This window comes from Calonectris borealis, chromosome 6 (genome assembly GCF_964195595.1).
Source record: "Calonectris borealis chromosome 6, bCalBor7.hap1.2, whole genome shotgun sequence".
NCBI lineage: Eukaryota > Metazoa > Chordata > Aves > Procellariiformes > Procellariidae > Calonectris > Calonectris borealis.
The window spans coordinates 31,509,404-31,797,761 of record NC_134317.1 but is presented as its reverse complement, the minus strand read 5'-3'; the positions used below and the strand labels follow the sequence as shown (position 1 = coordinate 31,797,761).

The 288,358-nt window shown below is 43.2% G+C and overlaps 1 protein-coding gene across 2 annotated transcripts; it reads right to left on the bottom strand.

The window, feature by feature from the left end:
- Positions 1-66,804: 66,804 nt before the first annotated feature.
- On the bottom strand, positions 66,805-197,691 carry SATB2 (SATB homeobox 2). 2 transcript variants are annotated; one of them, XM_075153592.1, is made up of 11 exons: positions 177,690-177,861; positions 140,773-140,899; positions 138,490-138,613; positions 133,579-133,681; positions 130,668-130,676; positions 120,325-120,788; positions 106,588-106,800; positions 101,750-101,905; positions 90,449-90,646; positions 90,056-90,090; positions 66,805-68,327 (listed from the first exon to the last, which is right to left on the bottom strand). In XM_075153592.1, exons 1-11 carry the CDS (start codon positions 177,859-177,861, stop codon positions 67,883-67,885), a joined length of 2,046 nt encoding a protein of 681 aa, XP_075009693.1. In that variant the 3' UTR covers positions 66,805-67,882. The 2 variants fall into 2 exon arrangements, with proteins under 2 accessions (XP_075009693.1, XP_075009692.1); XM_075153591.1 differs by lacking the exons at positions 90,056-90,090; positions 130,668-130,676 and adding an exon at positions 197,508-197,691 and having other exon boundaries at positions 66,805-68,338; positions 120,325-120,797; positions 177,690-177,866.
- Between the last annotated feature and the right edge of the window lie 90,667 nt (positions 197,692-288,358).

Sequence of the window (288,358 nt, the reverse complement as noted above, 5' to 3'; positions counted from 1 at the left end):
TAAATACGTGTTTCCCACTTTACATTTTTGTGCCTTCACACAGATGCATGGATGACATTCCCCCTCTATCTGCTTAGTCACTCCATACAAAGCCGGCTTTCAACCTTCTGGAGAGATTCCTCCTTCTCCAAACATCAGTGCAGTTCTCACCACCGCTGAGACACAGAGAAGCAGCAGATTCACCTCATCTTAGAGACGTTCACCGTAGTGCTGGATAAAGCAGTGTTGTCACCTCGTAGAGGCTCGCACTGGCTACTTCTCAGGCCCTAGTCCGCTACACAGCCTCCCCGAGTTCTCTTTCAGTATTAAATTGTCACCAGCTTCTTCCATCATCTGAACAGCTGCCCCAAAATGCTTCAAGCTTTCCTATTTCCAAGCTGACAGTTTTTGACCCTCTTGATCTCTCTCTCTGCTCTTCATGCTAAGGCCCCCCCTTTGCCATCTGCAGAACTCCAGCTCGCACAGACTGACCCTTCTCCTCTTCCAGGCACTAGTGCGAGCCATACGAGGACTTCAGATCTATTTTCCGACAGAGAGCATTTGGGGGCTTGTCTTTTGCAATCAAAAGCCAGCCTCCTGGCAGAAAAGAGAGCCTGTATTAGACAGGAGAAAGAATATCTGTTTAAAAAGCCTTGGTTTTGTCTCATCTTGCTATAGCCCTCATCATCAATACACTCCTCAGGCTTCTCAAAACACAGCTCTGGGCCACCTTGAGACAAGAAGTAAGTACACCTTTGTTTTCACACAGCTTAACAAGCCCACAACAACCACATACTAACAACAGCAATGCCCAGAAGCTCTTCAGGCCTGCTGGCAGAGAGCAGCAAGCCAGCTCTGCCTCTACCAAGTCTCCCCATATTAGAGACTACTTTATTCAAAGACCAAAGAAATTTTAAGGTTAAAACATCCAGGTTTTGTTGAGCCATTTCTTGGTTTTGAGAGGAACTGAAAAAAAAGAAACTTATCTACAGTAGTTTGTTGAGAAATTTAAATTAGATCTGGCCCTTAGCCAAGTTCAGCCATTAGAGAGCAGTACACTTCCTTGTCCTTGTCTGCATGTGTTGGGGAGAGGAAAGCCAACAGGACAGGCACCGTATAAAAACTCCCTGAATCCATGTTCTCCTTGTGAGCCTCAGAAGGGTTCCCCTATCCCAGCAGAGCATCTGTCCGAGGCAAGTTAGTGCTAGATAGCTTGAAAATAGAGTAACACCTACACCTGCTCTACCCAGCACACAAAAGCTTTTTTCTGCTTCACTTGCCTGGAGCATCCAGACAGAAGAAGCAGGTCTGGTCTAGCAGAGAGCAAAGCAGACACCTTGTGCACAGCTTCTCTGGTTCATACACGGTTTCATCTCTTCTGCAGACTCGCAGAAGAAAGGCTGTAAAGACGCAGTATAAAAACCAGCTTGCATCTACTCCACACAGGACTCAAGCCTCTTGTTACATGCAACGAACCACTCCTATGTCCAAATCACTACCTGTATTTTTCTGCAAAAGGACTCATTTTCACATCACACATGTGTAAAGCTATTAGTATACAGTTTCTTCTCTAATGTAGTGCAGCCTTCCACATTCTCCAACCTCATCCAGAGCACAAAAAAATCAAGACTTCTCCTTCTTTCCCAAAGGAGCATTACTAGGATCCAGAATACACAATGAATAAATAAATAAAAAAACACAAACAAACAAACAAACCAAAACAGAAAGAATTTCTAGACTAAGGCAAAAGGTCTTACCTCAGGAAGAAAAATGAGCATTGCTGTGCTGTGCTCCAAACAGGCTGCTTCTCCCCTGCCTAACTCCCATCAGGCTCCAGCCAGCCCATTAGCAGCCAATTTAAAAGTTCACAGGTGCTAAAATGATAACGAGCAGAGTATTCTGGGTATCCTGGGGTGGCAAAACCCCGCAGTGGGGGGAGGGTTCGTGTCAGGCGGAAGAGGTAAAATACTTTAATCAAACTAAGTTTAACAAAAACCTTACTAGCTCAAAAATCTTTATTTTTCTTGTGCAAACTTTTAGAAATTTGAAGCCACCGATGGTTTGTTTGCATTCTCCCTCTCAGCTGATTAGTACATTCTGGGCATTTCTGTATTTGACCTTCATTTTCCCCGAGTTGTTGTCTGGAACAGACACCACCAACCATGCAGCTTGGTAGAATTGCATTTTGATCAAGTTTGGTTTTGTTTTTGTTTGGTTGGTTTTGGTTTTCTTTTTTTTTTAAATATATTTCAAGTGCTGATTATGCAGAGTAAGGTGGAGAAAACTTTTATTTTTGTTTCAAGTTGAAACTTACCTTCTCTTATGATTCCAGATGCTGGAAACAAGTTATAGAATAACAAAGTATTTTTCAGTTTGAGACAAAAAGTTAATAAAAATTTCTATCTTAATCACCTTTGCTTGGACAAAGCTGCATTCTTGAACAAAAAGAGGGATTTTGCTTAAAAAGGTATTCTACCTGCTTTGGCTTCCCAGGCTATTGCCGGGAATTTGAGCTGAAAAGATGTAGGAAGAATATGCTTTATGAAACAAAGAACGATAATGAGGGAAAGACACTGCTGGGTTACAAATGCAGGTGGTTTTGACAGCTGATGCTAATAAAGCCTTTCTCAGGACTTCTTCTATTGCCTTGTTCTGGCTCCACAGGGCAGGACAAGTGAAGGAAGAACAGTTGTGCACAAAGAGGCTTTTGGCCTTTAACCTCCACCCGGGAGGTGTTGGATTGTGCTAGTGAAGGCTTCAGGCTAAGCTGTATCCCAGGGCTTCTCCGCAGGATAGGCTGGGAGGAATACTGGTTCAGCAGGTCCAATTTTAGATGTGGTTTGCATTATCATTTACAGGCAAATCACTCACCTCTTTGAGCTCAAATTCAGGCTGCAAAGTAGTTTGTGCCTGAGACAAGAACATCTAGCAGCCGTTTTACTGGCCCTTACCTAGCTCTCAGAGAAGAATGGCAGGGTGACGACCCCCAGCACATCCTCCTCAGCGTCCTGGGAGCAGCTCAGAGGTGGAAGGAGAGACCTAACCCAGTGAGATTCACCCAGCAACAGCCAGATTTCGTATGGATTACTGCATCGTCTGCCTGTTCCATCTGCCCATAACATGAACTCTGGTTTTAGTAGCTCCATAAGCCAAGACCCAAATGTTTTAGATCGCCTATATGGAAATAGAATAATAATACCCTCGCTTTGTAATTTTGCACTCACACAAGTATTTTTCACCAGAAGCTCTCAAAAGCAGTGGGTCCCCTTATACATATTGCATAGAAACAGCCCTGTTCTTATTACCCCAGAAACTGTATACACATGTGTTTCTTATGTAGTACAGAATAGTTTCAGCTACAGAGTTCACAGTCTAAATACACAGATTAGACAAATCAAGATATGGGAACAGAAAAGAAAGGTGAAACCTCTTACCCAAGATCAATGATGGTACAAAAACAGTTCCACTCTCACGCCCCACTGCCCTTTTGCTGGATCACACTATCTTGCACCGCTTTAATTGCTCCAGACAGTTTTAATGCAGCCACATTGAACTGGAAGATGATGATTCTTTTGGGCCCTTCACATTAATCTTAGTAGACCTTATGGCCTCTTGAAATAATTTTGTTCCCTTCTTAGGTTTAAAACCAGCAGAAGTGGATCTGCAAAGGTGGAGCCCACCGCTGGCAAGAAGGAGATATGGGTATGTTTGCCATTAAAGGACTATTTTGACTCTTTCACGATGTCTTATAGCATTAGTAGACACACAAAATTACTTGCTCCCTCAGACATCTCTACCTCTCTACCCTTTTTGTTTAGATCTTCGGGTCAACAGTCTTAGGGTTTAGTCAAATTCTGAAATTGAGGAACACAGTTTCCCAGTGTACTGCTTCAGTTCAGCGAAATAACTTGTCACAGAGGGTAAAAAGGCCAGAACCTCATTTTCCATATCATAGCATCATGTTTAGTCACACAATACTCACTGAATTATATTATACCATACCCTGTGTCCATTTTCATCTGATAGCGGTGTGCATCCCCCTTGATGCTGGGTGGTTATTTGAATTTATACCAATGAGAAATAGTTCAAAAAGTATAATGGGAAATGATTCTTATAACTCATCTGCTAAAAAAAAAAATTAGAATGTCTAAAAGTGCTTGAGAATTTAGTCAATTTGAGCAACTTTGTCAAAAAAAGAGAAAATTACTGGAAATACCAAAAGTTTCCAGCTTTTAGTTTTGAAGCAGCATTTTCCTTTGAGATAGACCTTTGAAAGAAACTAACTAAAGAGGGGCAAATAGACAAAATGCAACAAAGTCCTAGAACAGTGGGCATGGAAGGCTTCTTGAACTGAATTATCTGAGCTTGATCTGAAGAACTGGAGTCCCAAAATAAAAAAAAAATCCACTATGAGCCTCCCAGGATAGTTAGTAGTCCACCCAGTACGACAGGCTTGTGGGGTCAGGCTCACATGCTGTTGAATCGCTCTCCATTGCACACAGAGGATGGGTGCCCCTTCTCCCCAGGGGCCACAGCTGCCCCAGCTCCCCACAGATGTGCTGGTGGCATAAAGCAGAAGAAACATTTGCCTTGAAGGAGAAGGCACCAGGGGAAGCCAGGAGAGCCCATCTCAGAGGCAGGCAGTTTCTGCTGTAAGAAGAAACATACCTTTTTTTCTTCACCAGACTGGCCCTTTCCTGAAATGGTTTGAGACCTGCCTTTGTGGCAAAAGGATCCAACTGCAGGTCCAAGAAGGAAACCTGAAAAGCTGTGAGATTCCTCAGAGGACTTGCTCCCGTGGCCCCTTGCACCTTGCTCACAAACCTAGTTGAGCCACCCACCTCGTGGGTGCTGGTGGGCTCTTGGCCAGGCTGAGGCCAGATAAAGCAACTTGTCTTTCTGTCCAGGCACTTGAGCAGCGAGAGACAAAGGTGAGTGGGAAACCAAATTTTCGCTGGTAAAAGACTATAAAAACCCCCCCTCTAAATCAAGACAAGAACTCTTAGAAGATGACTCCCTTCTTACCCCAGGAAGGGAAATATGGAAAAAAAGGTTAAAATAAGTTTAATTTTAAGAGATCCCAAATGAATTTTTCAGTTTCAGACACAGGCTGCCAGTCACTCCAGGCTGACGGTGTCCCCAAGCCAGGGTGAACAGACTGCCAGGGGCCATGGACAGAGGTAGGGAAAGAGCTGCTTGCAAACCTCATTCCCCAGCACCTTGCCAAAAAATGTGTGGGTCTCAAGAGGAGGGCAGTCATGCAGGTTGCCAGGAACAGATTTGTCTACCAGTGTGGCTGGTTCCTTTCAAGAACTGGCAGAAATGAAGAAGTCCCACAAACTGTTTCGGATCTGTCGAATCAGCCTTTACCAATGAAAAAAAGATTTTGTGCTGGGTAATTTTTCACCAGCTCTAGCTGCATGATACAGCTAATCAGATGGTGGGGTGGTCATTATTACCACGGGCACTTACTTCTGCCATGTTACACAGGAAACACAGTACAGACTAGTAGGATGAGCACTGGAGACTTCGTCCCGTGCGCTGTTGTACACCTGGAGTGCTAACACATGAATACTTCAGTAGTGGGATAACACCAATTCCTGCAGAGAGAATGTGGGCAGAGATCCCACAAGTTATGCCTAAAGAAGAGCTGATTAGGGATGCCAAGTTTTGTCCGTGTGTAAATTTACAGTTGGTGGCATTTCCACTGTAAGTGCCATTGTCAAGATTTTAGGATTGGATTGCAAAAAAAAAATGCATTTGACTGAAACTTGCCATTCAACTTCTCATCATCAGAGTAAAATACCATACTGTACCAAGAATGAAGAGAGAGAGAGAGAGAGAGAAAACAACAACATTTAGCAGGTTTTAAAATTATGCAGATATTTTTAATGGCTTTGGAGTATTCAGACACTCACTCATATGTCAGAAAACAGATTTGATTTATAGGAATGACATTTGGCAGAGCAATTAATCCATACTATGTTCTAATCATGTTTGGTACAAGGAGAGGAAAAAAAAGTCAAACTTAGGTTTAAAGCTGACTGTGCCAGGAATTATTTTCAAAGAAGGCTCAGAAGGGTTTTTAGTAAGCTCAAGGACAAAATCTGGTCTTTTATTCCTTCCCCACTCTACCACCCAACACGAGAATGAAGACTGCATTCCATTTTCTAGTTGAAAATCAACAATTAAATCTTCTTGCCTCCACTGGAGGTGAAATGGGAGTCTGGACCTCTTTGGTTGCTAAGTAGATAAACCCTCTTTCCCACGTTATTCCTCAGCCCCAATGAGATTGTCTAATGAAAATCTTGGAAGGGAAACTATGGACGGTTCATCAAAAAACCTCAAGGTTTCATCAGGCAGAGCAGGGATTTGCCTTTGCATGAGTGCCCTTTGTCTGATTTGTTTTTCCTGGAATGAAACTTTCATTGGTCTCTATTTTGCTCATCTCAGAAACGTTTCTTGAGAAGGAAATGTTCAGCTCCCCACCTGAGACTGCTTAGATCTCCGCTGCCAGAGCATTTACACTTGGCTATGGGAGCTCTCATGCCACAGAGAGCAGCACTGCTGCTCAGGCACCTGCGGCAGCTTCCACTACAGCAGAGGCTCAGGCCCAAGGGGGGCCCACTCTGCAGCTTCCCTCCTGGGTGCAGAGGGGGACCTTCGTATCTCAGGCCCTGGGACCCTGTGCCCCCAAAAAGGGGTGTTCTGCTGAGACCCGGCGAGCTCACCTGGGAGGGCACGGCCAGATCGCTCACTTGCCCAGCAACTGTCCTTGCTCCTCTAGGTATACCCCCATGGCTGCTGACACCTTCCTTGTGCTGTGCTGGTTTTGTATAAGCATGAGCCTCTGTTTCTTTTATTTCCATTTGAATCCCTAATGTTGAATTCTGCAAAGAGGGAAAACAACTCTGTGTTCCTCATCCAGTGTGACAGACCTGACCATTAAGAAAAGCTTCTCTGACAAATCCATTATAGAATACAAGAGCAAGCTCTACATGGTAGTTTTCGTTACGAACTTTGCAGAAGCTGTGAGTTAGCTCACGCAGTAACTGCACCATGTCTAACACAGCACTAGTGCCAGTTTGCTGGGAGAAATCTCTCTTAAAGCCTATTTTGTCTCAACTCTCTCAGAATTAAATCTGACAGCTGTTCCACAACATACCAATGTTAGATCTGTACTTGAGTTTGTACGATGGACTGCTCTCCACTAGTGGTTGGGCTTTCACCAACAAATCAAAAAAATCTAACACTTAATTTGATTTTCCTGTTGTTGGGGTTTTTTTAATTATAATTTTTAAAAGCAGACCTCCTTGTTCCGCTAACTCTATTAACTCTCCTTTACACCCCATCTCCAGAAACTCCTGCTTAATTTATTCACAGATGAAAACATATTCCTCTATACTCCTTCTAGGATAACTTTAAAAATCCAAGGTTATACTTCAAGAGAAATAAATAATTATTTTAGCAGATTGGTTTTAACACCTGCTATGGAGATTGCAAAACCATTCACATTCTACCTATAACTCAATTTTCTCACACTCATAACTCAGAAAATATTTGCCTCTGGGTTTAATAGCTTCCATATTCTTTTCTGTCTGAAGATGTATCATTAAATATTATTACTACTGGAGGTATGTTTGGGCAATGTCTTTCAGCCGTATTTGAATTAAAGGGAGAGAGAAGAAAAATTCTGACCAGATGCGCTATTTTTGGAAGATGAGTACAAAAAAACCAGCGGGCCTGAGCTAGCTTCTACTGAAAATTATACCTCTAGGAAAGGGTAAGGTAGGAGAGAAAAGTTCAAGGACATTGAGGAGTGACTTTTGGGCCTGGTGCAGGATCCATTGACTCTTTCTCTTGCAGCCAAACAAGGCCTCAGCCCTTTGCACATTTGTCCAGCTCCATCACCCAACTGTACTGGCCCAGCGGGCCAAAGAGTGCTTGGGGCACAGTGGGACTGTAGCTCATTCAGGAAAAGGGGTATAACCCAGCATTCATCAAAAAACACAATAAAATACAATACAGTAAAATATTGGCATTAGGAACTAGAGGAAAAAAAAATCACAGACAAAACCATTGATCTCATGACTTGTCATTCTTGCCACAAATACAACAGCACTCTGCAACGGTTTTTCCTTGCTGGCACATACAGATCTCTGCCACAAATTCTGCTTTTGCAGCATGAGCTGGTGGGCTGGTGAAGCCGAATGGAGGGGTAAGGGGGGAACCTCTCCACCCTTTGAACTCAGTACAGCCCTCTTTCTCAATGGAGTTCTATGTAGGCAAAACCTCCTACCTACGGGGACTCCCATGAGTGTTAATGGGGAGTTTCTCTCCGGCACACATGTATGAGCTTCCTCATTGCCATACCTGAGCAACTTGTACATTTTGCTTTGATAAATCTACCCTCAAAACTCTCCCTGTGCTGTCACGTGCCTGCTAGAGGAGGAAGAAGGGGTTGGGGTAGATGCTGAGGCTTGCTCCTCAGGCCTGCTAGGCTCTGCCCCACGCCAGCTGGGGGGCAAGATCACCCACGCAAGTGCCCCAAGGCTGCCACCCTCAGGTGACCACCCAGCTGGCCCAGCCCGGAGTGGGGCTGCTGTCTCCACGGTGCAGACACCGATGGTTATGTCCAGTCTTTCTATTGCCTTTCTGTTGGAAAAATTCCTGCCTGTCCAGATGTTGCTCTCCGAGCGTCAAGGGCAGTCCTGCGCTTGCTTTGCCCCTTTCCCGGCAGCCGGCCTTTATTTAAGCACTGACTTTGATCTCAGCGCGGTGCTGTGAGCCGCTCCACTTCCGCTACGTGAAGCCAGCTGGAGGATGGGTTACCCAAGGCATGAATTCACAGATGACTTTTAGCGCAAGTAGTCTGACACAAAAAAAATCACAAAATAAAATTATGGAATAATAACCAAATGTGGCATTTCAAGTCCCCTGCCTTTTCCAGGGGAGCATCTCAGGCTGTTACACTCCCACACAAGCTACTTAGATAAAATTGGAACAGATAAAGATCCCAAACCAAGCAATATTTCATGTGCAAGTACGAGGCCTGATCCAGTGCTCAGTTGAGTCAAGAGAAAGACACCTATTCGCTTCCCTAAGCCATAGTAAGCACGCTTTTGCCAGAACACGGAGTCAGATTTACAACTTTCACATATAACATGATATTTTGCTATGAAAACTTTCCATTATACCTGCCTGAAGATTTATCTCCTAGATTTACTACTGATCAGTGCTCTTTCCCTGCACTGACAGACAGTCAGTGTCTGAGGAGTCATTATTTCTCATACAAGTACATAAAACTGGTAAGTGTTTCAGGTTTGGTGTTACAACTGCTCACTGTCACCTTGGTATCTGCTGCTGCCAGTTATTCCCTCCACAAACTGTTTGTCAGAGCGCTTACGTTTTTGCTGGAAGGCTTTCAAGTTCTCTTTGCGAGTTGAAATCCACATCACACACAGGCATGCACACACACTGCTTTAAATATCATAAACAAATGATACCACAAGCCTTTTCAAAGCGTCTTAAAGAGCTCTTCTCTTTCATAGGATAATGTATATGGATTTTTCTGGGGATGCCTTACGCACTGTTGGGGTTTTTTTGTTGTTTTGTTTTGTTTTTTTTTTCTTTTAATAATAGGAAATAGGTGTTTCCTCAGTGCCTGGATTTTGAAATCTGGAGTGTGGGTTCTTCAGTAGATGTGGCAGCATGTGGGTATTCTCTCCTGTTTTTAGAACTCAAGTTGCTATAACAACCCACAGCATCTGTTCAACCCACTACCTAAGTGGCCTTTTTTTTTTTTTCCTTTTTTCTTTCTTTCCTTTTGGGTCTCCTATTCTTCTGAAGTCAAGTGCTTTGCTTTGATTTTTATTTAAGGAGCTAGCTTATGCTCCAATGTCTATATGCAGAATGAGCTGAAAGAAGACAAAATCTGTGCTGAAAAGATCACAACTTTTGGAGAGTTGGCTGAGTGGGACTAGTTCGGGGCTGGGCCCTGTTCCTGCTGAAGTGAAGATTCAGCGGTTCCTGCTGTGAGCCTGAAATTCACTGCCCCGGTTCGTGAAAGTGGGGGTTTCTCTGCTGAATGACAGACAAGTGATGGACACTACCAGGGAGCCACTGACAGAACAAGAGCCCACAGATGGACAATCTGTATAACTGGCTCTCTTTAATTTTTATGTTTCCTCCTTATCAACCGCTTTCTTCTCTTCTGGAGAAAATTTTGATTTTTATTGAAATGAAGTTTTTCCAGGTGGGGGGTGGGGAATAAAAGAACAGAATTTTTTAAATTCATACCAGAGCAGCAGTGCCATATAGGCACTGGGGTCTGGATATCCCACCCTTCTCGATGGGTTAGCTGCCCAGGTTTCATGCTTCATCATACAGCACTGCCTGTGAAAAGAGGAGCTCATCACTGCTGGAGTCCCTGGCTGCGGTACATCAGGGAACCAACTACCAAGTCCTACGCACAGAATAGAATAGGAACGTAGCTATGGTTCCCACGAAGTAGACAGGACACTGGCTTCAATGGGAATATTTCTGGTTTAGGATGAAACGTTTTAGCTGTGAGTTTTTAAAATACTTAGGATTTTCTATCCATATAAATAACTTTCATTAAAACCTCAGTTTTCCACAAAAAGATGCTTTTCACAAAAGCATTTGTATTTTCTCATCAGACCAGCTCCAAAACGCTGCTATTGTCAATCAGCAGATAGCAGTGCTGGGCATACGCAGGTCTGTCCAGCCCCCGTAGTAATGGCTTGTCAGAAACTGGGAGGGAGAAGACATTTCTTAGGGGCCTCAATCCAAGCATGTTGAGTGTCTCAGAAGTGATGGAGCAATGTTCACAATAATCTGCAGAGCAACTGACTCTCCCATATGTAATTCTGCACACAGATAACATGTAAATGAACTGAGGTAGAAGCTGCCCTGCCCTGACACACCCCTGAATTCATGTCTCCAAACCAAGGCACTGCTGAGTGATGTGCTCAGAGCTATAGACAAGGAGACGAGGCTCGTTGTGGGTAGGATTTGCAGGCTTTTGGCTGCCACGTGAGCTCCGCAGGAAGGTGGCACTGGGAAGCCAAGCTCCTTGTTGTCTCATGCAGCTGCCCCTGCCTGCAAGGAAGCTCTCCAGCAAAGAGAGCGCATACAGCTAGCGAGAGGCCTGGTGTGCTAGAGTGATGTATCATGTCACTTCAGCCTTGGACGCTCCCCGCCCCTTATACACCAGATATTGAAGACAAGAGTTCAGAGGGACTAGTAGGCTCAGCAGCGAGCAGGACTGAGCCACACAGGCGGGAGACAGAGGCTCTCAGATCAGAAGGAGCCATCCCAGGGACTGGGAGCATGGAAAGCCTCCAGAGAGGTCTGTCCTCCCACAGTCTGTCCTTTCTCCCATGCCACCACTAGACCTAATCTTAATCTTTACTTGCACCTAGCAATATCCATACGTACTAAGGAAAGCCAGACATAGGCAAGGTGTCCTTCACCTCACATAAGGACTTTCAGGACTAACCATAAGTAATCCAGTGCCACGAAAGCTCCCATGAGGGGCAAGCAACCTGGTTTCCCATTTGTCTCAGGAAGCACAAGATAATTTTCTTTGAAATCACACCTTTCTCCTTCAAAGCTTCTGTGTATATTTGGTAACTTTTACATATGTCATTTCTGTACAACAGCCACAGCTCCCACCTGGAGTTTTGCAACATTGTCCACATGTTACCTTTCCTGCAGGATATAAATGTGTTACTGATACTATTTTTGCACTACAGAGAGAAAATGAGAGGAAAAGAAAGCAGAAGGAATGAAGTTGCATGCCAACTACCAAACTGGGGCTCACCTTGTGCTGTAGAAAAGAGAACACAGAAGAGCCACCTTTCCCCTTTACCTTGCAAATGCAGAGAGACAGGGTCTTTCTCTCTGGGCACAGGGATGAACACCACCCTGAGCTGCCAGCAATCCTGTTGCTGGTCAGGCTCCTGAGGAGACACATCTGAACTGCCCCAATCACCCCCAGCAGGTAGCACTGGCCTCTGAGGCTCAGCAGCTACAGTGCAGTGACGCTCGGGCTGTGCTGAGTAATGTGGCAGATCTCAAAGCAGGGCAGGAGAAACCAAGACCAGGCCACCTTGCCATCAAAGAACTAGTGACATTCAGCCTCTTCACCCCTTATGCTGCTGTGGTCCCCCTGTGCTCTGCCATGAGAGAGAGAGAGGGGGAGGGAGGGAGAGAGGGAGAGAGAGAATGTGTGCATTTCCTCGGGAGAAATTATGTGGGTTGTTTTTATTTTCTCCCCAAAGACTTTCTGATGAAAGCTGTGAACACAGCTGCCCCTCAGATGGCCTCCAGTTCCCCAGGCCAAGAGCCCTGCAAGAGGAGGCTTTGCTGTGGAGCTCAGCCAGCCCAGGGAGAGCTACCCTGCAAGGCTGAGGGCACTGCCAAGATGGGAGCATGAAAACCAGTGTGGGACAGGGAGCAGCACTGAGAGTGGACCTTCATTCATCAACAGTTGTCAACAGCCTTGGCACTAGCAGTGCCCCCTCTTTCTTTCCTGTAGTCTGAAGGCAAAAAACATGTGGGCATCCTCACTGTGATTCCAGCAGGATCCCTGAAGAAGTGGTTGGAAAGAAGTGGAGAAGCACAGAAGCAATTGTAGCTATTGTAGAGGTCATGTAACCCAAAGTAAAAGTGGGAAGGGTGACCCCAGGGAATATTTCAGTGTTTGGGCAGGAGCCACATTTAAGAACCTACACAGTGTGCCAGCTCCAGATCAAGAGCCAAAGAGTGACTGCAGATGGATTTATCCCGCAAATATTTCCTAGTGACATCAGGTATCACAGTGCAGCACATGAATCCTCACCTTTGGACACAGCCGTGCACAAGTACTCCTAAGTAGAACAATAAAACTGGGCTAAGAATTGAAACCATTTCCAACATGCATATGTTTGGTTCTATTCTATAGGATGATGACTCCCTTTTAATCTCCTCCAGTCTTACCCTGGGTTGTAGTAAATCAGCATAGGTTAGCTTTGCTGTGCTAGTTTACATCAGCTGAGGACCTGGTGTTCAGTATAAAGAACGTGTGATAAACCAAAGACTGGTTATTGGAAAGGCAGGAATCTCAAGATTAGTCTAGTGGAAAACACAGACACACATAAATTTTTTTCCTGCACACTTATTTGACTGGCACTCTGAGAAATGCTAGTGTGACCAAAAGATAACATCTGAATATTTTAAATGGACAAATTATTTCTATTCTACTATACCAAGAGCTTTTCTTACTGATTTGGGCAGGAAAGATGCCATGTAGGCATCTGTTCATTCAGCAAATTTCTCTAAATCCCAGGATTAATAGACTACGACTATGAAGCCTGAGCAGGAGATAATTATAGCTAGAGTCAGACTTTGTTGTAACTTAACGCTCCTATCACAGTAACATGATCTGACCCAGAGTCTTCATTCCTGGGTGTAGGTTATAAACAAATGAAATAAAGATTTCTTTCAGTGTAGACATGACAGTTTTCATCACAAATGACTAAAGTTCCTTATGAAAAGTCCAGTAAACAGTGTTTTGAAATCTACCTTTTTAAGCTTTATTTCAAACTTTAATACTAGATTTTCATCCCTGTTCTGCCAGAGTTTGAATCCAGACAAGTCTACCAATCTTTTGATCATATCTCTGCATTGATACTTAGAAATCATAGATCTAAAATGACAGTTCTCCACCTTTTACTATGCTGAACTAAAATCCGGATGACAAACATCCTGATCAGTATGGCTGTTCTTTAAATTAGGATCCAGAACTGGGGCTCAAATCCACTGGGTGTTTTGGGAGGTCACACTGGCTGCAGGGGAAGGTGTTCCACCCTGATGATCAGGCAAAATTACAAATCCCCCTGAACATTTTGAGTGTTTGGTACTTTGGTACCATTTTGAGCTCTTTGCAGTAGGGTTCAGTGGCATTAAAACCTGGACTCTTCCATATGTGTAATCAGCATTGACAGCTTGTTAAGTAATTCTTCTGCAACCCCGCAAGGTGAACATAAGAGATTGCCTGTGTTCCTTGGGCAAGTTGGGACCAAATGCAGACCAAGAAATGTTTAAAAGTATTTTCATTAGGCAGCATTTCCAGCTGTACCACTAACACTGTTCAAAATGGAAAGCAATTCTCTTCCTGGCACCATTTCAGAAGATTTAAAATGCATCATTCTAATTACTGCCTGACAAATAATCCTGGAATGCTAGCTGGAAAGTTTGCAGTGCAGACAACAGATATATTATCATCACACTGGTATATTGAACGTTTTATGATATCTAATATCTCTAGGTTATAAATGAGTGAAAGCATCCTTTGCCACTGGCGGAGTACAGCCCTCTAGCACACAAACTGAAGGTTCAAATGTTAGTGTGACACAGCTATAAGCCCAAGGTCATTTTGTGGTAAAACAGTCTAGAAGAGTTGCCAAATCTGTCTTTGGACTACTCTTGATCACTTTGGATGGTGATTTCATTCGGTCTTTCCAGAAATTCATAGAATTCCTCCACATTAAATTAACTCTTTGCATTTCTGTTTTTGTTACAGAGCGACTGCCTAATCTCAGGAAGATCGGGGTTTCCTTTATCAAGCCCACACATAGATCTGTATCTGTTTCTAGCAGCAGAGCTCAATTCAAACTTCTTCAGAGGTCTGAATAATTCATTCTTTTCCCCCTCCCCAGGTTGCTGGCAGCGACTGGGATCTCCACGTTCCAAAATACCAACAGGAACTCTGTCCTCCTCATACAGACAGCCCTGCTGTGGCAGTTCAGGGGATGCAGAGCTTTCACTGGGCTGTGGATGTGCCTGCTTTGGCTGTTGTTTGAGGAAGCTCCCATGCCAACTTTTCTAAGCATTGCCTGTCACTCGTATGAGGTGCACTCAATATGCAGAGTTGATTTAAAGCCAAAGCCTAAGTGAGTCCAAGTGAACAAGTGTGATTCACATGTCAAGAGATCAAAAGAAGTTTCAAGTGGGAAGAGCAGCCATTAGGAGAGGTAAGAAAGTAAAGACAGATTAAAGTTTCCCGCACCCCTGCAATGCCTATAAAATCGTGAACTGAACTGAATAATGTTAACTGAAAATTTTGCTAGCTGCCATCTGTAAACACCTCTGGCAGTAACTGCTTATCACCCAGGCTAGCAATGTGGACTGATTTCATGGTATTTGATTAATTTAAGTCCCCCTCTCTCTCTTTTTTTTTTTTCTTCTAAGAAATAACTATTTGACATAAACATCTTTGTTTGGCATATCACTAGGAGATCTGCTGCTAATTATAATGCTGAACCCAGATGCTGGTGGAGGAAATTAATCTACGTCCTGCGTAGTTTGTTGGGCTTGTTTTAGTAGGTTTGCCAAATATTTAGTGAAACCCTCATATGACTTTTATTATCTGGAGATAGATATTAAAGGGCCAAATACTGTTCTTATTCTCACTGGTGTAAACCTAGACAGCTCCATGGAGGGAAATAAATATAGTTGCATTACTATGGATTTACATTACATTAGTCTAGATTTACAGTACTGTAAATCCTCAACAGTGGAACTAGGAAGTTAAACCCAAATACTCCCATCATCTAAACCTGGGCTCTTCTCTTAGCTGAAAAGCAGTTTCGATCCTGAGCAAAATGCCAGTATTCAACATGTGTTTTGCTACATTGGTATACAGAAATCACTTTTATTTTGCAAGTTGGCCTACAGAAAACACCTGTGGAATAATTGGCATCAAAATGACTCTGTTCAGAAAAGCAAAAATATTTCATTACAAAACAGTTCAAGCTATGAGCTGCTCCAGGGGCCAAAGAACCTCATTTGCCTGCTTGGTTCACCTGAGTTTCCCACAACACTCTAATACATCACCAGCAAAGGAAGGCCACTGGTGGTAGAAGCTGTCTGTGCGGGCAGGGCAACCCCCGGGCAAGTGTCAGCCTTGGACATACAGACTGAGGACCCGGAGTCCCAGGAGGCACCAAGAGCACACTTGGGCCCCAGGGAAGCTCACACTCCCCCAAAAGGAAAACATTTCAGTTCCACTAGGAAAAATGGTCTAATCAAACAAAAAAGAAAATACATGTTTCAGCTGCAGAAAAAATGACTACTGCTCTGTAGAAAACATTGGGTTTTGCTAATCTTCCCTTTCCCCAGCCGTTTTTACAACATAATATTTTCGGGTTGCAAAACTGGGAGGTGGGGAGCCATCAAAATAGCTGGTATTTCCCACACAGAAAACAAATGTAAGCTTTCGGCTCTAAGCTTTAAACTAACTAAAAAACAAACAAACAAAAAACCCAACAACCTTTAAACCAAAAATCCCCAAAGTCAGCGTTCCCCAAACAGAAGCAAATCTATGTTGTGAAAAGTGTATTTTCCACAAGAAACAAAACTGACAGAAAATTTCCCACCCTGCTCGCAGACAAAACTGAGTAAGCCAGAAAAGCATCCCTGTATGCCAGCTGACATTTAAGGCAGTAGTATCATTTAAGCAATACAGACCTAAAGACAGGAAATTTCCTAGGGAAAAAAATAAAAACCCTGCTGAGAGATGATAACCTCTGGTACAATGAATGGCTATTAACCCCAGCTGGTCATCATTTGCAGGAAATGCCATAGTCCTCAACTACGGTGATGATTTAGAAAGAAAACAGATATTATAAAGTAATAATATAAATTTTTAATTTAAATAGATGATGTGGTTTCATCTATGGCATTTACAGTGCATTGTTAATTGTAGTTACCCTGTTGAAAAGCCGCTTTTCAGAGAAGTGCCAGGTCCTATGATTATGAGTGTGAAACAGGCTGCTGCCATCAGAAGAGGTGGAGGGAAGGGAGCTTTGCAGCAAGACCCCTGTCAGTGAGACACTATTTCCCATTCTGTGGAACAGGCTGCGGAGCCCAGCTCACAAGTTAAGAGATCCTGAGGGATCCATGTAGATCAAAGTAATTTACAGGAGCCTGAGGCTAGCTGTACAAACTGAGCAAAGTCCAGTTCTCAGCCTGACAGTAATTGAGTGGGACAGATTTTAGGCAAAACACGTTCCTGCTTTGGGCAGTATTTGGAAGGCCTCCATGGTTTGTTCCTACCCAGGTACAGTAAGCACCGGCAGAGCAAGTTCTCTGTTGAGGGGATCTTCTTTTATGGCAAATTTGAAGATACTGCCACCAAATAAATAACTTCAGAACATTTATTTGTCTCTCTTACATCCTTTTGCTCTGATACTCTCTGTGGAGCTGTTTGCCACCTGAGTTTGCTCTGCATTTTGCCCAGACTACACAGGTTTAATTTTCAAGTGTCTTTTCCAAGCCAGGAGGGGCAGAAGTAATTTGCTACGTTAGCAGGCAGGTTAAGTATCTTTCCATGCAGCAGCAAATGCTTATCCTTTTTGACAGACGCGTCTGGAGCAGCAGAGGGTACGTTCACCTTTGATGTGGGTTTGGAGAGCTCCAGTGCTTTGTGTACTCTTTTGGGCTAAAGCAAACACAACATAATTTGCCTTTCTGCAGCATGGTTCCAACTCAAGCTAGAATTTGGCAAAGGAAAACAATGCTAATAAAGCAAGTGTGAAGGAAATCCGAATATTCATGATTTGCATAGCAGTATCTTCTACACTCCTTTGGACACTAGGAGTGTCCCAAAAATGAGACATTAGACTTGCATTATTCTGCTAGAAGCCCAGCTACACATCACAGCTCCCCAGTCAGCACTACCCAGAAACCAGAGTTCAACCTTGCTTTCCAGAGGAAGGCCTTCAACTAACATCTCCTGCTGCAGCTCCTCACAAGATAAACCTTTTTGCCTGCACAGAGATCTGAGGGACAGAGGTTTTGACCAGAACACCTCTGAGGACAGTGGTAAGAGCACAGAAGCCCCGCACTATTCTAATGTACACCCCGTACATTCATGAATCAAGACAGGGTATGAAGGATGCAGTTTACAAACCGGTCCACTTACCAGTCTAAAGGGAAAGAAAGGGAGACAGCACAAGCTCTCCCTTCTAAACTGCGACAGAGTTTCCAGAATCACAGAAATCACAGCAGAAATGTGGTTGCCATACATTTAAGAAACTGACTTCAGGTGGGCAACCTGCTCTGACAGATTTTGCATTAACACGCCAAACTGTACTTGCTAACACTTCACATCAAAAAGCAGGTGCACGCATACATGCGCAAGCAGCAAACCAGGACTCCAAGCTCTAATCCAGTTGGAGCTCGATCCAAGGAAGCATGGGACACTGCCAGGGTTAGAACATGAGGCTTGGCTCCAGAAAGGATGGGAACCACTAGACGACACACTTCTTTGGCACAGGTGGAGCCCAACCCCAGAGATCTGGAAGACAACCAAGTACAGACAAGTCACTACAGCCGGCATTCAACACAGCTTCACACAAGCGTCCTCCTGTAACCTTCTAGCTTTGCAATCATTTGCACAGTGAAACGGCAGTAGCAAACTGCAATGTGAAGAAGAGTAATGCTTTCAGAAATCAGTGTGATATACGGCCCTGTAGAATAATTCTTCACACAGGTAAATGTTGTCCAATTATTCTTGTGGTACACTTTTGACTGTCGTTCAGTCTGCAATGAATGCTATCAATGTAGTAAGCTAATAGAATTGAAATATTAACTAAGATTATTGATAGTGCCTTGTATCTAGTCCATTATAATCTCTGCCTAGAGATTGTGGAGTTCATAATAGCTAGCAATAAAATATTTTTGTCCATAAAGAAGGAAGATAACCACTGCACATGTACTTTGCTTAAAAGTACTCAATGACTTAAAATTTCTAAATATACAGTGCTTGTTCCAACTAATACGGCATTATTGTTTCATAAAGAGTTCTTTGCACTCTCCTTTTAGTTACAAATTCTGTTTTTTCAAGGACAACCTAATACAAAGTCATTTAAATTGCTGGCATTTATATCTCTAATAAACTGTAACCTGATAATCAGGGACTATAAAGGATTTTTTTTTCTCTTACATTATCACAGAGCAGCCGTAAAAGTACAAAATCCACAGAACTGTGTGTACCTAGTCCTAATGACAAACACAGGGCTTCATCCTTCTGGCCTCAGCAAAACCCGATAGACTGGGCCCCTGAAAAAAAAGACTAAAACAGTTGTTGCCTTCAAATATTTACTCATACTTCCTCCTTTCTCAAACCAGACGCCAAGCTCCTGCTGCCTCTTCACTTTCGAGAGTATTTGACTCTTCGCTTTAATTCTTGTGCTCTGTATGAGCAGAAACGCCTGGTGCAGATCGCGCCCACTGTCACATTTACACCAGGAAGGGACTGGGAGAAGAGCTGCTGCTTCTGTTTTACGAGAGTGCTTTGGGCGTTGACATGTACATACCCAAAGTGGCTGTTCTACTTCCTCCTCAAGACATATTTTATTGACTTATTTATTATGCCTTCATTTTACTTAGGGTGGACAGAAACACCCCATTTAGATTCACTTTTATGCAGAAATCCAGCAGCAGCGGGGGAACTATGGTTGCCTGTGCTAATACTACGAGAACACAAGGATGGCCTCAGTGAGTCTACCCCGTGCCCCAGCCAGACCAGGGATCCTTCTCCAAACTTTCATGTAGATGCCATAAATTCTGCACCAGGCAGATGAAAACCTGCTTGTACAATTTGCTTTGTCCACCTCATTTCCACTTACCCTGAGTGCCAGCCATTTTCTCCATTCCTCTATAAACTTCTCCTTTCTCCTCCCTTTCTTGGATGCCCTTTTCCCCTTCCCTTTCTGTTGGCTAAATTCAAGCTATAGGATGAATTTATGAGAAGAAGAAAATATTAGGAGGAAAATATGTCATGGGCCAAAAATGAAGCCAGGACAGGTTTGACACCAAACAATGCATGTCCTTGCCTTGGGCCAGGCACATGCTCCTGCTAATATGGAGGGAACGGTGTTGCTGGCAGGGCACCTGTGGGGAACAGAGGTTGTCCCATGTGCTACTTCCCCGGAGATGGAGACAGCCTCACTCTGCTACCAGATTCTCCTGGCCTTTCCCTTTTTTAAAGGACAGGGAAAAGAGAGGCCCATGTACAAGCAGTATAAATAAATCCAAACAGAGACATAATTAGACTGTCTTTGCAACAATACAAAGAACAGCAAAAACACAAGTCTTCAGTAATAAATGACATTTTTGGTCTTGAACAGATTATAAGTGCTATGGAATTGAAAGTCAACATTTTCCTTCCATTCACTAGCTCACATTTCTCTTCCAATGGAGCCCCTTTTAATAGCTAATCACAGGCACCACATCCAAGGAAGGGAACAAGCAAACTGGCCTACAAGTCTTCAGCTCTGTGAGGTGGCAGTGCATGAAAGATTTCAGGGAGAGGTTGGACCCAGTCGAGGCACATCGGGGACACCCGGGACAGCTGCAGTCCTGGGTACCTTTGCTACAAAACACTCTCCAGAATCAAGGGCTCTGGGATCCACAGCCATATAATGAAGCCAATAGCTAAAGCCTCTTCCATTGCAGTTTACCAATGGTTTTATAATTTTTCCACAGCAATGCTAATGAGCATTAATTCTGTTTCCTCTTTGTATCATTTCATGCTGATGTATCTCTACTCAGTCATGATTTTCAGAAAGGTATGCCAAGCTCAGCTCCACAGGCTACGTGCAGTCATTTGAACCAGTGCAAAGCAAATGGAAATCGCTTCAGGATCAGGATGGCATTCGCTACCTGCTTGCTCCACTGCGGGCAACCACCCCCTTCAGCCAGATGCAGTGCAATGGTGATTCCAGCCTCAGGCCTTTAAAGGCTGCAGCTCTGCCGTGTCCCGTTCCCTTGCCAATGGCGTTGTCTATAAAGTTTTCAGCAAGGCGGATTTATTGAAACTCTGAGAGAACCAAGGATTCATTAAATGCCCTATCAGATGTAAAATACATTTTGCATGGTCCTGCAAAGGAAATTTCTGCACTAAGGTTAAAAGAAGTCACTGCCACATATTTGAGAGGAATAATGTTTATAGATTGAGACTGATTCCCTTCTCCCTGTTGGAGCTACAGCCATACAGAGTCAGTGTAAGCCAAAGCAGAATCAGGTTCTGGCTGATTTTAAAGTAACCACTAATTAGGTGAGGCAAGTGGGTGGAAAAGCTATTAGTAGCAAACAAATTTTGGCTACCTGGGAGTTGGGAACTCAGGAAAGAGAGGAAAATGGAGAAAAGACATCAAGCACAACCAATCACATTAAATGGGTCAGAGTTTAGGAATGCAAAAGCTTGTCATATCCTTTTAATTATAAGGGTAAGTTTAAGAATAAAAGACAGTGGCAGCTGAAAAAATACCTCACAAAGACCAAGTGAGTAGTTCTACGTCCTGCATCCTTCCAAAAGAAACATTTCTAAGGTGGAATATATACATCAAATACCATCAAAAACTCAATAACAATTTCTGAAAAACTTCTGACCCATAAAGCATTCCCCTCCTAAGAATGTATTCTAGGTGGGAAAAGTCACTTTGTAAACACATTATGATTTTACAAAGGCTGTGTGTTGGAGCAGCAACGTTCTCCAGTGAAGCAAAAAAGCAAGACCAATCCGTAGAGCTCCCCAGGTACCGTCATCCTGTCCCCAGCCACAGCATCTCTCCGTGGGCCTTCAGAGATGGACTAAGCAACACGACACAACATATATCCACCACTAATATCAGGCCCATTATTTAGCCCTCACCTTTCCAAGTTCTGGATCCCATTTCTGCTCGCGCTGGTATCAACAGATACTAGTGAAAAGTCACAACTTGACTCCCTCATGTCCTAGGCTACCCAGGCAGACATAATGTAAAGGTTACCCAGCTAATATGGGAGTCACAAGTCTGTCTACTAGGAACTGCAGCTTTGGGCCTTCAGTGCTGTTCTGAACAGTTTCTTTTGATCCTGAGAGTTCTGTAATTTTAAAGTCTCGCCTCAAGGGGGAGATGCCAGAGTTAAGGATCTTCTTTGATCGGCATGTGCACGTTGTAATAGTCTTAAAATTCTGGTAGTCCTAAATTGCATTGCCAAGATAACCCTTCTCCTACAATTTCCCTTCGCCTTTAAGCTGTGCTTTCAGTGACAACTCACAGTGACCTTCTGCCAGCTGGAACCTGACCATTGTTCCTGAAATACAAATCCGCATCAGTGCTTTGTCCCAGTCAATTCTACAAGCCAAATCTGAAACCCATCCTTGTCAATGGGAGCCCAGAACTGATCTCGTTGGCTTTGCACCAAGCACACACTGATTATAGGAATGCCAAATGCTTTGCAGGATTGTATCCTTTGTTTCCATTAATTTGCAGCGCATCTTTCCAGACACAGCTAAAGTAGTAATCTTCCGCTCAATTTTCCACAGTTTCGATAAAAATACAGCTATTTGGTATCCTGCTTTTAGCAGCATGGACATCAACCCAAACCTGTCTCAGCTAAATAGACCTAAATGCTCTGCTTCTTCTTGTGGCTGGTTCCCCATGGCACATTTGGCTTTCTCATCAGGATAAGCTTAGTGCCATGCACTTCATGCCATCTATTCCACAGGGCAACATATTTACAGTGTTTACGAAACAGAAGATATTTGCAGTGTTCATTTCATCAGGGTGTTCACATATTCCACATTTCTAATGACAAATCATGCACCACCAGGCTGCTTGGAGGAGCCTGAAATAATATGGAAGAGCCTTGGCTCAAGCTGAGGTCAAAAGCCTACAAATAGTTTTCAGATAAATTCACCAAAGTGGGACACATTAGGTCAGCAATACCTTCAGAATATTACTGCACACAATTTTGCTACTGAATGTGAGAAGGAGTACAGACACATGTAGTTTCTGGGCATGCAGGAAGGCAGGTGTGCAGGTGATGAACCAAGGTGGATCAGTGGATAACAAACAAAGCCTTACACACATTCAGCAGCTCTGGTCCAAGCACAACATCCCTGCACCACGAGAATATGTTCAAGACACAAGGTGGACACTGCTGGGTCAGTCAGCAGCCTATCTCAGACCTCGTGGCACTTAGGTGGGGTTCAGGGACAGAAAATTCTGACAGTTGAGTCCGAGTTTGATTCAAGCCTGACCTCATCCTTTGTCAGAAGATGGACTTTATGCCGTCCATTTACTATGGCAAAGACGTACTCTTCCCTTCAAACTGCGGCCACATGGAAAGACCAGCTGTCAAATATCCTTTCCAAGAGAAAAGAGGGTTCTTCTCCAGCATCTTAAAGTTATGGGCAAATGTATTTCCTCCTGTACGTTTGTCTAAAGTCCTTTTCCCTTAAATGTAAATCCGTGCTGTAACCACAACTCGTATTCTCACGCAGCTTTTCTCAGGTATCCATAAGCAAATACTTGAAGCGTTTGTATATTTGTGCTCTAAATCCACTTGCCTAGGTCTCGCATCATATAAAGAGCTGAGCATTGTATCTAGCTCTGGCATAACACACAAATTTGTTGGGGAGGAGATTGGCAGGTAAATCAGGGGGTTAATATTCTGGTGCTTTTCCAGCAGCCCCCTGCAGAACAGGCAGGCTTTCTCTAAACAAAACCAAAAGGGAAGCAGTCCATGCTCCTGGCAGCAGCACACACTGCTGGAGGTGTCCTCCCATTCCCCTGCAAACAGCCATGATGGGGAGCTGCACCGCAGCAGGGTAAGGCCAGCGCTGGTGGGAAGGTAGCCTCTGTGCAGCGGGTCCCGTGCTACTCCCAGCCCACGCGTACAGGCACGCTTTCTGCATCTGTGGCACACTCCTGCGTGTGCTGCATCTCTTGGCGTCCAATGCACATGGTGAGGACTGGTAAAGCAGTCGAGCAAAGGGAAGTCTCAGTACAGTATCACTTGTCCATTCAAGCTCTCCACAGATATTAATGGGACAGATGGAATAAGTGATTGGGCTCTAAGTGATCCAGCTTCTACTGGCTCAAACTGGAGCTTGAAGATAATGTATACGGACAATAAACTCTCTGACTCTAAAGCAGATTTACAAAGCAACAGATAATGTGGATGAACAAAGCCAAGTTATCAGACATTTACAAAGCCATAAGCTCACCTAAAGGCACAAAGAACTCAAGAAAGTATCAAAAAAGTTATACAGGGAAAGAGAGAGAATAAAATAAATTCCCCTAACGTACCACAAATATCAACCACCACACACTACCTACAAACCATATGTTTTTCCCATCTGTTCTGTTATCTTCAACTAAATTTATAGTATTTGGGCTATCGGAAGAATTGTCAAGCCTGAGCTGGGCAGGATTATAAAACCTAGGTGTTATTACACTTTAAAAGACGTTTTCCCCTCCCCCTACCACACCAGACATAAGATTATACATTTCTCTTGCTGCCTCCTGGCTCTGGTACCACAGAGGATGCTATGCTTGTTCTCAGCTACAGTAAGTGGTAGGGCATCCCCAGCCCCCCAACAAAAGAATAATTCCTCTGCCTTTCTGTTTTTCCTCTCTCTTCCCCATCCTTCTCTCTAGGTAGGTCAAAGAGAGGTGCAGAGGCTGCTTCCTGCGGTGCTGTGAACCAGCGAAGCCCACGTAAGTCAGCAGGGAGCTTCTAGTTCTGCCCTGGCGAGGGCCAGCTCTCTGGGCAGGGATCCAGGACACCACTTGGATTCTCCAGCTGCTGGGCCAGAGTTTCAAATTTGAACCAACAGAAGTTGTAGATCAGTGCTGTGTTCATGTAATGGTGGCACAGGAAAAGGACCAGGGCAGGAGAGCAATGGTGTGCTTTAAAACATATGGGAAGCGGAGGCCTCCTTGGGAAGTAAAGAACAAGGCCCCGTAAGTGATCACCAGCATCATGAAATGAAAAAGGCACCTTCCCTTCCCCGCTGTCCAGCTGCATCACAAGCCAGAGACCACTGTGGGCTTCTCTTACCCTAGCATGGAGCCTCCTTCCACAGACTGCATGCCACTGCCACTGCAGAATCCAAGAGCTTTTAGGGGGTCTAAGAAAAAGCACTTCTAAACACAGCCTGGATGGCTCACAGTCTATCCTTTCGCTGCTAATCCTACAGCCAGTCTTTTAGGAAGAGCTCAACATGCGGGATATATAAGTTCCTTAAAAATATAGCCCTAGTTTTGGGGGCCATATTTCTAAGAGGTGTTCTCCATTGTGTGCTTCCATCCACGGCATGCTAGCTCTCTCCTGCATGTGCAGCAGCATTGCTTTTAAGAGTGTGCACATGCAGAGGGAAACTGCTTGGAAAAACCCAACCCTGACTGTCAAGTCAAATAACAGCCCTTCACGCTGAACCCTACCCCCCTTCATGCACGAGACTCTCCAGTTTGCGCATCGCTTGCAGTAGCTGTCTACCTCTCAGCACCTCCATCCAGAAAGCAATGTGACTCACACAGCTCCAAAAGCCTCCTAAGAAGCCCACAAATAAGTACAGCGGGGAAGATTCCAGTTTGTTTTTTTCACTTGCAGAGGATTACGGTAAACGTAACGATTTTCCGCACAGAAGGTCTTTAAAGAGTGTGCAGAATTCCAATAGGTGTCTCATTAATGCCAAGTCGTGGAGCAAATGGTGCCGCACTCCTGCTGTCTGGTCCACCTGCCCGTTGCCAAGTGGTTCTCTCCAGCGTTGCCTCAACCTGCCGACTGCCAGGTGATGGTCTCCTGCTGCCCCTACCCCTGCTGCGGAACTGGTGCTGCCTCCAGGATGTTCTCTCGTTTGCTTAAAGAGCTGATTTCTGAAACGTGCTAAAGCTCAGCATCAATCCCTGGGAGAGTCCAGCTCCCCCTTTGCCCTTAAACAGTGCGTATGGAGGACGTGCTGGCACAGCACCATCTCCCTTCTGGTTTCCAGGGTGGATGGCAGATTGCGATGCAATTTTCCTCCCAGTCCCTCTGTATTCATGACTGTCATAATCAGCAGTCATTTCCAAGCCTGCCACTGTCACAGAAGAGGCAGATGAGTTCAGAAAGGAGTGAGAAGTGCAGTTTCATTCTTACAAATGTTGCTGCACAGAACAGGATTGTAGGTATCAATTCAAATTGCGCAAAATTTTTTTTCTTCAGTAAAGGGAAGGACTTGCATCAGGGACTCCCATGTACAGGAAAGTACGAGCAGGCTACTCCACAGTCAGTTCCCTCCCTTTCCTTCTCATAATATTGAAGCAAGTCTAGGCCAGGTGGACCAAACACCCTAGAGTGCCCTGAGAGTGATAATTAGGGCAGGCAGGCAATGTGGGTGCAAATCCCACTTCTAGGCAGTAATTTCCCTGTCTTTTACTACAAATAGAGCTGTGTAAACAATGGAGTTTGGGTTCAGTGGCTGACCAGAAATATCAAAAAATTAAATTTTACAATAAACAGGAGGATTCTTAAGAAGGTCTGGTCTTGATGAAAAAACGTTTATCATTATTTAACCCTTTCAGAAAAATCACCTAAGTTAAAAAAAAAAAAAAGAAGCCACTCTTTCAAAACATTGTCCTTCCTTTTTTCTAGACAGAATAGAAAAAAAACAGATCGATTCATAAATTTGAGTTTGTAAGCTTGAATCATCACTGCAGGAAAAGTGTCCATCTTTACATTACAAATGCCCCAAACTGAAATGCTTTTGGAAGTGCAAAGCAGGGTTTTTTTGATACAGCTATAGCTATATGGATATAATGCAAAATATTTCAACCCTTATAGCCAAAACTATTCATCGAATTTGACCCAAATTAATAGTTGGTTTTGATTGTTCCAAAATTGCATTTGTGGCAAATGAAACTGATTAGGTAAAAATAATTAATCCAGTTTTTTAGGCAAGTTGTTTGTCTTTCAATAGCTTTATATTCAATACTGCATTCAGTGCTGTGTAACAAACATACTAAGTTTACAGAAACGGTTCCATTCTTCAAATCTTCCTAAAAATCTCATTAACAGGGTTGGGTCCTTTTTCCCAAGACATATCCCCTGTAATAACTGTAAATAAGAGTCCAAACTCCATCCTTCATAATGTCTATGTAGGGCTGATGAAAGGCAGTCACACAGCCGATAGAAGAGATTCCTAAGAAAGGAAGAACTCTGCTCATCTTGATCCAAGGAAGAGTGCAGAGGGTTACCAAATACATCTTCACTTTTGTAAAGCAAAGAAATCTGTCTGGAACTGACAGATGTGAATCCGAGAGCCCTACAATGCCATTTGGAGAGGGTCACTTTTCCAGTAGAGCAGGCCAGGGAAGCCACGCATGTTTGGAGGAAATAAAAACTTTTATTCCACAGTTAATCCAGGATTTCAGAAGTTCTTTTGTATATAAGACATGAAAGAGATCGTTGTACAGGATAAGCAAAGATAAAATCTTGCACAAGGGCAAAAAAGCAGGCCTGCCACGCCAGATTTAGAAGCAGGTCTACTGTTGCATTCATTCATCTACATGATCAGGAGTGCATACACATACCCGTGCAATGCACACATGCAGGCGTGCTCACTCGCTCACTCTCTTCATCTGAAATCTGCTTCAACTCACAATTACTGCTCCTAAGTAAAGCAACGTGCTGCTGATGTCGCAAGGCAGGACAGTTGGTCTGTGATCAACCAGCCAGCCAGAAAGAACAACACCACTGGGGATGAACAGTTTTGCCTTTTCCCACATTGAATGGGGCATTAACTTCAAAGTCTATGATCCCTTAAATCTTTAACAATAATTAATAGGAGAAAGATGACTAATATTTGTGTTTGCCCTTAAACCTGCTCTTGGGAGAGAGAATAAAAGCTCAAAGAAAGTGACATTTTGTGCAAGCAAAGTCAACAGTATTAGTTATTCCTGAATTGATTTGTCTTAACTCTGGTGTTAATGCTTTACTTGGCCTTGTGCTCCCAAGTGGATTGCATTTAGCACTTCAGTTCCTAGAGCGTGAAATATTTCACTGCATAGCTCTCCCTGTGCTAACTAGAGCAACCTAGAGGGCTGCAGCAGTATCTGCCAGTTGCCATGGGCTACTGCAGCCCTGAGGAACTATCACAGCCCAAGGAAAATCAGCTCACACTGTCCAGTCCTGGATCCCAGGCCTTGGGCTTGTAGCCTCCAGGGTGCCCCCAGAGCTGGGGTACAGGACCCTGCAGGGAACCAACACACCAGGGGGGCTGACACTTTCCTAGCCCGAGGGAAGACTCACATATATTATGTCTACGTGTTAGCTTCAACATTGACCTCAGTGAGTCAATATTTCACTTCAGGTGGTTTGTTTTCTTCAGACGTAAGTAGTGTGACGGAATTTTTTTTTCTTCAGTTAAGATCAATGTATCCTTCTATTCTGACAAGCAAATTTACAACATGATTTTAAGAGGACTCCACGTTCACATCATCTCCAATGTGCCACCTCAGGGAAAACTGTTAAAAATTAGAAAGCTGTTCTTTCACATCAGCCAGAGGTCTGATGGGCATCCTGTGTGTAATAGCCATACCAAGAGAGGCTGCACAAACAGAGAGAGAGTTCAGAGAGACTAAACCATAGAAAAGACAAACTCTCCAGTTTTTCCTGTGTCGGCTTTAAACGACCCATGGAAAGAAAAGCGGTAAAGTTGATAATTTTTTCCTAAGCTTTCACTACAGATGCAAACAAGGCCATTTTAAGATGCCTCCATGCTCACCAGATCCTGGCGTTGCTTTGTGCATGCCAGTATGCTAAGCCAGGTCAGCAAACCCTCAAGCACTGCTCACTCCTGAGCCAGGTACGACAGGCAGTCGGAATTTGTTCAAGTCCCCTGCAGAGATCATGGGGAAGTTGGGCAATACAGGAATGCCCTGTGGTAAGGAGATTGTCCCATACCCAGCTCTGCTGAGGGCTCTGCACCACAGCACAATCTAAAGCCACCCCAAAACAAGGGGAGCCTGGGCCAGAAAGCATGGAGCTAGCAATTGCATTCCACACTCCCTCTGTCCCCTGTGCAGGCAAACTTGCTACCATATCCAAGAACACGATGAGCCTCAGGACCCAGAAAATGGCCAGATGAGTAAACTAGCCCTGAAGTACAGCCCAAATTTCAAGGATCTGAATTTCCTTTGAAATTTTGAAGCCCACAAATTTCTTGTTATTCTTGCCTTATTTTAGACATCAGTTTATGCCAGGCTGCCATTTAAAAAATATTTCACTGAAAGAATGTAGGAAAAGAAAAATTTCATTAGATTGTCTGACCACTTCAGGTTCCTACCAATCAATAATGGAGCAAAGCCAAGATGGAAAATGAACATCCCTTATTTCAGGAGAGCTGCAAGGGCCTGATCCAAAAGCCACTAAGCTAAATGGGGGTCCTTGGATTAGGTTCTTAACAAGTTTCAGATGCTCAGTCATTTCCATCAGTCATTTGCAGAGATGGGAATGAACTTCAAAGGGTTTGGTGTAGAACTGAACTTCCAAGACTTTGGATCTGAACATCCTGGGACTTGTAGGTATGTTTCCAATCATCTGCAGATGCAGCCTGCAATGAAAGGAAACAGATCCTTAAAGGTTCTGTATTTTGCAGACAGAAAGGTCAAAAAAAGTGTTTTGTTCACAGGAGATGGTCAGTTCATTCTCCCATTGATTCTTATCAAACCCTCACACAAGCCAGCTGTGAACCGCAGACGGGAGCCAAACTACTGGAATTTAATGGCTCATTCTCCAAAATGTATTGGCTCATAAACATATACTGTGTTCTCATTCAGTGCTAATTTACTTTAACAATAAACTTATTGTGACTTGTATTCCCACTTCAAAGAGAGTTTTTATGTGGCAAATGGGAGGGGCATAAGTGGGAGTTTTCCTCTGGTGAAGAAACAAAGATACAGTAAGGTGAAGAAAAAAGCTCAGTAATTATCCTCCATAGGGTGTAAGGCTATAAAACAGCATTGCCTCAAATTATTTGCAGACATGTCCACATTTGAGAGAAATAAAATCTTTCAGAGGATAACACACCTGTGCCACGGGTAATTGCCCTCACTTGCAAATTAGAACTGGCCCAACAGATGTTTATTCCACCACACACAGACAGCAAAAGCAGTACGAAAGGCCCTTCCTCTTTGCAGAAGTGGAAAATGATTAAACCCACCATAAACTGGTACAAATCAGCTTTGCCCGTACCTCTTCCTCCAGTGACTGCTTAAGCACAGAGAGCTGATCATCTCTTGACAGGATAAGCACAGATGTGAGCCAGCCCAGAGGCTGCCTGGGAGGTGGGCGAGACTCAGAGAGAGAAAGAAAGTAAACCTGCATCTATGGGAGGGTGCCAACAGCCAGGGACGTGCTGGGAGAGCAGCCTTGAGGCACACAGGGAAGAGGCAGGCAGGTGGAAGAGGGCTCCAGCATACCTGTGAGACCCCACCAAGGCCCAGCATAGAGCCCTGGCAGCAAAGCTGCTACAGTGATTGCTGAGGGAGGACCAGCCCACCCCAGCATCAGAACAACTTGGATCCAGCAGCCTGAGCTTAAGACAAACTGGTACTTGGGCATTTTTGAACACTGTCCAGGGTTTTCCAGCAGGGTTTACAATCCCATCCCAGCACACCTGGCTGGGCTAGCCCTGCCACAGCCCCGCAAGACTGCAACACACTGAGGAATGGATCCCTAGAGGCACCCAGGGCCCCGCTCCCATTGATTTAGCTCAAAAGAAAACCAATGTGAGTGTCTGTGAGGAGCTGGCTCTAGCATCTCCCCTTTCTGTTGTTCTTCCGTCCTTAGCAAAAGCATTTTGCTTTCCTTTCTCTTCCTAAGCAGCCCCAGATTCCTTTCCAGCACCACAGTGCAGCCACCCCTGGAGCACAATGTCTCCTCAACATCATCAAAGACTCTACTCTGGAAGAGCAACCCAACAGAAGAGCTGTTTGCGGGATGTTGGAAGAGACAAGGTCAGCCTGACTTCCACCCTGTATATCACAGCTGCCTGGAAAAACGCTGACTAAAACAGTTTTTCTTGAAAAAGATCAATATCATTTTGTTCAAACCAAAATGTTTGGGGAAACATGTCGATTATGATAAAACTTTAATGGGCAAAATAGTCCAAACATTCTGTTGCAATCATATCATATAGTTAATGCTACAGTAAATATTTACATTGACCCTTCATAGACATGCATTTCATATTTAATATGACTATTACATTTAACATTAAATCTAATAGAACAATTTCTGGGGAAATGATCAACATTTCCCTGAATTTGCTTCACATAAGATGCAGGGAATTTCATTTTTCACTTCAATTACAAATGAATTTTAATTTTTAAACACTTAGACTTCCTGCCAACCAGGAACTTTGGCTCCTCACCACCAACAGTCCAAGGTCAGAGTAGTTCACTAGAATTGCTTGTACACCTCCAGCCTCTTGCTCCTGCGAGAGTGACTGGGAGATAGTCCACCAAACAGGTTATCATGGGGCAAAGCTGGCTGCTTCAGCACAGAGCAGACATGCTCAGCACACCAGAAGTGAAAAGTCAAAGACAGCACTACCGGCCAGAGCCTGCTCCTAGCACACCTCTCAGTCTGCCAAATGGCCCCTCATCATGTGTAGACAACTGGAGACTTGTGTTTGACCACAGCAATTTTTTCCTGTTTTGTCCCAGTTTGTCAGTCTGTCCCTGAAAATATTACTGTTCCCTTCTCCTGCTGAACAGCCGGTGATCTCCATCTTGCATGTGCCACATACATTTACATATGTTATTAAAAACAACCCCATTTTATCCAAGTGCACTGGGAGATACATCACTCAAAGCACCATGTGAAGTTGTAGCCTCAGCAGCACGGGCCAGGGGCCAGGAGTGTGAGACACCACCTCTGAAGTGTGTTAGACCTACCACGCATGACGCACCTTTAATCTGCAGTTCATTCGTTCTGCTTCCCCTGCAGCTGAAGTGTCTACTTGCAAAAGCTTGAGCTCTTGAGGTAGGGAGCTTCTTGTTGTGCCCCACAGCTATACAAATGTGTCATTAGAGAAGTCTGCCTGAAGAATAGGTTTCAAAATTTTTTGCAAAGCTGCATGGCATTCATATATCTCTATCTATCTATCTAAAGTATATACATCTATAACTATCTATCTATAAAGTATATATATCCATTGTCATCATTTAGCCTGGCAAAATACTTCTGGGATTTTCTATCCGTTTCCAGCCTTAATGGTGGACACACACGTAAAAGTGTTTGATCAGAGGCACTACAAGCATGTTTAAACACTTGAAGAGTAGTGATTCAAGCCAGCCATATTGTCTTTCCTAAGAGCCCATCACACTTTCTTCCTCTTCCTTGCCTTCTAGTTGGGGCTTCAAGCAATTAATTTTCTGAAATGCCAAGTGCATTTTCCTCTATCACTCAAACCCACCTGCACTGCCTGGTGTAACCAGCCTCATTTTCCCCATCAGAAATGCTCTAACTGACACTGCTTTGCACATGGGGGTTGGACTAGATGGTCTCAAGAGGTCCATTCCAGCCTCAACTCTTTCCCATCACAACAAAACCAAACCAATGCAGGAGAAAAATCTGAACAATAGAAATAGTTACTTCCAAAGGAACAAACTCTGTTCTTCCTACTTCATTCACACCCTGCTACTGCACCCTTTTCTAGAATAGCCCCCAATACTTCATACAGTCAAAATCTGATGCATATCTATCAGCTGGATGCAACTGGGAGCCTTGCCAAAATATTTAGCAGAGGTCTTGCAATATTTGTCAAGCATCTTACAGCACCAACTGTGAGTCAGGTGAACATGGGAGAATTTTAACTTGCATTTGTTTAAATCACACACTGGTAAGCTGTCCCAGTTACTGGAGGGAGGAGTGCTTAAAACAGAAGCCCAGTGCACCTGAAACATCAGAAATCGGAAGGCATTTGAGGGGCTTTTACTCTAAAGTCTCGTAATTTTTAAGACTCTGTTTTGGTGTGCCTGAATTTTAGTTTACCAATAGCTGGGCTTGAGAATATTGACATTAGCAGCTGCGAATGGTTTTGAACATTATCATGTAAAATAAATAACTCTGCCTTATAATTGTAATTTTTCTATATTGTATACAGTACACATTATAAAATATTTCAACTGGGTTAGGAAACCTAGGACTCGAAGTAAGCTGAAAAAAGATGTAGTTAATTTCTTGGTATTTGCAGGGTAATTTGAGCAGCTTCTTTTCTCCTCTTGCTTCACTAAAGGACTGTGACTATGCTGAGACCCCACAAATCTAGTACCCTAGAGGGGATTTCTGACCAAACCACATATATACAATGGTTTGGGGAATCCCAATCTGCTTTGGCCACACTGAAGGCTGACAACTGCCTTCCAGATTTTCCCAAATCCTACTTTCTTTGTCTCTAGTGACATTTTATTCAGGAGAGGAATGAAAAGCATGTTTTTTGGTTTATCTGTTTTACTGCACAAACACCTCTGTGCTACCTTAGACACTTTTGAAGACGAGAAGAAGTCACCCACAAGGAAGGCATCCCTACTGCTTGTGGGTGCAGTCAGGATGTCAATTTATCAAGAGAATTTGTCTGCAATGGTCTACACTGACCACGAAATGATATTGCATTTTCCTTTCTATCTGCACTTCCCAGTAATCATGACAATCTACAAGGAAGTGAGGCTTAATACTTACAATGTTATTATCCCGATTTTTATGTTTTCTTTGGAAGTTAGAAATAATCAAATTGAAAGCCTCAGAACAACTGGTATTTGAACTAATTCCCCAGCCCAAAAAACAAATATGGCCCATTTTCTCCATTAGCAATGATGGGAGAACTGAGTTAACTTAGAATCACCTCTCTAATCCAAAATTTCCCTAAAAGCACTCACAATCTTTCGCTGCTGAGAACACAGTGTCTGTTTCTGGCACAAATGGGTTAAAAGTGCTACTCAGCTCACCTGCAGTTGGTACTGCAGAATTTCTATGGTTTTTATTCCTCCTTGCTGGTCTCAAGAGCTGAGACACCAGTGCTATGAGTGCTGTAGTGAGTACCCTCTCCTATACCCTCTGCCTCCAGTTGGGAAAATAGATGCTACTGCATATTCAATGTGCTGAAGTCACATAGCCCGTGGATTACCTTCTAGCACCATGCCCCAAGCACATCACAGGAAGTGGCACTATGAGCAGCAGGGGTGGAGCAGCTCCTAACCTAAATGGCTCCCTCTCAAACAAGGGTGCTGAGCCAGGGAATGGATCTAGCCTGTTTTCTCCCCAAATTACTGTAGTCCTCAGGGGCTAAATGCCTCCCCCCTGCCTCCCCAACTCAAGCCACTGCATCTTTGCCTGGCAGCTCTGCTACTTGAATACAGCCTGTACTTCCCACCTGGTTGTGGCCAGCCCACACTCCCTGCTGGCATACAGCTGTTCCCCCCTGCCAGCACCCATTGGCAGTTGTGACCGCAGCCATGATGCACAGTAGCAGGGATTTGGGGCAGTGAGTTACCACAGACAGCAGAAGGATGCTGACATGGCTTCATCCAGCACTCACTTGATGAATGGAACTGCGCTGTGCTCGGGCTTTTTCTTGTTCTTGCTCACCCTGTAAAACAATGCTCATCTTTTGTTTTCCCCCAGGAAGGTGCATGCCACCATTTGTGCAAGATGGGGCAAAGGCTTTTGCACCCCTGTTCTGGCAGCTCACCCTAGCCTGACATGGTTATGCACTCCACACTTGTGTTGTTGGTTGTCCTCTATAGTTATATTACAGTTATGCCTGTGCCATTTAGGTGGGTTGGCTTGAGCAGAGGAGCAGCAAGAGTTCCTTAATCTGGCAAATGAAAAAGGGAAGTCTTAAAGGAGATGCTACTGATACTTCTACTGGCCCTCTGGACTGAAGATGGCAGAGCATGCAGTCAAGGGACTTCGCAAGGTAAGCAACAGCTTACTGCTGGCAACTCTAATCCAGGGGGCACAGCCTTGCACAATAAAGAAGAGGCAATGGCTGTATTCAGGTTACCCTGCTGCTGTCTGTGCTCCCATGTGCTACCACTGTGTTAAGTATGCTAAGAAGCTATAGCTAATGAGGGTACGTACACCCATACTTTCCTTCAGCTGCAGCATAGAAATACCCTGAGGTGCCCTAATGTCTCAGTTTCTCTGTAAATATAGCCTATCTGTAATAGTTCTTCCCTACACCATACTTACAACTGAAAGGTGCTGAGATAGCAGGAAATGGGGGGTGTAGGGGTACAGCTATACCCCTACAGTATACAGTAGGGGTATAGCTGACCCAGGAACTCCAGGGTAAAGGTATGAACCACCACTGATTGACAGAATTAGCTTATATGTTCAGACCTAATGATTACGATTACCAAACAAGAAAAGTGTTGTAGTAATAGAACAATCCCATTTTCTAACACATTTTCCGTTTCCACAGAAAGCTTTATCTAGCATTAATGTCAGCGATACGAGAAATAGGTGTTCTTTCTGGGAAAGGTCTAGCAGCAAAGGCAAACTGTGTCTCTGCCATTTAAAAAGACAGGCTGTCTGTAGGAGGAGAGCTTGTTGTACCATTAGGTGAACGTTTATTTGCTGCATCTTTAAACTCTGGCACACTGTATCAGAAGACACCCCAGCCTGCCTGTGTCTCTCGTGTCAAGTACGCAGCCTCCTAGTTAATGAGTTACTTAATAGCTCATAAAGTGTCCCCTAGGCTCCCCTCAAACTATAACCATTCCCGTGCAGCAAACCAAGCATTGATCACACTTACAGGTGTTCTTCATATCAAATGTCAGAAAGCAGAAGAAAGACTGTGCTAAGATCCAATAAATAAATTCTTGATACTTTTTGTCAGAGAGTAGGGGAGGGGAGATGGGCATCCTGCCTGCATGTTAGGGGACAGGCCCTTCTAGACTGCTCTTTCATTTGGTCACTAAAATGTGGAGAGGCAATAAAACTGTGTAATCATCCCATAACACTTCAGCTTAAGCTTTACATCAGAATCCTTCTACTGAGCTAAACCAAGACACAGTTTCTATTTTCCAGGACACAGCCATTGGCAGCTCACACATCCCGCAGCAGGAGGCAAGCACAGCAGAAGCTAAGCTTGGTTTCCTCCGGATCAAAGGGCACAATCCATTGGCACCATAACCCCAGCTAAAGTGTCTGGATGGACTTTGAAATATGCCAGAAAACGTGAAAGTTTGCAAATTAACTTTTATCTTACATCCCACTCAGATGGTGTAGAGTGCATTAAATGCTACCATGGAGTGTGTCATAGAACATACTCAATGGAGGACATTTAATGTTAACATCTGTACTTGCAGGGTCACTGGCGATAACAAGTGGTTGTCTAAGTGACTGATGACCCAAGCCTCTAGCACAAAGGTTGCTATTTCTTTTGTATTTGTGGTTATGTCCTACTACTAATACACATATTTCTTTCCTCATGCACAAATCCTCACTAAAAAAAAAAAAATCTATTAAGACTAGATTATCTGATCAATAGTAAGATATATTGCAGTTATGAACTATAAAAAGAATGAATGGGTAAGAATTTGAAACTATCTAGCATGTACTCTTAGGGAGTTATCATTCTATCCTAAAGGGTTTTACTCCAGGAGAGATTTGGTCTAAATGAGTATTTTGCACATACTGACTTAATGGATATGCAACGTATGCCTGAGCTAGTATAATACCAAATAATGAATGAAATCTTATCAGGGAATATAGTGCACTTATTGGAAGAAGGTTTTCCAGGCAACTGTGATTTCAACAGTTACATTAAATTTATAAAATACTTCAAGAGTCAAAATTTCTTCATGGTGCATCCTTGCTATATTTCATAGATTCAGTACTGCATGCAAAGCATCTATTACAAATGATGCATGCTCATGAGCAAGTACCTTATATTTATACATACGTTCTCTGAACACATGCACTATACCTGCGCTTGCAGGCACACAGTTTGCAGTATTCAATGTTCCTTATCTTTCTGACGATCCATGGGCTGTTTTAACAAGAGAATTAAATACCCTTTTCAGTAATAATCTCTCCTTCCCCCCTGGAGAATTTCGTTGATTTTTTTTGTTTATTATTTTTGCTGCCAAGCCATAAAATGCACACAGTTAAGGCAGTATTAAGGTGGCTTTTGTCTTCTTCCTTTGTTTCCATAAGAACAAGCTTCATTGACCCAAGAACCTTCAAAGCAGTATCACTTCACCCATGTTAGTATGCATGGCTATGCTGCTCGAGCTGCAGAGAAGGCCTCCAGGGCTAGGCATTTCAGCATGATGCCAGCAATGACATCATCCCCCAGTGATCCTTCGCAAGAACCTCATAAGTTTGGATTGGGCTGAGCAGATCTGGATGAGTGCCGGTGTGTGGTCAGGCAGAGCGTTCCAAGAGCAAGGCAGAATACTGTCCCACCACAGGCTCACGGGAGCACAGCATCCTGCATGTCTGCAAATGTGGCCCTGGAGCCTGAGTGCACCCACTTGGAGAAGCACTTGCCTCTGGTACAGCTCCCAGGAGCTGCTTTTTGCTTCTTCTGCCTTCTGCATGGGACTGTTTTAACATTCACAGTTTTAAGTTCTTTTACCCTTGTGGCGACAAGGATTGTCTCGAGGGAACTGGTTACTTACTGACCTCTGATCCCACACCTATAACTGCCTGTGCTTTATACCCACACCAACCCAGGCCAAGCTGTGGCTGTGCAGGCCTGAGGGAGGCCCCACTCCCAGTCCTGCACGACTGCAGAGTGGAAGGGGTAACTGAGCTGGAGGAGGTCTGCAGAACCTCACCATGCAGGGTGGCATTTGCCAAGGAAAGAAGCAGGTTGACTTTAAAAGCATCACAATGCATTTAACCAAGTTGACAGAATAGGAAGAAAGAACAAGAAAACAAACTCAAGGCAAATTGCATTTGATCTGGAAATTATTAATATTTGAGACAATAAAGACAGGCCCCCTGAATACTATTTGCATAGAATCCCTCCTCAGAGCCAAACCACACTTTAAAGGACTTCATCTCGAAAGAGCACTGCCGAATTGAAACAGAACTACTACCATGACTAGAGGGTTGTGGTGCCAAAAGATGTCAGATTGAACACGAAACAGAATTTTCATTCTTTTGTGTACTCCATAAATATTAACAACTTGACACCCCATAATGAAAGCAAAATGCACTTAAGCACGGGCAGAAAAACCAAACTAGCCAACCATTCTTCTTTTAGGATTACAATTGGAAATTAGTTGTAGAGGTCAGAGTTTTCCAGCATCACTGTAGATTGGGATTAACTCCATGGACATTGTGAATGCACAAGAGGAGAATTTGGCCTTGCGTGATTGCAAACACCATGAAATAGCCACCCCATCCTTCCAGCCCTTTGCTGGATGGAAGCAGCTGCCAAATCCTTAAGTCAGCCAACTGGCCTCAGACGGCATTCGAGGCCAACAAGCAGAGGAGAGAGGTGCAGCACAGGGCTACAGCACCTAGCTGGCCTGCTGAAGACCCCTCCTGAAGCAACCTAACACTCGCTGTGGCCAAGAGGCACAGCATCACCCCCTTACATCCATCAGATGTACTGACAGAGTTTGCAAATCACACAACAAAGAAGAAACTTCAGTGGCTGGGCAAGAAGTGACAGGGAGAGAACAGCAGCCAGGATTTGCTGCAATGCATTGCTTTGATTCATACCAGTTGAGCATTTACCTACCAATTCTCACTTTGCTCATTTATCTGACAGAAGGATCTGTATGTCTTTAGGAAAAAAGAAGCAATTGTACCCAATCTCATAATTTAAATTAGAAAAGAAGATTTTTGTATTGGTCCCTGTGCCCATCAAAAAAGCTAGGACATTATCCTCTAGGCAAGAACTTCCACCCTCCAAGACATGCAAAAAAAAGAAGTACAACTTAAGGGGGGAAGGGCGGGAAGAGAAAAAAAAGGAGAAAAAAAAAGCAAGAAGGTAGACTCCAGCTGGTCTGTTTGGCTTTGACTTGGAATATCCACAAAGCATGGGATGTTCTGAATTCTGTGTTTTGCTCCAAGCATCTCTCAACAAAAAACTTTTCTATATTTCCCTTGGAGAGAGCTGAAGAGGGTGGGAAATTGCCTCTGCGTGTGGAAAATAGTGGGGAATAAAAATAGGGAAATATTTGTTTCAATTTCCCCCCCCCGACCAGCAAAGGCTTTCGCATACACTATCAGGAAAGAAACATTTATAAATACTTAGGTTATTACCCAACAGAGTGAAAGTCAGTTCTACCACTGAGAAGGGCACAAGTCACTAAAATATAGTTCTGTAGTACCTTGCTGCTCCTCTTAAAAATAAAATAAATTTAAAAAGCAGAACATTGCTACCATCACATTTACCAGTGCCTTCACATATTTTCTTCCACCAATTTTAGAGCCAACTTCAGGAACCAAAATGAGAATTAAAGGGGCAATGGTGCATCAGGCAATAAGAGTATTCCCCAACCAATCACAAATATTTCAACTTTTGACTCCTTCAGGCTTTGCAAGTCCCCAGAGAGCCTTTTGAATGCCTGCCTTTGCTTACCACAGAGTTTCATTTGCTGTGTCTGAGGCAGGAGCGAGCTAACCTCACTGAAGGCTCTGGACACCAAGACGAATAATAACTTGGCTCAAGGAAAGCTTCTTTTTGATAGTGAGGGTATGCATGAATGCTTTGCCTGCAAGCTCCTGTTGCAGGGATCGGGGCCTGCCTGAGCTCGGAGTTCTTACGCTTCCACATCCTCCTCCAGTGCAGGAGGAAGGCACTGTGGAGTCTGTTACTTAAACACCATCTTCATGATTTATTAATGTATGGGAAGGGGGTAATCTTAGGTACATTTCTGAACCTCACACTGTGTTAGAAACACACAGGAGAGACGGTCCCAACCTCAAAGAAACATAGAAGACAAAGAATCCTGTTGTTTCTAGCATTAAATGAAGTCTGTTTAAAGTCTAGGGAACCCAGCAAAGCAGCTCTGTGGGGAGATATTTGAGTCCCTAGAAATTTAGGGCACCAGTTACTGTCATCATCCTGGCTCCTTCTTTAGCATAACCTTGGAAATACTGACCTTACCATCTGGTACTGACATACCATCAAACAGAGCCCACAGGAGCTCACCTTCTATACCAGTCTCAGACCCTCCTGAAGGGAACCCAGCACTGCCTGGAAAGTCCTACCGTCTCCTACTGAGAAATTGTATTTTCATGCTCTGGTAAATACAAACTGTGGGTGTACCTCCCTCAAGGAAAGGTTAGAGCTCTGCAATGCTCCTAATCTCTAAATTGTTTAGGTAATTTCATTTGACTTTGCTGATAGATCAGGAATGTATTTTGCAGAATCATTTACTGATTGCCCATTTCATTCCTTTTGAAGTATTCCCAGAAAGGCGAGGAAAGAACAGGGACATTTTGTTCTATATTGTCTTTCCTTCACCTGAAACCATTAAGATATTTGGCTTTAGGTCTTGTTCAAATTTCCTCTCCCAGTGAAAGAGGGTAATTACTCTCTCTCTCTCTCTGCCTCTTGCTGCCCACCACTGCCTTTTCTACTCTGCCAGCAGCTGCTTTGGGAGGACATGCAGGAGCAGCTGCTGTAGGAGCATGCAGGGGACTGGTGACACCTGACAGAGATCACTGACACCAATGCTTCTGGAAGAGGCACACAAGCCACCTCTTGCACCATCGTCCTTTTAAAACTCCTGCCACAACAATGCTCTGAGCTCCCCAAGTTGCCTGTACAACATACTTCCAGGGTTTGACCAATTCCAGAAAGTGCTTCACCAGGCCAACCTACATTTAAGACCCAAAGAAACCCAGCAACAACAACAACAACAAAAAGACAGAAAGAGAGCTGTAGAGGATTTTGCCAAGGTTGTGCAGGTACTTTACTGCCCAGCCAGCAACACGTTCAGGTTAGGAGCTTCTACCTTAACTCCTGCCACTAGACCCCAGCAGCCTGTCCTACCCAGCAGATGCCTGTCCTACCCAGGGCTCAGGATGACTTGATCTCATTTTTATGTAAAAGTACATAAGAACAATATAAACACATTTATATAAGAGACAAATGTGTGTGTTTTTAAATTAGCTTGTTCCACAAACATAGACTATTGAACAGCCCCATCTGCACATGGGGAAGGCAGCAAACGGCCAGGTGCATGCGTAGGAGAGGGGAAGGATGAAGCAACGAGGCAAAACCAGGAACAAGTAGCTGAGTGCAATGTGAGGATGTAGGGAGGAGGAAAGAGGACAGACCCTCTTCACGTGGCTCAGCAGCAGACGGGGCTGAACTGTGTCACTGCTGCTGAAGCTAGTGTGAAGCCAAAGGGCAATTCCAGTGCTGTGGGTGGGAATCCTGCAATCCCACAACCAAGCTTCACTCCTCAGGGGCTTTTTGCAAGGTGTTGGCCCTAAGCAAGTCTGGCATTCACCTGAGTGTGTCTGGCAGCCTCATGGACTGCCTACGCTGTGACTGTCATAGCATTTCACTGGGAATGAACAGGGCCTGAAAGAGTGGAAAAGGAAGAAGCAGCCTGTTACCCTCGGGAAGGGAAAAAACCCATCTTGGTCCACCTCACTGCCATCTGCTGACAGGCAAGTGGCCTGTCTGGAGAAGAGCAAGGATTTACAGCAGCCCTGAGAGTGGCCAGACCCCAAACTTGTTGGGGAGCACCAGCTGAGGGACAGAGTCCCCAGCACCACTTCATGAGTTTAACTCAAACATCTCATTTGGCTTTGAAAGAGGCTTTTTGAAACATGCTAAAGCCCAAGCTGAAAGTATAGAGCTTCCAAGGTGATGTCGTGGGCTTTGACCAAGAAGCAAAGATGGCAGGTGCTCAGGGACAGCAAGTCTACACCAGAGCAGGAAACACCTCCTCTTGAAAAGGGGAGCTGCATTGAGAGGGAATTCCTACACACTCAGTGCCTGGGGTTTGGTCTGGAGCAAAAGCCACAGAGGGATCTCTTCAGGTCTGTGTGTAACGCTCTACAGTTTAGTGATACATATCCTTGTATCATTAAACGTGCTGTCTGCTTAGTTGCAGATACTAGCTGAGCACTCCCTTGGAAAACCTACAGTTTTACATACCCAAATATTTGAAATTCAATGGACATTGGTCACTTAAGTTGCACAGGGCCCAGCTCGGGAGCGTATTCTTAATTTCTATGCATCCTCACCTTTATGCATGTGCTTAAAATGACTAAATACCGCTGGACTGCATTATGAATGTCACCGAAAATGATGTGTTAAATATGCTTCCCCTGAACCGGCCTTAGACAATCCCAGCTTTTTACCAGAGGAAATTTGAGTAAATCAAATTTTAAAAAATTACGAAACCTTTTAAATAGACATACAGTCAAATGATTCTGTTGAACCTTTTGATATGTACTAAAAGCACCACATTTTTTTAAAAAATTATAATTTTGCTAATTTAATTTAAACCAGCCATGAAAACAAAGGATTTAATTGCAGTGCAGTTAATGATTCCAATAAAAAAAAAAACACACTAGCTGTTTACATGTTTGACACAGAGACTTTTCCCGGCCCTTTCAGCTGTCCATACAATACATTGTTAAGTTAACACTTAATAACACCAGATTAATACATAACAGAGAGAGGGTGTATTGCAGCCTCATTTGCTCTATTTAGCAACTTCTATTAAATACTGTTTTTCTCCCTTAGAAGATCGTAAATATACCAATGTTCACCTTTGAGAATGAAAGTCTAAAGTGCAACTTAATATGGGCAAATCACTTGGCAAGTGTAGAATCATAGAATCATTAAGGTTGGAAAAGACCTCTAAGATCATCGAGTCCAACGATTAACCCAACACCACCATGCCCACTAAACCATGGCCCTAAGCACCACATCTACACATCTTTTAATTACCTCCAGGCACGGTGACTCAACCACTTCCCTGGGCAGCCTGTTCCAAGGCCTGACCACTCTTTCAGTAAAGAAATTTTTCCTAATGTCCAATCTAAACCTCCCTTGGTGCAACTGCAATGAGAGGCCATTTCCTCTCATCCTATCACTTGTTACTTGGGAGAAGAGACCAACACCCACCTCGCAACAACCTCCTTTCAGGTAGTTGTAGAGCGCGATGAGGTCTCCCCTCAGCCTCCTCTTCTCCAGGCTAAACAACCCCAGTTCCCTCAGCCGCTCCTCATCAGACTTGTGCTCCAGGCCCTTCACCAGCTTCATTGCCCTTCTCTGGACAAGCTCCAGCTCCTCCATGTCCTTCTTGGAGTGAGGGGCCCAAAACTGAACACAGTATTTGAGGTGCGGCCTCACCAGTGCCGAGTACAGGGGCACGATCACCTCCCTGCTCCTGCTGGCCGCACTACTTCTGATACAGGCCAGGATGCTGTTGGCCTTCTTGGCCACCTGGGCACACTGCCGGCTCATGTTCAGCCGGCTGTCAACCAGCACCCCCAGGTCCTTTTCCTCTGGGCAGCTTTCCAGCCACTCTTCCCCAAGCCTGTAGCGTTGCATGGGGTTGTTGTGGCCCAAGTGCAGGCACTTAGCCTTGCACTTGGCCTTGTTGAATCTCATACAATTGGTCTCAACCCATTGATCCAGCCTGTCCAGGTCCCTATGCTAAAGAAGGACCCTCAAGACAGGAGGGAGGGACTTCTCTTTGTAACAGAACTATCTTTGTTCAACAGCAGCCCAAAGGTCTGCACAGGGAGCCAGGTACCCAGTGGGAAGACTTACAGAGCAACCCAGGAGTATCTGTGCTGGAGGGAGTGCAGGGGCACATCCATCATCCACACACAGAGCTAGACCGTATCAGCAAGTCAGATACGGGGTTGTAGATGGGACCTCACCAAACTCTCCATTGTTTGTTACTGTCCTTTTAACCATCTCCTCAGGCTATGTTGATTTCCCACATCACCCCCCAAACCAGAAAGGCTGTAGGAGCTGAATACTGCCACACCTGCACTAAGGGCTACTGCGCTGCAGGTGTGTCCCCCAGCCAGTGTGCTCACCCAGAAATCACACTGCAGCCCATTAGGATCACCCTGCTCTGAGCAAGTGGAGCTGCCTCCCTGGCTCAGTGGAAGCTTTTCGCTAGAGTAACTTGGGAGCAGCTATGAATTTAGGTTCCTAGCTTTATATGGGTCTGCAGGGGTAAGAGTAGTTTACGCTTTAGCACAGTCTAAACACTAGTTCTCCTAGTGACTTGCTGATGCACTCAGTCCTTAAGATTTAAAGCCTGTGTTACAGGAACAGGAAAATCAAATATGCAAACAAACAGGTGTAGGAGGAGAAAATACATTCTGGCTAGGACTTCAGCAGAGATATGGTTCTCTTGTTAATAGCTGGTGAAACACCTTCAAATATATGAAAGAACTGTAAACAAAGCTACAAATATGTCTAGGTTTGAGTAGCAATGAGAAAGCAGAACTCCTGCTAGTGCATTTCTGACAGCGCTGACCGACAATCTGTTTTGGGGGGCTGAGGGGTGCATCTTAGCTCCTCTGCTGGGGTCCAAACTCTTTCAAAGGACTTTTTATTGCAAAGCACTTAGTGCCTCAAATTGTTACCTGAACTCCTACAGAACATAGGCACCCTCAGACATGAAGTTTAGTTCAGGTCCAGCGCTAACACATATACATTTTTACCAGTTGTTCGATGTATAATGTAATAAATTATAGCAATTTAGCAGCAATCGAGCATGCATTTTTACACAATATTATAATAAACACAAATGAAGAGATAATTTCTAGACACATCTTTTCTTTCTAAATCGCAAACATATTTGTGATACGTTCTAAATGAGGTGAATTGATACAGCTGCAACATTAGCAAAGCTCTCCTACCTCGTGCTGAGGTTCAGCCAGAAGAACCTGAAACTTTCCTGTGTTAGGAAGAGCACGGAAAGCCTCTGTGTGCTTTATTTCCAGGTGGCTATACTATAAATGCCAAGTACAATTGAGCACTAATGTACAGCTACCCAAAATACAGGAATACAGAACATTTCTAGGCCCGATTCTCCACACCAAGTTGCACTTGGCAAAGCTGGAGAATGCCTGCATCAGGCAATTCAGTTCAGGGCAGATACCCAAGATCACTGGAGACCTGAAGCGGTGCTGCCACACCAGCAGGGTGCTCTGCCCAGGCTAATTAGCTGGTCTACAAACAACTAAGACAGCTCAGCTGCTCCCAGGGTGAGTGCTCACTTGCAGCTAGCTCCAGCTAGCTGCTCGGTGCATCTGTTCAAACGCCAGGCTCCCAGCTTGCTTGCAGGTCATCTGGACTGTAACTAGCATGCACAAAGCAATAGCACAGAGAAGCGAAACTTTTCATGACAACCACATGTTCTCCCTTCAGAGGGCTTTACCAACTATACTGGTACGGATAGAGTTAATTTTCTTCATAGTAGCTTGTATCATGCTACGTTTTGGATTTGTGATGAAAACAGTATTTTCACTGCACCCTTGACAGCCCTGGTTACTCACCCCTCCTGAATACAGGCCTGCTGCAGATAAGCTGTCCCAGCTAAAGCATCTCAGAAGATTTGTTTGCCCAAGAGATGTCCTGATGTCCCCAGATGAAGTGTAAGCATTCCTCCCCTTTGCAGGTGCTACCAGTAAAAGTCACCTCCACTTCCCTATACATGCAGCACTTACACTGAGATCCAGCTCTCTAGAAACTATTACAGCACAGCACATAATTTAACAGGGATGCTGTAGATTTAATAAGACACTGATTATACACAATTGCAGAAGATATCCAACTATAATATTGATATGGGGTGGATCACAGGGCTGCAAAGTTGCAGAGACATTCCATAATCAATTGGCATTTAACATTACAGCTTGCTGGTCTACAGGATCTCTGTCAAATGCATAATTGGGAGCTTTAATTAAAGGACTACCCACAGCTTTGTAGAGAGCTAAAGACCAAGAGCCTGCAACAACTGAAAAGAGATGAGGTTTGTCACGTTCTTAGTACCCCTGCATACACTACAAGGAGTGGTCACGTACTAATTACAGGTCTCTTGCAACAGCACATTGGGCAGTTTTCCAGACTGGTATCTCCACTGCAATCAGAGCCAAACTGCAGCTTATCAGACTCTGACTGTTAACTTTGTCCCTGCTGGAGATGTTTCCACACCTCACCCTCAGGTCGTAGGAACTATAATATTTTATATTTCAGGCACTTAATAAGTCCTATAACGGATACGTTGATGAAGTTGTTGTTCCTCCTAGATGCCCACGTTGAGGCACCACACCCAGAGCAAATCTTATCTTGTGTAGGCTAAATGAGCGACAGTACCCATATTAGTAATGCCAATAGACCACAGGTAATCACGTTGCCCAGAGCACCTGCATTTGGGACAAGGGGAACTGGGTCACTTCCCAGCTGCAGGGGCACTCACACAACTTGTGGCTGCCAACTTTTGACAACTGCATGGAAAGGATTTGTGGAGAAGGGACCAAAAGGCAGTAGAAGCTGGAACAGCAGCAGAGGCTGGTGACTGGAACATTCCCTGATGTAAGTGGAAAACATAAGAATCACTTCTTTTGGCCTGACCTGTGGCCCCTTCCTGGTTGATAGTCCCAAGGAAGAGCTCATTGTCAACCACAGCATTAGCTGCTTGAAATACACACCTTGCATATATGTTACTTCTCCCAACCCATTTGTTCTTCTGCAGCTATTCCTAGTTCCACTGCCTAGGTACCCAGTAAGATCATATAAGAGAAGGAAAGTAGAGGTTTATCCTTTAAGAGATTAGTGGATTTTTCCCTATCTCTGTACTGACCCTTCTCCTCATATTTCTCTAAGGCTGGAAATGCAGTGTCCTGCCAAGGCCCTGTCCCTTTATACAAACACTGTTCAGCCAGCTCTTCTGCACAGCCCTGCCAATTAATTGTAGGATAGATGACAGGGGAGGGATGTCTTATGGTTGTGCCGGGGAGAGATGGGCTGCAGTATACCACTCACTGGTAAGCAGCACATGAAGTACCCAATAGCAGCAGAAGGATATTGGACAAGGCAGACTATTTGAGCTGAGCCCTGCTCAGGGAAAGCCAGAACATGCTTCTTGCCACGGCATCTTCAGGAAGGTGGTAAGATGGGGCAATGCCAGGCTGGCGGCCAGCTGCAACAGCCCTGGGTGGTGTTTACCTTTCCTCAGCTCTAATGTGGCAGCACTGCCGGCACTGGGCACAAAAGACCTTTCTGTGAGGCCAGAAAGCTTGCTGTGTTTTGCAAGTTAGCTTGATTTCACACAAGGGAATGTGCAAAAGTCCCTTCTAATGGCTGTTGAGCCTCCAGAGCTAACACAAGGTAATGCTTTCAGGCTGTTTATTTTTCTCTGCCACCCCAAAACATGTCTACCTTTTGCTAACAGCGATAGTTTATCATGTTTAGAGAGATGTTCGCAGTTCATTGTATTATCTCATGTAAGCTAAAGGTGCTATTTGCTGTGGACTCAGAAGGTGTCTCTGAAAGCGTTTTTGTTCAGTTTCCTTTCCAGGTAGCAGAAACCCTAAATTGTCTGCATTTGGCATTGCATAATGTGTCAGAGGAAGAGAGACTGAATCCTAATTTACAAAACAATGACTATAGATTTATTTACCAGTGGAAATTACATATTAACAGCTGTTAATACACAAATATAGCTGAATAGCTAATTCTGAAGCCTCTCTCTCTTTTCTTGGTTTTCAGCTTGGTCCACACAACCCTAGGCACTTGTGAGCTGCTTCTAAAAGGATCCACAAAAGATCCTCTCAGAAAAGCAAAACTTGACAAGTTTCAGTCAGGATCCACAGCTCTCCAGAAAAAAAAGAGAAAAGCCACTGCTTTACATTAATAAAGAAGAGAGCTGAGTGTGTGTAATCAGGGCTTATATCACATATTACTATGTATGCTAAACCTTCTGTTTATATTATAGATGTACCAAGAGCCTGTAGTTCTGGCCACTGCACATTTGGAGGCATATGGGTTTAGATTTTAAGCAGTTGTAGAACAAAGTTAATCACACTTTGGAGCTAAAAAATGAATATAAGCAAGACTCTTTCATATCAGAAATCCTTCACATGTTTGTTATTACATGAATCCTCCAGAATATTTTCTAGCAGAAATACTTGGCACAGTAAAAAAGTTCCAATGTATTTGTTCAGTTAAAAAAAAAATCAAGTTAAGATCGCAAGGCTAGTGATGCAGTCATATCCCCGAATATAACCCAAGACTCAGACAAACCAATAGTGGGAGGACCATATATACTTAGCGACTAGGTTGTCAGCGTGAAAACCTCAAGTGGGTTGTAAGTGTAGGGTTGACTGTCTTTGGTTTTTTTATATTTGCTGATTCAGCTCTGACGATCAAGGGATGTTGTTGTTCAATTTGACTAAGCAGACTAAATCAACTGATTTCATATTTATTTCAGTTTTGTTTGCCTTATCTCAATCCATTTGGCTGATAACTAGCCTGGCAAGAAGCACTGGCATTTTCTTTAATCATCATCTTCTCCAAATATGATCTTGCTCGTTTTCAATACCTTGAAACCAGACATGCACAAAACCAGACATACACAAAAAAAGACCCCAACTATGTCCATTAAAAGTTAAAAATCCTCTGTATGCCATACAAAGCCAGCACTAAAGGCACTTGGTCCACAGGAGGGACTTGTATGCTAGTGTCAATTGCCAAATGCACTGCCAAACAGATCAATAATTTTGGGGTTTGTTTGTTTGTTTCTGGAAGATTTTTTTAAGTGTCCATTAAATAACAAAACATTTCACACCATGTCTTTCTTCAAGCCTGGCTTTATGCCACATGTTGACCTTGCCCACAGTTATTGGTCACTATTAATCAGAAACAGCTCCTCTTCCTTTTTCCCTTCCTTCAGAAAACCTTGCCCTTAAGTGTTTTTGGTGCCATTTTCAGAGGGCCAGTTCAAGTAACTAAGGACTAGAATTTTTAAATTTTTTTTTTTTAAAGGTCTAATGCTATTTTGAAAGTTCATAAGCAGTCAGAAGTGACATCACTTTTCTAACATATGTTCCTAACCATAAGTGGTGGGAATTTCAAAGCACAGTCAGCATTGGTGTTTTTTTTTTTTCCCACTGAATCAATAGTCAGACTTCTATTGACCCTAATGGGAATTGGATTTGGCAAATATTGTGAAAGCTTCACTCAAAGTAGAACAATTAAGGAGTTACATGAAACCAGCAGAATCTCCTGGATTTCAGGATTAAAAGCAACACAGGACTCTTCATCTTGCTCCTCTTTCCCCATTTATGACCAGCATTGCCTGGACTTCTCAGATAGTGTCCACCTCTGCACAGCAAACAGATATAGTCAGGGGCTACAGAAGTCAGATTGCCTGCCTGAGCCCTCCTGCTTTCCAAAGGCTCTCTCACCTTCCTACACAGTATGAAAAAATAGTAATAATAAGGCACTGTTTTGATAGAGACAAAATGGTTGTTCAAATAGTTCTGCTAATTTCACAAAGATGCATGATAATGTTTCACATATGGCTCTGTGCCTTTTAATAACAGAAATTGAACACACATTTCAAGACACAAGTTTTGTTGATATGCTGCCGATAGTCCAGAGTAACTGTTTGCCTTGTGGTTTTAATTATTCTAAAGACAGCCCAGGGATCATTTACCCAGAGCTAATGGGTTTATGGGCTCTTTAAGAAGCATGATAAGCCCACAGATGTGGCAGTGAATGGCATGGGGGTCAGAGCTACCACAGAGGCCTGTACTCTGGAGAATGAGAAGGTGGTAGGGAAGGGTTTATCATGCAGCCTCGGGCCTCTTAATTATCACATGGCCGTTAGGATAGTTGTGTTGTGTGTAAACATCCCTGTTTTCTCTGGAGGGGACTCAGATCTTGAGAGCACAGTCCACAGCCCCAAGAGCCAGTTCTTGGCTTCACAGCAGGATACCCAAGGCTGAATCACTTGTGCCAGAGGATGGGCCATGAGGGTCAATCTCCCTGTTCCCCTCCCAAAGGGCCTGGCACTTGTCCACAGCAATCACCCCCTCCTGTGCTAACCAGTCTCCCATTATGGCCAAAATACATCAGGAGACCAAGCTGTTCTGCTGTCCCCATGCAAGTGCCTGCCTTGCCAACACCTCATGCCAGCCCTGGGCCTGTTTGAGCTGGGATGGAAGCTGGGCAGCTGGAAAAGGACAGGCTGCAACTAGTTACACCAGCTAACATGACAACACTTTGGCTGTGAAAATAGGTTTTGGTTGCCATTAAGTCCTGTGCCAGGAACTAGACCAAGATGGTAACAATGCTGTGCCATCAACTGCATTAGGGGGTGTGAGGAAAAGGGCCTGTAGCTCACGTGTTTATGAACATGGAACATGCCTGGGCCTCTCCAGAGCAAGGGGGACCGCCCCTCCCATGGCTGCAACTTCCCAGTTGCAGTGCTTTTACCCGGATAGCAGATTTGGAGGGTTTTAAGCTACATCAGGATATTTTAGGCCCAACTCTCACTTAACACTGATCTAGCACAAAGTCACTGGTGCTATTCCTGGATCACACCAGTAAAAGATGGGTAGGAATCTGGCCCCTTCTATACAGGCTGTGTTACACAATCATTAAGCATCACTTCTTTTAGAACACTACCTGTTAATCATTCTAGACAATGACTCATATTTTAGGGATTAAACATAATCAACTTACTGTGTAAACCCTGGAAGCATCTTGAAGGCAGAAGATTATTTTATCCAGAACATGAAAGTACAGGCAGAGAACACAGGAAGCCCTAGGAGGTAGAAGCCAACAGTATCTTAGGTTTCAGAGTTAACCACAGATTTAAAGTGCCTGAAATGCAACAGGTTGATTCCCCCTACACTGGGAGAAGTAGGAGGCCAGCAGCTTCACAGACACCAACGCAACCACCCCTCCTGTCAGGGGCAGAAGGAAAACCAGGCCTCCCAACTGCAAAGAAATCTTAAGAAAGATCAGGCCTGCCACATTAGAAGTTTCTCCTCCTTTGCAAGAGACCCTATCAATTTTGCAGAGGTTTTCAGCCCATTATCACATTACAGGTAGACAGTTGTCATAAAGCATTAGATCTAAGCAAGGCTGACAGCATAACTGCGGGCTAGCTCCAGGCTTGGCAGCCTGTGCAGCACCTGCAGGCGCAGGACCAGAGCGTGCTCCATCAAGAGACAGGCTGGTGTAATCTGCTGTGAATCACTTTGAATTGCTGCCCTTAATTGACAGTGCACTCAAGACCTGGCCTGCTATGTAGACAAAAGCCTCAAAGTACTAGCACACACACACTCTTGCCAGGAACCTGCTTGCCCTCAGATGATCAACGGCTTGAGATCCACCTTTTTTTACTAGAGTAAGGGCTCTGGATTTTGCTCTGCTCCTTCATTACTGCAGGCTCACCATCGTCACAAGAATAGGCAAGAACAATGTTTCTCCTGAGAACTGTTGGGGGGAGAGGGGGAAGGTGAGGGCAGTCAACATGCTGCTACCCTGAGGAGAGGGAGAGGGCACACACACTTCAGATAGGGTCACGAAAGCCCAGACTCTGGAGAAGTGCACAACGGGTATCAAAGTGCTATGAGGCAGCAACTAACTCCCACAAGGCTCTCGGGGTGAGACAGCAACTGCTTCTCTCTCTTGGGATACCAGCATCCTGACACATCATCCAGGTTTCACAGCATCTTTTTTTATAGAGTACCCAGGGGAAAACACATTCAGACAATACAGACAGCAGAGGACAGAAGTCATGATTGTCATCTTTGCGCTCCACCGTGAGCCTAATCCTGCTCCCTCCAAGCCAGCAAGCATTTGCTACAGATTTAAATAGGCAGGTGCCCGAAACTTCCTTGGCCAGGTGAGGAGGATTCCTCTTTTACTACTGCTGTCTCAAGTCATCCCCTAAGCAAACTTTCACCTCCTTGTGTCCCAAGCTAAGCTGTAAGCTGGGTACCTCCTTTAGCTTCAAGGTTTTTTGTTCTCATTGATGTCAGAATTTAAACGCACTTTCAGACCCAAATTCTTATTTATGCTGTGCTGGAAGCATCAAGAAACTGAAACTGAAAGTGCGTAAATACCCAGCCCCTTGTGCTGCCAATAGAGTACGTAGAGAGGCCAGAAAACAAAGGGGAGTCAGGCTTTAGAGGCCCCTTAGCCATCTCAGTTTTTTAATTAAAGTTCCAAAAACGTTTGCTGAAAAGATTAGGGGGCAACATTGAGACCATGCTGCGGGGGACGTTCTGGCTGTTGAGCCAAGTCCCTTCTCTGCCACAGATGCACAGTTGTTTGCTTCCTGGTGAGAAGCCAGCTGAAAGAAAAGCCATAAAGAGATCACATGGCTGAAGGAGCAGTTTCCATGACCAGACAAACCCTTCTCCGTATTCTTTTAAAGTCTGCAAGGCCCAGACTACAGTACCTGACCAGACTGACAGCAGCTTGCTCAGAGCCACAGGATCTACCCAGGGCTGCACGCTGCATCCTGCACCAGCTCTGCCTCCCTCAGCATCCCCAGGGACCAGTCCAACCTCTTCGGCATTTGTTTAGCCCCGCATGTTCACTTCAAGGGCCGATTTGTAAGAGGGACCACCAGCAACAAATGTCAGATCTGGTTTAGGACTTGGTTTGAAGGCATTTAGATAGAAGAATAATTGCACAGGGATGTGGTTTACTCTGGAGAAATAAAGGCTGTGTTTAAATGTCTGAAATTCCTGGTGACTCTAATAATTGCAACCTCCGCCTCAATAAAATGCACAAATAATGTTATTGAAACATTTCCAATCAAAAGGTATTATTTTTGGTTTAAAACAGATGCCGTAGTCAGTATTAAAAGGAAGACGTCTGGGCGGGCTTACCTCTATTTCAAGGGAAAACTACTGGAACATTGGTTTAGTCTCTCTTTCTCTGTTTTTATAGCCTTCTTATTACAACATTATAACCTTCATACAGTTCCTCTGTTGCTTTTTCTAACCAACTGGAGAGTAGCTCTACAATCATGCACTGAAGAGGTTTTATTACGTTAAGGTGTGTTTAAGAGCTTGACCTGGTAAGCCACCACATCCCTAGAGAAGCACTATCTCTGCAGTAGCTGCACATCCTCAGTACCACACTGAGTCAGCCCGACAGGCACCAGCATTGCTCCAAGCATGGCTATTATACCAGTCTAGCAGGCACCAAATGAATTTAGGAACTTAAGAGCCCCCTGCCAATTTTGACTTGGAGGATCACAGGGTTACATGACAATGGCTTGTAGGTTCAAGACTACATTTTCAGTGGCATCTTGACACTTCAAGATGCACCCAGGCACCTACTAGTAAGTCTCAGAAGGTATAAGCTGGTAAAATGCCCACCTGCAGCTTTAAGTGCGTAAATATCAAGTGCCTGTATCTCTTCTGAAAAGAGAGCCCAGGATCCCCAGCACTCTTGGAATTTTGCCTTGAGCTCTCTGCTGACCTGCACTGCTCACATGAGCAAAGTCAGATACATCTCACAGAAGCTGGCAGAAATTGGGCCAGTGTTTCATGATTCATGTGCCTATAGGATTAGCTATAATTAGCGTCTTCAAGTAAGACAATAACTGTATCATGCTATTGCACTCCATGGATGCAGTATCAGCACATATGGAAGACATTTATTACTATAAATATTTCGGGCACTTGATAGTTATCCAAAAATACAAAATCAGGTTAATCATTCTACCCTATAATCCCTGGCAAGAGATTTGAACTCAGGTTTTTCTGGCTCAGCTTAAGGCTTTACATATATGATCACTTCTGCCAGCTGGCAGCACTAAAATCTTAGGCTGAAGTAGTTCTCCAGCAGCCAAATCTATATGCACAGTAACGTTATAGAGCTTAGCTTTTTGCAAGCCATATACTACCTAAAGATATCTTACTGTTGCATAGAGCTATGAAAGTTTATGTAGGACAGGTAGAAGAATTACTTTTCCTTTCAGAGTTAATCATTAACATCTCTCAGGGAAATAAACAACTGAGGCTATTGTCTTATTTCCAAAGGTTGCCCTGGGGCAAATGAAATACTAATTTTATTTGCCCCATAATAAATAATGCAAGGGCAGCTATACTGTCCCACATGCATATCTGTAAAATTGTTTCAAAAAATAAGCTGGAAGAGGAAATCTCTAAGGAATGCATAGCTACCCATCAGAGCAAAGACATGAGAGAATAAACTGAGAAACTTCCCTTTTAAAAAAACACTCAGCAACATCAGCACCAGTGGTTATTCAACTTCCAGTAACATAGCACACCATCCTTGGACTTATCAAGTCTCCCACAAATGCAATAAAATTCAATGGCCATTTTACAATCTCCTATTAGGTGTGATAAAAGCCACAAGACCCATGTATTCCTCCCCAGCCCTGCTCTTCAAGGGAAACTACTGGGGTTTCAGCGCATGCAGGACCATGATTTGTGAAGTTACAGCAAATACAGTCCCACCCTCAGTTCCTGGACCTGTCTTAGCCCATCTGCACCATCATCCACGTGTATAAGATGAACGCACTTCTCAGATACCAAATATTCAGAGGCCTGACCATGGCTCGTAACCCCAGTCCCAGCTCTTTGTAACACACAGGTCTGGGGACAGGACAGCTACTTTCACAGGACACAGAGTCAGAGCCAAAAAATGCACTGATGGATCAGTGCCAGCCCAGCGCGGAGGCAGCCCGGGCACCCCTGCAGTGAGCTTCTGGAACTGGGAGGCTGGCACAGAGCCAGCCCAGGGCTCTGCAGGACCCGCACGCAGCTAAAGCCTCCAGCAGGAGCCAAGCTGGCTCTTTGCAGAGGCTCTGTGACACATCTGTGCCCCAGCCTTCAGTTCCTCCCAGAGTGGACGTACTACCCAGGTTATTGCATCACCCATCAGCTTATGGCCAACTGACAGGAACCAGAAAAGCTAGTGGGATCTTGTTACAAAAGGAGATTACAAAAGAGGACAGCAACTAGTAGCTGAACACAGTGATGCTGGTGTCTCTCTGGGATGGGAATTCCCCCAGTCACATATAGTTGCTCAAGTGTTTGGCTTTAAAACAAAATGATTTTTTTTTTTTCCTCTGAGTGGTGTCAACCTGACATCCCTGAGGAACAAGACTTCCCTGTACCACCACAGTACAGGTACCAAGTAGATAAAACACCCCATCTTTGAGCCATGTGCAAGAAGGCTGAAGCAGGTAGAACGTGTACAAGGTTTCTGCAGTACGTAATATAGGGCCTCGTGTTCTCTCCCTTCATTGGGAAACCTCAAGTGACCTCTTCAAAGAGGTTCAAGTTTCCCCTTCCTAGCCTTCATCTACTCCACAGCTTACAGACTCACCACCACCTCACACACTTGCTCAGGAAGCCACCCAGGCTCCTCCTCCTTACCCTGGCTGCTTCCAGGATGAATCCACCAGCATTCTCTTCTTCTGCAGCCGTTCCTGCTCCTCCATCAGAAGGCTGTAGGTAGCCCACTCTCCCCTGCTTGCTGTGCCAGGTCAGCACATACCCACAGGCTGCAGAGCTCCTTGCCTAGGAGATCACCTCTTTCTCTTGCCTTGAATGACATTCTCCTCCAGAGTCCTTCACCACCCACTAATTAAAAGAGAGCCCTCTTAAGCCCTGGCAGCAAGGCAGTGGGCTGGGCTAGCCAAGCCCCCTCACAAACACACCTTGAGGCATTTAAGCAAGTGGCCCCATCCCACACACCCACCCTCAGCTCCCAGAGCTGAGTGAACCCCTCTCAGGGCTGGTAGCTGCTGCCCTAAAACACCTCTGCTTCACAGTTCAAGCAACGTGCCTCTCCCTGCAGACCTTACCACTATGTTTTGGGCAGCAGGGACAAAAGAACCATGGCAGTACATTGCAAGTTCCTTAGCTCAGTTTGGAAGGCTAGATCACTAGCTGGATGTTGTAGTGGTTGATATATTCGTTTACATGGCCATACATGGCAGTATATACCACATTTCACCTCATACATGCATTTGCAAGACAATACGCTCTATTTATCCATAGAACCTTAACTAACATTGCATTAGAAAAAAAGAAACAATTTGCAGAGGGTGAGTGCCTGTTAATCATAAGCTAAAGGGGAAAGGAAAAATTTTAAGTGAGATATAAAGGGAGGAAGTGACTCAGTGGGTGGGAGGGAGGGGACAAGCGTTCCAGACAGATGGGACATGAATAACTTTTCCATCTCCCTCTCTCTCTTCTCTCCCAAGTCTTGCAGGAACTGCTGTGTTGAAATAGTCAGTCATTAACTATTTGATGAGGTTTTAAAATCTGAACTGAATTCTCTGAATGTAACCAACTATTATTACAGGGTCTGCATCACAGCAATGCAAGTGTTGGAGCCCTTTGGCAAGCCATAGCGGTGAAGGCAGGACTGAGCACTCTGCAGGAAAAGCCACTAAATGGCGTCAGCTGCTTAGCTCTGCATAGCCCTGGTAATGCCGAAGGAATCAGAACAGTAGTGATTAGTGAGTTTGCAGACCAACCGTGACCAAGCAACAGGGCATCCATCCGCGCAGCCAGCAAGAAAGCTGTTGTTCAGACTCTGGTGGCGTTGCTCAGCCTGCGGGAGAACCAGGCCCTGGTACGCACCGGGCGAAGGTCACGCTGGAGGAGATGACTGCGGTCCTCCAAAAACCCTCTTGCTTTGGCTGTCCTCCTGCAGCGCAGTCCCTGGGGCAGATTCTTCCACTTAACAGCATCCACCTTTTCAGAGGGCTGGGGCACAGGCAAAAATGCCCTTTGGTGCCAGTTCAAGGGCAGGACTCAGACCATGAGTGCTAATAAGTTCCCCTACTGCCCATGGGGAACCTCTCCCGCTCAGTCTACCTTATGCTACACAAACATGCTCTGAGAAAGCCTGAATGAAGCATTTCCCTTCCCGGATGCCAAAGGCTAATTGACCAGCACGAGACCTGCTGAACTTGGTGGAACCAGGGTGGATATAATCACTCAAGAGAGCCAATAACCAATTAACTGAATGGCTTCAGCAGTTTCGAGGTCTGCCTCTTTATTCAAGAGCAAAACAAAGATCAATTTCTTAATAAGCTTTGTAATATCTGCTATTCCTTTCCTCTCATTATTATTATTAGCATTGCAGCAGTGTTTTGTGCATGTAATGAAAGAGTAAGACAAGGGTTGGAACGGCCTGGGTGGTAGAGGAGGAGTGGGCAAACTCTCGAGCCAAAAAAAATATATACATACATATACATATATAAAACAGGAAGGCTGTACAAATCCTCCACAGCACAGGCCCACCAAGTCATGAGAGGACTCTTACCACAAAGTAAGAGCCTACCCCTGCTGATCACTTTTACCTGTTTATCAGAGTTTTTGCACAAGGAAAAGCAAAAATTCTTGATTACAGTCACCTAGCATGAGAGTGTCGAGGCTTGGCCCGGCCTCCCCAGCACCACCACGATGGCCATGGGCTTACCCTACCCCATGAGCTTGGCCAGTTGCTGCCGGCAGGCAGAAGCCAGTGGGAGCCAGCTGGTGATCAGGCATGGCAGCCCAGAGCCCAGCCGCTCACTGGCCCTGCTGCGGTGAGAGAGTGTGGCAGGCAGGGCACAAGCACACGCTCCCTTCTGCCACTGAGGACACCGACCTCTGGCAGAGGGCTGGGGCAGGTAATACCTTCATCTGCCACCACCACATCCGCCAGAGCCCCAAGAGATGTGCTCCTCAAATCCCATCATTGCATTGCCCTGCAGTTCCCCTATGTGTTTTGCTATTGAAATTGCAGATTCCTACTCTCTCTGCAGCTACATCACCAGCTGAAATTACATTCCCTTTGTCAGAAAGCTTCCAGCACTCCTTGCAGTCTTCTCTCTTGCAGTAAGGCAAGAAACAGCAGAGCAATATACAAATTCCTCCCCACCTCCCAATTCCTCCTTTTCTCCTCCCCTGAAATCAGGGCCACTTGGAGATAATGATCTCACCCATGAAGATACAAACAGCATCGTCTACATTTTTCAGCATCTCCCACATATACCGTCACATGTTGTCAGGCAGCCTTCTGGTGAAAGTGCAGGTTTCCCTTTTGGATGCATGACTCTGCGTGGCTCTGAGAAAGCCCCTTCCACAAGAGCAGCAGCAAGACTGCCTTCATTTCTCTTGTGTGCGTTTTAGCCGAGAGTGTTTTACCAGACTGCACAACAAGCAAAACATTGCAGAAGAGGTCTCTGAAGGAGAAACCGAGAACTCAGAGCAAGGGGATGATGCTGGAAGCCCTTTTTTTTAAGGAGCTGTAGCTGGATAATTGTCCAAGACAGACTGGCTTGTTGACTTTCTCACAGCAAAAGGCACAGGGCTGTTTAATTGATTTTAGCCTGTAACTAAACATATACTTCTTTCAATATAATGAACAGCAATGCTACAATACGGCTCTCCTAATGTAAATTGATCCATTACAGATGAGTATTTAGATCAATGTGTGATGTCCTGATTGGAAATAAAACTGTTTGCTCAAGATCGCTATAAAGACAACGGGCACTAATAGATGATATTTATGTGACAAGGAATGGCTCTTAAAAAGGAGATTGCCAAGACCATGTCCATCAATTATGAAACCAACATTCACCCAGCAGCCACACACGCATTTTTAAAGACAACAAGAAAGAGGAAAAGATCCCAAGGACTTTGAGATAAAACACACAAGGCACTAGAACAGCAGAGGGTATTGTCAAAGGCCGAGAGAGCTTCATGGCCATGCATAGCGACAGCAGAAGTCAGCCAGAGGAACAAAAACACCCACTAAAATGTCATGGGCTAAATCCTCTGTGGCTTTAAATGGATGGGAGGCCTGAAGAAGCCCTAAAGCCTTGTGAGTTTATAGCAGAAGACACTTCCCAGGTCTTTCATTTCTAGTGCTCCCTTGAGGCAGCACCACATGGCCCAGTTCAGCATGGTGGGCAAGGGACTATAAAAGGTAAGACCCTTAATGGAAGAGGCCTACTTACAGCCCCTCCCTCTCTTCGGTGGGGACTGTCCCTGGGCAGGGCAAAGCTGAGGTCTCAGCAGGCTAGCGTAGGTGGGCTGATCTCTCTCCGCCCCACAGTTCTGCTTGCTTTCCAGCATGGAAGCTTGTCAGCTCCAGGCACACTGGCGTGGGGGACCATGGCCGCCTGGGCAGGGTAGCCAGCGCCCGTAGTCATGTAGGACTGAATGATGCTGTTTATCTGCCCACATTATACTGGAGTTCGTTTCCTGCAGATAGCAGCTGGCGTTACCAGATAATTGTACCATGGTTTGTGTCCGATACGCTCACAAGCCATGTTTTGTCATCTCTGTGCATTTAGAGAAAAGTTAATGACTCCAGCTACCTTCCAAGTCAGTTGTGATTAATACATGTGCTTCTCTTGCTGGTAGCTATTCGTTGTGGTCTTTCATTACCTCACTTGCATGGGGCATTTTTGTTTTCTCCCTTGTGTGCCGAGGAAGTTTTCTAAGAGCTGGAGTACAGGCTTGCCTTCGCGCTGGATTGTGTCCCAGCCATTCATTATTGGGGCAGCTGTAAGCACTCTCTTTCTTCTAGGGATGAGCTTTGCCTTTGAAGCATGCTGCCAGAGCCCGTCGGGGCGCTTGGTGGGACAGGGCTGCGCCTGCACCACCACGCAGGGCCTGGCGGCCTCATGCCGGGGGGACCCCCAGCTCTGCAGGCTGGAAACCTGGGCAGAGTGGACCCACGCCTGCCCCAGGCACCCCCTCCCATGGCAGGGAGGGCCCTGGCAGCAGCGAGGCTGGGTGGTCCCTGCAACGTGGCCTCCACGTTTGACACGACTAAGATGGCCGCCAGCGGTGCTAAAATGGCCACCACAGAGACCACTACAACACCTCAGCAGTGAGCTCGCCCCACCCACCTTGGCTCTTCACCATCCCATTGGCTGGGGCACCAGCAGCACCGCTCCCGATTGGCTGTGCCTGCGGTCCATCTCAGCAGCACAGGGGCAGCGGCTGCCAGGGAGGGCAGTGTGAGGGGGCGCAGGCGCCCACAGGCCAGCTTGGGATCGTCAGGCCATTGGGCTGAAGGCAGCTTCCACCTTGCTGGCAGTCCGGGCTCTGGAAGGCCTTATGTTGTCCTTAAATGACTTTGGTGCAAAAGCGGGAGCATATGGGCAGCCCCGGTGGCTCCAGAGCCGGGTGGACCCACTGAGGCGTGGGGAGCCGCTGGATGGCTGAGGCCTGTGGTGACAGGGGTGAGATCGGCACGGGTCAGGGCCGGGGCCTGCAGCCCCGACTGGACAGGCAAGAGCTGGAAACAACAGGCTCGCCTGTCATTTCAGTACCAGCCAGCCACAGATGTCCATGATGCGACAGGGCTGAGCTGGCTTGGCGCAGTGATGCTCAGCTTGCAGGAGGTGCAGTTGCTGTCTATGAATGTATTGGGTGATGGGTGGCCAGAGGTCAGGAGGGGACGCTGGGTGGGGGAAACTAAATGAAAGGACAATGTTGACACAGAACAAATGATGCTAAATGGCTTGTGAAAATAGATCCATTAAGGGAATGGTATTCTGCAACAGCCTTTAAATACAAATAGAGGAGAAAAATAGCCTTTAAATACAAACAGAGGAGACTTGGTCGGTTTGTAAAACCAATGGCTGGACCCTGTGGTGAAGGACTGCATTTGCTGGTCACGTCCGACTCCACTTTCCTTGCTAGAGTCCCCTTCATGTCCATGAGACCAATCTGCTGCGTCTTGTTCTCCCCTGAGGGGTAGCACATGCCAGACATTCCTTCTGGTCATCTCTGATCATAAATAGCTGAGACTGTGATGAGTGCAGCACACGGTAGAGATGGACCAAGGCTGTGCGAGCAAGGAACAGTCTGTTAAGGCAACAAGGAGCTGGTCCCTCTCCTCTTGCAGCAAAGGGCATGTGGTCCTACTGACCTGGTCAGACCTGGGACATGGAGAGGTCACCTCTTACATTTATTTGTAAGGAAGGTGTTTGGGGACATTGTGGTGGCTTATGCAACCTTGAATGGTGTCCCTCCAGCAGCCTCCTTCTCACGCTTCCATCCTTAAAAAGAAAAGCACAGTAACAAAGTAGGACAGAGGAGCTGCAGTCTCTTTGTACAACTGTGGACAAAATGGCTCAGCTGAGTTTTGGGTGTCTGAGAGGATGGCACGACATTACCTCCATCACTGTTTTATGCTACCTTAGTAGCTCTGCAGTGCACAGAGAAGTGCGATATGAAACAGATGAGAAGAACTGCAATAGAAAACAGCTTTTCTGGGAGTGGTTGCCCTGTGGGGTAATGCCAGCGTTTAACTTCATACTTCACAGTCCTACCATGGCATGAAGCACATCCATTCAAACATGAGCTTTATAGACCTGCAGCACACGGGTTAAGAAACAGGTAGGCACAGGTCTGCTGACAACACCTCAACAAGGCTGATACTGGTGTCTTCCTCTGAAGGGGTCCACACAGGGGACCCCTCCTCTGAAGGGGTCCGCAGCTCTTCTTGTCTCAGAAGGGATGTGGTCCATGCATGTGCACTTATTTTGTGTTTGGCTGGCACTTTCCATCCAAAGGAGGTCAGTCCCTCAGAAAGCCCCAGGTTGAAAGTTGCGCCCAGAGTCACTCAGAGAGGAGATGCTGGCCAGTGGCACATTTAGTCTGGTGCTGTAACAGGAGCAGCTCTGGTCCTCCACAGGGCACATTCATCCTTGGTCTCACTTGGTAGCTCAGGTCTGGCTCGTTCTCACTGGCTATTGCTTGCTTCCCCACAGCTCTTGCCAGCAAAGGAGCGGACCTGGGTCTCAGCCAGGTAAACTCCTAGAAGGGGGATGCACGCCAGGCCCTGGCAGTGCTAGAGGCATGAAGCACTTTCAAACATTTCATGAACTACAGAATCCTCTCCTATTATTTTTGCTCGAGTGTGAAAACACTGCATGAGACAAAGGAGAAATTATTTTCTCTGATCTTCCCTTGCCAATCTCTCTCCCGTGTCTGGATCTCTTGCTACCTTATGGAGCAAAAACGTCTGTTTTTCTTCAATAGGGCTCTGATTTTTGCCTGAAGGCACCTGACCCATCTCTCAGGCTGCAGGAGCCCTGTCTATGCTGACCCAGGTACCTTGCTATTTATGCTGGGTCCATAATCCCTCTTACAGCGGCCCTTTGGTTCTCTTGGTCTTGGGAGGAACGCTTATCCCACCCCGTGCCTCTCCCGCACCTCATGTGGTAAGAATTTGCTAGTGAACACTACCTGCGTTTCTGCTCTTGCAAATTACACTGTCAATTAAGATTGGTCACAAAAATAAAGTCTCTTTTCTGAGAACATTTTGTTGGAGATCTTCACCCCGTGCCAAGGTATGTCATTTCTCATGGTTAATGAGATGAAAAGCTACAATTATGTAGCATATATGCAGAACAAAGCTATGTAACTTAAATAGTGACAGGTAGTATCTGTGAACATTCAAGGTTCACAAGCAGCAAATAGCCTTTTTATTAAAAAGCTTCTCTTCCTGTCATTTCTTGACGTGCTCTCAAAAGGGGTACAAGGGGAAACTCTGTCACTAGCCAAAGCAGATTTTTCCTTGAAATAGCCACAACCAGCCTCAGGTGAACACTAAGGCCTCAATTCAAGAAAATTCATCTGATCAGAACAGCTACTTTAGAGGGAAAAAATATGTCCTTCAATACCTGGGACTTCCACGCAGAAGAGAAAAGCCTAACAAAAAACAAAACCAGGAAGGGAAAGCCAGACAAATTCCCATTAGAATATGGTACAGATTTAGCAGGGAGCGAAACCACCATTCAAACAAACTACTGAGGGCAACAGTAGATTTTCCAGCTCCTGAGGTCTTCAAATCAAGACCAGACCCCTTCTGAAGGGCAAGTTACACCACTCCTCTTAGGAGGAACTGGCTGTAGCTCCTGAAACGCTAACACAGGACAGAGGGGATGACTCTTGCCTTGAGCACGTGCTGCCTTGCAGACCGAGGTGGGGGTTGCAGGGCTGGCGTGCGGTGTGCCTGGTGCGTGGTAGGACCCCCGGCAGGGTGAGCTGCTCAGCAGCAGGGCAGCCTTTCACGCAGCCAAACCAGCCAGGGGAAGAGCAGCCGCAGCTCACCAGTTCAGCACGTGGGCCTCGCCTCGCCTCCCACCGCCTGTATTCCCCCCTGGCTCCAGTGAACCACACCCGCCAGCCGAGCAAGACCAGCATTTGGCCATCAGCAGCCAACAATTTTGGAAGGAGGGGGAAAGCCTGCAGAAATCAGTGCTTGAACTGCTGCTGGCTCTCCCTCACCCGTATCATCTTTTTGACTGAGGTAGGGCTGACTCACCCGCAGCACGCTCTCCGGTTGGCAAGCTCCCCGCCGTCTGCACCACAGCCGAGGAGTGAGCACACAGGTTTCCTGCCATCGCAGTGAGACGGGGCTTTCGCACTCCTGAACTGTCTGTGTGTGAGCAAAAAGAAGGGGATCTTGGCAGGGGGGCCAGAGCCACCTTTTTCCATCCTTCCTTCCGTGAACTTTGCCAAAGGTTTCAAGGGTGGCCTGCATTTGCTGTTCCCCGTCAGCTTTGTCACATTGCCTGCTCTCCAAGTCTCAGGCTGCCAGCATCTCTCCCCTGGATGACTTGGCTCGTGTTATTTTGTGTTAAAACCGGTATGTTTTTTTAATGGCTATAAATAAGTTAAAACCGCATCTTTAATTAATCACTGCACTTTATATTGTAAGTGGAGATTTTTTGTAATGACTCGTTTATGATTTTAAGATGCCATTTGCTCACTGTCAAAGGTATCTAGCTTTTATGCCTCCATGTTTAACAGGTTCAGGATAGAAACAAAATTTCATCGATGAGGGATTCTAATCCATTTAGTCTAGAGCAAATAATTGGTTACTAAGTAAGTGGGAAGAGATTGAGCAGATCCTTTTATCTAAGCAACAATGAACTTCAGGCAATAGACAGTATGTTCATAACCTTAAAAACATTTTAAACTAATCTTAAAATGTTTATTTTTCACTCACACAGGTTTGAAATTGGAAATACATATGTCTGGATGACTAAAACATGAACAACAAATAGGAGCAGCAGCATGTAAAGTCTAGAGAAGTAGAAGCATTAATAGAAATATTTCTACTATAGCAGCTATTAAATGTTTTTTTTTACGGAAGAAGAACCCATATGTTTACGGGATTTTTCCCCCCAATTAAAGTATGTGTGTATGTGTGAGTGTGTCTTTCCCTAAATATTATTTAGCCACACACACACACAGAGTGCATGTATAAAATTGTCTACCAGTGAAGTAAGAGCTGCTTCTCCTTTTGTTTCTTGTCCCACTGGCGGGCAGAAAAGGACACCCAGTCCAACACCATCCGCATCTTCACAGCCTCTGCCCGCGACGCGGGTGCAGTTTCCAATGCCCTCTGTCACCTCCCACGCCCGCGAAGACCATCGGAACCCCAGCCTGGCCTGCCTGCCCCCTGCGTCCGGCTGTGCCCGCAGTTCAGAGCAGAAGTAGCTCGCCAGCGCCAGGCTCCACGTGCTCCGAGTTACAGCCCTTTCCTGATACAAGCAGGAAACTCAAGTGACAAGCAGGTGGCTGGATATCCAAAAACGTGGTTATTCCCCACACCCCTTATTTTTTTTCTCAAGGGAGCGCACAGATATTTTATGTAGGATGTGAATAAACCATGAAAAGAAGAACTATTGCACTGGAACTACAAAAAAAAAAAAACTTCTAAAAGTTGCTCTACCTCAATTCCTAGACAATTCAAGTCTGACGTGCAGTATATGATCTGTCTGCTAGGATTGAATCCAGGCACTCACCACTTTGTTAGCTTAAGAATTTTGAGCAATTTTTTCCATTTATCTGTATTCTCCCCAAAATCATTTCACACATTTCTCAGATACATCAATCCTTCCGGCATTCCTCTAGACACTCAGTAGGATGCCCTGCTATAAATATAATAAAGCCTTTTATTATGTCCATTAACCATGGACATGTGTGCTCCAAAAGTTTCCTGACACGCAGTCATTTGTGGCTTTTTAATTATAAACAGAAAATATCTACCAGCAAAAGAAGACAGCAGACTGGAAGTGGATCTTTATGTGTGTGTTTTGAGTATGTTCTCCGATGGGCTGATGGCACCCACCCCCTCCTCCAGATCCCGTCGGAGGCTCTCTGCGTGTGCACATACGTGAACACAAAAAGCCAGTAACACAACAGATCAGCCTCGGGTGATGCAGATTTCTCAGCCGTCCCGACCCCAGGGGCCTCATGCAGGTTTTCACCCCCCAATAACACCAATCAACCCTTTTTTCAATATGCAAATATGCCCCCCTCCATTTTGCAGACCTTGTTGCACTTAAACTCAGCAGAAAAGAAAAAAGGCCCAGTAAATTACTTGACAAATTAAGTCATATTTATTGAATGCGTTTTATTTCAACAACCAAAAAATTCTAACAGCCTAACAATGCACATAAGTTAAAAATTAATTATCACTTAGTGATAACAAAGATAAAGTTGATTTACATGGAAAAAAGAACATTTACAATATGTTAATCCTTATTCACATTGTTGATACCGCAATAAAACACAATTTGTTTTTTTTATTTTTTATTTCACAAAAAAGGCGGAAAATTGTGCTTTGTTAAGAGGCACTACAAGAAAAGTTTCTTTCTCCAAATAGATATTATATGATGGATATTGAATAAATAGACATATATGCATTGTAATTCGCAAAGTTCTGGCAAGACCACAGGCTAAAATGCCCACAGATTCACTTAGAACCACTGCAAAATTGGCAGTGAAATTAAAAATAAAAAGGCAAGACTCAGCATTGAAAAAATACCTAATAAAATTTTTGGTTGAAGTGTAAAAGATACCAAATGTTGATGCCATCATCAGATGAACCACCTTACATAGCTCGGCAAAATTCAGTTTCCTTTCAAATGTATGGAGTGATTTCAGCTACAGGATAAGAAGACAGTTTTGAAAGAGTAGCTCCGAGAGAAACATAAAGCAGCAACCACTGAAATTCTGAATAAAGCTGCAGCATACTACAGAAATAAAGGATGAAGAGCAAAAGGGACATTAAGTAAGCAACCCACCATCATTTTGCAAAGGTATATGAAATTTATGCAGAGATACTCTTATGTTTCAAACGTTTTGAAAAAATCCCTTAAAAACTCCAGAGGTTACTGAGCAGCTAGAATTAGCTTGTATTGCAACGTCTTCTCCCTGTATATTGTCTGTTCTGAGTAAATATCTACACGTAGAGGTTTGTTTTTCGTTTTTAACTCCTACCTTTTATACCTTTCAAATATATAAATAGTATTAACAGTTATATTACATTGCCTGGTGTAGTAAACAGAAAGTAACTTTCAAAGTGATATTGCATGAGGTCTTTGTCAAGGTTACGTGAAAAGCCCATGTGAAAAAAGGACGAAAAAAACCAGAAGCCTTGTTGGTACGGTTATGATTGCTGTTTGAACAGGCGTCTGAAATCAATCCAGCTGCAAGAGTAGCAAAGGCGAGGTCTTGTCTCGGAAATCATTGCACGAAGTGAAAAGTAAATGCTACTTGGTGTCTCTTTCGACATGAAGCCTCAGAACGGGTGGATGCTATAGTAGATTGCAGCTTTAGTGCTCGTGCCATTGAAGAGTCAGTCAGGATTAGCTCTGCTTTATGTAACGTCGCTGCTAGCTAGGTGGCTGCGAAGCCCCTCGACAGGGAGGTGGATGGGTGCGAAGGGCCTCACGCGCCTGCGGCCCCCCCGGCAGGGAGGCTGGAGGGCGCCCGCGCCTCGGACGCCGCGCGCTGGAGGTGGGCTGCAGCCGGGGGGACCCGCGGCTGAAAACACTTCATTTCACTGGCACAAAACGCGTGACACGGAGGAAGCCCAGCTAAAACGGAAACACGGGGGAGGCTGGCGAGAAGGGCGAACGGGAAGTCAGCAACGCAAACCCTCGGTCTGTCAGCAATTTACCTGGACGGGATTGTTGGGATTGTGGCATTTTGTGTCCCAATGTAACTTTACACTTGTGTGTGCGTGTGTTTCACCTCTGTATAAACAAAAAGCAACAACAAGAAGGAAGCTTATAAATTTTAAGATCTGAAACAGAGAACAGGTAAATAAAATCCACAGTAAAATGTGGTTCATAGTATGAATTCCATACATCAAATCTCAACACATTATCTTTCTTCTCTTTCTATAAAGACCTCGTTAACGGACAAGTCTTCCATGCACTGAATTTCAGTTTTAGTCATTCTGAATCCCATGAAAATTCATCTGGTCACTACGGAAAGGACTGTCTGGAGAGTGGAACATGCTGTATCCTTTTAAGTGTGCATTGTGTTTAAAGTACTTTAACTTACTAGTTTTCTTTTTAAGGTGCCCTGATTTGTTTTTCCATTTTCTCTCTTTTTTTCTCCTCTTTTCTTTTTTTGGCAGTGTTGATTTACGTCTTTAAATACATACCTCAAAAATTACCCATCAAGTTGCCAGATAGGAAGCCATATAATAATAAAAAAAAAAATCAGGGATAAACATAGAAAATAAATAGGAATTCAAAAATAGTCACCACACCCTGAGAGCAGGCGGCAGTTTATCAAAAAGCCAAAGCAACTCATTGTGAAGTGGTTTTAATACATAAACAAGTCTCATCTTTAAAGAACTCATTTCACAGTCTATACTGTCAGGTTGTAAAGTTCCGTCCCATGCAATTTTAATATATATATATTTTCTGTAAATATATATATATACACACAAAGTTGTAAATTTTCCTTCATTGATTTCATAGGACTTTTTCTTCCCATTTACTTGCTAGATGTCTCTTTCGTAAGTGCAAGATTAATGAAGGCATAATCCTATGTGATTACAATGATTACTTCAGTCAAATGTAGTGTAACACTCGAGTGTCTGTGTCAAGGCGATGTCTGATCGGGCAATGCTGAATTCATTCGGTTTGCACATGGATCATGCGCATCGGAAACAAACAAACAAAAAGTAAAAAGAGAAAAAAATTAAAAATAAAACCAGAAAATCCTTGGATCAATGTATTGCTTTCTGCGCTCCTATCTCACATTATCTCTGGTCGATGTCCGCTGGAGCCGCCTTGCTTTTGTCGGGGTTCTCCTCCTCAGGCTCCACTTTGTACATTTCCTCAGAGCCCTCCTCGCTGTCGTTCTCCTCCGACTCCGTCAGCAGCTCCTCATCCTTGTACTCTGCCACGTCAACCACCGTTCCCAAATGCTCTTTTAGCTTCCCATGGTGCTTTACGTGGTAACGTTGGTTCTGGAAGAATTTGATGATGGTGTGTTTGGGGAGATCCAGCTGAGCAGAGAGGGTGTGGATGGCTTCCTGATCAGGGTAGAGACCCACGTCGTGGATAAAGCTTTGAAGAATACCTAGAGCTTCCAAGGAGATTTTGGTACGGGATCTTGGCTTTTTGGCACAACTGTCCTCAGCGGGTGGAGGAGGAGCCTCTTCTCTAGGCGGGGAATTCTCCTTCGCAGGCTGGGACTGCTGTCTGTGCAGCACCTACAAGATCAAACAGACACAGACTTCATGTACACGCTGACCCCCTCGGTGCTTGATAAGGGCACTTGTACAGGTCTTTACATAGGGTCTACTTTGTTTTGATGAAGAAAAGCACTAATTAATATTCATTTTCCACTACCTTTCTTACCTGGACAGCTGCACCAGTAACTACAGACTGAGAGGAGAAAGTGATACAAAACGCAAATGATAGAAAATAAATATAAAACCTCAAAATAAGTAATAAATACAAAATGTAGGTAATAAAAAGAAATATAAAATAGCCAAAATAAAAATTAAGTCAAAAGGTATTACAGTCTTGTGGTCATGATGACTGGCCAGTTGTCCCACCTCAGACAAGTCATTCTCCCGCTTTGCTCCTCTTCTCCCCTCTCCTTGTTTCCTCTCGTCTTTTGAGGCTAGAGACTCCCACCGTTTCTACAAGATGCCAAGTACCACAAAGGCCTAATCACATGTGGGATTGTCAGGTGCTACTTTATCACGAAAAATGATTTGGCATTAAAATCCATCACAGCTGCTTTATGACCAAAAAAAAAAAAAAAGTCCAGGCATTTGTTAAGATTTCCCTTCTATGAAGAGCGACATCGTAGTTGGTTCAGTTGCTTCGCAGAGCTGGCTTTAATGTATCTCTTGAACAGATTTCTCTGTATTACATCTGCATTAATTTCACTAGTTGAGGAGTTCTGAGTTCAAATAATTATATCCCTCCATTCTGCGAGAGCCTCTGGGCAAACACGGTTTTCAGTCTTGTAACAGATTTTCACCAGCAGTATCTCCTTTTCGGCAAGTTTAAAGAAAGCATATGTAGCTCTTAATCTTCCTAACAGCCACTTAAAATTACTAAGAAAGGGCCTTGTGCCGCCCTTATTCCAGGGGAAAAAATACCTGCTCTGAATTGTTAGAAATACAGAGGAGCTCCATATGCTTTCTTTAAAACCGAATCTATACAAGAGAGATTACCGGCAAAAATCCCCTACAGGATTGAGGGCTGTATTTGCCCAGAGGTTTCTTCAGATGCAGAGAAATAATTATTAGAACTCAATGCTACAGAGCTAACAAAATCAATATGGATAAATATTTCCTGCCACAAATAAGAGGGAATGCTGGCTCTTCACCCGAAGAAGAAAACGTCTTTGCTGCAAACTGTAACATCCAGAAAATCAACCCTACATTAAAGCTCTCTAGAGGGAAAAAACCAAGGATAAATAATGGAAATGTGCTGAGAACTTGCACTGAATTTTACAGACATACGGAGCTCCCAGTAAAACGCTACCCTCGTCAAGTTATTACTGCAAGACGGAAGTCCACCGTGGAATATCAGCCTGTTATGCAAATACATAAAAAGGCTCTGTGCCGAAGAGCCCTTTATTCACTTCCTTCATCAAACGCTGCTGTCATAGTAATTTACAACATCAGTCACAGTTTGCGAAAAGCACATCAAAGCGCCCAGCCACTGCCCACCGCACACGTGTGGCCGAGGAGCCGAACCTGCAGGAGATGCTGTGGAAACGACCCGACCTGCAGCCTGGCCAAGGGATTGCCTTTCTTCTGCTGCACCTGACGGCAGCAGGAGGCCCTCGGCCGGCCAAGAGGGGCTACACCTCCAGCTGCTGCTCAGCGCCCGGCGCAGAGGCAGGGCCCGGCGCCACGTCCCCAGTGCCTCGATGAGCAGCGGGTGTGCATGCGAGGGCGTGCACGTGCAGACGCACAACCGCATGTCCCGCCGACTGCAGCACAAGTCACGGCTGCCGCCGCCGTGGAGCAATGCTCGTGACAGTGACAGAAAGCACCCGAACAGGGAGGCAGCTTCACGGCAGCTCCACACTGTCAGCTAAAAGTAGGTGTCACCACCGGTGACAGGCAGGGCTTGCCACACTCCTGGCAAGAACCACTGGTGGACAGAAGCACTGCAAATGTTTTTTGGTGCCAATAGATTCATTTTCCTCCCAAGCACGTAAATACTTAGGGTGTCACGGACACGGAGCTAACCAAGGAGCTGGGGGAAAGGAGAAACTCAAATGGCAATGACAGATATTCTGGTTTGTGTTTTATTACATCTCTTGTAATAAAAGAGCATAATGTTCCAATGAACGGAATCACTCAGCTGCTCTTTGAGGATTTCTTTTTTGTCCATGGATTGTTTTCAAAGAGAAGGACTGACGTTTCCAAACAGAGGGGTTACAAACGAGGGTCGGATCCGTACCTACAGCGGCAGGGAGCATTGAAAGCAGCAGAGCCGGGATCGCTGACACTAACCCCAAAAATTTGTCACACAGCCCCTACCTCCATTATCTCCCCTGTTGTGCCCTCTGGTCCTGTCCCCTGACACCGTAAGGCCCAGAGCAGCCAAAAAGGAAAGGATTTAACACCAGGAAGTTTACAGACAGCGTCGTATGAAAAGCCTCAAGCAGCACTGCTAATCAGAAGCTGAATTCAAGTAGCAGCTAACAGAGATAGAAACACATCCAGGAAGAGTGTGAATTACTCCGTTCATTCTTGTTGGAGTTGGAATTGGGCTTTTTTTCCCTTTTCAGTTGACAAATAGCATGAGAAACGATCCAGCCTGAAAAACGTTACAAGACTTCCAATCAAATATAATGATGAAAAAAATCCAACAATACAGGATCAGCAGCAGTAAAATGTTTAATTTGAAGGAGATGAAGAGATGCCTACAGCATCTATAAAGCAATCAACCAAAGAGAGGGCTGAGAGCGGGAGGGAAAGAATAATTTTACTTAACCCTTCCTTTTCTGGAGTGACCTCTCCATCCTCTCCAGAAGAGAAAACACATAACTTGGAGGTTATCAGTGTAAAATATTAGAAAAAGGTTGTATTTTATTTGACTTACTGTTTTCCTAAACCACACAAAACCCTAAAGCTACTCTTATAACAGATAAATCTTATGATTGAGACACATGATACAATATGAAATCTAAATTACCTTTTTTGTTAAATATTTGCTTTGAACTACATTTGTAAAACACACTGGTCAATTTGGGCAATTTTCTTACTTCATGTCCGGCCCTGCATGCCACAGCCTCATAGAGGAAACTCCCCATTTTTGGCAGTTCCAGATTTTCCAATTTGGGGTCATTACTATGCTCTTAAATCTGCAGGTAAAATTTCCACTGGCTTCACGCACTGCTGTGCACACTCTGCCATAACACGTCGGTTTTTGGGTCAGTGCTGCTCTGTACTGCAAAGAAGGAAACCCACAGATCTTCCGTTTAAGTTAAAGTACAGGCTGCAGCACATTTTCCTGTGCAGGTAAACCCCCCAAATGATGGTCTGACCTCCCACGAAACACCAGGCGCACAGTGGGCTTCAGAAAGAAGGGATAAAAACGATGGCCACGCTCAGCTTTCCTTTTCCCAAGGACGCTGGCGCTGGGCTCGGAAGGGTGCACATCCCGGCATAGGTGCACCGTGCCCTCCCTTCCCACTCCCCTCTCCCTCCTCCGTGCCCTTCCCCACCGCTCCCCAGCCACAGGTGGGGCAGCCTCCTCCTCCTCCGCAGCCACCACCATCTGGAGCTGACTTCCCTTCCCTTCCCCTCCCTCCCTCCTCACCGACTCCCCATCTACTTTCAAATCAAATGTGAAGATATAGATTTCCTTCCATGCCCACAGGACTTATTTTTTCCATCCCTTCAAGAGATTTCATTTTTAAACTCTACAGGCATGGCTGCCTTCTCAGCGTTTCAGAACAGCGCGGGTACAGAGGATGCTGCTTTATGAAGGTTCATTCAGGTAGACTTTAACCCCACAGACAAACTCATTTTTTCAAACAAATTAACCAGCCCTGGTAGAAAACTTGCAAGAAAACGAATATGATGGAAGTTGACTTTAAAAGATAAAAGTGACTGGTCTTAAATCGCACTGTACTGAAATATGAATTGAAGGCCACAATGAAAACCAGCTGGAAGCCATGTGTAAAATATAATAGTACATGCCTACAGGGAAGGAAGTGAGATATTGAATGATTAAGTTTAGGAGAGTATATAATGTAGTGTATCATTACGGGAGTGATCAGGATTACTTGTAATAAGCTAAGGGTTTGTGGTCTTTCTAAAATCCAAAGCCAAGAATTATTGGGGGGAAGGGATCACCGCACTGTTTTACACGTATCCGCTCCCCACGTCTCGGGACGCTCCCGCAGGAGAAACCTGACTTCGGCAGACTGTTCCCACAGAAAAGAGAGGTGAGCGAACCCAAACTGAACGATGAACGTCACGTAATTGCAGTCTGTGTCTGCACTGTATTTAATTTTGGCTGGATTCACTATCCCACTGATGTTTGTTTCCATTTCCACCCACTTTCTAGCTAGAACTAGACACGTGAAAATGGTGAGTCGCTAAGGGGAGCCAAGCAGGACGCCCCAGCAGGGTACACACACGCACTCAGGCACCAACTGCAGCGAGGCACCGGCTGACAACACTCGCCCCGTGAAATGCCACCTTCCGTTGCATGAACAGCCATTGCAGCGGATTAGAAACAGGAACTGCATTTCTACGCGAAAACCCCGAGCTCTTTTGTTTCACAGTATGGTTCTGCTCTTCCCTTTGCAGACAGGATTAGTCATGTGAGCTCCTCTCCCACCGGTTTTGCTGAGATGATGAGATGTCTCTAACCATGAGGAACACCAAAAATGTTGCATTCTTGGAGGACAAGACTCTGCATTTGCAAGAGACTGCCCTTGCTGAACAGACACCGCCTTCCTCTGGGCACAGACAGAGCGAGCACCAACAGGTACCTACCTCAAGCAGCGTGTGCTGCCCAGTGCCGATTCTCATAACCCAACCCCACAAGGAGCAGGGTTGAATGGATTGGCCCTCTCTCCTCCGCACTAGGAAGGAGTCTCACTTTTTAGCTTTCCTTCACATTTACATTGCTCTCGTAGCCAGCCGTGACACTGTATCACACCAAGGACTTTTATGCCAACGAGAGCAAGTTTTTAGCCTGCTTAAGGAGCCCAAAATAAAAGCCAGAGAGAATGCCCACGCTTTACAAAACGTAGGTTCAGTACCTGCGTTTGGTCCATCTAACACCGGTCATCTATTACATCCCTTACAAGCATTCAGGACGAGGCAGCAGGATTTACCACCAGTCTGACTCAATGCAAAAACAGACTCACTGCGTACTTCATGTACGCGAGCCCGTTGGAAAAGCTGCTTCCCGATGACTAGCTGAGGTCAAGGGCAGGGCAGAGGACAAGCCTAAACAAGGTGTTCAGCTGCATTTTGCTGAGACCTGCAGCTGGAATTTGCAACACTTCCCCTCTGAAAGCTGAGAGCTCCCAGGCAGTGCCTACCCATCATGTTAAGAGTTTACTTAAGAGACAACCTCCATCACCTTGCAAAGAAATCTTATGCCTAGAAGGAGGCACTGTCTGTCCCTCTTAGCGGATCTTACAGGAATAATCTGCGGCAGATTATCTGTTCATACAACCAACCTTACACTCGCTACTCCCAGTCTCTCACAGCTTATCTTCGTATACAGAAATGTGCAAGAAGAGAACAGAGCAAGCTGCTGCCATAAACAGGTTTGCACCCTGACAGCCTCCCAGTCCGGGGCTCGCAGGGGTAAGAGCATTAATTAGACGCAATCACTGTGCCAAGACACTTTACAGGTTTCCTAGGAATGTCTGTACAAGAAACCGTAGCAGAAGTTACAATTTGCACCTGTGTTCATTTCTTCCCTCTTAAAAATGTGGTTGTTAGACTACTCTTTTTTTTTTTCCTTGCAAAAATACATTCATTTAGGTAAACACTGCAGCACTAGTCGCAGCTCCAAATGAAGTATTTTCTTTGGGTTCATTCTCACAGTGGTGATTTCACACCTTGACACCATAAAGCTGTGTTAAAGACTGTGGTTTAGTTTCCTTGCTTTTCTTGGATTATACAGTATCCTAAGGTCAAAACTCAGGAAAATCCAAAACTGTTATTAAAAAAGAAAAAGTATCTATGAAGTGATGACAAATTGCAGACTACAGGTGTTAGGTTACATTTTGACTCCAGGCAGGTTTAATATACTTTAGTTTCCTTTTACAATTGCCCTTAGCAGGTACTGTTATCGGTAAGGGATTTAAAAAAAATATATGGTACTCAATAAAAGAAGACCGTGTCAAAAGAAATCAATATGAGCGTGCAAAATGGTAGGAAGTCTGACATGGATAAATATGTTCACTTTCATCTAACTTCAGTCTGAGCTTCTTTTAATTTTGTAGCTCAAATGCTAGCCGCTCATCCTGTGCATTTTCCAATGCAGCTTAGTAATTGCTTCACAAGAGTAAACACCGTTATTAGAGATAATTATAATACATGTCTGTGATATGATGTACGCCGTCTCATGCGAGCCAGACCAAATCAGGCACCCAGAGCTGGTGGCTACAACAACTTGTAACCCAGCAGCCCTGGGTCCTGCGCAGCTGCAAAGACAAAGCAGTCACACAGTAAAAAGATCCCCCAAATATCCAGGCCCTTCCTATCACCCTTCATCTGCTACTGACCATCACTGGAGCCAGAATACTGGATCAGACAAACCCCAAGTCCTAAATCTTTCAGCTCTGAGGTACAAGTCACTCTCTGAGCCACGCAAAAGGGGAGTCAGAGGGAACCATGAGGAGAGAAATGAGTTCCACAGGGAAGTCAAAGGCAAGTTTGGTTTCCAGGCTGGAATGTGAGCTGGTTGAAGTGATTCATTTCAACATCTTTGGAGCACACTCGCCACATGCTTCCCTTTGCTTTATGGCGGTCGCCTCGCTTAAGGGCAGGAAATAGGCAGTGATCTGAAAACATGGCAAGACACTGAACAAACACCCAGTCTCTCAAATAGCAGCCCCATCCTGCAGTTCTTCTCCAGGACCAAACTGTCAAAATTGGCCAAAAAGGTGACTAAAAAGACAACAGGAAGAAAGAAAAAATCAAAAAATAACGAAACTTTCAGTTGTGCATTGCTTTTGCCACCCCACACAAAGTGATAAGCATAAGCATTAGCAAAACGCAATTAATCTTGACTCGAAGGCGGGGGGAAGGTGTCTCCCCCCTCCGGCACACACTGCTCCCATTAATGCTAACAGGAGCTTAGCATGCATCAAAGAGCAAATACACCACAAAACATTTTTAAGAGCTATCATCACTGGAGATAAAATATAAATTACAGCCTGATTACACTGCGCTGCTAAGAGGCTACATGTGCAGCGTAGCTCGCAGTGACAACTGGAGATGACCAGATAACTTTTGGACAGGTCTAAGGTTACCGTAAAACATCTGTGTGGAGGAATCCTTCCTTGTCTTTGCTTTCCTTTCAAGAAGCCGTGGCACTGCTGTCTGCACAGTTTTTTGAAGAATGTTTACAAATCAGCTTAACAAAGAGAAAAAAAAATTCTGCCATCACTTGACCACAATCATGATCTTATTCTTCAGTAATGCGTGGTTTATTTCCCTTTCCTGATCTCTGTTAATAGACAGCACGTGCCTACACAATAGCCACTATTTTGTCTGTATAATGTTAAAAAAATAAATCACAAAACTCTGACAACGCAGAGCAGTGTCCCGGTGTTTCCTGGGGTAACTGCTCTCCCTCGAACGCTAACTCAACTCTTCCCACAAAAGCACAGGCACAACTTTCATTGCTGTGCAAGTGCCTGAGAACTGGCTGATTTTATGGGGTAGCATAAATGAGCTCATGCTGATGAACGTTAGTGGATTAGCTCTGAATTTCTCATCTTTGGCTGGTTTAAGCCAGATTCTTAGGTTTACTGCATGGTAACTGTGGCCAGCAGTGGATATGCCTTTCTCCAATACCTAGCTGCAGCCTGGGAGGGCTGTCAACAAGTACTATCAGCCCGCAGGTGGAGCCGGCACGTACCTCCCGTATAAATACGCAACAGGCCAGACTCATTCCGGCTTCTGCTGGCACAAACCAGGGTGCTGGTGACAGAGAGGCCGATGTGGCCAGGAAGCGTTGCACAACGCCGCTGCAGACTCTCTCCTGAAGGCATCGGTGATGGATGGCTCCATTGTCTGGGGATGGGGCATGGCCAGCACAGCTGGCACGGGGGCTGGCTTGCTGCATCCCCCGGCAGGCAGGCAGGACTCTGCCGGCCTCGAAGAAGCCATGCAAGCCTCTCTTGTCTGTAACCTGCGGTAGCGAGGCAGCCTCCCCTCGCAAGGGAAAAAGCAACAGCCCCATAAAGGCTCCCGCTGCCCTTCTGCACGGTGATGCTAACTGGAGTCCACCCAAGCGAGACTTTCAACATCTGTGAACACATCAAGGGCCAGAAAACCTTCCAGTTAACACCTACCTTCTTCAAAACAAGACCATGAGCTTTGTGGGCCTCTGACTTGCCTCTTCCGTGCCTTCTCTTGCAGCCCTAGCAAGGCTCTCCGGGGTGCTATGGCGTGTAGAGCCCTGCTTGGCAGTTTCCAAACAGAGACAGAGCTTGGTTGTGGTTGGAGGGAGGGTCTGTCAAAGATTTCGGGTCGAGTCTGAGTTTCCCCATCCCAACCCTGCTAATCCTAATGAGGAGCTGGCAGAATGCCATAGGAACTAAGGAAGTAACAAAAGACTTTTTGGTTTGCTTTTCTGCAGACAAAATACTTCTCGTATCCTCTACATTTTCTTGTTTAATTAACACTACACATGTTCTCCTTTTCATTTGAAAATCAGACGAGTATTTGCAGGCAGCGTGAGCAAGATCTTCCCTGACAAGTCCCAACCTAGAGCCATGCTTAAGGCCAAGCTCTAAACCCCTAACTATGGTGGCACGGATGGCGCCACTATAATCATGTTGTTTTCCAGTTACTCGGATCAGGAGTAGGCACTGCATTATTTCAGGAAGGATACGTTTGGATTAGACACTGGATTCTGGGGGGGTAATTATTTGTCCCATCAAACTGTTTTAGGTCCTTACAGATGGCTATTTGGGGTTCTAATTTTTACAATGGGGGCAGTTAGAAGTCAGAAGAACCTGACTGTTATGGTTAGTGAAAATAGTAGATTTGTGCTGATAAAACACTACTCAGCATGTTTTTTGCTTTCTAGACGTAACCACCAATGCACTTAATAACAGGACTTGAGCAAACTATACTGTGTGAATCAAACACATAAAAGTATAAATATTCCTTTTTTTAGAAAGCAAGTCTTAAAAAGTGCATTATAATCAACTACCATGGTAAAAGGCAAAATATCCAGCATTACCACACATGCAACTGGCATAATGTGCTTTATTATACCCTTAGCTTGAAACTGGGTAAATAAAAATCAAATGACCAAAGTACAGTCTCCCGCAGATTAGGGCAGCGAGGACAGGAGGCCTTGGAGAATTAGATCTGAAATCCTTTGTCTTCCTGATTACACTCTGGAAAAGGTGGACACGTCCGGAAGACTGAGGAAGCTACGCTGGTGTTACTGCTCTCCACGTCTCACTACTCTGACCTGTACCTATTTTATAGGTTCTGGGTGCTGGAAGAAAAAGGCTTTACGGAAAGTAAACAGCACCTGCAGTTTATATTCACAGTACTAGAAAATATGCAGACGGGGAAAACGTGCAGTTGTTCATTTTTAATAAAATGGTTTAATATATGGCCAGCGAGGCAGCACTAGGACAAAGCAGAGGATGACACTGCTATGGCCCTGGGATCCATCCCCGGCTTTGCCGCTGCCTGCTGTGGGGAGCTCTATGGACCGCTCAGCCCCTGGCTGGCTACACACACGTTATCGCAGGGGTAAGCTCACACTTAACACAAGCCTACAGCAGATCTGCGTGCAAGGAGCCCCAGGCTCTTGCTGGGAATGCAAAACACCATTCTTTCCTTCATTAAGATTAGAATTGTGTGGCATTTTTCAGTCAAAAATCTTTCTTTCGGTCAAAAATGTCGACTGAGTGACATCAAAGTATTGCCTAAATAAAGTCCACTTTGCCAGGCTATTTGCCTGGGTGGCGGGGAGGTGGATATTCCAACAAAGTTCAAGCAGTTGTTTAGGCATTTTTCATGAAACAGCATATTCTGGTTGTTTTTACTCAGTACAATTTTTGCTCTTCAAATTCTCCCTATTTCCCTTTAAAGCATTATGTTGCTCTAAACTACTGCAAACCTCTTTTTTTAAAATTTTAACTGAAAACAATAATTTAAAAAGCACCAACATATTTTTTTCTTTCAGTATTTCAGAAATGTCAGCAACCCCTTAAACTCAGCTCAAGCACTTCTATAGCTCTAGGCTGTACCACCCAAGGAACAGAAGCTCATAGCCATCTACCTACCCACCTACCTCCTCCACCATCATATTTACGAAGGGTTGTACTGATGGGAGCTCTGAAAGAATGAAATGTAATGCATTTTATAAAAGGAGCTGGATGTGAATCTTTCCTATCTCAAAATCCAATAAAGCTTATGATTTTTATTGCATGTGGGAGTCCTTTGGTCTATGTAATACTGATTAGCAGCTTGGCCAGTAAGTCTGATAAAACCAGAAAGTACTTTCAAATATATTCTGGCCAGAGACACCTGGGAGTGAAGTGTGCGTGTTGCAGCTGACGGCCCCAGGGGCACACACATACCTTGGGATTTCTTCCTTGGTTCTGTTCCATCTCGCCATGGTTTTGTTCCATTCTCTCCAGAAAGAACGACTCCAAGCCTCTCTTATCCTTGAATGTTCCCAGAAAGGAGGCATCATCTTAAAACTATTCCCCCTCACCTTTCCAACACGCATGAACTCAAAAAATTTACAACGTGCTTCAGTCAGGGCTCTGGACTGGACTTTAATGGATCCCAAACAGAGCAAAATTCTTACTCCTGATCTCATTTAAACAAGGGAACACCAGGAATAACATTACTCCAAGTCAGCAATGCTTTCCCGGTGCTAATCAGGCCATTAAAAAGGCATAAGCAGTTTGTTTGACGCAGAGGGACAAAGACAACCACAGAAATGAATCAAAACCAGGGAAAAATTAGAGATTAAAAGTAATAATACTCCTTTCAGCAAACCACAGTCTGAATGCATGATAAGTGGCTAGAAGACACAATCACTGCAAGATCTAGAGACATAAAAATGTCTCCTGACTGAATGAAATGTAAATTAAACTCGCTCTGGTACAGAAGCATTTCCTTCACAGGGCAGTACTCACTGCCATTGGGAAATCCAGACCCATTTGCTGCAAACGAGGGCTGCCGCAGCTGACCCTCCCTGATCTCGCTTAAGGAAAACACACACGCTCAAAGTCAACAGTTGCAGGGAAAGGAAGAAAAACTCAAATGCGGCAGACTTGCTAGAAGAGATTTCCATGGAGGTTTCCTCCCCAAATAAGCAGATGGTTTCCAGTTAGTCAGGGTCAGGGACTGCCCATGTGGTTTCCTGCCTGCTTGCCTTTGTAGCTTATCTAGATCTCATCAAGATACGCAGTCCGAAAAAATTAGAATGGCTAAGTACAGAAATTAGGGAAACTAAATACGAACGAGCCTTGGTTTGCACTTGTGCAGACAAGCAAGGGAATCTGTGCCCGCAGGTGGGATGAATGCAGCGGTGCCGACCCCTCTGCCGAGCCAGCCACGTCGGGCTGCGGCACATCTCATCTGCAGAGGCCAGGTCTCGTTAATGCCGCTGTGCCTGCCCAGGCACCAAAGCCGTGTGTAACTCTACCCAAAACACCCCGGGAAACAGCTCAGCTGCTTTGAAAACACCCCTGACATCAGTTTACAACCCCGCCTGCTTTAACTGCGGTGCCGGTGCCCGCCAGCGGGCCAGCTACGCGGCGTGTCCCCATCCACGCTCCCAGCCCTCGGAGGGCTGGCACACACGCAGTGCACGTCTACGTGTTTTGCAAAGCTCCGGGCAGACGCTGGCTCTTGCAATGCGGTGCATGGGAGCAAAGCAAAAATCCGACCAGGAACGTATGCACGAGCTACCATATGGAAAGGGCATTCTCAAATTAAACCCTGAAACCCAGATGAGATCTGAGCGAAGGACAGTTTCACTTAAAGGAAATCTCTGAGGTCAACCGGCAATTAACTGAAAGGTTCTGATTGAATACGCTATTGACTGCGCTCACATCAGACAGCTTCCTGTTTATTATACCTTATGGGCTGTCTAGGTGCCAAGACATTAAACTGTCAATAATCTATTAATACTAAACAGCTCCTCCCTCCTTACTCCCCCATGCAAATACTCTTAGGCTAAGAAACTGCACTAAAAAGATGGAAATTTTTGAAGTGAGATGGAAATGAGCTTTTTAGGGTATTTCTTTGCTTGGTTCCAGCTGAAAGTACAGCAACATTCATAAACAATATAACACGCAGTCTATAACTACATGGAAAAAATTGTGTTAAAAAAAATGAGACATGATTGAGACCATATCCTGAAATCTGGCTTTCTTTTCCAAGCCATCTTTAAACAGTCTAAGTTAAATTTAATTAACAATTTACAACAAGGAGAGAGAAGTTATTTAAAGAGAGGCCTACAGGTCCTTAACATTCAGTGTCTGGGAAACAGTTGTACATAAAAAAAAGTTTTAATGAATTTAATAGAGAAAAGCACTTTAATTAAATGCTGTCAAAGAGGATTGTATTAATGACTGCACACAAAGGAATTTAAAGCAAGCCAAGTATATTTAGCAAATAGGAAGTAGGCTTTCAGAGGCTGCAACTATTTATGTTTCTGCCATTGCAATGCATCTAGGAGATCGTGTTGGCAATTGAAAGCAGTTATGTTATTAGATATGATTTTATTTATTATGGATTATTAAAATTTCAAATGCTGCAGGGAATACATTTATTTCACTTCTAAAATGAAAGAACAAAAATATTTCCTGCTTGTTCGGTAAGAGGAAAAATAGAAGAGGAAATAAATAATAAATAATAATAATAACTTAGCACTTAACTAGTGAAGTGCTGTCCAGACAGATCTTTTTACGGGGCCCGTTGAGTCCTGGACTTTCAGTGTGTCTCTTTCCTTCTGCTACAACTGGATGGATTCACAGCTGCTACCGCAGCTTCCCTCAACACAGCACGGAAAGAGGAGCCAGCTCACACTCCTCATGGGCACGATACAACTCCTCGTTGTATCCTGTGGTAGCAGAAGGGACTTCTGCGATACGCTGCATGTTTCAAATCTAAAAATTACCAAAATCTCAAGAAGTAAAAAGAAATCTAGGTTGCCAAGCTTTTTGCAAGCAAGACTGAAAGACCAAGGTTTTCCAGACCTAACCAAGAGACTCAGCCACACAACTCTCATAAAAGCCCCTAACAACTATGGGTCTGCATTACGCCTTTCTGCAGAACGTGCTCGCCTTCCTCAACACCCATGTGAGGGACTTGTGGCAGGAAGGAAGGGGGCTCTTCACAATCCTCCCTGCCCACGTGCCTTGGATTCAAGTTCAGCACATCAAATGGGCATGGCCTAATAAGAGCATAATGTAGAGATCCAAACCATAAATTTGAGAAAAAGCAACTAGAAAATGCAAGGGTGTCAACATGACTTTGTGCTACGATGGTACAAAGAGCATAAAACTAAATTTAATCCAAACTGGAAACCGAGGAATGTTTTTTGACACAAAGTTAACGAGACGGCTGGGTCTGTAATATCCAGGATACGTTCTGTGATTTACCACATCCTTTTTGCCGTATGTAATGGTAAGACATTAATAATGATTTTAGACGTTTCAAACTTCTCGTTGCTCCACCAGAGGCACCTTATACGTGCTTGTACGCCTTGGTTTCTGAACACCAAGCCCCTTTTAAGTTAGGCACCATGATGTGAGTTAGTCCCAAATTACTGGTTTTAAAACGTATTTATTTGTACTTAAATATAAGATTTTTACCTTCTAATTTGAAACATGAAGAAGTGAGTAGAACTGGGGGAAAAGACATCGGAAAGGAGGCACAAGGGGATACCTACTTCCTTTCACAATGTGAGTAGCACCATAAATGGTGAAGTTCAATTTTCTAAATACATTATCTGATTTTTGTTTAAGACTTTAATAAAAGTCATGTGTGATGTGTGTTGAGAATGTAGCCTTTGTTGTTCCACAGCTAGGGATCTTGCAAACAGCTTCGCTTTGTCTGTGCCAAGATATTTTGGAATATTCTTTGAAACACTGTAAGCATAGATGACTGTGAGAAAAAATATGTGCTACTGTACTTCTGGATACTTGATGTGTGAGAATAGTGCATACACACAAAAACATTTCCCATTTCAATCTGCAATTCCTGTAAAAGTCCATACAAACATGGAACAACATACATAGCATACTAACCCTGAAAAAAAAAAATCCCTGCACATATTGCAGTCTCTGGGTATTTCCAACCATTCAGGAAAAAAAAAGGAAAAAAAAAAAAAAAAGAAAAAAGAAGAGTCCACACCAATGAATTTCCAAAAAGAATGGCCCGGAGCATCTATGTCCTGCTCTGACATAGCCTAACTCCCAGCACTGCCCAGAAGCCGCACGATTTCCTGGGGGATGCTGTGCAACACGGGAGGAAGAGCATCTCACTTGCTCTCAGAGACCTTTGGGGACAAGCAGTGCAATGTGCTCTGGTAGCACAATACCATCTTGTTTCCTTCCCCATGTAATTTTTATGACTGCCTATCTGCACAGAAAGGCCAGCTGCAATGATCCAGGGCTCTAATTTTATCCTAAGATTTCTGTAAGGAGCCCGAGAATAAAATATTGCATATGGCCAGTAGAGACATTTACACATCTCTAAAGCCTGATATTATCATTTCTGTACAAGTGTGAGGGACAGGGAGTATTTAGGGAGCATCAAAAGGAAATTGAAAAGAGCAATATTTTTAACTGCAAAAATTTTCAAATGTAAATGGAGCAGAGGCTCATCTAGTGGCTTTTCAGCCTTCAAGATTTGCCTGCTGCCAGCCAGCAAGCTTCAAAGGTTATGTGAATTTAAAGAGCTTTATTTAGTAATCTTGCTCTAGATGTTTGCTCATCCTCAACCTACTACGACTCCTTACAATGCTGGCAGCTTAGCATTTACGAGAGGGCCAGGACTGGAAGAAATGAGGGCTAAATCTGATCAAATTGTGTGTGAAATGCAAAAGGGTGAGAAGGCAGGGGCCAGAGCTACAGTGATGTCATTTGCTAAAAAGACGACCTCTCAGAGCAATATCAACACAAACCACCACCCTGCTGATTACTGCCAAGTCTCTGCAGTGCTAAATCTGCACATTCAGATTTTAAGCGGAGTTTCTGCCTGGAGCATCCCCCAGCGGGAGCCAGGGCAGCCGGAGCAGAGCTGCTCTGGGGCACTCGCACAAGCCGCCGTCTGGGCACAACTGCCTCTGCCTCGAACGGGGCAGCACGTCCTGCATGACGGCCCCAGGGACGGCCTTTACCTCTGCCGCGGTGTCATTACCCTCACAGTTGTCTTCATTGGAAGAAGCTGGTGAAGAAAAACACCAGCTGTGCTCTCAGGGCTCCCGTGCTTAAGAGTCCCACCTCATTCCTGCCCTGTCCTCGCCTGATCCTGGACCAAATGAAAGCTGTCCCGGAGCAGGTGGCACTGAGGTGGCCTCACGGTTCCAGGAGCCTGAACAAACACGGAAAGGATGTACTACTTTGACAAGACTAAACTTGCCACCTCAGAAAAAACCAAAACTATCCACTTTACTTGATCTCCCATTTCTAGGGTTAAATGCAATAGTACTAAACCTAAACTAATTTCAGAACAGAAGCAGTTTTGCTTTAATTGCAAGTACGCTTCCCACTATCATTTCAAGGGGAATCGCAGGCTTAAAGTTAATAAAAATCAGCAGCACTTTTCAGCCACATTAGATATCCACACTAAACAGAAACAGCTGAGAAGGCGCAGTAGGCAGGTTTGGCTATAGCAGTCAAAGCTCAGCGGCTTTCCACTGCAATTGTGATAACTATCAATCACAAGAAGCTCTATCGGACGCTTCAGAGTAAAATGTAAGGGGTTCATTGTCTGATATGTGCTCCTGTTGCCTTTGTCAAACCTCGTGCTAGGCTGCTGAACTACTGTGGCGTGTCGGGAAAATGGTGTGCACCAAAAGGATGGAAAACCAGAGAGCACAGCCGCAGCTTTTGTGCCAAAACGCGTGTCTGGCTGCAGGGCGTGGGTACCAGAGCAGTATGAGAAAGCCGTTCAGAGGTGGAAGCCCTCTGAGAGTTTTGCAAGTACTGCTTTCTTCAAAGAAAGAGTCCTTTACCCCCACCCAAAAGCAGACACACACGATAGAGATAAATGCAGAGTAAGTGGCATTTGCAATACATATTGCCTTCAGTTTTAATATTGCACAGAAATAGAAGTTACATAGTTTGATTTTTTTTTCAGTGGATTTTGAATGGTTTAGATTGAAAGGAGATACTGAAATTGACTGTTATTGTCTAATTTTGATAAGAGAGAGCGAATGGAACTCCAGATAACGTAACAATTGAGGAAGACAGATATTCTTCACTCACAAAATTCACAGATCTCATTCTGACGTGCATTTCCCCCTGTAGCTCTAAATCAAAGACAAAATAAATACTCCAGCTGCAACCCACCCAAACCAAAGCTATGAGCTTTCTGAGTGGAATGAATAAACCTGTGATACAAATATCTCTAAAAGTCCATCTGGGCTTGTTGAGTACAAGTTGTCTCACCAGTCTTGACCACCCCTGTCTGAGCAGACATCACATCCGGCCACGGAATAAGGAGCTGGGGGAAGCAAAAAGCAGTGGGTATCCATCTATGGTCTCTCTTTTGGGTGCAGAGAAATGATCAAAAAGCAAAACTATCATGGTGCAGCCATTAAGAATGAATCACAAGGCACACCATCCCCACAAAAAAAATTTCTCTAAATAAAACAGTAAGCACCAAAGTCAGAGAGCTAGCATGGTTTGGGAAAGTAGTTTTTGTCCAAGTCTCCCAGACAACTCAGTCCTGATTTCCAGTACGTGAAATCCCCTGCTATAATCCACACAAACACGGCAAAAACTCACTGTGCACATCATTCTATAGATCATTAAGCACTCCATGTTCCCCTATGGAATAACACAGTTTTGCTTCACTCATCATCTATGATTGCCTAAGTATTATTAATTAATATTATTTTTTAAGAAAAGAAATTTTAAGTCTCACTGTTTTTTCCATCTGCATGCTATGCATTGTGTGACCCATGAACTCTAAGATGTTGTTTAGAATTAGATATTTCATTAGGAAGGACTACTGTGGTGTTCAATCCCCTCTTTATTACTTCTAGAAAGAGAATATGAAATTAGTTTCATTGGATTACCATCGCCACTTGCCTTGACCCATTTTTACGAGGGCTCCATGTTCTGGCGCTTTGTATTTCATTGTCATTTCTAAAATATTTGTTCCCTTCCATCCCTCACAAAATGACAAAATTAGTATTTCATTTACTTCTCTGGTATGTTATTTTCTGCATATTTAAAGAGGGACCACAATGTTTGCAGTGAACACACAATACAAAAGAGCCTTCCTACTGCTTTCTGCTATGCCTTCCTTTATTTACTAATGTTCCTCCATGATTTATGATCTGAACTATTATAAATTGCTAGATTTGTCTAAATCAAAGCTTCTGAGAAAAAAAGGACGGAGGGATGTCATTTTAAAAAAGTGACAAAAGTAACTGTATCAGAAAGCATGTGAAAACCATTCCTGTTTCTTTAAAGTCAACATTTGACTGCTCTTAAATCAGTATGTACCTACCAGCTTCAGCAGATCTATCTGTCAACTTATGTAGAAAATTAAAGGCAAGGTTTCCCTGCTCTCTGAATAGTAGGTACTTGCTGCAGTGGTGGCTCATTACTCCAGAGAACCGGCTTATCCACCCCAACACTCCAGAGACGACAGCTTGATTCATCGTTTTCCCAACTGAGTCAGGTTTCTCTGCCCCAGCAATTAACAATGAATTAGCACTATATTAAAGTGCCAGGCAAGATGGTTATTCTCTGGAGTAGTCACCTTGGACACAGCAGACGAATAGTGGGAGAATGTACTGTGTCCCAGCATGTCTGTACCAAACACCGAACCCCTGGCTGGCAATGGGAAGTGGCTTAGGCACTTCTCAGCATTAACACTCCAGAAAGGTCCAATGCCAGCGAACAACCCGGGAACAGTGGGATTTAGCGAGGGATGGAAGGTAAGACAGGGAACCCTCACCTCTGCAGAGCAGGAATGTAAACACAGAAGCATGAGGACTGCTTGCTGCAAAGTGACTACTTTGCATGCAGCCTGTCCAAAGATCTGCAGAAGGCCAGATCAAAGGTCCAGCCAGGATCCCGCGTCTGATGGTGGTGGAAGAGGATGAGAACAGGGCAAAAATATAACAATGCTTTCCAGCATACCCTCCCATCCTCCAGCAACCTGTGGCTCCAGCACTCTGTAAGTCAGAGGTGATGTCCTTGTGGTATCCAGCTAGCAACAAACTCACCCGTCTTTTCCCTAGTCCCACAGCAGCACTTTGTGATTACACCACATTGCACAGAACGGGAGGGAGAAGGAGTCACTTAGTGCGCACCTGAATTCCCTTAAAAACCAAGCAAGTGGCTGTGGCGAGATCTGCCTGCATGCATAGCAACACGTAGGTGCGGCGTGGATGCTCTGCAACCAGCATGTGAAGGAAAACCCATGCTCCAGCACATCCATATGGTCACACCCGATGCTGCCAGAGAACACAGCCATGTTACAGAGCTCCACAGGGCTCACATTTTATGACTCCTCAGCACAATAACAAATAAATCAAGTGTGCAGGGAGGAATTTCTTGTGCACTGAGCTTCCACTATAAACATTTTTTATTTCCGAAACAGGAAAATATTTGATTAAATGGATTAATATATGGCTGACAGGAAAAATCTAATGGAAGGGAGAAGAAAAGACAATGTTTCTTTTTAAAGCCCTGAACTTAAAATTAAACAGTGAGGTACAGGCTAGTCATACCAAAAAGAGGGCAAGAACCCGCCACAAAAGAAACAACAATCCCGTAAACATCAAGAGCCAAATTCTGATCTTCTACAGCACTACAACAACTGCCGCACTGCGCACACCCTGCGTTAGAGGACAGAAACCAAACCCAGCCTTGGGGTGATTCCCCCACTGAAGGTGGGCCCCACCCTGTAATCCGCAAGTGAACGACACAAAACCCATCACCATGAAATCTTTGCCATTTCCAAGAAGCCATCCTGGGGGAAAGGCTGAATTTTATCTCTCTGTTATCTTTTGCCTGGTTGTGCCTCTTGTGATGATAGCCAGGAGTTTCCTCCAAGTCCTTCGGCCTGACGGAGGGGCACCCCCAGCCCAGAGGGGGCTCGAGCGTGGTGGCAGGGAGCTCCGGCAGCAGCATGGGGCAGCCTGTTTTCAGGCTCTCCCAGTCTCACAGCTGGAGGAGCAGGAGACTCAAGCATCAGACACAAGTTACTGTACACAAGTCAAATCCATCAGAGCAGAGAGAAAGATGGGGTGGGTGGAGAGAGAAAGCAGAACTAAGAGCCTCCTGCGTGCTCCAGTGTTACAGTACTGCACCTGCTGTTAGTCACCGAGCTGCTACTTGTATCTTCTTCAAAGGACTGTCATCTTGACATCAAGGCTGCAGGTAAGGGCTCGACTGACAGTGCACTTTTCACTAGAAAAGCCTGCAAAGCAAAGTAGGTCGGTGACTGCAGCTCTTGGACGTTTCCACCCCCTGCTAAAATGCAGCCAGGCACCGTGGCAGACATTCCGCACCCGCCACCGCTTTGAGAAGGAAATGAGAGTTGCTTTCCCACTTGACACTATGGAGGGAATTTCAGATAGGCAGAATGTAATTACTTGGCCTGGAGTTCAGCCAGGAGCGGGGCCCAAGACCCCTACCCTTATGTAAAGTGTCACAAAATCTCCAGTGACTGCAAGTGTGAGGACCTCAGCTTTACATCTCTGGCTGCTGTCATTGATTCTTCATGGCTAATTACCTAATAGTGACCCTTGCAGCAAAGCCAAAAAGCAAACCTTGCTGCTTGAAACAATTCAAGTCCCAGAGACCGAAAACTACGCAAAAATTGCTTGGTGCAGGGTATCTTCTGACAGTAGGGAGCAGGTGGACAGCAAGCCTCCTGTGTCTTGCACTGGTTGCGTGCCACTCAGAAACCTACTGGGGTTTTTGGATGGGCAAACATAGCTTTAAAATGCAGCACCCCCAAAACACAAGCCTACTGTATACCAGGGTCTCCAGAGTTTTGCTGTATGTAGTTGCCAGCTGGTTCCATTTATTTTTCTTCATTTTTCATATTTTGACTGTAATAAATAATTAATCCATGGCTTTGTAACTTGCTGACAAATACAAATGCATTGCATTCCAACGCAGCGTAACGTGTCACTCACAAGAGCCAATCTGCACGATGCAGAAAAGTGATGTGCAGAAGGCTTTGGAAAGTAGGCTAATCATCAAGGTCACCCACAAGAGCTCAGGGAAACTTTTTCTTCAAACTGTCCCTTAGAAGATATTCCTACTTGCTGTGGGCACCAGAACTGGGTTAATATGTTCAAATCTGCACAGATCTAGTCGTATTCCCACATGTTAGCTCGGTCCTTTACCCTTCTGTAGCTCCTTGCCGCCAAGATCCCACAAACTTTTGGGAACGTGGAAGACAAAACTTGCAATGTTAATTACTTAGAGCACTTTATAGCTCTGAGAATCCGAATGCAGGAAACGCATTTTTTCTTCCAGGCAAAGACCGAACGGAAAGCAAGGAGGAAGTCGGTAGCAGAAGAGACAAAGGAGACTGAACTAGGCAATAATTAATCTAGGTGAGACCAATGTGTTTCAGAAGGGGCAGGACTACAAGATGGAAAAACCTCCCGCCTTTGGAGAAAGGTGACTAGATAGTTGGCAGCAGTGCTAGCAGCAGCAGAACAAGAGCAGCGACAAAGAATAGAGGCCGAATGTCAAGGTTCACAGCAAGAGTAGCAAAGCAGTGCAAACTGCCATCAACCGACAACGGGGAGAGCAAAGGTGGGAGGAGGAACTGTGAGATTATCAGAGGGAAACGCAGCACGGATGACTCTGAGAGCGGTCACGCAATGGGATCAGGTGAATGGCGCCAAGGACCAGTGGCAATCCAAAAGGATGGTCTGCTGTGGAAGGCGTCACCTCACCTTTTTAGATTGAAAAAACATCTCATGAGCCTCCCTTGACATGCATGACTAGTTATTAGGAATACACATAAGGCTGATTTTCTCTTCTGACTGAAGCTGGAATTGCAAAGATGAAAAATCTTGCAGTACTTTCACTTCATTTTCCCTACGCGTATTTGTATCTATTTATTTCTCATTCTGTTAAGACCTGTTAACAGAACAAAGGTGCACAAACCAAAAATTCATACTAGTCACAAAGGTTGTAGAGAGGAGCAAAACAATCCCAAGGAGGCTGTGAAATGAAGGCCAGTTCCCTGCAAAATACTCACCATGGTCTTTTTAGAAGTACTTTTAAGTTTCAGTGAATATATAAAAAACACTTCTCCATGTTACCCTCTTCAAAACTCCTGTGTTACCCATGCATAGACAAACTTCCTCTCCTACCCTCCTACTTTTCCTGAAGTGTTTTCTGGCTCCTTTGAACAAAAGCAAATGTACAGCTGCAGTTGCCTGTTGGCCACCGTTTGAGAGTGGGTATCAGGGGTGCTCAGGTTCTGTGAGAAGGAGCAAGTGACCAAGTCCCCACTCCTGTTCTGCTTCCTAAATAACCGCACACTTCTTGCTGTTGCTGAGGAACACATTTGTACTCCTCTAAATGTCGGCAGCTTTAGACAGCTAAATTGTGTTTCAGCCACAACACAACTACTGACACCAAGGAAGCTCCATAATACCACTACTACTGACCTTACTGTTATCGGTGGCATGGATTGTCACATCCCTTCTCTTCAACCACCAACACAAACCTGCACACGCTCACACACATATGACAACATACAAGCAGTGAGCTCTGAACCCGAGAGCTGTGGCTTGCATGTGGCCCTACAGACAGATGAAAACTGGTGTGTCTCAACCTGCAAAGCAGAAGGAAGCTGGAACCAATTGCTTCCCTCTACTCTGACAATTGCTCCCCGCGGCAGACACCCCGAGAAGGAAGTTAGCGCTCTGACCTGCACGGGCTCAGGAGTGAGCTGGACAACATGCTGCATACGCTCACTGTGGTGATGTCTGGATTCTTCCTCGTAGATCACATCCCTCTCGTGCTGGGGAAGGTTCAGGAAGCGGCGAATGGTGCAGAGGTTCTCCCACAGGGTGCGGTTTTCCGGACTTGGGTTTTCTTTCCAGCGAAGCAGCTCACACAGCCAGCCCTGCAACAGTAGGGTCAGCACAGTTAGTTCACTGAGCACCGAGGAACCAGATGTGAGTGGAAGGTCAGCTAGACTTAAAGCTCTGTGCTGCAGGTTTCGCTGGTCTCATCTCACACGGAACACCCCCTGCCTTCAGCTGCCCTTTGGTCTCAACAAATTCTTGATATATTATATTTCCTGCAAGTTGGAGAAACAGACACAACCAGCAGTGCTTAACAGGAACCAGGAAGCACAGCACCTTGCCCCCGAGCATGTTTAAAATGCTCGGATATAAATATTTTTCCTATAGAAAAACAGAGTTGAAATAAAGCTGCATCTCCACCTCCATTTCAGAGCCCCTTTATTTGTTCATCTAAGCAAGAGAAAAGGAGACATAACCCCTGAGACCGGCTAACAACCCTTATGCTAAGGGTTGCAGCTGCAGAACCAGAAATTCAACCACTACTGAAAACCTTCAGAAGAAGATACTGTGAAGTAAGGACCTCTGATCTGCTGTCACTATGTTGCATTGGCCCCCCCAGCTCTGAACCCCACTAAAATCTGACAGCTTTAAGTAATCAAATGGCCACTTAGAAGATGCAACCTCACAGAAAGGGAATCCTCTAGTATCTAGCACGAAAGCAGCAAACAGGGTCCTGCAGAAGTTACTAGAGAGATCAAGATACTAGGTGGAGGTAATTCTAAACCACAGCTCATAATAATAGTAGATTTTATTCCTGCTATATTGTTTTAAGGTTAGTTTGAAATGCCTTCAAAAAGTTACCACTGTATGAAATCCTGCAGGACCTCTCCACAGGGGCTGGGAGCTCAGACCCCTGGAGGGGAAAGCACCACTGCTTCAGGAAGAGGAAACCACTCTAAAACACAAAGCCAACCAGGGAGCACAATGGCAATAGCTGTTAAGGTGAGGACAGCCCCGTGTGTGTTGAGCGTGTGTGGCGGTGACCGGCATCCCCAGCAGGTTAACCAGGGACGGTGGCTGCTGCTGCACCAGCCCGGGGGGACAGCCAGCCCCGTCCTGCCTGCCAGCAGCCAGCCCCGCTTGGGGCTGGGGACAGCGACTCCCCTCCTGTGCCTGCGCGCAAGCAGACGCAATGCAAATGACAGAATATGAGAAGATAATGCTGAGGATGCTGTCAACGCGCCTTACTGACTCCTGTCAAAATATTTTACCTAGTAGCTTTATAACCCATCATTTTCGAGCTACAACTCAGCATTTTGACACCATTTTGACAGGCACCTTGCAATACCTAAAAGATAGCTTGATCAATGTTAAAAATGTTCGGTACGAGAAGTAGCCAAACCCGTGTTTTTCCGAACAGCGACTAGAGCAAGCTGAACAGCCAGGTTCACTACTGGCCCACGTGGGGGTTTTTTGGTATTGCTTTTTTGTGTAACAACTTGTAAGCCATTGACAACTTCTACCGTGCACTCCAAACCCCGTATATAATATCATAAGCCGTTGTTTGTCTTACTCTCCACTGTGTCTTCTGCCTTCAACCCCCCAAAAAAGGCAAGATTTGATTATCTCCGCTGCATCAGCCAAGACAGCAACACCAGCTGTTCTCATTGTGCAGCCTCTTCCTCACGGCCTACATGTTAATAACCTGATCATTCCATTTTCTCCTTCAACTGCCGGCTGCAGCACAGCGAAGAGACAAAAACCCAGGCCCATCTGCAGCAGCTGTAGGCACTGAACTGTGAAGCCACCAGGGATTTATAAACTAATCTGTAACACAACACTGCCTTGTTTTTACAAGTGAGAGGCCACATTTGTGCAGACCTGATCTTTTCTTGCAATAAACTAGGAGGGTTGGGGGGGGGCAAGGATGAAAACAAGATATCTAATCATTTACTTAGGGTAAAAAAAAATCTGTATTATATTTTCAAAGTATTTTGACTGGTATTTGGGTAATCTCTCAGCCAGGTGATGTCTGCATTTTAATGTGGTTTGGCCACATCCCTCGCCCTCAGTTCTCCTCCTTCCCTTTCCTCCGCTCACAAATCCCCCAAAACTTTCTCTCTTTTAAGAAAATCTCCCAGCTCCACAGTGTTTTCTCAGGGGTTCCTCCATACAACGGAAATGATTTTTGAAACGGAAAATAAACCATCTGTGGAAAAAATAACCTGCCGTTTCTCCCTGTTTGCAGTGATCTGAATAAGTCTCCAACTGAACTCTTTCAAATGTTTCAAGCAGGTATGTTTAACATCTCCCGAGGGATGCTGCAGCGTGAAGACCAATCGTTTAACAGAAAATACACACAAAACCCTGCACCTGGCGGAGCCGGAGCCCTGCATGCGGCGGGCCCGGGGGCGGACGGCTCCCAGGGCTCTCCCGAAGGCTGCGGGGCGCTGCGCGGTGCCCGGCTCCGGCAGAGCCCGGGGATGGCTCGGCAGGGCCACCTCCCCTTCCCAAAGTTGGACCGGCTAGCCCAACGGTGACTGCTGCATTTTGATTTATCTGTCCCGTTATAATCAGCGCTCATTACAATCACTTAGAGCAACACTACAGGCCTCATTATGGACTAGGCACTCGCTGCCATTAGTCTTTAAGAAGGATAGCACTCAATTTGCCTGGCAACATGCGAGGTCCTGACCTTGGAGCTATTAGGGAAAAGATTAGACTGCAGTGTGACCATGTGTGCAGACATGAGCAAACCAAATTAATTTCTGGCAAAGGGAGGCACCAGGCAAAGACCCCGCCATCCTGAGGACACCTGAGAACTTCTCCATTCCCCAAAGGAGATAAGCTAATGGCACGTTTAAAGGAGCCTGGTTCTGAAGGTGAAGCACATCCGTGGTATTTAGAGAGATATTAATCCAGTTTCCCCACAAAGTATTTGCTTGGCTGATCAGATTAAGGGATCTAGCCTTCAACAGCACACCCCCACCACAGCAGGCCCCAAGAAATCTGTGATACTTCACAGTCTCAGACATATTGCACCATGTGTACCCAGCTGCTACAATAATTAGCTTATGAATGTATCAGCTGGTTCTGTGATTTTTATAAATAATAACTAACCTACAGAGCAGAAAGATTTTCATGAGCCTAATATTAGCAAGAAATTGCAAGGTGCGCCTAACTCTGAATTGTCATTGTGCTAAATGCCCTGTCTTCTCTCATGTTGTGCGGGACTGGATCTCCCCCAACGCCATTTATATTTATTTTTGCATCGGCAACGGCAATGTATTTGTGGCAGCTTTCTTCACAACAGCATCATTCGCTCACCCCCACACATACACACGCGTACCCACTGTGTGCATGTGTACACTTATCTGCATCAAATCTGTCCTTTCATTGCTCTTTTCCTATCCTTCATTTATTCAAGCATTCATTCTCTCGCCTGTCCGTTCAAGACCCTACCTATCCATCTATGGGGCTGCTTATTAGGCGATAGCTTCAGCTAATACGTGAGAAAACACAGCGCTGCAGCTTACTCACACATTCTTTATGATTGCAAGGAACCGCCTTCCCCATGCACAGATGAAAAGTCTGCATCGGATTTTTTTAATTATTTATTTAAATAATCTTAGCACGCCATCCAAGAAAGTTTTGCAGTACCAGGCAAAAAAAAAAAAAAGTGTAAATGTCAAATAAAACAGTGACAGATGACAGTATTCTCTATTGAATAGCACCGTTTCTTCGTGCATGTTCAATGAGAACTCATGAATTATTAATATACAAATCTCCTTTTTCTGTTAAAAATCTCAATTTGGGGTTTTTTGGTTGCAATTTTTTTTATTTTCTTTTATTTATTTCTTTGGGTCTGTGTATGTTACACAGAGCTTTCCAGGAGAATTATTTCATTTAAGAAATGCTAACATACAGAAATTCTTGGAGCTACAGCCATTCACAGTGAATTTTCATCTATAGCTACGTTTATTGGCATGAAGAAGGAAAAGTGAAGAAGGAGACGCTATCTCACCACCTTTTCCCCCACTCATCCACAACATCTGAGCTCACTGCATTACAAGTAAATCCAACTTCTGTGAATGTATTCTGAAAATCTAATAAATAACACATCCTTCCCCAGATCCGTGATACGCTGTGTTTCTGATCCTGCCTCCTCTGCACATCGCAAGTCTCGCTCCACTGCACAAACAGCCCCCTTGACTGCCACAGAGTTACCAGGAGAGTTTGATATGCGCCAGGGTCAATATGGGTGGCAGAATACGGCCCTTAAGTCAGCTTCTAAGGTTCTTAAATGGGAATGTCTTCCATTAAAAATAAGAGGAGGAAAAACAGCACAATTAAAGGATGCTTTTGGCTCTACAGTCAGGCACACCCAGTGCTTGTGGTTAGAAGGAATTCTGCTCAGAACTTCCTTCATTTCACCCCAAAACTTCTAGAGGCATCGAGAATGCAGCCCAATTTAGCTCATTAAAGAGAGCTGCAGAGAAGTGCTGGCCTCTATTTTTGTTGTTCTCATGAGACAAGATAAACATTTTCTAAGCATTTTATTTGATAAAACAAATAATATCATATTAATGTCCTATTTTTAACCTCTCTCTCTGTCTCCTAATCAAATACATTTCCACATAGCTAAGCAAACAACAACAAAAATCTGCAGGAAGCCAGCCATTCCCATTGTGCTTTTATGCAGTTAAAGAAACAGCGTGCTTACTACACCAAAGCATTAGCCTTGGCGCACTCAAACCCCCTTGAGGGACAGTTAGCTGGTGCAGCAATCGCGAGCCATATTCTCTGTCACTTATCCCCGAGCCCTTTTTAGCAGCTTGACCCTTTCACTTTTGCTAGACTTACCCTGGAGCAGGGGAGGCTGCTCCGGCAGCCAGAGGTACCAGACTACAATACGGTCAGGTTTTCCTCAGCGCTCAGCGAAGGTATGCACAAATATCCCGACCCCCAAAACTGCTTCCCGCAGATCTGCTGACTTGCAGTCAACCAAGGACCAAATTCCTGATTAAAGGACAAGGCGGCATGTGGGAAGAGTTCATGTTCAGTTATGCTGGGGCTACAGGCCAGTGCTTACGCTTCGAGCAGCACCTCTACGGAAAGCCATCACAGGAGGTGGCAGTTGGGCGTCCATGGTGACTTGGTCACAGGCAGCCTGTCTGCTCAGGCTGCACCACGAGGTACTTCGAGCCTGGATAAAACTGCGATTAAACTGACCTTGTGCTTCCCTGCAGTTACACTGAAATTATTAGTAATAATAATACAGCTAGTTTTCTCTGCTGACATTTTCTAAGGTCTCCAGTGAAAGCATGAGTAGGCAAACGAAGAGTTTTTAGTAAGAGTGATTCAGGAATAAATCTCAAAAATAAATGTAAAAGGCCATTTCCTCACCCACATCATCAGTGCAGAAAATGTCAACATATGTGACAAAAGGAAAAAAAAGCAGCAATGATCGACGCAAGTCTTGAAAGATTAGGAAGGAAATGCTGCGTTCCACAGAGAAGTCCCCTTTCTACACGGGATCATAGGAGTCCTCTGGACAAACTTCCTCAGCCTCTCTTCCCTCTGCTCAGTTTGGGACTCTCTGCAGTGCGAAATGAGCCAGATAATATTCAGCTCTTGTTCCTTAGTAGCCAAACTCTCTTTCCATGAATCCAATAAGTGTCTATTAAAATAAATAAACCCCCTAATGATTCAAGATAACCTAATCAAGAAAGCTGAAATGGATAAAAGACTAACTGTAATGGAGAGTTCTGTCATGGCTTCAATGAATTCTTGATGAGGGCCGGGGGAGGGGAACTGAACCTGAGAAGCTTTACTTGGAGCATTTTGATACAGTTCAAGGTTAATCACTCAATAGCCTGGATTTTCTGAAACACTCAGTACTTTTCCTCCCCCCAAAATTTAAGGCAAAATGCAAAGCACTTTAATGAGGCCCAGTTTCTCACTAGCCTTATAAAACACAGAACAATACAAAAAAATGAATGAGGTACATGAGCCCTGACGTATCTTAGATTCATGGGAACACCAAGCCTGCTTACAGCTCTTGGCCTCAGAGGGAAGGATGCTGTGCGCTGAGGATATTTCCAGCGTGCCAAGTTCAAACTAGCTTCTCCCCACGCTGGAGAGGAAGTGTGGGCTTGTGGTTAGGGCAAGCAGCCTGCCATCAGCTCCCAGGTCTGCCAAGGACTTCCTGAGCAAAGCCCCAGCTCCACAACTGTCCCTGCTTCGCTCAGCTGCTGAGAGGCTAACACTGCTGCAGATGCTGTCCTGGATGGGAGTCACACCGTGACTGCGTATACAAGTCTGTAAAATAAAAGCTAATGTCCAAAGGTACTTCAGAGAAATTTTAAGTTCAGTCAAGAAGAGAAATGTCTTCCTGTATTTCCTCCATATGTAACAAGAACATCAAAATATCAACACAACAGATATGCCCCAGCTGTAGAGATTCACAACATCATAAAGGCACCAAGATGCTACAGCAGTAAGAAGTGCCCCACACATATGCACTATATACGCTACGCATCTTCACCACCAGCTGGTTTTTTTAGCTGTTGTTCATCATCACTAGAAGCTAATTAGTTTACGGGCAGAGAAAATACCTATTATAAGCTAAAAGGGCGAGAGGAGGCATCCCATCATATCAAATGAATACAAGGGAATATAAGTTGGGAAGGAAAGAGAGGAAAGGACAAAATAAGGGATTTCTAGAGCTAACCCTGCCCCAGAGTGACACTGTTCATCCCTCTTGCAGTACCTCTATTTCCTTCTCGGAGCATGGGCAGGAGGTGAGGACATGGGCAGGTGGCCATGGTGCTAAGACCCATCTAGCGTGGGCTCCTACTGTGGGGCTAACACCCTCCTTGGACAGAGAACAGGCTCCCAGACAACCCGGGCAATGAAGCAGGGATCTCAACATGAAAAGGAAAAGTCAGAGGCAAGGCGAGGAACTGTCGTAGCGTTTTCCATCCATAGCCCTGGGTTTCTCTTCACCTGAAGGGCCCCAGCCTCCACCCCCCGGTCAAGTTTATTTTTTGTTTGTTCATTTTTAGACAGGGCAAAGACACGAACCAGAGACTGAGCTTTGCCAGCTTAACATTTTTTCAAATGTTGCTCCATGGGGTCTCTCTTGCTTTACTGTGGTGCAACTAGAACAAATTCCAGTTCCTTGAGGAAGAATTTCAGTTTCAAGGGTTTACTTTTTGTTTTCACTGGACTGGTGAAGGTCAAACCCTTCCATTTGCCCTGCCTGGGGCAGATCCCCAGCAGCACGTGCCCCGCTTCCCCACGCCGCCCCAGCCTGGTTAAGGAGAGTCTCTCGCCCTGGGAGAACTGTGGGAAGTTTGGTCTCCATGTTCATACAAACTTTGCCCTACCCCAGACTGTCAACAAGGGCTCCAGCCAGCTATGCCCACTATTTATTTTGATAGTGACTGTTTATTTTGAGCAGAACTATATTCCTAAACTCATTTCGCACAAACTAAGGAAAAAACGTCTGCTGAGCACAGCACAGCCTCTGCTAGGGCTCTCCCTAGCAGAGGTCAGAGGGGTGATGCTGCTGCACAGTATTACAGAAGCGCTGGCACGTGGTCACAGGGGAAATGGTTTTCCCGAAGTTGTACCGTAGAGCAGTTGCAGAACTGCACGTAGAAGCCAGTTTTCAAGACCGACAGTCCAAACCTGAAGCAACCCAAGGTCAAAGTCTCTGCCTGCCCCACTGCCCGGCTCTGGAGACACACAGGCCCCTCAAACGTCTCTGAAATGGCACACCAGAAACCCATCTCCTTACGAATCAAATATAACCAGGAGAGCCCAAAGCGCAGATTGGAAACCAAATCCTGGTGTTCTGGCCACACTCAGAAACACTCCCGATGTGATAATACAGGTCCCAGGTTTAGCCATTTAAAGGACAAAGGGCACTAGCAGGCGGCATCCCCAGAGAAGCATGCTGTCCAGTGGGTACATCACTAACAGCTGGCAACTAAAACAGGACGACAGCTTTGGAGGCTGTGTTTGGAGGGCACTGAGCCCCTCAGCTCCTCTGCCTTCAAAAACAGAAAGGGTTGCACAGCACTTCACAAACAAGACTAAAAATGTCTAGATATAAGTTGCAAGGAATAAAATGCATATTAAGGTAAATAAGGGATGAATAAGTCAATGTCTATAAATGAACGGCTTGAGACCTTTATGAAGGTGGATTCCCTTAAAGAAGTCTCACCATACTCACCATACAGGCTAGTGAGGCCCTGTTCCTTGCATTTATGTTGACTTGTGAGGTCTGTGATTTGTAACCTTTGTTTCTAGCAGCTGCCCTTCCCTTTAGTTGCTGAACTGAGACTCTGCCATGACTTAAAAATAAAGATGGCTACTTGTTAAATTAGAGGTCAATTAACTCCACCAGTAGATGATGCCGCTTGCAATAACTGCTCTCAGTGGGTACCACTCTTCCTGTACGAAGACAGAAGATGAAATGAGGCCTCCATTGGCTCTGGTTGCTCTCTTGGGTACATGACATACAGCCCTGTGTATAAAATGTCAAAACAGCCCTGTCGGAGATTCACTGGCTGCTAAAACTGTGAAGATCTCACAGCACCGTGGATTGCTGTTGACAGAACAGCAGTGCCCAACATAACACATGCCTTGTTAGCAAACTGGAAGCCTCTCAGTAGTCTGGGGTGAGGGAATAATAGACGAAGCCAACGCAACGCAAGCCAGGCCTGTGGAGAACAGCAAGTGAACGAACCTTGGCGGAGAGTCCAAGCAAACCCTCAGACTAGCTCTTTTTTCCCCTCTTTCAAACTCTCTCTTCTGCAAACATGGGCAGTTCTCAATGAGCGCTTCCCACCATGTAACTCAGCTGCTGAAATCAGCAGCATCTTCACCAGAAATGCCCACGACTGGCACAACTGGCCTGCACAAAGCACTGGGAAAGCCCCACCGCTAGTTTTTAGACAAGCTAGACCTAAGGCGACACGCCGACCATCCCACCATGCCAGCGGCTCTCCCCTACACAAGCAACTGTGTCCTTGCTTTTGGCACTCCTCCTGGCCACAGGGCACCCCAGCCAGCGGTGGGACACCACAGGCACACCAAGCCAGGCCGGGGTCAGGCATGCAGGTGGGCTTTGGGGCAGGGGGAGGCCCCGTACTGCTACGGTTCTTGGCTACGTCTTCTCTGTCCCTGCCTTCCAGTGCCCCCATAAACCACTTTCATGCTCCAGCAGAGCGCTATGACATCTCAGCATGGCGAATGCTGGGTCATCCCAGGGAGCCAGTATTGCTTTGGCAGGGCTGTGAAACAAAAGAAACATCAGCCTCAGAAACACTTCTTTATTCGCTGCTGCTGAAGAAACAAAACCTTTATGTGCAGTAACTTTGCTTTAAACAATAACATTTGTGGATCCTGTTCTTAACCTTTTGCATCTGGCTTTCAAAATCTGCCCTGTTCTTTTTCCACGTGAAAGGCTACGGAGCTTATTTTTGTTTTGGTGCTGGTGTGCAATGCTGCCAGAGAAGCGCACTCAAGCTGGCACAGACCAAAGCTGGTGAGCCACCCAAATTATTGTTGGGTGGTTCAGTCCCTCTCTATTTCAAGAAGCCTCTGGGTATAATGACAGGAAGCTTGCAGGCAATTTTAAGCCAAGCCTCAGAGAGGCTGGCATTCAGTCTGTGTTAAACACTCCTTATTAAAAGCTGTCCAGTCCGGATTCTGGGTGGAACTTTGATATCTGCATGGAGTAAAGAATAAGGGGCACGTTTGCAAAATCAATTGTGCAGTTTTTATATTTACTGCACGTTTACCACATATGTCATTTATTACACAGTGGAAAACCGTTAAATGCACAGTAGTTGTGCCAAGTGGCATTATGCTTTTAACAGCTTTATTCGTTTAACAGCTCCAGTTCTCATTATATTTTGCCATGTGGTACATGAGATTTTTATGCATTTAACAGTTTAAGAGGGTTCCATGGTATTTTCCTTTTATGTATTTCATACTGTGCCTGGGATTTTGTTGGGGGGTAGAGGGGTTGGGATCTGTAATCCCTGTACCCTGACACGAGAAAGTAAAAGGCAAAGAAAATGAATGATTAAATGAGGAAGGAAAAATGAATGAGATCTCCAGGTGTCAGGGCACAAATACCTGTAACAAGGACAAGGCTCTCCCATGTGCTTTGATAGCCTTTGATGCTTTGTTTATACTCCTTTCAACCTCTTATTTTACATCTACTTTAATGACTACAATGTTGTTTCCCCACACAGCGGAAAAGAAAATATGTATTTTGCAGGGTGCATGCATCTAGATACTTCTATCCCCCTCTCTCATTGTCACACATTTGTGCATTTTTGTGTGCATATTGATGTCCTCTCCTAGCACAACTGAGTAATTTCATCCAGGATCAGAAGCAGCCCTTTTCACTGAGTAACAATTCCTTCCAACGGTCTCCAATCCACTTGCTGTCCTTCCCACAAAAAATTCTGTCTGTCCTCCTTTCCACAAAATCCCTCTGCTGCATCATATTTTTTTAAAGAGTTGGATGAAATTTTTAAATTGATGGATTCTCTTCAAGAATTTCACCCCGACCTAGGTTTGCCCGCATGTATTTTTTACACCCAAGGTGGAAATTAATCCAGGAGAACTCACTGCAGTGCCCTCTCATGCCCTCTCATGCATTTTTACAATCATTGTAAAAATGATTGGATCTGATGTGAATTATTCACATGGCAATACTGTATGCAGCACATATAACATGCAAAAAAAAGGAAACACCTGCATAATATGCGGTTTCCCATTGCCTTCCCTCAGTTAATCACTTAAGAAAACAATTTCTTTACCTGCCAAATGAGAAGGATACCATCATTTTGAAAGGTCCTTGTCCCACTAGCAGAGGTGTAAGTTATGTATCACAAGTGGGAAAAGACATGCGTGTTTGTACAAAAGGGGAGAAAAAGCTTGGCTGTGAGCTGATCCTTTCCTCAGCCTATTTTAAAAGCGAAAAGGAAACCGCTTAAGCAGGCAAAAGCCAAAAACACGACAGGTTCCCCAGAGATGAAGATTATTATTATTGTAGGAACAGATGTATTTTTATTGGTGGGAGGAGGAGATGGGTCTAGTTCCAACCCCAGAGTTTGCTTTAAAAACAAGACCCCAAAAAGCCCCGCAACAACGAAATCCCCTCTACCACTCACCTGACTTTTATTGGCAGCCACTTTGGCAAACAGAGCTTGAGATACCTTGGCCCTTTTCATCTCCTGTTGGATCTCGTCATAAATGGCAGCTGTGATGTTGACGTTGGCGCCGTCCGCCTTAATGGGGAGGTCTGTTGTTGGTGTCGAGGTTTTGGCCTACCAAGAGACCATGAAAATAATAATTAAAAAAGTGCTGCTTTCAGCCCAGCCATCTGTGCAGAAATTATCAAAGGATTTCAGTCAGCTGATGCCAAACTGCATTAGCTACAGAGGGACACTTCCTGTCCATTATTCTAATCAGGTTAATTGTGATTGGAAATAATTGCAGTGCATTCCTATAGGACATGCAAGGCCCTGTCAACTCTCCCCCTCTCCCTCTCCCAGCATGTTTATTGAGCAGCTCAACAACAGGATAGGTAGCCGGGGCACTCGGCTGCAGGCAGTCGCTGAAGTTGGCTTTGCCAGCTAGCTATTGCGGCAGAGGCACCAGCCTCTGCCTTCTCCCCCCTCTCTAAAAGTGGCCTACACCTTGGAGAAAGAGCCAATTCTCCCAGAAAAAATGAGTAAATGGGTAGAGGTCTCTAAATAATAAATTATTACTCAATTTAATGCACTCCCTCAAGTCTCCCTCATCCTTTATTAAAACTATACGTATGTCATTTGAGTATGTATGGTTTCCCAGCCTTATCATCATTATGCTAGCCAGACAGTCACCTAATTTCACCTAGGAAATCAGTGGAAATGAAAAAAAAAAAAAATCATTTCATAAAGCTGGGCTTTGGCATGCCTTTGATGTGCTGCCCTCATTCTCCTAAACTCATATTGAGATTTTGTGTATTCCGCTGCACTCCTTTTAATTGAATGATTTCCCATCAGCTTCTGTGACAAATGAAGGACAATAACGGATGCTGCCAGTACTTTCCCCGGGCTGGACTACCCCTACAAGGCTTCTATCAATACAGTTCAGCAGGCTGCTACAAGACTCTTATTTTAAAGCCCCTCGGCCGTGTCGGTCCCCAGAACGCACTGGCAGGCGAGGGAGCGAGGGCGGTGCGATGCTCGCTGAGCGCTCCCGGCACCACCAGCCCCTTGGAGAGACAGATCTCATTTGCTTTCCTGAGCTCGAGGAGGAGAGCTACCGGGGCCGATCACTGTACCCCTTACACCTTTTAAGGGAAATAGTAGGTTACTGATACAAAACCTGTTTTCTCTTGAGATGTAGAGGTCTTAGGAAACAAAACAACCTAGGTGGCAAAGCTCACACTCCCCGATAGATCCAAACCTCCCAAAAACCCTGGTGACATTCAGATATTTGGCCCAATTATAAACCTTTTCAGCTGGCTCCTGCTTTTGTGCCAGAGTTGAAGCCTGCTAGAGTACATCTAATGTTAATTTTTAACTAAGCAGACATGCCCAAATGCCTATTTGTTAATGGGAAGGTTAACTAGGCAAAACCAAACCTTCTGAACTTCTTCTGTTTTGCTGTCCTCCAAATCTTCCTCTCCCTAACGTCTTTTTTGTACCAAAGGCCACATTAATAATGGAGCCAAAATCCAATCAAGACAACAATCTAGACTAATCACTCTTCCAGATAAAGCTTTAACCAACCTGTGTCTTCTCCCTTTGCTACGCCCCAAGCTCAGCAGGCACTCTTCTGGGCTTGTTCCCTGCCTGTTGTAGGGAGGACCCATGTAGAAAGGGCCTAAGATTCTCCTGCTCCTGCTAAGGCTAGCCCCCCGCGTTCAGGCAGCTGGGGCAGACGGCAGCCGCCCGTGCCCCGGGAGGCCAGGGCTAAACCCACCGCCATCCACAGGCCATGAACACAGCAGGGTACAGCCCGACGGAGGGACCAACAGGGACACCACGCTCTGAAATTCAACGTTCACAGATAGATGAGAGTGAGGGCAATTGTGGGAAAGATACGGAAACAACAAAGAAATCATGGGAAGGAAGAGGACTGTCCAAGTCTGTCAGGACTCTTTTAATGGAGCTTAATTTTACCAAAGGCCCTGCAGTGCTTTGACGGGTATGAAAAATGCCTTCCCAGTTGCCAGAGCCTTCGGCTAGCACAGCAGCCGAGGCCGTTATGGAGGCCTGAGATCCTGGGAAGAACAAAATCAGCATGTAAAAGACAGATTTAAAATACAGCTCTGTCCTGCATGGGTCTCTTACACTGCTAGCTCCACAGCCACACGACAGAAAAAAGCCTGAAAGCCGAGACATTTTTTATTCAACCACCAAAATAGGTAGGGCAAGTACCAAATCAAAATATCACAGTCACTAAAATAAAGTATTTTATGTTAGAGGCCTACATTCAAAACTGGTCTTGATGTTAAGGAGGAGTTTGCTGTTACTGAAATGTCTCGTTGCAAACAGTGGAGAAGAAAGAAAGAGAAGTGTTTGCAACCACAGCGCCAGAGCGCTGAAACCCAGCCGCCACTGCTCGTCTTCCACGCGCACGCGATAACCCCCAACAGGTCAGCGCCTCTTCCCCACAGCACTCGCGCCCCTTTGCCGGATCAATCTGCCGTTCTCACCCTGGGGCTGGTCCTGAGCAGGGGACACCCTGCGAGGGGGGCGAGGGGCTGGCTCAGAGTTAGGGAGAGCCGAGCCGGGTTATTCTGCGTGCCCTTACAGCTGCCTGCACAACTGCCCCAGCACCAGCACTTCCACAGGTACCTGCCAGTGCTCTCCTCCTACCTCGCGCACTCAAGCATCATTCCCAGAAGTACTGCCGTAGGAGATCGGTATCTATGGAAACCACGTTTCCAAATGCCATTCCATCAACTTCTCCGGCACCCTATCGCAATTCCTGAAACGACCATACAGCTCCTACCGCTGCTGCCCCAAAGCACCCCGCTCCGGGGTAGGTAACATACCTGCCTGGGGAGGCGACGCTGCCGGGAATCGCTGCGCTGCACGCGGGGATGGCATTTGTCTCGTCAGGACTAATACCGGGCATATGGGGAAGCGCAGTAGCCGTGCTGCCTGCCCGGGAGCTGGGAAGCAGCCTCATTTGCAGAGGTGTCCAAGTTGTCAAAACAGCACCTGTGCTGACTGGTGCTGGCCCTCTGAGGGCTGGGGAAATGTTATCCAGCGGGCACAAGGCGAGCACTGGGTACACAAGCCCTTTGTGTGTTGCTTTTGCTGATTAAAAAGCTCACAATATTCTACTGGATTCTTCAAGCTGAAATAAGGCAAGGATGCTTTATACTTTTAGAGTATGGTTTTCTAGCAAAGCTTAGGACTTAAAAAAGCAGGCAAAATTTCCATTATTTTAAATAATGTTCTAGCTGTGGCTAGAACGTGGGAACATGGGAAAAATGTCATATTTCGACAGAGGAATGAGATGGGGCAACAGATCCAATTTTTATTCTCACTGGATTGCATCTAACCTCCCCATTTCCTTCTGTTATTCAATTTTAGTTGTGAAATCTATTGCAATAAATATAAGTGTAGGAATAAGCTAATTCTTGAATTATTCTTTCATGAATAAACACAAATGCAGAAAGTGGATACACTATTTAAACATTAAAATAGTTCCCTTTATAATTTTATTTTCGCTGAAAGGTAACTAAAAAAAGGTAAGAGTTATACAATGAGTTCCCCTGTAATAAAAATTCAGCATCAAATTTGGGTTGGCAGAATACACTTGCTTTCAGTGAAAACAGTTCTTTACGTCATGTATTGTGGTGAAGTGCACCCAAACGCCAGGGTTAAACTGAACAAGCTCAACAGTTTCTACAAAATAACATACCTTCCTTAAAGACGACCAGTTTGCATGTAAAACTACCCCCCCAAAGCTTACTTATTTTTAGCAGCTGTGGCCACAGAATTCAGTATGAGAAGTCTCAGTAATACTATTATAAGCACAGCTAACACAGCTCGAGACTTTGCAGACTACATGACTGTGAAAGCACCGAAGCTGCAGGGTTGTACAGGCCCATTTACTAAGGATCAAGAGAAGTGCTAGAACTGACCCGTCATGTCTGCACAGTTAGAAATTTCAAACTCAAGTTAGGCAAATGTCATGACAGGAGTTAATCATCACCTCTGTGCAAGAACCCTCGCTTTTTGAGAGTATATGTCTGGGACTGCAAGCAGTCTGATAAAAGGGGGGATGACTATTACAGTGTAGTATGGGGATGTTCTTTCTTAGTGCAAAGGAACAACCTACCCGGGGAAGTGGGCGGCAACAGCATGTTAATAAACACGTGCAGTTAAGTCAATGAGATGACAGCTGCTTTAGAGCTGTAAAGCATCATCTTCCTTCCCAGCACCCTGCCCATCTCTACTTTCTGTACTTCAAATAATTACTCCTGTAAACCTCTAACTCAAGGACTGTGATTTCCTATGCAGAATACAGAGCGCACTGATTTCTAGCAACGTCTGCCTAATTCACTGTCAACCTCTATTCACTACACACTTTTTATTGCAACATATATGAACCTCTCCACAAGCCCAGAAATTTCCTCCATGTTCTGCAGAATGTAATGGACACAGATAAAAAGTTATGTGCACTGTCTTTCTGTAATATATTCTATAATAGTCATTTAGTGGACACATATGAACAGCCTGTATGTAATGCCCACACACACTCTTTCAGGCACTAATGTTACATACTTTTTTGCATTTATGGCATTGATTAAAGCTAGAATCATCATCACAAAGTCTTGCTGAAATCCACTAAACATCTCTTAACAGCCGCTCCAAAACCTTACAAAAGGATTTCTACAATTCATCTGGGCGAGGGGAGCAACAGACAGGGGAAGGGCAGAGAGGAACTCCTTCCCTGGACTAATCCTCACAACAAACAGGTAATGAGGATCACATCTTACCTGGGGGGTTCTGGAGGAGCTTGGGCTGCTGGCAGCTGAAGACACCATGCTCACGTTGGGGTTCATACTTCTCTCTCTCTCGTCCTGATAGATACGATCCCGCTCCGAGTCAGGCAAGTTGAGGAAATTCTGCATTGCCCTTAAGTTTACCAGGAGGGACTGGGAAGCTGTCCTAGGGTCTTCTTCTTTACGCAGGATCTCTGACAACAAGCCCTGGTTCAAAAAATTAAAAAAAAAAAAAAAAAAAAAAAGCCCAGTCATGTGTTGGGTTGTTGTTTTTTTTTTTTTTTTAATTTGTTTAGTGTAACCAGCTGGGTTGCAATACTGAGAACCTACAGCAGAATCTCATGGGCTCTCCCAAAGGGGATATTTTGTAGGAAAGTGTTTGTCTTCTGGGAGCTGGGGTTTATTTTGGGACTGTCCTATTCTGGCACTGTAATAAGCTTCAGAGTATGGAGGTGCTCGATAGGAAGGTAGGTGCATTGGGTAGAAGAAACTGCAGTTACCACCAGGTGCTTGCTGCAAATATTTTAGGAGCTGTTAGATCTCTCTCTCTCTCTCTCTCTCTCTCTCTCTCTCTCTCTGTCTCCTTTTACTTGAAGCTGGGAACACTTGGCAATCCTCTTCATCTTTGACAAATCTGCCAAGGTTGGTAAATTTAGTTTCGACATTTAAACAGTGCAGGAGGCTTATAAAGAAAAACGTTTGGCTGGTTTTTGATGTTACAGTCCGTTCATTTTGGTTTGGACAGTCATTTCTGAGAGGAGAAAAATGAGCAATAATAAAGCCTTAGAATCTAACTTTAGGGATTTAACCCATTCTTTCATGCCTCATTTTAAAACACCACAGGCTTCACATTGCAACCATATTCAAAAAAAAAAAGAGCTGGAGAGATGAAAATGTCATTAAAAGAGGCTTAAATCTAATGATGGCATTAAATTTATGCATAACTCTATGCACTCAACAGTTCCACAGATTATCTAGAAGCTAAAGGCACAACACACAAGCCTGGATCAGGGCCTACAGAAACTACCGGGACACAGCGTGTGCCACCAGCTTCCCCCAGGCACCCCCCCGCATCCGACCCTTCACAAATGGGTATTTCACTCCAAAAAGCAGTAACAGCAATTTCCTGAACCGTAGCTGTTTAAATGTACTGGTGTGCAAAGATGCAGAGAGGGATCATTTCTGCCCATTGAGACTACTTATAACGTATCATAAGAAATGGCGGTCGGAGGCTCGTTATTTTACAAGGCTATTCTGCCAGTGTTTCCCCGAGCGGCCCGATACCCTTCCCGCTTCCCGCCTGCTGCGAGCCAGAGGCCCTCTGCACCACTGCTCCCAGGAATGCCGGCCACAGAAGCCGTATGAAATCCCAGTCGGAGCTTGGAGGGCTCGCCTCGACCCTGCTGTGAGAGGAGCAATGTTCAGCAACCGCGTGCAAAGGGACACCGCAGTGCCCCAGACACGATTTAGCTGTCGCTGTTGACGTGAGCATTTTGCAGTTATTTTACAGCCACGACTGAGGCAAGCTGCCTCACGGGTATAGTCAAGGCTTACTCCTTTCCTGTACGAAAAATGTTACTAGAAAACAACCACGTAGCCAAAACCCTCTAAGATTTAGTCTTAGTTTACTTTCTTCCATATCAGTCTCCTCCAAAAAAGCCTTGCTAAACCACCACCGCTACAGTTGGCCAATTAACCAAATGCCAACATTTTTAGTACATATTGACCTTATTTACCAGACTTCCGGACAAAACCAACAGACCAGCAAACGACGCATCTGTATCTGCATTTATCTGCTATTTGCTGTTAAACACCTACATTAAAACACATACATGAAAGCTCTACTTCAGCAGTGTTTATGCCAGAAGTGCTCGAAACAAGCTCCGCACAAAACCTGAAGGTAGGCTGCACACAGCTCCATCTTTTCAGCTCCTCATCTACATAATCAAGCTAAGAGATTCCCAATTACATTTTCCTGCAATTAACAGAGTAGTTACCGGAAGGACTGGAGCTGGGAATGGAGCCATGGTGGGACCCTCCAGTCAGAAATGGGAACGGAGAGAGAAGCCGGCTGGGAAAAAGTCTGAAGAAGGAGCAGTGCTGGGCTGGCCCTGGGCTGGCCTCTGGTATTCTCTGTGACCTCAACACAACTGCACGCTCACTTGGCTTCTTCCTCAGGGTGTACCATCCCTCAGAGAAGCTAGGGACATTCTGAAAAGCTTTCCAAAGCTTGCCAGGCTCACAGGCCGAGGGAAATTAACCAAAAAAGGACATTACAGAAGCCTGAAGCCATGACTTGAATGATTCCAAGATCGATACAGCAAGTCCCTATTACAATTTTCCCCTAAAGTCAGCGGAAAATTCTCCACACGTGATAAATAAATGAAATATCAGTTCCACAAATTCTCTAAATTCTTAATTTCTTGGCTCTTTTAACGGATACATAATTTCTTTTTTTTAAAGAAAAGATCAACTTCAAAAATTCACGAGTTTAGGTTGAAAGAAACGCACCTGAAAGCTAGTGGAGCTGACTTTAAGACAGCTTTTTCTCCCTCCCATCTTAGCCTGGCTAAATTTATGGTCCAATTTCAAAAATGGAGAGCAGAAACATATGTGAAAGCATGCCAGCAATTACTTTTCAGTGCAGTCATTGACTCCCTATGTAAATCAGAGGCTCACGGGTACAAGTGGCTTGGTCATGGCACTAAGAGGAATCCGACTGCCTGAGATACCAACTCTTGTGCCTGGAGGCTCCGATTCATCGCCACAAACAGCTTATCATGGGTAGATTCAGTGGTTTTGAACGCCAGCCTGCGCCTCTTGCTTCTCCGAGGGTCTCACCTCTGCTACAGGGACGTCGCAGTATTTGGCATCGCTGCTCAATCACCAGGCTGTGCAGCCGCCGGGAGCCTCACCCCCTAACACAGGCACCTGCTCCAGGGAGAGGGACTAGCTCCTTCCCCCGGCGCCCTGACAGAGGCAGCCCCTCGCAGGGGCCGAGCCCCGCTCCCCCATGCCCCGTGCCAGGCCCGCAGGTAGAAAACCTGGTTGCAAAGAGGGTTTTTCTGCAGCTCCTCCAAGTGCTTTGGCAGCTTAGGAACCATGTAAACAGCAGGACAGAAAATAAGAAAACTGACTCAGAGGGAAAAATCTCATGTCCTCCTGCAACTGAAGATAAACAACGCTGGTAAACAACAGTGGCTAGATAGCTGAGTGATAGGGCAGGACAATAAAATAAAGTATCTTGAGAGCAATAACGTTTACAATAATATAATTCTGAGCTACTGAAGTATACACAAACTAACCAGTGAGCAACATTATAAAAAATAAAGTGATATTAAATAATCTGTTCAGCCTTTTTGTCACCTGCAACAAATTAGGCTTTCAATATGCAAAACATCTTCCTTCCAGAAAAACAAATGATCATGATTTCATTTAATTGTAATTTAATGAGGCATAATGTATTTTTTAAAGTGATATACACCAGGTGTGTGGTGAGGAAACTGGCCCAGCCAGACAAACCCTACTGTTTCTATTTTTGAGAAAACCCTAAAACCAGCCAGGGACTGTTTTCATTTCTGCAAATTATGTTTCTGCTGGAGGGGGTGAGGGAGGGAAACCCACAGCATTTGTACATTTGTTATAAAATTCCATTGGCTAAATTAGCTCATTCCAACTTACTTACATCTCACATATTAAAAAAAAATTTTAAAAAATTGGCAGTTTGCAGAGTAACCAACTCTGTATTCCTAAAAGAAGATCCTCAGGGACTAGGAAGTCTCAAACTCATTTTAAATAGCCAAACAGATCTTCTATACCGAACACAGCTCTCAGGATACATTTTAGGATATGTAGCTTGATAATATCTTTGCTTTTCCACTCCTGTGCATCATTTTTAAGGCAGTTGCTGAAGAGGCAACTGATGAAAAGTTTAATGTTCACACAGGCCATGCTCACGAACGAGGTGTGCACTCACCCCGAGACAAGGACTCTGCCCAGGCACGGTTTGGTTTACGCTTGGAGCTTGCACCATTTTTTAAATTACACACTGGATCCATAATTGACTGAAAAAAAATAATAACCAGAGGTGGAAAGAGAAGCAAATGTCCAACCAAAATAAAAAAGTCAGCGGAGCTATTTAAGGTAGGAGTAATTTTGACAGTGTTTTTTCAAACTAGCCAAAATCTAGTCCTTCAAAACCAAGCCAGCAAAGTCACTGTCTTGGGGGTTTGCTTTGCGCTCATTCTATGAAACCCTGTTTGTGAACTCATTTCTCTTATTTTTATTAACTACAGAATTTCCAGGACGAACAACCCAAACCTCATGGACAAGAAATCTTTTTTAAGCAACCTCTGAAAGACGATGCAGTACAATGTAGAGCGAACGTTATTCAGACTGACTCCTACATCCAAAGGTCCAACTGACCAGCCATCGAGGCCAATGCAAAGGCTTGACCAAAGCCCACAGAAGGCGAGCGAAGCCTTTCTGCCTTCTTCCCAAAGGGCTGTGGCTCAGGCCTGGGAAGGGTGTAAATGAGATCTCAGTGGGACAGCAGACTGCACTACCAGTGACCGAACGCAGGACAGTTTTGCAACTAGAGCTTTTCAAAAGCAATCTGGATGGGGGTGAGGAGGTCATGCTGGAGTGCAGCCCAGACACCGATGTCCTGGGGACAGAGGAGGATGAGGGCCGTCAGGCAGCAGGAGACTCGCGAGCACTGGCCAGGACCTCACACGCGTCAGGTCCGATGACTCGGATGGGAGCTCTGCTCCCCCTCGTACAGACCTAAGCAATGCGTTTGCGAGGCACTAAGGTTAAAAAGGTTCAAAACAGGCTTTGGACAATCGAAACGCTGGCCAAGGCAAAAACTTAAATAAACTCAACTAATGTGCTAAACCTCAGTTTTTATGTTCTGTGTAAGGAGATTATATATATATGTGAAGGACTAAAAAAGCATAAACACTTTTTTCATACTTTCGGTTTATTTGTGCCTTTCCATACTTCAGCTATTGCCAAAAGCAACAGAGAAAATGCTGAAATACTAGAAAAATATTGCTCCTGTAGTACTTAAAGCTCCAAGTACTTTAAGCCCAGTACTTGTAACTGACAGTCTCAACAGCAAAGCTATTCTGCTTCCCATCAGGTATAGATGCGACTCTCACCAGGATCACAAAATGTAGGGATTTATTCAAATTCAACAGCTGAATCTTAAAGATCAGTGATGTGAACCTGTCCCCTCTCAGCATCCCAGTTCAGCACACGAGGCCTATTTCCAGCATGGAAGGCAGCTCTCAGGGAACCCCTGGTTAGCTACTCATTCCTGCTGAACTACACTGAAATCATACCTTCAGCATACAACAACAAACTTGATTTTGCCAGGCTAAAATGACTGCTTAAAATTGACTGCTACTTGCAATTGAAAGCTAGAGGAGGCAGGTCAGCCCGGGGTGCAGCAGAAGCACTAACTTCTCCTAACACTTCAAGGAAATAAAGGAACTCCACCTGCTGTGTTTTTCTCACGTCAAGGCAGGCTTTTACCGAGACATCTCTTTGCCTCTCTGCATTTACTCCAGGTCCCACCTCCAATATTGCCTTTTGGGCTGAATAAGATGTATTCAACAATTCTAAAAATACTTTTCGTTGCCTCTAAGTATACAGCATGCGACAAGAACCTCTATATGAAATACTTGCAGGCTTCTTAGGACACAAGCTCATTTTCAAACGCTCACTGCTTTGTTTCCATTCCCTTGCACCTCTTCCTAATTCCAGCTAGGATACAAAGCAGAAGTGCTGGAAGTCTCTTAGAAATGCTTATCCCGGCAACGTGTCCAGTCCAATTTTGCTGAGCAAAATTGCTTTAGATCATCAATGGAAATTTTTGAGTGGTTAGCCAAACCAAGCACCTTCATATCCATCCTGTCACAGTTTCCATCGGGCAAAACTGTGTTTGCACCCTGTTCCCTGACCAACTCTTCTGTCTCAATGGGCAAAACGTGCAGTGCCACGTTCATGTCAGTTCACATGAACTTCAGAACTCAAAGGACTTTGACGGGTTTTCCATCGGTACAAATGCGAGACCAGCTGTCTCCCAGTACCCTTCAGTGTAGCTGAATGCAGCACATCAGTCCCTCATTTAAAAGAAATCTCCTGATCTCTAGACTCACTGCCTACAGCCAGAGTGTGAGCCTCGTTCTTAAACTCATTTAACTAATGCTAAAATACATACATCTCAGGAGAGAGCCTGCTTAGGCACGAAGCATTTAGAGGCTGATTTGAATAAAACTTATACAGGGTGCAACAATGACAATTTGATTTTTATTATTAAAAATGAAGTGTTTAAATCCTCAAAGAAAATGCCTTTATTGCATTAGTTTAATAAAGCCTCTTTTTTATTATGGTATCTCTTTTTATGAGGGAAGACAGGATGCGCATGTGGAGCAGATTGTGGGTGCATGGGGAAAAGGAGGCAGAGAAAGACTGACCACCTGCAGCCACAAAGTGCCACCATTTATATGACATGCATGTCAAACCTTTACACTGAAATATGCCAGAAAATGAGAAAGACGCACAGCTCGTGCGCACTCTCTATATCCGTGCATTTGCTTCCAAGGCTCAGGACTCCTGTGCATCAGCTGAGCAGGCAGCAGCCGCCTCCTACAAGCACACATTCTGAAAGCCTGACTCACACGCTACTTAAGATCTTTTCATTCAGCCTATTGAATACAATTAAGTTAATTGAAACTGAAATTTTGGGCAGTGCAAAACCCACTGTTGGAACAAATATCCCATGTACCAAAAATCTGCAATTTATTAAATTAAGCACTTCCCTTACAGACTGCCTTCTTTCCTGTGAGTACAACAGAACGCTGCTTGTGCCACATTACACACAAGAATAAAACAAGCAGGCAGCATGAAAGGGTTTCATGCAATAAGAGAGAGTTTTCTATGGGGAAAAAAAACAACAAAAAAATCCCCCCCCCAAACCAAAACCAGAACCCTTGCTAATTGAAAGTCTGTGCACAATGGGGCAGACACCATAGCGATGAATGCAGCATGACTGTCTCACTAGATACCAGGCAGAGAATTAAAGCTGCTTGTCTTCCTCTCACTTAAGTTAAAGGGAAAATGATTAGCAAAAGGAATTCTGTCCAGGATTTGGCTCACTAGCAAGTAGAGGTGGAAGAGTTAGTTATTTCAACAAACTATATTTCTAATCTTAAAGTCTCTTAGAGGACCCTTTTCTGATCCCACTTCAGTTTGGGGGAATTTTGCCAAAGAAAGCAGAATTAGACATGAATGAGGAGTCACCACCCACCTCCCTCCTTGCCTGCCTCCAAAGCCTTTCTTTGGAGCTTCCTTACCAACCACGCTCCTGCTCTCAGAGCCCCCAACCCCTCTATAACTCACTGGCAACACCTTTGCACGCCGCAGAAGCGTTATTTCCCCCTTCCTCATTGCAGGAGCCTGGACTTGCCCACAGTCGCACCAGAAGCTGGGGCATCATCCAGCATTGATCCTGCCTTTCCCTACACCTCAACCCACTCCTGCAGCCAAGGTGCGACTGAATCTCCTGAACAAGGTGGATCAGTTTACTTTATTTTGTCATAAATTTCACTACATCCGAGGCTGGTAGAGTTTCCTCCTCCCTGTGCTGTTACTTCCTTTAACCCGAAGAGGCACGGTTAGGCACCAGCTAAGCTGGGCAGGAGCCGAGCTGGGTAAGCGCTGCCTTCCTATCTGCAGGCTGGAAAGCCAAACGCTCCTCACCTGGAGCTACTCCGGGCGGGAGGGAGGGAGCCGTGCTCTTTGGGAAGAGAGTTACAAGCATGTATCTGTATCTAGTACCACAACTGTTTCATTCAAAAAGCCTCAGGTTCATGGGTATTTCCAGTTTCTGAGGCTGTTCAGTAAAACAAGCACTGGCCACTCGCCCAAACATTTTACTAGTTTTGGCTATTATGTCAAAACATTGGCAAAAAAACTTGCTTAAAAAAGAAGGAAAGATATAAACAGAAACACTCATTCAGTCTATGGGCTTTGCAGTCCACTGGGCACTCCCAAGGAGGAGAGCAGCAGTTACTGATCCAGTGATTTAGACTGTCTGGGCTCTTACAAACAGCCTGACCAACCATCCTGACTGCAACTCCACGAGCCTGCAGCGAAGAGGGATGCCGAGCGAGCGGGGAGAGGAAGGAGAGTATGTTTGTTTTCCAGTGACCTATTTTCCAGCTAGGATTTTGAAGAGCACAGATCACTTCAGCACCTCCAGGAAAAAACTTTCCAGAGAAGGACAAGGTAAATCCGAGCCAGCATTTTCATGCATTTCCTTTAAAATAGTCCTCTTTCTTCTATAACCATCACCACCTGCCCATTTCTCAATATATTACAACCTGCAATAAGCAAGCTTTGCTTATTACAACCTTTTGGTCGTGACCCAAATGCTGTATTAGGAGACGCTATAGTGCAAGAGGGAGATGGCACAAGGACTCTGCCCTGAGGATGGCCAAAATCCATGTGTGTATTCTCCTCCAGGAAGAGGTCCATAGCCTTGGTAACAGCCTTGGCCAGCAGTCCCCTTGTCCTGCCTCCCATTTCACAGTAGCTCAGCTGGCCAACCTGAGGGGTGCTCACGCTTTTAGAGGCTGCTAGTCACCTAGAAGTTATCTTGATTTAAAGATGATCCATGCTTCAGCCAGGTGGGCATTTTTGGAGAACTCCAGCCTGCACTGACAGTCCCTTTGATTTTACTGCACTGTTTGAGACCAATGAGGGACAGCTGCTCCCCCTGCGCATTAAAACCTTCTCGTCCTCTGCAGCCTATATCTTGCAGGCACTTCCTTCGCTCTGGCCTTTCCAAAGCTTTGACTGCTTTTAAAAATGTGCACAGGGCAATTCCAAGTGTGAGGTGCATCTGCTCTGCCTCTGACAGTTGCGCTTCTCCTGTGGATTTGCAGTATTAATCAGACTTTTCCTTATTTTTTTCTCAAGATTGAATGGTTTTATACAATCAAAAAGTGCCGAAGTCTTACAGAAAGCAAAGCTTTCGCTAATGACTGTTTTAACAGCAACTTCAGCTTACAGCTTGACTGCATGTCAACATGCTTTATGAAAATGCCCTCCATTTTAAAATAAAGATATCAGGTATGACCATGTACCTCTCAAGTGTTTGATGGGCCTCATGCAGCTCTCTGCCTTCCATTCAAACCCGCTCACACTCTTGCACGCAAGGATGCGTAGTTTTCCATTAGCGAGCTATTAATTCATAGCAGCAGTCCAAACAAAGAGAACAAACTATTTCAGTAAACAACACATTCAGATCAAGGAGCCTGCAAATTTCCAACTTATGGGTCACAGGCCAGCAGAGCTGCAAAAGGCAGCCAAGGCCAAGGATCTTGGCCGTGAAGAACTTGGGCACAAACGATGCAATTACACAAGCAAGAAACTGAACCTTCTGCCCCAGCAATACTGCTAACGCCTTAGTCATGGTAAGCTTTCTCCACTCTCTTGATCCACTCTTCCCTGTATGAGCCAGTGGCCCCCCTGGTTGCCTTGGAGGGAGGGAAATGGTGGCCAGCTAAGCGTAGGGCCAGGAATATAAACATCCCTTGTGTGTTGTCCTCTCTGCCTGCATCGTACTCGTCTCCACGGGGCTCCTGGAACAGGGCAGAACAGTCCCGGCTCCACTCCTTGGGCTACACCACCTTCTTGACAAGTTTGAATAGTGACTCACTGCAGTCCACAAAAGAGGACCATACCTGGAGTTAAAAACTGCCGTGCTGCCAGCTTCCACAAGAGAAAGGAAGGCTACATAGAGCCTAAGAGGGTGTCTTTCCAACGTACACCATTCTTATAATCGCTGAGCAGGTTGTAGGCAACACCAGCTTAGACAAACATGGTAGTGTGCACTACCATTTTAAATGTTTTGAAGGTTGTGTAGGAATTTCCTACTCATTGGAAACGGTGTCATTAAAACCACCTTCAATAACTATATAGTCTCTGTGGGTCTGAGAATTCTCTTCCACCTGTCCTGTTTGCTGAATAATCAGGCATTTAGATTCCACAGTAGGGTGAATTAAAATTGTGACATTGACTCTCTAAAGATAAAATGGAAAAAGGGGCAGAGGTTAGCCCAAGGCATTTACTAAAAATCAGTCATACACACTTTGAGGGTTCTTCATACCCAGTTTCAAATAAATCTGAGAATGTTCACTTTGGAACTTTCTGTTTGAAAGAAACCCTCTTCATGGCTAACAGCCTGGGCCAGCTCCTAGCCAAACACCCGTGCAGCTCTCCCGCCTGCACAGCAGGTATGAAGCTGCCTGATATTCAGTCCCCATCTCAGAGTGGGACCTCAGTGGGAAGGCTGTGCCCCAGGAAATGCACAGGATTTGTCACAGAGCCTGAAGCGCTATGTTTTCATGTTTGCAGACAACATGGCCACAGGTATAAGCAAGTACTGTTTTCTTAAGCTATGTATTTCCAACTTTAAAAGGAAGATTTGGACGTTTCACAAACCATGCGATTGCACCTCTCCTTCTTCTGACCCTCCTCACGTCCCCCTTCCCACACACACATGCATACATACATGTGTCAGCCATTTGTTTTGATGGATTTAGCCTAGTTTGGATCAAAGCTTCCTCTACTTCATTTAACAGATTTGCTCAGATGGAAGGTCCCAGGGGAGAAATAATGTTAGTAAGAGGGGGTTTTTCAGCATTGAGTATGTAGGTCATTGGACTTTAAAATAAATTAGAGAATAGTTTATCTATTAAACAAGCCTCACAGTACATATTTCATGAAGCTATACTTAATTATAGGCTAATGTGCACCACAGAGCTACCATGAAGAAAGATTAAGCAGTGGCCCATAATGCAGTGATTAATACAATTATTAGCTGGCTGGCATACAGCATCTATTATTTGGTACCATCATGAGAAACAACAGACCTCCAGTTTCTAAGGCTGGCACTTCCTGTGAAATGCAACAAACCCATGTTTCTCTCTTCCAGGGAGAAACGCACGTGTCTCTGCACCTCCTAAGGAGAGAATCCTTGGAGGCAGCAGGGGGAATACAAGGTGGTGAGAGCAGACTTGAACTTCCACTTCAAGTGCCTTTTACAGAGTGTGCTTCTCCACTATGGGTGTGTGGGAACATCCCACATCTTCTACTGTGCAGCGCAAGGCTGACTGCCTTCTTAATACCTCAGTCAGTCTCTGATGCGAGGGGAGATCGATTTGAGTCAGAATTAAAAGCTGTGGACAGGGAAGCGTAAATATGTACCTACACTCTTTTGCTACGGTGATGGCTCCTAGGGACATGATGCACTACATGTAAGATCCACTGGTCTTCTCTATGTAGGTCCTCTAGACTAATAAAACACAGCTGTGAGATGAGCAAATCTTTTATGGATGTTTAAGATTTGCCTGTTCTGGAATCAGTGTCATGGACTGCATAGTACATCATATTACTTATGATGGAGGGCTAAGCAGTAGGTAATTTATTTCCTTTTATAGAAAATCATGTGTCTGATATCTTGTAATGAAGTGAAATCGGGAAGATTTTTTTTTTTTTAAAGAAAGCTAGAGAACTTAGTGCATCCTAAGATAAACGTCAGCAGGAGGACAGGAGGACTGAAAAAACCAGTGATACTAGTACCCTGAATTACAGACCCCGTTTTATTTGCTGAGCTCAAATGTAAACTGGTCGGAGGGCAGAGCATCACATCCCATTTCCAGGTGCAGTCCTGCCCAGGAAAGATGCTTGGCACCTTCTCAAAGGACATTACCTTGGCATGTCCGCTCAGCTCTGTGCTCCCAATGAGTGAGCCCAGCCTGAATGGTTACACACCTGGTGTCCTAAGGGCATTTGAAAATGCTGTCAGGTGTGACTGGCCCACAGTCACACTGCCAGGAGCCACTGAAGTTGGGAGGAAACCACATTTCATCCAAAGACCTGTTTAGTGTCCCAAAACCACTAGATCTATGCCAGAACACTGCAGGAGGTGTAAAAAGAAAAAAATAAAAAACCCACGCCCACCCCCACCCCAAGCCCCCAAACCATACTGCAGCTGATTTAGTCCAGATTTCAGATTATCTGTCAAGAGCGTGGCGCAATCTCTACTGTCGCTGCTAATAAACACCACAGGCAGATGCAATGCTGTGCCACTGCTAGGAAAAGGCCAGAGCGGTCTCTCGCACATGCTTGCCTTTTCCCTGCTACCCTAGAAAGTCAATCTGCAACGTCTGGTCAGTGATATGCAAGGCCTGGCGTTTCCTAGACACACAGAATCAAAACCTTGCCTCCTTTTAAATGCCATAGCAGAACTGTCAATTTAACACACGAGTTGTATGATGGCTTTCTCATTGGGGGATGAGGTTTTCGTTTAATGGCAAACTTGGGCATTACCAACCCAGCTCTCCCAATCTGGCTAAAGCAGAGCTTCGTGTTCAGCGACAGTGGCAAAACCCTCACCAGCAACGTTACTGCTGACCTCTCGCTCAAGTTCAGAATATGTCATTCTGTCAATACCATCTACCTTGATTATACCAGGCTTTATATACAACGGGTTATGATCCCAGAGGGATGAAAAGCTTTTCCAAATTAAAAGCAGCATTTTAAAGAGGAAATACTCATACATTCCTATGTAGTTTTCATTTGATATCCTCAAGGCTAACCCCAGAACTCAAAGTCATGTTGATTGGAAGTGAATGTTTTTTCTGAGTGCAGCCATCTTAGGAATTTAATGGAAGAAGGGAAGTCATAAAAATGTGCTCCATACTTTAATTAGTTCCCTTATAACATGGCATTTCCAAAATGGCAGTGCCAAAGAAAATCATTAATCCAGAAGAACAGACAAAGGCACTGTATGGGGCACGGCACAGACCTCCAGGAGACACAGACACGTGGCCCTTGTTTTCTCTTGCTGGTAAAGTTTACCTCAAAGACCAACTCTGATTGCACAAAAGAAATTTATACCAATATTAAATATGAAGCCACTTTCCATTTCTTTAGCCTTGTTACAGCGTATCACAATTGAGAGATCATACTTTGAATGCCTTGAATGGTATCTGGCAGTAGGATAAATGTAAATGGCTTGTCTTTCTGAACATGCGCTGACCCTGGGTACTCCAGGTGCTGGGCTTAAGCTGACACTATCATACAATCGTTTCAACATCTGCATTTCACTAAGCAAGTGAGAAAACCTATGTCAGGTGTATGAAAGCAAACACGATCTGCTGCAAATGGCAGACATCTTTCCCAGCAGTCAGTCTTTAGGCCTATGCAACTTAAACATTTCTTGTGGCAGCAGCCTCTGGCACTAGTTGTGGCATCAGTTGTACCACAGGAAGGAATTGAGGAAACGACAGAAGCCCAAAGACACCTCTGACTCTCACAGTCTCTTGTTACCTCTTCCTGGCCATCAGGCAGGGGCAGATGTGCAAGTTTATAACCACAGAGAGGAACTCAGGGAAGAACTCACCCGAGCAGAATTACTGCTAGGGAACAAAGCTCAGGTAACGGCAGAGAGGTGACCAAATGCAAACGAACAGCTGTTCCAGGAAGAAACAGTCTTGTTCAATCCTGACAAAGAGACTAGGGGAAGAAACAGAGGGTGGTTTGACCTGTTTCAATGGCACGCCTCCTGCCGTGATCTGCAACAACCATACAGCCCCACAAGAGCCACAACTTTGCCCCCTCAGCACTTCTTGGTTATAGAATAGAAATTGATACCTGTGTGCGGTTGAATGCTACTCTTGCAAAGACAGCTTGAGACACACTGGCTCTCTTCAGCTCATCTCTGACTTGCTGGTAAATATCTGGAGAGACTTCCACCGATGAATTTGATGGCTCTGGTTTGACAGCTCTAGGGATGGGTGGATGATTCAAGAACTGCTGGTTGATAGCTTGTGGGTGCTGGTGGGCCAATAGCCGGCTGACAGCAATCTGTTGGTTTATCAGATGGGCCATTGCTATCTGCTGCCTCACCAGTTGTGGACTGAGCTGAGGAGACAGGAGCCCAGGGTTTATCATTGTCTGCATCGTTGGCACTTGGTTTCGGATTGGAGTACTGTGGTGAATTTGGCCATGAGGAGACTGTTCGTTAGTTTTTCCCAAGGTTGCCAGCTGGTTGATATTTGGTAAGTGCATGGGACGTTGACCAAGAACACAATAGTCTGAAAGGTTTTCTCTTTCCACTCTTTCCACTGTTAAAAGAGAAAAATTAATTTGCTGTCATTTCAGTTTGCACTTACAAGAGGACTGTTAGAGTAAGGGTTACTGCAGATGACTGTATACAACAGCACCCGCTTTAGTTTGCAAATCTGCACTTGCATAAAAGCTTCACAGAAACATAAGCAAAGCAGCACAAAGTAAAAGCAACAACAATAATTAACATTCTTTTGGACTTCTCAGGCGTCACCCACTGCTCAGGAAGCCTCCTTCTCAAACCGGTAGCAGGTATCCTCTCCAGCCTCATTTCCTAAAGAAAGGAGCTTGGACATTTCCACTCACACTGTCACTGAGTTTTGAATCTGTCACCAAATTGAGTAACTTTTAAAAGGGGTGAATGTTTCAGAATCGCTGGCATCTAGGTGAAGGAGAGAAACCCAAATTGGCATCCACTCACACAAACCCAATGGAAACCAGACCATTTCCTCTGCAGCTCATGGAACAGCTTCTCATTACAAACTCAGCAACTGTATCTTTTCCGACATAAACTCTGCCTTGTGCTGTGTGTGGATAAAGTTATCTGGTAACGTCAATCCAACCAGGTGCACTACAGCAGAAACAAGCTGCTTGTGTGACAGCATGCTACAAAAGCACGTGAGAAAATTTTAAAGCAATGGTTCCTATATCCAAAGCCTCTCCACTATCCAGAAACCTTAAAGCATCTCTGCATGAATGTCCACTTTAAAGAAAGTCGCCTCACTCTCTTTAAAAAACCCCTTTGTTTAGCGCTACAAACACCAAAGACCCATGATCTTTAAGTGACATCCTACTATAAAAAATTAAACACTACAAACCAAATGCATATACTGTAATTTTATACACATATTGTCCCTTTTAAATATCTTATGCCAGCAATACTGCAATATCTTTTCATGTAACTGCAAAACTAAGTGCGCATATTACAAAGCTAAATTTCCTCTGAAAGTAGTATTTGAAATAAGAAATGAAGTTTAAAAAGTACATAAATATAACTATTACTTAGATAATCTTAAGTAATCAGAAGTAATTTTACAGTAAGTTGCAGATTCCACGAGCCTCACTACATGCAATTGGATAGGCATTTATATATTGATCTGATAGAAGAGTGCTCAGGGACGCAGATCATACAACTAGAAAACTACTTCCTCACCCTTGTATTGCTCTCAGCAAGTAACAAGAGAGGATTTATTTCATAAATGCCATAATACTATTATAACTTGTGTAATGATTAACAACTGTACAAGGCTTTGAACTCTTTTTTAAAACTTAATCTATATAAAGCTTTGAAGCTTTACACAGTTAATACTCAGGATGACAGTTTACTGATGACTTTCTCTGTTTCCTTCTAAATAGAAAGACAGCTCTTTTCACCTTCCAGAGTTAATCTCAGACGGAGAGGGTTGAATTCTCATTGGGGAGGGAGTCATGCCCTGAACACACACAAACACACACAGTTACTATCTTTAGAGCTGTCATTGCAGAACATCACAAGTACTGAATTTTACAACTAGGTGAATTAGTACCCAGCATTTTCTTGTAAGAAATTTTAACTCACTCTTCCCATTCTTTTAAAGGAAAAACTCACAACATTTTTAACCTTCTATAAAATAATTGCTTTAAAAAACCTTTTAAAATAAAAATTAAGCATTTCTAAGAAAATTATTAATTCCATTTTTCCACAAAAGCCAGTGTTTCAACACGACTGATTTTCTAAATAAGTGTTTTTAAGTGTATTTCAACTATGAAATGCAAAGCAATACGTGCAATACACAAACACTATTGTCAGCAAAAGACCATTTTGCTACGTTACTCACAGCCTGCCAGAGACATAACACAGTATTTCAGTTTGCTGAAAATATTGAAAATCCCTATTCAAATGCCTCTCCTCATGATGTCAGTAGGCCTCCCTGAAAATCAGGTGCAGAAGGCTCTATACCTCTAGTCTCTGGCGTTAGAAACAGACATGAAATCAATGTGAAGTATGAAATAGGAGCAGCGTTAATACCAGGGACGTACCCGGTGTCGATACAGAGATGTCATGTGTGGGCAGGGGAGCGGGGAAGAGGGGCTGCTTTATCACAGCCCCAGACCATGTTCCGCAACACGGACGATTCAGAGCCCACATGGCCATACTAACTATTGCCTCCTCAGCCTCTCTGCGGTAAGCCCGCACCTGAGTAACACCATTAAATACACACAATCGCTAGCAAAACCAAATGTAATTATTCCAAAGGTGCAGTAGCTACTTGGCAATCAGGAATTAATCTGATGTAAATGCAATGAAGATGTTGCTCGGTGTACATGAAATACTTGGAGCATCCTGCTAGAAGCACATACAGTAAGAACTATTTTCGGTCTTCATTTACACCCCTGGAAATCTAGAGTCCTTCCACTAGGAGTTTCAGAAGAGCTGAAATAAGTTCTGAACTATTTTATAGTTTAAGAAACACACAGAGAATAAGTCCCTGAAACCAACAAATTACTACTTGTTAGAACACAAAAACAGTAACCAAGTGTTTTTGAAAACTTGGTGAGAAATAAATATAAATAACATTCACTTTCTGGGCTGAACCACATTTGCCAAGTTTCCACCCACTCCTGACTTTAGTGCCAAGTTATAAACCCCTATAAAAATAAAGTTTAAGATGAAAAGGCTGCCAGGCTGTTAATCCCTGCAGTGCTACTTGGAATTACAATTACACGGAGACATCACCTGACTTGCTTCCATTGGTGTATTTTTCCCTTATTATCAGTTTCCCTTTTCGATCACATTAGACTATACAGCCATGCACATACTCCCAATAAACAAACCAGATTCTAGTCACTTCAACCACTTCAATAATAAAAGGTTACCATTAACAGTTACGCTGGATGGAAAAAATGTGCATTACTCAACTCCTCAAGACTCTTTCCTTCTCTAACACACTGCTCATATCAGATTCCCTGTTGTTCTTTGGTAACTATGGATTGGTAGGGCTCTGCAGGGCTGGACAGGAGCGAGCCTGAGACAACCCCAAGATGGAGACTGGCACTGCCCTAGAAGACAGGCCAGCTTGCCGGCAATGCTCTAAGAAAAAAGAGATACAGGAGCCACAAAGCTGCTGCGACACCAATGTTATGGCTCAGATCTTCCTGAAACAGGGTTTTTCTATTTGCCTCCTCCATTTTCCATGTTCCTACCCCATTACAGTCTTTCCCTTACCCTTCCCTCATTTGCTATTGCTCCATTCAAACTGGGGATACATTTACAGCTCTTGTAGTCCTATATGAACTGGCTGGTACTTGAATATATTGGAATACAGAGCAGTGAAGACAGAGCAGCAGGACCTTAAACTGGGAAGGAAGGGCCTCCATGGACATGTGCTGTCTACATTCAAGTACTGCTAACAAACTTCCTCTGCTAGCGATGCCAGTGCTAGTTAAACAAAAGCTGGTCTAGGAGGCTGTTACCCACCTCCATCTGTGGTGTGACCACAGCAAAAGACATGGCAGCATTTCCCTTTTCTCCCTGCATCGCACTGCCTGGTATACGATTCCGCAGCTCTTTGCTTGAAGAGCTCTTTTAAACCAAGCACAACGCTACTGCCGTATACTGCCATAGAGCCACTCACCCTTCTGAAGCCATACACTAGGTAGGCAGATACAAGGTGTCTGGACAACAGGTACTGCACTAAGCTCAGCAAGCAGCTCTCAAACACTCCAGGATAGCATCTGCCCTTCATTTTCCTGTATCTCCCTACAACACGTCACTACCTCTGCAAGACAGTCAGAAACCAACATAATCCCCAGAATGGGAGCAGCAAATTGTCATATTTCAATGTTCCTTTCTCTTCTTATAATGATTACCACGTGTGTCAATGTATTTCAACTGCATACTGAGTTACAAACTTCCTGGATACAGCACAAAAACAATCCAGTGCACCCTTCCCCTGTGTGATGCTCTTAACCTCTACCCAAATCTTCCTTGCACAGTCAAGCAGCTGACGCAGTCCACAGCACAATAGCTTGGGGTGGTCCGCATGCAACTTTCCATTTGAAATAAAATCAGCTCAAAAGATTTAAAATAAGATTTATTTCTCCACCTTCCCTTCCCCTCACCCTTTATTTTCACTGAGCTGTTAATAGGAACATTCTGACAAACAGCCTGTGGGGCATTTAGGGCTTATGAGCGGCACTGAATTGACTGACAGCACTGGAAACCAAATTCCTATGCACAATAACGGATGCTGCAGGGAGAGCGAGAGCGTTACACGTCTCCCAGCACTGCACTGCAGTGGGGACACAGAGGACCCGCCAGCACCCATGACCCAGCGAGTCCTGAACTTTTCAGTCCCACAGGCATACGGGCAATTTGCCCCAGAGTAGGAAGAGGCTGGTAAAGAAACGTTTTGTAATAAGTTACTAGCCGGCAGAATTGCCATGCTTCAATTGTGACAGGATGTCACCACCCAGGGCTGTTCTCCAGTGCTTCAGAGTTTGCTTCTTTGTTTTATTTATTATTTAAAACCTGGTGATCATAAAAGCCATTACCAGCAGTGGTCATGGCCAAGCAGGGAGAGTTCTGTGAACTCTAGTGTGCCCTGCACTCAGCCTGAGATAGAAAGGTTCCCACAATTTCTCCTGGCTTAGCACCATCCGACTCACTGGAGCAAGACTTGAACTTTGGAGCTCTGCCTGAGGGACAGAGCACTCTTCGGCACAGTACCACCCTCCGCTTCGGAGAGACAGGGCTGCTGCACTACACCGAAAGGGTGCCCTCTTGCTTATGCTACATAATTATGAACTACCACTTTGAAAAGAACAGAACCACTCCAGAGCACAGGAGGTGCTTTTAAAGTGGTAATTCTGTATCTTTTCATCTATAATTAGGATAATTACTTATTTCTTTTAATCACAGCCCACTTAACCACTTCAGTGCAAAGGGCTGGTCTGAGGAGTCTCATTTTCGTTCAACATCTAATCTTCGTATTTACCCAAAGTCGTTCACTGACTTCATTCACTGTCTGATCTCTCTGCCTGGGCCATTTGCTCCTGCAGTCAGGACTGGAGAAAAAGCAGGTTGACTGGAGAGGCAGACTTGATAAGAAGTTGTAACTTTTAAAACCTTTCCCTTCCTCTACTCCTGCAGGATAGCAAACAACCTCAAAATAGTTATAGAGCACATACAGAAATTGTTTGGCCGCTGGCTGTGGGTAGCAAAGGCCTTTATCCAAGCCTAATGGAAAACAGACAGGAAAGGCCATTGTCTGTTCTTCGTTGTGTTGCAAATTGTTCAGTTCCCACCAAAGCACAAATCACTATTTTTGTATTTAGAAGAACCATCATTAAAAGTGGGCCTTTGATCAGCATCAATTTCAGGTGAACTGAGCGGAGTGTACTAACATTGCTGACCCTCTCTGTGCAGCCGACCTTCTCCTTCCCTTGTCCGAAAGACCAGATCCAAGTCATCCCTTGGGACACAGAGATGCTAACATGTTTTTTGTCAGTTCTGCCTGAACATAGTAAGTCATATTCTTCCCATGGACTGTCCCTGGACTGCACTGCTTCCAGAGATGCTTGTCAGAAGAGAAGAATTTAACCCATGATCTTATTTGTAGATTATTTTTGGGTTTCTGTACAAGTTCAAGAGGGCACATATAAGTATGAACTCAGCTCTTCATAATCACGTTAACATCGTTTGTAGACAGGGTATGCCAGATCCATGTGGCAGAGAAAAGCATTACGGTGAAGGTGCTTTAGTGACCACCTGGTCTAACGCATGAATATTGGTCAGGTGAAATGGAAAAGGAGAAGCAGGGCAAACACTACTCAGAACTGTCTGAGAGAAACAGAGAGAGTACTGGTTTAGATGGACTGATGGTCTCATCTGATATAAAAATATCTCCCTTCCTGTCAAACTACTGTGACAGAAGTCTGTCCTGCTATTTAAGCACTAACCTTCCGTGGGCACCTCAAGAGGGAGGTGCAAACCTCCTAGAATACCCAGTCAATTGTGCAATCCCTCCAGGAGATACGTATGCATCTCTTCCTGACTCATAACGTCAGAGATGGTGAAAGGAATGAGACAGAACACAAACATCATTAAGGCAGACATATAAACTCATCAGATACTTTGAGCGAACAGAATTCAATTCTGCTCTCAGACTTATGTATTCTATGAAATCCATGTGATCACAGTCAGCCACATTGCAGCTTTCACACCAGGAAAGCTTATGCCTGTACCTAAGCTTCAGGTTTTCCTCCCGTTCCAATCTAATCTCCATTAATGCTTACTTTCTAAAAATTCCTTTCCTTTTGAGCTAATACGTTGCTGTTTGGCAGGACACAAAAATATTTTTTTAAATATGAAGGAAAATTCATTTTGAGATTCTGCAGATTAAAAAAAAAAAGTGTTTGCTTTTTAGAAAATGAAGACGACCATTCTTTACTAAGAATTCAAAAGTGGCTGGACAGAAGTCCCAGCCTCAGCACACAACTGGTCCTCACTGAGAAAAGCACTGTACTTGGAACAGGAGACATTTTAAAACCATAAAGTTGAGTGACATTATTTGAGCAGATTTGGTGAGTATCTCTTAATTAAAAAAGGTATAACATCCTGCCATGCGGGGACAAGACACAGGGCAAGTGGCTGGGCAGTTTCACTACAAAAACAGTTTCCAACCTTTACTGTACTGACATACGTTCCCTGGAGCAGCAATGGCTGCAGCTCCAGCCACACGCACGCCCAAGAGATGGCATTCAGCTAACCGGATGTATCCTTCTGCCACAACACATGTACTATAAAGAGTGAGAGCCACTGCTCCAGAACAGCCAGAAGACATGAAAGACATTCTGCAAAGTTGAAATTCATATATGCATTTTCTTTAGATAAAAGTTAAGCTTAGTAAAAAAAAAAAAAAAAAAAGAAGGGTCTGTTTTAATTCTCTTTACAGAGAGGAAGAGCCAAGAGGGCCACAATTCATAAAGCTCCTGGAACGCACTGCAGTGGGTAAATTGTTTCTTAACAATACATGCGCACAAATCCCCCAAACTGGCACTTAACGTCAGGGACAACGCTGAAATACAAAATGCTAATGTGGGTGTGGAAAACAGTAGTCAAGGGGTCTATAACTCTTGCTGAATCTTGACAACTTTAAACTTATATTTAAAGAGAGATGCCACTTTTTCCTCATGACCAATGCAAACCAATGAACTACTCTCCTCATAAAACAGCACAGCACTCTACGGACTAAGAGGATGTCTCTGAGTCAGAGATGATCTTCAGGTCATGGATGTCATCTAGATGCTGAAAAGCTTGCCTGCGAATGATGTTATTTTCTTTCCTTTTTCCTTAAGAAAGTGAGGGAAGTCCTATTTTTAGTGAAATAAATACACAGTCAGGAGTGTAAAAGTAAGCAAAGGAAAAATTATAGTAATGTCAAGAGCCACAGAGCTGGCCTGAATGATCCTAACTGGTTTAGTGCCAGAGCTGTGACTAATATCCAAACAAGACATGAAATGATCTCTTCTTAAAAAACTTAACATTTCTGCCTCAATCTGTTAGTTAAAAAGGCAAAAGGTCAAGATCTATATATGCATATATATACACACATACATATATATAAACCCCTCTATTTACATAGAGAGAAAGAGATACACACACATGTATCAATAAATAGGGTATTTTTAAAAGTCAAAAACACTGCTTGGGAAAGATCTGGTGTGCCTTTTCAAGAGGCTTCCACAACATCTGCTCCAGAGGAACAATTAAAAACTATTCCTCAAAGCACATAACAACAATTTTCCCCAGACTCGCACTGGCATTATCACCATGCCGCAATCTTAGGTTCCTTCAGCCTGGAAATAACAAAGCTGGGAGCCTTTCTGAATCCTGTTTCTAACCTTTTTCAACCTACAACAGCCTCTAGAACCCATTATAAGAAAAACAGATTGCTCTGTCTATCCATTATGGGAAGTAAGCAAACATACTTTCAAGAATAAAACAGCACACAAACAACAAATCAGTAATACTGGAAAAATCAAAGAGCAGCCAAAGCAGATTCTCAATTTAAGGAAGCTATGAAAGCTTTTTCTTACATTCCTGATCTGTTGAAATAGAAATAACTGAGCCCTCCCCCTTTAAACTGAAAAGCCTCATCATTTCACAAAAACTTTGAGACAGCCACAGTCTCAAAACTCACAGAAAGCTATATTTTGACAGCCACTGATGGCAGGAGCAAAGATGAAATGTTCTTAATATGCAGACAAAGAAAATATGTCTTTTTATTTTTAAGTTCACAATGTATTTATTTCTCCCCTCTGTCTTCCTAACTTCCTCCCACCGAGCTAAGTTGTGTCATCAGGCAAAAAGAAAAAATTCACACCAGTTAAGAGTTTCAGTTGTGAAAGAATTCTGATACAGTGATAGTCCTTCTGATAAAAATAGAAAGCACGACACTTGGAAGTGAAATATCTATTGAGAAATAGAGCTAAAAAATATTCTAAATGCTATGAACCCAAAACACTGGGCAATGAGTAGGTAACTGGTACAAGTTTGATCCTTTGACAATGATCTGAGTTGCATGGCAAAGCTCTGAAATACTTCTCTCCATACATACATATATATATGTATATAGTTACTTACGAAGCGTTATTTTTATTTGTGTATCTAGTTGTTAATCAAATTAAGAACCAATGCAAACCTTTTAAACAATTATTCAAATCCTGAATTTCAACAACGTTGAATACCTTCTCCCAGCTTCAGCAAGTTCAGCATCTAGAGAAACCAGACGAGCGGTTCTCAGATTGAGAGGAGCAACCCCCTGGGACTGGGCAGGAGAAAGACAGTTTGAGAACCACTGGACTAAGCCACTGCTGTATAATGGTCATCAATTAACAGGTAACCTTTATTAAAAAGGGGGAACTCTGATACTTCATTCAAGTCGGTTTAAACACACTTAAACCCCGCCATGTATGCACAACTGTGTACTAAAATGCCTCGCATCCCTCAAAAAGAAGAAAAATAAAAAAGTAAATAAAAAGAGTTTAAAAAGGCTTCACATAGTAATATTAAATTCATTCACGGTGCATATTCTGAACAAAATTACAATACAAACTAGATAGCTTAATTACCACCCCAAATGATTACAGATGTCCATGAGGGGAAGAGAAAGTTCACAGAAGAACTGTAAGCTTTTTGCTTCCCAACTACTGTACATTTTCCATTAGAACTGTGTTAATGCAAGCTCTCCTTCAAATATATACGTGTACTCCAAGGAGACTGGAAAGAGTGGACATCCTGTTATAAACTCACTCGTGTCCTCGCACGTATCCCAAGTGGTAGGCTGAGCCAGGAGGCGACAAAAAGCCTCCATCCTCACACCAGCCAATTCCCGAATCTGTCTGTATACTAACTCTCGTGCCGCTGAGTAAACTGTGAATGTCTTAAAACCTTAAGGGGCTGGGGCGGGGTGGGAGAAAAAATTCAAGCAGAATTTTATTCTAGCATCATCTTGACACAAGACAAAATTACCATGCTGAGCTGAACTAACTGAAAACTTTTTTTAAATTACAAGCATAAATAGTTTAGCTGTCTTTTCGGTGAGTTCAACAGAATGCACACTGAGAATGTTTACTTGAGATTTGATACAATTCCATTTGTGTACAGCTTTTACATCTGTTGCTAATGATATCAAATTATTGATTGTTCACTTTCTTATATTTATTTAAACATTAACTACATACTCGGCAACCTGATGCTTTTCTCTTTTTTTTTGCCAGAGAACTTTTTGTTTTTGCCTGGCTTCAGTTGTAATTACTTTGATCTTCCAGAGTGTATAATTATTTTACTGTTTATTTATTTCTATGAGAAAGGAAAAAAGTTTGACCTAGGAGATCTATATGTGGCAATTTGTAACAGAATCACATAGCTTATGTTTAGGAAATCATGGTTTTGATTAAGAAGCAACCATTTAGTTCCCACTGTTTTATTAAAACAGACATTAGCAGATAATAGGAAACACATTTAACACTGTAGGCTGCATTTAGTTTGCAACGTCAATAAAGTTATTTTGAAGCCCCTTCCTATTTTGCGTTTACCACAGCTCATGTGAATTGTTTTTTGCTTTTACTTTCTAATAACCATCTCTAGAGTTCCACATGCGTATGGGTGCTGGTCCCGAAGACTCTAAATTATAGTTTTACCCAATCTATCCAGGTTACAACCTGAAAAATTAATTGCTGCATCATCCATCCACCTTCACGGAAAACCAAAGTCCTTTTATTTAGTTATTACTAAGGGAGTATGTGATGACTGAAGCATATGACTCATATGACTCGCTGATTTTGCATACTAACTGAGCTGTACTGGAGGAATATCTGGCTATAGGAAAGAAACAAAGCATCATGAAAACAGAGATGATGAGAAATTGAAACCACCCAAAGAAGTGCAGAAGTCTTCCTCTTTCCAGGGGGTTTAGATTACTGCCCTGAAGTTGCATGGCTGTTTATTCTCCATGCACCACTGTACCTGCCACAGACTCTTTGTTTTCTCTCCCACTCATATGGTTGATGAATCAACACTACTTGAACTGCTTTATAGCAGCTTGTGTTTACTTCACACATACCTCAACCTTCCTTTTTCTCCTCCTACTAACACACACATACACTTCCAAACAGCAACGACTGGCTGTGTCTCTTTGAATAGCACAAATAGGGAGTCATCCGGCAAACTCTTCAGGTTTGGATCCTTGACCTCTTGATTGAGGTCTCATTCTGCTTTTACTGCACTTAACAATTTAACTGTGCACTTACTAAGTAAAAAAAGTAAGAGCTTAAAGAATTCAATGCTCTAAGAATGGAAGAAAGTGGAAGACAGCAGTGTGCTAGAAACACTCAGAAGCTGTAGTGCCAGCTCTACAGTTAAGAACACTACAGTTAAGGGCTTCCAGTGCCTCTGCAACTGGCACCCTTGCCCAGTTTGGAAAAAAGGAAAAGAAAAAAAAAAAAAAAAAAAAAAAGCCCATCTCTGTTCTCCTAGAACGGAAAGTAAAAGCAAATGGTAATGACCTTGAAGCTGTTTGATTCCTTTGATTGTTTTTTAACCAAAAGGATATGTTAGAGCACTTCGAATAAAATTATTTTATTAAGAGACACTATTTAGAGAACAGAAACACTTCTGAGTCACACAAGGCCAATTTAAAGAAAGAAGAAACAATCCAGTTTATTAGGCACGAGGGTAACTATGGACTAAGATGTCCAATCAACATTTTTACTTCAAGCCTAAATCATTTTAGTAGGTGAAAAGGAACACCTCCATTTCCTCATCTGCATTGTTACACCACTTCTGCCTGAACAATCTTCCTTCTAGACACAAATAATTTTACCATAAAACATTCTTCTTTTTTTTTTCCCCTAGTGAAAATCTAATCACTGCACAGCCCAGGCCTGAGCATCTTACAGGTATGCTCCGCACGAGCCAGACGTGCAGAGGAAAACCAGATGCCTCAGAACTTGTTCTGATATTTTATGCAATTTTGTTTCATGTGTTCCTAACTCAAGCAGCAGACTCTTTATTGTATTATTATGCAGATTTCTAGTCTGTCCTATGGAAACTAAACAAGCAACCTTTCATAGCTCAGGTACGCCAGCCTTTTAAGAGAAAAAGCAAGCCGACTCTTTTTGAAAGATGCTAATCTTCATGCAACTACAAACACAATGGCTTCTCAAGGAGGACAGGACATTACCCTACTTCTGCATAATGCCTGTGAATCCTGTTATGATTTTCCTGGCCACTGAAAGGATCAGACAGAAACAACAAAAATAGCCTATGTCTTCTTTCAGGCAATGAATATTCCCTTCAGTGGTGTACCAGAGAAAAAACTACGAAAAAACCTATCACAGGGCACAGCTAATCTCCAACGCTGATGGACATTTGGGGAGAGAGGAGCCAGTTGGTATTGTGGAAAAGCTTTTGACAATCCCCAAACTCCTGCTCAAAGCACATGTGTGTTTTAAAACAAAAATCCCACCAAAAAATATGGTCCAGTACACAAGCAAGTCCCTTCCCAAAGGAAAGGATGAATAAAAGAACACATGACAGACGCTTGTCACACCTTGTACACTTTGTGTACTATTAGAAGGTGATCAGGCATTTCAGTGGTGAGAGTGGGATGAACATACAAAGAATAATTTTACTGCCTCAGGCATTCACTGCTAACCAACTAATACAATTTTGTTGTAGAAAAAATACAAACAATGGGCTATCTTCACCTTAACTTCAGTGGGTGAAGCACCTTGTTATTTAGCAACGTCTCCTAACAATCAGGTATTAAATGCACCACTGGTATCCAGATTCCACACGATTAAATATGGCGGGAATGCCAGTACACTTAGTAGTACTGAAAACAGAGAGCAAGGGCACATGTAACTTAGAAAGACAGTTTTTTAGTTTTCATGAATAAAACGCAACTAAGGTAATTTACATAGCAATTTAACTTTTAAATCCAGAGTTACTAAAACATTTTTTTTCCAAAACGTTTTAGCTTAATTCAAAACACAGTTGATCTTTCAGCACAGCTAAATGGGATATTTTAAGCATGTTTTAAGTGGCCTGTGTTTTCACGCCAGCCTTGTTTGTAAAGTATCAGATTTAATTTCAAATGTGCTGTGACTGTGCCCTCTTTGTAGACAAATTCACTAATATTATTATAGCTTATTATCACTTTTACTTAAAGCAAATAATCTCAAACTGTCAGCAGAAGTTCAAGAACTTGGAAAGTCACAAAAAAATCAATTTACCTTTAATCTTCTTGTACTTTTTGTACCATCTCCCAAACTCCTGGCACTTGGTTGCTGACACATTGGCATAGTATGTGCTATTTACAATGGATGAAATCATACTCTGGAAGTATAGAAAGAAAAAGTGTTTTAAAATATCTTGCACAATTAGAAATCTTTTCCAGGGAAAGTGAATGACATGCGAGTGCACAATGATCATCCATTTGCGACTTTAAAACCAAAAGAATTGTCTGATGAGTACACAAAATTGGTTTTATTCTCCATTCTGTATTTCCAGACATAATTAAAATTAGAAAATAGTAATTATTATTTTGCATAATAATGCAAAAAAGATGCAGTACAAACCTAGACTGAGACCTGCAGCTCAGGCCGGGGGGCAGTTCCACTTTACTTTGTACTTGTGACATTACAATACCTAAACTTTAGTTGCATAACAACAGGCGGTGCCATGCTGGGGAACACATGCTCACTGCACCTGGGTGAGAACAAGCATGATTTAGCAACCAGATCCTAAAGGTAAGATTAGATGCTCCAGCATGCATAATCCAAATAATGCTTTTCAGATGTCTCTGTTCTGCTTCCAAATGCAGCGAGACCACACAGCCAAGAATTGGAGAACATCCGTGCTACTCGCTGCAGAACAACAGTTAGGCAAATAAGATAAATTAATATAATTTATAGAAACGTGTGATTAGCCCTTGTGTGAAAAATCAGCCAAAAGAGAAATTAACAGTGTCATTCAGAGTGAAGGGAACTACGCATACGACAGTGCAGAACAGCAAAAAACCACAAAAAAGCTCCACAAAACTGAAATATCACTTGCTTAACCACCACCCCTCTCTACTCCTTGTGAATTCCCTCTAAGCGACTCTTAGCACAACCCAACTGAAGCAGAGAGGAGCAGAGTTGTTTTGCAGCACCTGATACCCATAAAAATGATACTTTATACCTGGGATGCTTCTGCCCATAGGGTGGGAAAGAGCCTGGTTTCTGGTAGTTCTTCCTTTCTATTTTTTCCCCCTCTCTTCATCGATTCTATAGAAGGGGCATCTTTTTAACAACAACATTTTGCTTTCCTTTTTCCCCCGCTTGAACTCTTCCAGGGTCAAATCATTCCCAGCACGTCTAAATTTCCAGCAAGGAAATGCAATCTAACTCCACTAACACATGGGAGCCAATGCACCTTCTCCAGAAATGACATCTTCCTTATGCCCTCCTTCCTCACTTATGTCAAAGTTCAGAAAGAGCCCTGGCACATTGTATGACCTTTCTGCACAGAGATGAGAGCGCGAGGATGATCTCACAGCTCGAACAAGCTATTTACCGTAGGTCCAAGCTCTGGCCCAGGAGCTCCTGCAGGCTCTTGTGCAAAGTGGGATCTTGGCCATCTCTGGAAAGCTACAAAGCTTACGCATGGGCTTACTCGATTTTAAGAATGCCTTAAAAACAAAAACATCCCCTCCCTCTTCCTGATTTATCCAGCCTTCTACCCAATTCACTGCAATATCACAGGAGCCCAGCTGTTCCTGAACTCTTGAGTTTTTGGGGACTTAAAAAAATGTGAGCAAAACTGAGAGACTTAAGATAACTGGGTGGTGCAGATCAGTTTCAGTCTCAACAGGTAATTTCACTTTCAGTAAAGAGGCTCCTCTGCCTGTTCACTTTAACTTTTCCACTCGAAGGCTGCTACGGTGCGCTGCAGTAGAGTCGAAGGCTATGAAGTAAGAGCCTTTTTAAGTGGCAGCTTCAATTTCTAAAACTAAGATTCAATTTTCTAATTAAAATCAATATTTTGAGACATAAACCTAGCATTGTGGCCGTCAGCAGCAATTCTCCCCCCATAAATCCTCCCTTGCTCCAAGTCATTTTAACAAGCAATAGTATTCTGAAAGCTGACATGGAGATAGCCACTGTTAAGGAAGGATTTTGAACGAAGTTGAGCTGAGATAACTTGCCCTTTTTTTGGAGTCACTTTAGTTAAATTTCCAGTCACTAAGAAATGGTTGGGAAATTGTTTAGCTCTGTCTACATAACAATTTGTTTTTTCCCCTTTTTTTGTCCCCCTCAAATCCTCTAGTTCTACAATAAATCGACATTACTGAAATTGTAAGGCTATTAAATATCGCAAAATATATTAACCCATCAATCTTTATTTGAGAAAGCAAAGCTTAAACTAAATAGTAAAATCAAATAGTAAATCAACCATTGGTGAAAAATCCCAGGACAGATTCTCTTGAACTGCTTAACAGTAGAGCAGGGGAAGGAACCATAACAACTTTCAAACTACACATCCTCACTGTTAAATGGAAAGGAATCCTAGGGGTATTTCTGCTAGGAATCTTGATAAGTCTGCAGAAAGGAAATATTCATTCAGAAGAGAATGGCAAAAAAAATTTGACTAATTGCAAATTTCTAAATAATGCGTATTATTCCTGGGAAAATCCTTAAAGAAGGAATAGGTTATCTGAAGTAGCAGATATGTTTGGTATGTGTGCGGCCATGACAGCCACGTGGAATGAAAACTACTTAGACCAGGAGCTAAGAAATATCCACACAAAAAAAAAGCCAGTGCAGTAAGTTCAAGGAGAAAAATATGGGAAGTGCTCACATCCCAAGAAATCTTGCTCCAGTAAAGAGACAGAACTCATGGTCAGTGCTGAAATGAGTTACACAATATACAGGAAAGACAGAGGTCTCTATGCAAAGATGGAAATGCCGAAATAATTGGATTTCTTTCTGCCACACACACTCCCCCACCTACCCTCCTTCCCCCCTGCTTGGTTAACTGGGATTTATTTGTTTGAAAAGGAGCCGTATGCTAAGGGTAGCTAAGCTGCAGCCACATAATACACCTAGCAGAAAAAAACAGAACAATTTTAAATCAAAGTGAATGATTACATTTCCCATTAGTGGCAATCAGAATCCCCATCTGGGCTGCGTGGAGAGTCGGGCACTGAGAACCAGAGACGGAGCACCGTCGCTGGTGGGAGCGAGAGCTCCCCGCACTGCCCCTCTCCACTTCTGTACTTGAGGCACTGTGAACACATTAATAACCAGCAGCATTTACTCTGCAGTTTGACTCCTAAGAGACCACTCTGCAATTTGCTGCTGTCAATAATATATTAACCACAAGGGGGTTGTAATGACATTTCACATTTGGCACGATATTTTTTTAAAACTGATTTGGGAGAAGGAATTGTATTAGAGGCATATTCAGATGATGGTAATAGACAGCTCCTATACAACCTTCCATTGTATCTTTTGCATTTTGTGAGCCAAAACAAAAGAGACTGAAACTTTTTATGGCAATAATAACAATAATAATACAAGCTGCATTCTTGCAGTCCCAGTTCAAGGATTAGTCACTACTCAAGGGCACTTGCACCTGTGCTTAAAAGTAAGCAAGCTCAATTTTCTACAGAAGGATCTCCTTTTAGCTTTGTCCACTAAATAAGTAACTGGGGCAAGGACTTCTGCTGCTACAGTCCTGCCATCAGTAATTTTGTAAATATATTTCAGACTGAGGCTATAGAAGGAGCAAACCAACTGCAGCATTTCCACCTGGTAGGCTTTGAAACTGAAGTGGCAGGAAAGAGACCCAGACAACAAATTAATTCTGCATATGAAATGATGCATCGTTTAGTTATACTGGATATTGAAGAAGACTGGTCAGAGACAACCATATGCTACAACCATCATTAGCTGACCAGATTCCACAAATAATTCTATTTAAAGAAATTACACTTAAACTGTGTGAAAAGAAAAATACTTTCACATTCAACGCACTTACGCTCTGTGTGTATCTAGAGTCACTACTATTCCTTTAGTAAATAAGGCAAGTTACGTGGCTTTTCCTTACACAGCCTTTCCATCCCTGCTAGTTCTGCAGACCCAGCATGGCTAAAAAGATGAGGGACATGATTCCTACCAGTTGCAAAGACCTAAATTCTGCTCTGTATCTCACCTCTGTGCTTCCCCTGGAGTTGTAATCATAACAGTGAGGCAAATTTGTGCTGGTTATACATAAAAAGAATTCTCTTGGATCATGGAGGCTTTGGATCATGAATTGCAGGATGAATGTACAGTGCAATGCAAGACAGGCAACCACAGAAGAAAAAATGTTGGATACAGGCTAGCAAAGCAACAGATGTTTAGCAAGCAGGAATTACTGATGTTTTGACTTTTTAAAGATACAGTAGACAGATTTACCTACGATTCTAATAAAGTTTTTAGAAGGCAACGTATTTTTCACTCCTAGCAAAGTTACTTGGTCTGGGTGGTGAAGTGTTTTTCTGTTTTTTCTGAGAGGCAAGGAGGACTCAGTCATGAAAATTTTATTAATCTCTTGTTATGACAATCTGAAGTACAAATAGAACTCATGATATCTCTAGGAACCTGTGTCTTAGCGTCTTAAACATGCCATCACTGCCGTTTATAAAGCAGTCATGGAGAATGAGACTGAGGTTTTGTTCTTTTTTTAACATAATTACATATACATTTTTTGTTGCTGTTTCCTAGAAATTGGGGCACAAGTGTTAAAACAGCATACTTTTTATCATAGTTGGAGGCTGATGAGAGCTATCTAGGCCTCTGCTAGTGGGAAGAAGCAATTCAAATCTTGCATTTGAGGATCATTAGTTCTATTGCAAAAGGTTCAGAATGAAGAATTTACATCTCTCTGAACAGCAGGATAAAAACCAACCAATTCATTCATAATTTCCACCTGGCAACCCACTAAGAAAACATGGTATAAAGATACTTTCTCATATTAATTAGAATTTCTCCTTTCTAAAGAAAACAAGAAATTGATTTGGTATTTATGGAATCGTTTAGTCTAAGCCCTTTATTGAACAAATATGAGCTTTAGATCTTGTAAATCTGGCTTTCTCTAAGCCTGTTAAAAACACTGACCTGTGAGAGAGGGCATTCTTTGGCTAATGTGCTCTGATTCATCTCTTTGAGCAGTTCCTTTAAGGCATTGCGAACTGTGGCGTGGTTCCACTGCTCTGCTGGCAAGTCTTCCAACTTCGAACAACTGTTAAAACAGAAAGCAAAAAGTAGATAGAATCATCACCTTCATAGATGCTTACTCTTTGCATACAAGTGCTATAGACCTTTAAGCAGCGAGCACAACCTTGGAGGTTCCTGCTTAGCCAGTCCATCAAGGTGTTTCTCCCCTCCTTCCCTTCCCCACCAAGTCTGACTCCCAGAAGATGTGTAGTTTAACTAAAAGAATGACAGTACACAGCAGGAATAGCAGCTAATCCTACTATGATATGATATGTGTGCATAACCATTCGCTCTGGGGCCTGGTGGAGAGCAAAGAAACTGCGCAAAGCAAGCCCCAGAAATGGCTGGATAAAGCCATCCTCTCCAGACAAAGATAATTCTGCTGGGATAGAAAAATAAACATATATGCCACACCGTCACTAACAAAATCACTAAACAGTAAGGGCCTGCATTGTGTGGAGGCAAGGCTTTGAGCAGTGAGTCTGAAAAAATAATTTTATTTTATACTGGTTCTTATACTGCCCTCATCGCTGAAGTATCCGAAAGCCTTTCAGAAACACATTAAGCCATATGCCCAACATCTGTCACATGTAGTTCATCCTCACTTTCATTCTACAAGAATTGCACATGTAGTGAAGCTTTTGTCTTCACGTGACTTGTGCCTCTTCTAATTTAACAAGCTTATGGTCTATGTCTACATACATGGGGACAGACCAAAGAAGCACATCAGAAAGTTGGGAGAAGCTTGTCATTGCCATTCATGCCTGAAAAACTTAGTGCACGCTCTCCAATCAGCCTCTGAGGTGGTTCTGCCTTCTGCCTCTACAGCCCAGCTTTACCCTTAGAGTTGAAAGTTCAGTTGTGCTTCAGGAGTTCAAGTAGTCAATGACCATTTTTATCTCAAAGTCATGGGCTATCTTTTATTTACACGGCATCCAGGCATTCAAGCACTTTGAAGATAAAGAATGAGACCTTGATCTTGGGTTGACACCCTCCAGTAATACAGACTTGACAATAGGCTGCATGGACTCCTGGTAGCTCATACTTCTGAGGAGACGAGTTACTGCGCCCTAGCTTTATAGGCTGTAGATGCTCTTTTACAACTATGCTGTGGAGATGCAGTCTAGCCGAGAAATGATAACAGTATATAAAACCAAGGAAATGCCTGTTAGTGGGAATGGGAAACCCCAAGCCCCATCAGAGATATAACAGGAAAGAAATGTTGCAGTTTGGGAGGTTAACATCAGTGAGGCACCAACTACTTCCAAGTTCCAAACTGAACTGAACAGTTGGAGGGTATGTACCTGCCACCAAAGGACACAGACACACGTCCTGATGGACCCCTCTTCTGTTCAAGTCAAGCTTCAAAGAATTGTGGGCAAATTATTCCAGGCTGTCTGTCATTTTTGCCTCTTTCCTCTGACACGTCCTGGCCATAGAGCTACAGCAGACTGCGCAATGTAGGCTTACCAGCAGGTCTAGAGTATGCCATGCACTGCCAGGGACCTGCCACAACTCCTTACGCAGACATCAGTAACTATTTGAGGACTCTTTTGGAGGCCAATAGAGAGAAAGGGGGAGAAAAAGTGGGGGGGGGGGGAAGGGAGGGCAAGTAAGTGTAAAAGTATCAGGAGCTTTTGCTTTTCTAATCAGAATTAGCATTCAGGTAAGGAAAATATTTTCCAAATGCCAAATGGAGCTGCAGTAAGACATCCCTTCCTCATCTTCTTGCTTTTTCACTGGGAAGACCACTGGAGAAAAAAGGAAAGTCAACAAGATCCCCTCCTCCCCATCTCAGCAACTGGCAGTAGAAGACCTGGATTCTCACAATGCAGCCCCTGGAAAAAGGCAAGGAGTTTATTTTTTTGATACAATAAGGCCTTGAGAATCCATTAAATTAGGGATTGTGAAAAGGTCTGCCTTTAAAGGCCCCATATCTTTACTTGATTGAGCTGATGCCCCTCCCCCCTCTGCTACCATATTGCTACTTCAGAAAACATACAAAATCAGTTGGAACATGCACCGAAAAGCTGCCAGGTGACCCACCCTTCTCTTCATTTTTCTTTTCATTTCATCAAAAGACCAGAAATTAATGAAGACAGGATGTGCTAATCTCTGTAGTAACGCTGTAATCGACAGAGCAGCTCTGAGAATAGAGAAGGACAGATGTTCAGAAACACCCACCTTTGTAATTGGATTTTCAATGTCACAACATGATAGACATCTTGTAGCATGTCGGCTACTGTCGCATCTGGTGCATCAGTCACATAACTGAGAGGGAGGGGATTCCACCTCCCAAGCTTGATTATTCCTGAAAAGAAAACAAAAAATTCATACTTTATATTTTATTGGCCATTTACTAAACCCTTTGATAAGCTTGTTTGTTCATGAGATTCAAGATCTGCTTTGAGGTTTATTGCAGTCTTGCTCAAAAAGATGTGTTGTTCTGACTCCTGAAGCAAACAATGGGGAAGAGTAGGAATAGACTTTAAATTCTTAACAGAGAGTTGCTGACATGTTCCTGGCTCTTAAATTACTTCAAGGAAGCACAGGAGGCTTCCTCCTTTCACATCTTTCATCATCCCACTAAAGCCTAGTTCTCTAAGTTAGAACAAGCTTTAAATACTCTATAGTCCTGATTTTGCAGTCTACAAAACCCTTCAGTAAATAAATGCATTGGTTTTGACTTGAACAGGAAAATTCCTATGTGTGGGCTTTCAGCACACAGTTACAATCTAAGCATGGTACGATTCCCAGTGTGGATGGATGGCACTGGAAATCCACGAAGTGGGAAGAGTTCACTCCCAGCTACAAGTTGCACTATGCAGATGGTTGCTTTTCTTTGCGAAAAAAACAACTGCAAGCTGCTGACCGCAGATCCAAAATAGCATTTTGGGGGCGGGGGGAATGCTGTAAGTTCTATTTCTACTTCTGTTCATTCTTTAATAGGGATCATCACCTCTTCTGGATGAGCTTGTCACAAAGACTGTAAACTTGGATGGTAAACCATTTGGTGCAGAGGTATTATTTCTGTTTAGACAATTGCAGAGGGCCCACCCACACCAAAAACAATGACTAATACCCAGGAATGACTTCCAGGAAGACACCAAACAAAGAAAGCCACAGTGCCATCTTACATGACAGCAAAGCAGTTCAGCCTTGTTCTGCACTATTGCAACTACTGCTTTTATTCCCTCCTCCACCATGTTCCCATTGCCCCACTGTTCTGCTCACATAACTCTTCTCAGCGCAGCCCCACAAGACACCAATCACCTTTTCTCCCACTTGAACTGATGCCTTTTGAGGTCTGCTTATATACCTCTTGATCTTCAGAAAGATCATCTGTAACTCTACTGCCAGAAATACAGTAATAGGTGAGAAAACTACTTCCTTAACAGGAGCTCCAAGAACCCTCTCTGGCTATCTGAAGGATGCTGTGCCAAGAAACTTCAACTCTCTCCTCCTCACTTTCTACTCCCAGTTCTTCACCAGCTCTGGAACTAATCAAACTGAAATAAATGGCAAAGGCCTTTTATCCTGATCTCCCAAACACAATCATAAAATAAATACCACCCCTGAAACAGTGAAACAAAGCTTCTTGCGTAGAGACAATGACAGAACACGATGCTTACGGGCCCATGAAATAACTGCTATGGAGTATTTTTTTCCCCATTCCTACGCAGGTTGAGGAGGAAATAATTTTAGTACAACTCCTTCTCTGTAGCACTTAGATGTTTGCATTTACCATTGACGTATTGCTTTGCAAGGTATTCTATCACCACATATTGAAAGAAGCTCAAAGCAACCTAGCTCATCCTCAGTGGCACAAAATTTCACTGTAACATGCTGGTACAGACAGGCTAATATTTCAAGAGCAGATTAGAAAGCTTTTGGCAAGGGGAGAGCTTGTCCAAATGAAACAAAAAGTTAGTAAGTGTTGCTTGATATCCAATGCTTGAAAATGGGACATAAACAGAACAAAAACATTTAAATGATGCACTGTTTCAGTATTAAGATTTAACAATCTGGTGCTGAATATGCTGCAGTATAAATAGTGCCTGGACTCAGATCCAGTAGAGTAACACACAGAACTCATTCACAGCACCGTATGTCTCCGGTGCTGGCTCCTTGAGTCATATTCCACTTGCCAAGAAAAGCTGTTTTTCTTAAGGGGATAGTTTACTTAATGTTATCTCTGGTGACAACAAGAAATGCATATAGTACAGCATATATTAGTCATGAAATGAGCATCAAGGGTCCACTGAGTGAAATACATGCTGGGAAAACACAGTTTAGCTGCCGACTTCCTTCACCCCCTTCTGCTATATAATAAAGCAAAATCACCTAAAAATCCAGAAATCTATACCAGCTTCACAGAACACTTGGCTTCCTCTGTTTAACCACGCCAAGTTTTCATGTAATTGAAAAAATAAGCATCATATGTGCCCCATAAGTCACATCTAAATTGGTAATATTTTACAAGAGGCTTTATTTTTCATTCAATTAAGGAAAGCACTCAGAGAGCACACCATCTGCAACTGCTCGGGCCTGGCAATGCTGGCGAGAGACAAAGAGACAGTCGGGGGTCACTGAAGTTACCAAAGGTGTCCCCAAACTAAAAAAGTTTAAAAGAGAAAAACCACAGCGTAGCCACAGTGCACCATGGGAAATACTATGCAAATTGCTTTACAGGAAATGTCTGCTACTACTGGAAGTTAGGTAGATTTTTTTTTTTTTTAAATCCTCCTCTACAACTGGAGAGGAAATTGTTTTGGCTGGATTTAGACAAACACAGGTGTTACCATAATGCTGGGTGCCTCTGCACGTTAACACCTGCTGCGAGTCCTTTACTCTGTGTTACAGCACTGCTGATGTGCACTATTTTTTCAGCCGGTGTGATATGATGTGTGAAATTTTTTTTTTCCAGAGCACATTAAGCTGGTCCAAACGATAGCCAGAAGCCATGGTTTCCATCCAGCTCCTCAGCAGACTTCACAGGTGGTTTATTTCATGGCACCGACACTGTACTTACGGCAACTCTTGGGCTACATTTAGGAAGATGATGCCAGCTTGTTGAGCGAACGTATTCTCTGCACGCTGGAAGACATCTCTGAATGACTCCTCGGTAAAATCTGAGTAGACCAAAATTTTGCCCCTAAAAAGGTCCCTTCTCATCCAGGACTGGGTGTTTCTAGCGTAACAGCAACACCAAGATGAGAACAGCATGGTAGCAAGGAGTCACTTCCACACACACATTTTTTACTGTTCCTCTCATTGACTCCAAATGGTACAGCTTAGGCCTTTAAAGAAATCACTTTAACTGGCCTGACTGAGCTTTTATCCTACCACAACTGCAACTTGGGAGTGGGGACAGGAATGAGCAAAGGTCACTGTTATTAATGAATATACTACTGCTCCAGGAATATCACTCCTCTGTCAGCTCCAGACCTTCTCAAAATTATGTGTGGGTAACGCACAGCAGATCAGACTGCTCAGGAAACCCGAAAGCACATCTTTCATGAGTTCACAAAACTCTTCTGTTAATGAGTCTGGTTCTCTTTCCTCTATCAATGATCCTTCGGGACTCTTTTCCTGTAAGAGTTTTTTGAACGGAAAGTTCAACAGATTTCAAGGCTTGCACACACTCAAGCTTTGGAACAGCTCTCGAGAACTCATCTAGAAACAGTTGAATGCAGCCCAGGCCAGTCAGTCAACAAAGAGAATAAACAGCCCGAACAGTTTTCTCGAAAAAATTTTTTTCCAAAACGTATTTTAGAAGGGATTTTCTATCCATGCTGGCTGTAGGTTCTTGAATGCACATCCTTCTACAGACAGGTTTTTATTAAGTTTAAGCTTCAGCTTCATCAAAACGCAGATAAGGAAAAAAGATGGAGTAACCTAGTTTTAAATTTGCATAACTCCCTTTTCCCAGAAGAACACACTAGCAGCAAACTTCTGTGAGCTCGAGTGTCAGGGTCATACATAACAACCACTGCAATTCACTGCTGTCGTTCCACTTAGGCCAATGATGTGCCACCCTGCCAGAATGCCTTCAGTTTAGTTTCATTTAAAATGCAGCTCCTTTGCAGAAGAAAGTGATAACTACGCAAGTCAGAGCAGAACAATACGTTGAACAGAAGGCTTGACCAGCTATATCATGGCTGACCTCTATATCTAGCAGAACTTGTCACAGGATCTTCATGACCTTTATTTTACAGTGTCACCTGAAAGAGTGATGCATCCAAAGCACTGGGATTATTACTGGGACTTCACCCGAGTGAGATGTGAACTGAATGGATGCAAGGTTGGGGCTAAAGCAGACTTCTAGAATAACTATGTTAATCAGGAGCATAACAACAGCAAAAGGCAAAAAGCTGCTTTCCTGGAAAAGCACATCTAAGCCGGCAAATCGTTTTCATTATTATGTAGCTTATGCTGTCCCAGAAAATTATTTACCTATATGGGTTAGAAGCCTCATTTGTCTTTGCAAACAGAAAGATAGCCATACAGTACACTTGTTCTAAGAATGCCACATCTGGGGTTTAGGATATATATATGATAGTCTAGCTATGACACTTCCTGGTCATAAACAGAATGAGGTCCGAGTCCTGCATCTCCCAGTCACCTGCACAGTTAACTTTTTATCTGGATAGTCCCACGGGAATTCCTGGGGCATCTCATGGACATTTCAATACATCACTACTGTAAAATCAAACTCTTAAAATAGGGCATTTTCCAAATTCCTTTTTGCAGCTAACCAGAGCAAACAGGACCAGAACATGCCTCGCGCTGTCACTGGCTCCCTTCACAAACCATCCCCTGCTCCCACATGGTTAGACTCCTGATTTCATCTTTCACAAATTATGAGCATACCCGAGTTCCATCTTAAATGGATACCTGTAGGAGGGTCACACAGCATTAATGCAATTTATTTAAAATGCTAATCTGCTAGGGTTAAAATTAAGTCACGGGATCAAATGAAGAACATTTTGGATGTTCCTATTAGCATCACCACCCCCACCTCAACATTTTTCTGGAGACAGCTACAAAATGAATCATGAGTAATACTTGCCCAAATATGTACAGAGAGGGAAAGAGAAGTTCTTAGTTCTTTGGCTAAAGAGGAAAAGGAGGATAGCAGAGAATACTGATTCCTTACCAAACATTGAAAAGCACTTGTCAACACTAAGCTGACAAACTATTTGAATCCCTGATGCACAACACCACACCAAAACCTCTCATTTTCTACAGCATAAGCAAATGTAACCTGCTGAGACTCATATAGGGTGAGGTATTAAAGCAGACAATTGCTCTCCTTGTGGATTGACGGACACAGTCAGGCTGGAAACTGGAGAAGCACGAAGCTTGTTTCTTACACTACAGCTCCATGTTCTAACGCCAGGTGAGCGCTGCTGCAGACTGTAGCAGTACAAGTTACATACAGCTCAGGCAAGAACGCGTGCCTGTACAGTCAGACACAGCAAACAACACGGCATTTATGTGAGCTTCAGAAAGGCAGAGGGAATAGACAGTGCCCAACCCAGCAGAAGATCTCCTGGGCTTTATTTACCCCTTCAAAATGTTTTCAGCAAATTGGATTCTGCAGAGTTACACCGGACCAGAGCCGTGCCTCACGTGGCTGTAGCCGTCCCAGAGCTGTACTAGATGTCCTAGCGTTCGCTTCCCTGTGTCCCAGGATCACAGTCTGAGAGTGTCCGACTGCAAACACAAGGCTGGATGAAGAACGCAACTGTCGTTCGCTGCCGTGCTGTGAGTTCAGTGTAATCATTTTGTTTAAACATCTTACTTTTTAACAGCAGCTCTTATCAACACAACAGAAACTCAGGAGAAACTGCAGATTAGCGTTAGCACCCAAACACTTCTGATTCCTTTTACAACTCCAAATGAAAGACCTCAGTAAAACACTGAATAAAACCCCCGCTTCCAGGACCATCAAGTCATTTACCTACCAGCCACTACTGACAGGGCCCCCCTACAAAACGGGTAGGCTCTCGTGACGTTGATTGCATCTGTTTATCCTCTTCAGAGGCATCTTGTCCCTATGCTATAGCATGTAATTTTCCTTTGTTCAGCTGTGCTTTGTTACAGAAATTAAAAACTGCCTGTTCCATGTAATAAGTACATAGAATTATTTATCCATAAATCAGTTTGGAGGAAATCACTACCCTGCAGTACATAACAACTCGGCCTGTGTTTCTAACCTGTGCCCTGGCTGTAGCATATCATCAAACTGTAACAACATAAAGGCATAATTTGTAGTTATTATTGTTAATCCAGCAAAGTGAATGACTTTTCAAGCAGAAAGGAGAAAAAAGCAACGGGAACAATTAAAAAACCCCCTGATTATATTAATTGTTGTATTATATTTTTGAGCTGCCTTTTGTAGCTCTGATGGCAATTTAAAAAAAATTATACTGTCTTTGCCCATCATTATAAGGGTGCCCATATTATTCTACTGAATTTCAATCAGTGACATATTGGGGTAATAGATGGGAAAAATAATCAGCATAATCCTCCCCTGCACTTCTAAAGCGCCTTTCATCAGAGGATCCCAAAGCACTTTAAAAACATTAATTAATTAAGCTTCGTAACATCCCTGTGAGGTGGCACTGTACTATGCCAATTGACATATCAGTGATTTAGTGACTGAAAGCACACAATGAACATAATCCTATGTTTATGCCAATACAAAAGAATCCCCCTCCTTCCTCATTTCAGTCCATAATAAATAATTCAGTGAGAGAACAGGAATAAACTATGTGATTACACTGTGATGTACACATCCACAAATCAACAGGAACACCCACACTCCCTGAATGACGAACACTCCACCCCAGCTCGTCAGACTTGTGCAACTTCAGGGCTCTGCACAAAAGGGTGACCTTCACCCAAGGGGAAGGCACGGCCGAGCTACCCGAAGCTCTGGCAGCACAAAGCCCCTTGTACTGCTGTTGCTGGAGGTCTTTGCTATTGCTATTGCTGTTTTAAAACGCTGTCATAAACTATGGGTACCAACGGTGCTTTACAGAATGAAATTTTGTGGTGCAACAACGCATCTACGAGCTGGTCAATTTAAACACTCATATCTAGCCTTTCAGATCTGTATCAATATGCAGACTTTAATATAGCCTTTGTATTTATATCATTATATATGATATTTATATGATTACATATTAAAATGTTCATAGAAACATGGATATAAGTAACTGTCAATAGAAAGACTGTTAGTGTTACGAGGTTTAATTGCTGAACTTCAGAGTACTTTCACAGATGAAAATTGCTTTGATATATGAAGCTTGGTTTGAGTTTTTAATTTTTTAAATACTAGTGTTGCCAATTCCTTTCCTCCAGCATGACTGTACTCAAGTATTTGACTTAAATAACATAGACCAAACAGTTTGATGCCTTGTAATTCTACATATCGGGTTTACATTTTACTGTAAAAAGATTGTGCCTCATGTAATAGATGCTGCTTCACATTTGGGAAACGTTATGTGAGGACCCTGACTTTTATTAGATTAATTTAATATAGGCACTAAGTTACTAGACTAAATTAATAAAGATCTAAAAAAAAAAAAAAGGGGGGGGGGGAGGAGAGAGAGAGAACAGAATGAACCCACAAATTAAATAAAATTTTCTGAAGCTTGTTATTTTGGAAGTCTTTATTTAATTTTCCAACCCCCTATTCTGTTTGAAAAAACAGCCAATAATTGGTAAGGAAACAGAAGGAAAAAAAAAAGGGTTGATGTTATTTACTGCAGGGGATTATTTTTAAAACTGTTATATGATAGAACATGAATACCTCAAATAAATAGAAGGGTGAGGAAGCACAGGAGGTACAAAATATTACAAAAAAAGTGTTTTTTACATTTTTCTGTCTTACTTTTAAAACTATTACCTCCATTGAGGAAAACCACATTTAGCCCTGCATAACATCTCTCTTTTGGCATTTTTGGGATAAGTCTGCACTTACCTTGGACAGCAAGAAGTAATACATGAATAAAGAGAGAGAAGTCCTCTTTTTCTCTCTTTTGTCTGAGAAAGAACCACTCCTTTAAACATCACTTCCATGGCATGAAGTCTTTTCAGTCATGAAAATCATGACAGAAAGGCTACTGCACCCAGGATACTAAGCAGCTCTTAGCAGTGGCCCTTCATAACCCTGTCAGCCTGGAGCTCAGCTTTACCCCCCACCAGGGTGTCCTCTCCTGAGAGGCACCATCACACCGGGGCTACTTCTCCCAGCAGTATTATTCAGTAGCCCACAGGGTTGCAGCACCCGCTCCTTCACTAACATCATCCCCACATAAAGCCCAAAGCATGGCACTCTCCCCATTTTTGCATGAAATTACTGTCTTTTCGGCAACTTCTACTCTTATGGTAAGATCCTTCCCAGCTCAATCCTGGGAACACTTGAGCTTGCTCAGCTGCACAGGAGCAAAGGCTGTGCCTCTCCCAGGGAGCAGTGGCTGCTCAACACCTTTGAAATCCAGATCACGAGTGTCACAACTCAGCCTATTCACTGATCAAAGAGCTTCCTTAGCTACTGCCATGCCTGGAGGTTTGCTTTGACATCTTAAAACCACCGCTGTTCCTTGTGCTGTGGACAGCACCTGCCTCTCTTTGAGTCCCAGGCTCCCTGGCAGAACACCGGCTGCTTCTCTGCCATCCCCCAGCCTGGCACCGGGACCCCGGCTCCTGTCTATAATTCAGTGCCTCCCAGAGAGCCAGCATGGGCAGACACTGCTAGTGAGGACCTGTAACGTGCTTCCACCTCAGCTGAAAATTGGGGCTTTAGTGTATTTGCCTCAGTTGCTAAGAAACCTGAATGCACGTGTACTCAACAGGTGGTGCTTTTCTCCACTGCATGTGTTTCTTTAACAGCCACAAATGATGCCTGGATCATCTCACCCCAAATCCTGCACTCGGTGACTGTATTGCCACCTCATGACCTACAAGGGGCTGCCCGTGAGTAAAAGGACCAGAACTTTACACAAACATTTGCTTTCCAACCTCCTCTGTCAGGTTCCTGCCAGCCCAACGCCCCTGACACAACCTGCCTCACTTGTCCTCCAGCAAGGAGGACAAGGCATCTGAGTGGACAGCCTTTAGTCCCCACCCTGCAGAAGCCTTTCTTGGATTTTATATTGTGATGTTTTCGAATGGAGAAGAGAGGGAGAAGCAGAAGATGTTTTCCTTCTTTGGGGAAAAACCTGTATCTGTTTTTAAAAAGGTGCCAGTGCCTCAGACTCCTTCAGTTCACCCAGCTTCCATGCTCGCCTATAAGCTTCACGCGGAAAGACAGCCCACTGAGCAGGAAAAAAGCACAATAACATGGCATTGCAACTGAATACATAAAACACATTTTAAAGGTTATAAAAGAGCATTGCTAATAGGACATTGTAGAGGCTAATAGGCTTAGAATTAAGCCTACGGACATTGTTTGGCCTTGTATGAATCTGAATATCCTGCCTACTCAGAGTAACACAGCTACAGAGAGCACAGAAAGTCTGGCTCAGACTGCAGACATACAGTAGCCAACTATCTTTGTGTTGAGTCAACTACAAGTAGATTTGAAAATTCATGGGTCTCAAGTCCAAAGAAAAATAAGGACACACAGCATGCTGTGCTGCACAAACAAACCCCTAAACTGAATGCAGATTCATATTCTGGCCTATGTAGTTTAACAGCTTAATCTCTTTAGTTTAAGATTTGTGTCTTTTGGGGTTTTCCTTACGCTGTACAAAGATTAGCAGAACGTTTTTTCACTAAATTACTACTTTTGGCTTGCCTTCTGTCTTTTCTTTCCTCCCACCAGACATTCAGTTCTTGACGTCCATGAAAAAATACAACACGAACAATTGAAGAACTAGTAGCATCTAACTAGCATCTAACTGCAGCATCTAACCAGCAGGATAGAAAAGCATGTATTGCTGAGGAAAGAGATGGATTGAGGGACTTTGCTGAAAACCCCAAACAACAACTACTTCCACTAATTCAACATGAATGCAACATGCGAAGACACGATTGCTGTTACCTCTGCAATTTGACTCAGAAGCCCTTTGCTCTCTGTAGCTGCATTATTGTAAGAGCATATCCAGTCCATACAAAACAAAGCAATGTCCATAGGCTTCATCCTAGTATCTTTAACGACATTCAGTTAAGAACTAGATCCACCACAAAGCAGTTAACAAAGGAGGTTAAGACTTGTATTCTAGAATTTTTATTTTAAAAAATTACAAGGAAGCAAAATTATCCATATGTAAATGTGCATGCACACATATATTTAAGAATATGCAATAGACCAAAGACTGAGCGTTTGTTGACTTTTAGGCTCAAGTCTCTCCCATCGCTCGCAAATGGGTAAAAGGCAAAGGATCAAACCTTACCCTTCCTTTTCAAATTGATCTACTAGAGAGAGACAGAGAATAGTATCTTTAAGGTTGCAATATTTCTTTTCAAAATACATTTTAATAATCCTAGTCCCTAACTTGGGCAGCATTGTAAATTCACATACATTCAATTAAATTCAATACAAATTTTTCCTTTACTGACACTCATTTCAGTCAATAACCTAATTCTCAGGTTCCTCATCTCCCTCTTTTCTTCCAACGAAGAGCAAAACAATTCTGCATTTCTGACAAGGCTAAATAAAGCTTTGCTGGTTACTGAACTATGCTACATTTCCTATCAACAGAAAACAAAGGAGAAAAAAAAAGACTGTAGTTCACCACTAGAGGAGATGACTCAGAGCAAGCAGGAACTGTTACCAGACTCAGAAAAAACAGTTTTCCCTTGTACCGTTGATGAGCCCACATTATGCTGAGATGAACCCAGATTTGTTTTCTTAGCCCACATCTTCCTAGAACTGAACCTATTTCCTTACAAAGCCACCAGACCCTTTTTGGATCCTGTTAGCATTTTCATCTTCACGTTATTCAGTCTGCGAACAAAAGACTGAAAGATAGAAAGACAGAAAGAACTATTTTTTTTAATTTGAATGATAATTTTCTATGCACATGGCAAAGACTGGCAAGAGTTATTCACCTTTTGGATCTGGAGGTTTGCAGCACGCGCACGTCATGCTTTGAAGCATTTCCAGAATTTACTGCTTCTTTATGGAGCAGCTAAGATTCTCGTGTAATCACAGGACAGAGAAGCTGTGAAGCTGCTATGAAGAAAATTTAACTCTATCTCAGACAAAACCAGTACAGGAGTTTAATGGACACCATCAGACACTGCAAAACTCAAAAAAAGTCTCAAGCATTGGTGGCACTGCAAATACCCTCATAAGATGGTGGAGAGCTCTAGTACCTCCTGAGATCCATCCTCCAGTAAGTAGCTCACAGTGCTTCACAACCCACCAAGCTGGAAGGCAACACACCAGCACTCTCAGGCCTCTTTTTCTTTGTGGCACTGAAAACACCTTAAGAGATAGGTTATCACAACAGCCCCAATGATGGCTCTTCTGGTGAAAGAAATGGTTGTTTAATACCACCACTCCTGTACTAAACCAATTTCTGTAGTAGAACTCCATTCCTCAAGAGCTCAGCGCTCTCACCACTTCTTTCTCTTTCCTAAACTATGCCTCATGTTCAAATGCAAAGAGCTAAAAAATCCCCCATGTTGATATTTCAAGAAAAAAGGGAGGAAAGACTGTCATTTCTAATCATCTCCCAAAGCCCCAGGTGTCTCGGGCCCACATATGCACAGCTTCTACATGAGTGTAAGCAGAAAGGGAATCCAGAGGCCCGATGACAGTTCTGGGGAACATTGCTAAATAAAGATACATCAGGATGATGCCTTATTCAGAACATGGTACAATACTGGAAAATCTCTGGAATCTACCAAAGATGCATTTCACCATAAGGTACAACCTATACTGCTGCCAGCGTTCTCCTCCGTACCACAAATACACAGTAATTGACTGGGGATTTCAACTAACAACATCATAGTAAAGGAGATAATAAGATACAAATAACAGTACTTCTCAAAGTCTTATGTAGGAAGATGAAGACACTGCATGCACATGCATTCCTGAAGAATAGGCAGAACGACCCTCCAATAATCCAGATGTATCCTCCTCTCCTTACTCGCACAGGGAGCCAGAGTAAACCTCAGCACTGAGGGAGCACTACCAGCACAGCAAGCGCAACACAAAGAGGCGGCTTTGGGAGGTTTATCGTTTTCACAATCTGATTGATTTCAAAGGTCACCCTGGAGAAAAAGCCTCAATCTGGTTTCTGCCGACACAGTCATTTCCCGCAGCCAATAACTATTCCCTGCTCTTGGCACTCACTCAGGTGGTGGGACGTGGGTTGCACTGTGGGTATCTGCATCTTAATGAAAGTCTATTTTACTCCCCCAAAGTCTGTTGTTCATTTGGAGACATGGAGTATTATTGGTTGTTTCGTACTGCAGGTCTTAAGACAGGTATAAATTGCAAAGAAATAAAGACTTTCTGAGTAAGTAGAAACTTTATTACTAAAGAATTATCCCAAAAGTCTGAGGTGCCTAAAATACTAAAATAATTCAGACTTCAAACCATTTGAAATTTCTTCTTTTCTTAAACAGTTAAAAAAAAAAAGGGAAAAAAAAGAGTATATGGAGTAAAGAGGTGAGGCAGCACACCTACCACATGGGATGCTCCAGCACTTCTTCAGGTCTGTAGCTCTCCAAGTAGAGGTTTTTCTGCTTTTCTGCCTGCCTTTTTAATCGGCAGCACTGTAGGTGAGGATGAAACACCCATCGTAATGCATGTCCACCCGGAAAAATCCACTGTCTCAGAAAATACCCTCCTTTCTCCATTTCTCATTTGAGTTTACGGTGGATGAAAATCCAATCAGAGGAGCATTAAAACAGCTCTTATGTTCCCCAGGTGATGGCCCTGGTTTACAGTTTATCACAAAATAACTCATTTGAAGAGCTCATGCAATAAGGGTCCCAGTCAGTGTGACCAGGCACCACTATGGTGTGGATGTAAAAGGTGAAAGCCACACAATTAAAATTGTAATCTAGGAGAATAATCTTAAATAAAATGGATAAATTATGGATGAATCTATAAGATGTTGTGAGAAATGGCTTCCTTTAGCTACACTGTTCTAGACTAAACATGTTGCTCTCATGAAATTTGAGAATTTGTTCAATCAAGTCATGCTGAAAATGAAGTTCTACCCAATCTTCACAATTAGGAGTAATTTTACTGCTAGTGGCCCAAAATACTGGCGCCTCTGTTACCTCCTTTACCTACTCTAAGGTGAAATGCTTTTCATTGCATGCCCAAAGAAGAGAACTTAAAATCTGGAGGCCCCTCATCTGGAAATGTCTAAAAAACACTGTTAATTTATAGAAACTAAGATAACAGTTTATAATGGAAATACTCTGTCTTTAGGCTGTGCTAATGTAAGCTCTTTACAAACAGCAATGAAATGGAGGTACCACGACATTAAGGACTTAAGTCAGCTTTAATCCAGGTATGTAGTGTACGAAAGGCTTCATATTCCATTAGCTGTGTCGTGTGCCTGCATGTGCCCTGTTTAAATAAGAGGAATGTCATATCTGAAGCATCTTCTGAGTAATTTTTATATTGAAGGAAAAAATTAGCAAATGTAATGAAATGTCTAAAACTTTAGAGCGACCTTGGTAGAACTGCAAAATTATGCTATTATCACGGCTGAGGTGTTTTCTGCCAGTAGGGGAAAGGGAATTTGCAGTGCTGAATCTCACGACAGACAGATAGACTTGACAGGCTGATGGGCAAGAATGATACACACCCTCCCTCGACCTCAGTGAGACAGCAGAACCCTCCACCAACAACTGCCCCAGCCAGAAAATGGTCTCAACCTTGTTGCCAGTCCTTTAGGTCTCCCGTACAATGAAAATAGTGTTAATTTTTACAAGTAAATGGATAGGTTTTCTTTTCTGCTAAAATAGAGCTCAGACTCGTCACAGTCCATAAGATGCTTTCAACCCTGGCTGAGAATCCCTCATGGCAAGCAGCTCTGCTGGTCAGCGCCTGCTCACCCACCTACCCGGGGCCACATCACTGTCGCCTTCCTCCTCCCGCCCACACCACGCTGCTCTGTCTCTGAATGACGGCCAGCCTCCTCCCAGCTCTACAGGAATAAATCTCCAGACCACAAACCTCTAATATCCCCTCCTCCTACCCCCGAGACAACGACTTACACTCTATTTAGTTTGAGTCATGACTTTTTTTCCCATCTTCTTACCATGCATGTTACCCAAATTTATAAACAAGAGGAAGAGGAGATCACTAGAGACTGCCATGGGTCTAAGTCTACCGGGATGAGCGAGGGACGCCTGCTCCACGAGAGCCGTGCCCAAGGGTACCCACCAGCAGGCACGCTCACTCAGCCTGTACAGCAGCAGTACAGAGCAGCCCAGAAAACACAAAGGTGCAAGCTCCCAGGGCAGGGCGAAGATACCCTTGTAGATGAGAAAGGAACACAGCAGGCAGGCACGGCGATCTCTGCCAGTCACATTCGCACCTCAGCGTTAGCTTTCCTCACTGTGCACATATGGGCTACACATTTAACTGGCCGGCTGCACAGACCCATCTCTCCCTGTAGTCAGGGAGAAAAAAAGATTTCATTTTTCCACTAAAATGACCCACTTTACTGCCAGAGTAAATCTTTTTTCATATAGTCTCTTCTGGATCAGTTTTCATGTATACATTACTAAATATTCAGTGGAATAACTATTTCTAAATAACATGTATAATACCTTTAAGTGGCTGCAAATATTATATGCATAGCCACATAATGGGAGAGAACAGATCAGTCAGTTTAAATCATGCTCTCCTTACTGATTTTCAAAGCAAAAGCAGTAAAGTATTTGTAGGGAGCTGATACAACAAAATGCAAAGTGAATTTAAATTAAAGGGGAAAAATAAAACACTTACTTTAAGGGACTAACACTTTTCCCCCTTCCTGCATATAAAGATATGTCTATCTGTATTAATTCTGGACACTATACAGTTGATACGTATGTATGTATGTAAATTTAGACACAGGTATGCAGCATATTGGTATAACTAAGAAATTAAAAACATAAGAAGAAAAAAATTTTTTGGGGAAAAAAAAAAAATAATCTTTTTCCAGTTCTTTCTCCTAGTAATGCCAGAAAATTCTTTGTATTTCATCTGGGGATTTGAACACTAGTAGTCATTCTCTGATGATGTTTAGATTAGAAGCCTTCAACTATACAAAGTTGGTAAGGTCATTATTTCTATTGCAGAAAATTATCTTCAATCCTTTCGTTCACAAAATCACCACCAAAAGATGACCTTTTTTCCTGAATATTCCCTGTGTAACACAGATCAGTAGACTGTAGAAGTAACAGATATTTTGCTTCAGTGGATAAAAATCAGAAAAAGGGGGGGAAATCAGTACATGAAACCACAACTTGCATAACTGGTTTTGCTTAAATGAAAAACAAATCAACTGATCATTTCCTGGCAGATGAAGCATTACATTAAAAGAGAATTTAAGAATTTTATTCTTTAATTATTTAGCCCTATCCTTACTCTCTATCACCCTGTTCCCCTTTTATGTAAAAACTTGTTTTCAAAGCAGATAAATTTTGAAGAAGAAATTCTGTCTCAAACTAGAAAAAGTTGAAACAGGAAAATACCAAAACCAGATCACCTCGAAACGACATATTTTTAAATCCTGTGCCCATGCCTCCTCTCTGTTTAACTTTCTTTCCCAGCAAAACTATTCAATGAATTTGATAAGACTACTAATATATTTGTTTCATCCCCCAGCCCCGGCCCTCCATGGACAGCTTTTATGTGGATTTGTTAATTGTCAGAGCAGCAGAGCCCCAGTGGGTGAGTTTCCCAGGTGAGGCCTGAGCCCTCATGAATCCAAGTTCATCACTCGCCACATTGCTAATGAGACAAGTGCAGCCCAACACGAGGTTAATTGTCAGAAGCAATAATCTAAATTAAACTGGCCAACATTCAAGTAAAAGGTACCATTTAAAATATCCTTTTCAAATGAAAGCAATCTCAGGAGTTTATTTGCCTACTCAATATAGAATTCCAAGTTTTAAAAAAAACCCTTCCTCTTCCCCTCTAAGGAACCAAAGTAATTATTTTTAATACAGTGACATATGTTAGACAAAAGTATTAAGGAGGGGGCTTCATTCCACTCCAAGTCTCCACGGAATTTTCCCTTATGTGATCACACATCTGAGCTCAGATTTTAACCCAACCAATGACAATTTTTTGAAATAATGGCTATTAGCTGATGAGAAATCCTTTCACAAATAATCCCGAAACATGGAAGATCTGGTGTGATGTTCCCAGCACTGAGAAGTATAATTAAAACAATATGGGGAATGAAAAAAAAAGCGAGAGTTCACAAAAACATTTGAGAAATGGCTCAAGTCAACTCAAAGCTCACTTGGTTTTGGCTGGGACTCCGGGCTCACGACAGCTTCAGTCTGCCAAAACAAATACAACCACCCGTTTCTTCCCGATGCTTTCACCCAGGGAGGGACCTGCTCCTTTGCTTTCCCCTGCTACGATAATGACATGCCTGCTAGGATTTGATTGGGGTTCATATCCCTGCCTGCCTTTGAAACAATTATTATTTTGTTAATTGCGAGAGGAAAAGGACTTAAGAGGCAGCTCGGACTGCCATAATAACCAATAGCTTCTAGATAATTGTTATGTGCTGTAATTAAAATAATGCACATCATTTAGTCAAAAAGTTTAAAAATACCGTGGGGGAAAGTAGTTCGGGATATAATTCCACACAGGCAATCTGTATAATTTTGGTTGTAACCACAGAGGAAAAATGTAGAATTTAAGATAGAAATTATTCACTTACCATGCAGAGTTAGTATAAAAAAGGGTATTCATCTAATAAGAATGAATGTTGTGGGTGTAGTTACAATGTTTTACACATATGTTTACCCATAAGGAATGACTGCAACATGTATGGAAAAGTAGTTTTCAATTAACCTTTTTTATATTTTTAAAATTATTTGATTCTTTGTCACTTTTACGAGGATAAGAAAAGCTGATAAGTGGATACAAAGCTCCCTTTCAAAGCACTCAGTCATCTATACCTAATCTCTGCACTAGTGACAATCAGAATACCCAGGTTTTCAAAACTCCTTAATTTTAGCCTTGAACATGAGATCATTTTAACCCAGGTAATGCAGTGAAAAATCTCTCAGCTGCATAATGATAAACGTAACAAGAAAGAATAATGCTGCACAAAATACTAGGAAAGACAGTGGATTCAAGTAAGTAATATTAAATGAGAAAAAACTTGGCTCAGCTTTTAATGATATTCCACAAGAAGTGCCTTTCTTTTTCTAACACCGAGTTGAACTCTTGAATCACTGCAAATGCCTTAATCTAAGAGGTAGCTGGCAAAGACGGTGGCATGAAAAGCATCTTGAATTAGACTTGGCCAGTTCCACACGAGGATGCTGACTTGAGCTAGTTATAAACATTTTTACATTTCTCTTTTTTTTTTTTAATTCCCATTTGGGAAGCTGCTGGTCCCTCTCCCAAACATATCAAATTCAATCCGTAACGCAGAAGCTTTCTTACATTCCATTCCATTCCTTGGATGCATCAGACAGCCTACTGCCTACTCAGGAACCCAAGGGGAACATACAAAACGACACTCTCAATGCACTAAAATGAACTCTGGAAATTTGACAGAAGCACAACCAACTGCAGCAAGCGGTACTAGTAGCACACCCAAAGATGACTTCTTGAAGACAAATACGCAGTGGAGAAACTGAGAAGACTCATGAGGTCATGAACTTTGACGTAAGTATTAATCCTAGGCTATTGCCATGTTCTTGCTGCCCGATTCTTAATATGCACACAAAAGCAAACAGCAGATGGTCAATTCATAAGACTGGCAATATCGGCATAATCAAAGCAGAGTCGCTGACCTGTGCCCACATTCAGCCAACCAGAGGCTGATTGATCAACTGAGATAACTGAGCAAAGACCAAAGTATGATTGGAGAACACCTACACTAAAGGTGTACAGAAAGGACTAAAGAAAGGACTACACTCATCGGGTCAACTGAGTGAGGCTCTTCAAGGTCCGAGATAACATATTTACAAAAACCATTTTTCATTTCTCTTCATAGGTAGTGATTTGATCTCTTTCTCCTTTTAAATCTACATTTCTCGTTCAAATGTGGGAAGTGGGCATTTTAGTCTTCATTTCTCCCCAAACATTATCAAAGGTCCATAACATAGTCCCACTTAAAAATGTAAGGAAATACTCCAATGAATAACTATTACAGATATAAAGATATAGAACTGCCTGTTTTCAGCATTAAAAGCAAAAAATATTTCCAAGCAGCTTTTCTAATTGGACTAAAAATACGCTAGGCAGCATCCAGTTTATCAGTTCTGTTTCTGAAGTGTACTTTTCATCCTTTCATTGGAGATTTGAAGCAGGACACAACTACAGGAAGGTCAGAGGCATTAAGGGAAAAAAAATAAGGCAAGCAACATAAAACAGCCCTGAGTTTTTTCTTTTTCTTGCAAATGAAGAAATGTACCACAGAAATCTCTTACCTGCCTGACACTTTGCACCTCCAGCCGTCAAGGAGCAAAAGGCACATTAGACGGCTGCAGGACTCCTATCTGGAGGAAGCCTAATGCTTCCTGTCCCAATCCAAAGGCACTGATCCCAACAGGGCAAGCTACCAAGCAGCTACTTGGGCCAGATTGGTGAGGTTAAAGTTATTTATTTCTGTCAATTTAAACCCAAACTGTAAATGCTTACTCAGTCTTCTTACAGTTTTAACAACTCAAGCATGCAGGATGATGACCACCTTTGCAGGGGTAAGCTGCCGTTTACCACTAGTTAGAATGAAATAAAAGCAGAAAGACAGATTTGGAAAACCTAAAGCACTTTCAAAAAATTACACTCTGCTCCAAGACCTAACACAGTAATAGTCTCTCACAGGAATAGCTATTTCCCTGGCAAGATAGTGCAATAATGCAATTACTGCCATTTAATTAATTTATATTCTCAAAATCTGTCTCCTTACAATTTCTAAGTATTTCGCTTTAACATCAAGATAGGATTTTCTGCCCCGGTTTGCCATAGCAACCCCTGCAACAAATGGCAGTTGTCTATATAAAGGGGGGGCTCTCTGAGCATGCATGCACGGTTTGGTATGGTTTGTTTTAAAGCAGGTCAGAGCACAATGGACCTTTTCTACCGTGTGGGATTGAACACCAAGAAATCTCACTTCAAGGGCTGCCCCGCTCCTCTGCAAAATGAAATGACACTGCTGCTAAGTCTGGATGTAATTACAGATATGAAAGGATGGCTGTGAAAGTTTCCTTGTATCTCCCTCTCCCTCCTATACTATAGATGTATTTGCCATATAGCTGTTAACATCCTGAACAAGTAACATGCAGCAGACTTAACATTTCCTTTCATTTTAAGTGTTAGTATACAGCGGTGGCTGTTAAAGCACGTTTACCACTGAAGAATGAGACCTTTGTCTGTCTCTATTGCAGGCAGAGCTCTCCCCTGCCTGCCCCTGCAGCCCCGGGCAAAAGCTATAACCGGGAAGCCTTGACCTCCAGCCCAACAAGGACACTTAGTAGGGCTAAGGGTAATCCCGACTCCTCCTCGCTCATTCAGTTTCTCGAGCTGTTTGAAGCAATCATTACCAACTCAGCTACATTTTGTGGTCATATTATAAAATGAATCATTGTTCCACAGTCCAAGATTGCTAAACTCATTTTATGTGTGGTTTAGAGTCGAGTCACTGGTTGCTCTGACCCCTCAGAGTTGTACTCCCTCCAGTCTAGTCACAGCGGGGAAAGCGCTCGTCTTTGGCACTAGTCCAAACGTAGGATGGTGTAACAGAGCAGAATTGAGCCTCCAGTACTTGTTCTCACAAGCTCCCCATGAGCTAGCCAAGATTTTTTCAGCCACTTCCTTCTGAGGAGCTTTTACCTCAGAGAGTCTGTAGCTTTTGTGCAGTCTTAACACAACGACTTCTGGGAAATGAATTATCTACTGCTCCTTTTGAGGTACTCTGATCACACCCTCCCAAGCGTAACTTCTGACTATATGTTCCTATAGGCACAATTTCTGTTTTAAGAGAGCCTGTGGAATATTTGATGTTGGGATTTGGTAGGAGTGAATGAATGCTTCATTATTCACCCTGGTGGTATAGCAGTCGTTGCTCTGAAGTTTTACAATGCAATGTATTGCTGTAATGACATCATATGACATCATAAATCTCCCACAATTTCTAAAGCTTCTGATGAATGTTCCTACATAACCACCTTGTTAATAAATGAAAAAAAAAAAGTTAATCAAAGAAAAATCTTGTGCATTTGTGCACTATTTAAAAGTCTACAGACAAGTACTAACCACCTTATGCTTTAAAAACAAAACTCTTTACCTCAAGTTCCAAAGAAAAAAAGGCACCACCTTGATTTATGGATGTAGCTAGACAGGGAATCCTGCTTTTACATGAAAACCTCACAAAGAAAGCTCCTCTGCAAAAATATGTGAATCTTAATTTCAAGTAATATTTCTAACAAGTTCTCTGAAAACAAAACGTTACTGTATTTCTCTTATTACATCGAAGTGTTTATGGTATTTCAACCACAAATAGTCCAAATTAACAAATATTTTCCCCTTCTTTTAAAACCTTCCTTCATACACATACGTATTCGTCAAGCTAAAGACCAACTTCTCAGTCCTTGCCAAAAAGGTGGATATTTGCCATCCCCACCTTCAGTCAAACACACACACACAGACACATACAACTAAAGCAACACCGTAGCCTACTGTAAGGCTCCTAACCTCAGGCTTCACGTGTCTCCCTACTCTCTGCAGCCTTCTCCTTCCTCCGGTCTTAAGAAAAGTACTTGAAACCAGGTCAAATCTTACATATATTAAAACAAACATGCCTCCCACTTTCAGTCTCAGAGCTCCCACGCTTCTGTCCTCTGAGGACACAGGTCGTCTTTCTCCACGACTCTGCAGAGGTAGGAGGATTCCTACAGGTAATTTCTGTTTTGTTGTCCCAGTCTAAGTCACTGTGTCTCAGGTATTCACATAAGCAAGCGAGAACCTAAACCCAAGCTTCTATGATGTATTATAAAAAATAATCAAATTACTCTGAAGACCATTAAACAAAAAATATCCTGCAAATGGATGGCTTTCATATAAAGAAAAATGTTCTGTAGTAAAATGGCTTTGGTCTATCTCTCCTGTAGCTAAATAACTCACTCCAGAATAGCTGTATTGAGTTTGTTTTTCCGTATTAGGACACAGATGAAAAATTACGTGGATGGAACACCCCAAACAAGCTCTTTGCAAACAATCGACAGTGGTTACTGATCCTATAGATAAACATATCTGAAGCTGTGTTACCTATGCTCCCAACCTGCCTCTCAACAGATTATTTGCTTCTTCACAGAAAACAAGTTTGAAATGTAGCTTGAGATACATCTGGAAATAAAAATCATGTTTCAACTTCTGTCCTCAATTGCATCAGTGGAAACTGAAAACTCCACTGACTTCAGAAGCATTTGACTTTATTTACACTGCTGTAACTTAAAACATGGCTTAATTTTCTTGTAAAGAATCCCTTGTTGAAGCTAACAGCACCAACAATTATGAACATTAAAAGCATTGTGTGTGCAGATTTTGGACTCTGCATCACACAACTGGATGCCCATTTAACTTTTGCATTTCACTTAGCCTTTACACTGAGACAAACCTTTCTAGTTACATTTTTGCCCTTACTACAGTACTACCAGAACACTGCATTTAAATTTCCACCACTGCAAGGAATATTTGACTCTGAGATATGCACCTTACACTTAAGTTTCAAGAGGTCAGGACATTATCTCTACTACTACCAGCTTTTTCACTTCTGTTCTTAACTCTTCCTCCTAAGGAAGCAAAGCCCCAAATGAAAGGTCACCCTAGATTCCTCCCAGCTCATAAAGCCATGTTCAGTGTGTAGTTCCCGCTTCGGCATTTCTCTTCCTTTCCCATCTCTCTTTTCATAGGATGCCTAATGGAAAGCACTGCTTTTTCATAACTTTCGCTAAACTCCGTTAGCTCCCTTAAGTCACTTTCAACCCCAGTTTCTGTCAATTCCTACGCTGTTCTGCCAGAACATCAGTAAGACACTAAACAGTAAATGTAGTTTCAAGGAAATATCTAATCTGCTATTTTTGCAAGTTCAAACTGCTGTGCTGCCGATAGTAGGAATGGGGTAATAAGATATTACTCAGTACTGAAATCCTCTTTTTTCTGGGAAGAATTAGAAAACATATGAACTGTCCTATAATATTCAGTGGTTTGCTGAGCATGACTATGGTCCAGCCACATGCCATAGTGTATATATAGCCTTACAAGTTTATAACATACTGAGGTTTCTGCTTAATTTAAATCTGCTACTGAATTCTAATATCTAGTTCTCTCGTTTCCCCATCTCCACACATCCCCCACCAGCACTCAGCGCCAAAGGCTCAGAAATAACGAAAGGGCCACAGGAGGCCCCGGGCTTGTTTGAAACCAACACAGACCCACGTACCATCACACTGTCACATGCCTGCACACCCGCAAAGTAATGCGCTTCAGAGAGCAATACCGTATCCCAAAGTTACCAATCAGCTTCTTTTTGTTCCCAGCAAATCAAAATGCTTGGATTCTTGTCTATTCCACGTTCTCATGCCAAAGACAGGATCATGCTCACAAGCTTCTGATGGAATCCTCTAAGATTTTATTTTTTATCTCTACAAAACAAATTTTTAAAAAGAAGCTGAAGCTCCTCTCATCAAGAGCCCCAGACGTATAGGGAAGAAAATGAAAATGTCAAGAATTAACAATGCTAGGTATTATACTCCCACACAGGGTTAATTTTGTTCCAGAATAGCATGCAGAAGTCTGTCCCACCCATCAGATGAGCTACTATACTTCTATTAGCGTTCTGGCACCTCCTTCTGTACAAACGTAGCCCTTTTTCGATAAAGCATGTTATATAAAAGACTTACTCCAACAAGCACGGAAATAAGGGGCTCTTTTTGCTTCCAGATTTAAACTCCTCACTCCTTCTATCAGACAGCATCTTCTTCCCCCTAAATACTACATCACACAGCTAGCTGGATGTGCAAAGACATTCCGTAGGTGTATGAGATCAGGGGAAACCAGGACCAGCCTTCCTCTACAAAGAAGTTGCTGCAACACAAGACCTGACTCAATGGACCAACGATCCACGCCAAAATTAGAACATATTCCATCTTTCTTCCTGTGAAGCCACAAGCTGCACCTCACAACTGCTCTGGGAAAATTGTAAAAGACAAATGCTATGTCGATATAAGAAGTTATTTTGTAACAAACCAATTACATTTTGTATCTAAAAACGTGGACTAGGGGCTGCCTGTCTACTACAGGATATGCATGCAACAGCTACATTGCTCCAAATACAAATTTAGCTACATATCTTGCCATACAGCACACTGGATGGTTTTAATAGTCCTAAATACAGTTCATTAGCTTGCATCCAGACCCAATTCCTGGATACGCGGCCAGATAAAATCTAGACAAAATGCTAAGCACTCAAAGGAAAACAAAGTACACACTGTCTATTAATTACATGGGAGTTAGCACTGCCATCATGTAATCCTTGGTGAAAACATGATTTTTTTTTTTTTTTAAATTTATTGCGATCTGTTAAAAGTCATTCCGTTTAAACAGCATTGCACAATTTCCAGACAACTGAATCTGTGAAAAAAGCCTTATGGCTTTGTGTCAGGTCTTTCCACATTATTATGGTGCAAAGGCTACATAAATTTATCTCCTTCTAATTCTGGATTTTTTAAAATATCAAGACACTGGGGTTTTTTTCCATCTGCAGCTAAGATTTCTCCATCTCCCTCACATTTACATGCAAAACCAGAGTTTATGCACAAGAGACAGATAAAAAAGAGAAGAATTCAGTAGAAGCCTTGAAGATGTTTGATGCGAATTGTGTTCTGTAACAGCCCCTCCTTCCATAAAATCCACATTGCGACCACGGGGCACCAGAGTGCCACATCAGTACTACAGCTGTACCTGCAACTCCATCCCAACCTCACTACAACAAGAAGGGGAAGGAGAAGAGTGGGACAGGGGAGTTGCCGTACCTCGGTGAGATGACACAGGTGCTTACTACACTACCAAAAAAAAAAACCCAACCCAACCCCACACTGCTGTCCCTCACAGAGACATGACATCGCTATTACAAACAGTGTAGAAACACTTGCTCTCTTGGCTGTCTCTCTTCTTTTTTGCTTTCTCCCTCCCCACAGGCTCAAAAATTGTAAAGTACAAAAAGTCCTTACAAAATGAAAATTTACTGCAGAGCTACAGAAAGGTAAGGGAAAAAAAAAATCTCATTTTTTATGATAATAAAAATATACCTTAACATTGTTATTGAAATAACTTTCGATTATTAGGCATAAATATTTTTTTAAAGTGTGATGCACATTTCACCATAAATGCTGCAGGTTTTGTCTCATCACTCCTATCACTCAAACTAGACCATGGACGCTCTCTAGCTAAAAATTATTACACTTCTTTCCTATTTGCTTTTATGAAGTCACATACTACCCTTTTGGCCCACTTCTAAAAAAAGTCATAAATGCATACATACGTTGGGATTTAGACAATTTGGCACTGGTCTTTTAGTAGCCGGGAATAACAATCAGCTTAACAGAAACAGCTTTGTATCAGTAAATTTCGTAATAAAAGTACTTCTGGATAAATAAATTTAAAAAGTCTCGATTATACAATACCAAACAATCCTTGTGATAAATTTTTTACTTCAACCCTCGAAAGGTCAGTAGAATATTAATTTGTTCCTTTACGAACAATAAACTTGCACTAAATAATGTAATAGGGTTTAATCTAACCTGGTTAAATAGATGTTCAGTAACATTTGAACAGCCTTGGCACCAGCACTGACACAGTTCAGTACCAAATGGTAAATTTACTATAAACCATTTTAAACATTCAATGACAGAATAAAATTCCATGGAGAGTAGTTACAAAATACAAATCTTTAGTAACTGCCAGTTCCTACTAAATTCTGCCATAAGGGTAATATTCAATTCTTAAAGTAGTGTGTCGCTTTCTACTGGTAAATACCCATTTGTCTGCAAAGGGGAATACCTGTGCTGTACGGGCAGGAAGGGGGATTTGTTCAAGATTCCTCCAGAAGTCCCCAGGAGGGAAGGAAATCCTAACTCTGCAGCACCATGGCATCCCCTCGGGTTACATGGCACTAACGGGGCCAGGGCAGGACCTTCATTTCCCTTTATATCGGGGAAATGCCCACCTTCAGAACACTGTCCTATACATCAGTTGTGCTTCCCCACTAGAAACCAGACTTGTAATCCTTCGCCTGCATGCTCTAGTCTAGACCGTCGCATCTCTTACGCAGCTGGAAACTACTATTTTACATACAGCAAGTCACCTTTTTCTGAGATAAAGCACGCTTTTGAAATCAACAGGTCTTTCCCCTGCGAACAAAAGAAAAGTTCCATGTTTGATCCAAGAGGCAGATCCCGCTGCTTCTATGAATGCATATAAAACATATTTCTTTTGGAACAGATTTATCCCATTCTGTATAGGGTTTTATTTTGTGGGTGGGGCTGGTTTTTGTTGATTTGGGTTTCTTCGTTTCATGGCAATTAGTTGTAAAACACCTTAAGATGCATTGCTAGAACGACTGCTCGACAAAGAGCACTTTGTATCTTATTGTAAAATATTCAGACACTCAACCCAAACAAATGGTGTCTGTAATAAAAATACTGCCATATATCTTCATTTGTACTAGAACAAATCAGTTTTATTTGTTCATTCTGCGTTTTAGTGTCATAGGTCTCTTAGAAAAGATAATTTATAATTCCTTATGCAATTAGATATGAAATTAAGTCATCTTACTCTGCAGAAGAATTTATAATAAAGAGACCAGGTTCAACCAGTTCCACTGAAAATATTTTGATAGCGTCAAAAAAGACAGCATAAAAATCTTTAGTGTTTTAACAAATTAACACATGCCTTTTGGGTAAAGTACTGTACATGCTGTTAATCTTTTAATTAGGTTCTCAATTTCACATACGCATTTGTGGTAGGGGGGATTTTTAGTGATCAGAAAATGCAAATGCATGGTGTTGCTATGCTCTTTTAACAGAGATATCGGGGAAAAAAAAAAAAGAACTAGTATGTGTAGCCCTCTATTTAAAAGCTCCACAATAAAATATTAATAAATCTTTGTGAATATTACTGATGAAATACCATTCTTCATTCTTTTAAGCAAACAAATACAGCTTTCAGATTAAGGAAAAAAAGACTTGTTTTCCATGCTCAAGCCACAGAAAAAGAAAGTTTTATGTTCGTAATCCATGTAGTTTTTAGACCCATCATCAACATTTAAAAATATGTAATTGATGCTATCTATATAAATGGATACATAAATAGTGACGTTTGAAACATATTCTACGGCAGCATTTCACAAAATGCCAATTTTCTCATGCTGACTGTCACACAATTCTGCTTAAATGTCTCCTTCCAGGATCTTGAAAAGATTTAGTATTACCTATAGCTCATTATTTGATACATACTTTTCCTCAAGCATTTGGTCCATCCTCAGTTTCAACACAAGATAAACACTTTTCCCTCCACAGACTATTTCATAGATTCTATAGCTGGTGCCGAAAAAAAACCTACTCAGAAAGGCAGACAAATTGCCATCAGTTAACGATCCCTATGCCAAGGGACATTTTTAGCATGGAGTTGTCACTGTGAAAGTAGGAACTATCTACTAGCTATCCCACATAATGATTTTTGTTAGAAAAAGGAAAAAGGCCAAAATGTGGCTAAGCAGCAAATATATTATAAAAACAAAGTATGAAAGCAATTTAGCTAAGAATCCTGACTGGCACACACATCCTCCTCCTAGCTTGCTTGTTTGCATTTAACTCTTTATTGGTAACTGTGGAAACAGCCAGGTGAAGTCAAAGATGCTGCACATACAAAACTGAGGCGTGAAAACAAAATAAAATACAGACCCCAGATACCAGGATTACTATATTGTTTAATTGAGAGATACTTCATCCTAGAAGAATTATTCTTCTGTTGGAATAAAGTTGAAAGTAAAATAGCCCATAAATATCCAGCGAAAAATACCCCAACCTCATCTCATTCAGCTTGATGCAATGCCTTTTTTTAATCACACCTGTATAAACATTTTTTTTTAAATTGTCTGGATAAATCAAAGGTATTCACTGGCCGAAAGGAAGACAGAGTACGAGCACTTCTCCATAAGCCCTGTACCAGTACGGAGAGGAAAAGACACCCACCCCAAATAACCAAGTAGCTCAGCGGAGAGGAGGAGGACGTACACACCCGCTTCTCTCAGCCACAGCTTGAATTTGAAGCTTCATCGGTACTCTCTGAGTGAGTTTCCAGTGAGCAGGACAGTAGGCAAAAGGAGGTCACTAATAGTATTGTCTTTTGCTCATCCTTTTCCATTCTGTAAACGTAGCCATTTAATCTCCTGCAGACCCCCGATGGCAAACAATGCAGGAGGGCAGATTGCCCTTGTAAAATTCAACCGGCATGAAAAGATGCAAACATCAAATACAGTTGCTGATTGACAGGTTCATTTATATTCCAGTAAGGGCCAGGAGGATTAAAGCTGGGTCCCTTCTACAATGCTCACAGACGGTGGTGAGAAACCCTCCGAACTGACCCTTTGCTGTCAGTGCCAGAAGGATCTTTCCTGAAGAGACGATCAGACACAGAAAAGGGGTCAGTGTGTTTGCCCTCTCGCTTTTCTTTTTTTTTTTTAAACCAGGAAACACTTTCCATTTATCCTCTTTAAGTTTTCTCCCCTTACTTTGCCAGGTTTTCAGTTTCAAAACAAACCTGTTTTCATGCTCAGCTTGTCTATGTGGTTAAAGGGGACTGAGAAGTACTGCCTTACACCATGAGCCTGCACGGGACCCCGCAGCCAGCACCGCTGCTCTCCACATGCTCAAACCAATTCCCCTTCACACGTGTAGCGAGATCCAGACCGGGGCACTGATGATAAATGGACTTTGGACAGACTGGCCAGCAGAAAGCTCGCTCTACTTTCTCCCCAGCAGCATATCCATTACAAATGCTGCATAGGGGAACCTCCGCCTAAGGCAAACCAGAGATCCTAGAAGTTGGAATGTGCTTCTCAATAAGCAGAAGCCAACCTGGGGAATGAGCCCTGCCTCTGCTAGGTTACAGGAAAGACGTGGCTGCAGGTGGGCCCGGCTTTGTGCCCCTGTGGAGAGGGCAGATGGGGCAAGGCAATCTCCCCTCGCAAGGGGCGAAAGGCAGGTTAAAATGCTGCTTCCCTTATCTAGAGCAGGGACTGGAAAAAATCTCAGCAGACAAGAATGCCTAAAAAGAAAGGGAAAAAAAAAGGAGGGGGGCAAAAAAAGGTACCCTAACTTGTGTTAACCACCACCAGGCCTTTGCTCTCCTCACATACTACTGAATGTTTAAATATTTAGCTTGTTAGCTAGCAGGCTGCTAACTGCACCTCATTTTCCTTCTCTGGATAGGGGAAGACCTAGTCTAACCTAATTTATTCCAATTTTTAAATACAGCACTGCTTCATTATCAGATTCATGCAAGAAAAAGACAACAAAATTTTATTTTAAATTAAAATTAATAAAGACCATTTCCCAATTTTCCTCAAAAATACCAGTGGTTCATGGGCTTGTGGGCTTAGCTGAGAGGTTGGGAAGGGGGCCAAGAAAAATCAGAATTTATTATACACTGGTCTAAGTTTTTAATTGAGTACACACAGGCCTTTCGGAGTGAACTTGATTTTTATTTTACCCCAAACTACTATAATAGTTGCTGTTACACAAAAAAGCCTGTAGCTCAATTTCTCCAGCATTTCTTCATTGGTTTATAAAACTGGCAGAATACGTGAAAATCTTTCCTTGAAGAGTGTGAAGCTTGAAGGAACTTCTGTCCTGCAGCGTTATCTTTTTACACACAGTCTGCAGCGTAAAGTGAATGGAAAGTGCTGAAGAATACAGCCCTCATCAACCAGAAGCACCGATTTGCTGTTACGGCCTTAGCAGTGTTTCTCAGAAACAAAGGGGGAGAGAGAGGAACAAAAGGTTTAATGATTTCTACCCATAGCACAGCCTGAGTTTGATCCACTATGACTGTGGAACAAACAAACGACACACGCCACTGCAATAAGCCCACTAGAGCCCCCGGAGCCGTCACCAAAACACGATGCATTTCAAAGCACTTGGCCTCAAACTCCCATCGCAGGTATGCAAAGTCTCACAGACACGCAAGGAAGGAAGAAAGGGCGTTTCACTGGGACAGCCGAAGCCTGCTCTGTCCACTCCGCTTCCTCCTTTCACCCCTGCCTCCTCTCCTGCTTACGAGCGGTGCCGTGCTCAGTCACAAACCACAAATGAGACGGAAAGTGGCCGTCAGAAGTGCTGAGCTGTTCAGGGCTACCTTTGGTTACCCTCCTTTAAGCTGTTCAAACACTAATAAATTACCCATTTACTTATACTGCTCAGATGTTTGCCATCTAGAAAAATAGATTATTATTTGTAGAAGGTTTTGTTCCATCACAAGAATCCTGTAAATAGTATATTGGAATCAGAAAGCCAACACCACGTGGCAACTTCTACACACACCAGCACGGGGAGGTGGCGGGGAAGAAAAGGAAAGAGAGATGCTTCCTGACCGCTGGTTAGAAGTCAAGAACTTTCACAGTGAGCTTATTGAAGAATTAAGTATTCACTAGAGTTCATGCTGTTGGGATAATAAGGTTACTTAAAATAACACTACAGATGGAGAATGAGAGTGACAAGTAACCTGAAAGGTTGGTTTATTAATTGGATTTTGATCTTTTGTTTCCATATATATATATCATACTGTAATATAAATATATATTTGTATGTGTCTATATACACATAAATATATGTGTATTTATATTCTAGATTAAACTATAAATATATTATATATGTATTTATATATATAAACACCATAGTAAAACATAAATTATATTTCATTTCATATATATATAAATATGACATCCTAACATTTCTTTATGTGTCATATTTTCCACAAAAAAACACCCACATTAATTTTAGTAAACCCTACAAATATAAGCAGTCTCAATCCTTACCTCTTCTTTTATTTTTTACATAAGATTTCTTAAGAGTTCCAAGCAACATTTAAAGAGAACTCTGGGGCTTTAATTGAAATGGCATGAGATGCTGGACCTTTAACAACAGTGTCTTTCAAACCCTGTGTCCATTACGCACTGAAATGCCTAACAAAAAAACAAAGAAGGAAGAGGTTTTCAGCATTCTCATTAAAGTCTGACTTTCTCTTATGGTTCCTGTAATTGAGTTTCACTTATAGGTGTCATGAAGTTTTGTAGAGTAGACAAAACTGATTTGCTGGTAAATGTCTGTATATAGGGAGGGAAATAAATATTTGAGAAGTACTCAGCCCACTTTCTTCAAACATCAGGGAGAAAGACAAAGCATACAACTCAAGCAATGTACAATTCAAGAAGGAGCAGCTTTTACAAGGAAAACTTTCATCTGGATGGCTGAGTATCACTGCAAGAAATCCAGTCTGCTTAGCAATCCCAGACAAGAGGTCATGAAATTGCATGTCAGAGTTTACTGCAAGATGTCCATTTGAGTCGTACCCCTCACACATTGAGGGGTCACTGTTAAATGATCTGATTTGGGCCTTTTACAATTTCACCTGCAAAACTGGAGAGAAGAAAGAAGAGCTTACCCATAAAAAGTGTCTGCAATAGAAGCAAGGGGGGCAAAAGGGGATTACTAAAGGTAAAGAGCTGTTAATTATAGATGGAGTAAAACCAAACTGGTGAAAAGAGCTCCGAAGAGGGCTGGGTTGGTTTCTTTCCTTTGTTTTGGGGTGGGTTGTTTTGTTTTGTTTTAAGACACATTGGCTTAGCAGGGTGATCATACTCTGTAGCAAAAGAGTTTGAGCCGAGAGAAATACAGCAACTTTACACTGACTGACAACTCTGTTAGGTGAGACCGCTATGCTACCTCTGTACAGATGAAAAAGAAAAAAGTAGCAGCCAACAGTGACAGAGCCAGGAAATGACCCAACATTTAGTTTGTTGATCGCGGTATTGTCTTGTTATTTAAGTCATTATATCACCAGTGCATCTCCTATTAATTAAAGCCAGTATAATACTGACTAGAAGGTCTTTGATCACATGAACAGGGAGTTACGGCTCAGACATACAAATGACACTGGGCATTTGGCTGATGACTCAAAAGATTCCAAATTATAGCACCCTTGTAATTTATTGCACATTATTCACAGGAGAAACCTCGTCCCAAGTTTCCTCACATTTTTCCCATACTGCTACCTTGCACTTATGTTAAAAATAGCATATCTGGTCTTCCCAGCTGCAGCAAACTTACCTGTATACATCAAGCACAGTTTAGCAGGGTTTCGCTACACTTTTGCTGTACCTTTCTTGATACGGAAATATAAAACCAGCCTGTGTGTGTTCAATACAGCCCCCAGCTGGTATGTTCTGCCTTTACCTGACATTCAATTGGAAGCTATTGTGGTCCTGGAGACAGCACAGATGGGAATATTTCACAGGGTATTTCCCTACTAATCATCTGCTCAGGTCCTTCCGATTGCCCCAGAGCCCTACCCTCTTGGACCAGCTTAGGCAAATCCATTCCCTCATCGGTATTTACACCCTTCAAATATTTGTACACATGGTTATAATCCCCTAAGTGGCAAGATGGTCAAACTGGTCTCACAAAGGCTAGCAAGAGCGAAGGAGCCCAGCATTCAGGCTGCCACATTCTCACACGCAGCAGCCTGGATTTTGGACTGATACGCTAAAGGTCACCATATCAAACAGATCCAGTCTTTGTTTTGAAATACTACTTAAATGCAGGAGGTAAGTGCAAGAGGCCTCCAATTAACAGCAGAGAGCAGGGCTGAGCTCACATGTTTAGACCCTTGAGGGAAATGAACACACTTGCAGTCTGGGTTCCTTCCTGCCCCAGCCATGTGCACTATGGATCCAGAGGAGAGCCCTTATGTGTCTGTGCCTTGGTTTCCTTGCTATACAGTCAGGAGAGCCACCTTTCTCTCTCGCTGCAGCTCCCTGCAAGGACAGCTCCACTAGCGCTCCAGAGCACAGTGCTCTGCAGAAGCACCAACGCCAAGCCTGTCTGACAACTTCCCGAGGCTGCAAGCACGGGGAGCCTCACAGGCGGGGCAGCTGGGGAAGGACAGTCGGTCCTGAGATGCACCTCTGGGTGTCATGACATTAGGGCAGAGGTACCCCATCAGCTACTCTGGCCAGGCACTGACTGGCAGCAACAAAATTCTCCTCTTCCCCAGTCCACTCATGGAAGGCTGACAGGGCTGATGCTGTCTGACCTCAGCTCGCTAAGTCACAATCCCCACAGAGCATCACGCTCCTCTGTGCCCAGCTATTGCAACTCCACGTGGCAAGGCAAGATAATTTAAACCTTTTCTGTTTCTCATTCTTGTCTTACATCTTCCCCACTGACCACTGCCAGCCTCTCCTTCCAGCCTTCCACTCCAACCAGCCACCCCCAGCTCTCTGCAGCCATAAGGCTTCCCACTCTTCATTCAGCACACAGCACTAGAAGAAACGGGGCAGCATGAGGAGGGGCCTCCGAGGCATTAACGCAAGGCACTGCCTCTTGCAATGGCTCTGCTCATGGCAATACATTGCTTAAGAACCAGGGCTTGGCAATCTCTACAGTGACAGGGATTGGAAAGAGCTAATGTTTCTCTCGCTCTGTGTTGATTTCCCTCCGCTGTTTTCTCACCCCTCCTGCTGCTCCACTTGGCACCTCAGCACCATTTCACTCCTCTGTACACCCCTTTCCTTGTGGTGGCCACACCGAGCAACTAACCCAAGCAACTACTTTGCCAGTGCCCGGCTAAAGCTGCCCACAAACAGCAGTCAGAGCAGGCACCCCACACTGCCCTGCCAACACACCTAGCAGAAGCACCTGGGAGAAGAAGGCAAACTCCATTTTGATGGCCCATCCAGCTTTGTGAGCTTTTGCAGACAACGTGCCCCAGTTCTGTGTATACACTCACGACAGCTAACAAGAAACTGGTCCAAAAAAAAAAAAAACCAAACCATATATCCACAGGAAATAACACTGTTTTCTTTTTCATATGGATTCTAAGAAAGTAGAACTTAGTGAAAGCATCAGACTAGCACTGCTCTTCTGCCCCACACTGAGGAGAGAATCAGCTTTCACAGCAGGTCCCAAAGCTGCAGGACTGCACACAGGGTACTCCAGATTGCAGCTACTTTCATACTACTTTGGTCCCAGCACTCAGCACTATATACCGTATGTAGCCCCTACCAGTTCCCTTCTCTTGCATAGCCCAGTTAGAATACCGCACCCACCAAAAAAAAAAAATTGCATCAGGGCATGTAAATTTTATTAAACTACACATAGAACAGGTGCCCTTTAAAGCATGACTCTCTTCCTCTCCGGAAGGCACATGTAGCAGGTTCTCTAGTGTCAGGTGTAGACTCAAGTGATGAAAGAAAAATACATAAATGTTTATTAAACCTTTGTTGCCATTCACACCACCAACTTTCACACCCCAGTTCCAAGCTGTTAACGAATTCCCATGCTGTTCCAGAAGACTTTTCACAGCTCCTGTCAGAAAAGGGAAGTTTCACGAGGGCAGCACTCACTGGAAAAGTCTCTGCTCTCGCCACCATCAACAAAAAATGTTCACAACCAGCTGTTTGTGGAATAAATGTGTCCTGCCCAAACTGTGTGGGAATAAAGAGCTTCTTCCAGTGAGGCATGGGGCCACCTTCCTGTATACCTCCCGATACAAATTTGTCTCAAGATTATTTATGCTAAGACTTCTCAATTTACCTGACGACCAGGACTAAAAATTAGCCATGATAAGCCAAGTGACCACAAGCTGGTACGCAAGGCTCCAGGCCAGGTGGCAGCTGTGTGTGCAGGCTACAGCTCATATGCTCGGACACGGCGTCACCTCCTTGGGGAGCTCTGCAGTTCTAGGCTGCTGCCCAGGCAGGCAGTCCCACGGCAGGGCTCCTTTGGGCACACAGACCCCTCGGAGAGGCAACGCACCATCCACTCCTCCGTGCCACGTTTCCTTTCTGGCACCCCGACCCTGCCGTGCTGCCGTACAGCTGCCAAGCGTGAGGAGGGGCCCTACAGGCGAGGCGCACACCGCCTGCTCGAGCCTCAGCAGGTCTGTAGAAGTGCCATGGTGAACTGCAGCGAAGGCGGTGTGAAATTGCACAGCAATTCTCTCTGCTGCCACAACTCCTCTTTTCCCCCACAACTAGCTTTTATCTGCCACTGGAGACCCTGTTCTAAAAGGAACAGGCAAAGGCAAGATGTTTCCCACAAGATGAAGTGAACATTGCTTCTCCTCTCAGAGCCATCCAAAACAAGAGGAAGGCGAAATGAAACACTTTCCCAACTCAAAAGCTGACAATCATTACACGCTACATTACAGCTTAGACAGCCTTTACAATACAAAAGCTTTGACAAGCTCACATTTACTTTGTCCCTGGAGGACATGGGGACACCTACTCATGTCAGTGTTTTGCACAGCATGTTGCTCAAAGCTTTACCATTTTGAAAAAAGCACCTGAGGATCTTCAACTTCTCACGCAGATCCTGTAATTCAGCTGATCACAAAGCATAAAGAAGAACTAAGTGACTGTTTATCAATGTATATTGCCAAATGAAATCAATCCCAAGCACTAGAACAGAAGCAGACTTTTCCTACAACCGGAATGAATAAAGCAAATAACTTTGTCTCCCTCTTTTTAATATCAGAAAATCGTGTTCCTAAATAAATCCTTCTATCAACAATTTAGCAGCGTGCTTCTGTCAACCCTAGTTGACAGATTATAGCCCAATATTCTATAAATTTTCTCATTAAACTAAGCAATCTCAGAGATCTATTAGCACTCTGTCTCTGCCTGTACCTCATCTCTCGGCTTGCAGACAGCTAGCACAGAAGCAAGATACTACAGAACATGCTGCATACTTCAGCTTCATATCTTAAAAGCAGCATGACCTGCAGTATTTGCCCAGGATGTATAAAAGACTTTGGAGCACTGGTCCTTCCGCGTGAAGGTAAATAAACTGATCAAGTAAAAGATTTGTTAGCTGACGGATCTTTAAGGTATTTTCTGTCGTTTCTAAATATTATACCATCTGATGTTTTCTAGTGGAAGGTAATTGCTGCCTTAAAGACAAAAATGCCGAAGTCTCTTCTTTTAGACTAATTACAACAATTAGAGATTCAACTTTTATTTTCTAGACGAGTTATTCGAGCAACACATCAAGCGACAGATTAGTATCTGAACCTGCTCATTGTCAAATCCTGTAGTTCAAAAACGCGGTGGCCGTTTCCTCCCTGCACAGTGACTAATTTCCTTCGTGAGTCAATCTGTCTCTCCTCCTTGCTATTCTAACAACAGAGAAATGCTGCAAAAGCAAGGTTCCCCCAAGTGAGATGCTCAGCCAGTGTGGATCACTGCACTGAACGGCATGCCTCCTCGGAGCAGGTTTCTTGCAAAGCCCATTCCCCTTCATAAGTGCCAAGAATCAAATCTTGGCCACCTAATGCAGCGTGTTCCACATGTTAGCTCGCAACACGTTGAGCAACTGTGTTAACTGAGATGGATAGTGCTGTCAAACAGGAAGCTGGCTCACCAGGATGGAAACAGTGGGATACGCTGACCTTTTACATTCAGAAAAAAAGCATCCCTAAAACGACATGAAATGTTTCATATTAAAAACCAAAACAACTACCTTCTCGCAGAGCTTTTATTATCGTATTGTGTAAATAAACACATGTGCCTGAGCTCTGCCTGTATGCAGAACCTGAGCCTCTCTCAGAGCAGAGGCTGACAGAGGAAATGAATCATTATCACCCTGCTTGGAAAGAAGTTTGTACAAGGAGCGCCACGCTATTAACCACTGCCTGGAACTCCTGGATTCAACACCACGCCACCACAACTCCCTCTGTTTGCAGGTTCAAATACCTTCCTATACAAAATAACTAAAACCAACAGATAAAATCCAAATCCCCAGGCAAAGCTTCTATTAAACTACTCTAAATGTGCACAGGTTTTATTGATGACATGGAGATGAAACTGAAACTTACAGGCTTCTCATCCAAAAGAATAAGCACTGAAATAACCTGTTTAGTATAAAAAAGCCTCTTGAAATGCAAAGTTCATTCTGGAAAGATTTTTCCCAACCCACCACCTCCTGCCCATCTCCCTCAAGATTAGGATTTTAGGTTTGTTTTTTTCAAGCTGATATTTTGGATAGAGACAGGAAAGCTTTGTTTATTTTAAGATTTCGCTGACTGGAGAATCATCTCAAAGTGGAAGGGACTGTAGAGCTTTACAAAGGGCTTTGAAGCAATATAGTAGGTAAGTGAAAACAGGGAAATCATGCTGCATGTTTAGCACTACAACTATTGGCCATAAAGACAGCATGTATATATATAACCATTATATACAACGTATAATTTTAAAAATGAAAGACTACAATATGCTGCTCAAAATGGCCCTGATACAAAGAGGAATACTAGATACCATCTAGCTGTGCACCTAGAGATTCTATCCAGCTCTTCTGTGCTGACTTCCTCGAAGCAGCAACCTGCCTCGTGGTACAGAACAAGTGTGTCATGAATATGCTGACTGATCATTATCACCGTATTTCACACTTCAGCAAGATCCAGCTAATGCTTTCTAGACAGGCTAACAAGGTAGGGCTTGTTGTACACCTAGTTTAAGATTAAGCAATCAACACAACTGATATAACCACTTCGAAGATTTGCCACCACTGTTCTTGCTTTCTCCTTGCATCGAACAACCTCACGTGCTGTCTTCTGCCGTGCAGAGAAGAGGGAAAAGAACTTTATTGAATACCTTGTGCCTGAGCTGCAGAACTGTGGGAATACCCCAGAGCCAGGAGCGCTGTCTCCACCAGCTGGCTAAAGAGCACATCTTTGCGAACCAGAACGAACTCAGCATGCTCTTCTCGATTATCGTATTCAAGAGAGGCGTCCGACTGCTCCACCACACAAAAGACTGGAATCATCAAACCTAGATGAAAAAAAAAATCCAACAAAACATCAGTAAGAGACGAACAAGAAGTGTGTCATACATCTCTGATTAAAGCTGTAAATTAAAACACCTCCTAGAAGGCTCATCTTAAGTGGAAATCTGCCTTTCTTCCCTGTGGGATAGCTTTTGTTTTCTTTCCAAGGGAAATACTGAAGTCTCATCACTTGACTCATTTAAAAACCACACTAAAAGCTCCAGAGAATACAATTCAGGAACAAAATCACAGTCAGCATGAGGACGAACAAGATTTCCTAATAAGACCTTTTCAACATTGCAGAAGTTTTCCCCAGTTCCATGAATGTCCCTATTCTTTCAGGTCAGGGCTTCTCCACATTCAGCCGTACGAAAACCTGACACACAAATGCCGCTTCTGCTTCTCTCCACACAATGAACGTATGGAGGTATCAGCAGAGGCTAATCCCATACACAGTTCTTGGCTGGAGTAGGTTTATTTGCACATTTCAGACCATGGCCAGTCTTCTCACTGTGCAAGGAAAATACCCTTGCATTGATTTTGCTGAAAACAATAATCTTGTGTTGGTAGACAATGGTCATGCAGACCCAGAGAGGCCAGTGGCTGTTCTCCCGCTGCACGTATGAGGAGAGTGAGAACAGCTCTCTTCGAAAGAGGATCAAGGATGAGGAGGAACCACAGAAGTGGAAAACTCAGGGGGTGGTCTGGATTCAATTTTGTTCTGTTTTATTGTAAATTTACTTTTGTGGTTACAGGATCAAGTCATCTATGGCAATAAATTGTGGGGCATGAACTTAAAGGGATTCAATACTACAGACAGTAAAGAAACAAGCCAATTTGCAGGAGACGGCCCTACAGTACTTGAAGTGTGTGCACAGAGGGAAGATGGAACAGACAGAAAACCTACAGAACTGCACGGCTGCTTCCATCACCTGCTACAGGCTAAGCTGTAGTCAAGGGGTAGCAAAGGAAAAACCATTACTTCTAGTCACAGAAATTTATTAATTGGTTACGTACAATTTGTTAGCCCCTAGATAAACTAGGAAATATTGGGGCAGAGACAAATTTCAGCCTAAAGCAGTTCTCCAAATGTGCTATCTAAGGCTCGTAATACTGCCACAAAGTTCACCTCACTCCCTTCAGAATGAAGTATAACCATTTTCAGTAGATAACAACTATGAAAAATAACCGAGTATATATATGAAAGGCCAGACACTTCTTTAAGAGAAAAAGAGGAGAAAGCCACATTTCAGTTCTCCTTCCGTACAAAGTCAGTTAATATCTGCAAGATCTTCTACTATCAGTAGCTTCAGTATCTACAAACCAACAGTTGTGTATTTCTTCAGAGGAGTCACCCAGCCCTGAAATAGATACGGTCACACCAGTAACAACTGCTAAGGGACTTAAATCCTCCTTGTCTTGAATTTGCAGAGACTAGATTTACTTTAAAATATACTTTAGATAGACAATTCTCACTTAGTGACCTATCTGGCATGAAGCGGCTCCCAATCTGACATTCTAACTGCAGGCCAGCAGCAGCAGCTACAAGCCGCAATATCCAGTTGATACGTTTTAGCTCTTTTTTTTAAAACACATCCTGAAGTAATGTGTAAGTAGGTTATGGCATCGCATTGATGCTTCTCCCTCTTCTCTGCTTGATTCTGGGTTAAACTGATGCATTTTGCAAGTTCAAGCAGCCAAATTCTAACACACAGTGTTAAAAAAAAAAATCTCAGTGAAAAAAAAATCTCTAGGTGTTTTCCTGAAAAGACAGTGCAAGGTTGATCCTGTTCCTCTGAAATCAGTGACAAAATTTCTATTCCTATCAAAGGTTAAAAACTGAATTCTCTTTGTCCATAAATCATTTAACTAGTTAAAACGAAATTTAACCTCTGTGACAAACTTCCCCTCCTATCGAACATACAGTCTGTCATAGCACTTTTGATAGGGTTATTAATATCTTAACAAAAGATTAAGATACTTGGCCGAATTTACACATTGGTTGTGTGAATTACATTTTGGCAAGACAGAAAAAGTAGGTGAATGCGAACTGATGAGAAGGATGCCACAGCGCCTTTTATCCTCCTGCTGGATGCCTTCCTTGTCACACAACAGTCTTTCCACCTTTTCAGCACAGAAGTTGCACCTATTCTCCACACTCTTTGTTCACTGTCTCAGTGCAAACAGGATCTCAAATGCTAGAACTGATGCCGTACATGACATCACTTTTTGGATGGCACAAAGGACCCACAGGACTCTTGCCCATGATGACTCTCCTGCCCCTTCCTGCTGCCCATGCTTGCAGGGACCCTGCTATAGAAACAGCTTTTGCAAAAACATCTCTGAACTCAGTGACCCAGCGTAACTGATGATAAGCTGCTATTAGTACCCTAAACACAGAGAGCAAAGGGCAGGTTACCACATCTGCCATTGCTAACCCATTCTCATGCCTCTCGCTACAGTGTCTGGAATCTTAATACCAATCCTATTTTACTAAAAACCAACAGTAATCCCACTAATTTCCAAGTAAACCTCACTCCAAGGAAGTTCCATCTGCTTTGCCCTCTATTTCACATTGGAGAGTTAAGCTATAATGTCTCCAATGGATTTATTGCCTCAAACTTCTCTGTTGCCTGATGTTATCTGAAAATAAATTAACATACTTTCAGTACGTTGGAATTGAAAGAAAAAACATCTGCAGCCAAAAGTCAACATGCTCTTTACACACTGATATACACCATGTCTTCCTCCTAGATGCATACATTACACCTCCAGCTCACTACAGGGCCCTTACAGAAGGGCAAAGCAAGTTAGTCACTGCTCATTGTCATTCCAGCTGAAGAACTTACAGCAATAGTCAGAGAGCAGGAGACCAAGCATCCATAATGAAGTCTCGCATGCAGGGCTACAGCAATGCAAGCCAGCCTTACTCATAAATCCTGAAACTCCTCAGCTCTTTCCCTAATGCCCGATCAGCCAGAACTACTGTCATCCTCCCTCTCCCATGCATACGCACAAAAGGGGCTTAGGTCCCTTTCGCACTGAGCTTCTGTGCGTTCGCTCTCCCAGCTTTAGAGAGATGCTGCAGTGAACGAAGCTGTACAGCTCATGGTAGATGACATACGGCACTGATTTTCACACACGGAGAAAACAAGGGGTAATCTGAGGGCTAAAAAGGAAACAGTTTGTTTCCTTAAAGGATGAACACAATGCTGGAATGCACACAAAACATTAATAGCGATCACAAATTATACAAAAGACTTTTTCTCCTTGATGTTAATTCACTTAACTGACTTACAAGCAGCTCTTTTGTGCTTCTCACAGAGCTTTGACCCCATATAGATAGCATCTGCATAAAATGTTAGGGGAGCATAAACCAAGATCTACATAAAGGCTTTTATAAGGACATCCATACACAGCAAGAATTCCTTCTAATCCATGGAAGAGAACATGGAAAAACTGTTCCCACTATTACCCAGCAGAACAGAATGGTTAGCAGTGACCGGTACCTTTGTATAACATATGTTTTTAAAACAAATCAGAGATGGGATTTAAGCTCCGCTGCTGCTTTCACAGAAAAGCTGCAACGTACAGAGAAAACTTTGTAAACATAGTTGCATTTTTTGCTGCGACTCTTCTAAGGGGCAGAGAAATGAAGAAGAAATTAAGTATGTATCAGAGAGACCTGTGTCCAAATGCACATTTTCTCTTCCTTGCCCATTTCAATCCATAGTTTTAGTTCACCGAGGAGCAATCCATTCTTAAAAATGAAGGAAAGAGAAACAGGTATTTCATTTAAGAAGTGAAAACTCTGGACACTCTACTACATAAAACATTCATTTTTACAAAAAACTTGTAGCCAGTTAAAAGTATTATCAAACTGCAGTCATGCAGCTCCCTGGAAAACATTTTCAGTTGTAGGATTTGCAAGTAAAAACTGTAAATTTCTGATGACCAACTAGAAGGACAAGACAGAGCAGATATTAAGAAGTCCTGCACTGTTTCTTTTGTTCATTTGCAAATGATAACTTTGTCCAGCGCACACTTTAAAGCAAGTAATAAATGTGATTCTATCAGCACTGTCCACTTCCACATAACCATCGCAGGCTTGGCACCCAAAGCAAAAAAGAAAAGGATACAGAAAGCTGAGGAGGAGGTTAAACTATTTCAGCCACCCACCTCTCCAGCCATTAAATAGGGAGCGGTGCTTGTGTGTCCTAATAAGTGTAATATAAAGATGAACCAGTAAGAAGAGGCACCAATAAAATTCATGTCTTTTTAGATTAAAATCTGTTTCCATCAGCGCAAGTTTTGAGCCCCATCTAGGTGTTATTTAATTTAATCTAATTTGAACTATTTCCAAACATCAGCTTGATTAATTTCAACAGCATGGTGTTATGGAAAGATTTACTGTACAGGGGTTGTCTAGTAGGGAATTAATAAAGAAGCCGGTTCTTAGCCCTGAGTAACATGAGGTTTTAAGACTTCCCAGATTTCTAGTGGGAATACTTCACAGCGCAAGCATGTTTTCTTCTGGGAGTGAAACCCACCAAAATTATTAAAAACTGAGATCAAATGGTGGTGTCAAACCCAAAGGAAATCATTCTACAGTGGAGAGATTTTTATCAAATGAAGAAAGTGGAAAATAAAGTTTTTGTTGTTGCTGTTGTGCTTTGGGTTTTTAGATTTTGTTTGTTGGTTGTTTTTTTTTTTAAAAAAACAGAACCCAGCCACACACACAGCAAATTTCTATGGTTAGGAGTGTAGAAACCAGGACATTTATTTGAAAATTCATGAACTACTGAAAATTCTTCATTACTTTATGCAGAAAACATTTTCCCTAGCAGAGACTGTAACACGGGTCATTCTCTAAGCTAGTCTTTCCAACATAGAGAAAAGAAAAAAAAAAGAAAAAAAAAAAAGAAATCTAGGTAACAGCAGGAGCAGAATCCACAAATGCTTATTCCCATGCACACCTCAAAACTCTGAAATATAAGCAACTTCAGTTGGACTTCTAAGATGAGACCCTTACCCTGCGACAGAGACTAGGAAGCTCAATTAGCAAAGCATGGGTCGTCTTCAGGAAATTATCTAGATAAAAATTCCATATATTTAACAATAAAGCATGCCTCCACAAGTGCAATAACCACAGGAAGCAATCAAACTACAAACATTTCCTAAACCTAATCTGCTTCTGTTTTTCCTTTAAGCGAGAGCCCTTTATCCAGCAAAGGCAGTGACGGGAAAGCAGTCCATTTATTTATTTCTCTTTGCGCTGCAATAGAGCTGACCTTACATATACTGATTTGGTATTTAACTCTCTTTTCCCTTCTTTTAAACAAATTTGAAAACTGAACCTAAATTGAGAAAACTGTTCTAAAAGGCAGAAATCAGCATCCATGCGGCACCGAGGAGAGGTTTGCCAGTTCTCCTCACAGCCTGCAGCTCCAATTGAAAAGGCAGAAACCAACTAAGTTTGACAACTTTCAGTTATTCAGAAATACCTGAATTTCTGCACCAAAGATGGCCATCCTAGTGCAACATAAATCCATAATTTCTATTCTGAAAAACTTAACACCACTACCAAGAAAAAAAAAGAAAGGGGAAAAAAAAAGTGAAGCTTCAAAGCTTCAGCGTGCCACGTCAAAATGGTGTAAACTGCAAATCCTGAAGCGATCGGAAATGAAAACCTAGTGCGTATGCTAATGATCAGGAGGTTTCTACTCAAGACTCGACTAGCTGAACAAACGTAGAATCACAGAATCATTTTGGTTGGAAAAGATCTTTAAGATCACATATAACGAGAGAAGATAAATTCATGAGAAAAGATCAACTGCATTCCAAAACGTTTTTTTTTCCTAAGAGGAAGGACACCAAATAGTATTTGAAAAAACAGTTTTTTGTTCTGATCTCGACATCACTGTTATTTAAATCACACTGTAGCTGTAGCTGGTGGTGATGTGAGATCTTCCCCAGAAAATCCTACGGAGTCCAGCTGAGGGCTGCAGATACAGGATACACAATGACCGGCCGAACAGGCACAACCGTACCATTTCCCCAGTGCCACACGCACATGACTCTTCACACTCAGGAAGGATCAGGCTTGAAGCAGATCCCAGGTTCAGCCCGTGCCTGCGCAATTCAGCGATGAGGTGGAAGAGACAGAGCTCACACATTTCAGCAAGGGTTAGTCATGTCCATTAAGTCTCACTTTCAGGCTACCACATAAATTACAAATATAATTAAATCGGACAGAATATAAGCTGTTGGCACTTAACTTATTTACAATAAATGCTTGGTTTGGGCAAATGGACTGTGTTTCAGCCTTTTACGTATCAAGCTCCGGCTTACAACAGTCTCATTATGAGGCTGAGAATTCTTCCACTGTAAATCTTTTTTAATGGGGACTGGAGGAATGACTTTGCAGTTGTTTGTCACTAACCACTCGGAACCACGTGAAGAAAGCTGTGTGTGCACACTGACAGGCGGCCAGCAGGAAATCTCTATGTCAAATACTGGAGACCGTATCAGGATCTTTGCCACCGTACAATCCTACGCAAAACAAAAGCATCAAGCACCTCATTACAGCAAAAGGTTTTGTTTGAAAACAAGGACCTTACTTTCTGCTAATCCTCTGCTCTCCAATGTGTTCTAGACAAAACGTGAGACATCTGATTTTGCATATAACCAGTAATGCGATGCTGCTAAACTCCTGCTCTTCATGGGTTTATAAGCCCGTTGCAAATAATTTGTTCCAGGATGCAATTTGGTAAAGAAGAGCTCAGTCCACAGATGATTTTAATACAACGTTTGCTAAAGAAACAAAATCATGTTAAATAACATCACGTTGTAGAATTTTTCTTCTTAGGAGGGCCAGAGGAAGTAAAACTAAGGACAATATCTTTCTCCTCCTCCTCAGTTATTTTTTCTGGCTTTACGTATTCAATAAATCTGTAGGCAGGAAATGCATTTCTACATATTATATTTTAGCCAATGGTGAATGCAAACCACAAGATATTATTTACATCCTTCTTCAGCTTCCAGTCCTTTCTGTGGCTTCAGTCTCCCAACCATCACAACTATCCCAGATCTCAGGAAATCTTATAAAGAAGTCACTAACGTCTCTGCAGATGTCTCCTGCTTCTGACAGCTTAACTAGCCAAAGAATCCTTCTCCTAGCTGAAATAACAGCTTTACTGTGTAACAAGAAATATTCCAGGCCACTATCCCACCACAGAAACATATTATGAAACTCGTAACTTGATTTGATAATACTTGAGTTTCTCAAAAAATGGTGTAAAAGAAAAGCCATATTCAGAGCACGTGCTGAGACAAACAAGAAATGAGAAATAGAGAGGGATACGAAGTATCTACCTCTAGTGCAGCCTCTCCGCTGCGTGTCTGGGACGGAAGCGTTACTCACAGGAGATGAGACCTTTTGTTAGTCAAAATGGATCAGCTGCTTCCGGTAACTAACCCCCTTTGCTAAACTAGTTGGACTAACTCAACCCAAACTTCGAATCTGTCCCACTGGTTGGGTTCAACGGGCAAGAAAGGGAGCAGCCACTGGGGCTTTGTGCCACCCAGTTAGCCCCGGCACAGCCGCGCACAGGGCAGCCAGGAGGCAGAAGCACTTAAACAGGAGAATAAAGCACTTCCAGCTCTCCACCTAATTGAGTGAAAAGTGAGAGCGATGATAACCCAGACCTCAAAATAAGGTTTTAAGGGAGCCCGAGTCAGAAGGCGGCACAAACAACCGAGCTGTCCCTGTTGTTCTAGCGGAAAGCTCAGCTTCCCCGGCCAGCCAGCCCCCACCAGACGTGCAGGAACATCTGTGGCAGTACCAGCGCCATGCATTCAGCCAGAACCACATGCAGGCTTTCCAATTCATAGAATGGAATCATAGAATCATTTAGGTTGCAAAAGACCCTTAAGATCATCGAGCCCAACCATTCACGTCGAAAGGCAAAGGTGAAGACGCTATAGCTACACTTTTCCTAATTAAAACAGCTCGGTTGTTTCAACTTGTTTCCCAGTTAAAAAAGAAGAAAAAATACCCCACAGCAGTACTTTATAATATGAACTAATGGAAAATATACTCATTTCACTCAAAACCAGTGAAGGAAACGCTTTTAAATTAAACCGGCGTTTTTTAAAAAAATCATCTTAAGCCATTAATTTCCTATAAGTTTTAGGTTTTGGTTTCTGTAACTTAAAAACAAGTTTAGGGTTCGGGAACGGTTTTTGGTTTGGGGGACTGCTTTCTGTTGTTTTTCTCTCAACTACGTAACAAAACTCGCCTAAGGGGCTATGACTCTTTATGCCAAGTTCCACCCAGAATTAATTTTAATGACCAACATTTTTAAACCCTGAAAACTGGAACCACTAATAAGCCCTTAACTTTGGTGGTGCTAGCAGATGCCACCATATTTTTAAGCAAAAAAAAAAGTCTTCTAGCAAAAGCATTTTAATGAAGGTTCTATTAACTAGTCTCCTGGTACTGGGATAAGTCCCCTGGAATGTAACAGAAAAGCTTTCGTAGCTGGTTTGAGGTTCTACTTCTGGAGAAGAGCTATGTACCACACTTGGGCCTGTTTTGGGATCTCCACTGGGACCCACCAGCAAACTCTTTTCTCCTTCGTGTCCATTCATCTGTGAACCACCCCTTGGCAAGAAAAAGAAGAAATCGTATCGCCCCTCCTTCACGTTAGCAGATAAATAGCTGACAGAGAGTCTAATGTAACTACTGCACCTACATCTCTGTCCTCAAGCCCAATTGCAGGCTCCAGTTGTAAGACAAGCTGAATGGATCTGTAATCATTGTAATCGTTGCCTCCTTCCCTCATGTCTTTTAGATACCGGCAGCATTGGAAAACCTCATTTCTAAGTGACAATGTCAACAGATATGGCAGAACTGGTTATGGGTAAAAGTTACAAGTACGCACGCAATACGACAAGCCACATTAAACACTGTCTCAGAATAAATGTCATCAAACTCAATGATTATTGATGGAGCCCTTCACCCTGCTACGCTTTCAGCAAGCGTTCAGCTACTGCTATGGCAACATCATTACTAGATGGTATTTTTCTGGTATAAGGAGACCACAGAAATCTTCATCATATCTTCAGCGGGAAAATGAATGGAGGAGAGAACCACAACCAGGAAAGGGTAGGAGCTGCTCCATCACTCCGTCCTCTAGAAAGCAGCTAACTTCCCACTTCACCAGTCAATATGCAGACTCCTTGGACAGCCTGCACCCGCGGCCCATTACGCATCAGGAACTGGCATCTGGGGCTTGGCCTTTACTTACAACTCCAATCTTCCACACCCCACACTCCTGCAGAGAGAGAGCAACTTCTGAGTGGCATTCTCTCGTATTCCTTCTTTTTCAAGGACAGAAGATCAAGAGCTGTGGGGGAAGAACTCCACATTTCCACAAAGATGAGATCACACATTTGACAACCACCCATTTGAACATTATTCTTTTAGGAACATTTACTTTTATGAGCCAGCAGGTCACATTAATCTAACAGTTTTTAATAACTACCACATCTTTATCAAACAAGTCATGAGGTCGAGGAACAAGAGTTAACAGGTACATCCTCTTTCTCAGGTATGCACAGTACACTTACTTTGTTCAGCCAGTTAGCCATATTTTGGGGAGGGAGTGGAAAGGACCTACCTACAGGCCGACCTACTGTGTGTGGATTCACTTGTTAAGAGTCAGCAATCCATGCTTTTGGGGCTCAACAGGCTGAATTGCTACAACATTACGTACACAGAACTACACTGGAGAATCAGATACTTCTGCTAGTGCAAATGCATGTGCTCGCTTAGAGGTGTTAGCCAAAGAAAGCAGATTACATCTGCTCTCCAAAGGCTGAACTGGCTCCCGGTTCACTTCCGGATGCCATTCCAAATGTTGATTTATAAAGCTGTATGGTACACGACTAGAGCCAAGGCTACCGTAGAGAGGATCTCTCGTTCCACGTATCGTACGGCAGAAAGGACACTTCTGCTTACAGCTCTAGGACTCAGCTTCAGAGAAAATGAAGAGCCAAGTCCCCTCAGCCTCAGGCCTTCAACTACACTTAGGTCCCTTCTCAAGAGGAACACAGCTGCAGTATGCACCCAGCACGGGGCCCTTCTGTCTGCGGGGTTTTAATCAGAAGATTGAGATGGGGAGGTAGCTAAAGGGTCACAGAAGAGTCAGTCCCAAGTAGCAATGGCTTGAGACGGAGTACTCTTACTGGCATACATGTCCACAGATTTGGAGAGGCAAAAACCCTGGGAAAAACCATAAAGTAGCACAGCTTTTTATTCTGAAGGAGAACGAAGTCTTTTCTTATTACTTTCTACCTGTCCATGGCATTCTCTGAGCTCATCTATTTGGTAGGTCAGTATGACACTGTGATCATACTAATATAATCAGGAAGGCTCAAACCAGTGACAGAAACATTACATTCATTATTAAGCCAAACCCAGACACTCAGATAATGCCTAACTTGAACTTTACTGTCAAGCAGTATGCCTACTTACTGCGTACTTGCTCACAGCAGCCCATTCAAAGTCTACCATCCAGACTTCTAGCTTGAGCAACAAACTTGACTTAAAAAAAGGGAAAAATAAAAAAAAAAAAGCCCCACTTCTGTTACTCTGCATTTTCTCCAAGTCTAAAAATTGGTAGAGTGTATGACAGGTCCACCTCATTTTTCTTAATGATGTTTTTATTATTCTTTCACTCAATTAAAACAGAAATGGATATTGCATCTTCTGACTGTATAATTGTTATTGTAATCTGTTTTCGATCACTGCTTGGGAAATGGGTCCAAAACAACATAAACTATCCACAGCCTCAGAATACAAGTCATTTTCTTTTACTACGATACTTAAAGAGACATCTATCATGTTGCTCTGCTAGCATGTTTGTATTATGGCAAAAAAGTTATTTGTAAGTTGCGAAAAGACATTATGAAAATCACCTTTTACTCCAAAGTATTGTATAACTCATAATTTATAACTACATTTCTTAATAACCATTCAAAATAATAAGGCTGGAAATTGTGCACATCTAATTTTAATATATAAATAATGGAAATGCATATAAACCTAAATATGCTCAAAATATGAATTTATATTACTCTCAAAAAATAGTCTGGTTATAGTTTTGAAAATGACATGCTTCATTTCCAATATATGCCTGTCAGCTAAATTTATGACAAAACACTCTCTGTGAGTTTAGATTACCATGATGGTAAATACTTCTATGCGAGTTTCCTCACTTATCTGAAGTTACCGTCCAAATGCAGACAAAGTCAGCAACTTCTAAAGAGTGAAGTGTCGGCGATACACAAGTAAAGACAGACTAATCCAGACCCTTCTCAACATTATACAAATAGAAATAGAACGTCTGAGAGAGAGAGAGAAAGTAACCTTGTGGCTGTATGCAGCAATACAAATCATGGTTTTTGATACAAGAAACTCCCCTCCCTACATTTCTTGCCAGATTTAGTACTTTTGAAAAGGTTTACTGTCAACAGTGTCTTTTCATCTCAGCGTGTGTCTTTGGGGAACAAATAAGGAGGGAGCATATTTAAGTGGGAGACATTTCTACTGCACTCTGAAAATGCAGTGGGCGTATGGTTATCTCAAGAGATGCCTCAGCTTCATATAAAATATAGTCTGACAGGTTATTTTTATTAACCTTGCTGACATTGCTACTAACAAGGTACAGTTGTGCTCAGACTGTTTAATACTGCATGTCCGTCTGATACAAGGACAACAGTTAGAGCAAAATGACTGACAATTTTTACTATTAGCCAGGTAATTTTCTATTTAGAAAACAAGTCATATGCTTAAACTTTTATCTAGGGCTACCTGTCTCTTTTCTTCAAGTTCTTTTTGTTCCCTTCATACAAATCATGACAATCCTCTCTTTTTCCTAACATTGCTGCATGTAACACCAATAATCATTCAGCATCTGCCAGGAAATTTAAAATGTATCTTGAGTTCAGACATGAGATCTCTGCCCTAGCACCTAGGATACTAGCGATGACGGAGCTCACAGTCCATCTTTTAAGCAATCCTGTAAATTATTTGTATAGCCTTATTGCAAGTAGAAATGCCTCCTGGAAGGAGGTTTTACGTAAGTCCTCAGATACTATCAACATCAACGTTCACATCTTTAAAAATCAGAGTAAGAATTACACTTTAAAAAAAAAAAAAAAAAAAACCAAAAACTTTTCAAACATTGTCTATAAGGGTTTCACAACGTCAGCAGCCTTAAATTGCTAACAGACAAATGCTGACATCTTGGTATATTTGTAAATCTTCAGGGGATACCAGCAGAGCTAGTACAGGTATTTAAAAAGAAAAAACAACTTAAAATACTAGTTTATGATTTTTTAAAAGTTCTCTAAAATAAACAAACTAAAATTGGATATATGGAATATTTTTCCCTTACTAATATTTGGATCAATGCAAATGAAGACAGGGACAAAGTACACACAACAGCTGCAATACGTGCTTTTGTACAAAGCACATGAACTCTGGAAAAAAAAGAATTCCTAATATAGAACTGCGACAATATGGACAACATGACTTGCTGGCTGAGAACATATCACACATTAAAGCAGTCAACACTTTATGAATGGCCACAAGAACCTCATCTAGAGGGGCTAACAATTCCCCCCAAATTAAACGGCAAAGCGTATTTTCTGTCTTTCGTACCACTAATCAATGTAAACTCATTTGTATGTAACCCCACAGCAGAGACGTCGCTGATGAGCATCCTGCAACAAGTACAAAGCTTGTTGGAGGGCATTTTTTTTTAATATGGCTAGAGGCTAGAAAACATTTCTCAACAGCCATCAAATACTCAGCTGCCTTTTGTCTGCTGTGACTATTTCTTACATCTGTGTTAGTGACACATGTCATCGTGGGGACCAATGCATCTGACCCGGGACATTTCATACAGTAGGAACCAATTACCACAAGACAATTTTTTCAAAGCTAGAAAGGGCATCGGTTCCTCGTCCAACACAGCGGGCTGGTTTCAAAACCACTTTGAGCTTCAAAAGGAGAGCACGCTTGTTCGGTAGTTACAGAGTCTGAATCAGGCACAGGTTATCTTGAACAAATCCCCATCCTATCAATTCAAAGGGACTTGGTAATACTTTATACCTTGAAAAACTGGGCCTTTAATCCTAAAACACAGCAGTAGTTACTAATTTAACTAAATTATGATGAGGGATGGTAATTAAAGGCCTAACTTATCTATGCCTTGCAATTTAGGATTCGAAATAAAATCTTCCTAAGTTTTACAGATTTTCAGTTATTTTGAAAAGTTTAAAAATAAGATTTAAAAGCAGGTTGGGGACTGCTCAATCACAAAAATAAGAATTTTCCTAAACAGGTCACACAGCTGTTTGGTGAATATAAATACATGACTGCGGTAAAACTGTCTTCATTTTACAACATCATAGATGCCATATTGTATTACCATCTTCTGTGTCAATGCGAGTGACAAAAATCTTACTGGTCCAAGTATTTTACTTAAGCTCTAAGTCACCATTGTGACCCTTTTCCTCCCCATTCCATACAGACAGCTTTAAGGAGAACAGCAATAATGGAAAGTAACTGCAAAAATAAATATTCAGACTAGCATCTCTATGAAGAGTATTAAACTCAAATACTTTAAAGGTATTTTAAAGTAACTGATACCATCTGAAAGTCTGCCCTACAAATGAGAAATTTTAAATAAGACATAGCTGTCTGTTGAAATAACGACTTGATAACAATTACATTATGCCAGTTTTTTTCTCCTTTTAAATCTAGATGAAATATTCAGTACAGCAAACTAATTTAAATAGAATACAAAGACTCCCCAAAATTAAGTATTTAGGAAAGGAAAAGAATCTTTAAACCTCACCTCTAAGTATTTATTCATAACAATAAAAGTTTAATACTGTTTTTCTTCCTTCAATGTCCGAATCCTTAACCTAAATTCTGAGTGAGAAATACGTCGCTATTAAATTTCTTGAAAATACATTTCCTCACTGGCATCTTTAGAGTTTTTAATATGATTTTGCCATCTTTTTCAGGCATAAAAACAATTCTGAGGAGTCACTGACAGAATCACCTTAACCATTTTCAAACAAACGCCTATAAATAATTGACAGTAAATCTACTCTGTTCTATCTCTGTGAAAAGAAGAAAAGGCAGGACCCAATTTATAAAGGTGTGGGGGGAAGAATTAACATTGACTTTTTCAAGGATGTTGGTTTCTTTTTCTTTCCTTTGGTTCATGATGAGAATAATAGCATCTAGTTAACTAACGTGGCCATGGGTATGAGGTGGGCAGGAAGCGGGGAGACGACTCGAAACGCTTAGGAGCTGTTGCGGGAAAAAATAAAATCTTACTACAGCTAATCTTAAATCTCGAATTCAAAATTGTCAGTGGCTTTCTGCAGATGCAACTTAGAGTTCCAAAATTACTCTAAACATCAAATTATGCCTAGGTCACCGAATGGGTGGATACCCTATATTCTGTTTAATGCATATGTTCAATTGCATGTATATTTAACCGTGTCTTTATTTTAATAACAGACCAAGTACTGAAAACACATAAAAAAAGACTATTTTTCTACCTCAGCAAAAATCCAGCTGATACACTACATGACCCCAGGAGTGACTGCTCTGTTTATTCTATTTACATGACATAATTTGATTGGAAAAGGGGGTGGGGGGTGAAAATCAGCAAAAAGACTGGTAACTCATTTTTAACCATCGGTCATGAAAAAGAAATCACTATCTTGCTTTTCTTACTGTTCCTGTTAAATTAAAGGTCTCTTCCTCATTACGTATCAGAAACGCATAAAATTCAAGAATTTACATTTCCTCTTAATCCGTAATGAATTACATCAAAGTACAAGGCAACATTTTCCAACTATTCTGCAACAGATAAAACATAAAATATATTCACATACTGCTGATTCCTGAACTAACAAGGGTTTGTGGCTTTCATGCTTCTCTATCTCGATGCGTTTAATTCCTTCAAATAGCTATGTACTTCTTTCAGGCAGCAGGAAGATATTCTTCATCTAGGATCTAGGCAGGAAGACTATCTAAAACTTAACCTTTCACTTTACTCAATTCGTAAGGACAAGTGAAACATGCTTCCTTACTCCGTTCACGATGCCATTTAGAGTTTAATGTTAACTAACTGTTTAGAAGAGAGGAGCAAATTTGATCAAGCTGTACTCTTCCGCCTGCACAGAAGTGGATTTTCTCTCCAGTAAAGTACCTTAAATCCTTGTAAAAAATATAAAAGGTAGCACAAACCCTATGACATTTTTGCAGAAATATTTAGAATGGATTTTGACAAACAGCTCTTTAACCATCCTCAGTCAGCATTTCTGTCGCCTCAGAGATATATAAAAACAGATTTCTAACTACACCTAAGCAGACAAGACCGTGATACATCAGAACTTTACGGGGCTTACTGCAATTAGCAGCAGTGCTCCGAAGAGTCACTGCATCCACATTTCTGGTACATACGACTTTGTACGAGCACAGTAATCACAGCTACAGATTAACATTCTAATCATACAATTTAGTTTGAATTGTTTGAAAGTTGTCTCCTCCATTAATACTCTGTAAATTAAATCACACATTTTAACAGTTAAATGAATAAGAACGTATTACTATCAGACTGCGTCAAACTAATCTAACCAGCAAATTTTTTGCAATCATTTGCTGCTCCAAATTTGAACGTGTGTCTTGGCTATATTTTGGTTTTATGTTTCTATTTCAGCAAAACCAAACTTCAAAACAGCTTATTCTGCATACTGGTATTTTAAGTTGCATTCAGAGGCTTTGGATGCTTATTTCCTACGCTATTCAAAATCAACGCATACGTATATATACGCATATCCACTCATACACAAACAGGTTCATGAATTGCAATCAACAATTTTGTAAATATAAGTTTCCTAGCCATTAATCATCCCTTTTTTTTTAATCCTTATGGAGTGAATTACTAACTGAGAGGAGACGCCAATTCTAGTAAGTGAATGTTACCCAACAGGGATATAAAGCTGTCAACACCATAGTGCTCTTGCTTGCTCTAAACTCTCTCCCAGGCTTCATATGTTTTTTAAAGCGATATTAGCCTTTTTTTCCCGGGGACCTTTATAAAACCTGCCTCTCCTGAATATCTGAGCACTTCTGCTTTATTACACACAGGTTTTAAAACAGACTGGTTAGATAACTGCTGAAACATTTTAGAAAGCACTGGGTTAGTCAGGCAAACCAAAATTGGACTCTAACACATTGGACTGACACTAACAACATTGTAAACAGTACCAAAACTTTTAAATCCCCTATTAAACACAACCTTTAAGACCCCGTTTATCTTTTTAGTGACCTTCACTAGTTTATTACTGCTGCTGTAATGGCCCTTTGAATTAAATACATTCAGGTTAGGAATAAAAAAAAGGAGAGTCATAAGGCAAAATTTCTCATGAGAACAATTGATTTTCTGTCTGCACTACAAAAGCTTAGTTTAAAATACTTTTTCACTCATAAATCTAGAGAGAAAGCTAAAAACACCTACAGCACTATAATATTTCTCTATTTCTCAGGGAAGTCACTGGAAAAATAATTGTAGTAAACATTACGATTATAAAACTTGTTACCAAAGGTCATCAGTCTCATCATAGCACGAGTTAGCTGAAAGTTTATTGCTCTGTTCACAGGCATTAAGTTCAGAAACAGATATTATTACACCAAAAAGCCACTTGACAAATAGGAAGGAATTTCAGCATTTACATATCTAAGGCCCAAAATGAGATGAAAAAAAGAATTGCTAGCATCTGTCTGCTTTCAAAACCTTTAGATATACTTTATAGAATTAAAAAAAAAAAAATCAAAACTAAAGTGGTCTCTAGTTTCCAGTAAAGTATTTTGATTTTTTTCCCAACTGAAGTTCACATTCAGTAAACATTAGCGCTTTTTAAATCTTGAAAAATAAGAATAAACTGAAAGACTGACAACTGAAGCCTTAGATGTCATTTCACTATGACTTTCAATAGTTTCCTTTTTATCAAACACTAGGAACAATACTAAAAGAGCCTTTATTAATATTTATTTGAAGAGAATTTTTATACTAATTTGCCATTATATTAAAAGTAAGCCTTTCTGCGAACGTCTACAGCTGCATTTCACAACTCAAATGAAAAAATTACTAACACCGCAGCGATCATTGCAAAGATACTTCCAGAAATATCCAAACCGGTGCGATCTGCACTCAGAAAAAGATCACTTGGTCACACAGGTTCTTAAAGATCAAACCTGAAAAAGCGCAGAGGAAAAAATATCTGGAAATTAGCTATGTTGATTTATCTTGAGAGCATTTCCAGGAGGAAAAAAAAATGAAATCAATTTTAAACAGCACCATTATCTTATTAAAAAAATCTGCCTTAACTAATTTAGTATTGAGTATTATAGAACCTAGGTAAGTATTCAGACAAGAATAATTTTCTTCTTGCTTTCAGTATCAATAAGGAGTAATGAATAAACTTTATTATGAATAGCCTAAAACCAAAGAGATTGAGACTGTTTAAAGAACACCAGCTAAGGAAAAGAAAAAAAATTACTCCTGCATTTCCTATTCCCCCATACTTTTAGACTCCAGTGTACACCAACTTCATAAATGAGCTGAAGAGCAATGAATGAAAATGTAGGCTCTTAAAAGTTTGCTTTCAGAAATGAGAGTCTTTGTCTTAAGTGGAAGAAATCTTCCATAACTTAACAGGCCAGATTCAAGCTGAACCACCGATATAACTAGAAAAGCTGGTGGATTTCTCTTGGGTAACACAGCTGCAATTAGAATGCAACATATATATTCCAAAACATTTAAAAGCATTTCTTTAAAATATATCTCTATAAATGCCCCAAGGAAAAAGATTTCAGCTCCAGTTCTAACATTCTCTTTAAAATCAAGCAGCTATAATGCCTCAGTCTTGAGAAAGGCATCCAAAACTACATATATGACTTTTTATATGATTAACTAGCTCATTTTTTTAAATTATTCAACAAAATATTTCTTGACCAATTTGTAAGTGGAATAGCACTACAAATCTTTCACTGCAAAGCTGTTTCTTCTTTTTCCACACATTAGAAGAACACGGAGAAGAGGTTTAAAAACAGACATATAGCCATCCAAGAAACATAAAAAACTGGCGAGATCTCTTACCCTTCATTAGGTATATAAATGAATCCTACGTTTTTAAAATAAAATAAAATCTGCAGCCCCTTAGCAAACTTCAGCAATTAGGAAGCCTATTGAGAGCAAGAGGTCTAAAACAAGCATCTAATGGCAAAATCGCTAAATAAACCTCACGTAATAGAGTCATGTGACGACCGTATCAAAGTATCTCTTGAAATGTCATTTACACGAACTCTTTGTGTATAAACAACTACATTTGTGTGTTACCACTCTGCACATTTTAAAACACAAATACAGAGAGATGTTTTTTTAAAAAAGGTAAAGTTATTTGTGGACTGCCCTGCATATTTTGCTCGCCACACCAGGCTAATTTAAAGATTTTTAAATATATTTTTCCTAACACGAGGCTACACTGTGTTAAACACAACAGCATCAGAGTTAAGATGAAAAAAGGAAGGCGTTTAGGAGAAGTGACTGGAAACTTTAGCTACTTGGAAGAAAAGGAAAAAAAAAAGCAACCACGCGTGTCACTTAAACATGCTCTAAACACAAAACTGACCAGCAACTAGATAGCAAAGTAAGTATGAAAGTTACAAGTATTCTAGAGAATTGCAGGAATGCTGCAAAACTAATGCTCAATAATTTTGCTGAAAGACCTGAACCTTGCACACATTTTGCCCTGTCCTCTTTTACAACAACTGTTACAAAATGCTATTTACAGAAAGAAAAAAAAAATCCCTAAATGAAACATAAACGCTGCCATTTTTCCACCCTGGAGACCCCATCCTCAGAGCTGTGACGGTGGGTGTAAGAGACCTAATTCACGTCACCCGCACCCGTGAATGCAGCCAGGCTGCTTGTACCTAACCTGGAGGAGATGCCCTCTTTTGCTGGCGCTGCCCAGGCCCGCCGCCCCGGCCCCTGCCGTGCCCTGCGGGAGGCGCCGGCGATGCGCGGGGGATGCCCGCGGGCTGCCCCGGCGGCGATCCGCCAGCTCCCATGCGGAAAGCGCCGAGCCCAGGGCCCAGCCCTCCCCCAGTTACCCTCCAGCAGGATTAGGCCTGGCCTTTTGTGAGCCGCCTAGCTAGAGCCCGGGCCTAGGGGTGGCCTCTTTAGGAAGGAGGCCTTCCAAGGAGTGAGTCCTGCACGCCGCAGGCCTCGGCAGAAGTCCTTCCACGGACCCCCAACACCGCAACGGTGCTGAGCAGCGAAACGCTTTCCAGGGAAAGCGGGCAGCACCCCGCCAGCTGCCACACGAACCTGCCGGCACCTCCGCGCACGGTGCCGAGCCGCCCGCCAAATGCCACCCCGGGCACGCCGCCCTGCGCGCCCGGCCAGCGGGGCCGCCGAGCCGAGCCGCGCCGCGCCGAGCCGGGCCGGCCGGCGGTGCCGCCGTGAGCGCGGCCGCACGGTTACCTCCCACGGGCTTGGTGACGGCGCCGTTGGGCCTCCCGCGGGTGCCCATGGGGCTGCCGTTCTGCTCCAGCCTGGCCACCTTCCCGGGGGGGGGCCCTTTGACATCGGGGCTGCCGCTGCCTCTGTCAGGGCTGTCCCGCAGGCACGGGCTCTCACTCCTCCGCTCCATGCTCGGAGACGCGGCTCCCGCTGGCAGGTCGCAGTAGAAGGAGCACGGACCTAGGGCGAGAGAAACAAGGGGCGCTTCAGCGGCCGCCCGCCCGCTCCGCCGCCCGGCACCGGGCCCCGCTCGCCCGCCCGCCCGGGCCCCCGCAGCGCGTCCCCCGGGCGGCTCAGCCCAGTGAAGCCGGGCGAGCGCCGGCCGGGCGCGATGCCGCCCCGCTCCCGCCACCGGAGCCGGCCCCGCTAAAAGCGAGCGGTTCGGCCCCGACGGCCCCGGCCCGGCCCCGCCGCCTTACCCGCCCGGCCCGCGGGCCCGCCGCGGCAGAGACGCGGGTCCCGCCGCCCGGCCCCAACCTGCCGCGGGCGGGGGCAGGCAGCGCTGCGCCCCGGTCCCCATCGCGCCGGGCAGACCGGCAGGCGGGCAGGCAGCCCACCCGCCCGCCGCAGCCAGGTGCTGCGCCCCGGGTCCGGCCTCAGCCCCGGCCCGCCCCCGGGGGCCGCGGAGAAGAGGCTGCCAGTCCGGGCGGCCCCGCTGGCACGGCCCCCCCGCGCCGGCCAGCTGTGCAGCCACGGAGTAGCCGGCTGCAGGCGAGGAAGCCTCTAGCGAGCGGCTCCCGGGAGCTGCCCCTGTACTTACTGCTTATAGCCTGTCTGTAAGTTGGCTGAGTTGGGCTCTGTCCATGGATCAGAAGTAGAGAATCCAGGGTGGAAAGTTTTCTTGTTTCCTCCTCTCACGCCGCTTTCTTCCCTTCTACTCCTTTCCCCCACCCCCAGCCCCCTCCTTGCCCTCCTCCGGGGGTGCCGAGGCGGCGGGGCCGGGGCGGCTGCCCGCGCTGCGCGGGGCGGCAGGGGCCAGAGCTCCCTCCCGGAGGGTCCCGGGTGGCGAGCGGAGCGGAGCGGGGAGGTCGGGGCAAGGGGGCGGGGAGCCGCGGGGCGGCCGGCTGCGGCGCGGAGGGTAGGGGAGAGGGAGCCGACTTCTCACACCTTCAGCAGAGAAAATCAATACCGGGGGAGACGGGGGGAGGAGAAGAGGAGGGAGCGCCGCTCTCCCGGGCTCCGCGGCGGCGGCGGGTGCCTGGCGGCGCGGGGAAGCGGCGGCGGCGGCCCCCGGTGTGTCACTTTCAATCGCTCCCTCCTCTGCCAGCGACAGCAGCGGCAGGAGGGACTCGCCACAGAGAGCGGAGAAACGGTTATTAGTTGCGTTGAGTCATCGAGGCAGAGTGAGTCCTTTTTGGGGTTGTCCTTGGTTTCGGGTTTGGTGTGTGTGCGCGCCTGTGTGTGTGTGTGTGTGTCTGCCTGTCTGTCTGCGCGGCGTTCCCGTCCCAGGGCTGTGCATCCCAAACATCGCCACCCCTCCTCGCCTCCGACACCCCTCCCCCTCCCCGCCCCCCCGCAAAAATCAAGTCTCGGTGCTGCCTCGGGATCGGGCGCAGACGGGCGCGCAGCAGCCCACCTCCTCCCGGCCCAGCCCGCCCCGCGCAGCCCCGGCCCGGCCCGGCGGGCCCCGCTGCGCGCAGGGGTGGGAGGCAGAGACCCACCTGGCAGGAAATTAAACACCGATAAATAAATAATACATGTCGCGCACGAAAGGCGAGCGCGGTGCCGCACGGAGGGAGGGAGGGAGGGAGGGAGGGAAGGAGGAGGGCGGGCGGGCTGGGTGGGAAAGGGGAAGCGCGGCAGGACGAGGCGATGGTGACAGGAGGGATCGAGGGCAGAAGGGCGCAAGGACAGGGGCAGTCGGGCTGGGGGAGGGCCGAGGGGGAAGGAGAGGAGGAGGAGCCGGGAGAAGAAGGGGAAGGGGGGGGATAGAGGGGAAGCCGGAGTTAGGGAGACCGGACCGACCGGGGAGGCGCAAAGCTGCCACCGGCATCCAGTCCAGGCGCCCGGGTCGGTCCGACGCAGCCTCGCCGCCTCCTGCCACCCGGGCTCCCCCCGGGGACCCGAGCGACAGCAGGGACCCTACCGCAACCTCTTCCCGCCGGGGCGAGGCGGCAGTAACTTTTCGTGGTGCGGCGGCGGCTGCCGCCCCGAGGGCCGGTCGCGCTTCCTCCGGGGCTCCGAGGTAGGGCCCCGCCGCCGCCTCCCTCTCCGCGCCCGGCTCCAGGCGGTTACCGGGCTGGCCCTGAATAATTGATGACGGGGGCCGGGAGGAGGTGAGAAGCGGGCAGGGAAGCGCTGCTGCCGCCGCCGCTAAATTATTTAATAGCGGAGCTCCGGGTAGGGCATAACAGCGCTGGCTAAGTGCAGCCAGCGGGGAGGGGAAAGCTCCGGCGGGGCGGGATCGGGCCGATCCCGGGAAGGCCAGCGGCCGCCCAGCAGGCAGTCACCTCTCCCTCGGGTGCAAGGTGCACCCGCGCCGCTCCCGGGGGCCGCCGGCGGAGCGGGCGCTTCCCCTGGCAGGGCCATGCCCCGCGGCGCGCCCCGAGGGCTCGCAGCGCCCCCTGCCCGGCCCGGGGGGCGCAGGGGAATGAGCCGGCGGCCCCGCGCCGCCCGAGCCCTCCCCGCCCGCCCGGCGGCGGAACGAGCCCCGCGTTAAGGTGGACCGAGGAAATCCTCTCCGGCGCGGGGGGGGCCGGGCGGCGGCCGGGCGGCGGGGGAGGAGGGGGGGCGGCGGGCACCCGGTGCCCGCCGCCCCCCCTCCTCCCCCGCCGCCCGGCCGCCGCTAGCTCCCTGCAGGGCGCCGCCCTCCCCACCGTGCCCCCTTAAGAGTTCTGCCTTTTACGGTGGCGCCGGAGGGTCAAAAAAAAGGGGGTTACGGGGGGGGGGGGGGGAGCCGAGAACCCCCGCGTCCCCGGTCACGGCGGGACCGGGGCGCGGCGGGAGCATCACCACCACCGGGCAGCCCTGGCGGCAGGTTTCCGTCCGCCCCGTAAACGGCCGGGGAGGGGAGGGTGGGTAGCAGCGGTAGCCCCGAGCCCGCATGCAGCCGTCCCGGTGCGGCGAGCCCCGCCGGTGCTGCCCCGGGATTTGGAGGTCTTCCGCGGGGGCTCGGCCGCCGCTGGCCCCGCTGCCCCCCTCCTTCCCTCCGAGTGGTAGCGACAGTCCGCCCGCCCGCCGAGCGCTCGGGTCTCCCCAGTGGGCTCCGGGCCGCCCCTGGAAGCGGTGCCGGGAGAAGCAGCGGATCCCCGGGCAGGGTAAGAGAAACGATCGCTTCGCTCCACATCCGACCCCCGGCCCGGCCCCGAAAAGCAGCGCCGAATGCGGCTTCCCCCGCCCCGGCCGAAGGACTCGTGTCTCTCCCCTGCTCGGAAGTGGCAGGGGGACCCGTCGCCGAAGCCTGGACGCGGTGCCAGCCTTGCCCCGGGACAGCAAGCCGTGAACGGGGGTGGGAGCCGGGTCCCATCGCCGGCTGAAGTTTGGGGGAGCCAGAAAAGATGCGGGGGACAGCGCAAGGCCGGGGGCGCGGGGGCCGGCGCCAGGGCCGGGGCTCCGGGAGCTGTCGGAGGAGCGAGCGCCGGTGCCGGGAACGCGCAGGCTGCGGAGGAGGAGAGAGCGCAGCGGCCGCCGCCAGCCAGGTCTCCTGCCGTCCCTTTCAGAAAGGAGCCTCAAAGTTCGGAGAACTCCCGTTTTTCTTTATAAATAACCCAATCTAACTTTTCTCCCTTTTTTCCCCTGAATCTGATAAAGCTCAGCAGCAGCTCGTACATGGAAGTTAACGTTTTCCACCAGCTATCGAATAATTGAATAATGTTTTGTTCTTACCTTTGATGTTGAACTACGAATTCCCGCGGATCAATGGCCAGAAAGTTAGAAGAATTGGTGATTTAGGACTTCAGTACTTCTGGAAAAAAAATGCCAATGGTTTAGCCAGGATCTTCCCTGTCTGATTCGTTACTATTATTATATCTGATGATGTGGATGGATGGAGAGATTCAATCCAAGCCCATTAATGAGCTATTTTATAAACACCACCGTCTGAAGATCTTCATTTACATTTTGTCAGTGATCCTTTCCTTAACAGCGGAGACGTGTGGCGGCAGCGCGGTTACAGGACTTTAGTAAAGCTGCTATAAGAGTACGACTGGCTTGTTAATCGATTAATATTTTATTAAGTGTAAATATTTTATAAAGTTTTTAGGAAAACTATCGATTCTAAATTATTAAACTAGTCAGAGGGGCATTTGAATAATGCATACAATCAAATACATTTAAATATATATGTAGCGATTGCTTTATTTGCAATGAATCCTCTGCACCTTTCTCTCGCGTTCGGTTTTTCCCCACTGGCAGCTGGTTTCTCATTTGCGCATTCACTGGAACATCAGGATCGCCACATACATGTTTATTCCTGTATTTATAAACTGAACGTTTACAGAAAATACTCTTTTAACTTGGAAATCGGTAGCGGTAATAATTTGAGAATTTTGACGCGGAAGCAAAGGGGCTTCTTAGTAAAACTGAGGGGAAACCGAACCGAGTGCGTATAAATTTTGCTGGTTAGCAACTTCTGTTTTGTAAACACCATTTAATTTAGACAGATTTTATGATGCTTATTTTTCTTTTACATATTTTTCCCAATAAAAGCCTTTTCTTTCTGTTTCAAATTACAAATGCTTTTTTCTTTTTTTTTGTCCAGTGCATGATTTTCACATGTTGTCCTTATTTCCACTGGAAAAAAGGGCGATTATTTCCCATCGCTTTCCCCCATCCGTCCTCAATCTCGCTATAAAAAGAACTGGATTTTAAAAATTATTATTATTAATAATAACCTCTTTTTCTTTTTCTAACACGAACTCCAGTACGAGAATTTTCTGCTCTCGCACTCTGGTGAGAGCAGGAATGGGTGCGCTCCGAGTCCCCAGCGCTCCCGGTTACTGAAGTTTATGGACGCCTCAAGTGGTTGATTGCCAAAAAATTTTTTGAACAAAACAAACGAACAAAAACACCTCCTTGGAAAGGTTTGGTTTTCATTAACTACCGCTTTTAAAGCCAAAACGCATGGCAGCGATCGCAGCTCCGTGCCTGCACAGGCTTCAGAGGCGGACGGCTGCAGTTGGGGCTGCCGTGGGCTCCCGCCCCTCCGCCGCCCGCGATGCCGCGCGGTGCTGCCCCCCGAGCCGGAGCCGGGGCCGGGGCCGGGGCCAGGGCCGCCCTCGCCCCGCGCAGCTGCGCCTGACAGCCGGCCGCCGTGCCTGACAGGATCCGCCGGGCTCCCATGCGCTCTTCTCACCTCCTTCTTTCTCCCCTTCCGCCCGGTGCCTCCCAGAGGCCGCGGCGTCCGCGGAACGACCGCCTCACCGCGGGGCTCGCCCAGGCTGGGCCCCCCGCGACCCGGCGGAGCGCTGCGGCCTGGGCCGAGGTGGGGGCCCCAGCCGCCGCACACCTGGGTCCCGGGGGGCGCCGGCCCGCCGCTCGGGGGCACCACCTTCAAGCGCGGAGGCCCAGGGCTGCAGGGACGGCGCAGCGGCCGGCGGGATGGGAGCGGGGCGGCCCTGCGGCCCCGGCGGGGCCGCGCCGAGTCCCCGCGGGGACGGCAGCCGCAGCAGGCACCGCCGGGGCCCCGGGGCGGGCGGGCTCGGGAAGGGCAGGGCTCCCGCAGGCGAGGGCTCCCGGCTCCCCGCTCCCTTCCCAGCGGCCGCCATCGCGGCGGGACCCGAGCCCGCGGCCGCTCCTCGAGGCCGGGACCGGACCACCCGCCCGACCCGTCCCGGCGTCTTCCCCTTCGCACAGCGCCATCGCGCGGGCACCGGCGCCGGCGCAGCCCGAGGCGGCCGCGGCTCCCGCCCGCGGCCCCGGCGGTCCGGCGCGGCCGGACAGGGCGAGCAGCACCTGCAGCGGGGGCCCGCCGGGGCCCTCCTGCGCGGCGCGGGTTGCGCCGGCCCCGCCGTCCTCCGCTGCGCCCTCGCCCCGGCAGCGCCGCTCCGCCCTGCCGCCTCGCCCGCCGCGCCACATGCCGTCGAGGCTCCAGCACCCGCAGCGCCGCGCTCCTCGCCCGCGGCCCGGCCCAGCCGGAGAGGCCGGCACGGGAAAACCGACGGCGGGCAGCGCGTGGGGACTGACCTCCTGCCCGGCTGCACTTTTTTCCCGCGGACCGGGAAAGATGCCGCGCAGCCGGCCTCCCCCGGCGCCTCTGCGGAGCGGCCCCTCCATCAAGCTCTCGCCGTCAGGGACGGGCCGTCTAACGCTGCCGCTGTAGGAGCCGCCCCGCACTAACGCGGTCCCTCGCTTAGCGCCAGGTTTACGAGGTGAAGCTAAAACGAAACGAAAGTGTCCCTGATCCCAACGGCGGGACGAGCCCAGCCCTGCCCGCCGCGCTTCGAAGGGAGAGCGCTGCCTCCAGCCGACAGTGCCGGCGGGAGCACGGGTCGGGCCATCGCCGTTTCCCAGCCGCACGCCGGTGCTTTGCCGCCGCCAGCCCAAGCCTAAGCGGGCGGCTGCCCGGACGGGGAGCGCGGCGGCCGCCGGGGCGCCTGGCGAGTCCCCCAGTTCCGCCGCACAGCGCGCCTCGGCCCCGCGGGAGCCGGCGGAGGCGGCTCTGCCTGCCCGCCGCACCGCCGGCCGCCTCCAGCCCCTTCGGGTCCACGTGGCTCGTTCTTACTGTGCCCATTGAAAAAGAAAAAAACAGAACCACAATCGTCTTTACGGCGTCCGAGCTCCGACTAAGCGGCTCCGGGACGGCAGTATCTCTGCAGATCCTACCCTCGCCTTCATCCTTCCCCTCGCCGATTTTATTTGTAAGTCTTTTGCCGCTAACGTTAGTTATATGGAGAAGAAGCTGTGGACCAGAGAGAGGAAATCTCTACAGCCAGCCGTATACAGGGAAGGGAAGGACTCGGCCGGAGCTGTTATCACACCGTATTTCGGTGCCCAGAAGGTCAGCGCAGCCCCGGCCGAGGCGAATGCAGGGAGCGGGGCTCGCCGCCGGGCCGGCTCAGCGCGGGGGGGACGTCGGGGCGCCTGGTGCGGGGCTGAGCCGGCCGCTGCTGGGGTCCTGCCAGGCTCCCTCCCGCCCTGCGGCTCCCCACTGCGATCCGCAGCTTCCCCTTGCTCCTCACACTAGTCTCCAGCTCTTGGCTGTCCCCCTGGCCGCGGGTTTGCGTTTTCCCGCAATCACACGCTGCAGTGCGAGCCGCAAGAGATTTCCTCCGTGAGATTTCACGCTCATCGACACGCCTCACCTTAACAGACTTGCGAGACTCTTCGGGTTTGTACGGCTTCTCTAAAATAAATCTGTTTAGATTTGTAAACTGTCAGGAGCAGAAAGCACAGACCGAACCGCCTGTGCCCTGCGGCTCTTCTCCTTCAAATTAGCAGCTCACAGCTGGAAATGAAGGAAGAGTTTCGTCACCTTCGTTGCGATTAAGGAAAATTCCCTAGATCCGAGAAAGAAGTGACTAACAAGTACTGAGATAAAGCCCCGCCACCCGAGCACCAGCTGCGGCTGCTCCTTCGCAGCAGCCCAAGGCCACTCCAGTGCCGTTTGCCTGGGCCGGGCGGCGCCCCCCGCTCCCACCCGGGGGTGGCCGCGCCGAGCGGGAAACGAGCGGGACGCCTGTCGCGCACTGCCCGAGTTGCGGCACGAACGAATACGGGAGGGGGCTGGAGCGGCGAGCGGCCCGCCGCAGCCCAGGAGCCAACCCGGCGCCTGCCTTTTCACCCCGAAGGTGTTTGCGGGGCGCGGGGTGCCGGGGGAGGGAGGCTCCGCGCCGAGCCCGCTCTTCCCTCCAACCACGCTCTCGCTCGGCGTGGGGGCGAGAGACGGCGGAGCTCAGCAGGACATACCGAGTGTGCAGGGCTGAGGACTCGTGCCTCGAGGCACGAATCGTTTTAATTGCAACGATTTACGTAAATTAGCAAGATATCAGCCCTTCTCCCCCGCCCGGCTCCGACCTGGAAGCACAGCATCATCCGCCCACGTTGGACACCACCGCCTCCCAAACTCTCTCCAACTCCAAATTCCTGCGGCCGGCGGAGACCAGATGGGAGTAGAGACCCCGGCAGAGCCGGGAGGACAGAGCCGCTTCCGAGCGCCGTCCCGGGAGCTTCCCAGAGAGCAGCGCCCAGCCCCGCCGTCACCGCCGCGCTCATTCCCCAGGACGGCGCAGCTCATTAGCGACTGACTTCTCTGCAAAGCAGGGTGCCATTTTCCTCCTAAATCCAAACTTTGCCTTTTAACAGACAGCCCGATCTTTGTACGCAAACTGCCCCTGTAAATTAAGCCACCAGCAAATGCGTACTGCTCTGCGGCACAAGGCAGCAGCTCCCGCCGCCTCCTTCCACGCGAAATGGTGCTGAGGGAGCAGAGCCATGCCGGGGCCGCACGGGTCCCCGCTGCCGGCCACCACCTCCCGCCCTCGCTGCCCGCCGCTCCGCTGAAGCCAAGGGCAGGTCAGCCTGTGGCAGAGCTGAGCCCAGCCGGCAGCTGGGGTGCCCGGGCTGGCGGGAGCTCGCTAGGGATTTATAGTTTTGTGTGCAAATAACTGAAGGCTGCGGATCTGCTCAGAGGAAAGGGGCAGACAGTGCAGGGGATTTCGAGTGAAGATAAACAAGAGAGGTTTTATTGAACTGTAAAGGCTGAAAACGCCGTTGAACAGATCGAGAAAACGCACCCTAATACACATGGGCAGCAAACGTCCCACAGCCCAGCTCCGGCAAATGGCAGGCGGCTCAGAGCCTCCCCGGCCGCGCCACGAACCGGACTGGTCCCTCTCCCTAGAGAAATCACCGCAGCTGGAAAGCTGCAGGCGGCCGACCGGGTGACGCTCAGCCTTTTCAGGCTTTCGCAAGCCCTGTACTGTTACCAACGGAGCTCAGCAGGGCGCTCCCTGCAGAGGGGGGACGCCATGTGGCACCGGGGCAGGAAAAGGCCAAATCCTGTCGCTTTTCCTCCTACAATCCATCCTATCGTCTTTTCCCGTGGCCTCAAAACTTTGCCTGCCTGTATGCGCATACACTTGCAAAGAGCTTTCGGGGCCAGGGTTGGTACTTGGAACGCGAAAGTACCCCCCCAGGTCTGGGGCTGCCCGCCCACTCCCAGCAGGTTCAAGGGTGGCCGAAAGGCGGCCCGCCGCCCGGGGCAGCCCCGGTAGCCCGATAGCGGCGGCGCCCTCCAACCTGGACGTGGCTTCCCAGCGCGGCGGAACGAGGCAGATGCCTCCCCGGCAGATGCCGGGGCAGCGGGGGCCTGGGGATATTGCCCGGAGCCTGCCTGCCTGCCTTCCGCTGCGCTCTGCGGAGCTGGCCTCCCGCCGCTTCCACAGCCTCCGACGGTGCCGTCCCCATGCCCCCCAGTCCCCAAGCGGGCAGGGCGCGGAGCGGGCCGGCAGCATGTGCCCGGCCGCCTGCGGGCGCTGCCACCTCCCAGCCGCCGCGGCCCCGGTAGCTCCGCGGCCGCCGTGCCCAGGCGCAGCGGTGCCCACTGCGCTACGCACCGCTGTCACGCAGCGAGCACGGTTCCGCCTAAAGCCTCGTCTTCTACCAGCCCGAGCGCTTCCCCCGGCCTGCGGCGCCGGCAGCCCCCCGGCTAAGCCCGCTCCCCTCTGCGAGGGGTCGCCGACCTGAGCGCGGCCAGCGCGCTCCCGTGACGAATTCAGGTTTGTAAAGGGACGGGTTAGCGGTATCCGCCGTTTGAAATCCCATCGCAAAACCAGAGCAGACGCAGTGCTCGTCTGCTCCCCGGAACGGAATCACTCCAGCTAGATCAGCCTCTAACAAGCGAGTTTGTCCCCAGCGGGGATGGCGGCTCTCGCTTTCTCTGCTCCGTGAACCGCTGCACTGCTTCCCCGGGAAGTCCCTTTCGGTCACACCGCCCCTGCGGGGTGACACGATTATTTCCTTCTGGCCAGCGTTTCGCGGGGGGCCGGAGGCACCCCCGTCCCTCGGACGAACGGGCGCCTGGGCTCAGCCCGCGCCGCTGCCCCTCGCAGGGGTCCCACGCCGCCGCAGCCTCCCACCCTCCGAAAGACGAAACGCTCCGACATCTCTGCGCTTTGTCAACACGCCGGAGTATTTGACAGTCACAATTACCTGTAAATATTCTGACCGTTTTGTATACGAGACACTTTTTTAGCCTTAAGCCTGGCAAGTCTCACCCGAGAGGAACTGTAACACTACCGCAACTTTACCGCGGCAGACGGCAAACATCAGCGCTCCGCTCTCGGAGCTGAGTGGCAATCCTCCCCGGCACCACAGAGCCCAGGAGCAGGAGAGACAGTTACCGCTTCGCTCTCTCCGTACCCTGAAATGCAACAGCTAAACACTTGATTAAAAATGCTAACATTAAGGCGAGAATTCAAATTAGTGACAGAAAAAGAGGTGCCTATTACCACATCATCCTTTCGGACAGAACAAATCGGTTCACGCACGGGCAGATAAGGTGCCAGATCTTCTAACATACTTCCAACCGCAGTTTAAGAAAAAAATAACACGAGAGCTGAGCTGGTCACTACTAACTAAACTCCGAGATTTCATAATCGGTCTTCCTAGTTTTTACTTCAACTTCTCCCTTCCCTACCCATCACATCATAAAAATTAGCAGTGTGGAATTACCTGTCTGCTTCTCTGTGCCTCCTTCAAGTAAAGAAGGTAAAAGTCACTTCACCTATTAGCTTGTATAAGTAATAAAGAGGTGGTAACTTAGAGCTACCACATTTTGAAGATTGTGTCACATGCTTTAACATAAATAAGGGTGTTATAGCCCTAGCGATTACTGGATCAATTCATCTGTGCAACAACTTGTGGCGCCTTCGGTTCTTAGCAGGTATTTGTTCTGCCCCTGGGCAACAGCTCTGTACATCCCGCCTCGCTAAGACGGACATAAACAGCAGCAGCCCCTCAGTTTCTGGGGCGTCTCTGCGCGCGTTTACTGGGGGGGAAAGTCAGCCCCTTGACTCCGTATCAACCTATTTTGAACCAGATCCGACGGGATTTCTCGGGCTGCAGCATCTCCCCCCCCCCGCAGCGACAAGGCAGAGGTGCAGCTGCTCCCGTGCGTGCTCTCACTCAGAGAAGGTCGTGGAGTGCGTCTTCGCTCTCCCCTCGCACAACGGGGAGGAATTTGCCCAACTTTCGCAAAGTTTCACAGCCCTGAGCTTTTTTCTAAATCGCTTGCAAGAGAGGGGCTGCTCAAAAGCCCGGCCACCCTGCCGGCCAGCTCTGGAGGCTTTTCACAGAACTGCCTCGATCCGATTGAGGGGCCGCGAGTGGGCGCCCAGCCGCGAGAGGAGCGCACGCCTCAGAGGGGTGAGCTCATGGCACCCCCGGCGGCTCCAGCCTCCACCCCTCTGCTTGCTCCGCTCCCGGGGCCCCAGGGAGCTCCGGCACCCGCTCGGGCCAGTCCGAAGCCGAGCCGGCTCCTCGCCAGTCTGGCAGCGGTACCTCCCCGGGCGGACGCTGTTGCTTCTACTGGTGGGAGCCCGCAGCCCTGCCGGCGTGCTGCACTGAGTAGGAAGGGGATACGGAGCTTCGTCAGGCACCGGACTGACGGGGAAGCCCCCACGCAGTGCGAGCCCGGCTCCGGCTCCTCTGGGATGGGGGGAGGACAGACCTACTCCTGCCACCCCAGGAGGGAAGTGTCAGCAGCATCCGGGCTTTGAGTGTTTCAGCCTCAGCGACTCCCCGCGCCACCGGCGCAACGCGACCGCCGGCGGGAGCCGGGCGAGGGCAGGGCGGCAGGTGCTGCGGGGCGAGGCGCGCCCCGAAGCCGGCACGGCGGGAGCCGGGGCTGGAGGTGATCCCCGTCCCCTCGGTACCGGCGGTGTCCCTCCACTCCGCTCGCCGTTCGGGGGCAAGACGAGAGGGTTGGGCGAGGGCCAAGTCTGCAGTCGAGGCGCGGGCAGCAGAAGACCCCTTCCCGGCCCGCTCAGCGCCGCCCGTCCCCTCCATCGCTTCTCTTGGACGTTGGAAAGGCCAGCCGGCCCTCCCGCACCCTTCCCCTCGCGCGCTGCCGCAGCGCAGGGCCGCGGGAGAGTGGGCAGCACCTGCAGATGGGCAACCCCCCGAGCCGCCTGTGCCTGGCAGAGGCCGCCGGGCTGCAGGGCGGAGCCCGGGGACCGAGGCAGCCTCTCCCCTCTCCTGGCCCTCCGCAGGTCAGGACGACCCAGCTGAAGCACCATCAGGCCGGCGGCCCGACCCTGCCAAGTGCCCAGGTCACCGGGCCTTCCCACTCCTCCGGCGTGCCCTCTCTCGGGTGGATGCTTCCCGGCCTCCCCACTCCGTGTTCACAAAACGCTGCCACCACTATTACAGCGTGTCGACTCTCCCTGCAAAGGCCAGTCAAGGGCTGGATGGAAGGGTGCAAGCAGCATTGCTAACCCCGTCCTTACATTTGCCTCCTCACCCCACTCAGGGTCCCTCTGGCAGGTTATGGTGGCCTCTGCATGCCTACAAATGGAGGCGGTTGTCCCAGGTTTTCACCACCGGTCTGCAGTGATCGCTCCGATCTGCAGCGATGTGCATCTGTACCAGGCAGAGAAGGGGGTGGAAGGTGCAGGGAGACCGCACGGCCAGTCTAGCTTCAAGAAAGATGGAGGCACGGATGGCCCCGCTACACAACCTGCCCGGGCCCACCGTTTCTCACCCCGGTTGCCGTTTGTACTCTCCCTCCCCACTCCGGAGCTCGCCAGGCCCTGGCTGTGCCTGTGGCAGGGAGCCTGCCAGCAGCTACACGCCTGCCTAAGAGCTGGCACCGGGGCAGGCATGCCCTCCATCCTCACTGCCCCTCGCCTGGCAACTAGGGGCCTCGAGGGGTCAGCGGCCACCAGAGCACACAGGCGCGGGCCCCGCTGCGGGGCGCGGAGCTCCGTCGCGGTGCCCTGGCGGGGAACCGGCCCCGGGCTGCACCGGGCGCACAGCGGGGCTCCGCGCCGGCAGCGCGGGGACGGGGACGGGAGCCCTCCCGCTCGCAGGCTTCCCAAGACCCGCCGAGGCTGGGAACCGAGCGCCCCGGGAGCCCCTCCCGGCACATCTGCCTCTAGGGCGACCACAGACAAACAAATATTTGCAGACTAGTCGCAAGCCGACGAACAAAACCAGACCTCCAGCTGCCCCCGCACGCCGGCGGCCCGGCTCCCCGGCGTGTGCAGCCGGGGCAGCAGAAGCCCGGCTTGCTGCTCGCTCCCTTCCCGGCCCCGCAGGGCTGGGGATGCCGCGGCCGGCCCCGGAGCAGCAGAGAGGCTGCCGCCCGCCGCCCGCTCCAGGTCTCAGCCCCGTTACCGCCGGGAGAAGCCGAGAGCCGGGCGGGGGGCTGCGTGGTGACGAGGAAGAGAACCGAATAAATCACTTTCTCAATTTCTACCTTGATTATATAGTCCTGCTTTTATGGGCCTGCCCGGCAGCCTGTGCACACAAATTTACACCGCTTTCGAAAGCTTCAACAGTAAAATCCCAACGAACTCCGAGCGCCCGCCCGCTCCCACAAAGCAAACAGGGGAGCGCAGCGCCGGGGCAGCCCTTTCCCGCGGCGCGGCGCCCCGGGCCCGGCGGGCTGCGCCCGCCCCCGCGCACCTCCCCTCTGCCACCCAACAGCCCTCGGGTTTATTACGGGCTTGGATGTCTTTCAGCTTGGAAAAAGAAAGAGAGCAGAGGAAGTCTGAGGTCTATTTATATTCATATATTTTCGATTAAGACAATTAAGTAACCCGCACAATGTGGCAGCCCCTCCCTCTTAACAGTTTCCTCATTTCTGCCAAGACAGTTTACTCACTGCGGCTAAAACAAGCTTCCTGATCCCCTCACAAAAATTAGAAACAACAGCTAATAAAGAAGCAAAATAGGAGGTAGGCTTCATGGGAAACCAGGCGTGGAAAGTAACTGTGCAACTGCCAGCCTGGATTTCTCTTTCATACATTCATGACTGATGGATAATGTACAACTCCCCCCAGTTCTTAAAGATTAGGCCTAGGCTGCAGCTGGCCATCTGAGCAGGCATGTACAGCGGGATAAGGCCCTCAACTGGCAGTGGAGTGACTTTTCTCTTGGAGATGGCAGTGGGGGCCACTGGTAGCTCACAAGTCAGCCCCCCCCCCCCAATTCTGTACAATCAATGATTTCCCAGCAAGACAGTGGAGGGTCTGAGGAGATCTGGGCTGTGTGCCCTCCCAGAGGCCTCCTTGGAACCCGGCTCCTACATTTTTTTGAGTCTCCAAACATAGAAAGAGTAGAATATACAATGGCATATATTTGTTCTGAAACCTTTTGGTGATTCACATTGCAACCAAGAAAAACTATGCCAGTGCTCATGAATTAACACGCTTCCTTTTGAGATAATTTTCACCAATGCCTGCAAATAATGCCAGTGACTCCCCCTCCCCCCCCCCATTTCCTATAAATCAAATCATACACAGTCATGATACATTCACAACTCACTCTAAAAACTTGTAGCTGATGATTGAAACAAGTCATGGTTTAAAAGTTAACAGGAAGACCTAAAGAACTGTGACAGAGGTGAGAGAGATCAGTAAGCTCCTGCCAGTAATGAGCAATCGGGAGATGGGTAGAGAAGGGCAATCCGGTCAGTACTCCCCCGGTGTGACCTGCCTTAAGAAAAGCTCAAGGCAAACCATCTTATTAGACAACAGAGAATCAACTGAGGACGAAAGCAGATATAAATGCGCCACCTGCAGCAAAGAAACTCCTTGTCATGGCTTATAGTCAGCTGCCAGACACAAAGTGACGAGAAACCCCATGTCACTATTCCTGGTGTTCATGAACTTCAGTGTTCAAGATGCAAAATGGAGGTGATGATTGTAAGAGACATCAGGGGATATCTGAGATACCCTAGATGTAACTGTATTCAGGACCCTATCTCAATGCTACTGACTTATGTCCTCCATAATTCAATTCCCAACAGAATTTTAATTGCAAAAAGTATTTTTTTTTCCTTTCCTGCCTGAAGCAACAGCTCATACAGTATTAGGCACTTTGCTCCCTTTCCTTTCAGTAGTTCCTGTTCAGCACGAGTTGAAATGACCAGAGTGAATAATTTGTCCTCAAGTCAAGGTCGCGATCCCATGTCAGCCTGAACACAGCACTGCCTTTGAAGCCAATGGGAGTCTTACGCAGGGATAGCTAAGGGATCATGCCACTAGTTTGTAGTGCGATCTGGAATGTTTTAGAATGAGAAATCATTATAAGATCTGAAGTTATTGTCCTGATACAGCCTTTTTATAAATGGTAAAAAGATTATTGGTACCATAGCATACTGTTCTCTTTATATTCTCATGAGATCTCTGCTCTAGAAATAGTGCCAGCATTTCCTAAAAGTTCTTGGGTAATGACTGCTTTTATGCAGTTTCTATTGTGCTCGCTATTGCTCGTAGAAGAGTGGAGTTGCTGGAAGATGCATTTGGTTTTCCTTACTGCTTTGTAAAAGGTTTTGTATTTTTTTTTTTATAAACAATTAAAAATAGCTTGTCCTCTAAAAAGATGTCTTTTCAAAGCAATAGAATAAATACAAGCAGGGGAAACAGCCTTTGAAAGAAAAATGACTTTGGACAAGTTTTGAATTTCAAACATAGTCTTTGTTTATATTAGACTGACAAAATGCCTCTCAAATATTCTTTGAAAGGTGATTACATTAGGCAGGGGCTATTTTAGCAATTTCACATCTCATAGCACTATTGTATACAGGGATCTGTCCACCCACTTCCCTCACTACAGTCACAGCTCCTTGAGCCTTTATTCAGCTATCTTTCATCACTTCTAAAGTCATGCAAACTTTTTCTTTTCCTGCAAATTAAAGTCAACCTTTTCTGCACCACCAAGTCTTTTCCAGGACTTCTGGTGGGCTGCAGAATCACTTTTGGCCTGTTGGTGATGTTGTGTTTGTAGATTTGTTGCAATACTTTGCTTAGAGCTGGGCAGAAAATGTTTTTCTGGTTTAACAAAATTTTCAGGATAACAAAAACCAATTCCCATTTCAAATCACAACAGAAAGTTGAAATTTTGAATGTTTCATACTTTTAAGGGAAAAAAAATTACCTTGCGCTGCAACTCCTTCCTGAACTACATATCCTTCCTGCTCCATTCTATTTTTTCTGTAATTCAGGAAAAGAGCACAAAGCCTCTCCCGCGAAGGCACCACACAGCCATGACAAAGCGGCACATTTAGTTATTCATATCATCAGCTCAGGCGGTGAACGCTTCAGTACCCACTCGAGTTCTGGAGTGCCAGGAAAGCTCTCACTGTTTTTGCTTTCTGCAGAGTCACAACACCATCATATTTTGACATTCCTGCTACACTTGTGCATCTCCACTGCAGTAAAAACTACATTTGTTGACACATTTCAAAGTTTTTAAATACTCTTTAAATGTTTTTAAAATACATTTATCAAGGCAAATTCTGTACCAGCCTGCGATCCATCAATAGTAAATACCTCACAGTTTTAGGAACGCTTCTGGGCCCCAGAACACAATGGCCTGTGCCACCAGAGATTGAGACTGATTCTTGGCATGGTTTTGGCCTAAGCCAACTAGCACTATCTCTTGGGCATATCTCAAGAGTTAGCCCAGGCCAGACTTCAACACCAAAAGACAATTCACATGAGACTACCTTGTTTTGGTGGGCAAGACAGCAGAACAGTCTCAATGGACACTCTTGTGGGCAAGCTAGCCTCAGTGACAGAACCCTTCTGATACACCAGTACAGACATTGCTTCTGTCAGTCCTGCATAAGAAAGATGGAGTAGCGTGAGCTGAATATCAGCTCAGGCTTTTGAACTCCAGGCTCCTGCACAGTGCTGTAAAACTAAATGCACAGTACAGTGTAATGCATATAAATCAGCTGAAGATGAACAAAAATGGCCACTCAGTGTTGCTGTGATGTGCATCTGTACAGTTGTTCCAGAGCAGAAGAAATCAGAATTTTGTTCTGTGTTGTGCTATCAATATTTAATTCTCCATGTCATTACAACATCTGTCCTTTCTCAGGGACAGCAGAGTGGCAATCTATGGTGTAACATTTTAGTGACAACATATCTACCAACATACCTACTTCTAGTAGTTTTGTGAACAAAGGTAGAACCCCAAAACTTCTCTTTTCCACCAAACATAGACAAGAAAAAGGCCTTACTGGTCTTCAATCCTCAGTCAATGCTCTCACCATTCAGATAATCACTGGCAACCATATAATCAGATCTTTTTCATAAACTGATCCATTCTAAAATTAGCTCAGATTTTTGATCTATTATTTCTGCTGGAAAATCAGAAAAAAAATCGTTCTAAAAATCTCATTCTTTTAAGGGTAAACTCCTAGTCCAAGTCAAATCAGTCACAAAACTTCCATTTGTCTTCAAAAGATCAGGATTTCATCCTAAGTATTAAGGCACAGCCTCTCTGATAGGAGAAATCAGCACAGTTCCAATGAAATAAAGTGAAGAATAATGCTTAGGATTTGGGGTTACATGCTTCACACTCATTTCGCCAGTGAGTATTAAGAGAATCTTCTCATGAAGCTAGCTCAGTTACAATGCTGTGAGCAGAATTTAGTCTAAAAAAAAAAGATATTACAAGGCAAAAAGCCATATCTATTATAACTATTAAGTGAAGTATTCGGACTCGGAAAATATCTGCTTTTGAACCTGTAGCTTTTTAGACAGACCAGAGAGAAGACAGGCTTCTGTCTGTGCCTTAGGCTTTTCCTCTTCATGTTTTTAGCAGTGACAGCAAATCAGTGCTTATATAGAGAACAGAAAGGTAGAGAAATCTTCAGTAGAAAGAGAAACTGCACTGACTCTGACAATATAGTAAAGCACAGCAGATCAGAGACAGAAAGTTATACATGACTTACAAATCTGGGTGGTGATGCAAGCACAGGTTCCTGATCGTACTTCCAGTGGCCAAAGGAAAGGGTGACATAACAGAAGAGATTTAGTGTGCCTTCTTGGGGCCTGACTGCAAGCGCTGGAGGAACTTTGTTAAGGGTCCTCATCACATTCAATGACCCTAGGTTAGTAACTGGCAGTCTAACTCAATCCCCATTCTGTTTTATGGTCCATTGGAAAGCCTCCAGAATTTGGTGGAAGAGGAGGGGGTTGGAATAGGAGGTGCTAACAGATAACTCTCAGATACTTAAAAGCATGCAGATTCTCAGTAAAGAAAGAGGATTTGCTAAGAACTAGGAACAGTACATAAGACATTTTTCCTTCCAATGTTACAAAAGCAGATGAAATGCATTCTGCACATGCAAGTCTGGACCTATTTCTCTGCTCTCCAGCATAAGCCACTGAAGATAGAAGCTCACACCAGCTAGAATCTGGCCTTAAGATATCAAGAATCACCCAGGCTCTGCAGCGATATGAAGGGTTATATCTGCCCCACACAACAAGAGCCAGAGTGGTCTGGGAACAGTTTTGCCGGATGTGGGTTAAAGCTTACCAGGGTTGAAGCTACATAACAAGTAACAGAACTTATCCTCTGGGATGTAGTATTGCTATTTGACAACTTCCACATGAGCAACTTACTTATTCTTATTAATGTCTGGTGGAGCTCAAGTCTCATTAGCTCCTGTTTTAAGGAGATGGTCTAATGGTTAGTGCACAGCCTGGCTACTCAGAGGCTTGGGCTACAGACAGTTTTGCTCTAGTTCTCTGTCTACAGAGAATCTCTTGGGTGGGGTTTTCAGAAGCACATTATTCACACAGGAGAACAAGTCTGACTAATCTTCTGCCAGACACAGCCTCCTAAGTCACAAAAGCACAGGCGAGAACCTCTCAAGTCACCTCTTATTTTCTACATCTTAAAAGGAAACGAACCCGACCCACTTAGCAATCTTAGAGAGATCTGTAAGGATCTGTTTTGCTGACAATTGTAAAGTCTTAACACTGAACTTGCCAAGGCAGCTCTTGTCCTTTCCCCAAGTATGGAGGAGCCAAGTGCCTGCAGAACAAGTCACATTTCTGTTCTGTATGAAGGCAGGCTTGAGAAAGACAACAAGGATCCTGCCCTGCTGCTCCCCAGCTTCTCACCCTCCACATGCACTGAGCCTCATTTTGCAAGAGGGGGAAGCGAGGCAAGGAGCCGAATGACTGCCCAAGGCTACTCAGCCAGTCATTGGCAGGTTCCCCAGTCATTCCTGATTCCCCATGCTGTGCATTCTTCCAGACCAGGCTACTTCCCAATCTGGGAAAACATTTCCCAAATGCAAGGCAGAATCCAGACTTTCAGATTTTCATTTGATTTCAGATGATGTGCAAACTTTCCATATTTAGAATCATTTTGAACTGTCTGTTGGGACACAAATATTTGGATTACACATTTTGTCAGTCTCTTAATAGTAATATCTAGAAATTCCCTAGGAAAAATTGTATGTGTTTATTATCTCTTCTTTCACACATTTAAAATACTTTAAAACTTCATTTGGCTCATCACCTGGTCTGAATCAATAATCAACTCAATGTTGGAAAGAAGCTTCAGAAACAGGGCTGAATCTTACACATATCAATGGCAGAAGACCTATTTCTACAGTTGCATCAGGAGTAGGTTTCTGTGCTGTTATACAAGTAACGAAGCTAAAATGTGCTAACCCTTTGCCATTCAATCATTTTAAGGACTAATTTACTGAAGGTTTATCCACAATAAATACAGTCATAAGTATCTCCTTTTCTACACTGACAATTGTTGCTGCAGAGAATGTTCAAACATTGAATAAGCCTTCAGATTATTTCCTTCTCATCTATTCTGTTTCTGAAGTCTGGGATATGTGCAGCCTGATACAAATTAAAAAAATCTTGTGGATAAAGTCAACTGGAATTGGGAATAAGTCACACACAAAAAAAATTTTGCCCAATCTTTCTGTCTTCCGTTATTCTTTGCGTTACTCCAACAGGCCTCCTTAACCCACACTAAGTCATTTCTGTGTCATAGAAAACTTCTTTTGCTGTTACCAAATCAAAAGAGTTAATGAGCTGTCAGTATCACCATATCAACAAAACAATGCAGCCTCTTCTGCACAGGCAAAATCAGTAGCTAATATCGAAGAGGAAAGGTTTTAAGCAAACTTTGCCAGGCAGGCACGTTTACTGCTGTGTTCCTACCTTCCTTCCTTCAGGTCATAAACTCCAAAGACACCAAACAAAGATTATCAGTGTAACAAAACTGAAAAATCAGATAACCCTGACTAGATACAAAGAACCTGTATCCAGGGGCCTTACACACAGTGAAGAAACTCCAACTTATTAACCAGAATCTACAGCAAGATGAATAATGTTCAGCTATGAATAAACTCAGAAAGCCTGGAAGAACATAGGAGCCAAGCCTGGGATCCAAGACTTCCAAAGGGTGACTCTTTGATAGACGTGCAGAGTTTTATTCCCCTGGGAGGAGGGTAATAAACCAAGCCACTCAGCCACCGTTCAGACAGAGCTGCCTCACTGAGGTATCTGCCTTGAAGACATCATCAATTTTCATTTTTGTGCCACTGGCCAAGCTACAAATCTTGGATAAACTCATCAGCATTTGCTAGTTTCCAGCTGATGTTCACCTTGACTTTAGATGGATGCTACTGTTTTTGGTGAGTTATTCTCCTGCAGATCCTGCTGCCTTAGGGTCTGTCTCTAACATTCAGTTTAAACAGGTGGCTATAATTAATTATTCAAAATTATTTTTAGGAATTTGGATTTTTTTCTACTGACAGTGCATTAGTAATAAGCATTGTACAAAAATAAGGCAATTGCATGCTGTTTGGGGTATTTGTGATTAAAAAAACATGCCCTAGCTCATTGTAATGTTTCTGTAAGCTGGCATTCTTTGTGAGAAATTTATTTCTTGTAACTGCTTTGGTTTTATGTTAGTTATATATTTTGAGAACAACATCCACTAAAGCAGTTTCATGTGAAAAATGGAAATCTACTTACCTCAAGAAAGTGAAACAAGTGCATTTAATTTCTCATTTCATATGAACTGCATTTCTAATCTCATCTCCCTTTCATTTTCAGTGGGTCTTTAGCAAATACTTGGTTGCTAGCAGAAAAAGTTCAGAATGGTCAGCCAAGAAGATTATTAAAAAACAATTAGGGACAGTCTTCAGATAAGGATGCTACAAAGTACTGTTCTGACAAGGAACAGTATGAAGAAGTTGGAAGAATACCAGGAGCTAAAATGCACATACAGAACCCATTATTCAGCATGTATAATATACTATATTCTTGAACTTGTAAAGAAGTAGGCTGAATCTAGCATTCAGTTAAAGAATTTCTTGAAAAGAGAAGATAGTGGGCTGCAGTGTGAGGGTCAGGAGCCATCAGGTTTCCATACAGCTCTTGCTGTGGATAGAAACAACAGGGAAGGTAACGAGATCTTTGCACTACCTGCTTTTTCCCCATTTCCCCCCAGCAGATGAGGTATTTGGGGACAAATACGATTCTAGACACAACTGTTTCTTCACAACATTTTCCAGACAATACTTTTCATTCTGATATTGTGGTTTTTTTCAGTTAAAATCTAACCAAATTAGAACCCAAATGGTTTAAAAATAGCTCCAAATGAAAAAAAAAACCACCCAAAACACCAATCAAATCAAACCAAAAAACCAACCCAGAAATATTTACCCTTTGATTTCAATACATATATTTGGAAAACATTAGGTTAACCTTCTCCAACATTTTGTTCTATTTCTTTAGCCACCACAAAAATCTTTTAGTCTGACCTGAAGTGCTTCTTTTCCTGGGTGGATTCTTTGTTTCCTGATTCACAAAATTTATTATTTTCAAGAAGCAGCATGTGCTAGCCAGGGCTAAGCTTAAATAGAGTCCTTGGTACCACGGGCAGGGAGTGTAAGGGGAAGCCCCAAGTGAGACTGATTAGGGCCATTAAGGCCTCTTAGTGCACTCAGGGCCCTGATAATTATTCATCTAGCTCTAAACTGTGGAAATAAATTAAGGAGTAAAATTTAACATGAAGTTTTGGTGTTCTGGAAGCAACGTGTACTTTCCCACTCATCCAGTGCCTTAGACCAGGTGAGATGTGGAGTACTCGTGCAAATGCATATTTTGCTAGGGTGGAAAGGCATCATATGATCTATCTTCAGCCCCAATATTAATAATTCTAATCAGAAGGATTTTCTTTGGTAATGTGAGCACTGGAACTTCATCCTAATAGAAAACAGTTGTAAATGCTACGGAGACTGAGCCAGACTTCAGTCAGTGGTGTGTGATGCCCACGATAATACTGAAAATCTGAGAAGAAATCCTGTGTCACTAAACTCACGCAAGATTTGCCACTGCTTTCCATGCAGCCAGGATCTTGCCTCAGGCAAAACTGCAGAAGTTACAATATATGCTTTTCCACTCCAGCTCCCAGGAACAAGACCTGAATAGCAGCTGTATTATTATTTATTGATACACAAACATGCACAAACCTTATAATCTCAAATGATAGCTGAGTGCTTTCCTAGTTGATAAACCATATTTTAGGAGCTTTTTCAAAGCAGGCTCAGACTAATTTTTTTTTTCCAGAGTAAAATGTGTTGTCAAAGTATGAACTCTGAACAGAGAGAATTGGTCTTTTCAGATATACTGGACACACACGAGCTTTAGTTGGCAAAATCTGGTCACTGTTACAAAGCAAACTTTACCTGAACTTGTACAATGAGTTTGGTTTTTTCACCCCAAAAGATGCATTTATTGCTTTCTTTAAATGGAAAACCAAGTATTTCTGAAAAATTATCTAAAAGAGCATATTAGGAATCTCTTCTGTCACAGGAGACAGGTTACATAACATAAGGACTAAGGGATCGTTAAAAGAAAAATCAAATATATCAGTAGAAACAGATTTAATTCACTGTTAAAACTTCCTGTAAAACATAATTCTACCTTTCATTCTTCCTTTCTGAAAGGTCAAAAATCAACCTGCACATTTTGTTGGCTAGCACCTGACAACAGTTTTACCAAGGGGAAGATGAAGCTTTTGTCCTCGCTGAACACCAGCCAGCCTGGGATGTGTCTCTGTGTCATGCAATGCGGTCAGGACAGTCTTGTTCTGCTCCCCCTGCCTGCATTTGGACTGATTTGTGTTCATCCTAGTACAGCTGGTCAATTGTTAATTGTAATGCTGCCTCTTGCTGCCTTTGAAAGACCATGATGAACCCTGACAGTTGGCTCTTTACCTTTTCAGGAAAACAAAAGCTAGGTCTTACAAATGCTCTGAGAAAACAATATTTCTCTGTTGCAAACAGGAACTGGGGGAACTGAGTCAAGTAACAATTCTAAGGAGTAGATGAATGTCCTCATCTCGTGGCCATACACCCCCTTCAGTTCATAGATGTAAATGCCATTGACAGCAATGTCCTCTGGAGTACCAGTACAGCAGAATTAGAAGGTCATTGAAACAGATTACTTTTCCATTCCTTTTTCACAGTTTTTTTTTAACTTGGCATCTGTTTTCCCATGTGTACATACATATAAAGGCCGCTAACTCTTAACAGTCTCTCTAGGCACATTTTTATGATGGGGGTGGAGAAGACCCTTTTTTTGGAGAAAAGGATATCAAGATCTAAAGCACCAAACCTTCTCTTGCTTTCAAATGCCTTGAACTGCTGCAGGTATGTGACATAACCTGACAGCTGGCTTAGCTGACTCGTCACACTCCTTCACAGGTGAAAAGGTAACGGCTTAAAAGAGAGAATCAAGTCCACAATCTGCAAAGCACCTCTGGGTCCTTTCAATATATTGTGTACATCATTTGTACACATGTGTTTGTGAGACGGGGGAGGCAGGCCTGGGAGAGGTATAGAACAAGTAGGAATATAATTAAACCTAAAAACTAATAAGAAGAAAGATCTATAGGAAGGTAATATCACCTTGTGGTTTTGCAAGTTATTTTTAAGTACTGTATAAAATCAGTGGGAATTTGATTGTGGTATTCACAGTTGTGATACTAATCACTGGGCTCAGTTACAACACAAATCTGGCCTCAGGTTTATATTGATTGAACATCTATTCAATCAATAAAAAAACATAACCCATTCCTTTATTTCATCTAGTCTCAGAGTCTGTCGTCCCATACATTACATCTGAATTGAAGTTAAGCACTGCAGTTTATCCTGTTCGCTGCAGGAATGGCTGAACGCACAAAGAATCATGTAGCTCTAACCGCCTTTTTCACACTGTGAGCTGAGCCCACTGGTGCTGCTGCACTAACCAGCAGGGACAGACGCCGAATGAGAAATCCTTCTGACAGAGCCCATGACAGCATTTCGCTCCTGGTCAAAACTTGCAATGAAAGGGGGTGGAGGGAAACAGGGGATCAACGAGGATATTTGCATAGCAGCAAGGACTCACAGTCTGTGGCTTTTGGGCCTTGGGACCAGGGATTTACCACCTGGGCTGCTTTTGGATTGGATGACGAGGCCCTGAGTTTGGACCTAGTCCCAACAGACTAATCAGACAGGGATGATAATCCCAACAGATATGGAAAAAAGGCTTTATCAAATTAGGTGAACAAAGTATTCGTTTTTAACCTTCACTCCAACACACAGAAGTGGCCAAAGAGCTTGCTCTCTTATAAAACTAACACAAAAAAAGCAGAGAATGTTTTTACAAAAAATACCTGATCTGAACAAAAGGAAAGAAGATACAAAAGACAAAGAGAAATAGAATAAAGGCTGCTATTCCTCTTTCTCTTTTGTGAATGTAGCTTATAGTTTATTATCCGCATGTCAGGGTCTTGTGCACCTCATGAAATTAAATTAAAATTGGTAGAATTCAGTGAATGAAGAACATAATAGCTTCACTTTCCTGCAGATGTGCACGCATGCACAAGCACATGTGTGCACTCACACACACAGGAACCCTCATAGTGAAGGGCTGGGAGCAGAACTGCTGCTGGGCAGGGCTCGTCTTTGTTCTCCTTACTCTTACAAAAATTCCAGGTTTTATTCATAACCTGATTCTTTGAGACACCCCTCCCTAATCCCACAATAGAAATCACAGGCTTGAAGTTCTGATACCCAAAGAAATGACAGAGATGGAACAGGGGCAGGTTTCAATGGAAAGATCAGGTTTAATCAGAAGGCAGGCATGTCCTTTTCTAACTGCCAGGAGTTTTGGCAGTTCAGCAAACATTTTAAGGAGATATTACTAAAAGCAAGTGAAAAGTAAAAGGTAAATTACATCTTCAGAAATGTTAGTATGACACCTGCCAGGCAGTACTCATCTACATTATTAACAAAAATTTGGGTCCCAAAATTTTAATCAGTTTAAAAACTGTTTTCCCCCGCCTTTGACAGATAAAACTATTTATTAAGAAAAAAAAAAGCCCAAATAATATCATGCAGGGGTGTGTTTTAGGAGGTTAATTCCACTTTGCCTTCAGAATATTTTGTTTTGTGGGTTTTACCTATGTCTCAAATTCCACTGACTGCACCTTCAATTCTGGAAAGGACAATAGGGCAAACAAGGCAGACAAGTAGCATCTGGGTTTCCTGGGTGTCTGGGTTTACTGGGGTATCTGCCTATAGAAACAAACAATGGAGCACTGCGTAAATATTTTTTATGGGAGCACTGCCTATATAGCACTGATGAAGCCTGACATTTTACATCCCAATAACAAGGATGTATTCTGGAGGAAGGTATTTTAGGGACTGCTGTTGACTCTGCCCTGGAATGTCTGTGTGTAGCAAAGCAAATGATTGCCCTGAGGGGATTTTCCCACTGCTCATAAAAAATGTCACAGCCTAGCCTTGTCCCATCTGTACTGTGCTTTCTCAGGGCAACATCAGTGCAACGCATTTGGAGAAGCCTATGCTGTAAATACTGATCTTTCAAACATTACACAGAACAGTGGCGATTTTTTTTTCCATTTAAAATGTTAAGAAATGAATATATTAAAAGAGAGCACAAAACGGTGCTTTACCTGCAAAACGTAGCAGGGCCAGATCTGTGAAATAGCAGATTCGGATCCTGTCTTCATTTGAAGGGAAAGGTTGAAGAAAACAGAGAATTAACAGGAGAAATTATGTGTGTGTTTGCACATACACACACGGCCCATACAGTTTCTACTAGAATTGCAGACATTAATACAATACAGACCCTCAGGGATCTGTACTGGGACCAATACTGTTTAGTATCTTCATCAATGACATAGACAGTGGGATCGAGTGCACCCTCAGCAAGTTTGCAGATGACACCAAGCTGAGTGGTGCGGTCGACACGCCTGAGGGACGGGATGCCATCCAGAGGGACCTAGACAAGCTCAAGAAGTGGGCCCGTGTGAACCTCATGAGGTTCAACAAGGCCAAGTGCAAGGTCCTGCACCTGGGTCGGGGCAACCCCTGGTATCAATACAGGCTGGGGGATGAAGGGATTGAGAGCAGCCCTGCCGAGAAAGACTTGGGGGTACCGGTGGATGCAAGGCTGGACATGAGCCGACAATGTGCGCTCGCAGTCCAGAAGGCCAACCGTATCCTGGGCTGCATCAAAAGAAGCGTGGCCAGCAGGTCGAGGGAGGTGATTCTGTCCCTCTACTCTGCTCTGGTGAGACCCCACCTGCAGTACTGCGTCCAGTGCTGGAGCCCTCAGCACAGGAAAGACATGGACCTGTTGGAGCGGATCCAGAGGAGGGCGACAAAAATGATCAGGGGGATGGAACGCCTCTCCTATGAAGAAAGGCTGAGAGAGCTGGGGTTATTCAGCCTGGAGAAGAGAAGGCTTTGGGGAGACCTTATTGGGGCCTTTCAATACCTAAAGAGGGCTTATAAGAAAGATGGGTACAGATTTTTTAGTAGGACCTGTTGCGATAGGACAAGGGGGAATGGTTTTAAAGTAAAAGAGGGTAGATTTAGACTAGATATAAGGAAGAAATGTTTTACAATGAGGGTGGTGAAACACTGGCACAGGTTGCCCAGAGAGGTGGTAGATGTCCCATCCCTGGAAGCATTCAAGGTCAGGTTGGACGGGGCTCTGGGCAACCTGATCTCGTTGAAGATGTCCCTGCTCACTGCAGGGGGGTTAAACTAGATGACCTTTAAAGATCCCTTCCAACCCAAACTATTCTATGATTCTATGAACTCTGCCCTACCTGGCCCATCTCATATCCTTACTGGATATAGGGAGATCTGAGATTGGCACAAGAAGTACTTCTAGCAAGGGTGGCCTAGGATGTGGCAGGGTCCAGGCATGTTTGAATTCACTCATATGTGTGCCCCATGGTCTCTCTGTCACAAAACCCACTGGATCTAAAGTGTATGAGTAAAATTAGTCTGGGTCTGTGATGTCTCTTCACTTCCAGCAAACTCTGGAGTGCAATTTAAGGCTTCCTCTTAGAAAAGACTGTAGGATATGGATGCAAATTTAGCATGTCTGAAAATGAGAAAACCCCCAAAGCTGTACAGCACTCCCAGCGTGACACCAGAGGCCAAAATCCTCACCAGGCCTGCCTCTATAGACCAGCATACTTGAAATGGGATGTGGGAGCTCTTGCCCTGACATCATCTTCCAAGTCAATCTATTGGCTAAAGCCTTCCACCCACATAAAACCTGCAATGCAGCATGCAGCATGGTTCTTTCCACCACAGTGTTTCACCAGCCCTGCATGCATACTGGGCATACTGAAAAACTCTACAGGCCTATGCAACTTTCTAATTTGTAATGGCATCAACACAACAAGCCAAACGTGCCCACAGCTATCGGAGGAACAGTCCATAATCACTAGTCTAATATTTGCAATTAAATGCTTGTTACGAATGCATGGTGGCTGCCAGGAAGCTTTGAGAAGTGGCAAGAACGAGGCGATAGACACAGGTCAAAATATCTGTAAGGGAGATAGTAAGGGATTCTTTGTTTTATACCCTTGGACTTACATCCTTTCACTCCCTCCTTCCCATACAAAATAATGCTGTCCATGAATCTCCCCAGAGTCATCTCTTCAGAGATTTCCACTGCGCTTCTCTGAACATTTCCTCATTGTTGTGTCCATTTAGATACGAGATAGGTTAAGGGGAACATGACATACAAAATGAGCTTGTGCTTTTGACAAACTAGAGATAAGCCTGTACCTTTTACCCCTATTCACTCTTTCAATACGCTTCTTGTTAGTAGGCAAATCAGTCCAGATGTGACTTGGGTCTGTGCAGACAAGAATCTCCAAGTTAAAACTTTTCAATTCAGCAATCTAAAACCTTGGGGAATAGAGAGACCATTATACACACTTTAATTCTTGGAGCCCTTTTTGCCTAGTCTGAAATCCCTTTTTGTCTCTCACTTTCTGCACAAGAGGATGGTACTCCCTGTAGGAACCTGTAGAAAATGGGCAGAACTGGAAACAATGGATGCTGACAAGCACATTATCATTATAGGTATTTATGTGCTGAGTATCAAATTGATAGTACCTTCATTTGTAACTTTTGCTCATCTGTTCACTATTATCAAATGAGCTCAGAAACCAGAGGAGATTTGAGAGCGACAGAGGGTAATTACACACTTTAGGAGAAGATATTTTTCACCGTGGGTTTAGAACATAACAACCTATTAAAAAAAAAAATCAGCAGAAAGAATGTAGGTATTTCCATTCAGCTACATTGCTGCCCTCAGAGAGCAGACTCATTAAAAATTCTACTTTTCACTTTGATTCTAACTAAACGTACAAACATTGCAAAGGCTACAAAAAGTTTTTCCCTTAAATACTTAACTCTGCTTAATGTAGATTTTTGAAAATCCTGTATTTAAATAGTGAATTTGTGTTGTTGATCAACAATCTTAAGGTTTTTAATTTTGTTGAGTGATTTATCTGTTTACTTTCATAACATCCATCTGTAAGGAATTTGTCTAGTCTAGCTGTAAAGTGTCTCTGGGTGTTTTATTTGATCTAGCATCAAAAAGCTAAATATTTTATAACACTGAAGTCAGCACTGGAAAACATGTATATTGAGGACAAGGATCAGCAACAATGGATAAGAAAAGCAAGCTGTCCTATCCATATTACTACCTGAAATTACTAGCTCCAGCTTAAAAAGGAAGGTGTCAGAAACTACTCCTTTAAGAAAAATGTAGCATATTGTTATTCCTGGTCCTGTGCAGTGAGGTCCTCCAGTGGCAACTCACCTTTAGTTCGACATTTCCATTTCACATGCTGAGCAAGGTTTTACTCTTCAAAGGAATCCTGCAGTTCCATACTGCCACAGAGAGCTAGCATCATCTGGCTATTGCCTTTTCATACAGAGGTTCAAGTCATTTGCCTATTCCTTTACACACCATGCCTGCAGCCTAGCCAAAACTCACAGGAAAATACATGTATGTCATTCTGCCTGAAAAAGCTACCCAGAAAGCACAGAAGTCCCTGGCCAAGGGTAATTTCACCTTATGTTTTTTTGCTACCCTGATGAAAAGCTTATTGCTTTTGTCTTAGTGTAGGATATGTCTGCAAAAGCAACATACTACAGAACTACAGCCTGAAAAATACCAACATTTGCCTCACAACATTAGGAAAAAAGAAAGCAGACTCAACAGGAACATCGACCTCCTAAACTGATTCAACCAGCACATAAACACCCCCAGATGACTGTCATTTTATAACCCTCCAACTACCACAGACATTCTCTTCTCTGCAAATCTCCACTACCTCCATTTCATATCACGCAGGACCATGTTGCTAAGGTTCCGCCACAAGCAGAAGTCTCGACATGGTACCAATGACCACAAGAAGATGGTATCTGTTTGCCTGGCAAAGATCTTTAGCACCTGTCATTTGGAATATTTTCTCAATTTGTGCAGGGTCTAATGAGCTAACGCCATGATTTGAATTCAAGGAATAATCAGAACCATGTTTCAGATAATCATTTTTTCAGCTACAAAACCTTTCTTCAACTGTTTCTGAAGCGGACATGAAAAACGTAGTATTTCCAAAAAATATTTCCTCCCTTCTGGGAGGACTTGTGATCAGTGTGTGTATGGGTACTTGTTCATGAGTTAACTGTATGGTCCCATTTCACAGTGAGGCCAAAAGGACTTTGTTTTCGGTCTTTTCCTGGTTATTGCTAATCCACTGCAAATGGAATAGCCCGTCTTTTCCTATCTCCTCATCTTCAGAACTCTCTAACCCAACCTGATACTGGTGGCAAACTAACCTAATAAGATGATGTATATGTATTTCTGGATCAAGATAAAGTAAAACGTTAAAAGCATTTATTGTGTTGAAATTTTCTATGCCAATTTTCTGCTAAGAAGGAGAGATTCAAAAGGTCAGGCCTTTTGCAGTACAGAGTTAGTGGTATATTAGTTACAGTAATTCAGCCTGAAAATTCCAGGAGAAACAAACACAATGGAATGCCATGAATTACAGGAGGAGACCACAGCTTTAATCAGCTCTTGGGAAAAGAGAAACATGCATTTGGTTATTGACAGTTGATAAACTGAATTATGAGGTTTGAAGAAACTAGGACAAAGAAGGAGTTCTAGGATTTTTTTCTTTAAGTAAATAAGCTTTTGTTTTCTTACTTTTTTTTCCTGATTACAGAGACTTTTTTCCCCTATTTATTATACTGATAGACTTTCAAAACTGTTACAACTGTTCCTAGCATTCAGGTTTTTCAGACCCTCACTGGACTGTAAAGGCTGGGAAGAGTATGTCTCTAAGTGATATCTTGAAATAAAATTGAGGAAGCAGAGGAGATTGTGGGAGGGGTGTGATTGATTCTGTACAGTGAAACTGTACCGATTACACAGAGCTCTTAAAATCCAATCTTAAAAGTCTTACTGAAGCTTTTAAAAGACAACACAGTCAAAGCTTCTAAATCAGCTTACTGTGTCTGTTTTTCAGGAGCCACCAATTTTCACAATTCCATCATTGGGGAACTTGCCCCTGAATTTTCCTCTTTGTACAAAATTCTGCTCCAAAATTCAAGTCTTTATTCAAAAATAAAGATCAGCCATAACAGTGTATGCCCATTCCTTCTCTTTCTCCACATCATCATTATCATCATCATATTAAGCAAACGCAAAGTAACCACCGAAAACACAAGCAATGCATTAATTAATGTAGTATTTGAGTTTGCATAGAGCCTGAAACACGAGCTTGGAGGGGTATAAAGTGTCCCATTCATTTCCAAGGTTTGATTACTCTACAACTCTAAAGCTAGCATGTTGATGTTACGTTAAATTGCTGCTGATTATATCAGAGAATTTCACAACGTTGAACAACCTCCTATGACTGTCCAGGCTGAAATATGAGAGGTCTAAAGAGAGAGAGCAGGCAAAACCAACCTTCTTTATCAGTGTTTTTTTAAAAAAATCTCATTATTTTCAAGCCAATCTAGTGATTTTTTTTTTTCTTTTTGAGTTTGGATAGTATTTCCAAATGTTTCATCAACATTTTCTGCCTTGGCCAGAAGCATTAGAAACTCACACACAATACCAGAAGACAAGTGTGTGAACGCCAGAAAATGAAACAAATAAGAAACTATGGCCAAATTCAGAAACAGCACAAAGTCATTAAATGAGGAAAACAAGTCAGTTTGACCATCTTTTGTTGGTATTATCTTATAGTAATTAATACCACAGGACAGGCATTTTTGTTTTGAATAAGATTTCTTTACTTGACATTGCCTTGCAAAATACCAGCATATGACAGCTGTCGTTTTCTCCTCTTTAAGTAATGCTGCCACAATTTCCTATCATGTAATTGCCCTCACAAGCAGGTACCAGAATAACAGGGGACAAAGAGTTTTGCCGTGTTCCTTTGTAAGACATTTGAGTCAGAGGTTAAAGAAATCACTGCTCCAGAGGCTCTTAAACATGTCATTGTCATAATATAAAAACTGACTTACTAACTTAGATTATTTGGAGAGTTAAGTGCTTGTGTTATTGCAAATTAAACTAATTAGTATCATTTCCTGACAGCTGCAGTGAGCGATAGCAATTCCATGATCTTTTCTTCAGCCGCTCATGTGGGATGAAGAGAAGAGTGGAGACAGCTTTGTGATTTAATGGAATGGGATCAGTTTATCATCGTAAGAGCACATCGTTCCATTCTTAGCACAGCTCTGCTGCTTCCTCTGCTCCCTCCCAGTTCATCAGCTATTATTGCACTATTAACTTATTACATGGAAGCCAGGGTAGACAGATGCAAGTTGCTGGGAACTCTGCAAATAGCCAGACAAAAAACTGCTGGAATTTGCTTGCAGTACCTCCCCCTTTTGGAACTGTTGTAGATTATATTCACCATCCTTTTAACCAAAATTGTAGCTGCCAGTAGAAGATACAAGAACTCATTTCAATACCACAACTGGTTTAATTGTTATAAAGGCAGATCTGCAAACTAGGACTGATTGGAGTCTCTAGCTTATATGAATAATTGCATAAAAGGAAAAGTTACAGTATGTAATTGGCAGGCACTTAGCAAATCACTCACATTTATCATGTGTGGAAAATGTGTACCAATCGTGGTGGTAAAACCATTGTGCTTACTTCTATCCAGAATTTCCATAAGATTACGTGAGGAACAATAGCAGACAGTCCCAACAAACTCTTATAAAATGTCATCCTGAAAACTAAAGGTAATCTGATCAGTAAGGAAAAGTCTAAGATTTCTTTAGATGAGCCAGAATGAAATAAAACTCTTGTCCATCTCCCACTTCACAGAAGCCCACACAAATGGATGAAATTACTCTGAATTCAATTATTCTGGAATTCTAACTTTCTAGAGACCATTGGGTCGTGCTTGAACTTTTTCATTAGATCGCTTTGGTCAGATTCGTGCTCTACTTATATTACTAAACTGGCTCCAAAGGTTTGCTCTATCTTGGAGTCATTGGAATAGACTGTAGCTTTGTGGTTCACAGACTGGATTAATGTTTTCAGCTACTAATTAATTGCTGATCACCAGCATGGAAATTGAATTATCTATAATCATATTAAAATATGGGGTTTTGTTCCCCTCCTTCATGAATCATTTAGCTTAGAAAGTCTTGATGGAAAGAAATGCATATTTTTGAGACAACACAATACTTCAGTAAAAAGCTAAAAGGATTGGAGAAATGAATCCTCTTCCTCATTGCTGAGCAGAAATTAATGCATAATGCCATCTATCTAATGTCTCGGTATGGTTTCTGTAAGCACAGGGTCTGAGTACCTTCCACTTTTTATGCATTTATTTTCGGAACATTCCACAAAATGGGGAATTTCTATGGTTTCTAATGATAATTTGTCAAAAGAAAAGTAAAGAACAAAAAGACTGAGAATTCCTCAAGGCAGCAGTGGAAATGTGTGATGAAACAGGGAATTAAAACTGCTTCCTCCATGTGCCAGATTTGTATCTGTAACCACATCATTTTTCATACCTATAATCAAAATGGCAGTAACAGACAAGGTCCATTAAGGGAGAACTAGCTGTGGAGCCAGTTTCCACTCTCTGGTTTCTGGTTTCAGGGACCTTACACATTCTGAACCAGCAAGTGTTCCCCATGGCCACGTAGAAAACACCTCTTTCTGAGCATCTTACACTTCCAGTCATTATTTTCCCGTTAGGATTGATTCCCATCGCCCATTTTTTTCCTTATGTTTTACCAGGGTAAAGGTCTACATTAAAGCTGAGCCAATCTAGCTGCTCTCCATTGCTGAAAAGAAAAGATGCTGCTCCTCGTACATCCACCTGACTGCTCTGCCACTGCTCTTGACCACACAGCCTTCTCTCCTTCTGGGCCAAGGACCCTTTGGTGGACTCCTTGGTGAGCTAATTCACCTTGCTGACTTGGCAGAAAACTATTTGCCTTTTTTTTTTCCCCTTCACAAAATGCATTCCTAATTACTCTGTCACACAATCCAACTCTTCACTTGAGACAATGTGTTCATTGCCACGAGATCTGATGCCTTGGGGTCTCCAAGAAGTTGAACCTTTGAACTACTCTGGAAACCGTGTTTCAAGTCCTGCTCTGCTGACCTCCGAAATGGTCCCAGTGCAGTTTGTAGAGCAGATTTAGCAATACTGGCCAGCACACAAATAAGGAAGCAAAATCACTTACAACTCTGCCCAGCAGATTATCAGGGGAGTCAGCCAATTCTTTCTTGATTCAATTTTTTTTCTCTAAGTGGAAATTCTCCCCACAGCATGCAAAACATCATATATTTTAGAAACACCTTGCATGGCTTTGAGTTTACTTTCAAATTGGCAGTCTTAAGTTTATCACAGGCCGTTTGGAAATGGATCAGTTGGGGTACAAAAAGTGTGAATATGCCCAGGATAGATCTAGGTTTAATAAATGTGTGTAATAACATTTTAAAAACACACTCAAAAGCCAAACTCCCATTACTGTTGTCTAGCTGCCCAGATCTAAACAAAAACTTGAGGCAGCAGAGGGGAAGGAAAGAGCTAGTCTACACTTTGCCCTCTGCCCTGGTCCTAGACATCATTTCCAGAATGGTGCAGCCACTTTTTCCATACTGCCAGCATCGAACTAATCTGTTTTCCTTAATTTTAGTATTAGAATCAATTTCATTTCTTTTCCAAATATATTACACCTGCACTAACCACACAGCAACGTTATGAGCTACTTCACACTGTTCTTCCCCTTTCTTTGTATGAACACAACACAAAGGTTCGTGGATTTCAGCTTCCATGCCCTGCCTCTTCCCACTTTTCCACTTCCACCAGCAGCCAGGTTTGTGGAGATGCACAACTGGAAGGAATGACACAGGCTCTGGGGTAACTCTGCAATAGCTCTGGCCATCTCGGTGCCTTTGATGCTTCTCTGCAAGTGCAAATATAAGTGAATTTCTAGAACTTGATGCCAATTATTCCTAAGGGTCCCTCTCAGTTTAGGTTCCTCTGACTATTCAGGAGGCAACTCCTCCTCAGTCTCTGATAACCTCAGTAATTCAAGTAGCTGTCTGGATCCAAACTACGTATGAAGAGCTGGTACCAGACTAAAACACCAAATCACAATCTTTTTTCTGAAGTCAGATTTCACGGTATCATCAGCTAGGTCACTCTAGTGTGTGAGGGAAATCCCCCTGCTCTCATATATTTTCTTAGTCATTCATTAGAGGGTATGATTTAAAACAAAAAAACAAATTGGTCTCACCGGGAAATTCCCCTTGAAAGACAAGAAGCTTGTGCTGTTACACCAGATCTTAAGACATAGATGGCTCCGCTAAAAATTTTCTTGGGTAACAGAAACCTTTGTGTGGCCTTAATGATAGGACTGATTAAAAATACCAGCTATTTTCATCTGAAGAGCTTAATTAGGATTAAAGAAAACAATAAACAGTAACAGTAAATCTTTCCAAGATAGTACAGTTCTTCTCTCTGTATAAACTGCTACAGGCTAGCTTGAAAAATGCCTGCTTCTTTCCTTCAAGTATTAAGGGATGGGTTCAATTAAGGCAAAAGCATTTTAGATAAAGCAGCTACACCTACCATGGAGGCCTTCAGGATGAGTCTCAAAAATGAGAGGACATTCTCAAAATATTTCTTAATGCAGCTCTGATGCTATTTCATAATCTCTGTTGCTTTATAAGTGGCATTTGGTCAGAGGCACATGGAAGATAAAGGCAAATAAACAGGCTGTAGTTATTGCTACTAGGGCCAATATATTACACTTTTCAGATACACCAAGTTGGAGAGGTTATGCACTTTAGAATTTACATTCGTTTAACTGAGTGGGCCAGCTATGAACAGTAGAAGTAATCAGCACATTCTAGACAAATTTTTAGTTAGTTATTTTAACTGAATATTCAAGGTCTTTAGGCAACTCCTTCTTAAGAAAAATAGTATGTCTCAAAAAGTGATGATATAAAACACGCAGTGTTAGAATGGATTGTATATTGTCATCTAACAAAGCTCTTTCACTGTGAAGCCCTTGCTCAATTCATCAGCCAGAACAAAACCTATCTTATCATCCAAGCAACCAGAAACAATACTCAGCCTTGGTCAAACCAGAGGTTAATATTAGAGATGGGTGAATCTCTTGAAGCTTGTCATTTTGGTAAATTCTTAAGACTTATTTTACAGGGCTGACCCAACTAGATGGGAGTGGGATTTTCTTTTCCCGTGTTTTAAAAGCCATGCACTGTGGTTTTTTTTCCTCCTTAAAAAATGTATTTAAATACCTACACCAAAACTTTCCTCTAATAGAGACACCATGAAAACAGAAATGAGAGTACCTTATATCCTCTAGGACAATATCTATTAGGGACTACCCTTCATGCTTGCTCCTTTTCCCACAACAGTTTTCCTGTTCTGGCTCCTCTCCGCCCCTTTATCTGCACACTGTTACCTTCTCACTATGCTCTCCTTCTTCCATTCTCTACTTCACTGTTCTTAATGGACCATTTTTCATTCTTCCCCAATAAGTGTGTCTTAAAAGGTAGACCCAAAGGTATGTAAGAACAAACCAGTTTTAGAATCAGCGATGTGCAAGCAAGTCTGGATTTTAACTGAAAGAGTTTGCCTTCATTGTCTCCAGCAATGTGATTCTATTTTAAGTTTCTTATCATCAAACTTTACTCACGGTGAAGCAACACATCCCTGCAAAAACTATTAAGGTACTGTCAGTAACAGGGACTTTGCCCCACAGCTTTCTCATGAATGAAACTGCGACAACGGCTGTGAAGTTTGAGCAAGACCCTCCTGCTGCAGGCAAAGCCTACACAACTCTGGCATTTTGCTTTCTGTCTCCTCACAGGTCCTCAGAACTGTGCCTGCGTGTCCAATTTGTTTTAGTGATCTACTAACTTGTGAGAAGTTTGCTACCGGAGCCAGTCAAGGTGTCTTTTAATGTGAGTAGTAAACACACCTCAGTGTTTCCAGACAGCAGATAGGAAGTTAACATCAAAATCAACCAAGTCATTGCTGATACAAACTTGGTACAATACTTTTAAAATGTATCCCAGAAGCAGGAGTAGTCTGATTTTAATTTCAATCCAACTTTTAAAAATACATTTTTTATGAACTATAGCTCGTATAATTCTAGATGTCTTAAATTACTATAAGCTTTAGAAAACAAGTAATATTTCAACATGACACATCATGGAAAAGCACTCAGTGAGGGTCTTTAGCTTTCAAAACTGACTAGTGATTTCAAATATCTGATCTGATGTATCTGAAAGGAGACTGATTTTAGTAATTTCTAGAATCCATCATCAGAAAGGCAAGCTTGCTTAAGACATCTCAAGACAGTCTTTTGCAATCTGATTTCCAAAAGTTCTTGAAGATTAGTGACTTGATATCCTAGATGGAGACAGGCACTAAAAACATACAATAATTACCTTGAGATCACTAGTTCCTGAGAATATTTAGACAGAGCAATCCTTCATAGGCTTTTTGAGGGGCATAATCTCAAGACTGTAGTCTCAAAATGATTGAAGCTGCAAGATCTGGTGAACACAATGTTTCTTTATGGATTGGAAAAAATAAACAGAATTGGGTTTCCTTACCAGAAGCACATTGCCATTTCTGTATTATAAGATAAATTAAACTAAAGAAGTCAGCTATTGACTTCTCAGGTTACAAGGGTTACCACAATAACAAAACAAGGCTCACACTGCTGATCTATTCCAGGGGTTACGGCCAGTCCTGTCTGGAACGATAGCCACAGCAGAACCCACACGGTGCAGCAGGGATGTGCTTCTTAAAAAAATATTGCTCTGCAGAATTTGTCGTGATCCAGTGGCAGACATCCCTGAGACATATCGTTCCCTCGTGACAAATATTGTCTGTTACTCAATTAACACATCTTTAAACTGAGAAGACAGGGTCTTGGCAAGAGGCATTTGCATTGTGTAGTTAAACAGATAAAATAGTTGCTTGCCTTGTTACAGAAAAATACTCAGCGGTAGAAGTGTGCGCCCCTCCCAGCTGACAGCTTCTCTACACCAGGGTGCTACTCAAGCATCGACAGCAGTGGATGCTCCACACCAATACAGAATAGGACTTGCAGTGGCCTGACACAATTGTGTATGAGTTTGCATTGCTGCATTAGTGCACACCAAGAGCCGTAAAGCTGCATGCTGTCAGCTGTAGAAAACGCCATTTATACTTCCTCAGCTTTCCTACCAGCAGCCCACACTGCGCCTTCGGAGAGTTACACAGCATTTTGCCACAGACCCTTCCTCTGACCTGATTGAAAAGCATGTGTCAAAAGCTCATCCAACACAGCTAGCCTGGTACTCCTCGCTTTTACTTTCAGCATCAGAGCTCCATATTGTCACAGCTTAAAGCAGGACTGCAAACACACTCTAAAAATGCATGTCAACATTCAAGAAAAGGAAAAAAGGAAGAAAGGAAGAAAGGAAAAAAAGAAAGTCACAGCAGTGAAGCTGCTGCCTGTTAGTCATCCCAGTCAGTAATTTAGAAACAATAAGAAAACACTTGACCAGAGAATTACAGTGTGGTTGTCTGATCCTCAGTGAGCATCCCACTGCCAAAAGCTCCCTTAGCATCTGACAAAGCCTTCAGAATCCCTTCAAGGAGAGCGTATTTCTGTGATGTGCCACACAAATCTTCCTTTCTGAAAGATCTTCATTTAACATCCTTGATTCCAGTCAAGAATAGGTTTTTCTCATTCACTTTTTTATTCTTCTGTCTTCCTTTATAAGCAGGAATTGCTTATAAAATTGCAGGAAAGCAGTTTACTCCAGGAATCTTTTCCTGTAGAAAACAGGATCTGCAGTTTACTGCTTTGATGGTGAACACTGTGAAGTAGGCAAGCCTCAGCCCAAACATAGTCTGTGGTCTCCATGAAATGCCATCAGTGGCTCCCAGGGAGGTCATTCCCACCACTGCAGCACATGCAAGTCAGTTTGGCAGCAACAGGCTGGTTTTATCTGGACATGGCAAGTATGCAGATTAATCCCCATGCTCTGCAAGCTTACAGTCAGTATCTTACACCTTTTTTCAGACCCAGGATAAGGAGCCACTCCTGCAGACATTCTTTCAAACCCATAGTGGCGCGCTCTGCCCCCCACCCCCAACTCTTTCTCTCTCCTCCCTCAGGCAGGAGATGTTGATGTACCAGAACAACCTTTCCAGTCTCCTGCCCTGGCCACCCTCATTTTTGTCTCTTCCCCATCACCACAGTACTGCTAACAGCAAACGTCCTTCAGGGCTAGGCTGCAATGGGGTCTTGAACACTTTTCTCCACTGTGAAACCAAACACTTCAAGAGGCTGAGGCAACTGCTGTGGATGTAGAACCTTATAAGAATGTGCTCTTCGATCCGTCACACTTTCTCTTACCTATATTTGCAGATTTGGATTGCTTCCTATTTTATCTTAACTAGGTATCCACTTCCTAAACCTTTTAAAACATTTAACTGCTAGCTAACTTGTTAGCCATTTATTTAGGCACACAAACCCAGAAGGGCTACTACTCATAATCAAATAAATCTTCTGTACTCTTTGCCACAGGAACATTTTCTACTTCATTAATCCATATGTCCCTTGTTTAACTAGCCACTATCAAGCCAAATGTAAAAACTTCTATAGTTATTTCAAAATAACGTGTTTGGTCAGAAAACTCAAAAAAAAAAATTACATATACTATTTTATTTAGAAAATTTGGGTTTGCATACATACTTTTCCCATACATGCTACTTTTTAGAATAAGAATCCTTCCGCACAGAGGCTACTTTTCTATGCTACAGTTGGTCAGAAACCCAGAGAATCAAAAATCCTGACGTTCCAACAAACTCAATCAAACAAAATAATTTAAAATTCTATTCTAATTCTAAAAAATTCTGTAACCCATCTTCAGTCTGGAGAAAAGACAAACTTCTACCAATATCTTTCTTGTAAGGATCTATAATCTTAAATATTAGAGTTAAAAGAATCAGAAAAGAACATTTCTTCTAGATTTCTATGACTGATTCTCTACCTGCTAGCTACTGAATTTCCTTATTGATAGAGTTCAAGGTTTTCAGATCAGGTGGCTACTTTGTTTCCTTCCTTTCAGGGCTCTTACATACCATTCTACTATTTTAAAAGAGAATGAGAGAAAGTGGTGAGAAAGGCAGGTATTTATGAATACCCGGGTTGTGATCTCCATCAGCTGTTCACTTGGCTTTCATGTTAGTTACATTCTGCTTACAGAACATCAATTTGCTATTTTAATGATTTAAATAAGAGTAAATGCTATGTGAAGAGTTAGAAAGATACTGGTAGGGATATTTTCTGATTCTATTCCTACTGCTGATCAGGCAAGATTCATTAACCAGTTGTTCTCCTAGCGTCTCCAAACAGCAGAAATAGAAGTGGCAGCTAATACAGGAGAAATTAAATTTATTCGGAAAGTGTTAGCTCTAAGATAGTATGTCTCTTCACACTACTCTACATACCTCACTAATGTTCAAACAGCCAACTTGGGAAATGCCAGGTTATTTTTAGAACAACAACAACAACAACAATAATAACTATTCACAACATGCAATCATGCAAACTGAATAAAACGATGCTAGTCCCGGATTAGTGAGACTTGACTCCCGTTAAGACTGCTCTTTTTGTATCTTACTGCTTCAGTATGGCACCGTGTCTTAGGCAGATACAGCCCAGGTCAGTGAGGAGGGTTTTCTGCTGCTGCAGTACATTGCAGTTTGGTAGTGTGGCAGCATGATGCATTGTAAGGCAGATTACTGTGATTTGCCACTGTGTGATTCAGATATGATTGCATCTCATTTCAGAACTAAGTGGAATCGTCTGCCCCTTTGTATTCATTCAAAAGCCACGCAGCGACTCTCAAATCACGGCTGCCTTTACCACCTAAAACATGAAAAGAAGCCAGCTTGTGTTCCAGCAGTAACTTTGCTCTTTGCGCACCGAATTCAGTAACCCACCTGCTCTGGTGTGCATAGCAGTTCCCTTCTTCTCCCACAGACAAGATGAGCGCTGATGGAATTTGTTTCAATACAAGAGACCATTCTCCCCCCTTCCCCGTTGGGCAGTTCCAGATCCTCAGTCTCTGCCTCCAGCCAGCTCTAATGATACAGGTTTCTAGGAGGTGTAAGAAATCCCCTGGCAACATGAAAAGCCTTGGAGTCGGTATGTAACTTCTTCCTTTAATCTTAAATTTAAATAATAGGACAGTTGTATTTCACAGGTACCGTTATTAGCTGTGTAACAACAAAAGAAGACTGTAAGGCTCAGCTGAAATGAGGTTCCCTCCTACTGAATACCTTGTATCCCCGTAGGAAGAGGCAATCCCTGCTGTCAAACGTCACAGTTTAAAAACTTAAGATAAATAAAAAGAGTCTTATCACTGTGCCTTTTTAGATGGCAACAGAGATTAAAGAATTTGTCCAGGTCACCTGGGAATTTTGCAGCAGAACAACAAGAACACAGATCATCTGAGTCCTGGCTCAGCAACTTAACTACGAAGCTTTTCTTCTGTTTAAGTGACCGGAAACAGGTAAGCCAGTAAGGCTTGTTATCTTTATTCAAACAAACCAAAGTGCTTATTTAAGACCATATATTTTCTGGTGGCTGAAATACCATTTCTGGGGACTTCTCTGCCATGTTATTTTGTAGAGTTTTAATCAGTTTGATGCCAGCAGTGATGGGATTTACCCCTCCCCAGAACAGCACAGGGCTCAATCCCAGGGAATCCATGGATCTGTGACTGATGTTTGAAAGACTGTACGCCGGATCCTCTGTTCCTAGCGCCATCAACCAGAGCCCTGCAGGAGACTGTGGCTTCCCTGGATTGACAGCTGACTGCTGCCAAGGGGAACAAATGCTGTGTATAGATTTGCCTATTTCCTCATGCAAGTCTCTCACCAAGAAAAGGCTTGTTAGGAGGTGGGAGGGAGGGGAGGTTGCTGCAGAAGATAAAAAGAGCAGCACTATCCCACTAATCACATATCTAAAGATAGCATTGCTTGAAACAATTAAGACAGACAGGATAACAACCACCACTACTCACTTCCCTTTCCCAGAACATCTTTCACTGGGAATACATGAATCACGTGGAATAAGTGTCAGGTCTGTATTGCTGTTACAGGTAGTGCTGGAACACATACAGTAGTAGTTACTACGATTCTTAGTAGTTTACAATGAATAAGAAGCACTCATTTTAAAATTGAACAAAGCAGGCCAAAATTTCCAAGACCAGAATTTCTTGTGCCACTGCCAGCCTTGCTTCAGGCCTTCCTGGTGACATGTCAGTCACTAAGGATCCTCATGGCTTAGCATACTGCAAAAGACCTGCATGCTGTTTATTAAAAATCTACAGGCTAGACAATCTAATCAAGGAACTGGCATGTACTTCAGTGAGCCCCAGCTTCCACCTACCAGAGGACAGCCGTGCAGACATGGGAATGTGTAAGTCATAGACACGCAGGGCACACACGATAACAAGCAATGTGGTATCTACAGTTCAAAGCAATACATGCTCATTTGTGAACTGTGTATGTCTGAGACCTCCATCCCAGCAGTCTGATTGCTACAGTTTTCATTACTTTTTGTTCTTCATCATGAAGCAACAACCTCTAGTGTTTCAGCCCAAGAAACAGTGCAGTTTCTTCTCCACATCAAAGAATCCTCTAATATTAGTGCTTTGCAAAACAGGACATCAACTGCTATCCCAGAACTACTAAAAAGCAAACCAAAAACAAAAGCCAAAGCCTCCACATCGTTATACAACTGCAAATATTTTGGTCCCACATGTCAAACAAGCTTAGTTTTGACACAGACTTCTAAAGTTTCCGCTGACTTGGCAATCAACACCCCTGTCTCACAAGCTTCTTAATATCCTAAAATTCCACAGCTGAGCAGCAAGAAACGGTTTGATGAGGGACGATGAATTAATTCGTCTCACATATCTTTTTAAGGGAATAACAGGAATGAAATAATTTAAAGCTAAAGGTCTTTGCATGTCGTTCTTCTGAAAGACTCTTTGTATCAAATGCTATGAATTCATGTTACTCAGCCACCAGTGAGGCTTTTGCAATGTGGCAGTGGCAGCAAATAACATATAATAACTTGTGGTGAACTGTCATGAACATTTAATTTGATGCTAAACATGTTTCCAGCAAGGAATAGACAAAGATGTTTTCTAGGTGTTAAAGTACTTCTGCATCACTGAATTGATATTACAAGTGTCCCATGCCTTCCAGCAGGAGGCTGCAGTATCTGCAACAAATGGATTATTTTTTTTTATCATGGTTTTTGGCACTTTCTAGAGGCCTCATATTCAGCTAATGGCTCTAGCACAAGTTTAGAAAGCCAGAGGCAGACTGGATGCTAGGAGAACATTGCTATTCCTCCCAGGGAGTGACTGAAGGTCTGTCAGACCAGCTAGGGGCAACGCAGAAAACTTTCCAGGAACCCACAGAAGTTTTTATTTTTCTGCAGCCTTTTAACTGTCTGGCAGGGATTGGAAACTCCTGCTTGCATCAGTCCTAAAGAGGGCTGGCCCATGCTAGTGCCCTGTGAAGAATGCTGTGAGATCCCGAGAAGACCACAGCTTCACATGCAGGCCATGTGCCCTGGCGGCAGTGGTCGCCACTCCATGCAGATGTTTTAATTTGCCACTCTCAAAGCAGATGTGTCAGAACTCGCAAACTTGGGAGGTGACCACACTTATCTCCCTGAGGGACCAACTGCAGAAGGAATTTGATGAGTAAACTCGTGCTTCTGCTATTGCAGCAGAGAACATGGCAGAGATGCTTCCTCACCTCCTTACAGTGGCTGTAATCGCCACCCTTTAGTTGAATAGGCAGCTACACAGGACTCTCTCCTGCCATCTTTGCAATGTGATTAGAAATGCAAGGGTTTTGTTTTAACACAGTAAGGAAATCCCACACGAAGGCTATACATCAAGGCATTTGAGAATTATGTTCATTACATATCATATAATAAGATAAATAATCCTCTTCTGAAATGTTGGTTTCTATCTACAATAACACTGAGGTTATACTTATCAACAGAACGGTTCTTACAGCACTTTGGAAAAAGTGCAGTGAACAAGCAAAGTGCTACATATGTGCATTCACATATCGCGCTGAGATCCTTGGGTACTAAAAATGCTATAACCATTTTTTTCTAAATATCATCTATCGCATCCTTGAAATACAGTCCACCTTGTCCAGAGACTTGGGCAGAAACATAGCAAGCATGAGGTATGGCCCACAGAAATTTATATTCTTATTTCCATGTAGAAGTACAATTTTTCCTGTAATTAAAAATAATATTTACCATACTTTCACATGGATATCTGCATCTCAAATAATTTATGCAAAGTCAGAGGGTAGATGGGACTCTGATGGCACTTCCATAAGTATGGAGGCCACATGACCACTGAGAATACACTGCATTGTTCTGGGAAAGAGAGAAGATCTAGAAATGCATCTTATTTTAGGATCATGATCTGCTTGGATTGTTTGAAGGTGCTATGATCCCTGAATACCAAATATACGAAAAGCAGGAATTTAAGTTGATACTGATGCAGTGATCAGCATACATACATTCACAAGACACTCCTCCTCTCCTCATTCAGAACTTCTGGAAAGGGATCATCAGTGTGAAAGCTAGCAAAGCCCTCATCACTGATGGAACACACAGGAGGAATAACGTTTACAAGTGATAAGCCCTACATACATATATACACATATACATACATACAGTTCTTAACATGTCTGTGTATTTTGGGCTCACTTCTCATGATGTGCTCTCTTTAACTGTCCCTGTTTCAACCATGATTATGCTCAGCAATAGGAGTTCATTTATGTTTGAAAAGTGCTCTTTCGCTGTCACGCTACTTACTGCATTGGGTAACGAGCGCAGCTTTTATCTTTTCATTCTAGTTGGACTTCTCAAAGGTAAGTCATAGTAGATCAAGGCAAAGTTTTACATGGAAAGAGTATGAAGTGATTTTAGCATTTCAATTTTGTGGTGGCCTATCTGAACATTTCAAATTGGTTTAAGTTTCTTCAAGCACTTCGAATTAGGCATATGTCTTGTGGCACTCAGAACCACCATATACATCATACTGTGAACCCATCTACTTCAGATATCTAAATTTCAACTTGGATAAAACAAGGAAATTATTTCAAATATTTAAATTTTAAAAAATAATGTTCACACTGACACAACAAGCTGAATAGTCAGTCATAGAAAGCAACCTGTGACAACAAAAGGAAAATCCCAGCCAGTTATGTGACTACAGCCAGACATCCTAAACACACGTTTGGCTGGCAGTCTGGAGAACACTAGGTTTAAATGCCAATATTTGCACTTGACACTACACTAAATGCATAGATTCTTTAACATTATACTTTGCTTGAGTCAGAATTCTACGTCCGTAAAGATACTAACGCTAAAACACAGATGTCCCAGCAGTTTAAGAAATGGAAACTGAGTTACTGATGTGTTATTGGGGTTTTATGGAAGCAGCTACATTATGGAAAAGTGTTCAATTAAAGTTTCATTTTTAATATGCTGTTTTGTGAATGAGATATCATCCAGATACACAAACTAGATATTATTTGCTTGTAAGGCACTTGGATTATCATACAAGTGGCTGTTGATGATACTTATGATGAAAAAAAGACTTGTTCTCAGCACAGAGTAACAAGAAAAGCTCAAATATGGAAAATATCTTTCACGTTACTTGAAGAAACAGTTTTCTCATTATTTTCACTGCTATTTTTTGCAGGAAACCAAAGCCCCCAATTTATTTCCCTTTTTTCCTGTGAAAAGGTTTTGATATTACATACTCGCTTGTTCATTTAGAAAAAATGGATTCTTTTTTTCCTTAAAACCACATCTCTCTGGTAAAAAATAGAGACATTTAACAGAAACTGAAAAGTTTTGTTGAGAAAAAATAGTCCATGCTAGGTTTAAAGATCTTTTGACAGGAACCTGTTGGCCAGCTCTACTCTTAGACGCTTCTTGGCCTTTTATTGGTGAAGAATTTGCTGTCTGACAGCTGTCAGCTGTCAGTGGTTTGTAGTGTGCTTTATGGCATAAAGAGTATCTCAGCACATTTCAGCACTAATTTCCACCTCAAGTTTAGCATTTCAGCAGTGATAGATTGTTTCAATGTTTCTGATGTGTTTTTCCTCATTGCATCCCAAGAGCAGTGGGACAAGAGGAGCTCTGGAATAAAATGGTAAGACTATTTACCTGCAAAATTGAAGATGGCTCTTAACAAGAGCAGATTTCTAATTCCTCTTTAGAAAGAAGGTGAATTCTTTTCTAATACAAGACAGTGCCATGTCCTGTTGAGCTGATTACTGCATCTAACACATTAGTTTACATAACAGAGAAGACGTCATTGTATTAGACGGTACTAACAAACACACTTTGAGTACAGAGTCTGATATTTGGCTCCAGCCTCAGACATTAGATGGCTTTGCAGCCTCCCTCCTGCTACATGACACTATGTGCAACACACGTGGGATGGTGGGTTTCAGTGGTCTGCAGACTACCTGTGCTTTGCCCATGGGTATACACCTTAGAAAAGGCTGTGGCTCTGCACTGCGTCCCTGCGACAAAAAAGCATCCTAACTACACGAAAGTGTGAGGCGGGAGTCGACTTGTTAATCTGCCTCTTGATGTGTGTGACCTCCTTCATGGAGGAGGTGCAGGGTAAATCAGTTGCACTGGAGATGGATTACAGCAACTAATGGCATATTCAGGCATATTCATTTTCCTCATCTACTGATAATGACTGCAGTGAGGATGCAATAGGACAGGCTCCAGCAACTAATCTGTGGAAAAACGTACTTTTCCCCAGAGCATTTTGACATGTTATGCATGTTTACTCCCAAATGCAGACAATGATTTTCTCTTTTCTATACCTAATTTTCGTAATCAAATAACTTACTTCACTCCAGTGCTGAATCTGTGCTGTTGCCTTTGCTCCCCTTGCGAGCAACATGAAACTGAAAAAGTAAGATTCTGATTGTTGCCAACTGATTCTACCTTCTCTCGGAACAAGGAAAGCCCTGCCAAAGAGTCCATGCTTCTGCAAGTGAAAATAAGTTTATTGCACAATGGGTATAGGGTATAGAAAAAAAAATGGCTGTCCATTATTTTTGTATGAATATTTCCACTACCCCATGACTCTGTGCCAAACTGAGTCTCTTTCTCCCTAAAACCAAATTAAAGTATCCTCACTGGATGGCATGATTTCTTGGTGGTTTTTACAGCCAGCCACAGGAAAATTAAGTTATGTGCATTTTAGTCAGAAAGTCTTGTTTCAGGTTCAACAAAACTGGGAAGTGATTAATCCTCTTCTAAAATATTCCAGATGAGAGCTGACACACACACAAAAAAAAACCTCAAATGGTTACTCCCCAGCAAGGCAGTTCATTGTGTAACTGGATGAAACTGCACACGGGTCAGTAAATAAAACAGCTAGATTTTTCAGCTCCAATAGAACAGCACGTTAATAAAAGATAAAGGAAAGAGGTTTAAACTTATGTGTTTCCTAAAGAGAATACAAAAGTAGACACTGTTTGAAACACATCATGTTTTACTGAACTTGGCAGTTGGTTTAAGAGGTAACTGGCAGACCAATTCCTAGAGGCCAGGGCTACACACAGTAACCTTGAGGAGCACAGGCCATGAATCCAGAGAATCCTCTTCTTGAGCAGTATATTATACAAACTTTTTGAATAACTCCTCCCAGTACATCCCCAGCATTGGAGTCTACGTTTAGTGTGGAAAGAACATACGCATATCTGCCATTTTCTCTGGTTGCAAACAACGAAGTAAACAGTGCAGGTCAATAGAGTAGTAAGAGGGAGGTCACGGCTACACAAACTTCTCAGTATGCCTGCCTGTGGCTACCTGGCCACCAGCCTGCATTCCTGAGCTTCCTCTGTCGCACAACACTAGGGGCATATTTGCAGCTCACAAGGCTATACTTCTGATCCTCAGAGCTAGCTTGCTATAGCCACACAACGCTGCATTGTGCCATGTAGACATAACTCACATTTCTTGTAATGCAACCTCAGTCCTAGATGGAGTTGTGATGATTACATTTCATCAACCATGCTGCTCACAACAATCTAATTATGAAGAAGAAACTTAACAGGGCTCCAAAATTGCAAAGACTGAAACATACCTCAGATGTACAGTTTTAATACTTGTTCTCAGTCAACCACCATTGCTTCAGCACTGTGGATTAGTGGCTTTTATGAACGATCCAGTCACTACTGCTCAGTAAGAAAGTTCAGCCAGGCCAGTAAGGCAAAGTGGAATTAGAAAGCAGACTGCCATTTGTATGATGAAAATATTCTTCACTTTTCCAAAGGTCTCATATACATATTCCGCGGGAAAGAACAGATCTTTTAGAAAGATCTTATTGAAAGAATTTCTCAGCATCTTCATTTTTATATGTGTGTAGAATATATTATTTTGTAATCTGAATCTGTTGAAAATGCATAATTGAAATAAACCTCTCAATTTTTTCCAAAGGAAGGAAGAAAGAAAGAAAACACTAATATTTTGCATTCAAAGCTTTGATATTGACTTGGCATTCTGCTGTATTTAATGATAGCTCTACAAAGAAACACAGTTACTGTCTTATGTGGGAAAGCATATTTGTGGCTGAAAAAGTGCTGCAAAAATTGCAGAGAGCGCTTTGATAATTTTATACCACATTTTCACCCCAGTTTTTACAGCCAATTCATTCAGTCAAAAGTCATGTTTTCTGCTGCTTATTTTTCATTTCATATCCCCTGATTTAATGTTTTAGTTCTGGGCTGAATATCATTCTGTGTGATGAAAGGTACCAAGACACCACTAAGGCTGTAATGCTTTGTGAAGTTTCATTACTTCAGCTCATTCCTTGAGAGGGTTCTTGAATCAAAACACAGGTTATATTGTATCGCTTCTATATTCCCAGATCTCTTCTAACCCAGTCAGGCCTCCTTCACTATGTAGGTGCCTTTATCACAGGCACACTTTCTAACAAATCACTTTTCCAGAAGCACATTGAAGTTCCCTTGGGATTCAGACTTCTGCAGTTTAAGAAACCTCCTGTTTAGCAACTCATAAAAGATGTTCCTCCACTGAACAGTCTCTCAAGCTCCTCAAGCTGAACTCTCACTTCTTGCACTGCAAACAGACTATTTGCTACCACTGGAAAGACTGCTTTTGTCTATGCTCTCTCTTCGTCATTTACAGCCTCCTTCGTATCTATCCAAAGGGGTGCATTGTCTGGCTGAAGTTCAGACACAGCTTGTTCTATTGTGTTTCATTCTGCTTCACTGCAGATGTTTTCCCGCGGGATCTAACAAAAAGGCAAGGTTCCAGCTCCTAAGTTTTGGGAAGAAAGACCCCAAGCGATTTTGCATCTGATTCAAGCCACTGCAGTCTCTGGGATTTTTTTCTCTTGATTTCAGTAGGTTTTCCACTGAGCTCTCAATCTACTTCTAGATAAAGCCAATGGATTGTGAATTGTATTACTCTCCCTTTCTTCAGCATTTGAGGTTTACTGATAGAAAACAGACAGTAAGGCCAAACCCTTCAATCACAACCCACCTTTTAAGAGGGAGAGCTGGAAGCTGGTCATGAGTTTCTTGATTTTTGATGTATTTCAAATGTCGTTGTGTTGTTCCTGTGGCTGCTATGTTTCCTATCAGAATGGCCTTTAATTTCAAACATGTTATGGTGATCTGACTTCCCTGTTTCTTGGGATTTCCTCAGAACAAGTAGAATGAGAGCTTTTACAACTTAACTCAACAGACACGGTTCTCCACTCTCTAACTAGGGCTTCTTTCCTCCACTGCGTTAGCTACTAAAGTTAAATAAATATTCAAAAACCAAACAAAACATTTAAAGGGCTCCATTTTTTTCTCTTAGATTATGTGCAATTATTTTATTCATTTCACAATTATAGCCTTGCCTTTCAGGCTGGGTAAGACTTTTTTTTTTTAAAATATAAGGAACAAACCAAATCCTTCTGCTTCCTTTATTTTAAAATCTTGCCTTTCCACAGGCCAAACCATCTGTAAGGGAGAATAAAGCAGAACAAGAATTTATTGCCTGGACTATGGGGATGGGGAAACTGGAGCTCGCTCTCTCTTCTGTTACATGTAGGGACCTGTTAAAAGCTGTCTACATTTTTTGGCTTAAGCCCTAACCACATTTCTTGCCTCAGTTTAGTAGAAACTGATGCAAGAGAAATCCACTTGGAAGAGTCCACCATAACCCTTCAGTTGTGTACCCCTTTTGCCTACGTTAGTGTGAAGGGTATGACTCCCTGTCCAGCAAGGGGAACTAGAAGCTTAGCAATGAGCACTGCTGCTGTTCAAGTGACTTCATCTTCTTTGGGATAACAGCAATCAGATCCTCCTGTCCCCTTTCTTTACCATCAGGAGCTGCTATTGAGTTCCAGACTTTTAAACATAAAGTACCTATGATCAAACCCTATTGTTTATTTTCTGGGGGAGGAGTTGCCCAGCTTGGTTTCTTTGAGCAAGAAGAAATGAAAAGCCAAATGAGACCATTAGTAACCATCAGGATGCTGTATTTCACTTCTATACACCACCACAATTATTTCCTGGAAAAATGAATTGGAGAGGGAATCCCTGCATCAGCTCTGCACAGCCTCCAAACTAAGGAGCTCACAAACTGCTGGTGCATCTTCAGGCAATCTGTCATGCACTCCAGCTGCCATTTGTGACAGCTTAAGTTGTGAGAATAATACAACCAAGGTACCTAACTCAGCTCCTTAACCTAGTACCTAGTTGCAGGAAAGAGCCCACACACATATGCTTTCATAAGCAAAGCACCCATCGTCTGGCCTTAACTCTCCACATCTCCTGGAGGTTACACCCAGAGGCTGGGATTGCGATACGACATATTTTAATGCAGAATCACTGCAGTATGATCCCCAATGTGATTAGCACAGCTCAGCCTTAGTTGGGATATTATGGCTTAGATTATTCCTGTTAGTTTCCAACTGATCTTGGAACGCAAGTATTACATCTGATTTTAATGAAACTTTAGACTTCGTTGTTTTCAGTCAGCTAATGAAATACTTGAACCTTCCCATGACTTGCTGTAATTATAACAAAGGCTGTGCATTATCATGAACAATGCTAACCTCTTTACAAGATGTAAAATTAATCCTCCAGTACTTGTGTACTGATATGTTTGGAAATGTAAACTGAGGAGTAAAAAGAAATTAATGCTACCCTGGTGAAATGTGAACCTACCTGGCACAGAGGCTTTCACACAGTACACTCTGGCACAGCCTTTTGGTTATACGTAACTTTATGTTAACAGGAAAAGTCACTTTAAAATCTGTTTTGTTCAGGAAAGCCTCAAGCACATACACAATTTAATCACATTTAGAAGATAATTTTAAAGCACTCGTGAAAAAACAGAAGTGCATTATAAGAAAAAAAAAATTCAAGGTGGAGACATCACCAAGGCTTTGAAAGGAATTTCTTGGTTTCAACATGCAAAGAAAGTTTGCATTTGCAAGAGCTTTTCCAAAGACTCTGGCAAGACGCTGTACTTTCAAGACTGAAAACGATTTCCATTGGGTGGCTTGTTTGTTGGCTTCTGTAAAACAGCTTGGTGGTCCCAGGACAGCTCTTACTGGACTAATGTTCTTCACACAAAAGCCACGACTGTAATTGACATTAACTGTAATTGGCATTAACTGTTCCCTGCTTTGGCAGCCTCATCTGAGAAACCAAAAATCAAATACACAATGTTGTCTGAATTGCCCTTAATGGCCCCTCCACATCAGGGCTGAGGGTATACTGAGGGTAAGGAATTGCGTTTGTTTATGGAGACAGGCAGAGACTGCAATTTCTTCCACTGTCCAGTCTGCGAAGAGATTAAAGGGCTACTGACTGATCAATCAAGAGACAGACCACTATCATATCCTCTTTGGAGAAATGGGGCATTTTAGTGGCAAGCACCAGGAAACCTCTCTCCGCCACTGAGCTGCAAGGTGGTCTTGGTCATATCAATCTCTGTGCCTCCTGGTATACGTACACCTGTTTTAAAATATCATCTCTCTGGCAAAGCATCCACAGCTGGAAAGGGCTGTTTAAATACCAGCAAACTCTAGTACAGGGTTTTTCAAAATCTAGAAATATTTTTTAACTCCTGGGGCAGGGGTATGGGAAGAACAAGCATCATCCTGTGCAAAGTTAACCTGTTTACAAACCAATACAAGTTTGAAAGGGTTCACTCTTTTACCTCTCTTTTCCAGTGTTCTGTTTCTTTGCTGTGGACAAAGGTATATGTGCAGGGCTTTTTCACACTTTTAAAGACCACCAAGGATCCACAGATCAAAGGTGGATAAGCATAAGCACTGACCTATAATAAAATCCTTACTGACAGAAAGAGCCAGGAGTGAATGAGGCTGAACCAGGTTCATTCTTGCCAAAGCTTGCAACTACGTTGTTTGTAGCTGTACCAGTGGCTGATATCCACTGCTACCAATGGCTCGCTTTATACAGTAAGCAAACTCTAACCATGGAAAAGCAAGCTAATTTGCCTTAAGGTATTTTAAAACGGTGAGTTTCTCCTTCCCAGTAAGTAGAGATAGGGAGCAACTACATAGGTCCAGCGACACCAAAGAAGCAGTACAAAATCATTCTGTCAAAAAACATCGTCCCCAAGGACTGCTACTGCACGCAGGTGTTCACAGGCAGACCTCCATGTTAGCACATGTCCATAGGTTGCGCATAGGCCTGAGACAATGCAGTTTTGACCGTGGATTTTTGAGGGTTTCCAATGAGAACAAACAGGCTGTACTCTCAGTTCTCTTTCCACTCAGATAAACAGTTATATACTAGTATTAAGTAAGATTGTAACCACAGGCTTATAACTATACCCTTTCCTTAAAAAAAATCCCTATAGTTTTCAACAACAGCACAGTTAAGGACTACTCCTTCGAATGAATTATGAACATTTGCAAATGGAAAATCCAAATGCTATTACATACAAAAAGTACAGGTGAGGTTCATGCATCCTTGCATCAGAAGTTTGAACATATGCCTTTGTTCAGTCTGCTTATGCCTTCATACCCAAGATCATTCAAATACTATTTGTAAATGCAGTATGAACACTCTTCTGTCTTGCCTGCCCTGTATTTTCACACAGACACACATACATACTAACACCCCAGGCACTCAGACTGAATTACTGATTTCAAATGCAAGCAAACCAGCTGTTGTCAACTATTCATTTGCACAGCCACGTCACCGAGGATCCCGAAGTATGGGATCACTGTTGTGCTAGGCTTTGCACAGGTACAGAAGAAAACAGTAACCCGCTTCAAAGGATTTCCAGGACGTAGCTATACACTTTTTAAACTTCACAAACTCCCAGGCTCACAAGAAACAGAAACAATTACTGATAAGCCAACAGTGGTTACCAGTATTTAAGGCAGACTCCTTAGACTTCCATAGATGTAAACTTGTGGCCATTTTCTAAGGTCAGTTAACCAACTCCTATTTAAATCAAAATCACTAGCACAACTCTATATGCCAAGCAGGATACCCTTTTGCTGATGCAGTTCCTTTCCTGCTAAGTCACTCCATTTGGAAACATGAAGAGGAGTTGATCTGGAATAGATCACATCCCTCTAGTATTAAAATCTTATTAACAAAACTATGGAAATTGCAAGTGCTTGGGGGTGAAACAGACAGTTATGAAGTAATCCTATACAGGGAGTAGAGGACTATACACAAAGGGAAACTTGTAAATATTGTTGATCTATCAGCACTTAGGAATGCCCTCATCACCATTAAGTTCATGTTTTCCCTTCCCTGGAATTGAAGACATTATGTTCCTGTAAATTAAAGTCTTCCAGTCATTTCTGTCTTATGCAATATATTCATTCTCTCTCTCCACAAATGTGATGGAAGTAGTTTTGTTCAAATTTTCCATATAGTCACCTTTGTGCTGAGGTCTGCTATGGAAGAACATAAAATTTTCAAGGTAGAAGTCTCTCAAACTTTAAAGTCCCTAAAAAATGGTATTCATAATCAGACGACTTGGATACTTCACTACAGTTATTGCAACAGTTCCAGTTGTAATGCCATTTCAGTTCAGCAATGAACTTGTCATTTACTCTTAGGAAGCTCCCAGATGGTGTCACTGAAAAGGTTCCAAATCTACTGCATAATGGCTAATCTACCCACCAAATTAAAAGAGCTCCAAACTTAAACTAAAGCAGAGTTCCTCCAATCTTAATATTTAGGGCAATAGTCTTACTCTCCAAACCAATGGGGTACATATAAGATGTATAATGGGTGCCATAGAACAACAACTTCATGCCCATATTAATAGAAAACCACAAATAACTAGCTTATGGCCTGGCCTTTCATAAACTAAAATTATTTTCCTTTCAGGATTAGGAACTTCCCTTCTTTTTCCTCTTCTGACCTATTTTATGGTACTTTTTTCTGATAAATAAACTGTAGAAATAAAAATACTGCTTTATAAGATTGAACATCAGGAAAAATTTCTTTACTGAAAGAGTGGTCAGGCCTTGGAACAGGCTGCCCAGGGAAGTGGTTGAGTCCCCATCCCTGGAAGTATTTAAACGACGTGTAGATGAGGCGCTTAGGGACATGGTTTAGTGGGCATGGTGGTGTTGGGTGGATGGTTGGACTCGATGATCTTAGAGGTCTTTTCCAACCTTAATGATTCTATGATTCTGTGATTCTATAATAAGAGGAAATAAATTTCTTTCATAAAAATAGGGCAAGCCTCTCATGACATCCTGCAGACACTGGTCTATGGAATTACAGATATTTAGATGGAGCTTTCTGTGGCAGTGAATGCCAAGCACAAAAAGGGCTTGCTCGCTGTTGCTACATAGCTTCTACCATACAAGGCATCATAAATAATAATGGCTGATACTTCCTGTCAGGGATGGCAGCCAAGAGTTTCTGGTTTTGACTTCTAGTGCTCATGTGGCCGTGAAGTTCAACTTCTGCAAGGGTTATCTTCCCATACACAAAACAAAGCAACATAAGACTGCTATTCCTTGGGGCTAACTTTTCTCTAGCCAGCTTGATATAGCCCACTTCAAATTTAATTAAAACATCTTAAATCAGCTCCTGCCACTTTGCAATATAAACTGAATTAAAACATCTTAAGAAACCTTGCACCAGAAAACTGGTAACTCAATGAGTGGAAGAGCAGTAGCATTTCTGTGTGAAGAAAGTTGCATAACTGGTACTGCTGGGGGCTGCAGGCAGTAAACTGGTCTCTTTGACTGTATTTCTCAAGAGCCTGACAAGTGCTTGTTCAAAGAAGTTCTTGTTTTTGACTGATCAGTCCTACTCCTTAGTAAGGAATGACAGCATGGGTGGGTTGGAAGGCCTACCTCTGGATATCACCTCGTCCAACACTGCTTCTCAAAGCAAGGCCAACAGAGCAGGTTGCCTAGGACCTTTTCCTGAGATGGAAATATTACCTCTTCTTCTGTCACTAGTACAAAAACCACCAGGATTCCAGAACAAAGGAGGAAAGACTTTGGAGTCCTTCCTTAACTTAAACTCTCTTTATGAATCTGTAAGGCGGAGAGGTGAGTGACTATGCTTTTCCATTCAGTCTGCTGTAGACAAATACTTTGATGTCCACCCCAAACATAGCAAACACTACTGATAATACGAACTGTGTCAAAGCTGTTAGCAAGAAATCAATAAACCTCCTTATGCTTAAGACCATGAGATATACAGGAGTCAAGTGGATAAAGCTGAGCACTCAGAAGCCTGTTGATTAGTGTTCTGTTCCCAGTTCATATCAAGTTACTTCAAAAAATGTGCTGTACTGTAGAGTGTTTTGAGATCCCATGGATACAACAGTCCTCAGTCCCATTCAGACACACATTTAATTCACAGCAGGTCATGAAGTGCTGTTAAAACTACATTGCATCCCTGAAAACATGATGCATGTGCCAATTTTTTTAACTGTGCTTATTATCAGATTATACAAAATTACATGCAGAGAAAATTACACTTCATTAGTTAATTCAGCATAAATGATGCAAAACTGCTCAGAAAGATAATTCCTAAACAATGCTACAGTTGTTATAGTCCGAAAAGCCAATCCAGCCCATCTCAAGCAAGTATTAAAATAAACCTAGAAAAGTTCTGTTTTCATGAATGTTGATGCTTTTTATATCCAATTGATTTGCTTGTATCTTATTTATTAGGCTGTTTCACCAAAGACTCATTATAGTGTCAAAGCACCAAAATTTAATGATCCTTAAGAGAATCATAACTGACAGGTGACACCCTCATGCAGCATCTGCTGATTAGAACTGACTTGTACATGAATAGATGATCTACTTTAAAAGAAATGTTCTAGCCAAAAATATAGTACCATCAACCATAAATACAGAAGTTACCATTAACAAGATAAGCAGTTTAGAAAATTAACTTAACAATGAATGGAGACATTTATAATGGTTATGCTAACTTTTCATCAAACAATACTGGCTTTCAAAAAACAATTTGTAAGGAACCTCTATTCTTCACATTTTCATTAAACTACAGACGGATGACTCTATACAGCTAAGCAAGCAGTTGTGGGAAGGATCTGGCTAGGTCCCTTAAAGTAGACTAGCTAGAGATTTTTTTCCTCTAGTTTTTAGGCATTTCCTTGAGTACTATGAAAACACAGCAGCTACTCTTGAAAGAAAGATTGAGAGGCCCTATGCTTGTAAGTGGATTTTCAAGAGACAGAGAAGTTTGACTTTTTTTGAGGACAAAAAAATGAAGAGGCTGATTTTGGAATTAAAGTAAGCAGCCTACAAAAATATGTCATGATAGCTACTGAACAGTAACATGATCACGTTTCATGAGCTGTAGAGTGCTTCCATCTGAGTTTCTCCTGTTTTCTTGTGAAATGGTGAGAGATGGAAAGCTACTTCCAACTTTTGTCTAACCTACCAGTTGTTCTGAACATGCTTACACACAGCCTCAAACTGGAACTTACTACAGTTGTGAAAAATATTGGAACTTTGCCTCCTGAGAAATATAGCTGAATGACAAGTAGGCAGTTTTCCAAAGACCCCTCTTTAATTGAGAATGGTCAAATTAAAAAAATAAAATTATAAAAGGTCTCTCAGTGTCATTTCTTCTAACAGGCACATCCAAATTGTGATACCAGTATCACCTTCATGCTGAGAGAGAACAGGAGGCCGTAATATTGCGTGTTTGGCAACAAAGCAGAGGATGAAATCTTTACCTATACTATGTGTAGCCTTTAAATACAAATAAATATGCCAGTCATGAACCACAAGTGCATGAGACAAGTTTCCAGGGTTCTGTGACTGATTAGGAATTCATTTAAATTGAAATCAAAGCAGATAATCCTTTTTTCAGTAGTTTATACAGATTCATTTACATAGCACTGGCCTTCACTATACCAGCCACTATGTATACTAGCAATGATACAGCACATCTTCCCATGATCAAATAGTTGGAAAATATAAGAAAAAGAATGAAGAATAATTTGTAAAATAGCTCAACCATAAAAGTATGAAAAAGCATCTGATAGCCTACCTCCTCATTTGCTTTATCAGAAGATTAATTTTTTTTTTTCTGAGTTGGGAGAATTTCCAATGCTAAATTATGGGTAGCTTGGTTGGATAATCACATAAGTGTCTTTATAGCAGCTATCTGTATTAGCATATACTTAAAAAAGCTCAAGCTAGTCATCAGTTTTAGCCAAGAACTATTAGTGTTTGGCTGTACTTTTAATAGATAACTTCATCAGGTTAAGGGAGTTGGTTGAGAAGCGCATTATACCATCTCCAGGGTTCATTGTACAAGTTCCTCATGCTAGAAAGTTTTAATATCCACATTTAATAAACGCTAATCTTGGCTGGCAAAGAGGAAGCATGGATCATAAAGTTCATTTGGGAAGTGGATACAATATGCTGGCTTAAGGATCTTACTTAACTAATTGTTTAAAGCAGTGTGCCCAGAAACAGGTTAAGTTCATTTATTTAAAAGTTTGAATAAGAAATTTCAGGTGACTGAGGTCTGATCCTGAAATGCAGTTCGTATTGGCACAGTGTGTACCCTTTCTTTAAGACTGTGGTTTTGCAGTGTATTTTCTAAGGACTGCAACACAGAAAGAAACACAGCAGGAATGTAATGACTGGACTAGAAAGAAGCAGAGGGAGCTAACTACTAGTCAAGTCTTGGCAAATGAAGAATTTTCTCTCTTTTCTTATGGGAGAGAATATAAAATATAGGTGACATGAATCTATCGTGATGATTTTAAAATTGAGTCATTCTCTAAGGAAGAATGAAAGCTCTTTCAAAAGAGCAGAGGAAGCTTTTAACAAAGGGAAAATGACAGAAAAGAGGCTGTTTTGATTGAGCTCTGGGGATTTAACGTATCTTTTGTAAAACTCTGATCTGTTATTACTATCCTCTGAGCAAGAGAGTTTATTGTAGTTTAATAATGACACAAATAGTGTGTTTGAATACTGTGTGTTTCTGTAATTGATTGCTGACAACATATTGAATTCTGTAGCTGCAAAGGGTTGCTCTGGATTACTGCTTATAAAAATGGTACAGCGTGTGAAGCAAAAGATGGAATGATAACATTGCAACCACAAGGACGTCACATGTTGAAGGCCAAATCCTACAGATGCTCACCACTGTGAGGATGTCCCTCACCACAATAAATACAATGCCCAATGACAAACAGTCACAGGATTAAGTTATGCATAGTCAATGGAATGATCAGTGATGAAGGGCAATAAAAACGAGTGCAAAAAAAGTGCTGGAAAATGGCATGTCATTCATAAAGTTCCACTCTTGAAAAAACTTTTCTTAGCCTAGGTAATTTTTCTGAGATTCCAAGGGAGAGAAAAAAACACCTGTGGCAACCGTAACACCATACACAAACACCAACTGTTTCCGAATAAGAAGTGAGCTATGCAGACAAACGTTATCGCAGCAGTATATGGGAAGAGGAATAAATTATGTAATATCTTGCCAGATCTTCGCAAAGCAAGGTAAGGTAAGGTAAACAAGCCAAATGGCTATCACTAGAAGATCTCATTAGAGCTTTTCATTGAGTGTGACTTGTAGAAAGTTAACAGTTCAGGCCTAATAGAACAGCTGGTTTGAGGCTAAAAGCAGAGAGGTGGTTTTCACTCAAGCAGTATACATTTGAGAAGAAAAAAAGAAAGAGAAATTGGCTTTGCACTTTGCCACAGCCTTAAAAATGCCAGGCACTAGTGGTCTAAGCTGAGGGAGTAAATTCTGAATCAGGAAATACCTTGAGTAGCCTACCTGATAGAAATTTTCTCTTAATTTGCTTACAGCAAGTAGACTCCAGCTGATGTGTTTTGGAAGATTTCAATTATAGAACACTGGAAGCCTCAAACAGTGAGTTGCAGGTCCTTCCGTTAACAGCCTCCTGTGCTGTCTTTTATTGTGTACTATCAGGAGGGTACTCCCAAAAGGACAAAACAAAGGCTGATTTTTAAAATTATTTTTAACGATAGTGCTTTCCGATATTATTTTTTCTCTCCCCTTTCTGATAGCACCTTTAAAAGATTTGTAGACTTGTCTCCCCAACACACTTAATTGTTGCTTAGAAAGTTTATTACATAGTTGTTAACTTTCAATAGTCAGTTGGAATTTAATTATAGTAACTATCCAAATAAATCTGACTCTGTAGATTAAATAACAGCTACTCTTAAGTAAATAACATTTAAATATTCTTTCCCTTTCTCTGTCATACACAGACATTACTTGGAATACTAACAACCTTGCAAAATATGCCATTTCCTAGCTCTTTGGTCTCATGAAATATTGTTCTAGCACTCATTTGTTTTACTAGAACCCCAGGATCATTTGGATTGGAAAGGACCTCAGGAGGTCCAACCTCCTGCTCAAAGCAGGCCAAGATATGATGAAATCAGATCTAAGTTGGGATAGATACACAATCATCCCCTTTTTAAATCGTGAAGCTTGGAGCCTTGGTATGGGACAGGAACAGGGTGATTAATGGCTGATTGTAGTGAGCATTGTGCCTTTAAGCAGAGTGGGTGTTCTAATTCTGACCACCGTGGACTAAGGAAACTGGTGTTACAGAACGATCATTTGGGGTTAACGTATGATATTTGGAACATCTGAAACCTGTTATTTTTCCTAGCTGAGGTTTATCCTGAAGCTTCATAAACTTTCCATTTTAAATTACAGAGCTTCCTTTTTTAACTATAATAAACTTTTATCTTAAAATGGTGTGTGCCTTTTAATCATTCCAAAGTATTTACTTTAATTAGGTTTTTAAAACCCTGCAGAAGACAGCACTGTTCTTAATTTTGGCTGTGAGAGTTTGTTCTGCATTCAGCTAGCAGCAGTTCCTAATACCCCTGCTGAACTTCAGCCAAATAGAGCATTTGAGGCAAAACAAGATGGCATGAATTCAAAAAAGACGACTTGTTTTCGTGAAAACATTGGTCCAGTTTCATGGCATTATCTATAATCCACTGGTTTAGTAGAAGAAAAGAGTTTTCATCTTTCTTTCTCTACAGACATGCAGCATGTGGCATTCTTGGAGTGTTGATATTTTCTTGGTTTTCCCACGCATCGTTAAAGATTCGAAGTTCAGAAGTCCCAAGCATCTCCAACTCAGCAAAAACCCTTGGGAGCTGCTAACACTTACCCCTTAGCAAATCAGGTTCAAATGATATGTCCAACCAGAGGGAAAAAAAAAAATTTAAAAAAGAAAAGGTTCTTATCTTGGGTTGCTGGAACTTCCTACCTGAGACTATAATAGCAGCAAAAACAATACAACTAAGATTTTAACTGAGGTTACCAGTTAAAGTAACAGATAATTGAGGAATTTGGAGTTCATAGCAAGTACTACACCAAGTTAAAACCCAAGATGCCTTTTTTCTCTGGCATTTTAAAACAAGGTAGTTAACTTGGCTTAGCCAGTCTGAGTTAACACACACTATGACAAATTTTACCAGTGTAAGACTTTTCTATCTGAGCAATCCAAATAGTTCTGGCCCTTTTCTGGTGTGGGATCATGCAAATGAGACCTGAGATGGGAGAAAGACTATGGGTTGAGCTAATTTCTGCTTCACTTCCTTACTTACTGCACCTGAGGTTTTCCCATACTTAGTCCCATACTGGACTAACTGCTGGCCACAGCTAGAGGTATTGAGATCAGCATGAAGAGATGTAGGATTAATGTTCTCTTGTTTATTCCGAAGAGACATTCTAACAAAGAAAAACTATTACTGCTTTTTATTTAGGACACCTTTCAGTGGGCCAGGGTTACTGCAAAGCATTAACTCCTGCACAGCCATTTTGTAAGGACTTCCCATTACTCCAGCTGTACAAGCAGGAAGAGTCTCTCCAGCTACAGACAACCTGACACGAAAAAAAGAGAAAGTTTTTTCCTCCAGTTCTTTCTGGGAATATTGTAGAAAAGGGTGCCAACACAGTGAGGGCTATTAGCTATTACCCTTCTCCCACTCAAAGCATCTGAAACTTCATAGGCTTTGAAAACAGATTTCTTGTAAACTGGACTGGGGAATAGGATTATCAGTGCTCACACACATGGAGGAGTGAGTGGTTGCTTTGGCTGGGTTATAGTCCTTGGCCCTCAAAAACAGAAAATGGGAACCAAAATACCTTAATTTAAGGATCAACTTAATATAAGGGTCACAGAGTAATTGCATTTCCCTGGGGTGCCAGAGCTTGAAAAATAAAGATGCTTGTAATATAGATTCCTGGGTTTTAGATTGCCCTATATTCAACAGTATGTAGGTTTTCTGCTTTAGCATTAGGCTCTTTTTCAGTTACTCTTTGTTCCTGTTTGAGCTCTTAGATGTCAGTTCTGCACAAGGAATAATGAGGCTAACAAACCTCACAGATGTACTTGCCTAGCGACATTTAAGAATTCTGGAAAGTGAATCATATTATTTATTAATCTGGCCTCTAGTCCTAATTTAATCTCAGAACAATAGACTCTGGCTTCATACCTGAAAAATGCTAATGTAGCCCTTAGATGATATGACTTAAAGTAGACTTGTAATTGAAGGGTAAGAAACATCCAAGTAAATCACACATTCTGAAAATGCCAACCTGATTTTTTTTTTAAATTTTGCTGAGCTGGTGACATTGGGTCTGAACATGCTCTCACTTCCACAAGCCCCAGTTTGCACTAGCCTAAGCAATATAAGGACACATTGGATTTTAAACACACCACTCCTTAGCACATCAGCATGGAACTACTGAAATACATAACACTTGCTATGTACTTAAGTATCTTGCCAGTGCAAGACCCAAAATAAAGCTGCATGCCACTAAGGTCATTGTAGACTTTTAAATAGATTCAAACTGATATGTTGCAAAGTCAAGCCATGGGTTCTGATTACTTTTTATATTATGTGAATATATGTTTCTCTGGCAGTGTGCAAAGACCTGAAACTAAATGCCTTTCTGATAATACTATTTGTAATGATTCCTTTACAAACTGGTGCAACACATCACTTTTGTTGACATGGAAAGCAGAGATTAGGAAGACTTTTTAGCTAACGACCAATACCTTCTAACTAAGTTAATTCATGTCAACCATGCAAAGCTTGAGAAAGTTGTTGAAAGAATACTGCCATCATGTTTTCTTTTGCGGTCTTTTTTTTCAGTCAAAATTTAGGGCAGCCCTGAGTTACTCAACAGAAGGAAAACAAAGAGGAGATGCTGACAACAGAGTGGAAAGAGGCTGAGAGGGGAGTACTTTGGTTTTGTTCTATGCCTCTGGGCATTTTCAACAAAAGATTCTCAGCTGCAGAAATTAATTTCTTTTTCCTCTTTATTATGTAAATAAACTTGGATCAACCTTCAAAATACTCTTTCAGGTCTTTCTTTTCTACTAGTCTTTCCTGGAGTAGGCAACTGAAACCAGAATTGGGTACTCACTACAAAAAGTATTCACAGATTTTTGTATGAAAAAAGTGATGGTTTAGTGGCATTACATCATCTTTTACCTTCTCCTTGCAAACATTTATAGGAGTAAAACTGTGTTCACAAGAACATTGATAGAAAGGAGCAGGACTGGGAATGCTCGAGTCATGGAAGTGTCATGGCTTCTGCAGGTACAGAGTCAGGAAGGGGGAACCTTGCCACATGACTTAAGTGATGAGGTACAGCATGAAAATCAACCACTTCTAGCAGTAGTCATCACAAAGAACTCACAAGTGATTCACAGGCTGAAACAATTGGGAAAAAAAATCAATCATCAGAGAAGTTCAAGTAATTAAAATAGTAAAATCTGCTCTTGGAAACTTCATGGCTGAAGTTTCATTGACTGTTGCTTCATTTGTTCCAACTGAAGCTGAAAAATTAAAGGGGTGAAATATCATTTGCAGAGTCCTTTGGCTGGATCCTTAACAACTAGAAATTTTCATAGCCCCAGTGACTTCAGGGAAATCACAGATTCACCTTGGCTTCCACAGAACCATGCTAATTCAGACCAGCTAATCACCTGGTCTTATGCAGTGGTTGATTCACTGCCAATTTCTGTTGTGCTTTTATGAATAATATATAAGCACCTTGAGTTGTGAGTAGGGTCTATTTGTTACACTGAAATAAATAGAAATAATAAGAGCAATTTGGCACTTGTTCTTTTACTACCAAGTGCTATATAATTATAAGTCATTGGGAAATTCTGAGAGAGGCAATTTGGAGCAAATGTAGCTTATACTAATGTTTAATATTTAGACTGCTGGGTCAACAGAAAGAGTTACAAGAGTCATTTATGGTGGCGTAATTGAAGCCTATGAAAAATATATTTATACTCAGTGGTGCTCCCCTTTTTCATCTAATGGGCTTACTGATCTATAGATTTACTATTTGATCAGTGCATCTGGCCCCACAGGCTTCATGGTTTGCAAACCACAACCTACTAATAAGCACCCTGCTGCCTGTTTGTTAAACAGATCAGTGCTGGCAGGCACCCAAAACTCTAGCCTTTGAAACTTGGAGCTTTTTTAACTTGCCCAGCCTATTGTGTGGCAAGAAAGACAATAAACTATGAACCTCATAAATGCTGAGCAATTAAACATAAGTTAGTAATATAGTTGCGGTAACAGAGACTGCTTACCTCAATCCAATATATGTCTCATTTCTTCTTTGTGTCATCTCTGCTAAAAGCCAACCAGCCAACCATAAGCAGTTTGCATACACACTAATAGTTGAGATTTACTTGTAAACAAGATGGTGGCTGCCTACTAAGGGAAATCCAGCATCCTAGTAGCAATATGATTTTGCTTTCATGTTCAGCAACAAAAGCATCCACTCAAGCTCAGAGCCCCTACTTCTTAGCACACTGAGACAATTTCTATTGTAGATGGAAGTTCAGCTGTGATCTGAACACCTCCCTTTGCTTCTCTAGAAAAAAAAAATTACTTTTGGGAACACATTTTCAAAGGCAGCAGCTTTCCTTTAAAACTGAGGAGCATAAAATCAGCTTAGCTAATGACCCATTCCAAGCTTTTGTATTTTGAAAAAAGCTGTGTTCTGCCTATGCCTGTATTATGTTCTAGATTCTCTAAACTAGGCTCTGGTAGCATATGGAATACAGTAGGATTTCAGTAGTTAGGTCCCATGGCCTGGGGAAGAACTTGAAGAACGCTAGGTACTTGTGAGATTAAGGGGTCAGGAACAGCCATAGAAGTTTGGGAAAATGAATACCATCTCTCTGAGTGCATCTGAAAATGTGAATGATCAGAAGATTGTTTTAGAGGAAGAAAAACCGATACAGAAAGGAGAGGACATGAGGGGCACAATATTTGCCCTTCATCTGCAGAACGTCATACATCCATGCACCACATAGGGCCCTTCCAGTCATACTCACAGCACCTGCATATACCTGATGCCTGTTTGAGAACTGATCAGACACGAATCTGATCTAAACTCTGGAAAAAAAAATCTGGCTTCATGACTAGGCACTGCCCTAGCACACAGGAGTGAACTATTACGTGAGTCAGCTCTGCTTTGGACTGGCCATTGTACAGCCTAGTGAAGAAGTAACACAAAAAAGTATCCACAGATGCTCCAGGGATTGCAAAGCAGCTTAGGGAAAAACACTCGTGGGAAAAGGTTAACTCATCCTTCATACTTCCCAGGATTCCCAACTCAGCAATAATTGTGACCCATAAAGTTAATTCAGCACGGGTATTTTGGAGAAACTGCTATAGGACAGAAAAAGGTAGGAAAAGTTTCCTGAATTTGTGTCCTTCTAAATACACTTTCTACTTGATAAAAAAGAAAATGGAAGAATGGAATACACAGGACAGAAGGAAGTCTCCCATACTTAACAGCTCCATTTCTAAGCGTTCAAGTGATTAGTTCTAGATCACTAGAACTAGATATTGGCTCACATACTTTTCCATATATCTAAGAATTATGTTTGGTGCTCAGGAAACGTCTTTGGAGGGAGAAGGGAGATGCACTATGTGCTAGCCTTACTATTTTGAACAAAACCATATTCATAACCAGTTGAAATTCTGCTTTCTTCAGATAGGGCCAATATGACAAACTCTTTGCAAGAAAAAAAAAAGAAAAAAATTTTTCTTCATCTACTCCAAAGTCTTCCTTTGGTGCTAAACAACTACATTTGTAAAGTACAAAGGCAAACTAAATTATTATTCATAGCCACAGGAACTACTAGGTTGATTTTTCTAACTAAATTATTAAAATATTTTCAGCATCTGTTTATAGAGTGGGGCTAAGGAGGAGACCGCTATCGCAGGAGACCTTTATTTAATATATTTGTCCTCTGCCATGTGTTTGTAGGTCTTTGTATACAACATGCATGCCTGTTACTGTACATAGTAAACCTGTCACTCTAGGACGAGGGGCCATTTCGTTTCAGTAATGTCACTCTATGGGAAAGTAAGGGGTACAAACGTTAGGTCACTGGTATTTTCTGCTGGCTTAAACTGAAAATCCTATTAGTTGAAAAGTTAAAATGAGTTAATCATTTATATACGTCCCCAAAGTACACATCTGGGGAGCTCCAGGACTGGAATAGAAAGGATGATCATGTCTGTGCGCGTTGGTGGAACAACAGGTTATCACATCAGTTTACAGCTCCATAGAGATCATCCATTTCTCCATTTTGTTTCTAATGCTAATCCGGAGAGGCCCCTGCAGGGATGGGGAGGGTGGTGCACATCCAGGATCATGCCATTCCAGTGTCTGAATTAGCGAGGCCAACAGTGCCATTTGTAGAGAAGGTTTTAGAGGTATATGCATTATCCGCTAAAAACAGGACGGAAGCTATCCAACAACAAGTAGTTAACAACCAGTTCTGGTTGGTACGAATCTTGGTTGGATCCAAACCTGTAAAATACAGGGGAAAGTCACACTATTCAGTATTGATCTCCAGAGACCTCGGACCCTCCCCGAAGTCTGAGGTTGGATATTGCTGATCCAAGTTTTCTTCACAGTACTAGCATCCTTATTTTTATAGAAAACAAAATTATCTGTACAGCTTCCATATCTCACGTGATCTATCCATAATGTTAATTGCTTGGATTTTACTATGCCAGCAGTCCGGTCACAAGAGAAAAACAAGTAATCCATTTCCTTATTTGAAAGCCAGAAGCACATAATGTTTATTAATAAAGAGCATGGTTTACATAGATTTTACTGTTATTGACCATAAAATGGTGTATACTATAAGCAAGGGTGAAATTTCTAACTAATTAGCCTGTGAAGATCATATTTAATGGAGTATATAAACTTAGATTCTTTACAAACCTTTAGGGTCTTATTCATTAAGCGTATACACATGCAGTCTTTATGCTGAAACAGAATTTTGACACATAATTCAAGGTTAAATAATCCACCTTGAGATTCGCAAAACAGAACAGCGTACATGTTCCAGTTCTTTTAGCCTTTAAGAAAGGAATCAAGTGAAATATGATGCACCTTCCTCAGCCAAAGAACTCTCAATACATCCAGGAAAAAAAACTGTAATTACCCAGACACTTTAAAAATGCAGTCAGCAGGAGAACAATAGTGTTTGCAGTGTACATTTTTATCTCCTCATGTCCTGATTCAGAATACAGTTAGTTAACTCTTACAAGAAAAGTTTCTACAGTTGTTTTTCCTAGATCACCTATTGCCACTGTGCAGGCTGACAGTCTTGCTATACTGATGACCTAAGGATTTGGACTTCCTTTTCCAGTTCTGCTCTCAGCAAAACACTTCAGCCTATAAGCATCAACAACATCAGTGGGACAGTGCATATTTGCAAGTGCTTTGCTAAAGTAAAATCCTGTGGTAAAAGGAGTAAAATCTCATATAGGCCCATTCAGTGAGAACAGAATTTAACTCATCACATGGAGCATTATTAGTCATGGGCAGCTAGATGAGGCATGGCTAACCCAGTAACACTGGACTCAGTCCAGTCCTTGTTCAGTCAAAACTTCTAGCAAATTTACTTAAGCCTAAGACCACCATATAATTACATGAGTATTTGCCTCCTTTAGTCCAAATCTTGCATTTGGCTCAATCCCTGATCCAAGGCCAAACTGATGTCTTCCAGAGCTTTCCTACCAACTGAGATCCTCAGCACAAGGGAAGTGTCGCCATTGATACAGTGTCACCACCTGTATTGATACCTAGTTTGCATTAGCTGTTGGCTATGATTTCAGTAGCATTTCAGTCACAGAATGCACAGAATTTTGTTCTTTTTTCATTTTGTCTCCATTTTTATTTCAAAAGACCTGTAATTAGAGGGCTGTAGGTGTCATAACCATAACTAAGGTGCAGTAAACACTACTCTGAAGAATTTGTTACTATTGGAAGATAACAAAACAAATATTATCATGTCATTGCAGAGACAGTATAATGCTCCTGTAATTCTGGATTATGGACTTGCTTTGTCTTAATGTCAGAATACAAGCTCGATTCTGGTTTTAACAAACTTAACAATTGTGTTTGTATTGCCTTTTGGAATCTCTCCTATTTAGATTGAAATCCTTAAATTAAATGTGTTCCCCACTTGTTTAGGTTGATGCTGCCCTCTTCTGAATATACTGGATTATGACATTCACTTCCCAGAATTTCAGGACACTCAGAAAGCAGGCAATTAGTTATACAGCAATCACTAAATAAGAAAAAAGAATCTTTTCTTTTTAATCTCACATAGCTCTTTAACTTTGATCGGCTTTTATTAGACAGGACTTGGGTAAGACACTATCTTTATTTCAAGGCCTTCAAGGACAAGTCTTACTCTACTTTTATCATCTCATATTCTGTCATGACAACAGCTTTCTGTCCCCCATTTTGCAATGCAAACATTCATTACCCACTTGTAACACTTCCAGAAAAGCCTACTAGTGCTTTATCCCACATTGCCTTTCATGTATGACAGGAGGTGACTGTAAAACTATTTCACTCTTCTCTTGTACATCCCTCCATGTACCCTGCTGTAACGCCTATAAGATATCTGTGTTCAGTACTGTCTTTGTTGTGCTTTCCTGCCCATGCACTGCAGTTTCTACACTGACTGTAAGCCTTTTGAGGTAGGGACTACCCTTTTTATCTGATTGCGGTCAGCACTTAGTACAGTATAATCTTTGCTGGAGTTCTTTTCTGTTGCCACAATGCAATTATTAAACTTGTCTCAGGAAAAAATGAAACCAGTCATTGATTAATAATATTTTTCACAATTAAAATCACTATGGGCATATTAGTGAATCTTGTGCTGTGGATGATGAACCCACATGAGTAAGCTTAGTGATTCTTCCTGCAACTAGTTTACATCCATCTCCACTGGAGTTTGCAATCTGGTCCTAAATATGTTTGAATATTTGATAAATGCAAATTACTAATGAATAAGGGAGATAAGTGAAGAAGAGAAGGAAGAGGGGACTATAACATTCCCTTCTTTAAAAAAAAAAAAAAGAAATTGATGCCGTTCGATGGAAATGGAGTCTTATTTTGTTATTGAGGGACCTACAGTGGAAGAGTGAATCCAGTTTGTGGTTGGAATGCCAGCCTTTGAAACATCCAGAACTTGAGTTTCTCATTCACTCAGTGCAAGAAATCAAACTGCAGATGTTTAGTATGAATCTGAATCATAATTTGAGTGTGCCTCACTCAAAATGATGGAGGCTTCCTCCCTGCACCCAAGCTTAACTTTATTCCTTCCTTAGTGGTCCTGCTGACCACTCAAAGCAGATCATTACATTTTTAGAAGTAATTTGTAATGTCTGTATCATTCTTCTCTAAGATGGTACTATGAAGGTTTTATTTCTTGATGCATTTTACTTTCAGATAAGAACAGTACAAAAAAAATTAGTTTCACTTCTCATGGGGTTGTACAAGCTTTTCTTCTGGTTTTGGTGGTTTTGGTTCACATCTGTGTTCACACCCTCCAAGGTTTGCTTTGAGTTTCACATTCAAACAAACTGATAATATGCCAAAACCACCAAGTTTGTTATGCCCTGGGCTATATTAGCATGGGAGCTATTCATAAAGCACACAAAGGTTTTCTTTTTGGTGGGCTCAGCCTCACCAATCCCACATAATCCCAATGCTTACTAATCTCTTTGAAGCAAACAGTTTCTTAACAGCAAGCACTTGAAGGAGCAGACCTCTAGACTGCTAGCATTAGGCATATATTTTTAGGGCAGTAAAATACAGCCAAGTGCAGTTCACATGACCAAATGCCCACCCAGACCAGTCAGAAGTTGCACCTGTGGCAACACCAGTTATTTGAAAGTTCATTCCTCGTAATCAAAGTAAAATGACAATGTAAAGCTATGAAACATGTTGTTTAAATAAACTACTAATTATGATCATCTGGAAATAAGCTATTGTGCTGACAAGATACTAATGCCTTTTAACACACAGCCCAGATTATCTCTGAAGTTGTGTATCATCTGCAGTACTGAACTTCAAGATTATTTGTAACAAAGAGTATTTAGAACAATATAGAGGTGCAAACCTTACCACACTGTCCCAAAGGGCACTTCTGGTGTGCATCTGAAGTGGAGCTTGAAGAGTTGGGGCAAGCAAATGCTCCAAATGCAGTTTCTCTGTAAAGGAATGTAACAGCAGAGTGAGCAGGGCAGTTTAGAGGCACATCTGGTGCTGAATTCCCTGGTGCCTTCCGGCACTGCCATGCAAAATTGGAGTGGTGCAAGGAGTCAGTTGAAGAAATAGACAATTAAAGAAGAAACTTAAATTAACCCAGAACTTATCCTGCCTGTTGAAAAGGAAATTGCTACAGTGGCTAGCCCCTAACACTCCAGGGAACATGAAACATTCCTCAGGGTTTTAATTTTTTTTTCTCCCCCCAATCTAGACAACCAAAGCCAAAATTTTCAAGTTTGAAATTTGGTAACTAGGCACCTGCTTAAGTATTCAAAGAAATGAGTCTGGTTTTTGAGAGTCGCTGTCATGCCAATTCACACCAAAGCCAGTTGAAGTCACTAGAAAGCTCAGCACTTCTGGCAACAAGGTTACAAAGACATAAAAGATTAACTTTTTATTCTTTCAAACATATTTTGTTTGAAAGCTGTAAATATCTACCTGTGTTTAAAAAATCTTGGGATTCTTTTTAGGATAAGAGATATATTTCAAAGGACCTCCTTATGTCACAAAGAAGGAGAAAAAACAGGCCCAGGGAAAAGAAAGGCAAACCTACCTGAATATGACATGAGAGACAGGAGGGAAAAGTTGACCTGCTGCTAAGAAACAAGAACGTTGGGCCTGGGAAAGCTGAAATTCTGAGCAGGGCACCAACTTCTGCTCCTCCAGGCACCAACACTTCGGCAAATCATTTAGTTTCTCTCAGTTTTCTACCTATGAATGAGCTAATCTTTTTTCCAGGGTCTGGTGCGAATTAACAGTGCATGTACAGATCAAGATAGATATAAAGCACCAGGGAGTACTGCACTGCCTATGTCAAAAATTTAAAAAATCATGAACCAGTCCACACAGAGATTCATAAAAATAATAAATCTGGGTTTCCTTTTATCAGTCTTTGTGTTTTGCACCTTCTATGTGCATTTTTAAGATTAATTTAGTTTACTCTGAGAACTAGACTCTTCTCTTAAGGAAAAATTAGATTCTCATGCAAGTCTATGGGTAAAAATAAAAAGGGAAAATTGTCTTGTTAAAAAAAATGCTCTTATTTTACTAGTACTAAACTATCATCATGTTAAATGTTTTAATGTCCCGTTTGCCCCACATCACACAATTGGTTCTTGAGCAATGTAATCAAATAAGCCAGCACTTTCTGTTGTTCTGCATTATTTTAAAAATGAAACATCACTTCTAATTTTGTTTTCTATTTTTCCTAATTAAATATTATTTTAAGATGAGGCATTATCTGCTTCCTTCAGGATATAAGTTCATCATGATATATATAGTGCTAATTGATTAATACTTGAAGTCCATTCCAGTGCTAAGAGGCACAGTGCTGAGTTGCTTGTGGGGGGTTTATTACACTGATTAAAAAAAATGAAGAATAAAGATAGAATGACCACAATTGCTTTGATGCTAACAGGATTGTCCATATGCAAATAGTTAACTATCTCTGACCAGAAATCTCTTAAGATCCTGTTTGTTGAAATAATGCAGAAGGGAACTGCTTATCAATAGAGATGGGCCAGAGATCTGAAAGGTGTTTGTTCAGCTATCTGATATGAAAAATAAATGAAGGTGACAATGGTTTCACTTCTATATCCATGGAGTTAAATGTGGGACCACACAGACTGCCATAATAAAAGCCACCTGATACCTGGCCTAAGGCACTGATTATTAATGTATTAAAGCTCCTTGCCCAATCAGTAATTTTGTAATAAAGACAGTACATCACTGGAAGTCAAATAGGCTGACCCAATAGGCAGCGTATGTGGATGTGCCTGCAATTTTTGCAGATGGCATAGCCTGTCTTTACAAAGATGCCAGACTCAGGTAAGAGCCCCTGTTTATTTCCTTTATACCTCCTATTATAAGTCTCAGAATGACTGAAAGATCACTGTTAAAATTCAAGACTGTGATTTGCAAGCCACCTACCGTGTTTGATGCCCAGTTTCTATTTATCTCAGTGGGATTTGAATTCCCAAATACTTTAAGTAACATTGGAAATCTCAGCCCAAATCTCTAGCCTCATTTTGGGCTCATTTGAAACTTGCATTGTCTCCAAAGGGAGCTTGATTGAGATTTATAATTAATCCTACTATACAGGTAAAATTACACTGGCAATATCTCAGCCAATTCCCTATAGCTGCTCAAGTCTGTCAAATCAGCTCTTTAATCTGATGGTGAATTATTTAACCACTGCACCAGAACCAGCATATTACAAGGCTTCAATAACTTCTATTTATGTTCTGAATATGTCCATAGCCGCTATTAGTGTGAATAATGATTTCCATAGAGACCTTCCTTGCATTCCTGTACTAAGCAAAGACTGGAAGAATTCAAACAAACTGGGTGATTTACAGATCTCAACCTTAAGAGCAATCAAAATCATCATCAGAATAATTGCTTCCCCAGGGAAAGCCATGATCTTAAAAGACCATGTGAGGAACTACACCAACCACCTGAAAGGAAGTCAGGCCCAAGTAACCACCATTACAGTGAACAGGATTTTCCATTAAAAGAGCAATGTCGGTCAGCGTTTTCAAAATATGTTTTTGCCCAACGTATTTCAGTATCATAAAAATTACTTAATTTATATGTGTTATTTTTCATTTATTACATGAAAACTTAATAAATTTTGTCCAAAAATGTTCATTCACTGCTAAGAGAACTCAAGAGAACTGAAAAGCAGCTTTAAATAAATTTTAAATATACTTTTAGATCCTACTGAAATTAAGGAACAATATATAAAAGTAATAAACTTTCAAAGGAATAAAAACACAAAATGAAAACAGTGCAAAATTTTAGCAAACATTTTTTAGAAAGTGTGAAGTCAACTTTGAAGTACTTTAAAAATATGTGCATGTTAACTATTTCATTTTTGCAATATACTCTGATGAGCAGAGAGACTGAGGAAAAGAGTAGGTAACCTTGAGCAGCTTTAGAATTCATTGATTTGATTAATGGTCCATTTGTTGTTTGACAAAAACTCCTCAATGGAAACAATACAACACCTTCAACCTACACAACATCCACTGATTGCAGAGAATGTTGCAACCACAACTGGTTTCTGGGAACTACTTAAATATTGTTCCATTTTGCAGGTGATGCAGGTAGACGTTAAGCAAGTTGACAAAAGGTACAAACACTGCATGAACTAGAGGTGAAGCCTTGGCTCTACAGAGATGAATAGCCAGTTTCATCAATGGCTATACTAAAGATTTCCTCAAATCTCATGATCATTTTTGTCCCTATTGCCATACAGACCCAGATCCAAAAATGAGCAGCAGAAAATAACACATGCATTCTCCTCCCCCGTCCTTCTGTCACGTGAAATTAACTTTTACAGTCATAAAAACAAAGCCTCCTGAGGAGGCCCCAAAAGCTATTCCCCACTCCACTAGTGTTTGTCAGTTCTTCTCTCTACCTCCTTGTTTTATGAAAGCGGACCGGTAGTGGGAGTCAATGAGAATTTACCACTTCCTTTCATGGAAGCAAAGTTCTGTCTCCAATCTCCTCATTGCCTGTCAGCTTTTTAAAGTAGTGTTGCTAGAGGCAGGAATATTTTAAAAAAAGCCCAGCAGATTTCTAAAGTTGGCTTTAAAAGTGTCCTTTAAGAGTTTCCCTGAGGTGTTTATGGCTTATATTGCTCAATTAGTTACTTTATATTGCAGTATTTTCTTCAAAAGCAATCTTTGACTAATTGTAAATTCTTAGAAATATGCTTCATATTTTAAAAGTCCTATTTTATAGCTGCAATAAAGTCCTCCAGGACACATATTAGAGACCATAATGGCACATTTCGGCCATCAAAATCCATTACTGGACTTCAGCACCCACTCCATCATCATGATGGGTGTCTCCAACTCATTAGCTTTACCTAGTAACAAGCTGATGTTAGCACCTGTTCTCACAAAATGGATTTTAATAGAAACAGGGCCAAGCTGAATGCATCTGGGGAAGTTCAGTTCTGAGGGCTGGCTGAGTCCATCATAAACACGTGGAGGTTTAATAAAATCTCAGTGTGCCTCAGATCCCAGGGTTTAGTAGTTTTGACACTGGACTTCAGTAAACAAACTATTTGAATGACCAGCCCAAAGCACATTTAATTCTCCATATACATTGGACAGCTAAACATGAAAGCTGTAAAACTCGGGATAGCTGAAGTTCTGAACCTTTAAAAGCAGCCAGTTCCAGCACCTAGGACTTGGGATAAATACTTCCAGGTTGAGTTCAGTTTTGAAAGAATTCTGCTGATTTTCTATATAGTGTTTTTACTTGACTCAAAATAATTATAATAGAAGAACCAAAATTTTATGATGTCTTAAGTAGAAAGTAACATTCTCCCCAGAATCACTTATGTTATAATGGTGGGTAAATATAATAAGTATTGCAGGAGACTTTATGCTCATCTGAAACTGTATAATTTCCTTTGTATAAAGAAAACTTTTCCACCTTCCTTTTTTCTACTCATATAAAGAAGAATTGCACCTATGCTCACAGTGAGTTAATGAAAGATTTGCTTTCACTGAAATGATTTAAATGCTTGGGACATCACTAAATTTTAGCAGCTTGAGCTGATTCATTAACTTGTAGAATTCTCTTGTCTGCAGGAACATTTGTAAAAAAGCAACTTGAAACCACTATTATAATTCTTTCTTTTAGAAGAAGATGAATGGCACTAAATAACTCAATATTTTGCAGTTTGTCTAGGCCCTGTTCCCAAAGCAATGACAGTCCAGCTCCAAAGACACTTGGAAAAAAGCTCCCAATGGGAACACACAGATGAAGAACACAAGCAGAGGTTGACAATCTCTAAAAACAAGGTAATCTTCAATAGCTCTTTCTTTCAGACTGAATACGGAATCTGTCATGACAGCATTTTTTGAGTGATCCTGACACAAGCCAGGGAACAGATCATCCTTACACAGGCTGCCCCAAAAAAGCAGCCTTGAGTGCATTTGGACCTCAGAAGAGGACAGAGCAGGACTAGCAAGGAAGTGTCAGACATGCAGATGTTCCAAAATCTGGTAAGCCTTTGCACCAGCTTCCAGCTCTGACTGCCTCATAGCTCTTCTATTCCTAATCCTTCCAGCATATCTCTTTTCAGAATAGGACATCCTGAGCACAGCAGAGTAACCCTAGAAATGATAATTTAGGGACTGAGGAAAGGCAAGTTTCATTGCTGTGCTAACTGAGCTTGCATAAATGCCTAGGCGGCTAAACTCTCCTTTTTTTTTTCATCCTTCTCTTCATTAGGAAAGGTCATAATTTTGGAACAACATAAGCATTTATATATTCTGTTTTAAGATGAAAGAGTACAGAGATAACATCTACTGCAAAGAACAATTGATTCTCACAATTCAAACCCTTGTGAATAAGATTCTGTACATGATAAAGAGCTTTCCAACTTCTGATGCAATACAGCCATCACTTTCAACATAGATCCATTCCTGTTTACTACCCGTATTTGTTACTGTAGCCTGGGACAGAATTGTCTGGGGACAGTGGTAACCAGGACTAGAAACCTAACAGGGTCACATTTCCCAATATATTCTGTTCAATATATTTACAGTGTCATTTCAGACTCCTATAACAGGCAAGAACCCAATGGGTGTCTTTGTGCTTCCAGGAGAGGTCGTGGCATGTCCAGCCTTGGAGTTGCTCAGGTCTGTTACTATGACCCTGAGCAATCCGATACAACTTTGAAGCTGAGTTTATCTTTGAAGTCGGCCCTGCTTTCAGTAGGGTTTCAACCAGGAGACCATCAAAAGGTCCCTTTCAATCTAGATTATCCTGTGACTTAATACCTCTATACCACACTGTTTTAAGTATCTAAAGATCACTTCTGGTTATGTCTGTTGGTTTCCATTTTGATAGGTGTATTTTGTATTACCCAGATTATGCCTTATATCCTCTCCTCACTGAGCTTACACAAACGGAAAGCCAACACTCTACAGTCAGAGCTGCATGGCCGAACTGGGGCTCTCATTCAGTACAGCAGGCAAAGCACATCCTGAACTTTAAATCCAAGAGCAGTTGCACTGACACAGCAGAGCTATTCCTATAGTTTCTCCTTGCTTTGTCTATTGGTCAAGTCATATTTGTGCTATACATCCGCTTCTCAACTGACAGCGCATAACACCTGAGGTCTCTGGATGAAATATGCTATCAAAGTGAAATGAAATATTCAATATTTCAATATGAAATTTCAATATGAAATATAATTCAATTAAAAACATTCAGGATTCAACTCCTGTCATAAGAGTTCTATTAAAATTAATAAAGCCAGATTCATTATATGGCAAATATCCTGTATACAACTGAAAACCATTGGATTAAAACTATTGTGGAGCAGCAAAAAGTTTACATGATGAAATATTAACAGCCTTCCAAAGCAAAGTGAAAATGTGGAAATGAAGCAAGCCATGAATGTAAGGTAACAATCTGTATTTCCCGAAGTCCAGGATTCAGGGCAGCCCCCATATCCAGTGTATGAAAAGCCAGACCACTGTGACTGAGAGCTGAACACAAAACCTGAAATGTCCAGAGCTGCATGCTAGCCTAGCCTAGTCCCCTTCATAAAAAACCCCTTTTTATGAAGTGTTACGTGGCCAACGTTAAGAAAAATTCTGAATCACTCACCAATAACATCTAACCTCCCAGAATCAGGACTTTTAAAAAAGTTTATTGCTGAAGAGGCTAGTTATGCATTTCATAGTTAAGTATATACGTTTATGCATGCCTCCCCCCTAAGGTACTACGATGTTGTTTTCTGTAGCAGAGGAGACTAGTTCCCACCAGACCATGCACTGTGGTCTGAAAGAAGACAGAATAAATCAAGATGCTTGCTCCTCCTGCTCTTGAAAACTCCCAAATGCAGTGCTAGGGTTGCTGAACAACATGAACAGAGCAGCATAATCACCCAGCCATACACACATGCCAAGACAACAAAGTAATGCCTGGATTCTCAGCTCACATTAACCTGCATAAATCCAATGCAGACAAAAGGCTGACATTGAGCTTTGCCAGCTGAAAATCTGCCCTGAACCTTAAAGCAGCTGGAGAACATGGCTGAATATCAGATGCCTTCAATTTAAGATAACTACATTTGTCCAGCTGAACTCTTTATTAGAAAGCTATATTCCTTTTGTAACTGAGCTTTATATAGCCAATAGGCTATATACAGTGGGTGTCCAAAGCATAGGCTTTGTGTTTGGAGAGATCTAAATATATTAGCAAATTTAATAAATATCAATGGTCAAAAAGCATGGATCTCTCCCTGAAGGTAAAGAACATCCTCTTAATGAAAAAAACCTTGCAATAATCTTGGATCCATCTCCAATTTAGACCTTGTATTTTCCCCTGTCATCAGAGTTTCAATTGCCTTTGCTATGAGCTCTCGGTTTCAATTTACAGAGCATTAGCCCTAGGCTCCTCATCAGCATCTTCAGGTCCACCGAGACATGCATTCCAAAACACCGAAGCAGTTGGAAGAGCATCAACAAAATCCTGAGTGACAAACAAAGCAGATCAGTTGCCCAAGGAAATGGGAGATACCCCCAATATTTACGAGTGCCAAGTGGATCCAAAACCATAGAGGCCAAAACAGTCTGAAGATGTTAACAGGGAGCTCTCCCTAAGAAGAGATGTCTATTGTTTCATTCACATAAGCAGCCTACAAGTCAGGGAAGACTAAGCAAAGTGAAAAACAAAAGCATCCAGAAGGAGACATCAAAATCTGTATGCAGAGATTCTATGCATTTGTGTAGCTCTCATTACTACAACATGCCACGTAAAGTGCAGATGATATGTCAGCAACATACATTACAATAGAAAACAAGTTAACACAACAAGAATCATGAGAGCCACTGCAAGCAAGGGCAATTAGATCTCAGCTGGCTTCTCTCTCCAAGCAACCCTCTTAAAACAAAGGTGCATGCCCATACATAAGCCCTTACTTTCCCTGCTTGATGTCTCGCTCCTTGTTAATCTGTTTTTCAGTACAGCATACCAGCCCAAGCACTTGAAGGAGCATTGGCAGTATGCTCCTTCTTGGCACTGACTGTACATGGCAGCTGCATAGCTTGTAGTCAGTGAATTTTGCAGCTGGTCTGGTAGCAGTTGGCAAAAACCTACTGTCCAGATGGACATTAAATTTGCATTATTTATAATATATCAAAAGTGAATAAACGTATATCAAAGTGACTTATAAGGACATTTATTTAGGGATTTGTTTCTGACAGTTCTGAAGCCACTTTCGTCCAAGCAATGTTTAGATGCTGAATGCTTTACTCACCCATAGGAAAAAGTTCCACAGCTCTTGATCACTGTTAACCCTTACATACCCCACATGTGTGGAAGGAGAACTGGAAAGACCAGTCTTTTTCAGATTATTACCTTAAACTTCATAATCTCATTTACGATTACAGCACTTGTGTCCGAGAGCATAAATTGTGCAAGGATCTGGCCTGCTGAAGTTCTCCTACTTGCAATGTGAAAGAACGAAGAAGCAGCAGGTCACAAGCTGAAGTTTTCAAATGAAAAAGCAAACAAACGGTCACTGGAGAGGTAAGCCACTAGAAGAGGCCAGTGCCTGATAGACTGGGTGACCTGAGTGCTGTATCACACCAGACAATGCAAATACATTTCCTACAGTGTTCTTCCCATCTCCCAGCCAACTTTGAAAATTCCCCTTTGTCACACAGATGGTAAGCCGCACAATGTCCATCACTCTTCAGAATTCATACAAAACAGTCATTCTTTATATTCAAAGTTCTTGAGCTTTGCAAAACTGGCACAAAATACCGTAATGGAGAATGATCAGGTGTGTCATTTTTTTTGAATAACCCAAACTGAGAAATAATATCTTTTGCTTTGAAAGTTATAGCCTTTAAAAACGTGGTCATCTTCATTTATATCTTCAGTTATTAGAACTTCGGGACTGTCAGTATACAATCCATTTTGCTAATATAAGCTTTAAAAATCTTAACTAAATCAGAAAACAGGTCATGGGAAGATTATTTTTGTTCCCATAGAATGACAGAAATTGAGACTTTTTTACGCCCAAGCAGAACAGCAAACCACTTCATCACTTTCTGAAGCTACTGTCAGATCAGCCTATTGATACTGCTTCAGCCCTTTCTCAATACCAGCTGTGACTGAATACATCACGATTTGTATAATTTTTATTCTCTCCTCACTCTCAGGAGATTAAGCGTACCTGTAAGACTTTCAAGTATACGAACCAATCATATAGAGTACACCACCAGAAAACCCCCTAATATTTCCATAGTGTAAGCAGACTGCGCAGCCCATGGTGTTTTAGCACTCCAAGGTCACTTGCCTTACAAATTACCCATTCCGAGATTCCACATCATTAAACACCTGATTCTACTCATTGAAAAATTATTAAATCAGCCATGACAGCTTTGCTATAGATTTGCTAATCCAGTATAAATAGTTAGAGTGCCTGTCACAAGTCCAATAGGATACAGTTGAACAACATATCTCAAGTAGTGGCTGTTAATCATAGTTAAACAGTTATTTGATGGAGATGACAGTTCCGGACTAACAAGCAGGCACTTCAGAGGCATGTGGTGCTGAAGGCAGTGCTGTCTGCATTGTATCGCCACTGATTCTACAGATTGCTCAATGCTGGGAGCAGTCACAGGAAAACATCCTGCAAGGCAGCACAGCATTCAGGGGTGGCATAAAAGGAGCAAACTAGCAATTAGGAGGAACATAAGTCTCAAGTTTTCACTTCCTTCTTTAGATATCCCAGGTAATGAGAGAAAATAGCTATGAAGAATGGAACTAAAGTCACCATGGAGCAGAGAAACTGACAGACGCCACTATTAATAGAACAGAATGTTTCAGTTGGAAGGGACCTACAACAATCATTTAGTCCAGTGGCCTGACCAATTCAGGGCTGACCAAGTTAAAGCATGTTATTAAGGGCATTGTCCAAAAGCCGCTTAAACACTGACAGTCTTGGGGCAGCGACCACCTCTCTAGGAAGCCTTTTCCAGTGTTTGACCATCCTCTCAGTAAATAAATGTTTCCTAATGTCAAGTCTAAACCTCCCTTGGCACAGCTTTGAACCATTCCCATGTGTCCTATCACCGGATACCAGGGAGAAGAGATCAGCACCTCCCTCTCCACTTCCCCTCCTCAGGCAGCTGTAGAGAGCAATGAGGTCGCCTCCTTTTCTCCAAACTAGACAAGCCTGAAGTCCTTAGCCGCTCCTCATGGACATTCCTTCCAGCCCTTTTACCAGCTTTGTTGCCCTCCTCTGGATGCATTCAAGGACCTTAACATCCTTCTTAAATTGCGGGGCCCAGAACTGCACACAGTACTCCAGGTGAGGCCGCACCAATGCCGAATACAGCGGGATAATCACCTCCTTTGACTGGCTGGTTATACTGTGTTTGATGCACCCCAGGATGTGGTTTGCCCTCTTGGCTGCCAGGGCACACTGCTGACTCACACTGAGCCTGCTATCAACCAGCACCCCCAGATCCTTTCTGCAGGGCCGCTCTCCAGCCACTCCTCTCCCAATTTATACTTGTGCCCAGCATTACTCAGTCCTAGGTGCAGAATCCGGCATTTTGACTTGTTAAATTTCATCCCATTAATCATAGCCCAATGCTCCAATCTAGATCCCTCTGCAAGGCCTCTTGTCCCTCAAGAGAGTCAACAGCACCCCTCAGTTTGGTATCATCAGCGAACTTGCTAATGGTGCTTTCAACTGCTGCATCCAGATTGTTGATCAATATATTGAAGAGGACTGCCCTAGAATTGAACCACATTAAATCACCACAGTATCCAGTTCAGCAAGATTACTGCCTGCATTCAGCAACATCCAGTGCCAAAGTCTTGTTAGATTCAAGTCAACTCCTCTGTTGATGTCCTCACCATTTTCTTTTACAAATGTTTAAAACTTGAGCTAAGTCTGGTGCCAAAGTCCTTTTGATCAATTTGAGCAAGTGAGGACATTTTCCAGAGTGATTTAACATCAGCTGGCATTCTATTGCTGTATTTAGGGTGTATACAGGCCTGTGCTTCAAACAGCTGTGCCAGTGGAGCGATTTACAATGCTTTGGTCCTCTCTACTTTTTCTTACTCTCTCTTATTTCCCTCTCCACTATATCAGCAGAGCTGCTATGGAAGTGCCCCTGTTACAATCAAAGTCAGCTGGGTTAATTTTGTTTCAAGTATAGGTCTTTCTGAGCAAGCCTGTTTTGTGTTGATATATTTGGAGATGGTCTCTTCAGCAGCTTGGTGGCAGCCTTAAACACTGGGTTGGGAAGGCTAGTAGCAGCAACCTCTAGCCAGCATATCAAGTTATAGAAAAGGTCAAACTAACCTAATGTTAAGAGTAGTAACACTGAAGTTTGCAAAAACTAAATCTGAAATGACACTCATTGTAGAGTCAGTGAAACATGTGTGTTTAAATGGCTTTGGGCTTGTCTAGTATACCACAGACAAAATAATAATTATTAACTAATGAATCAGATGTCCAAAACAATAGTCTCTAGTCTGCAAACAGAAGTGATCTATTTAATTTTCTACATCCAAGTAGTCCCATGGAAGTCTTAAGCACATAATGTTCACACCACTCAATCCTATCTTCAGCTATATGCAGCACTAGAGTGTTGTGGGTTGGGGTTTTTTCCTCAAAAAAAGAATAAAAGAAATCTCAAAGAGAAAGCTTCTGTTCCAGTAAACAGTCAGGGTTTTTTCTCGTAATTAATATCATATTGTTGATACAAATTTTAAAGAACAGAGGTTTCTGTTTCTCAGTAATTCAATTCTACTTAATTATTCTAATACTGAACACAAATCCCAGAAGATATTTAGCTTGCAACAATTATTTCTGTCGTCTTGTTACCGAACTATGCAATAACACAAAAAGAGCCTTAAAAACACTTAATATTTCTGGTTATAGTACATGGAAGAATGCGATGCTGGCTTGATGTTAAGCTTCCAGTTGGAAAAATTATGTTATAAATATAAAATGTGTATTGAAAAGCACAACTTAAATTAGTTACAGTAGCACAAAGGAAGGGCCAAGGAGATTTTAAGAAACCATTAAAACCAGATGTCCCAAATTAAGAATTTGCATCAGGTTCCTAACCCTTCCGAGACACTTAAGTGTCTCAGCCAAAGCTTACTGCAGACAATAGGAGTGTTACTTCTCCAACCTAAGTGGCTTTGGATCAGGCCTCAAATCACAAAAGACTCAAGCAGGCTTCCTCCTAAAGTAGATCTTTGGCTTCATATATAGAAATGCATCGCAGACTAACATGAGTCAAGACGAATCCCTCAAAAAGACCAAATCTCCCATTCCACTGTCACACCATTACTGAGAAACTCCTGCAAAAATACATTGCTATAGTGGGTGATGTGCAACAGGGCTGAAGTTAAGACCAGTGCCCTCACTTACGCTATAAAACTGTAATGTTTCTTTGCAAAATGAAAATTGTTTTCAAAGTTTAGTGTATGGCACCATATTGAGCAAGAGCAATTGAAAAATTAGTCAGAAATTTGAATTTTGTAGGTGGAGTTGCAAATAAAGGTATGGGATAAGCAAAGCATGAAAGGAGGAAAAGAGAGCCCTGAAGTCAAGTGTAGTCTCAAAAACTCTAGCTTCATGATACTGAAGGAAAAGAAAAAGCTTCTTGAGGTGATAGCTGAAAGAGAGTTTGTATAGCTATATACAAGGAAGCTGCTTCCTGTCGTTCACCAACTCCTTTGTTCTGGAAAGCAGGACTTGCACTTACCTCTGAAAGGAACAATATTACATCAATATGCTTTCTCCCCTCGCCCCTGAGTATTTTTTATCTCTGCCCTGTCAATAGAAGAATTTTATGGAAGTGATTAAGTGTTCATTGTCACTTCCAAGGCACTATTATGTTCTCTGTACAGTGCTGAGAAGGGGGGAGGAAGTAGCGTATTGTATCCAACTCCCTCTATAAACTATATAATTTGAATACAAATAAAATAATGTAAGCTCATAAGTAGTTCTGGATGGTTCTTAGTAATTTAAAAGTTAGTACTTCAGAACATAAGATTATTGCATTTGAGACATTTCTTGGAGCTTGCATCTATGCAAATTATTGTTTGCATTATTTTGCATATAATGCATTATTTGCATTATTATGCAAAAAAAATTGTGAGCGAACAACCCAAGCATTTGACATGACATGGAACTGTTCTAAGATCACAAGATGAGATCTTCAGCCAGTATAAAATGTATCAGCTCCATCAGCTTTGTACTATACTATCAGCTGTACTTGGACAGTTTGTATAAATGGAGGAGTACGTGCTTTCTCATGTGGATTAACAAAATGATACTGATGACCATAGGTACATTGTCTTTTGCTTCAAAATTAAACAGTAAGTAGCGTTTATGCATAAGAATGCCCTTACTAAATGCATTAATTGTCACTTTCTTAACACATGTTTTACATTTGGCATAGCAACAATACAAAAGCGTTTACAAACTGGATCAGAGCCAACAGATGGCTCCTCCAAGCCATCAGTCTCAGAATCCTTCCCAGTTCCCACTCCTTCCCAGAAAAAGCCTGGGAAAACAGATTGGGAAGATTCATAAGTACACACACATGATTTATATGTGTCTTTGTGAGTATGCGTGTACATATATAGACACACATCAGTCTATATATGTATAAACATGTACACATACAGTATATTCTACATGTACAATAGGCAGTGCTCAGATGTAAAACATTATCTGGGCTCTTCAGGTATCTAAGACCCTCCCAAGAACAAAGTTTATGTAAATAACTTTTTCTCTGTTCAGTGGAGATATTTCATTAAAAGACAATGCTATTTTGGGAAGGGCTTAGAACTAAGACATCTGTAACTAGATATTCTGGTTTCTTCCAACAGGGTATTCCACATTTAGAGACCAGTTTCTCTGTTCCACATCTTGGCTGAAGGCCTGCCACAGCAGGAACTGCACTACCAGCTATGCCTAGATAGATCTGGGGGTAGCTGTTGAGCGTCTTTTTGAAGGAGGTCAGGAACAGGCATTTCAGAGATGCATGGCAAAAGGAAAGGCCACACGCTGCAAGTACTATTTTGGAGCTGGTGACTGCCACCTCCCACATTTCGGAAAGGAATTCCTCTCTCTGGCATTGCCATGGGGAAATTTCTTCATTTTAATAGAAAAGAGCAGCTTTTATTTTTCAAAAATGGCAGTAGTTGAATTGCCCCTTGTTTCTGCTGATCACCATAACTGTTAATGTCAGAAAAGGAGAAGAAAAGCGGGTGCCTGTAAGGCAAATATTTTAAGACATGACTTGTAGAGATGACTAGTTGCATGTTTCCAGATGGAGCCCATTCCTCTCCTAAATGCCATCAATAAAAACAGGACCTATTCTATACATTTGATTCTTGCTAGAGAAATGTACATATGGTTCTCTTGAAATTGTTCCTTGATTATTTCTTTTTATATCACTTTGATATTTACGACGCTTAACATCTGTACTGTAAGCCTCTAGAAAAACACTACGAGTATGCACTGCAGGTAACTTTTACAGGCAAAAATCACATTAACTCCAGAAAAGCAACAAAATACAATTAAGTTTAGAAATAGGAGAATATTGAAGGTTTGCATTCAAGATCAGTAATTTTTAACCTTAAAGGTCCACCAGACCTCACAAAGAGACTTGTGCTTCTATAGCTTAGTCTCGAAGAATCCCAGTTTCAGCTGAAGGCCTCACAAGAAGGCCCTCCGAAAGCAATAACCATGTGCCTTTCCCTACCTGTTTTCTCAGGCAGGGGGAGGCACATGATACTATCTTGCTTAGGATTTGAGGTTTGTACAAGTTACCCTTCCTCCTAAGGGCATCATCCAGGAAACAGAAACACTAGTTAGGACCACAGCTTTCCTACTCCAAGACAGGCTTGTCCACACAGCCCCACACAGCTCAAACTCCTGAGTTTCATAACAGAAAAAAAAAAATGTTATTTCTGACTGTCTCAGGAATGCAGCACAAAGTGCAGCCATTTTTCCACAGCCAAAAAGGGGTCCACAGACATGCCAGAATACGTAGGGTGATATCAACCAGTAAGGAAACCAGGGGAAGTGCCACCTGACCCCTGCCAAATACAGATGTAGATCTGACATGTGACAAGGAAGCCACTTCATCAGACAGGTGCTCACTTCAATGGGAAGAAACATTTCTGAATCACAATTCAGAACATGAAGTATTTTTTATTTTACAGAATACATCAGGCTACTGCTAACACACAGTAGCTTGTTAGAAAACAAAATTAGAGCTCTGTTATCTAAAAAGATATGATCTTTCAACAGAAAGTCTATGGAATAAGAAATTGAACATTCAGGTTTTGTGGACCCTTCACAGGTGACTACTAAATGGAACCTAATACAAAGTAAATTACTGGAAAAACCTAATATTGTTTTCCTACCACACATAAGATTGAGAAGTCTTTCTGTTAAACACACATTTTCTAGCAAAAGCCATCACTAATCACCTTACTAATACAGAAGGAAGCAGCTATTTACTCATATCCAGCAGTTTGGAATTAGTCTTGCCAATAAGGCAAGGACCCAAAGAAAGTTTTGTTTCAGTTATCAACCTTGACACAGAATTCTTGAATGGCATTTAGGAAATGTTCTAATTACAACCAGGAATTAATTATAGCTGGAAATTTTCTCATTAAATGGATTTTCATTGGAAAATACTGATTCATAAAAACAATTTCCAGGAAACATTATTGCATGTTCAACAAAGTTCTGCTGTAACACTGGCCACTCTCCTGCCAGCTCACCTAGAAAGAATGGTATCTTCAGGTTCACAGTTTTACTATGGGGACCTGTTTATGTCATGAGATTTCACAGGATGTCTCCCGGGACTTGAGGGCAGCTGTCTGCCCCATTTCAGTAACAACAGAAAAACAAATTATATTTTCAGAGCTTTCAAGAATGTTAATTTTCTAGAAGTCCCTTTCTGTGGGAAGCTTCAGAATTTCTACGTTTTTCTCCCAACCAGGATAACTTTCTGAAGCTTCCTGAAGTTCTTGTGGATTTTTCCATAGAACAAAAGGTCTGAATTCCCACTAACTCTCCCTTCAGTCTCTTTGGGCCACACTCAGGTGGCATAGCTTGTGTCCCATTCATATCACAGTGACTCTCTCCACGTCAACACAGGACTCCATGTCTCTATGAACAAGGGTGCAACGACCCAGGATAGAAGGTAGCTTGAACTGTCTGAGAAAGCCTTTCTCCACCTTGGTCACTATAGTAGAAATAGTGAACACAGTCCTTAGTGTTTCAGCTCCCCCTCTGTCACATGGCAGTTATCACTGCCTCTTCTCCCTCCCTCAGTCTTTCTTGGTTGATTTGAAAACACTCCAGGAGGGAAGTAATCTTGTATTGTGTGCTAATTTGTGGCCTCTGGGAAAAGCTACAATAAGTGAAGAGTCTAAGCAGAGCTTCCTTATTAAGTTCTGCCTGAGTTCATAATTGTAAGGATCAACAGCAAAGTAAATAGGGAAAAAATCCGTCAATTATTATTTTTAAGTAGAAATACAGCTTAGAAGTGTTACCAAATGGAGCCACGTAGAGGGACAATGTTTAAAACACAAGAACAGGTCCCCAAGTTGTTAGAGATCTTTTGAAATCATTGTGCTGTCTACAATGTACATGAGCAATCTAAGCAGAAAGAATGCAAACTACAGGTAAATTAAAACAGTTGATATTTTTTAGCACAGTTAAGGCAAGGAACACAAGAATTCAAAAAGATTTGGATCTATTCTCTAACTAGCCAGAAAAATGAGGATAAAATGTGAAATATTGGCTTGTTATTTTAAAAATCATACAAGAGAATTAAAACTCGAGAAAGGAACACTGTAGAACCCTACGATTTAATTGCTATGGCAACTTGCAAAGCAGTTTTATAGAGTGGTTCTAGCAGTTCTCTCATTATCAAAATATATGCTGAACCACTAAAATTTAAAGAGAAACGGTCATTTAATGTGTTGTATTAACACATTAAGAGTGTTATTATATGTAATGTGACTTTTATATTACATCTGCATCATATTGTAGCACTTGAAACTATTCATTTTTGGATATGGAACTGGGGAGAGGACCTCCTAGGTTACAGGTCTAATCTACAGCTGATTTTATCTTATTCCACTCAAATTTATCAAGTTCTGAATTAAAACTAGCAGGGTTTTCTTACTCCCACTACTCTAACAATGTCATTGTAAAGCCTCACTCTAATGATGGTTTGGAGCCTACTGCTAAGTTCCTGTCAGAACTTACTCATAACCATATTATGTCTTTTTGCTCTTTGCCAACATTTTCTTTCAGTTTAAATAACTTTTTCTGCTTTGGTATTTATTCCATCTCTAGTTCCTCCATGTAGAAAGCTATCACATTCTCTCTTAGTTTTCACTTTGCTACACTAAACAAGCCATAAATAACAACATTTAATTACATATATATACACATATATAAAATAGATACACTATATACACACACATATGTATAACAAATATTTATAACTGTATATACACACACATATATGTACATAATTATGAAGGAATGGGATTGAGTCAGATCAGATTATATAACTGTAAAGAAAAAATGTGAATTGACAAATGAGAAAAGTATAGTTTTATAGACTATTTTCATTGCTTATGTTGAGATAAAGGTCAATCAATTGTGTTGAAATGGCATATGGATATGCATAAAAATGAGATGCTTATATTCCTAACTATCATAGGAATAATTCAAACAAATTTGGGACAGGCAATTATGTCTAGTAGTAGCAGCTAGAATTCAAAGTACTTCAGGAAAAGGTGATTGTAATGAAAGTTTAAGACCTATAAATTCTGTTCACGCCCCAAAACCTAAGGATCTCTTTCCTTTGTGCCCCTCCCCATTGAAATGGAACAGTAATTCTCATGGCCACAAAATAGCCTCAAATTTTTCTGACTCAAATTGTTCAGTACCTTGTAGCGGAATTCCATGTGTTAATTATAAATCTGCTTCTTATAAATTTTAAGAGCATCACTTAACACTAACTGGGTTCCTTTTGATATGAGAAATGGGAAACAAGACCTTCTACTCTACCTTCTCAATATGTGCTAGCCATTATTTCTTTCCAGACTACCATGTACTTTCTTATTCATCCACATTTGAAACTAAACAATTAGAATATTTTCAGCCTCCTCTCCCATGAAAAACTTTCTGGTTCCCAACTATTTTGTTACCAAAACCACTAGTTTTTTAATTGCAAAATGGTAACCAGGATTCAAGTAAATACAAGCCTTAGTTTTCTACAATGGCATTTTAACCTTCCCATACTATTCTCCATCTCTGTGCAATCTAATAAATTTCTTTATTCTTTGGGATACAGCTCAACAGTGAGCAGGTTTTCATCTCAGCTCACTTCCAAAATTTATTCTAGGATGCAGCTGGACTGACTTGCAAGTGTGTTTCAGATATATTCAAAGATGGAGGTTTGCTGCATTGTCCCCCATAAAAAGCACAGTTAGCAATTGTTATTGGCATGAAAAAAGTCAATATTCTTCAGCCAATCACAGTGAAAATGAACAGCAGAGCTATTCCCTTAACAGGTATTTGAATTGAATACCTGGGTTCCACTGAACTAAACAGTTTTGTCACTTGATCTTTGATACATTAGGTATTACACCAGAGTTTTCATTACTTAGAAGGATATCGGAAAAATATGGCCAATGAAACTACAGTGCACAATACTTGCAGTGTAGCATGTATGTTTTTCTTCACCCCCTCCCTCCAGCAAATAAAAACAGAACTCAGATTTGCTTTTGTGCATTGGGGATGTCAAGAAAAATTGCATTTTTCTAGTGAGGAGTAATTAGATTATTAAGGTGACAGAGCTTAACACATGCCTTCCATGGGCACTGACTTACCATACCAAAATTAAGAAGTTGCAGCTCTAAACTGAATTGCCAGCTATTGTGCGCACTTACTGAAAACTCATTTTGAGGTGATTTATCTAGTAAGTGTCTCCTTAAGAGCAGCATTAGTACTGTTTTATCATCATACCATGTTCTTAGGAGGTTGTTGATTACACAAATGACTCAAAAATTGGCCATATCACTGTCTTCACATGATGATGAAATCAACTCATCATTTATGCTACAAGCTCTAATTTGTCTAGCTTCTTTTATGCCAGAATCAGCCAGTTCACTATTTTTAAAGATAGCTCACACTGAACTGATTTACCATGTGCATAAACAGCTGAGTTGGAATAGAGGAAGGGAGAGTGAAATGGTTGGAATGACCAGCTGGTTGGAATGAGAGTATAATTACCTCTTTGAGCAGCAGCATTGCTTCCTGTCAGCTTAAGCACTTCATGGAATTACAGAGTTAGGTTGCAAGCTGAAGATGTTTTTAAGAACTTCAAGAAGCCACTGTAGCCTTGCTTAAACAAACATAACAGATTAACAGTCTGACTATACGCTTTGGAAGAATGGATGTCCTTCTGGCAGTCATTGCTGGTAAATAGAAAACCTGCCTATCTGATAATTGTTATCCAGTTATCTGATATCTCTGACACCATAATTATCCAAAGCCAATGTCCAGGTTTCAGTGCACAACTGGGGATTCCAATTCATATACTCAGTCTGGTTAATTGGCATGAATCCCATCAACCCCTGCCAAGGTTACCTCAGTGAAGCCTACTTAATCATAAGCAGTTCACTGTGTTCCATTTAAAAACTTATCCTAAATTATACCAGCATCTTCTTATTCAGAAATCAAACATTAAAAATTGAAAAGCTCTTAGGTCTACAATTTAAATGGCCACCTTATTTAAAAACTGTCATGGGCTTTGAACCCTCAATGACTGCAAAATGTGCATGATATGAAAAATAACACTAATGCAAACCTAATGTGGCCCTTGCACAGTTCCTTGAGGAATTCAATGTGAAACAGTTGAAGAATAAAGAGTGAGCTACATTTTAATTTCATTAAAAATTAAGCATCATAACAGAACCAACAGCAAAACAGCATTAACTGAAGGCAGCATTTCTGATCATATGATGAAGTAATAGTTTTCACTGAAAGAGGTATGTTTGAATGTTTGTATGTATACCCATATGCTTTATATTTATACATACACATAAAAAACAAAAGTTCAACTTGTATTACACCACATATTTAATTATATTACAAATTTCGAAGAATACAGCCTTACTTATGAAAATAAGGGAAAGCTGTATCATGCTTTATTTTTAAATTGCATCAGATAAGCATATATTTACTACTGGTAGTCATTAAAACATATACTGTAACTGCCTCAGTAATGGCATCCTTAGGGAAGGGATAAAGCTTGCATTAGTCGAGAAGTAGTATACCAAATAGCTTACTAAAAACTGAGAATATACCTTATTTCCCTGGTTAAATAACAGCTAAAAATTACATAAAAATAGGATCCAATAATAAGAAAACTCAGAAAAAAAAACCAAAAGAAGAAAATATTGCAAACACTAAGTTTTTAAGAAATGTCACAAGAGTCCCTGGAACAATTGTCCTAGACTTAGAGAATCCCTGTCTCAACTGTGTAGTAGCTTTTACTCATTAATTTGAAGGCACTGATTCACTAGTATATTCTAAAGAACCAAGGGTGAACTGAGGGCTGCATTTTAAACGTAATTTAGAAAGAGTTATGAGAATTTTAAAATTACAGTGGCCACCATTA

Coding starts and splice junctions, on each gene's coding strand:
- SATB2 (XM_075153591.1), bottom strand. CDS start 197,676: ATGGAGCGGAGGAGTGAGAGCCCGTGCCTGCGGGACAGCCCTGACAGA. Junction 106,801..120,324: donor TAGCATTCAACCGCACACAG/GTATCAATTTCT, acceptor TTTTTGAACCAG/GGCTTGTTGTCAGAGATCCT. Junction 90,647..101,749: donor TGGCTGCCAATAAAAGTCAG/GTGAGTGGTAGA, acceptor CTACTGTTGCAG/GGCTGGCTGTGTGAGCTGCT.